General features: G+C 43.3%; 5 protein-coding genes and 2 long non-coding RNA genes across 18 annotated transcripts; 3 read left to right on the top strand and 4 right to left on the bottom strand.

Moving 5' to 3' along the window:
- Positions 1-49507: 49507 nt before the first annotated feature.
- On the top strand, positions 49508-57183 carry ZFAND2A (zinc finger AN1-type containing 2A). Of its 4 annotated transcripts, none has more exons than XM_081169778.1 (7): positions 49508-49649; positions 51455-51551; positions 52568-52662; positions 52899-53030; positions 54449-54600; positions 55546-55614; positions 57029-57183. In XM_081169778.1, the coding sequence occupies exons 2-7, from the start codon at positions 51497-51499 to the stop codon at positions 57045-57047; spliced, it is 522 nt and encodes a 173-aa protein (XP_081025904.1). In that variant the 5' UTR covers positions 49508-49649; positions 51455-51496; the 3' UTR covers positions 57048-57183. The 4 variants fall into 4 exon arrangements, with proteins under 4 accessions (XP_081025904.1, XP_081025907.1, XP_081025906.1 ...); XM_081169779.1 differs by having other exon boundaries at positions 49520-49649; positions 51405-51551; XM_081169781.1 differs by lacking the exon at positions 52899-53030.
- Positions 57184-59912: 2729 nt separating this feature from the next.
- CHLSN (cholesin) lies at positions 59913-204903 on the top strand. 4 transcript variants are annotated; one of them, XM_081169756.1, is made up of 6 exons: positions 59913-60069; positions 64477-64636; positions 98225-98272; positions 177345-177532; positions 202465-202546; positions 203717-204903. In XM_081169756.1, the coding sequence occupies exons 2-6, from the start codon at positions 64478-64480 to the stop codon at positions 203897-203899; spliced, it is 660 nt and encodes a 219-aa protein (XP_081025882.1). In that variant the 5' UTR covers positions 59913-60069; position 64477; the 3' UTR covers positions 203900-204903. The 4 variants fall into 4 exon arrangements, with proteins under 4 accessions (XP_081025882.1, XP_081025885.1, XP_081025884.1 ...); XM_081169758.1 differs by having other exon boundaries at positions 59915-60064; XM_081169757.1 differs by lacking the exon at positions 59913-60069 and adding an exon at positions 60145-60282.
- On the bottom strand, positions 78866-83820 carry GPER1 (G protein-coupled estrogen receptor 1). The gene is made up of 2 exons (XM_081170977.1): positions 83377-83820; positions 78866-80732 (listed from the first exon to the last, which is right to left on the bottom strand). The coding sequence occupies exon 2, from the start codon at positions 80396-80398 to the stop codon at positions 79328-79330; it is 1071 nt and encodes a 356-aa protein (XP_081027103.1). The 5' UTR covers positions 80399-80732; positions 83377-83820; the 3' UTR covers positions 78866-79327.
- LOC308573108 lies at positions 88014-100634 on the bottom strand. Its single transcript, XR_014001920.1, has 2 exons — positions 99190-100634; positions 88014-92643 (listed from the first exon to the last, which is right to left on the bottom strand). It is a non-coding gene; the product is annotated as an uncharacterized lncRNA (long non-coding RNA).
- On the bottom strand, positions 106294-155688 carry GPR146 (G protein-coupled receptor 146). Of its 6 annotated transcripts, none has more exons than XR_014001913.1 (4): positions 154957-155688; positions 125438-125561; positions 109802-112182; positions 106294-109767 (listed from the first exon to the last, which is right to left on the bottom strand). XR_014001913.1 is itself a non-coding variant. In XM_081169696.1 (4 exons), exon 4 carries the CDS (start codon positions 112136-112138, stop codon positions 111137-111139), a length of 1002 nt encoding a protein of 333 aa, XP_081025822.1. In that variant the 5' UTR covers positions 112139-112182; positions 125438-125561; positions 154957-155281; positions 155375-155688; the 3' UTR covers positions 106294-111136. The 6 variants fall into 6 exon arrangements, 5 of the variants coding, with proteins under 5 accessions (XP_081025822.1, XP_081025821.1, XP_081025823.1 ...); XM_081169696.1 differs by having other exon boundaries at positions 106294-112182; positions 154957-155281; positions 155375-155688; XM_081169695.1 differs by having other exon boundaries at positions 106294-112182.
- On the bottom strand, positions 204030-217681 carry LOC308573120. Its single transcript, XR_014001932.1, has 3 exons — positions 217228-217681; positions 204996-205087; positions 204030-204963 (listed from the first exon to the last, which is right to left on the bottom strand). It is a non-coding gene; the product is annotated as an uncharacterized lncRNA (long non-coding RNA).
- On the top strand, positions 209947-238555 carry CYP2W1 (cytochrome P450 family 2 subfamily W member 1). The gene is made up of 12 exons (XM_081169814.1): positions 209947-210267; positions 210393-210488; positions 218665-218862; positions 222435-222642; positions 226874-227036; positions 229985-230134; positions 230240-230397; positions 232292-232468; positions 234853-234994; positions 235733-235917; positions 236795-236936; positions 238364-238555. Exons 2-12 carry the CDS (start codon positions 210439-210441, stop codon positions 238543-238545), a joined length of 1755 nt encoding a protein of 584 aa, XP_081025940.1. The 5' UTR covers positions 209947-210267; positions 210393-210438; the 3' UTR covers positions 238546-238555.
- Positions 238556-241815: the final 3260 nt, after the last annotated feature.

The following is a 241815-nucleotide window of genomic DNA, read 5'->3' as shown; positions in this document are numbered from 1 at the left end:
TCCACGCGGCTCCCTCGAAGGCGCGTCAAGCCGGAGGCGCCTGCTGAGTTTCGCGGGTGGGGGGCTACATTTCAGCACCCCCGAGACGATCGGAGCCCACCTTCCTTAGGAAGGGAGAGTCTAACTAAGCCCCTTTCTCCTTCCCCGCCTAGTCCGTCCATCCGTCCGTTCGTCCACGTCTTGCTTCACCAGCCACTGGCGTCGCCTTAACTCATTCATAGATTTTAATCAACCCTGAATCTCTTTCGGAGCAAGGACTGTGGGTTTGGCGCAGATGCCTCGCCTCTTCTCTCTCTCTCTCTCTTTTCTAATTTGCTGTGCTTTATTTGAAAGTGCAATGGAAGTAATAAGGGAGGTTAATATTTTATAAACAATAAAAATTTTTAGCTCCGCTGGTTGCCTAGTATTTTATAAATTCAATCTGCGCGATGTTGCCCTCTTGTGAGCCGTTTCGAACCGAGATCTCCTGGATTGCCGCTTGCCTGCCAAGTGAAAAGAAGGCACACCCTCAAACTTTCCTCCGCCTGTGTGTATGTGTGTGTGTGTGTAGGGAGGCAGACTCACAATTTTTCCCCCACCCCGGATTTGGGACAGTTCAGTCCGGATCCAGGCTGTTCCCAGGGAATTTCAGCCCCAGGATGGCTTTGGTCCCCGAATCATAAGAGGAAGGAGGGGTGGGTGGGTGTGTTTTCCTTCCTGATCCGAATCTCCCTTTGCTTTTTAGTTAAGACCAGACAAAACACCGGAAGGGGAGTCCCTCTCCTCCCTTACCCTCCAGCCCGCTTTTTGTCTCCCGGATCAAAGGCGCGCACCGCAGAACGAGGCTTTAGTTATTACAGAAACCAAATCGCTGCCCTTTTAGCCCGGGAGAGTCAAAATAATCATGACAGATAGCCAATAAGGGGAGGCAGGGACGCTGGACAAGGGGAAGGCGAAAGCGGAGTTAAGCAGCTGCGCGGAGCAGAGGTGAGTCCTCGGATGCAAGCGCACGCGCACGCGCGCTCCCCCGAAGGCGCGCAGACGGACAGACAAAAGCCACCAGTCCTGGATGTGCGGCCCCCTGAGTTCATTTCCGGATTCACTCCGGGGTGAAACCTCTCAAGGTTGCGGGTTAATTTTCCTACTCCGGAGTAATTTCCTGGCACTCCAAGGGTTTCACTCCGGGGACAAAGATTTGCTTCCTCCGCTCCGGCGTAGTTCCTTGGAAATCTCTCTCTTTTTCCCATTGTAGCGAGCCCAAGGCCTAGCTCAGGAATAAAAAGACCTGGGTTCGCCTTTCCCTAAAGGGAACTCCTGATCCTTGTTCCCCACGTCGTTAAAACACCAGAGCCTTTAATGGGGCTTCTGGAAGCGCGTCTAGAGTAGAATTGGGAATCGGTTTAGCCGGCGGTAAACCTAGCCGCGTTCAGACGGCTTTGCCCTTAGGAAACGTGCGCCTTAATCGATTCTAATCGCCCATCCATCTCTGATTCACCCAAGGGTGTTCCATACAGGTCTGGTCACAAGCACATACAGCACAAAGGCCATTTGTTTGGTGGTGTAAGCGCCATTCATTTCCATGAGATTTCCTTCCAAGTAAAGTCAAGATAATATCGCTTCTCCAGAGGCCTAACGCTGGTCAGAATCTTCACGTATGTGGATTCCTCAGTGGCTAATCCAGAAAACGCCTGTCGTGCGTAAGAGGACGCGCTGGATGGAATAAGGGCTGCGTGGCCGTTTCCGACTTTCATTAAGAACAGTCACACGTCCACACGGACAATGGGAGGAAAGGCATTTAGGGCAGCCTCACGTGTGAAAGTGCATATGACTGAATAATTCCTACAGGATTCCCCACCACCACCCTTCTTTCAGTTTATAAACAGTTTTAGATTGGGAATCCTCCGGGAATTTATTCTAACCCTGAGGCAGGTTAGCCTGAGATAATGTGTTTATAGTGCTTAAGGCGAACCAATTTGCTTACTCGCTGCGCCAGGATTCGAACTCGCTTCTCTCCCCCCAAAACACGCCTCTCTATTCAGGCTGTTCGCCGACAGGCGCAACCTTCTTTCACATAACCCGCAGAACCGACTTATTTTTCACAAGCGAGGCCCAGAGCTTTTCGTAGCCTCTGACGCCTAACTCGGGAAAGTCAAACTGAAAATGGCTCGTTTTCACTGAAACACACTTTCCAGGCGAATTGCTGCACCGAATGAAATGTAAAATGTGAATGCGCGAGCGGGTGTTAGGAAAGACGCGTGTCATCCCTCTAGGCTCCGAGAGCAAACACTGGATGCTTCCTTACTGCGCGACTCGTGTGTGTGAATCGTCTGAGGGCTTTCCAAGGCGGCCGCAAAATAGCTCGGATGTGTTTTGGTTTGCAAAACAGCTGCAGGCCAGTTTTCACAAGTGACGTTTAAATGGGAATGTATTCATTCATTCACTAAATTCCTCGTTTTGTCATTCGCCTCGAATAAACCCAGGACCGGCTTTGAGGTTGAGAAACGGCTCTTTTTTCATTGGCCCTGTTCAGAAAGGACGAGAGAGGAACCCCCATAACGTGTGAAAACGTCTTTTAGCGAGGGACGCTTTTTCCTCGAGTTTATACCTTCCCTGGTCGTTCGCCAGAAAGACTTCCAATTGCCTTTGGCTTTTTGTCATATATTATATATATATATACAGAGAGTGAGAATATATATATACAGAGAGTGAGTGTGTGTGTATTCCAAAAGGGAGAAAGTCTATTTATCTGCGGAATCTGATTCAGATTTGATTGGGATTGGGCTTTAAAAAAGATTTACCCATGGTAAATCAAAGGCGAATTCCTCTCAGCACCGCTTCAGTTCGTATCTGTAAAGACTCAACTTTCTCCCCCGCCAAAAGAAAATCACGTAGCCTTATTTCCATGAAAACAGCCAAGTGAGATCAACAAAGTTCCCTTTATCCGTTAATTTATTTTTGTGTGTGCGTGTGTTTTAAGCAGCCTTTATGCAGGTCTTTCGTGACCCAACTATTCAGGCGCTGTCCCCGGTTGCCCTGCTGACAACAACTCCAAAAGGTAGGCCAGAATAAGGTTCCGTTTGACCAGAGAATGAAGATCTAGGGGAACCAGTGGCGTAGCGTGGGTTGTCAGCACCCGGGGCAAGGCAAGTAATTTGCGCCCCCTAGCCCTAACCCCCAGATGTTGCGCCCGGTGCAGCCGCCCCCCCCTGCACCCCCCACGCTACGCCACTGAGGGGAACCCTCGTCTGGCCCCTTGAGTCGGAAGTTTCTCCCCACCTTCACCTCGCCCCGCCCACCCCATTTGCTCCTCCCACCGTCGAATTTCCGATTGTAAGCCCCCGCGGGGCAGAGACCAGGTTCTGGTTTTGCTTTTAAATCAAGTTCTTTATACTTGCGCCGCTGTGCAAAAGCGCCCTGCTTTATGAGCGTGGTGAATGCAGCGAGGAATGTCATGATTAAGGAATAAGAAGACTGCTAAGAATTTATTAGGAAAAAGAGGGAAAACTCCGTCTAACAGCGTGCCTTCTTCTCTGGCCGACCTTCTGTTTCCTTCTGACACCTCTTTCTCTTTGCCCAGAAAGAGGAGAGAGGGAAGGAGGGAGGGGGAATAAAAAAAAACCCTCTCTCGGACGTGTTCCCGGTTTGCACGCGCGCCCGGCCGTCCCCCCCCCCTCCTCCCCGCCTTGTTTGGTGTCTGTAACCTGCACTCTAAAGGGTTAACAGCTCTTTGTTCGCCTTAATTTTAATCCGCGCCTGGGTCGCCAGCTCACGTTGTTCGGATCTGCTAGAGAGAAAGCGTTAACTATTATCTGCTTCTAGCTTGACCATCTGCTGTTGTAGAAAATTCAAAACCCTGGAGATCTACTTATATCCACATCGTAAACGAGAAAAGATGTTTTAATTAAGGGAAATCAGGTTAACTTAGCTCTAATTTACAAGCCGCCTGCCTAATGAATTGTCTGCGCAGTTCCCTCTTTGTAGAGAGTAAATCTGAGGATCTTTTTCCTCTGCAGTTCAGACACTAATTAAGTAACCAAGATTTTAGTAGCAACCCGACTTTTTCTCCTCTAATAGTTTTTACCTAAAGCCAGGCTGGTCATTGCTTATACAAATTGCCAATTAAATTTGATTGATATAATGAAATTGGATTTTATTTTCACTTACCTTATCCCTCACACTGCCTTGCTGTTCTCACCCCCCATGCCATCGCCCCCTCCCCCAGTTGCACACGCGCGCACCCGTGTCTCCCTCGCCCAAGAAAACAGCATCTTTCTCCCCAAACCAAACCTCTTTTTATATCTTAGCCCAGGACAAAAAGTTGCCAACTTAAGTTTCTGTTGCAATAAAGCCAACATTTCTATCAGTGCGGGGGAGTTCGTGCGCGCATATATATATATATATTTCTCTCTTACATCTTTTAAAACATATTTATCCTGGTTTTCTAAAAGCTGTACTTTCTTTTTCAAAAAAAATAATTTTAAATAAATCATCTTGTTTTTTGAAGTTAGCAGCCAAAAGCAGAGATCTAAAGGAACCGTTCTGGAAAGATATTAACAGTTTCCAAAATCTATATCGCTGCTTAATTAAATATGTTATCCTGTTTATAGGATCTGTGGCTAATTATTTAGAGTCATTTAATCTACTCAATTTGCACGTTAATTAAACAGCACTGGGTTGGAATAGAGAAAGGGAGCGCGCGGGAGCGGCGCTGCTTTGAAGGGGGTGCAGCGCCCCCTAGAGGCTGAGCGCGCGTCCTGCGGTTCCAGCACCCACAATTTCAAAACTTTGCTGTCACGCGCACGACGCGGATATCATTTTACTTATTTATTTTGTCGAGATGAGCGGGAGCGAGAAGTATACAGAGTTTGAAAGTCTACACTTCAGTAGATTTGAAATTAAACTGATAAAAAAGGGGGTATTTTAATAGTAGGCAGTACATCTTAAACACCTCATAGGAAGAAAACGTGGAGATGGGCTTTAATAATAATAATAATAATAATAATAATGATGATGATGATGATGATGATGATGATGATGATGATGTATATGGTCTCAAGCACAGGATTAAGGGGGAGAATAGAGCTTGGCCTAAATGACCTCCAGAAGGTTCAACACTGAAAGTCCTAATCCCCATCTCACGTACTTTGGAGTAAGTTCTGCTGAATTTACATTTATTTGTACTGTATTCCTCCACAGTGGCGTAGCATGAGGGGTGCAGGGGGGGCCGGCCGCACCGGGCGCAGCATCTGGGGGTTAGGGTTAGGGGGCGCAAATCCACGGGTTAGGGGGCGCAAATCCATGGGTTAGGGGGCGCAAATTACTTGCCTTGCCCCGGGTGCTGACAACCCACGCTACGCCACTGTTCCTCCAACCAGCTCAATGTTGTTTCTGTAGTTCTCCCCCTGCTGCATTTGATCCTCACAAGAACCCTGTGAGGTAGGTTAGGCCAGAAGACAATGACTGGCCCAAGGTCACCCGGTGAGCTTCATGGCTGAGTGGGGATTCAAACCCTAATCTCCCAGGTCCTAGTCCAACACTCTAACCACTACACCACATTGGCTCAGTAGGACTTACTTCTGAGCAAGCTTAGCTAGGACTGCAGCGTAACTTGTTACAAGTTGGTACAAAAAATCTAAAGTCATAGATATATTCGTTTGGCCTCACTTTGGGGGGGGGGGAAGCGAAGATATTTCTTGCTGCTTCCTTGACCGAGGCTACACATGTCTACCCACTTAGATGAGGACTAAATGCATTTGACAAAGTAGATTCAGACCTATGACGAACTGCTGGTCTGGCTCAGTCTAATGCAGGGGTCAGCAAACTTTTTCAGCAGGGGGCTGGTCCACTGTCCCTCAGACCTTGTGGGGGGCCGGACTATATTTATTTTTTTGGGGGGATGAATGAATTCCTATGCCCCACAAATAACCCAGAGATGCATTTTAAATAAAAGGACATATTCTACTCAAGTAAAAACACGCTGATTCCTGGACCGCCCACGGGCCAGATTTAGAAGACGATTGAGCCGGATCCAGCCCCCGGGCCTTAGTTTGCCTACCCATGGTCTAATGTCATGTCATCAATGTGCTGGATTAAACCTTTGCTTGGTCTAGTCCAGTTCTGGTTGTCCAAGATCTCAGGCACAGAGAGGTATTTGCAAGAAAACCTATCCTTTAATTCTGGGATTGCAGAACATGTGGCTCTCCACGTGATTCCATGGTCTCCCTAAGAAGATTCTGTGATTCCCATCATCTCCCATTAGCATGGCCAATAGTCAGGAATAATGGGAACTGTAGTTCAGTCACATCTGGGGGGGCACAGCTCCCCCATTATCTAGAGATGCTGAGCATTGATTCCATGATCAAATGTACCGCCTATGTTCTTTGCCTTTGAAATATAAACGTCGGCATTTTTCATTAGATTTCTTTTGCAGAGTACCTGCACTTGCAAACAGCCGACTTCCTGGAGCAGAATACAGCCTGCAAGAGGGAAAGTGTAAACCAGGGAAGCACAATGTTCCTCACTTCAGGCACTGAATTACTATCTGTCTTGAAAACACACAGGCACACACCCCTTTGGAAACAGGAGAGAGCACCCAGCAGTAATCAAATTTGAAGTGTAGAGTGGTACTCTGAACATGCCTACTAAATGAAATTCCAGTTTGTCACTGACCTAGTTAGAACTATGACAGCACCTCCTGGATCGGACCAAAAAGTCCATTCTAGTTCAGCATCAAGCCAGCCAACTTTTATTATTTCAATTATAGCACATTGGATATTAATCCTTATATTTTTGTAACATTCCCTGAAACCACTGGGCAATAACTACATTTCCATAGTGTTGGTTAAAGCCCATACGGCCTTGGCCCAGTATACCTGAAGGAGCGACTCCACCCCCATCGTTCTGCCTGGACACTGAGGTCCAGCTCTGAGGGCCTTCTGGCAGTTCCCTGCCTTCTCGGTAGTGGCACCCACCCTGTGGAATGCCCTCCCATCAGATGACAAGGAAATAAACAACTCTCTGACTTTTAGAAGACATCTGAAGGCAGCCCTGTTTAGGGAAGTTTTTAATGACTGATGTTTTAATGTATTTTTAATCTTTTGTTGGAAGCTCCCCAGAGTGGCTGGGGAAACCCAGCCAGATGGGTGGGGTATAAATAAATTATTATTATTTGTTGTTGTTTAGTCATGTCCGACTCTTCCTGACCCCCTGGACCAGAGCACACCAGGCACTCCTGTCTTCCACTGCCTCCCGCAGTTTGGTCAGACTCATGTTTGTAGCTTCAAGAACACTGTCCAACCATCTTGTCCTCTGTCGTCCCCTTCTCCTTGTGCCCTCCATCTTTCCCAACACCAGGGTCTTTTCCAGGGAGTCTTCTCTTCTCATGAGGTGGCCAAAGTATTGGAGCCTCGGCTTCAGGATCTGTCCTTCCAGTGAGCACTCAGGGCTGATTTCCTTCAGAATGGAGAGGTGATGGTGGTGGTGGCTGTTACTACTACTACTACTACTACTACTACTACTACTACTTGTAGGCTTTTCATTGGGGCATCAGGTTATGTTCTTAATTTTTCTGCTCCCAGAGGATGTCAGCCTCGGTCTGGGTCTGGGCTGTCCCACTGCAGAGAGGAAGCGTAATATAACTGAAAGTTGCAACAAACTTTAAAAAGAAAAAAGCTAACATGATGAGGAGACAGGTTCTAGCTTTGTGCTCTCCCTGACATGCTTGTTTTCTGTGTGCAGCCATTTGTGTTATTTTATTGTTTGGAATGGAGAAGCATTAGGTCCAGTCGCTTTCTGAACAGGTCCAGCCCAACCCCCATCTCCCTAAGAAAGGGAGGCCCCCAAGATGGGTGGCAGGGCACGTCCTTCCTTTGCGTGCAGAAGGTCCCAGCCTCCATCTGTTGACTACCCTTTGCAAGTTAGCAGACAGCTTGGAAGCTGGCTGCATTCTGCACACTTGGTTGCATGAATACTTAACCTCCAGGCAACCCCACAGAGACTCCAAGTGCGGAAAATAAGAAAGCCGAGCTTATTTTAAGAAACACATACTGGATAGCAAAGAGTTCTCAGCTCTTGCTAACGAAGTTGGAGATGCTTCCTCTTTGTCATCTGCTAGAGAGAGACAAAAGGAAGATGACTCTTCTCTGCTCTGCTTCAGATGTCAGAGAAGAAGAGAATTGTGGGAAGCAGGAAGGGAGGTCAGCAACCCAGAGAATCGGGGCCCATAACCTGTTGATTACTTTGCAGAGTTAGCACCCAGCTTGGACGCTGGCTGTATGCGGAATAACTTGGTGAAGGGGCCCCTTTTAAGTCTTCATGGAGACATACAGTCCACACATTGAAAGCACTGCTGTGCTCCTTTATGCTTCCTTCTGCCCAAGAGTCTTTGGGAACTGTAGTTTGCTGGGAGCTGTCAGGCAACCCTCGTTTCCCTCGCAGTGCTACAATTCCCAGAGCAGTTAAAAAACCCTCCCTCTGGGAATGGTAGCTCCATGAGAGGGCTTTTCTTAGCAACTCTGAAGCATCTGTAACAGACGGCAGCTGATTAAAATGATACAATGCCATTTTAAATGTATGGTGCAGATGCGTCCTCAGAAAAAGCAGCCTTTCTGAAGCAAGGTGCAGAGACCTCTTGGTGTGTGTGTGTGTGAGAGAGAGAGAGAGAGAGAGAGAGAGAGAGAGAGAGAGAGAGAGTGTGTGTGTGTGTGTGTGTGTGTGTGTGTGTGTGTGTGTGTTAGCAAGCCTCAAGAGGTGTGTGTGTAATGATGGCCTCATCTGCACTTTACATTCGGAGCAGTATCAGATCACTTTGAACAATCATGTCTCGTCTCCCCCCCCCGCCCCCCAAAGAATCCTGGGATCTGTAGTTCATTGGGGGTGTCAAGAGGTGTTAAGAGACCCCTATTCCTACTTAATAAATTTAATTTCATTCAGTGCAGTGGCAGAGCATGTAGAAGGCCCTGCTCATACAGGAAGCATTGTGCATACAGTCTAGCTTCCAAGCTGTGTGCCACTTCTGCAAAGTAACCTGCGTGATCCGCAGTTCGAAGGATTCAGATAGCAGGAGACGGCAAAGACTTTTCTCTGCCTGAGGAAACCCTGGAGAGATGCTGCCAGCCAGAGGAGGCAACGCTGGGGTACGAGGACAAAGAGCCCGACCTGCTAGAAGGCAGCTTGCTCTGTCTGGGCTGCACATGGGTCCAGAGCGCCCGGAGGCTTAGGCCCCCTGCCTTGCCTGCAGAAGGTCCCAGCTTCAGTCCTCAGTGAAAACGACTGGACCGCAGGTGCTGAAGGAAGGCCTCAGGCCCCCCCAAAGGCTGGGAAGCAGGCAGCTAAGCTCACAAAACAAAGGGGGACATGGGCAAATACTTTGATGGTATTTAAGGCATAGGATGGAGCCCAAATTGATTTCCTGGCCTTTGGGGGGGGGCAGAGAAGCTTTCTTTTTCAACAATTCCCTGGAACTGTTTAATAATTTCACACCATTCCTGGAAAATGGCCTCCCCCTTGTGCTATCATTGAATTTTGGGGTGCAAAAATTGATATTGCAAAGGGTTTGGTGCTCACCCCTCCATTTGAACTATAACAACTGCTTTCCAAACAGTTTAAATAAGCTGAAATTCCTCAGAAGAGTTTTCCGGGGGTGGGGGGTAGAGAAAGTGTTGGAGAATCTCACTCACTCACTTGCCCGCAAGGATACAGTATTTTGCAGAAAAGCCCTTCCAAATTTCTCACTGCCTTCTCCTTGAATGGCCACCTTGCAATTGCCTTGTTGATTTGGCCATATTTAGGTTTTGGTTCAGGGATGAAAGGTCGTTTGTTGGTCGTTAGTGCTGGTTTATTAATGCTTATGAGCTGCGATGACACATCACATGCTAGCGTGATGATGTTCACATTGCACGTGTACATTTTAGATGACTGTGAATAGTATGATGAAAATTATTGGGGGGTTTTCCCCACAACCTGTCTTGTAGGACATTGTTAGGGTGTAGCCCAGGTATCCCCCAAGCCCCTAATATTTTGTAGCCAGCCCTAGATCTCCTGCCCCCTTTACAAACACGGTGGTGTCTCTTTGTTTCAAAGAAACTTTCCTAACAAGGTAGCTTTCACATTTCTCTCTAGAAGTAGGTCACATCCACACCAAACCGCTTTGAGGGTTTCCCCCCCCCCCCCTGCAAGCAAGCGGTATATAAATTTTATGAAATAAAATAAATACATCCATTTAAAGCTTTGGCTTCTCCTAACGAATCCTGAGAACTGTAGTTTGTTGAGGGTGCTGGGAATAATAGTTCTGCGAGGGGGGGGAACTACAGTTCCCATGATCATTTCTGCTTTAAATGCATGGGTGCAAGATGTGATTGTGGCTTAGAGGCTCAGAGGCTTAGAAACCTGTAAGTGTGTTCTGCCCTCCAGATGTTTTGGCCTACAACTCCCATGATCCCTAGCTAACAGGACCAGTGGTCAGGGATGATGGGAGCTGTAGTCCAAAACATCTGGAGGGCCGAAGGAGGTTGGGGGTGCCTGATCCAATGGCTGCAGGGCACCCTGAGCTCCACATCTGGAAGGGAGGGGTCTATATGTCTCCAAACCTTGCATGAATAAGCTCTCTTCCTGCAGAAGACTTTTTCCTGGCCAGGAAATGCTGACCCACACAGGGCCGGATTGAGGTTTGACATGGCCCTAAGCTACTGACGCTAATGGGCCCCTTTCTATGTCCAGCTGTCCTTTGTCAACAACAAATGGTTGCTGTTTTTTGTGCTGAATATATGCTATATGGTAATTTATGGACCTAAAAGGTATCTAAAGCCATTTGCACATGTTGCCATGCAGCCAGTCCATGCAGAATGTAGGCACCCTGTATATAGAAAGGAGCAAACCAGTGATATTTGAGGGAGCAGGCTAGCAGGCGGGGCCCATGACTTACGTCATAGGAGCCGACACAGCACAACACAAAACACTGTTGCTTGTGTTGTGTTGTGTTGTGTTGTGTTGTGTTGGCTCCTATGATGTAAGTATGTAGGTTTCAGTTTATTTGTTTTTTATCTTATATTTTGGAAATGTACATCAAGGTCCTTTTTTTCTTTATTTTTTTGGGGGGAACCCCCCAAGAAAGTGGGGCCCTAAGCTATAGCTTGTTTAGCTTATACATAAATCCGGCACTGCTCTGAACCTTGCATGAATAAGCTCTCTAGGCGCAGGAGACTTTTTCCTGGCCAGGAAAGGCTCACCCACATGTATCTTAAAGAATGGAACAGGCCGACCGCCATCCCCATCGAGCTTGGGGGGGGGGGCTATTATTTGGGGAGGAAGTAAGTGATGCCTCTCTGCTCTAGAGGAAGGTTCGCTTTCCATAGGGTCCCTGCAACCTGGGGGTGGGAGACCTCAGGGCAGTGGGGGTGGGGGGTTATGAAAAGGGACCCTCCCCAGAGTCTCTCTCTCTCTCTCTCTCTCTCTCTCTCTCTCTCCCAGGCTGAGTGGCCTCTGAGTTACATACAGCAAAGGCCAATGAAATTGACGAGGCGGGCTGGGGGTGGGGGCGGGCTGCGACTCCTGTCCCTCCCCCCGCCACCTCCTTTTGTTTTCTTTTATTCCAGGGAACATGTTCGGTAATAAAAGGGAGGGGGGAAAACCTGTCCGCCCCCGGCCTGATTAACTGATAAATGATAAAGCCTCCTCTCCTAATTGTTTTTCTCTATAGCCCCCTTCTCCCCCCGCCCCGTGGTCTCCTTTCACTCCCATCTGTCTCTCTCTCTGCCTCCGCTGCCTCTTTGTCCTCCGATCTCTCCAGGGACACGTCCACCGCGCCCGGCCCGCGGCTGTCGCCGGCCCGGCCCCCCTTCCTCCCCATTAACCCATCGGCACGAGCCGCCGGCCACAAAAGACCCGCGAGCGGAGAGCGCGCCGTCGCCGCTGCTCGCATCCCTCCGCCGCTCGCTGGGAAGGGGCGCCCGCTTCTCGCTAAAGCCCCCCCCCCCAGCCCCAGAGCAGGCACCTTAACCGAAGCCCCCCCCCCCATAGAGGATTTATTTATTAAAAAGTCGTATTGTAGGTTTTGTTTTAATGGGGGGGGTCAGAACATCACCCCCGCCTCGTTTACTCCGAAGTAGGTTCCATTGAAGTGAATGGGGCTCCTTCTTAGGAAAGCGTCTAGAGTCCCCACCCCACTTCTAGGGCGTGTTTACTCTGAAGTAGGTCCCATTGAAGTGAATGGGGCTCCTTCTCAGGTAAGCCCCATCTAGAGTCCCCCCCACCTCTAGGGTGTGTTTACTCTGAAGTAGGTCCCATTGAAGTGAATGGGGCTCCTTCTCAGGTAAGCCCCATCTAGAGTCCCCCCCACCTCTAGGATGTGTTTACTCTGAAGTAGGTCCCATTGAAGTGAATGGGGCTCCTTCTCAGGTAAGCCCCATCTAGAGTCCCCCCCACTTCTAGGGTGTGTTTACTCTGAAGTAGGTCCCATTGAAGTGAATGGGGCTCCTTCTCAGGTAAGCCCCATCTAGAGTCCCCCTCACCTCTAGGGTGTGTTTACTCTGAAGTAGGTCCATTGAAGTGAATGGGGCTTCTCAGGTAAGCCCCATCTAGCGTTCGCCCCACCTCTGTTGTTGTTTAGTCATTTAGACATGTCCGCCTCTTCGTGACCCCATGGACCAGAGCACGCCAGGCACTCCTGTCTTCCACTGCCTCCCGCAGTTTGGTCAGACTCATGCTGGTAGCTTCGAGAACACTATCCAACCATCTCGTCCCCTGTCGTCCCCTTCTCCTTGTGCCCTCCATCTTTCCCAACATCAGGGTCTTTTCCAGGGAGTCTTCTCTTCTCATGAGGTGGCCACAGTATTGGAGCCTCAGCTTCAGGATCTGCCCTTCCAGTGAGCACTCAGGGCTGATTTCCTTCAGAATAGGTAGGTCTGATCTTCTTGCAGTCCATGGGACTCTCAAGAGTCTCCTCCAGCACCAGAATTCAAAAGCATCAATTCTTCAGCGATCAGCCTTCTTTATGGTCCAGCTCTCACTTCCATACATCACTACTGGGAAAACTGCCTCCTTTTCTTCCCCTTCTATTTGCCAGGAGGTGATGGGACCAGTGGCCCTGATCTTAGTTTTTTTTATGTTGAGCTTCAGACCATATTTTGCACTCTCCTCTTCCACCCTCATTAAAAAGTTTTTTAATTCCTCCTCACTTTATGCCATCAAGGTTGTGTCATCTGCATATCTGAGGTTGTTGATATTTCTTCCGGAAATCTTAGAGTTCACCCCACCTCTAGGGTGTGTTTACTCTGAAGTAGGTCCCATTGAAGTGAATGGGGCTCCTCAGGAAAGCCCCATCTAGAGTTCCCACCACCTCTAGGGTGTGTTTACTCTGAAGTAGGTCCTGCTGAGGACGGTGTTTGCTTATTTATTTTTATTGCATTTAATACCTCACCTTCTCTGCCAAGGAGCTCAAAGTGGCCGACACGCTTCCAAGGTCACCCAGTGAGCTTCATGGCTGAGTGTGAGGATTTGAGCCCCAGTCTCTCCCAGGTCCCCTTCCGGTACTCTAACCACTGCACAACACTGCCACAACAGGCTCCCCCTTCCCGTTTTAAGTGGGTATAGGATTGCAGCCTGATCCTCCCCAACATGCTAGATTTCTGTGTGCAGATTCTCATATGTTTTTATTTTGATTTGGTGCAGCAGGCAATTATTGGGATCCGGTGTCAGTATCTTTCGTGTGCACAAGTGCCATGAATCTGGGAGGTGTCCTTAAGCAAGCCCCATTGTCTCCACCTCAGTCTCTGCCCCATTCTTCTGCGATTTGCGGGTGCTAATAATACTGACCTGCCTTCCAAAGTTATAAGGCTGAGAACAAGAAAAAATGGTTGTGGAAGAAAAGGATTGTGGAACATTTTGAGGACTCCAGAGCGCTGCCTGAGCTTTGAGGGCTGACCAGAAAGCAAAGTTCAGTGGGGCTTGCTTCTGAGTAGACAGCCATAGGATTACACTGCACTGCCACACTCCTGTGCATGCTTACTCGGGAGGAAGTACCGTTAAACTCCATAGGACTTCCCTTGGAATTAAACACTAATAGGATCAGGCTTTACGGCTGTGATACTGGGCACATTTGCTTGGGAATCAATCTCACTGAAATGAGTAGGATTTTTTACTTTTAGTTGGCATGAATGGACTACAAATCTCTTCTCTTCTCTTCTCTTCTCTTCTCTTCTCTTCTCTTCTCTTCTCTTTGTATTTTACCAAGGTGCTTACTTGCAAGTAAGGTGTCTGCAGAGAAGAAGATTGCAGCCTTCTAGTCCTAACTTGTACACATTTACTAGGAGATGGAAGGTCCATGATGTTCAGTGGGGCTTTACTCAGTGGGAAGCCACCAGGCCCTGTCCACAATCTTAGGGACATGTACAGTGGTACCTTGGTTCTCAAACTTAATCTGTTCCGGAAGTCCGTCCCAAAACCAAAGCGTTCCAAAACCAAGGCACGCTTTCCCATAGAAGGTAATGCAAAATGGATTAATCCGTTCCAGACTTTTAAAAGCAACCCCTAAAAAGGCAATTTAACATGAATTTTACTATCTAACGAGACCATTGATCCATAAAATGAAAGCAATAAACTGCAGTCACACATTCAATCAATCAGTCAATCAATCAATCAATCGGTAGCTGAACTGGATTCCATATAGTCACAAAAACAAAAACAAAAGAGCCCCCAAAACACAAAACAAATAGCAAAAACAGACAGATCTCAGCGTAACATTCAAAACAGAAGTGCGGCACTCAAATTGGAAGTGTGGCACTCAAAACGGAGCATGTTCGACTTCTGAAAAAAGTTCACAAACTGGAACACGTACTTCCAGGTTTGCAGTGTTTGCGTTCCAAGTTGTTTGAGTACCAAGGCGTTTGAGAACCAAGGTACCACCGTATTCAGAATTGTCTTTGAATCTAGCCAGTTGCTCTGAAATTACAATGCAGATTCTGGCCTCTTCTGCCACCAGCCAGAGGAAACAGGGCCGTTTTAGACAACCTAACGCCCTCCAACTGTTTTGGACTACAACTCCCATGAGCCTCAGCCAAGTTGCTGAAGGCTGACCTTCAGGCATTTGGGAGGCTGAACCCATAATGTTCCCAGGAAGGATTAGGCGGCATTTCGGATCCCACCCCTGATTTATCTCTGAGCCTCGGCTGCAACACATGCTATTCTCTTCCCTCCCCATTCCTCTTTCCCTTTTCCTTTTGTGCTGCGTCTCTCGAAGGATGAGCCTGCAAAGGGGGGCTGTGTTTACTTCTGATACTGCATGCAACACTTTCAAAGTGTTAAAATTGACAAATGGGGCAATAAAAGTCTGGCTGGTGTTCAAAGCTTGCCCGCAAGTAACCACTGGATTTAATTGAAGACTTATACAAACTCGCAACATATGAACAACTTGCATATAAACACAGACTTGCCATGGACAAACTCAATGATATTTGGAATCCATTCTTACAAATACTGTAATAGGTTAAGATCTGGTGAAGTACAATAACAACTTTGTAAAATATATAGTTTTATGACCCTCCCCCCTTTATTTTCCCTTGTACACGGATTCTGTTTCTCTTTCTTTTTCTCTCTTTTATTTATGTCTCACCATGTTTGGTGCACATATAATTGTGTGCTTTTTGAATTTTATTGAATGTTATTTTTTTAAAAAAGTAACCATTCAGCAGAAATATCCATACAGAAAAAGGTACTGTACAAAATTGTATAATAGGGAGATGATAGGTTTGTACCTAAGGAACTTGCAATCTGTAGCTTCTATATGTAAAGCTACATACACACAATTCTATAATTCTATGCCAGTGATGGCCAAACTTGGCCCTCCAGCTGTTTTGAGACTACAACTCCCATCATCCCTAGCTAACAGGACCAATGGTCAGGGATGATGGGAACTGTGGTCCCGAAACAGCTGGAGGGCCAAGTTTGGACATCACTGTTCTATGCATTTAAATGACCTTGGAAGAACATTTCCCCCTTCAAACAATTCTGGGTACAGTAGTTTATCCCTCACAGAGCTGGAATTCCAAGCAACCCTTAATAAACTTCAGAGCGCAGAATACTTGGAGTGGGAAGGGAAACATGCTTCAAAATGTGCTTTAAAGGAATAGTGTGTGCACAGAAAAGCAGCTGAATGGGCTGGCAGACTCCCAAAAGCACTAGGTTGGTGCGCTAGTTAGACTAGGACCTGGGTTCAAATCCTGAATGAGTCATGAAGGTCACTGGGTGACCTTGGAAGCTGGTCACCACCTCTCTTGGCCTAATTTACCTCACCGGCCTTGTTGTGGGGTTTAAATGAGAAATTGGGAGGGCAGGAGAGAGAAGCACATATATCTGCCCTGAGCTCCTTGGAAGAAAAGGTGGGATGTGTAAATGCGACAACAGCAGCATCAACAACAAAAGTTTGGGTCATGGTTCCAGACTGCAGCTGTGAGAATCACAATTTTGAATGGGGGGGGGACAGCAAAATTAATTCCTTCCAGGAAGCAGACCACCAGCCAAACAGGGAGGAGACTTTGACACAAGGACTGCAAGAGAGCTGTCTTCTCACTTGCATCGAGGGCCTGGTTTTTAAAAAACAAAACTAGGGAGCTTTGAAAAATGGCGTGCGCACCCTTCCCCTTACACAGTCCACTCTGCTGATTCAAAATTCAAAGATGGCGAGGAAGGCCTTCGTCACCAACATCCATTTCCCTTTGTATTTAATAGGTTAGAAAGATTTGTCTTGCGCCGAGGGCATATGATGAGGTACAAACAATAGAGAACAATCGTGTCCAACACTCTTGGAATACGCTCCTCTTTCTTTCCTGCAATCAGTGTACCCGTGAGTGGGTCAGTGGGTCTTGCTGAAAACGGCCCTCTCTGTATCAAAATATCTTGACACACACACACACACACCCGCCTTCCTGCACCACCCCCTCTACTGAAATCTAAAATTACGTCCCTGGATCTAAGAATAAATAAGAAGAGAAAAAGAAAGAGGTTTAATTCTGCTTATCGCAACTGGGGAGCATCTCTTGAATTCCAAATTTGGGTCCAGGCAAAAAGAAGAAAGGGTTTTTTTGTGGTGGGGGGGTGGCGGCAGGGAGAGAGGTGGGGGGAGGCAAGCCAAGCATGGCTCCAAAGCCCCGTCAAGGAGAAATCACACAGCTTTTAAAGAAGGGATTAGGGAAAGTGGTCACTTTTGACTCAGTGGGAAAAATCTTTCCCTGACAGTAATGAAAGCTTGGATGATATAAGTATCTTCTGGTTCACAATAGCAATTAATATGGTAATATTCTCCCATTAAAGATGCTAACTGCTAAGATGGAAGTGGCAACATGGATAAAACATTGAATTGGGGGGGGCGGGTGGAGGCGGGATGCGTTTGTAAGGCATCAGGTAACAAAGTCAAAAGAAAGATGAGGCAGGAGGATGGGGAGGGGGCTGGGAGAAGACCCCTTTCTTCTTAAGAACTGTATTCTGCAGGCCTCTTGTGGAAGAGGCTTTGCTTTCCTCAAGGACACAGAACAGTAAACCACTCGGCCACATTAGTACCACTTCATCCTTCCTTTCCTTTACATCTCCATCCCTTGCCTCTCACAGCACAGTTGGTTCCAGTCGAGGGTGTGTAAGCTCCTCAGGGCAGAGATCTGCCACACTGGGGGTGGGGTGGGGGTTTATGCAACTGATTCATTCCAGTTTTAGGGTTTCTTTTGAGAATCCTGCCTTTCACTGAGTCAGGCCCTTGGTCCATCTAACTCAGTATGGCTTACACTGGCTGGCAGCAGCTCTCCAGGATTACATGCAGGGTCTAATCCCAGCCCTATCTGCCACTGAGATACAGCCCTTCCCCAAACAAACAAACCCGACCACAAACCCTGAAGTGGCTTTACAGCCAATGAAATGGAAGGAAGGACCCAACGTCAGCAAAGGGCGAAACTGTAAGGAAATTAATGCAGCAATGGAAAAAAAGGAAAAGAAAACACTCACCATCTCCGCAGGAACTCCCAAAATGCAGAGCAGAAGAGTCAACACCAAGAGCTATAAAAACGCAGACTGAAAGACCTTACAGTGGTACCTTGCTTCTCAAACTTAATCCGTTCCAGAAGTCCGTTCCAAAGCCAAAGCGTTCCAAAACCAAGGTGAGCCTTCCCATAGAAAGTAATGCAAAATGGATTAATCCGTTCCAGACTTTTAAAAACAACCCCTAAAACAGCAATTTAACATACATTGTACTATCTAACAAGACCATTGATCCATGAAATGAAAGCAATAAACAATGTACTACAGTCACACAATTAATCAATCAATCAATCAATCAGTAGCTGAACTGGGTTCCACACAGTCACAAAAACAAAACAAAAAGAGCCGCAGAAACAAAAATGCAAAATAAATAGCAAAAACAGACAGACTTTAGCATAACACTCAAAACGGAAGTGTGGCACTCAAAACGGAAGCATTAACACTCAAAATGGAGCACATTCGGCTTGCGGAAAAAGTTTGCAAACCAGAACACTTACTTCAGGGTTTACAGTGTTTGGGTTCCAAGTTGTTTGAGTAGCAAGGTGTTTGAGAACCAAGGTACCGCTGTATTTTGGGGGGGAAAGCAAGATTTAGGATTGGCATGTAATGTTGAGGCCCAGTAGGCTTCCTGGGAAGGGAGTTCCATAAGACAGGGGCCGCCACTGAAAAGGCTCTGCTGTTACTCCAGTCCTACATGAGCAGTGGTGGTTGGTGGCCACTGGGACCGATAGGGTGGGAGGGAGGGAGCCAGAGAGGCAGTGAAAGGCAGAGCCAAGCAAGTCTAGACTTGACCCCCCTCTCCTCCCTGCTGAGTTCTACAAGGGCAGCACTGAGACTAAGGAGGGAGGAGTTGTAAAAGTCAAGCAAGCGGTTGGGCAGTGCCCCACTTGCCCTGATGGAACCAGACTCCACTGTGCATGATCAAACATGCTCGGGGCCACAGCTCAGTAGTAGACCTCATGCTGTCCATGTGCAGAGAAGGTCTCTGGTTTAGTCCCTGGCACCTCCAGGTAGAATAACAGAATCATAGAATTGGAAGGAAACATAGAGTTGGAAGGGATTCCGAACATCATCTAGTCTAATACAGAGGTGGATTTAGGGTAGGGTTACCAGACATCCCCAGTTCGCGGGGACAGTCCCCAGATTTGCAAATAATCTGTCCCCGGGAAACGTGGCAGTGGCAGCCTCAGCAGCCCAGAGCCAGCCCGGTAGCACAGTTAGCTCTGGCTGGCTTCAGGAGCTGCTCGCTGCCATGGCGCCCGCCATTTTTCCTTGCCAGAAGTCCCCATATGATATGTCTTGTGTGCATATGAAATGTCTTGTGCGCATATGATATGTCTTGTGCGATCTCCTGTCCCCTTCCCCCTTTGTTTTGACTGATCAGGGGAGGCTCAGGAGTTACAGGCGGGCGGCCATTGCCCAGTTTTTTAAAAAACTCTGTGCATTTATGTTTCACAGGGTGCAAAAGAAGGGCTTTGCACCTTTATACAATATGCATGTGCGCTGGGGCCCAGGGTCTTTTGCCTCACCATCCCCACTGCTGACCGCCTGTTGCTACACAGCTTAAAAAAAAAGTATCCCCGGATTCATTGAAAAAAATCTAGTAACCATAATTTAGGGCAGCTCGACTGATTCCCCCATACTGAGCGCCAAACCTAGGGGGCGCCACAAGGCACCACAACTATGATTTGGTGGATTGGGAAGAATGGAAGGTGAGAAGCTGGGGGTGCGCGTGCCAAATTTTGGCCACGCACAGGGCACCACTGAAATCTGAAAGACCAAATTCTGCCCCTGTTCCCTGCAGTGGAAGAATCACAGCTCAAGGATCCCTGACAGATGGCCATCAAATCTCTGCTTAAAAACCTCCAAAGAAGGAGAGTCCATCACCTTCCCATGGAGTCCGTTCCACTGATGAACAGCTCTCACTGTCAGAAAGTTCTTCCTGATGTTTCGTCGGAATCTCCTGTCTCGTAACGCAGCCATTGGTTCTGGGCCTATCTTCTGGAGCAGATGACAAGCTTGCACCACCCTCTGTGTGACAGCCCAGGAAGCGTCTCTAGTTGAGGTGACAATCCACCTCTTCTTTTGGGACTCCAAATCCCATCGGCATAGCCAACAGTCAGAACTGATGGGATCACAGGCTCCCTCATTCTGCTCTACAGTCCTTCCTGTTGAGGAGAGCGGTGGCACTATCAGAGAAGGAGAGGAACAAAAGGACTCTCTGGGTTACCTCCAAGTCCTATTCAGAGTTGTACAGCCTCCAACATTTCTCCAATGTAAATAGGGACGTCCTATTCTATCATTATCATCATTATCATTTTCTTTATACCCCATCCATCTTACTGGGTTGCCCCGGCCACTCTGGGTGGCTTCCAACATATATAAAAACATAATAAAACATTTTAAAACTTCCCTATATAGGGCTGCCTTCAGATGTCTCCTAAAAGTCAGATGGTTGTTTATTTCTTTGACATCAGGTGGGAGGACGTTCCACAGGGTGGGTGCCACCACCAAGAAGGCCCTCTGCCTGGTTCCCTGGAGCTTCACTTCTCGCAGGGAGGGAACCGTCAGAAGGCCCTCGGAGCTGGACCTGTGTCCGGGCTGAACAATGGGGGTGGAGACACTCCTTCAGGTCTACTGGGCCGAGGCCGTTTAGGGCTTTCAAGGCCAGCACCAACACTTTGAATTGTGCTTGGAAACATACTGGGAGCCAATGTAGGTCTTTCAGGACCGGTGTCATATGGTCTCTCCCAACATTTAGCTTCATTGAATGTCCATGAGTTCTAGTGAGGGAGACAAAACTTTCTCTATGGATAGGGTTGCATAGTTACTTATCTCCTTGGCTCGGGGGTCGCATAATTACATGCTCTCCAACATTTCTCTGATGAAAATAGGGACATCCTAAGGAAAAGCAGGGACGCGGGTGGCACTGTGGGTTAAACCAGAGAGCCTAGGACTTGCCGATCAGAAGGTTGGCGGTTCGAATCCCCACGACAGTGTGAACTCCTGTTGCTCGGTCTCTGCTCCTGCCAACCTAGCAGTTCGAAAGCATGTGCAAGTAGATAAATAGGTACCGCTCCAGCGGGAAGGTAAACAGCGTTTCTGTGCGCTGCTCTGGTTCGCCAGAAGCGGCTTAGTCATGCTGGCCACATGACCCGGAAGCTGTACGCCGGCTCCCTTGGCCAGTAAAGCGAGATGAGCACCGCAACCCCAGAGTCGGCCACGACTGGACCTAATGGTCAGGGGTCCCTTTACCTTAAGGAAAAGCAGGACATTCCAGGATCAAATAAGAAACCGGGACGGCTTCTGTAAATCCGGGACTGTCCCTGGAAAATAGGGACATTTGGAGGGTCTGCTACAGGGCTGCAAATATAGAAAGTGTGACTCATGCAAAGCAAAGCTTGAGCCTTGGTGTGTGTGTGTGTGTGTGTGTGTGTGTGTTTAAAATAAAACAAGAAAGACCAGCCAAGCTCAGCTGCCTGGATCGCCAGGTCTTCCTAGACAACAGTTCGATTTTCATTAGCCGGGCCTGTTGTTTCTTTTTTGCTTTGGTGGGCAGGCATTAATTATTTATATTTAATTTTCCGAGGCGAGAAGGGGGCACCGTCAGCGGGACGGGAGAAACCTCTCTCCCCAGCCAGGGCTGCTGTTAAACATCCTTCTTCCCGCTGCCCCCAGCTGCCCCTGGGGGCTTCCTCCGTGCAGCGCCGTGGCCTCATCTTAATTGGCCCGGCAGATCACACCTTTGGCTCCCGCTCACCTGGGTTCCTCCAGCTCGTAATTCCTGGATATTAAATGCGGTTATCGGGGAAGAGCCTGGTGAATTAAAGCCAGGAAGTTTTCCTTGCCCTCCTCTGACCTTTTCCCCTTTAAACTCCTTCCCTGGGGGGGTGCGGGGGCCCCGCGCAGGGCGGCTTAATTCATTCATATTTGTGTAGCGCTTTGAAATACTACAAGAGGCCAAAGTGTTATTATTGTTTCTGAACCCAACATCTTTGCGTGCCGGAGTAGTCAATGAGCTCGGTTCAGGTGCGTGGGAAGCTGGCCTTCCACCCGAACCTTGCGTTTTTATTGATAAAAATCGTTCTGCGGTAATTAAAGTCTGGAGGGAAAGGAGGGTCAGGCCTGGAGGAAACTGACTAACCTGCTGCACAGGAGATGCAAGCGGCTGCTGGGCTCAAATAGAGGGTGGTCCGGTGGTCCGGACGACCAGGGACCATTAGGGACAAAGCGGTGGAGAATCTCAGGCCCTGGGGGCCAAATATGACTCCTCTATCCAGCCCTTGAGACTCTCTCTCCAGGCCACACCCTCTACCCCTAGGCCACACCCTCTCCGCAAGGGTCACACCCCCTCACCAGCCCTGCCCACTCCTCAAGCTGAGCAGATACCAGGATAAGGCCCTCTGCTTAGCTGGATAATGGATGGAGAGAAGTGGTTGGTTGGTGTAGAAACACCTCACTCTTGTGCAGTGAGAAGGAACCCTCCTGAAAGCTGCATCCGTTGCTCCACCTCGGCCTTGGTCCAGTATGCCTGAAGGAGCGTCTCCACCCCCATCACTCAGCCTGGACACTGAGGTCCAGCGCCAAGGGCCCTCTGGCAGTTCCCTCACTGCGAGAAGCAAAGTTACAGGGAACCAGGCAGAGGGCCTTCTTGGTGGTGGCACCAGTCCTGTAGAATGCCCTCCCATCAGATGTCAAGGAAATAAACAACTACAGTGGTACCTCGGGTTAAGGACTTAGTTCGTTCTGGAGGTCCGTTCTTAACCTGAAACTGTTCTTAACCTGAAGCACCACTTTAGCTAATGGGGCCTCCCGCTGCTGCCATGCCACCGGAGCACGATTTGTGTTCTCATCCTGAAGGAAAGTTCTTAACCCGAGGTACTATTTCTGGGATAGCAGAGTCTGTAACCTGAAGCGTATGTAACCCGAGGTACCACTGTATCTGACTTTTAGAAGACATCTGAAGGCAGCCCTGGTTAGGGAAGTTTTTAATGTTTGATATTTTATCATGTTTTTAATATTCTGTTGGGAGCCGCCCAGAGTGGCTAGGGAAACCCAGCCAGCTGGGCGGGGTATAAATAATTATAATTATAATTATTATTATAATTATTATTATTATTATTATTATTATTATTATTATTATTATTATTATTATGCCTCAGGCACCTCCTACCACTGGTGCGCCTCGTGAATTTGTCCGAATCCATTTCGAAAGCCATCCAAGTTGGTGCTATCTCTTGTGGAAGCAGGTTCCATAATTCTGCTGTGTGAAGAAGGGCTTCCTTCTGCCAGTCCTGAAGCCCTGACTTTGCGCTATTCAGCATTTCATATAATCATAGAATTGTAGAGTTGGAAGGGACCTCAAGGATCATCTAGTCCAACCCCCTGCAATGGAGGAATCTCAACTCAAGCATCCATGACAGATGGCCAGCCAACCTCGGCTTGGAAACCTCCAAGGAAGGAGAGTCCACCACCTCCCAAGGGAGGCCATTCCACTGACGAGCAGCTCTTACTGTTATATGTTTAGTCAGAATCTCCTTTCCTCTAACTTGAAGCCATTGGTTCAAGTCCTACTCCTAAGAGCAGGAGAAAACGAGCATGCTCCCTCCTCCATGTGACAGCCTTCTCAGTCTCCTCTTTTCCAGGCTAAACACACCCAGCTCCTTCAACCGTTCCTCATCAGGCTTGCTTTCCAGACCCTTGATCATCTTGGTTGCCCTTTTCTGCACCCGTTCCAACTTGTCAACATCCTTCTTAAATTGTGGCACCCAGAACTGGACACAATATTCCAGGTGTGGTCTGTGAAATATACTCAGAGTCGCAAAGTGATTTCATGCTCTTTATTCAGCTCTTAGTGGTGAGGAGGAATGAATGAAAGTCCCCTCAAAGTATCTGCTTTATATACATTATTTACACAATGGGCTGCACATGATTGGCTAATTCTGGAATTCTACTGTAAGCCAATCAGGTTGTGGATTCCCTTATATCTGGAGCATGATTGGGTGGTTCCTGCCAACCAATCATACTGCTGCATTGTTCTAGGACCAATCAGACTGCTGCAGTTTGGATCGTATTCAACTCAGTACATAACAGTCTGACACATCTCTCCCTACCCCAAGCAAGCCCCCATTAACCAAGCAATGGCCAGAAAGTGTCGGTCCAGTGGCATTTCCACATGCTGCTTCAGAGACCTAGGGTTGAAATGCAGGGTTTTTAAAAAACAGTATTGCAGTATTTTAGACATTGTAGTTTTACTGTTATTTTTATTTATTATCATTTAGTAATGATGCACCGCAATTGCGGAGAGTGAATTTCTGTTTAATTATTATTTTGAGAGTTAATTTTATTGTGTACTATCGTATTCCAGCAGATTATTGACTATTACTCTGTTTATTTTAGGCCATATTTTTCACTACGGCTTATTCATGTTGGATGGGATGAGTCGTAAGATGTACGATCTTGCATGTTTTGTTGTTTCTTCGGCTTGTAAACCGCCTTGGGTACAGCAATATAGAAAGGCGAGATACAAAATTAAAACTGAAATGGAATGAAAGGAAAATGAATGATAATAGACCTCCTTCCTTCCAGCTGTGACCCCCTTCTTTGCAAAATGTCAGGACAGGGGACCTGACTGCCCTCTGGGAAAACAGTCAGTGGTAATAGACTGGTGCCTGGTAGGGTCAGAAAAAGATAGTTGGCTTTCAGACCCTCCAAGTGTCCCTATTTTCCAGGGACGTCCCTGATTTACAGAAGCCGTCCTGGTTTCTGATTTGATCCCGGAATGTCCCGCTTTCCCTTAGGACGTCCCTATTTTCATCAGAGAAATGTTGGAGGGTATGGAGTTTTCTGATCCCTGAGCCGTCCAAAGGCAATCCTGTACAGTGGTACCTCGGGTTACAGATGCTTCAGGTTACAGACGCTTCAGGTTACAAACTCCGCTAACCCAGAAACAGTACCTCGGGTTAAGAACTTTGCTTCAGGATGAGAACAGAAATCGCGTGGCGGCAGCAGGAGGCCCCGTTAGCTAAAGTGGTACCTCAGGTTAGGAACAGTTTCAGGTTAAGAACGGACCTCCAGAATGAATGAAGTCCTTCACCCAAGGTACCACTGTATAGGCAAGGTTTTTTTTAATGTTTAAGGTTTTATTATGTTTTTATAGGAGGGACGCGGGTGGCGCTGTGGGTTAAACCACAGAGCCTAGGGCTTGCCGATGAGAAGGTCGGCGGTTCGAATCCTCGCAATGGGGTGAGCTCCTGTTGCTCGGTCCCTGCTCCTGCCAACCTAGCAGTTCAAAAGCATGTCAAAGTGCAAGTAGATAAATAGGTTCCGCTCTGGCGGGAAGGTAAACGGCGTTTCCATGCACTGCTCTGGTTCGCCAGAAGCGGCTTAGTCATGCTGGCCACATGACCCGGAAGCTGTACACTGGCTGCCTCGGCCAATAAAGTGAGATGAGCGCCGCAACCTCAGAGTCAGCCACGACTGGACCTAATGGTCAGGGGTCCCTTTACCTTTAATGTTTTTATATATGTTGGAAACTGTCCAGTGTAGCTGGGGCAACCCAGTCAGATGTGTGGGATATAAACAGTAAAATTATCATTATGGAATGGGACGACCCTATTTTCTTTGGAGAAATGTTGGAGGGCATGGGCTTTGTGTGTGCATGCCTAGCCTTGAGCCACTGAATCTGAGGAAGGAAGGAAGGAAGGAAGGAAGGAAGGAAGGAAGGAAGGGAGGAAGGAAGGGAGGGAGGGAGGGAGGGAGGGGGTTGGGAAGGGGGAGGAAGGAAAGAGGAATGGAGGAAGCAAAAACACCACTTCTCTCTCGATTGGCCTTGCTGAGGCTGAGGCCTCAAAGAATATTCCTGTGCTAAGAAAGTTTCCTCCCCGTTATCATCACCGACGTGGAGGAGACGCGCTGTTTCAGTTCTTCTCCCGGAGCCATGGATCGATTAAAGTTGTCAACACATAGGCCTCCCCTTTTCAAACACCCCACTGAGAGTTTCTGGGGTCTGCAGACTGCTTAAAGCAAACGGCGTCGCGGCAGCCGCATTTTGTTATCTGCCCGCGGAACTGCGTGCATTTTTTAATACTTAATTGCATAATTGCTGCTGAATTCCTAAGCAGCGGGTTACTTGTGTTTGTTTTTTCCTCCCAAAAGGCACACTGGGGTTGGGTACTTTCTTTAAGTGCTAAGGGGAGCAGGGATGGCCCCATGGAAGCCTTCACTTGAAGAGCACAAAGAGGGAGAATTCAACCTCCTGATGACGATTGAAAAAAGTTTCTGAAGAAAGGCACGAAATGGTATAGGCAAGTGGTGCTGGGTTGTGTCATTTGTCTAATTGGTGATATCATGGGCACTATCCAATAGGTCCCCATGATGCTAATGATCTCATACAGCACTTGCAACAGCAATTAACAAGCTAGCTTAGGAATTGCGCTTACCATTCTTAAATTGGGAACAGAGTAGTTGCTTTGGAAGATGACAATCAGGCATTGACACAACATGACTAGTCCAAGGAAGTTGATGTTGAAGAATTATTGCTTTGACACTGGTGATCTTTGCTTCTTCCAGGTCACCAAAGAAGAAATAGCTTAGGAATGAAGTTTCCCCTTCCCCGAAGTGACAATGTATAGGAGTTTGGGCGCAGGGAAGGTATCGATTCTCTGCAAGACGAGCGAAGTCTACATCCCAGGAAACACCTGGGATCTTGGATTTCCCAAAGGGGTTTGGACAGAGGGAGGGGAGGACATAAATTTAATTTTCTGGAGCATAGCTATTAGCAGCAGAATCCTAAACATGTCTACTTCAAATCCCATTGAGTTTAATGGCGCTTACTCCCATGCAAGTGGATCTAAGCCTGGCAGTGAAAGTGATTGAATCAGTGTGACATTTTGCCCCTCCTATTGTCTCAAGAAGCGCCCTCACTGTCTCTCAGACTCAGTTTTCCCACCCACAATATGGGGCTAATGATACTGAGTTTCCGCAGAGATTTCTGAGATAATGTATTTATACGCAGTGCTTTGAAAACTCCAGGGCTGCAGTATCATACCTGATGTTTCCTGCTTGGCAGGGGGTTGGACTCGATGGCCCTTGTGGTCTCTTCCAACTCTATGATTCTATGTCCCAGAAACAAGCCCCATTGAACTAAATGGAGCCGTGTAGAATTGTATAGGATTGGGCTGGGATACTGGGCACCAGTTTGGTACAAGAGGGTGGACCAAAGCACGACTTTGGAGGCAGCGGATACAAAAAAGCATTCCTCCCTCTCTCAGAACACTAGAACTCATCGAGATCCAATGAAGCTGCAGGTTGAAAGATTCAGGGTGTGAGAATATTTAAAGAATATCTTTAAAAATATTGTAAGAATAAGAATCTCCTGGCAGAACTAGAGTGATTCTTGTAAATAAAAGGTGGAAATGATATTAGGTCTGGACGTACAAAAATACTTAAGCTAATTTGAGACTGTGCGTTATAAAGGAAAGAATAGATATAGTAAATGAAAATATTTGGAAGTCTTTTTTAGCTAATTCACAGTAATGTTTTTGTTCTTTTTGTGAGTTTGTAAATAAGTAATGGCATTTACATATATGAAAGGTATAGTATTATGTTTTTGTTTTTTCTTTCTCTTTTTCTCTCTTTTTATTTTCTTCTTTGTTTTCTCGCTTTCTGCCTGTATTAAATGTTGTTGCACTTTGATATTTGTTAATTCAGATTAATAAAGATTTAATTTAAAAGAAAGAAACAAAGAAAGATTCAGGGTGGGTAATAATAATAATAATAATAATTTATTACTTGTACCCCGCCCATCTGGCTGGGTTTCCCCAGCCACTCTGGGCGGCTTCCACAGAAACCAAAAAACACTAAAATATCATACATTAAAAGCTTCCCTGAATAGGGCCGCCTTAAGATGTCTTCTGAATGTCAGGTAGTTGTCCATCACCTTGACATCCGATGGGAGGGCATTCCACAGGGCGGGCGCCACCACCGAAAAGGCCCTCTGCCTGGTTCCCTGTAGCTTCGCTTCTCGCAATGAGGGAACCGCCAGAAGGCCCTTGGCACTGGACCTCAGTGTCCGGGCAGAACGATGGGGGTGGAGACGCTCCTTCAGGTATACTGGGCCGAAGCCGTTTAGGGCTTTAAAGGTCAACACCAGCACTTTGAATTGTGCTCGGAAACGTACTGGGAGCCAATGTAGGTCTTTCAAGACCGGTGTTATGTGGTCTCGGCGGCCGCCCCCAGTCACCAGTCTAGCTGCCGCATTCTGGATTAGCTGTAGTTTCCGAGTCACCTTCAAAGGTAGCCCCACGTAGAGCGCATTGCAGTAGTCCAAGCGGGAGATAACTAGAGCATGCACCACTCTGGCGAGACAGTCTGCGGGCAGGTAGGGTCTCAGCCTGCGTACCAGGTGGAGTTGGTAGACAGCTGCCCTGGATACAGAATTGACCTGCGCCTCCATGGACAGCTGTGAGTCCAAAATGACTCCCAGGCTACGCACCTGGTCCTTCAGGGGCACAGTTACCCTATTCAGGACCAGGGAGTCCTCCACACCAGCCCGCCCCCTGTCCCCCAAAAACAGTACTTCTGTCTTGTCAGGATTCAACTTCAATCTGTTAGCCGCCATCCATCCTCCAACCGCCTCCAGGCACTCACACAGGACCTTCACCCCCTTCACTGGTTCTGATTTGAAAGAAAGGTAGAGCTGGGTATCATCTGCATACTGACGAACACCCAGCCCCAACCCCCTGATGATCTCTCCCAGCGGCTTCATATAGATGTTAAAAAGCATGGGGGAGAGGACGGAACCCTGAGGCACCCCACAAGTGAGGGCCCAGGGGTCTGAACACTCATCCCCCACCACCACTTTCTGAACACGGCCCAGGAGGAAGGAGCGAAACCACTGTATAACAGTGCCCCCAGCTCCCAACCCCTCTAGACGGTCCAGAAGGATGTTATGGTCGATTGTATCAAAGGCCGCTGAGAGATCCAGCAGAACCAGGAAACAACTCTCACCTTTGTCCCTAGCTCGCCGGAGATCATCAACCAGTGCGACCAAGGCAGTTTCAGTCCCATGATGAGGCCTGAACCCTGATTGGAAGGGATCCAAATGGTCCGCATCCTCCAGGCGTGCCTGGAGTTGTTCAGCAACCACACGCTCAATCACCTTGCCCAAGAATGGAAGATTTGAGACTGGGCGATAGTTGGCCATACTGGCCGCGTCTAAAGATGGTTTTTTAAGAAGCGGTTTAATGACCGCCTCTTTCAGCGGATCTGGGAATGTTCCCTCACAGAGGGAAGCATTCACCACCCCGCAGAGCCCATCGCCCAGCCCTTCCCGGCTTGCTTTTATTAGCCAGGATGGGCAAGGATCAAGGAGACAGGTGGTTGGTTTCACGCGTCCAAGCAGCCTGTCCAGAGGTAACGGATTGAAATTGATTCCATGCAACTTGACCAGACAGGGCTCTAGCACTCTCCCGCCCCAGCCCTGCTCCCACGGTGGTGTCTACCTCCTTCCGAATATGAGTGATTTTATCTGCAAAAAACTTTGCAAAATCGTTGCAGGAGATCTTGGGGTCTTTACAAGGCCCCGGTGGTAAAGGTGGTTCCGTTAAATTGCGGACCACCTGAAAGAGTCTCCTGCTACTATTTTCTGCAGATGCAATAGAGGCGGTGAAGAAAGTCTTCTTCGCCGTCGCTATCGCCACTTGGTAGGCTCGACGTTGAGCTCTAACCTGTGTCCGGTCAGATTCGGAGTGAGTTTTCTGCCACCGACGCTCTAGCCGTCTCAGCGATTGTTTCATCGCCCTCAGCTCCGAAGAAAACCACGGGGCTGTCCGGGCTCCATGCAATCGGAGAGGGCGCTTCGGAGCCAGACAGTCGATAGCCCTGGTTAACTCCGCATTCCAGCGGGCCACCAGGGAATCAGCTGAAAGGCCATCAACATGGGATAAAGCATCCCCTACCACTCTCTGGAAACCATTTGGATCCATTAAGTGGCGGGGGCGGACCATCCGAATTGGTCCCACCTCCCTGCAGAGGGGAAGGGTCGCGGAGAAGTCCAGTTGCACCAGGAAGTGATCTGACCATGGCACTTCTTTGGTTTCACTTTTACTTAGTGTCAGATCACCCACGTCACTAGAGGTAAATACCAGGTCTAAGGCATGTCCATGACTATGAGTTGGGCCCAACTTATTCAGGGACAGCCCCATGGAGGCCATGCTTTCCACGAAGTCCCGAGTGGCCCCTTGTAAGGTCGTGTCGGCGTGGATGTTAAAATCCCCTAGGACAACCAAACTAGGTGTCTCCAGGAGAACATCCGCCACGACCTGAAGCAGCTCGGACAGGGAATCCTTGGTGCAGCGGGGAGGTCGGTACACCAGTAGGAATCCTGTACTGCCCCTATTGCCCAACTTCCAGAACATGCACTCAGAAAACTGGGTCTTCCCAGTAGGACGCCTGATGCAAACTAATGACTTCCTAAAAATCACTGCAACCCCCCCCTCCCCGCCCACATGACCTGGGTTGCTGTGCGTAAGAGAAACCTGGTGGGCAAGCGGCAGCAAGGACAGGCCCATCTGCCTCATTCAACCAGGTCTCTGTCACACAAGCCAGGTCAAATCCTCCATCCACAATCAGGTCGTGGATGGCAGTGGTTTTATTCATCATTGACCTGGCATTACACAGCAACACCTTCAGGTTATGTGGGTTTCCCCTGTTGATTCCAGTATCCATCTGGTCAAGGCCAGACCCGGAGGCAGGGATAGTCTTCAAACAACGACTAAACCTGCCTCCTCGGTAATGACATGGTCTGGTCTTAGCGTAACTCCGCCTCCTGCCCATGGTCACTGAGATCGGATGTCCCAGTGCTTCCCCCCCTGTGGTAAAATAACTTTGCAGCGCATAGTTAAAACTATGGAAGTCACTCCTTCCGGAGGTGATGATGGCCACCAACTTGGATGGCTTGAAAAGAAGGTTGAACAAATTCACAGAGGAGAGGGATATCAGTGGCTGTTAACCATGGTGGCTACGCTCTTCTACCACAGTTGGAGGCACCAATGCTTCTGAATACCAGTTCATACCCTCCAACCATCCCTATTCTCCCAGGACATTCCCGGAAATGCAGAAGGCACCCTGGCTTCTGATTCGATCTCAGAATGTCCCGGGCATGAGCTGCTGCTGCGCTTCTGTGTGCCCCAGCTGACTTGTGCAGCAGCGCAGCAGCTAAAGACGTATGTTCCGATTTTCATCAGGGGAATGTTGGAGGCAGTGCCGGATTCATGTATAAGCTAAACAAGCTATAGCTTAGGGCCCCACTCTCTTAGGGGCCCCAAAAAAATTTAAAAGGAAAAAAAAACCCCTGGATGTACATTTCCAAAATATAAGATAAAAAACAAATAAAATTAAACCGACATACAGCAACAGTGTTTTGTGTTGTGTAGGCTCCTATGATGTAAGTCATGGGCTCGTCTGCTCCCTAAAATATCACTGGTTTCAGTTCAACCATTACGTTGATAAAATACATTTATTGTTATGTACAAATAGCTTTAGATACCTATCAGGTCCATAAGTTACCATAAAGCATATATTCAACACAAAAAACAGCGTCCATTTGTTGTTGACAAAGGACAGCTGGACATAGAAAGGGCCCCATTACCTTCAGTAGCTTAGAGCCTCATCAAACCTCAATCTGGCCCTGGTTGGAGGGTATACCAGATGGTTCCCTCACATCACACAGTTTGGGAAAGGCTACTTTAATCCAGGGTTTGGGCAGAACTTAGACCAGACTCCTCTTGTAGACCTTTCAGTGACTTCCTGTACATGGGCTTTTGATTTCCAACTGTTTAACTTTTGGTTTTTTTTAAATAAAATTTTTATTGGTTTTTCACAATTTTTATAACCACAAACATTACACAATACAAACAAACAAACACAGAAACAAACATGTATAATTTCAAATCCTTTTTTCTTAAACCTTACTTCATCGACTTCCCCATACCTCCCCTTTCTGCATCCCAATTTCCAAATTTGTTTCAGCAAATTCTACCCCTTGGTTTTATCCAATTCTCCCTCCAACTGTTTAACTTTTGAGTTAGGCTGCTGAAATGAAGGAAGCTTGAAGGGAAAACCAGGAGTGGATTTCTGTGCGGAAGGACTCTCAACACAAGAGCTCTAGCGCTGAAAATAAATTTGTGGGCCCAGCATGCATTCAGAGACACTCTGGTCCTCAGTTCTATGTTCTTACCCACCCCTCTGAATTTTGCACCTGGGTCCAGTCGGTCACCCTCGAGGTCCCTGCTGGATGGGGCTGCTGGGAGTTGTCGTCCAAAACATCAGAAAGCCGCCAGGTTGAAGGTGTACTTTCATATGCACCCTGGTATGGATTCTGGTTCGTGTTCCTTGGACTTTCTTAGGGAAACAACTGCAAACTTCCAGCAATCCAAGATACTGTTATGTCCTAAGATCTCTCTCTCTCACACACACACACACAGGCTAAAAAGGCCACAAACTCAATCAACAGCATTAAAGTCAGATCCCCAAAGCTTAGAAAAATAAAAGGGGCTTGTTTGGTGCCAAAAGAACAGTAACAGGGGTGCCACCACTGAGAAGGCCACGCTCTTCACCCTAGATGATGGGGACACCCATGGGAGGACTACCATTGAATATCTGATGGGCAGCAGGTTGACGAAGGCTACTGTGCTTTCATATACAATCAGGTATGGATTCTGCTTCATGTTCCCTGGGCTTTCCTGGAGAAACGACTGCAAAGTTCCAGCAATCCAAGCTATTGTTATCTCCTAAGCACTGCGTGCATTATCTATCTATCTCTATAGGCCTAGGGCACCCGGCTAGCCTGATTCCATTTACCATGTCCTTATATTTATTATTATATCGGTGCCCTGGAGCAAATTGCTTTACAACTCTGAGCATTAAATATAATTTGTCCATATTCCAGTCGGCCCAAGCTATTATGAATTTTTCATCTGGTGCAAGCGCCTCAAATTATCGGCCATCAGCAAAAGTTTACTGTTGTTGCTAAAATATCAATTTGGCAAGGAGGCCCGCAATATACTTCCAATCCAGCTCTGTGATTTACAAACTTACATTTTATGATTAGAGGGAGATGGGCAGCGTTAACTGGAGAGGCATCTCAGGCTAAAGGGAAGGCACTGCTGCCACCTTTTGGCCGAATCTCTCTCCTGTTTCCGATGGATTAGTTTGTGCCCATTGGAAAGCAGCCACACACATCGTGCTTTGGGTTTCTCAGTGTTGAAGCAATGATTCTTCAACATCAACTTCGTTGGACCGGTCATGTTGTTTGGATGCCTGATGATCGTCTTCCAAAGCAACTACTCAATTCCGAACTTAAAAATGGAAAGCGTAATGCTGGTGGTCAACAAAGGAGGTTTAAAGACTCTCTCAAGGCAAATCTAAAAAAAGGTAGTATAAACACCGACAACTGGAAAACACTGGCCTGCGAACACTCCAATTGGAGAACAACCTTCACCAAAGGTGTCATGGGCTTTGAAGACACTCGAACTCAGGACGAAAGGGAGAAACATGCTAGTGTGGAAGGACGTGTGGATCCAGAATCGGCCTCCACAGTCATTTATGGACTCATTGTTAAAACCGTGTTTATGGAAGACAATCTTGCTCGGCTACGAGTGATCGCCAAAGAAGTGTGTTTGTTAAAATTGTTCACAATCCATCTTTGGACCAAACGTTTCCAAAGATGGACCTTTTCACTCATGGAGAATTGCCTTTCCATTCTGGAAGGTGTGCAGAGGAGGGCAACCATGATAATCAAGGGTCTGGACTTATGAGGAATGGTTGAGGGAGTTGGGTTTGTTTAGCCCAGAGAAGAGAAGACCGAGAGGTGACAGAATAGCCATCTTCAAATATCTGAAGGACTGTCACATGGAAGAGGGAGCAAATGACCAAATGACCAAATAAATATTAGGAATACCTTTCTGATGGTAAGAGCAGAATGGACTTCCTTGGAAGGTCCTGGTCTCTCATTCTATGGAGGTTTTCAGGGGTTCTTGAGCTGTGATTCCTGCACTGGAGAGGGTTGGACTAGATGACCCTTGGCGTCCCTTCCAATTCTACAGTTCTACGATTCACAGAATAGAATCTTCTACAGTACAGTAGCCTTTGTCAACCTGGTGCCCATCAGATGTTCAATGGTAGTCCTCCTATGGGTGTCCCCATCATCTGGGGTGAAGAGTGTGGCCTTCTCAGTGGTGGCACCCCAGTTATTCTTCTTTTGGCACCAAACAAGCCCCTTTTATTTCCCTAAGCTTTGGGGTTCTGACTTTAATGCTGTTTATTGTTTTAGGTTGTTTTTCTGAGTTCATGGCCTCTGGCCTCTGTCTGTGTGTGTGTGTAAGAGAGAGAGAGAGAGAGAGAGAGAGAGACCGAATTTTTCCGTGTATAAGACTAGGTTTCCCCCCCTTAAAAATAATGTCAAAAATGTGGGGGTGTCTTATACACAGAGGCCATCTCCCCCTATTTTCTTAAATCCAAGTTCCCCAAAATAGGGGGTGTCTTATACATGGGGGCGTCTTATAGACGGAAAAATATTTTTATTGTTTTAATCTTTTTGTAAACTGTCATGGGAATAGATTTGAATAATACCATAAACAATACATGAAAACAGATTATTGCAGTGGCGTAGCGTGGGGGGTGCCAGGGGGGCCGGCCGCACCGGGCGCAACATCTGGGGGCGCGCGCTTGCCACCTCCGGAGTCGCCGAAGAGCCTCCGGTGCAGGCTGTAGCAGAACCCCATGTCTCTCGGAACCGACGAGCTGTGCGCGCGCCCGGGCTGAAGGCGTCCGGCAGGCAGCGGCTCTCAGCGCTCGTCGTGGTCCCCGCTCGTCAGGGCCGCGGAAGACGCGCCAGGCAGCCCCTACTCACAGCCCCGCCTCCGCTGCTGCTGCTGCAGCTGCTGGGCCATGTTGCATTTTCCTCGCCTCTCTGCCCTCCTCCTCCTCCGGGCAAGCGGCGTGGTTTGGGCGGCAGCGCCAGCGGCAACTCGCCTCAGATCACCTGACGCGGCAGGTTAGGGGTTAGGGGGGCGCAAATTACTTGCTTTGCCCCGGGTTAGGGGGCGCAAATTACTTGCCTTGCCCCGGGTGCTGACAACTCACGCTACGCCGCTGGATTATTGTCAATATGATCATTTAAAAACTGAAGCAGTTAAGATGATGCGGGGAAGATAACTGCAAAGGTAATGCCAATACTTTATGATAACCAATGACGGATAATTAAAAATAAACCACTGTCAACCAAACCACTTCAGATTGCATGCATACCAATATGTTCCTATTAAACAGAGTCAAGACTTTAGAGAACCCATCCACAGTGAACTGGCGACACCTAGTGGGTGATAGGTGCAAATGAAATGTACACACTCATGCGTGGTTCCTCCGCTTTCAGGCGTCTATCCTGTAATAATCATTCAGTGGCCTCCAGGATCGAATATTAACTGGGTGAAAAAGGGCAGAGCAGTGCCGTCCCTAGCAGAAAGTTTTTATACAAGAGCACACGATTTTGTGACATTGTTCAAGTGAAGCACATCTTAATTTGCTCAGTGTCTGGATGTTTGAGTAAACAGGAGCCCATTTAAAGCAACGCTGAGGTTGCCGAGGAAAATGCAGACTGTAGCTCTATCGCCAGTCAGCAGGGTTGCCGGATCTCTAGGGCTGACCCGAAGTCTCCGGGTGGCAAGGGGAGGAGTTGAATCTCTAGCTTGGAATTTCAACTTTTAAAAAAATTAAGAGGACCATGTTGCAGGAATTTATGTATGGGGGGGGGGGTGTTTGCCACTCCAGCAGATATATCATGCACATGCAGCCCACTACCAAAATCAGCACAATCACTTTTGTGACTTTTGTGATTTGTCCCCACAAAACACTTCATCACAGTTTCTTCCTATCTATTCAAAGGGCCTTTGCTGCATGATACCAAATGTAAGAATATCTGTGTACTGGCTCACTGGGAAAACTTCAGAAATTCATATGGACATGTGAGCTCAGCTCCTCAGCAGCCCCTCTGCCTGAGTGATAATCCCAGGCATCCTGATACCTGAGTGCCAGACAGGTAGCCATTCCAGAAATAACAAACCCAGATGAAGACAAAAGGGTGTGATGAACTTGGCTGGGAAACAGGGAAATGTAAATGTCTCTTTTGTTTCACTTGATGGGTGTTTGGTGGAGGGCAAGGAGAACCATGGGGCAGGGTCCAGGATGCTCAGATTACTGCCACCAGACCTCTCCTTTCATGAGGTAACCATGATGTATTAGTGATGTAGTTTGGGGGCGGTGTAACATGGGGATTAGTAGCTAATAAAAATTTGGGGGCTCTTTTGTTTGGGGCTTCCATCTTGTTCCACCTTGTGGCAGGTGGGAGTCCTGTTGCGACGGTCTTCAATAAAGACCAAGCCTACTGGCTGCTGTTTTGCTCTGGTATTCCTGGCTGGTATCCTTGGTTTTTGGCCAAGGGAGCCCTCAGATTTCTCTATTAACAACCATACTCCCCACTTGCAAGCTTCAACCCTATCAAAAGCCAGTTGCAAATTATTTCATAGACTCTCATGTGCGGAAGGTCTGCTCTGCTCTGCGGCCTTCTTCCCAATTAACCTCCGTCTCCACGGCGAAGTGGTGAGAGGGAGCACAGAGCAAAAATCACCAGGGCCCTCCCCTGGGTCTCGTGTTTGGTCCCCAAGATCTCAGGTTCTGTGAGGCTCCTGACCTTTGCAACCCTGCTGGTCAAACACACCTTTAGGCTACAGCCCTATAGCACTCAGTTGGCTATAGTGTCATGATGATAGTGCCAAGGTTGCAGGTTTGATCCCTGTAAGGAACAGCTGCATATTTCTGCATTTGGGGGGGGGGATTGGACTAGATTATCCTCAGGGTTCTTTCCAACTCTGTGATTTCAATGGGAGTGTAATAATAAAATTTAAGGTCATGTGTGTGTGTGTGTGTGTGTGTGTGTGTGTATAAAATAAATGTTCATAAATGTACCAACCAAGCACGTATATAGATCAGCACAGGAAGACAGTCCTGAAACTGGGGGCCAGTTACCTCTGACTGTGAGCTGAGATACTGACAATTTTGACTCCCAAACTGACCAAATGTTTTCTCTGCAAGGAGGGAGGGGGTGAAGGAACCTTCCTATTGTCTCAGGAATTGGGAAATCACCATCTCAAAGGTATGACCAGACTACCAGGAAAGGCAATCAGATAAGGCATTATCAGATAATCTAGCAGACAGGAAAAACAACAACATTCATATTTCTGTTGTAGACCACCTTTTCTGTGATGTAGGTATAATGTTTGTGGGGGGTGGTCTTGGGTTACACCCCTTCTGTGATGCATGTATGGTGTATGGAGGGGTGGTCTTGAGCTCCAGGGCAGGGAATTTAAAATGTATATATAAGGGCAGGCACACCTTGGTTCTGGGTCCTCCTCCATCCTCCTGTGTGTAAGAGGAGCACCCTGTTGCAACAGATCAATAAAGATCAGGCTTACTGGCTGCTTTGCTTCTCAATATTCTCTGGTTGGCCTCTGTTATTTTCTCCTACCGATAGGGAACCCACTTAAGGACTCTATCTGGGGTCTTGGATACCCCATAATGGAAAAAGGGCAGATTTTGTTTACAACAGGAGTTACTTTTAAGTCCCACACTTAGGATTCCACAGCTAATCTCCTCTCCAAGGCCCCTCTTTTTCTGAAGCATCTGCTCACATGCTTTGCTGAAAGTCAAGTATTCAAGCGCTTGCTCCAGGGATAAGGAACTGGTGGCCCTCCAGATGTTGCTAGACTCCAATTCCCATCATTCCTGGCAATGGGTCGTGCTGGCTGGGGCTGATGGGAGCTGGAGTCCATCAGCCACAGGAAGGCGACAGGTTCCCCACCCCCTGGGTTAATCAAACCATGTCCCTGCTTCTAGATTCAGGTAGGTAGCCGTGTTGGTCTGACACAGTCAAAATAAATTTAAAAAATTGTCCAGTAGCGCCTCAGAGACCATCTAAGTTTGTTCTTAGTTGGTCTCTAAGATGTCCCTGCTTGTTTCAGCTGTCCCTGAGAAGTCAAGTTCCCTTTCTCTTGCCGCCGCTGTTAGGTGATAAATTACACTCCCTTGTCCAGATGCTGTCCAAGAGCTTCTGTCTGCAAATTTGTGGATTTGTGTGTATCTAGGAGGGGGGAGAAAGAGAGAGAGAGAGAGAGAGAGAGAGAGAGAGAGAGGAGAAAAGCTATTTTCAAAATAATGAATCTTAAGAAGGCCATTAAAGTTGTAGAACTCCTCTTCATTATTTCTCTTTAAGGTTATTTATTAACCCAGAATTGCTCTTCTCATATTTCTCTTTTATTTGCAATCTTCCCCCCGGGCTAAAGTGTTATATATTTATCCTGCAGGTTAGCATTCTTTTTATGGTGTTACTGGAGCTATATACTGCCCTTAATTTTATTAGTTTGTGTTGTATTTTAAATTATGCTAAGCAAAATGTGCGGCAACAGAAAGGAATCTGTCGTCACTCCTCCCCTAAGTGTAGGTCTGATCCTATTTTCCAGTTACTGCTGATCAGGCAACATGGAGCCCATGCCTAAATTTACAACGGGTTGGGGGGAGACAAATAAAGCCCACCCAAACATCTTTCCCTTTCTCCCCTTGAGGCTGGAACCCCATAAAGCTCACCTTTATAGGTAACGCATTTGACTTAACCCCCACTGTAACAAATTACAGCATGATCCAGGAGTTGCAGTGACTTCTCTAAGAGGAAAGGCAGAGGCTGAAACTAGGGGTTGCTGAAACTGGCCCATGCCAAGGGCACAGGCTTGGGTGCAAAAAATCACCATATCAGACTATGTAGTGTATGACCTAATTGTGCGTGGCGACGTGACACTGCTGTCGTGGGCGAGGTCAAACACAGCAGTAGCACCCTGTGCTTCTCACCCCACAGCACAAAGGCATGCAACATTTTTCCACCTTTCCCTCACCTTGCCCTCCCTCTGGGCGCTTCAAGTACTCAGGTCATGTAAAGGTAAAGGTAAAGGGACCCCTGATCCTTAGGTCCAGTCATGGCTGACTCTGGGGCTGCGGCGCTCATCTCGCTTTATTGGCCAAGGGAGCTGGCATGCAGCTTCCAGGTCATGTGGCCAGCATGACTAAGCCACTTCTGGCGAACCAGAGCAGCGCACGGAAACGCCGTTTACCTTCCTGCCGGAGTGGTCCCTATTCAAACTGCTAGGTTGGCAGGAGCAGGGACTGAGCAACAGGAGCTCACCCCGTTGCGGGGATTCGAATCTGCAAGTCCTAGTCTCTGTGGTTCAACCCACAGCGCCACCCGTGTCCCAGGTCGTGTAAAAGGTAGCAATTTCTAAGTGTCATGGGCCAGAAGTCAGCTTCACCTGCTGAACAGCTGCCTGAAGGGGGGAGAAGGCCAAGTTACTCCACCTGCAAAGTGACTCCACCTGCAGCTGACCAGCCTTCAAGGACTCAGAGGAGAAGGCACGGATGAGAACCAGCTGGCTTCAGCCTTCATAATAATAATAATAATAATATTTTTATTTATATCCCGCCCTCCCCAACCGAAGCCGGGCTCAGAGCGGCTAACAACCCTAAAAACAACACAGTTTACATAAAATCACAATCAATTGATCAATTGATTGAAATACATTCTAAAATCAATTCATTCTAAAATTAATTCACAGTCAAATTAACGGCAACCATTGGGCTAGAGTTCTATGAGGATTACAGAAGGAGAGAGGGGGTCAGACTGTGCCTTGGCCAAAGGCCTGGTGGAACAGCTCTGTCTTGCAGGCCCTACAGAAAGATGTCAAGTCCCGAAGAGTCGGTGGAAGAAGTTTGGAAGAAATTTAAAGTTTATTTACAGAAACATTGTAAAATTAAGGAATGTTAGATGGATGTTGGAATGAAGTAATGTGGTTTTAGCAGAAATGCTATAAAGGATTAAGAAAAAAACAGATTGTTAAATGGTGAAAGGAGGGAAGGTAAAGTTACATTATACTAAGATAAAATATAGGACAAAAACTGGAAAAGATGGAAAGGATTTGCTGAAATAGCTAACTGAACTAGAATACAAAAAAGGGAGGTGTGAGGAGGTCAAGGAAATAAGTAAATGAAAGATAAGTTATGGGAAGATTCATTGTATTTTTATTTTTATTTTTTTTCTTTTCCGTATTGTGATGTGATGTTCTGTTTCTGCTTCATATGCTGTTTTTTTATTTTTCCTTTTTTACTTTTTGTAACCTTTCAAATCTTAATATTATTTTAAAAAAAAAACAAACAGAAAGATGTCAAGTCCCGCAGGGCCCTAGTCTCTGGTGACAGAGTGTTCCACCAGATTGGGGCCACGGCCGAAAAAGCCCTGGCTCTGGTTGAGGCCAGCCTAACCTCTCTGTGGCCCAGCCTCAGTTAGATGCTAGAAACAACACTCGCCGTTCCTGGCCCGACCTTGCTGCTGCTTCCTCCTTTTGTTCACCGGCTTCCCTGACCCCTGGACTGTCTGACCATGTGAAATGCTGTTTCCTGACCCTAGGACTGGACATGACTTTGGATACGGACTCTGCCTACAGGCAAGTGCGCTGTGGTCTAAACCACTGAGCCTCTTGGGCTTGCCAATCAGAAGGTCAGCGGTTTGAATCCCCGTGACGGAGTGAGCTGCTCCTGTTGCTCTGTCCCAGCTTCTGCCAACCTAGCAGTTCGAAAGTATGCCAGTGCAAGTAGATAAATAGGTACTGCTGTGGAGGGAAGGTAAACGGCGTTTCCGTGCACTGTGGCTTCTATCACGGTGTTCCGTTGTACCAGGAGCAGCTTAGTCATACTGGCCACATGACCCGGAAATCTGTCTGTGGAGAAACACCGGCTCCCTCAGCTTGAAAGCGAGATGAGCACCACAACCCCATAGTCGCTTTTGACTGGACTTAAACGTCCAGGGGTCCTTTACCTTTACCCCTGAGACTCTGTTGCTTGGCTGGTCTCCCACTCGCAAGCTCACTCACTGTTGCTCAGCACGAGACTGAGACACTAACGTGGCTATTGCATTAAAGTGTTTTTTTTTCTGGAGCAGGGGATGCTGTCAGGGACTGGCTAGATGACGAAGAGTGCTGGGAGGTACCAGCTGGGGAATCCCCAAGGGAATCCCTAGAGGAGGAAGGTTCACCACCCAGGGCTTGGTGGTGAGACACTAAGGAGAGAATATTCTGTAGACTTTCTTTAAACTATTTCTATACCACTTTTCCATAAGAAGGTCTCAAAGGGAAAGGTAGGTTACAAACATGTTTCCATTGCTCTTTTATAGGCCAGGGTAAAACTTTACTTCCAGGCCCAAAATATATGGGACACCTTGTTCTAGTGGGCTACCTTGCCTGAAGGACGATTGACTTCCATTTAGAAGCAGGGCCTTTTTGGTTGTGGCACCTCCACTGTGCAATGCTCCCCTGCCTGATAAGTTATTGACACCCTCCTGGGCTCAAGTCAAAGATGCCTTGTTCCAACAAGTCTTTAACTGCCTGCTGTCTTTCTCTTCCTCTGCCCACTTCCCATAGGCACCATCTCTGTGGGGTCCAGGGGCCAAGGCACCTACAAAATTTTTACTGTGGGTGCCCGGCTGAGCGACCCCATGCGGTGTGCGCATGACATCACATGGTGCGCCAAAGCCCAATGGGGCTAGTCACAGCTACACCATGTGATGTCATGCATGCTGCATGCTGTGTGATGTCATGAGTGTGACACTTGTGACGTCACTCACGTGCGCTAGGCACCCACGATGTGCGGGAGAGCCCGGCGTGCCTGCCACCTCCTGCCGCTGAACAGATCTGACATGTTTTAAAATTTAGAGGAATATCAAAACAAAAAACAACTAGAGAATGGATAGTATTCAAGAATTATGTAAAACTTTATTGTACAAATAATTCCATATTAGCAGAAATTGAGTGATATTTGTAAAGAGAAAGATTAAAGGAATGTATACAAACTAGAAAGAAACACTATGACAAATACAAATCTGTGTAAAAAAAGAATGTTTCTATAGCAGTATAATGAGAAGGATGGGAAGGATTGTGTCAATGAACACTTTTACTATGTAAATAATTTTGTCTTGTCTTTTTTCTTTTTTGACTTCTCTACTTTTTAATCTTTGTTTTTTTCCTTAGTCTCACTTCTTGTTTTTTCTTCATTTTTTAATACTTCATAATCTATTTTCTATATAATTTTCTTTTTCTTTGTATATTAGAGATAATACACAATGTTTGTATAGACATGCAAATTTTTAATCTATAAAGTATATATATTTTTTTAAAAAAATAGATTTTATGAAGCTACCACCTGGACCCAGTGGATAAGGGCTGCATCAAAGAAGCGACAATACACAGACACATAAATTCAACCTCCCTAATGCACGTTCTACCTAGCTACGTAAATACCCCTCCAATACTTGGGCGCTTGTTAGGTGCAACTTTCCCCCTTCTAAATTCAGGCTGCCTGCCGCTAATTAAATTCTGCTTTTCAGGCACTTTCCCCCTTGCTTAAATCCCTGCAAATCATTTCTAACTCTTTCTCATTCCTCGGCCGCTAAGCTAGCCAGCCTGTAATCCTTCACCTCGCTGTGTGATCCTTTCCTGAATGAAGCCGGGTCTGGAGCTTTTCCTCTGGATCTCAGGAGCCCAACCTGTCAGGAGAGGGGAAAGCATCTAAAAATACCACTTAAGACCTCAGCTAATTTCTAAATCCTCCTTTTTCTGTTTAAGATGCCTGCCTCTGCCAGATGGGCTCCTTCCGCGCTTGGATTTGCAGTCTTCCTTAAGAATCGCAAATCCGCCGCACAACCGTTCCCTTTGTTATCTGCATAGGGGCTCCTCCTCTATCAAACCCCACAGACCGTGATCCAGGTCTTAGCCTGGGTAACAACATAAGCCAAATAACTTTCGCAGCCGCTCCACCTCTTTCCTCTTCCCGCTCTAGGGGGACGAATTTAGGCTGGATTCAAGCAATTCCCCCATCAGCTGGGTGTGTGAGTCTCTGAGCCCAGGGATGGGCGACTGTGTCAAATGTGGTTCCTCTGCACTGGTCATTTCCCCAGTCTTGCATTCAAGTTCTACACATTGCTAGATCTCACGGACGTCCTCGTAGAAATTCATCAGCGCATGAGTGCAATTTTTATCCTACCGCATTCATTTTTGCCTAATATGCACACTTCTGCGAAGCAATTTCCCCCAGCAGAATGCATTTTTTGCATATTGTTTGCATATTGAAAATACTATTTTGCATATTGAAAATACTATTTTGCATATTGAAAATACTATTTTGCATATTGAAAATACTAATGTATTTTCACTACACTCTTTTACCCCCAGTATATGCACTTTTTGGCTGGAGACATGGCTGACAAAATTCATCAAATGTGAATTTAGAAGGACAGCCAAGGTTAAATTTGCATATTGTTTTAGAAAAAGTGAATTGGGGAAAATGGCTTTTAAGTAGGGCTTGGGCTCAAGGCTACCTGAAATATTGTATCTCCCTATATCAGGCACCCCCAAACTCGACCCTCCAGATGTTTTGGGACCACAACTCCCATCTTTTCTAGCTAACAGGACCAGTGGTCAGGGGTGATGGGAATTGTAGTCCCAAAACATCTGGAGGGCCAAGTTTGGGGGTGCCTGCCCTATATAAGGTTGCCATATCTCAAAAGGTGAAAATCTGGACACAAAAGCTGAGCTTTTTTTTTTTTTTTTTTTTTGGCAAAAGACATTCCAGAGTACTTCCTGCCCAGGTGTCAAGATCCTCAGATGAGCACCTTTCTCAGTAGCACTGAGGGCCACAGGGTCATTTACAACAGAAAAACATGGAAATACATAGCACAATAATAAACAAAAACAATGTCCCACCCAGTTTAAAAGGCTATAAATTGTTTCATCAGCCAAAGGCTGAACAGAGCAACATTTTTGCCTGGCACCTAAAGATATATAATGAACCTGACAGGTGAGCTCCCTCGGGAGAGCATTCCACACTGCGGAAGAGGTCGATATTCATGTATCTCTTGTTGTGGGGCACATGAGGCAAAAGTTGGCTGCAAATTATAGCACAGACATGGGTGGGGGGAGTAGCTGCCCCCTCAATCCCATTGTAGCATTTTCCCCCTTCTGCCTCCAGGACAATCTTCCTCCCCAATAATCTGATTGGGAACATTAGACATGGGTGCAGGAACTTACAGTGCCGGATTTACGTATAAGCTAAACAATCTATAGTTTAGGGCCCCACTCTCTTGGGGGCCCAAAAAAAATTAAAGGAAAAAACCCCTGGATGTACATGTTCCTGTTGTTCGGTCCCAGCTCCTGCCCACCTAGCAGTTCAAAAGCATGTCAAAGTGCAAGTAGATAAATAGGTACAGCTCCAGCAGGAAGGTAAACGGCATTTCTGTGCGCTGCTCTGGTTCGCCAGAAGCGGCTTAGTCCTGCTGGCCACATGACCCGGAAGCTGTCTGTGGACAAACGCTGGCTCACTCAGCCTATAGAGCGAGATGAGCACACAACCCCAGAGTCGTCCGCGACTGGACCTAACGGTCAGGGGTACCTTTACCTTTACCTTTTCACATTTCCAAAATATAAGATAAAAAACAAATAAAATAAAACCTACATCCAGCAACAGTGTTTTGTGTTGTGTAGGCTCCTGTGATGTAAGTCATGGGCCCCGCCTGCTAGCCTGTTCCTTAAAATATCACTGGTTTGCTCATTTCTATATATAGGGTGCCTACATTCTGCATGGACTAATTGCATGGCAACATGGGGAAATGGCTTTAGATACCTATTAGGTCCATAAATTACCATATAGCATCTATTCAACACAAAAAACAGCAACCATTTGTTGTTGACAAAGGACAGCTGGACATATAAAGGGCCCCATTACCATCAGTAGTGTTATGTACTGAAGTTCTCACCCTGGGCCAGCAGGGGGATGCTGTAGATAGTTTTCACTCAGGTCCACATATGCAAATAAGGGATTGAAAGTGATTGAAAGTGACATTCAGTGATTGGATTACAGAAAGTGGTTACTGTTGCCTTCTAGTGGAGCTCTATATAAGCAGTCTGACTGAACCCTTCAGTTCAGTTCTGTTCTGGCCTGTGAATAAACAAGAGCTGTTTGGAGAATCGTTGTGTCATCTGATATGTTCACCCACAACTTAACAAGTAGCTTCTTAGGGCCTCATCAAACCTCAATCCGGCCCTGGTAGGAAATCACACTGGGAGGGAATGGAATGGAGTGGTGGAAGTTTAAGAAAAACAGAGGAGTTTTGCAAGCTAAAATCTGGATTGAAGACAGAGCTATATAGATTGACAAAAGGGGCTTTCGCCAACCCAGTGGTGTTTTTGGTTCCCTCACCACCCACCGTGTCTTAAATACGGAGCTTGGAGAATAAAGAGTGTGTGCGTGTGTTTCTTCTGAAAGTAGAGACTGGGAAGGGTAATCTACTTAGTGATGGCATTCCCACTCCCTGCTTCTGCCACATTGCTTAATATGCAAGGCAGGTAGATGTGTATATTGGTGATCTTGTATATCAATATTAATAGTATGTGTTCCTGGGAACTCTTTAAGGTGTTTTCTTTGGGGGACGGTTTTCTGAACAAGCAAAAATGTCTTATGGCAACTTAAAGGGTATGATTCTATGAAATTGTATAATATTATAAGTACTGGTGAGGATGGTGCAGATAGTGAGGTCAGGAGGAAATTAAATGCATCCAGAAGTGACCAGCAAGTGCATCGTTCACACTACTGTTCACAAGAAGAAAGGGAACAACCCCCCTTTAGCTAAGGTTTCTATCTTAATTTCCAATCAGTGACACATTTGCTCATTTGTTAGATTTTGGATTTTGCTCTGGTTATCTCCCGCTTGGACTACTACAATGCGCTCTACGTGAGGCTACCTTTGAAGGTGACCTGGAAACTACAGCTAATCCAGAATGCGGCAACTAGGCTGGTGGCTGCCAAGACCATATGACACCAGTCCTGAAAGACCTTCATTGGCTCCCAGTATCTTTCTGAGCACAATTCAAAGATTGGTGCTGACCTTTAAAGCCCTAAATGGCCTCAGCCCAGTATAGCTGAAGGAGCGTCTCCACACCCATTGTTCTGCCTGGACACTGAGGTCCAGCGCTGAGGGCCTTCTGGCAGTTCCCTCCCTGCGAGAAGCCAAGTTACAGGGAACCAGGCAGAGGGCCTTCTCAGTAATGGCACCCGCCCTGTGGAACATCCTCCCATCAGATGTCAAGGAGATAAACAACTACCGGTAGCTGACTTTTAGAAGACATCTGAAGGCAGCCCTATTTAGGGAAGCTTTTAATATTTGATGGATTATTGTATTTTAATATACAAGAGTGGCTGGGGAAACCCAGCCAGATGGGCAGGGTATAAATCAGGCATAGGCAAACTCGGCCCTCCAGATGTTTTGAGACTACAACTCCCATCATCCCTAGCTAACAGGACCAGTGGTCAGGGATAATGGGAATTGTAGTCTCAAAATATCTGGAGGGCTGAGTTTGCCTATGCTTGGTATAAACAAGTAAATAAATAATGTTGTTTATTATATCTCCATGCCGCTTTTCATTCAAATGAACCTCAAAGCGCCTTACAAACAATAAATAACAATGACATGATAGAACATCACCAATACAGCACAACCACAGTCTATAAAGCACTGTTTAAAAAGCAGCAACTAAAAAAATAAGCTCATGCCTGTTATCTGTTTGCTCAATGTGAAGACATGAGTCAGTGTCTTGTGAGCCTGATGTAAGGCCATAGGGAGATCACATGACCCCCGTGCCCTGATTTTACACAACATCCAGCTTGGTCAGCGTCACTGAACACGCTGTCCTGGTCATGGTGACTTCCTGACACCAACTAGTTTAACAAAATATTCATAGAAGACTGTGCTTTCAAGGGAAGCTTGCTAACTGCCGAGAAAATGACAACCTAGTCTGCTCTTGAGCTTTTCATACCTTTAACCTCTGCTTAAAAAACCTTCAAGTAAGGAAAGTCCACCACCTCCGGAGGGAGTCCCTTCCACAGTCGAACATATCTTACTGTCAGAAAGTTCTGCCTGAAGTGTAGTCAGAATCTCCTTTCCTCTAACTTGAATCCATTGTTCAGGTCTTACCCTCCAGAGCAGGAGAAAACAAACTTCCTCCCTCTTCTATCTGAGAGCCCTTTAAATATTTGTAGATGGCTTTTATATTAGCTCTCTGTCTCCTTTTCCCCCAGGCTAAACATACCCAGCTCCCCCCCAACGGGTCGCCCTCCTCTGCACATGTTCCAGCTTGTCAACAACCTTCTTAAATTGTATTGCCCAGAACTGAACACAGTATTCCAGGTGTGGTTTGATCAAGGTAGAATAGAGTGGTACTATTACTTCCCTGGATCAGGACACTATACTTGTGTTGATGCAGCCTAGAATAGCATTAGCTTTTTTTGCTGCTGCATCATACAGTTGGCTCATGTTACGCTTGTGGTCCACTAAGACCCCAAGATCCTTTTCACATATACTACTGACAAACCAGGTGTGCCCCTTCTTATATCTGTGCAACTTGTTATTCCTGCCTAAGTGTAAAACCTTATATTTGTCCCTATTATGATTAATTTTGATAGTTTGGACCCAGTTGTCCAATCCGTAAAGGTCATATTGATCCCCAATTCTCTTTTCTCCAGCATTAGCTACACTTCCCAGTTTGGTGCCATCTGCAAACTGGAAGATCTCCCCCCCCCCAATTAGGTAGCTGTGTTGGTCTGACGCAGTATATATATATAAAAAAATAAAATTAGAGGCAATTAGAGATCACACTAGACAAGTGTTTCAAAAAGCATGGGGAAAATTCAGAGAATACTTCACAAAACAGTGCCCTAAAATACATACCTGGACTTGTTTTGATTAATGTATGCAGGAGACTTTGTGGATATTTAAGTTATAATTAGAAAAACCTTAATAATTATTCATAAAGGAAACAGTTTATAAGAATAATGAGGCCAGATACAGGATAAAGGAAGTCTTTTATTTGGTGGTTTGTATGGTTGTATGTTATGCTCACTGTATGTTATGTTCATGTTTAATCAGGGTGGATTTGTGTATGTGGGTTGGGGGGGTTATGTTATGTTGTAAATAAAATTCCAATTAAAAAAAATAAAAAAATTGTCCAGTAGCACCTTAGAGACCAACTAGCGAAAGCTCATACCAAGAACAAACTTAGTTGGTCTCTAAGGTGCTACTGGACAATTATTATTATTTTTAAAAATATATTTCTCCTTCATCTTCAGTTGTTTATAAAGAAGACATTGAACAAAACAGGCCCATGACAACTCTATGGTGTGGCATTCCATTGTCCCTTTTTCCAGGATGATGAGGAATCGTTACTGGGTTTGGTCACTCAACCAGCTACAGATCCAAAAGTTACCTCATCCAACCTACATTTTCCCAGCTTCTCCACCAAAACACCATGGGGAAACTTTATATAGTTGCACACTTTACGCAGAAGGCGGCCCTTGCACCCTGAGATCAATAGCATTTACTTCCGAGTAGGTGCGCATGTGTGCAAAAGGCATGGATGGGATCAGTGCCGGATTTACGTATACTGTTGTTGTTGTTTAGTAGTTTAGTCATGTCCGACTCTTCGTGACCCCATGGACCAGAGCATGCCAGGCACTCCTGTCTTCCACTGCCTCCCGCAGTTTGGTCAAACTCATGTTGCCCGCTTTGAGAACACTGTCCAACCATCTCGTCCTCTGTCGTCCCCTTCTCCTTGTGCCCTCCATCTTTCCCAACATCAGGGTCTTTCCAATACTTTCCAATATAGCTAAACAAGCTATAGCTTAGGGCCCCTCTCTCTTGCCCCCCCCCCCAAATTAAAAGGAAAAAAATCTGGATGCACATTTCCAAAATATAAGATAAAAAACAAATAACATAAAACCTAAATACAGCAACAGTGTTTTGTGTTGTGTAGGCTCCTATGATGTAAGCAATGGGCCCCCAATCATTTTAAGTTAGAGCTCAATAATTATTTCACTATTAATATATTTCTTCTTAATTGTATTCCAGCTCAACAATTACTTTGATAAAATACATATTTTGTTATGTGCAAATGGCTTTGGATACCTATTATGTCCATAAATCACCATATAGCATATATAGCATATATTCAACAACAACAACAATTTGTTGTTGACAAAGGACAGCTGGACATATAAAGGGCCCCATGACCTTCAGCAGCTTAGGGCCTCATCAAACCTCAATCCGGCCCTGGATAGGATGCCCAACCACGTCACGCGGATTCCCTAACTCGCGTGGAGGGCTTGAGAAAGCAAGGCTGACTCAGCGCAATTCCCCCATCGCTGCCACGCCGCCCGCGGACAATCAACACTTTCGTGATTCAGCAGAAACCAGGCGGGACGAGCGACGTCTCGATTGGTCGGGTGGTGCAGTGACGTCAAAGCCGGCTACTTCGGATTGGGGAACCGGGAAGCGGAAGCAGCGAAGCATGATTCAGCATATAGAATCCACCTACATAAAGCTCTGTAGAAGTCGAAACTTAACAACTCTTTTGGAACTTCACTAGAAACCAGAGAAATATAGAGTTTGGGGCATCAGGGAAACGGTAAGTAAAGTGCTGCCGTTGGTCTGTCAGCTGATTTACCCTTTAACTCTTCCTTTATTTTTAAAGAATCTGTTCGTTTCTTCATTCTTCTGCACTGCTGTCATTCTGTGCCTTAAATTATACGAGGCGGGAAGGAGGGATTTTTTTATCGGTAGGTGAAAAAAAATTCCCATTTCCATGCAGTATCTTAAAACAGCTGGGGTGAAAAGGTGCTTTGCTTTGGATTGTACCAGTCCTTTTTTCCTCTCAGAAATATAAATACTATACAAATCATTGTTAATGCTGTCTTGCTATTAACTGTTACAGATGTATCTGAAGAAGTGTGCATGCACACGAAAGCTTATACCAAGAACTAACTTAGTTGGTCTTTAAGGTGCTACAGGAAGGAATTTTTTTATTTTTGCTATTAACTGGTTTGTCTAACTTCCTTCTCCAACCCTCTGAAACGGCATAGGCTTAGGAACTGCTCCCTCTGTGCTTATGATGATCTCCACCACTGCCTCTTCAGATACATTTGATTAAATGTTAATAACTATAAAACAGATTACAGTACAGAGAAAATATTTTTATTTTTATTTAGGGGGGAAATAAGCTGTCACAATTGCCAATAAGGAAATGTAAGATACAGCTATACATGACTTTTTGAGTCAATACAGTTGTACCTCGGGTTAAGTACTTAATTCGTTCTGGAGGTCGGTACTTAACCTGAAACTGTTCTTAATCTAAAGCAGTGTTTCCCAACCTTTTTTGGGCAAAGGCACACTTGTTTGATGAAAAAAATCTCGAGGCACACCACCATTACAGCCCCGTGACGTCAGCGCGCAGCGTCACGCCGGGAGGGACGCACGAAAGTGTAAGTTTCAATTTTTTCCCCTCCCCCTTTCCGGGGAACCTCCAAGCTTTGGGGGTGGGGGGGGAGGAGGCAGCAAAGCGAGGCAGGAAGGAGAGCTCGGCTTGGCTGGGTGAGCTTTGGCAGGGGCAGGGAATGAGAGCCGTGAGGCGGGCGCTGCGGACAGAGGCGCTGCCCGCCGAGCTCGCAGGCAGCCAGGCAGGCAGACGGCGAGAGCCCCGCGCTGGGCGGCCTCTCCTCGCCGCCGCCGCCCCGCCTCTCGCCGCCCGACTCGCCCGCCTCCCTCCAGGCAACATCTCGTGGCACACCAGGCAACATCTCGCGGCACACTAGTGTGCCACGGAACAGTGGTTGGGAAACACTGATCTAAAGTACCGCTTTAGGTAATGGGGCCTCCCACTGCTGCCGTGCTGCCAGAGCCCGATTTGTTCTCATCCTGAAGCAAAGTTCTTAACCCGAGGTACTATTTCTGGGTTAGCGGAGTCTGTAACCTGAAGCGTATGTAACCCAAGGTACCACTGTATTCCGCTTTTTCTTCTGTGTTTTGTGCCTCCCTTGGCACCTGTAATTCAACCCTTTAGATACTGGTGTCTTTGTTCAGCTGGGTGAGAAACTGGTTTTCTCTGATAAAAGTGTCCCAAATGTCAATTAGGCAGTTCTCAAGGGTAAAACGTTCAGCTTGCTTGAAACGCATCCAGGCCGTGGCTGATTGGACGCTTGCTCACGCCTCTAGCTCCTTATTCCTATGGAATTAACAGGCACTTCTAACAATGCTGCTATGCACCTTGTTTACTTAGATATCATTTAGCCTTGCAAGCATGTCCATAGTGATTTGTCTGAATAGAAGACCCTGGTTATTTGTGGCTCGGAAGATGAACACCTGACTTTATATTGCCTATTTTCAGGCTTCTTGGAAAACCTGATGAATTTAAACCAGTAGAACCTCCTCTTACAGGTAACAAAGAGCTCTTTAAGAAAAGCAGGCTGCTTCCTAGAAATGGAATTTCCAGATTTGGGAAAACACTGCTCTGAGAAGACCTGCAAGCAGCTAGGTGAGAAACTGCTCAGGGGGGTGTTGATACTGTGTTCGGACCTTTCCTTAAGGGTAGAGTGCCATGGTATCAGGCAGACAACCAGAGCAGGAAGGAGCGGCTACAGAGATATAAAGAGCATGTAATAAATGAGGAGTCTGTATCAGGGATGGGAAAGCTGTGGCCTTCCTGGAGTAAAGCTCCCATTGTTGCTCGCCATTGTCTACGGTGAGAGGAAGTGGGAGCCCAATAACATTTGGAGGGCAGCAAAGTCCCCAGCCTTGGCTTATTTCTCCCCCACTTTTCCAACTTGCCAAAGTGGCTTGCATTGCAAAAAAGCAAATATAACTATATTGCTTGCTTACAGCGTTTCTGTACTGCCAATAACCAATGCCTTTCTGGGCAGTTTACAATAAAACTGGCCACAACAGGTGCTTCAGGGCTTGGATAATCCAGTTTAGAGCTCCTCACATGGTGGAATGGGAAGAACAAAGGCTTGATAACCCTTCCTCCCAGGGGGAGGTGGAGTGACCTAGCTAAGCCTGGCAGAACAGCTTACTCTATATCCTTAACCCCTTCATGCATTAATTAGACTTGAGTATGTTGGTTATAGGGACATGGGTGGCACTGTGGGTTAAACCACAGAGCCTAGGACTTGCCTATCAGAAGGTCGGCAGTTCGAATCCCCACAACAGGGTGAGCTCCCGTTGCTCGGTCCCTGCTTCTGCCAGCCCAGCAGTTCAAAAGCACGTCAAAGTGCAAGTAGATAAATAGGTACCACTCCGGCGGGAAGGTAAACGGTGTTTCCGTGCGCTGCTCTGGTTCGCCAGAAGCGGCTTAGTCATGCTGGCCACATGACCCGGAAGCTGTACGCTGGCTTCCTCGGCCAATAAAGCGAGATGAGCGCGGCAACCCCAGAGTCGGCCACGACTGGACCTAATGGTCAGGGGTCCCTTTACCTTTTATGTTGCTTATATGTGACTCCTCATTCCACATTTTTCTTGAACTAGGTGTGTTTTCTCTTTTTTTCCTTGTAGACTTTCTACCTCTGAAATGTGATGCATGCGGTGAGGTCTTCTGCAAAGACCACTTTGCGTATAACCGGCACAAGTGTTCCTCTGCATACCAGAAGGTAACGTAAACTGCCGAAAGGGTGAAACGACTAGTGTGTGTGACATGAAGAACAGCGCTGCAAAACTGAATAGCTGGCGTTTTTTGAAAAGAAGCAGCTGTAGATAACAACACACGTGCTGTTCGTAGGACCAAAGCAGGGATGGGGTTGTGCATGGATGGAATGCAGACTTTGCTCCTTAACACACCTGAGTTCTGCAGCCGTATTTCCTCGCTAATATCCAGTTGCTTTTTCAGGATGTGCAAGTTCCAGTCTGTCCTCTCTGTAACACTCCCATCCCAGTAAAGAAGGGAGAGGTGCCGGATGCTGCTGTTAGTGCCCACATGGACAGAGGCTGCAGACGTGATTCTGCTCAGCAGAAGCAAAAGGTTAGGACTTTTCCCCAGAGCTATACTGGATGTACACAGCAGTTCAAGATAAGATCCCTGCTCTGTATCCCATTTATATTTAATCAGGAGATGCTCAAACACTTTCCTAGCTGGCAACCCAACTTTGGGGAGGACACAGATTTCCAAAGTTCCTCTTTGAAGGCCCCTAACAATTTCGAAGAAAACAGCTATATTTAAGTTGTTTCATAAAAGTTATACTGTAAGCTCTTCACTGGATCAGGAGTGCTTTTGGCTGGCTGGGAAGTGTTCTTAACTGCGATACCTCTCGTTATTGAAGGAAAACATCTTGGTTGTTGAACGTAATCTGTTCCGGAAGCCCTTTTGGCTTCTGAAATGTTTGACAACCGAAGCACGGTTTCTGATTGGTTGCAGGAGCTTCTTGCACTGTATTCTAACTTGTATTTTAATCAACTGTTTGGTTGTGTTTTTAATGTTTTTACTCTATTTATATTTGGGGTTAGCCGCCCTGAGCCCGGTCTTGGCCGGGGAGGGTGGGGTATAAATAAAAATTTATTATTATTATTATTATTCAAGCGGAAGCCACATCGGACGTTCGGCTTCCGAAAAACGTTTGAAAACTGGAGCATTTACTTCCGGGTTTTTGGCGTTCGGGAGCCGAAATGTTCCAAAACGGAGCCGAGGTTTGACTGTATAATGAAGACGTCACACGAACCTCCCTGAGGAGAGTATTCCACAAATAGGGAAGCACTGCAGAAAAGGCTCGTTTTTGTGTTGTCATCCTCCAGCCCTCTCATGAAGAAGGGCCTCAGAGGATGATCATTGGGACCAGATAGGTTCATATTGGGAGAGTCGGTCCTTGAGGTATTGTGGTCCTGAACCATTTAAATATCTATAGGTCAAAATCAGCACTTTGAATTGGGTCTGGAAACTTAATTGGCAGCCGGTGTGGTCAGGCTAGGAATGGTGTAATATTTTCAAGCTGTCTTCTGGTGAGCAACCTAACCCCCAAATTCTACATCAGCTGTGATTTGTATGAGGAGAGACAGTCCTTAAGGTATTGTGGTCCTGAGCCTTTTGGTGTGTGTGCAAACCTCCTTTTCGTGTGGCTGGAATGTAGCTTGCGTAAAGGTAAAAGTTGCATCCCTTGACCTGCCCACCACTGAGTGTGTGGCTCCTGGAAGCCTGCCCTCAAGGGAATGTGGCCCTGGAGCTGAAAAAGGTTCCCTTCCATTGCACTACAGGGAAGCCAGATTCTCTTATTGGATTTAGTCTTAGCAACACAGCCCTAGACCAAGTCCCTCTTAGCTAAATGGAGTTTGCTCCCAGGTGAGCATGTCATGGGATTGCAACCATTAAAATGGTAGGCAGTTGTGGAATCTTTGTGAGACGGTCAACTTTCCTGGTCCAGTTGTAACCCGACTTCCTTCTTAATCTAGATCTACACAAACAAGTGCTTCCAGCCAGGCTGCAAAAAGAGGGAGATGATGAAGCTGGTTTGCGACCAGTGTCAGGGGAACTTCTGTCTGAAACACCGACATCCTCTGGACCATGCCTGCAAAGGACAAACCCGGGCCATTTCCAAAGCTGGGTAAGGCTAGAACCAGGGGCGTTGGGGGAGGGGTTCCACCCTGGGTGTCACCCGACAGGGGCAAAAAAATAGTGGGTGGCACTCACCACGGGACCTACAGCGTGCCTGAGCCACGCGTCTCGGGCACCCGCAGGCTCCGCGCTGTCCACCCGCTGCCTCCCTCCCAGCTGTAGGTCGGCTGAGGCCCCACGGCGCACCCCATCCCTATTGGGTGCCATGCGCCCTGTGCCGTCCCTATGGGTGGTTCACCCTGCCCCTATGGGCGCACCGCCCTAGGCGCCTGAGAGGCTTCCTCCGCTGCTGGCTAGAACTTCTCTGCTGGCTCAAGAAGCTGCCTGCAGAAAATATTAAATGTTTTAAATCCTCTTGAGGGTTTTAAAGCCAGTATAGCCTTGTGAACTTCTGAGGCCTTCTGCAAGCCAGCTCCCATGCATACATCATTTTATTTGTATGCTGTCTTACCAACGGCTTGCATAAGTCTAATGTGATCAATTGACAGCAGTGTGGACTTAGACCTTAAAACCTGTACAGTGGACCCTCGAGATACAAATGTAATTCATTCCAGGGGTCCGTACGTACCCCGAAATTCCGCAAGTAGAGGTGCCGCTTCTGCGCACGTGCGTGGTGTGATAGAGCGCTTCTGCGCATGTGCGCGTGGCAAAACCCGGAAGAATACACTTCTGGGTTTGCCGCGTTTGCAACCTGAAAGTTACATTACCCGAAGGTAATGTAATCTGCAGGTCCACTGTATTGGTCTTTCTGAATAATGTCAGCTTTTCCCCCTTCTTCTCCTGTGGCAAAATGTCCTGTCCCCTGCAGGCAAAGAGACCTTTGCCTTGTGCAGTGAGGCTTCCTGAATGATGGAAGGGGTAATCCTGCACAAACCCAGAAGTGGCACAGCTGGCAGGTGCATGCAGAATGCCTAGTGTGGCTGTTCCCTTGCAGATGTGCTGCTCTGATGAGATCGCTGGAATCAAACAAGATGTCTCTCAACCACCGGGTTCTGCAGAACAGGTAAATAAGCACAGAGTAGCCCCAGCCACTCTGGGCGGCTTCCATCAAAGTATTTAAAACACACACAAAAGAAAACCTCAAACATTAAAAACCTCCCTGAACAGGACTACCTTCAGGTGTCTTCTAAAAGTCATGTTTATTTCCTTGACATCTGATGGGAGGGCGTTCCACAAGGTGGGCACCACTACTAAGAAGGCCCTCTGCCTGGTTCCCTGTAACCTCATTTCTTGCAGGGAGGGAACTGCCAGAAGGCCCTTGGAGCTGGACCTCAGTGTCTGGGCTGAATGATGGGGGTGGAGATGCTTCTTCAGGTATACTGGGCTGAAGCCGTCAGCACCAACACTCTGAATTGTGCTTGGAAATGTACTGGGAGCCAGTGTAGATCTTTTAGGACCGGTGTTATACGGCCCTGGCAGCCACTCCCATTCACCAGTCTGGCAGCCACATTCTGGATTAAATGGGGCTGGCGTGCTTCTCCAAAGTCTGTTGAACCTAATAACTGGAGCAGAATCTCACCTGACATGTACCACAGAAGTGGGCAGACCCAGACTTGTAGCATCAACTTCATTTTGCACTTGGACTTTTGAGGGCCACTAGCTATATGGCTTGGGCCGAGGCTACCTGAAAGAGTGTATCTTAGTGGGAGAACGTATGCCTACTAGTCCCAGAGCTGGTGTGCTGAGTGGATCTTGCCTGGGAAGCAAGGCTGAGAGCTTAAAAGCTCTTTTCTCGCCAGGTCTGCTTGGGGCTATGCAGTGCAAAAAAAATAGCTTTTAAGCACTCAGCCTTGCTTCTTGGCAAGGCCCACTCAGTACACTGGCTTTGGGAGTGTACAGGATGCTTTCGTGAGACAATCCAACTTCTCGCAAGATCTTGTTGAGAGCTTCCCAACCTTGCCCATATATAAATACTGCAAATTACAAGTACAGGTGAAACTCGAAAAATTAGAATATCGTGGAAAAGTTCATTTATTTCAGTAATTCAACTTAAAAGGTGAAACTAATATATGAGATTGACTCATGACATGCAAACCGAGATGTGCTTCTACTTAGAGGTCCAATCTTGCTCGATTTGCAATCCTTGTTTTGCTGATTTCATTGAATATTCTAATTTTCTGAGATTGTTAATTTGGGGTTTTCATCAGCTGTACGCCATGATCATGATAATTATAACAAAGAAAGGCTTGACATATCTCGCTTGGCATGTCATGAGTCGATCTCATATATTAGTTTCACCTGTTAAGTTGAATTACTGAAATCAATGAACTTTTCCAAGATATTCTAATTTTTTCGAGTTTCACCTGTACGTAAGATGTGGGCGTACTACAAAGGTAGAGACATGTCTTCTGAGAAATGGGTGGTTCTTCGTTAGCTGCAGCTTGTTGCTAACTAATTGCTTGTTGTTGTTTTTTCAGCTGCAAAGCAAAAAGCTGAAGTTTTCACAGCCTGGGTCCCAAACTGCCTTGTCCTGTTGACTGCTGTACAGATTTAGCTCTTAAAACTTCTGCGTATTTTCTATATTACTTTTATATGTCTATTTCTTCAATAAAAACCGATGTCTTTACAAATAGAGGTGCTTCTCTGGTAGTTCAGTCAATGGAAAACCTGAAACCAAGTCCTATACTTGTTGGATAAATCTCCCAAGAAGCAAGGAGGAGATTTGTTGCATTGCCCCAAGTTTAATGGCTTGCAAGTACGATGCCTTGAGCCATCCAGCTTTTGCCAATCTGGTGGCCTTCATGTGTTTTGGCGTCCAGTTCCCATCCGTGCCAGCCAGCATGGCCAACAGTTAGGGATGGTGGAAGTTGCAGTCCAAAATACCTAGAGGTACCAGTTTGGCAAAAGCTGCTTTGATAAATGAAGCCAAGTCCTGTGTTCATCCTTCTCTTCTCTTCTTCCCTGCCATGCCCCACTCCAAATCCCTCCTCACTAGAGAGGAGGAAGACCTTTCCAAAAACGAAATACTAAAATGATCCTACCCATAAAATGCTTCATTTCCCCCCTCTTTGTTAGAGGGAAATTTTATTTATTTCATAAAATTTATACCCCGTTTGATTGTAAGAACAAATGAACCTCAAAGCAGGTTGCAAAAAAAGATAAAACAATAAATCACCGATAAGAAAAATGAGCAATTTAGAACTTTCAAAAAGTAAAAATAACAATCAACTAAAAACGTCAAAACTTGCACCGGCTTTCTCTAAACATTAGCTCTGGCTTGTCTAAACACTATTTTTAGCACGTGCCAAAAGGGGTACAGTGAAAGCGGCTGCCAGAGTTCAATAGTGTTATCAAGAACATGGAGGCCTAAATTTTTCGAATGTGAGATTATGGCTTTAAAGTTGGGCAGTGTCCCTCCAAACCTGGTGTCTGTGAAAGTCTTGGATGCAATATCAGATCCAGCCACAGGGTGTCACAGCTGAGAGGTTTGTTGTGTGCTCTGTCAAGTCTTATTCCTGCCTTTAAAAGGAAGGAATGTAATTTTGTGCTTCTTGTAAATATTCCAGCAGATGCATTTCTTTCGAGAGCAAAATGTGGAAATGATCCCTCTGACAGCTGACCAAAGGGAGTCATGGCTCTTCCTCTGTACTGGTCACCATATTCTTCTCCCACTAATAATACCTCAATGATTTCTTAATCATTGAGAGACAGTGTAGTGTAGTGGTTAAAGTGTCGGACTAGGACCTGGGAGACCAGGGTTCAAATCCCCACTCGGCCATGAAGGTCACTGGGTGGCCTTGGAAGCCAGTCACTGCCTCTCAGCCCAGCCTACCTCACAGGGATGACCAGTGGCGTAGCGTGGGGGGTGCAGGGGGGGCCGGCCGCACCGGGCGCAACATCTGGGGGTTAGGGTTAGGGGGCGCAAATCCACGGGTTAGGGGGCGCAAGTTACTTGCCTTGCCCCGGGTGCTGACAACCCACGCTACGCCACTGGGGATGACAGTTTCTGGGAGCCACAGGTGAGAGCCAAGTGCAGGATAGGAACCAAGGGTGGACAAACTACCCCAGAAGGAGCATGATGTACCAGAGGGGATGTACTCATCCCCTATAAATAAGAATCACTCAATTTCGCTCAAATATAATAGGGAAAACACATTATTCCCTGACCTGAAGAATCACATTTAGGGCAGAAAATGCTTATTTTCCCTGCTGCTCTATAATACTAGTTAGTATTAAGAACAGACTGACAACACCTCACTCCCCACTATTGTTTTACAGTGGTGCCTCGCAAGACGAAAAGAATCCGTTCTGTGATTCTCTTCGTCTAGCGGTTTTTCCGTCTTGCGAAGCAAGCCCATTGACGGATTAGCGCTATTAGTGGCTTTTAGCGGCTTATCTGCTGATAGGATCAGCTGATAAGCAGCTTAGCGGCTTAGAAAAAGGGGGGGAGGGGAAAAACCCGCAGGAACTCGCAAGACATTTTTGTCTTGCGAAGCAAGCCCATAGGAGATTCGTTTTGTGAAGCACCTCCAAAACGGAAAACTCTTTCGTCTAGCGAGTTTTCCGTCTTGCGAGGCATTCGTCTTGCGGGGCACCACTGTACTGTATTGTTAAATCTATTGCAAGCCACCCTGATAGCTCCAGTTCATGGGTAGGCAAACTAAGGCCCGAGGGCTGGATCCGGCCCAATCGCCTGCCAACGGTCCGGGAATCAGCGTGTTTTTACATGAGTAGAATGTGTCCTTTTTTAAAAAAATGCATCCCTGAGTTGTTTGTGGGGCATAGGAATTCGTTCATATATTTTTTTCAAAATATAGTCCGGCCCACCACAAGGTCTGAGGGACGGTGGACCGGCCCCCTGCTGAAAAAGTTTGCTGACCCCTGTGCTTGACTGATCACTGTGGCAGAATACCACAAAGTTAATGCTTTCACTGAAAACAATTGCACTGGCTCCCAAAATTTGCTGGGCTACTTTAAAAAAAAATTTTTTTTAAGCGGCTACTAAACTGAATAAACAATCAATCACAATCATAATCGACTTCTCCCTGGGTGTGGTCTGAATTGGAGCCTGCCCCAGTTTTGCGCATCTCCCTGTGGCGTGGTAGTGCGCTGAACCAGCCAGAGAGAAAGCCACGTTAATGCAACGGCGAACGCAGACGTCACGCGCACTAGACGAGGCGGCGGGGTAACGGGTGGGGCGGGAGGAGAAGAGCGACGGCCTTTGAGCCCAATAGGAAGGGAGAAACCCAGCGCTCGCGCATTCTTCACGTGCTTGCTCCAAGCCCCGCCCCGCCTCCCCCCCCCCCCAGGGCGCGACGGAGAAGGAGGGCCTGGGTTCCGCAGCATTCGATTTTGATTAGCTCCGCTATTTGATTGAAACCCGGAGGGTCCAATGCGAGCGGTCGCGTGGCCTTCGGGCACCCAATGGGAGCGCCGAGGCGGTCTGAGGCGCTGGGTTGAAACGTGCGCGAGGAAGCGCGTGAGCGGCCGCAGCTGAGGAGGCGGGCTTGAGAGTGAGGTGGGTGGCGTGAGAGGGAGGCGGCCGCCTCTGAGGGGACCGGGGCGGGTGTGGGTGTCGCGGTTCAGTGTCCCCACCCCACCCCGACCAGAAGGGCGCCGGCGAGGGGGTGGCGCGCAACACGTGCCTGTGTGAGGGAAAGACTCTTCCCCCCTCGCTGCCCTGCTCACTTTCATTTCCCTCCCCCAACCGGACTCACCACAGACCTGTGAGGTAGGCCAGGCCGAGAGAGAGTGGCTGGCCGCCGACTCTCAACCGCCCCCCCCCTCAGTTTAGACTCACAAGAGACTTGTGAAAATAAAAAAATTCCTTCCAGTAGCACCTTAAAGACCAACTAAGTTAGTTCTTGGTATGAGCTTTCGTGTGCATGCACACTTCTTCAGATACACTGAAACAGAAGTTGCCAGATCCTTCTATATAGTGAGAAGGTGGGGAGGGGTATTACTCAGAAGGGTGGTGGGAATGGGAGATTGGCAGATAGCTGAGATGAGCCTGTTGACAACTCTTAACGACTGTAATAGGTCTTACAGGAAAAGGCAAGGGGTGAGAAGGTGAGAAATGGCTTAGTCATGTATAATGAGATAGGAATCCAATGTCTTTGATCAGACCAGGTCTCTCCATGGTTTTAAGTTTGGTAATGAGTTGCAATTCAGCAGCTTCTCTTTCCAGTCTATTTCTGAAATTCCTTTGTAGTAAAACAGCTACTTTGAGATCTTGTATAGAATGTCCTGGGAGATTGAAGTGTTCTCCTACTGGTTTCTCTGTTTTGTGATTCTTGATGTCAGATTTATGTCCGTTTATTCTTTGGCGTAAGGTTTGGCCTGTTTGTCCAATATAGAGAGCTGAAGGACACTGTTGGCATTTGATGGCATACACAATGTTAGACGATGAGCAATTAAATAGTCCCGAGATGGTATGTGTGATGTTGTTGGGGCCAGTAATGGTGTTGTCCGGGTGTATGTGGCAGCAAAGTTGGCATCTGGGTTTATTGCAGGCTCTGGTGCCAGTGTCCGTGTTAAGTCTGGTTGTAGTATTATTGTGGGTTAGGAGTTGTTTAAGATTGGGTGGCTGTCTGTAGGCAATGAAAGGTCTTCCTCCCAGAGCTTGAGAAAGAGAACTGTCATTGTCCAGGAGAGGTTGTAGATCTCTGATGATGCGTTGTACTGTTTTAACTTGGGAGCTGTATGTGATGACTAGAACCGACCTTTTTTGGGTCTGTCTTGCAGCAAGTTCTCTCTGGGTATCAGTCTGGCTCTGTTGATCTTCTCACTATATAGAAGGATCTGGCAACTTCTGTTTCAGTGTATCTGAAGAAGTGTGCATGCACATGAAAGCTCATACCAAGAACTAACTTAGTTGGTCTTTAAGGTGCTACTGGAAGGAAGTTTTTTATTTTGACTATGGCAGACCAACACGGCTACCTATCTGTAAACAAACTTGTGAGGTAGGCCAGGCTGAGGGGGAAGGGTGTCTGGTCTCCCCGCTCCAATTTTAGCCTCACCACAGGCGCCATAGGTAGGCCAGGCTGAGGGGAAATAATAATAATAAATTTTATTTATATCCCGCCCTCCCCAGCCGAAGCCGGGCTCAGGGCGGCTAACAACAATAAAATAGTGCAACATTCTAAAAACATTTCATTATAAAAATTAATTAAAATCAAATTGATGGCAACCATAAGCTTAAGCATTAAAAGCGTTCTCTGTACGGTTTTGCGTGAATTACGTTTAGGTATTGCCCTTGCCAACGTCTGGCAAAGCTGCTTTTCACGCGTGAAAGCTTATATTGTAATAAATTTATTGTAAACTCTCACTTTTTCTTATCACAGGGTAATGTAGTTGCTCCTCTTGAGGTTACTCAGGCCACCTGAGGAGTATGAGGCCTTGCAGAGGTTAAGACCTATTGTAAACATTTCTATACGGCCAAAGAAAAAGCAATAAGGGTGGGAAACAAAATAATCACTTAAATTACATCACTAGCAGCAAAGTTTATATGTCAATAATCAAATTAATACGCAATCAACTTTACTGGATCACACATCAGTGAACGCCTGAGAGAACAAACGTGTTTTAAGCTGGTGTTTAAAATCCAGTACTTTTAAGTGCCTGTTTAAATACATGCTGAACGTGAAAAACAAAAGAGGTACCCCATGTTCTCTTAGTTTGGTACATTAACCATGGTACACATAACACCTGCCAACTCAGGGTAGCCATAGATGCATATGGTGACATAGATCCTAATCCATGAAAGCTTAAACTACAATAAATCTGTTAGTCTTTGTAGTAGAGTAGTCTATGTGGTACCCTCCAGATGTGAACTGCAACTCACATCAGCCCCAGCCATCATAGTCAGTGGTCAGGGATGATATGAGTTGTCCAGAATATCTAGAGATCAGGTTGGCTGAACCTGTTTTTAGGTGTCCAAAATAATGTTTTCCAGATGTAGCCTGTACTTGTTGCATCAGAAACAAAAGAGTCTTATGTCACCTTGAAAGACTGCTGTAAGCTTTTACAGACTAGAGTCCATCAAATGTTGCAGACTGAGACAGCTAATCTTGTGGAGGATCTAATGTATGCACATCCCTACTTTAGAAGGATGGGGTGCTATGCAACATTTCACAGAGGAAAATAGAAACACCTCGAGGGGCAGCTATGTTAAAATGGCCACAACCAAAACAATGGGACAGCCTTGTGTCTCAAAGATTACACGTTCTATTCTGCCTCTCTGTGTCAGAAAGTATTTGCTTTTTAATTAATGCTGTATCCTGACAAGATATGACTTTTCATGAGGTGGATTATATTTCCAATGAAGGTTGGAGCCTATTGTCTGCAAAAGTGACTGATCACAGTATCCATTATAGTCAAAAGCAGATAGGGCATTTCCTTGAAATGTTCTAGGTTGTTTCTAGAATCAAGTAGGATACCTTTTGATTTAAAACACCTGTTACTGCTAGGCCACATATAGGTTTCTAGGATTTATGTACAGTACACTTTTGCAAGAGGCTTGAAGTTAATTCAGGCAGAGGATATTTTGTCTAAAACCCAAATGTCTATATATTTGTCCACATTATCTAGTGTAGTATGCTGTCTCCAGAGTACTACTCTCTGCCATCTGTTCTTGTGGAGCAAAGGAACAACAAACTAATCTAGATGCCTCTAGCAATTGCACTGTATACCACATTATAGGGGAAATTAATCCCCAGCTCACTCTCAATTTGCCTGGAGGACAATTAATTCCTGTTTTCAAATGCGGCGATTAATCAGTTGTATGGAAGTAAAGTCTGCCCACCAAATCTTTCCAAGGGAATTTTTAATAGCTCTCTGAGGCAATCCTACCCCCGTTAGAGTTGCCAGATTAATTACAGAACTAGGCTTTCGTAGTTACATGGGGGGGGGGGGGAGAGATGGGTGGAGCCTAGAAAACAGGGAGTTTGGCACCCTGTTGTATTTTTAGCTAGGAACCAACTCTTCCCTTTTTTCTTGTGGTTCCTGTAGGACTGTGAAAAAGTGAACATACTTGTATGTTGATCATTGCAACTATGGACGCAGCGTGGCCATATATTGAGGCCCAGTATATATTTTTTCTGGAGTTAAATATAATATTCATACAACGTGATAGTATATTTAGCTCATACAGATATAAGAATGTAGTTCAGGTTGTAATTTGGTAATCCATGTACTTAACTATGTAATGCACTTATTAATAGTTGAGATTATGTATAAAAAGTCAAAACAAAAAGTTGTACATTTATTTACTTAACAGTAGTTTTTATACTAAAAGATGACTTGCCCACCACTATCAAGTTGCAGGGGAGTGTTAGTTGTGTTCTATCACACTCGCTTGATGCTCGGGTAATGCTAATGACCAGTCTGAACTGAGTACTTGGCCTAGGCCCTAGAACAGGCATAGGCAACCTCGGGCCGCCAGAAGTTTTGGGACTACAACTCCCATGATCCCTAGCTAACAGGACTAGTGGCAAGGGATGATGAGAATTGTAGTCCGAAAACATCTGGTGGGCCGAGGTTGCCTATGCCTGCCCTAGAAGAACCCAGCTCAACACACAGGACTTCCATGCAGCCTTAAGGGTTCCACATCAGATGAGACAATGGAGAAAGAGTTCCCCTAAACCAGCCTTCCTCAATCTGTGGGTCCCCAGATGTTGTTGAACTGCAACTCCCATCACCCCTAGCTAGCAAGGCCAGAGCTCAGGGATGATGGGAGTTATAGTCCAACAACATCTGGGGAAACGCAGGACACTTTAAAACTACTTGCTTTCATGACAGGAGCTTTGTGAAAAACATTTGTATGTCTTGCTAAATTTTCAAGAAATAAATCATTGATGGTGGTTCTTATGTACAATGAAATGACACATAGATTCTTTAACAAAAAAATGCACATTTCAATTGTTAGAATGGCAAAGAAAAGAAAAGCTGCCGACATGAAGACAGAAAAGAAAAAGGAAGAAATGAAGCATCACTTGGCAGAAAAGAAAAAGGAAAAAATGAAGCATCTCATATCAGAAAAGGAGCAACAGGTTGATGAACCTAAGTTGAAAAAACAGAATCTGGAGGTGAGTGAACAAGTATGAGTTTGTTGAACTTGCATATTTTCGTATTTGCAGGAGAAGATGCACATCTTGACACTGGAAAATATTTGCAAAATGATAACTTTATTGGGATAAGTGCCAGGGAAAGCATGTTATCAGTTTTGGAAATAAATGTTTTCTTGTTGTGATGCACTGAATGAATAAAAGTAGGCAAGGAAAGAAACCAACTAGCTTTAAAAATCTTATATCTTGACCTCAAGCATGTACCTAGGCGCCTACAAAATGTGTGCACACAGTTCTGTAGTTAGGTAGTAACGACTATCAAGTCAAATTTCTAAATATATTGTGATACTTCATCCTCACAGATGCAAATATGTGTAGGGGCAAAAATATATAGACACTTGTGTAAAAATGCACATGTACAGGATTTGCATCAACACACAGATTCTGAGTGAGGGTAAATATAGTAAAATATACATGTAGGCAATGTTACTTAAGTTCTACAGTGTGTATGTACACATTTCTCATAAGTGTAAATAAAATGCTACATGTGACATGCTTGAAATCTGAGGGAAGTTGGGAGTCTGTTGCCATTTGCTGTCCAGACACTATTGGAACAGCTCACACTTGAAGAAAATGGGTGGAAGATGGTTGACTCTCCTCAAGTGTTTTCTGCACTGTCTGTAATAAAGTTATTTATATTCACCTTTTCAGCTCCAAATTTTGCTGTTTTTGTTCACTGAGTAATTTGGTGATGTCTCAGAAAGGAAAAGTGGAAGGAATACTCTTACCACCCATCAGATGGTATAGTGCACATCTGTTTACCTAAAATAAAATATTTATGCATTAAAAATGTAAGATGTGAAGCAGCCCTAAGATGCTGCCCTTTGTTCCACAATCTGTCCCTTGTTATCAGGACCTGACTACCCATCCCAATGTTCCTGCTGAGAGGAAATTCCTCATATGCCCCCTACTTCCCAGCTCTGTAGGCTGTGTCATTTGCTAAACAGAAGAGGCCAAGAGGTTGCTTGATATTGGCATGTTGTTTACAGCAAGGTTATATGCTGTGTAGTGGTAACAGTTTTGAAAAGTGCCAGTATATTACAACTAGAGTATAAGATTAGTTAGAGAGAATGGTGGTTATATAGCTGAAATTCTTGGTTGTCATTGAGGAAACGAGGTTTGCTCTTTGGTTTCTATAAATGATGTTTTTGATTGATTGGCAAAAAGTCAACATTACTATTTAATTTTAAAGTTGGGAAATGCATTGCTATATGGTTCATTTTTGATGGGGAAAGATATTTCACTGATTCATTAGGTTGCTGCATATAGCTGTGATTTACACAGCTTTTCTGTCCTCACATTTCCAATCTCCAAAGTGTAAAATGCAAATTTCTAATTGATTTTGGTGCAGAGCTGTTTAAAAGCAAGCTGAAATATTTCGTAAGTGAACAAGTTCAATATTATGTTGACCATACTTTTAATGAAATTTGTTCCAACAAAAATTTTGCTCAAATAAGACTAGTACATTTGCCTGTAAGACATGTTGACCTTTCAGAGCAATCTTTCTTTATTGATTTTTCATCTATTCATTTCCTTCCTTTTACATTATATAGCAACAAGCAACTTAAGTACTTTGCTAAGCATTAGTATGAATGGCTTTAGAGGCCACATTGGGTTGAGGTAAATAATGATCCCGATCTTGTAACAATGCTTAAGAGATAAGGAGTTGGTTGTGGGGCCATGTGTTCCCTTCCGCCTTGAGCACAATTTCTCCTGCCTTTTCCTTGCTAGCCTGAACTGTGAGTGTTACATCAGCACTGCCACTGACTAGCTGAAAGCAAGTTAACCAAAGTTTGCTAATCAGTTGCAAATTCTGACTAAAAGGGAACCTTAGTTGCTGATAACAGAGTTAAAATATGTCTGTTATAGGTAGTTGGAGAGGGGGTGCTTGTATACCTTCACACAAAACTAATATTTCATGCAATTGTAGAGAAATATCAGCCATGTCTCATTTTTAAAAAACATAGTAAGAGGCACTTAAGTGTTGTGGTAGGAGTTATAATTGCTGCCAGTCTCATCCCTTATTGAGTCAGATTACAGGGGGGGAAATTGATGGTTGACTGCAGCTTGTTATTAAAAGGTTTGCATTATTTTTCATCAACAGAAGTTGATCTACCAAACATAATTGCATTGCATAAAGATGTGTCTTGATTTGCAGCACCAGCATGGCAGTTGCTTTCATAAAAAGTTGGCCATTTGTGGAGTTATAATTACTTCTTTTATCTCTAAACATGAATTCTAATGGGAGCCTTGTCAGATACAAGCAGCTGGAGGCTTTGGCTGCAGTACAACCATAACCTGGAGAATTTGTGTTATGTTCATATTGTTTGACCTTTACACAGGCCCTGATGCCATTGACTATGATAAATGTTTATGGGATTTGGCCATATTTGTGTAACTACTACTGCTTGGCAGGGTTGAGGGGCGTTGATGGCTAATAGCTCATCACCTCTGTAAGACTTCCCCAGAGGAGTCTCACAAGGCTCCCTTTTTGTCCCCCTTTCTGAGATCTAGCAACAATTGTTTGTTTCTTCAGAACTGCTGAACTACTCTATGCTGGGTTGTGCTTGAGGCATCTCTAGCTGCATTTGGTACAGAATCCAGTGGCTGCCTACTTCATGATAGGGTTGTGCATCAAATCACCATACCTTTGAATACCAGTTTTGAAATAACATTCTGATGAGTGTTTTAACAAGGCAATATGCCAATGAACAAAAGGTGGACACTCAACAGCTTCCCAGGGGGTAGCTCAGCTGAACAGATAGTTTACAGATACTTTGCAGATAATTTGCACGCAGGGTGTCTCCAGCTTTGTTCTCTCTCTCTCCTAACAGAGAAGAAATGATGATAAGCCTTCCCACAAACCAGCAAACTATTTCATCTTCACCAGTATCTTTCCACTTAGAGCTCAGCTAATTATGCACAGCCTGCTAAAAATCCATCAGGAACTCCCCCCCCCCACAGCTGGACAGAGATCCAGTGGCAAAGTAAAGAAAGAAGAACCCCATGAAAGCGTGAGCAAAGGATATTTTTGTATAAAGTATTCACTATTCATTTTTTAAAATGTTTGAATTGCTATGACTGTTCAGGAGAGGCCAACATAATGGGGGATCTGGGCATGGGCAAGCTGCTCAGGTGGAGAGATCAGCTACATATGTCTTGATTCCAGTCATTGATGTGAAGCTTTTCTTTTCTTTTTAATATAAAAAAGACAGCTTCTGAAAATGAAATTTCAAGAAAGAATATGGATGGGTGGGGCTCTTCCCCCTTTTGTGTCACTTGAAAACAAAAACAAAACAAAGAACTGGAAAGCTCTTCTTTCCCCCCCCCTCACACTCGCCCCCCGCCGGTGAAAAAAAGAGGGGGAAGAGTTTTTATTTTTATTTTCTGGTGGTGTTTATCTTTGTTGTTCCCTCTAGATAGCTTTCCTCCATGTAAAAAAGGAAGGGTTCTTTTTCTTATTTAAAGGAGACTATCATTTTTCTTGCTTGCCCACCCTCCCTCCCTCCCATTATAAAAAGGTAGAGATTGGTGGAATGAGGACTGTTGGGGGGGAGAAATGAAGGTGAGAAGATTTAGCTGGCTGCCTTATGCTGAAATGGGAGGTTGGGTATTATGTGAGAATGATGGGGAGGGTGTTTTTCAGGTAAGCAGTGAAAGCAAAGGCGTGTCTACTCACAAGCAAGCCCTACTGAATTCAATGGGGCTTACTCCCAGGAAAGTAGAAGTAAGTTTAGTTTAACCCAATGGGGCTTATGCATGCACAGATTCCACTTAGACCTCTGAGTGGGGAAGCAGATGCAGCTTGACTAGTAAATCACTTAACTACTCTTAAATTAGTTGAAAATATATTAAATATATTACAGTGGTACCATGGTCCTTGGAATGGCTTGGCTCCTGAACAAATTGGCTCCTGAATGCCTCAAACCTGGAAGTAAGTGTTCCGGTCTGTGAACGTTTTTCGGAAGCCGAATGTCCGACGTGGCTTCCGCTTGAGTGCAGGAAGCTCCTGCAGCCATTCAGAAGCCACATCTTGTTTTTCGAATGGTTTCGGAAGTCGAATGGACTCCCGGAATGGATTAAGTTCGAGAACCAAGGTACCACTGTACATAGAAGTTTATTTAGTATGTTTTTAAAAAATATACTACTTCTTTACATTTTAAGGCCCTCCAAGCCACAGGAAGCCTCGTCAAGGCCCTCAGCTGCTGCAAGGAAGCGTGGCGCACCCTTTGCTGCCACAGAGAGGCCTAGTAAGGCCCTCCACCACTGCAGATATATATCGTGATATATCAAGATAGCGTGCTATTTTGCTGGTGATACATCACCGTAGAGCTATATCATGAAAATTAGATATTGCCCAGATATTGCTCTATAGGGTTGTATGTATAGCTTGTGATCTAAGAACCCTAAGTGGCTTGGGTGTTGTATATCTCTGTGTCTTCTTAAAACCATTAAAATAATTTGAGAGCAGTGGCAGAAAAGTTTTATATGGTTTTGTTCTTGTTGTAACTATGTTATCCTCCTTTAGTCTTGATGAAAAGGAAAACAAAAGGCAAATACTTGCAGTAGACATAATTTATATATTGCACTCATTCTATTCAATACCTTAAGTATTCTTACATTCTTCACTAAGATCAAGCATTTCTTTTTTTCCACCCACATCTTCCGTGGATTGAATCCTCACCTGTTCATTCAAATAAATGGAAGAAGCAGATGGGGGAAGCATTGGGGGAAAGAATGGGAATAGCTGGGGCTGCTTTATTGGTCTTTAAAGGAACTGAGTGAATATTTGGGTTGCAAACCACCATCTTTAGTAACCTGCTATTTATCCCATGTTAAATGGCTGTTTATAGGAGTAAATTCAACTTTCTTAAGACCCTGGAACCATTTGAACACCCTATATGAGGGAACCTGCTTTCTGTGAACAAGACTTAAGTTACTCATGGGGGAATCTGGATTAATTTGGTACATAAATTGGCAACACGTTTATTTGTTGTTGCTTTGCTTTACTATTAATGAAGTATTCTGTCATGACAGCAAATTGAAGAAAATGTACAAAAATGTGTTTGAAATATTTGTATGCATAGATAAGAATGAATAATTTTGCATTCCTTTGAATATTTTTGTAATGGGCTGAACAAATTTCCCAGGAAAGCATATTCACAGCTGGGAAAACAGCTCCTACTTTGAAAATGGTTTTCCCAGGCAAAAAGCTTGCATCTCCAACTGTTTCTGGTATAAACACAATATTTTGTGTACTATTTAGCAGGGTTTCAAAAGGTTAAGAATTCTTCATTGGGCATTAACCAACAGAATGCAGCAGCATCTATATAAATGTTGTGCTGTAGTTTTGGTTTCTCACTTCAAGCTAAGATCAAAGTATAGGGAGACGGGGTGAGAAATGTAGTTCCCTTTTTGTGCTAGACATGATAGTGCGTTCATTTTTTAAATCCCTGGAAATCAGTCAGTTAAACATTGTCACTTTATATACATGTTTTTATTAGCCCATGTTTCTCTAGGGAGGGGAAGGTTCAAGATGGCTACAATAAAGATAAAAATACGGTGATGCAGTCAGTCAGAACTGATTTACTTAAATTCAAAGGCTATAGCTATATTCATTTTCCAGCTTAAGTGAGGTTTGCATCCAGAAAACAGCCCATTGTATTGTTGACATTGAGAGAAAAAGGTGTCTTGCTGCCAAGTTTTCAAATACATTTTATTGTAACTGGTGATTGAATGCTGCCTTTCAGACATTCAGTGGTTACTCTTGTGAATTATCTTACACTTTATTTACCATTACTATTTAAACCCTTAGCAGCAGCCATCGAGTATTGATAATGTTGGGTGTTCTGGATGTCCAAGAAACAGCTATGAACAAAACTTGTCAAGGTTCTTTCCATTTCTGCTCAGGGTCTGCGGCTCTCATCTACCTTAAATGATCATAGAGTTAAGTTTACAGTTTGAACAAGTAGTCTCATATAGGAAGGTATGTGAAATCTTTTGAATGTCTAAATATAAGACATGTGACATTTAACCAAAAGATTTATTTTAGGAAAGAAAAAGCAACCTAGAATTGGCATAAAAGTTGCATAAGGATATAAAACTGTTCCTTCAGTTGAACAGAAGTTCATTTTTAGAGCAGGACGGAGTGCTTACTTTTCTTAACAGATTTTAGTAGTCAAGAGGCTGAAAATCAAGATTCCTGCTTTTGGGAGCCAGGAAGCACCCTGGACTCTTCAGAGCCAAAAGCCCATAGAAACATGAATGGACAAAGGAGGAGCAAATAGCAGTCAATCTTGATAGGCACACCCTATCCTCAGACCAAGAAGTAGCTCTGGCTCTGCCTTATGCAGGAAATCACTGTACAGTCATACCTCGGGTTGAAGTAGCTTCATGTTAAGTATTTTTGGGTTGCGCTCCACGGCAACCCAGAAGTAATGGAGTGTGTTACTTCTGGGTTTCGCCGCATGCGCAGACACTCAAAATGACGTCACACACATGCATGGAAGCGGCAACACGTGCAGTCGCGTGTTACCTTCTACTCAGGATGCGAATGGGGCTCCGGAACGGATCCTGTTCACATCCAGAGGTACCACTGTATGGTGTAGTGGTAAATCCTTAAGTTCAGGCTGTATTCATGACAGTCCCCATAGCCATGCCCCCCACAAGACTACAACAAAAGCAATATTTTATCCAGGGCAGACTTTCTTGCTTAGCCCCTCATCCCCTTGCTTAACATCTAGTATGACCACTATTTTGCCTCAGGTTGGTTGGCCAGAATAAAAGAATTTTGGTTTTCTAAAAAATAAAAGTGGCAACTTAACTCTTACACATACTTGGTAATGTAACCCCTTGGCTTATTTGGTTCGTTTCTCTCTGAAAAAAAGCCTATTTATTTGGTTTGTAGAAGATTGGCAAATAACGTCCCAGGAGATGACGTTATCATCCCTGCTCTATTGCATCACTGCTTATTACAAGACAGAGAAATTGACGGCTCTACCTCCTGCCATGTTGGTCATTTGCTACTTTGTGTCACAGTGACACAAGACTGGAGAGCCAGTCCTGACATTTCATTTTAGGGCAAAGGTTCCATGTCCTGTGCATATGAGGGTTCATGGTAGGAAAAGCTTAAACAACATCAAAGATTGGGAATCCAGGCAGTCAGCTTTTCTCCTGCCACAGGAGTGTCTTGCACAGCTACTGAATTCAGTAAGGATACTACATAAGGAGGCTCAAGGATGAAGTGCTAAAGAAATTAGCAGGTTATTTATTTCTCTCAGCTGCATACACATACAAAGTACTGAAGGGGTAAAAGTATCTTTTTTATATTCCAACTCATGAGATTGGACTACATGACCCTTGGGGTCCCTTCCAACTCAGAGAATGGCAACCAAGATTTATTTTTTATTATTTGTTTATTAAATTTATATACTGCCCTTCCCACATATGCATTTAAAAGGCTGTAGAATAATCAGCCAAAGCCTGGGAGAAGAATGTTTTTGCCTGGCGCCCAAAAATATATAATGAAGGCGCCAGGCAAACCTTCCTGGGGAGAGCATTCCATAAATGGGGAGCCACTGCAGAAAAAGGCCTGTTCCCGTGTTGCTGGCCTCCAGACCTCACTTGGAGGAGGCATACGAAGAAGGGCCTCAGAGGATGAACAGAGTCCAGGACAGTTTATATGGGGAGAGGCTGTCCTTGAGGTACTGTGGTCCTGAGCCTTTTAAGGCTTTATCGGTCAAAACCAGCATTTTGAATTGGGTCTGGAAGCTAATTGGCAGCCAGTGCAGTTGGGCCAGGATCGGTGTAAAACTATCAAAAGTCTGGAAATCAAGCCTTGTGAGGAACAGTTGAAAGAACTGGGTATGTTCAGCCTGTTAAAAAGGAGACTGAAATGAGATATAATAGCCATCTTTGCATATCTAATGGGCAGTCACATGGAGGATGGAGCAAGCTTTTTCTCTCTGCTAGGGAGGGTAGACCCGAACCAGTGGATTCAAATTACAGGAAATAAGATTCCAACTTAACATCAGGAAGAACTTTCTGACAGTAAGAGATGTTTAGCAGTGGAATTGACTTCTTCAGAAGGTGGTGGAATCTCCTTCCTTGGAGGTTTTTAAGCAGACGTTGGATGGCCATCAGTCATGGATGCTGGAGTTGAGATTCCTGCATTGCAGGGGGTTGGACTAGATGACGCTCGTTTCCCTTCCAAGTATACAACTCTATGATAATAATAGCAGAAGTTCCACAAGCCCCACTCTCACATTCTTGGAGTATCAGACAATTTTTGATCAGTGACAATATTTGATTGGTTAGTTGATAAGCATGCCAACCCTAGCTGCTTTTAAATCTATTCCTACATTTCTTACAAGGGGAGATCCATTTTAAGAGGGGGAGAGAGATGAATGTATAAGGGATCTGGAAAGGAAAAAGCTAATTTTTACAGTCTTGATAATAAAAACTCCTATGAAATATGATAGCATCAAAAATAAATGTGACAGTGGTTTAAAAATCTGGGATTTTGAGGAGAAGCATTGTATTGGCACTCCTGAACTATGGTTCATATTATCATCCCAAATAACACTATAGAATTCACCAGAATTTCTTGTAGTAAGTCAGAACAGCCCCTAAGAGCTAATAAGATGAAACTGTGCTGTCTCAGTTCTTCTGAACAAAACAGAGCTGGCAGCTTCCTCTGTTGCCACCTAGGATAGCTGGCTCAGCAGACTGATGTTTATTCTTAGCCTCTAGCATTGCTGTATCCCTAGGTGAGGAAAGGAGAAACTATAGTGAAATGTAAAATAAAGGGTTGAACTGTTTATCATATATGTTTGATCCTTGTATTACTGTTTAAATGGGAACACATTTAGAATCAGTCTAAATTTAGATGAGTGGAGAGTATATATAGTTCAGGGACAGAGCATCTGCTTTACATGGACATCGTCTTATGTTCAATTCTTGACATCTCTAGTTGAAGATTCTCAGGTATTAAACCATACTGGATAGCTGGGCCAATTGTTATATGTTCTTAATCCCAAGGCCAGTATCTTCCATGTTGAAATGCATCTGAGGTCATAAATGATATGATTGAAACCCTGCTGGCATTGTAACTTGAGAGCTCAGTCTTACACCCATTTAGAATACCTGTGAAATGGAAACAAAAAAAATAATAATATTTTGTTTCGACTACGGCAGACCAACACGGCTACCTACCTGTAAGTGTGAAATGGAGAAGTTGTTGCTTCATAGTTTATACTTGCTACACTGAAGACAAAGCTAGACCTATTATTACTCTCACAAATACTTTCACTATAGCAGGCAACAGAAGTTACCAGCTGATATTCAGTCAGTGGATGCATTGGAGAACATGTCAGCCTGACTGCAAAATTAATGCATACTTTTTACCTTCCAGTAAAAAGATGTTGTTTATCCGCGTTTGCAGAGGCCATTACCCATTTATACAAATTTCATTGATTTGGCTGCAGGCTTTTAACACTCTGAGAGGTCACCTTAGATGCTATATAGAACATTGCCTCTGGCATCTATTGTTGGCTGCTTATTGGCTCCACAAACAGTGCCCTTTGATTTTATTATTATACTGGGGAAATTTCCTTAATTAGTTCTGCTTCAGAGTGAAAACTGTATATAACTGTTGGTTGTCCTCATGGATAAGTGTTCTAAAACTAGCAGCTTCATTTAGCTGGTCTCTTGACATACATTCTGAATGTTTCTACTTCTGTGTTGCTTTCAAGTGGCATCAAATGTCATTGCATGCTTGTTTTGTTGCTTGAGTGCCAAAAGGCTGACTTTGAATGACATCCCACATACCAGACTTTCCACAACTTCAGGCATCTTTTTGCACAGATATTTTCTCATGGGCTACTTCCCTTGCTGTTCTTCCAAGTTGCAGACATAGCTTTGCTACCTCATTCACAACCATGTAGTATCTTTGCATTAGCAAAAGCAGTTGTGTATAAGTGAGTTTTTAATATTGTTGGAACTTGGTTTCACTGTAAAATTACTGTGTTCTTGTTACCCTCTGTTGACCAACACACTCTGTTCTGACGACTTTCAAGTGTTCCACAAACAGCTATAACTGTGGGTGGGAGAAGAGAGCATGCTGTTGTTTTAACTTTTACTCCTCATAATACTGGAAAGATTCCAGGCAAAATCAGCTAAATACATCATTTTTTCAGCAACTGTACAGATGCTTATGACTTTCCCACAAAAAATCAAAGGTTGCCTTATACTTTATAAGAAAAGAAGCAGCAACACTTAGCTTTCATATCTTGACCTGTTCTTATCCAGCTGGGGTCAGGTCTAGTTATTGGACTGAATAAGCCTTGGTTGCCCTGATAAATTACCTTTCTATCAGAAGATGGACAAACGATTGCAACCTTGTTATACTTTCTTGATCTGTCACCATCTTTTGATACCATTGACCTTCATATCCTCCTGAACTGACAGGGACACTATTTTACAGTAGTTCTGGTCCTATTGTCATAGTTTATTTCAGAGAATAGAATTAGGTAATGATCTCTTGACCCCCTGGCAGTTATGCTGTGGGGCACCGCACCAGAAGGTACCATTTTGCCTCCAGTGCTATTTAACATCTACATGAAACTTCCAGATTATTATATTTTTCATTTAAAAAGTTGTAACTAAAAAAAATTACAACTGTAATTTAAAACATACAGAAGGTTAAAATTGCAATAAAATAGACTAAAATGCATTGAAACTTCTGCAAAATTTCTAAACATTTGTGTAGGCTTGTCTAAATAATAATGTCTTCAGCAGGCCTCAAAGACTGCAATGCACTCCATGTGGAGCTGTCCTGGAGATTGACCCAGAAGCTGCAGCTAGGGCAAAATGTAACAGCTTAGTGGCTCTCTGGGGTAGCATATCAGCATCATATTATGCCCTTGCTGAAATAATTGTACCGGTTGCCACTTAGGTCCCAAGCCAAGTTCAAGGTGCTGGCTTTGGTGTTCAGAGTTTGCTTGAGACATGACAAGGATACTGTTTCATTGCTTATATATACATCATATCACTGCATTATTTAGAAGAGGTACAGGTACCATATTATTAGGAGGTCCTTTCTGAACCATATTGCAACCAAGTCTTTAAGTGTGACAGCACCTACTTTTTGGAACTCCTTCATGTTTCATATCAGACAGACACTGTCTTTAATGTATTTTCTGTGCCTGTTGAATACTTTCTTCTTTCCATAAGCCTACTAAGTGGACATGGAGTGTTTGAGACCCATCGGCTACCCTCACCTGGTTTAGCTGGCCAGTCAAAACCATTGCCGGGTTGTCGCTGCTGTTGCATGCTGACAGTTTCTAGGAGCCACAGGTGAGAGCTGATTGCAGGATGGGGACCAAAGGTGGAGAAACTACCCCAGAAGGAGCACAATGTGTTCCGTATCAGAGGTATTACCCTCTCCTAACACTCCATACACCCCATAGTAATCATCTAGTTTACTACTCAGAATTATACCTGCTTGGTAACTTTGATAATGCTGCCTGGATCAGCTGCAAGTGACTCTGATCTCCTGTGTGTATCATGTATGCGCATGTGAGACTGTGGGGTGACTACACCTGCTGCTGATATGCAGCTCCTGGACCCCAACATGTTAGTCTCCTTGAATTACTGGCTCCATGGGAAGCTTCATAAATTTAGATTTTTTTTAAAAAATGAAAGCACATCTTGGAAATTTGTAGTGAAACTTTTTGCTTTTTTGTTAGCTATGTGCCGCAGCCCTAGTCAGGATCTAAGTCTTCCTGTCCTGTGAGATCTTTGTGGATGTCATAATATAGCACAGTTCTGGAGGGTACAGAGCCCTTCATAGAGTATATATCCTAGAAGGGATTGAAAGTCAATCACATGGGCAAGATAATCTTCTGAAGCTCCGAAATGCAATCAGAATTTAGTTCCATGCCTAGCCTGTAATCAAGGGTATGATCAGCAGAACAGGCAGACCCCCTCCAATAACAGGAACATTACCTAGTTTAGTGCAGCATCTCTGTGATTATTTTAACATTGCTTGAAAAGGAACTAGAGCATGCTAAACCTGGATGTACAAGAATGTTGTTTTTCCACACTCCAAAGTAGCTCTCCAATACTTTCTCCATGTTGCTTTCCAAAGCTCTCAAGACCTTGCAGCCTGTTAGTGACAAGCATGAGGAGGTTGAAGTCTAGGGAGCTAAGCCCAAAGGAGGCAGTCAAGGGTCAGCCAAGGTCCACTTTTCCCTTAAACTCAAATTTCTTTTCCCGTAGAGTGGTCAAAAGGGAGTGATTCAAGTCCAGTAAGAAGCAAACTTTTCTCCATCCTGGCAGGAAATGATGAAATCATCATAGTATGCAAATTGTATTTACAAATAGATGTTAATATCCATATAGGAAAAGGTCTCTCTAATTCTGACTGTCCAGTCTCTGAGCCAGTTTTGATGCTAGCTCTCCTTGTTCATGTGTACCTCCTCCCCTCCTTACATATAGAGTGCGGTGCCTTATTTACTGGCAGTGCCATCTTTCCGTGATACCATGATGAAAGATTTTAGATAAGAGAATTAGGGAGAATCTGCAGTAAATTGCAATTCATGAGATATATTCTATATTACCAATGGCACGGGTGGGGCTGTGGGTTAAACCACAGAGCCTAGGACTTGCCGATCAGAAGGTCGGCGGTTCGAATCCCCGCAACGGGGTGAGCTCCCGTTGCTCAGTCCCTGCTCCTGCCAACCTACCAGTTTGAAAGCACGGCAAAGTGGAAGTAGGTACCGTGCACTGCTCTGGTTCGCCAGAAGCAACTTAGTCATGCTGGACACATGACCCGGAAGCTGTACGCCGGCTCCCTCGGCCAATAAAGCGAGATGAGCACCGCAATCCCAGAGTCGGCCACGACTGGACCTAATGGGCAGGGGTCCCTTTACCTTTACCTTACAAATAATATTTGTTATTTTCAAGTATTGTACAGTAAATAATTCTATTTTATGAATGGAAAGGGAAGTGGGAGGGGGGCCAGTTACTTATTGAATCTCCTGATTGCTGTGTGAATACAGGTATTGAGAGTGAATATTGCTTGAACATGCCCAGGATCCAAGTATTCTGGAAAAAAAGTTGATTCGAGTTAGTGGATATTGCAATACCCAATAGCAATGTATTTCCCTACCCTGTAAGAAGAAGGTCCTCATTCAGGGCTCCAAGTTGCTTGGACCAAAAGATGTGTAGTGGTATTTGACATCTGGGAGAATTTCAGGAGAAGAAAAGTGAAACAAAACACCTTCCCACATGGCCTTTCTTTGCTACCCTATAAAGCAGTAGACAGCTCAAGGTGATCTTAAGCATTTAATTGCTGTATAATGCAGGAGGTGTTCTGAAGAGTGGAACTCGAAAATGTGTTCATTTTCCTTTTCTTGGAAACATTCCTATATAGTGCAGGAAGAGAAATATTTTCTGCTTTAAACTGATGGCACGCATACCCTTCCAGAATACTTACCATAGGCTACATTGAGCTAGTAATTTCCCACTTTTCTCCCGGAGTCCATTTTCCTTCCCCCACCCTCAACTGGCACACTAACATTTTGTGTCTCAGCTCACTCACAGTCTGTCCTGGTTCTTTTAGAACTTTTCCTTTGTCTCCTGAGGTGGAGGTGAAATCTACCCATAGGGGAAAAGCCATAGGATTTAGCACAATGGGGGTTATGCATCATTTGCCCCCACAACTAAAGCATAGTGAATACACAGGAACTCCTATCTTTCATGTTAAATGTGGTCATGGAAATTTCATCTTCAGGTAACAGGATGAGTAATAGAATATTTCTTATTTCTGTAGGCACAACTGTCGTCCACATTCCATGAGTTAAGGAAGTTCACAAACCTTTGAGCCATTTTCAATTGTTTTTTTAAATACCGTTCTTTCCTGCTGCAAACTTACATAGTTCTGTATAACTGGAGAAGTCCCTTTACCTTAGTTTTGGGTGGCCCTGTTTCACTTACAAGCTGATAAGCACTCAACTGCCTGAGTCCACTATTAAACGGGAAGATTCTTGGTGATTCAGGGGATTTGGAAGTAATAAAAGCCTAATAGCTAACTGTAATAATTAAAAAACAACAACCCGAAAGAGAGGTCCATTGTAAATCTAGATTGAATTTCTATTTTCTTAATAGTTTGTGCAACAGTATGTGTCTATTAATATACAGTACCATGCTTTCTACGCTGTAGCTGTTTTCTTCACCAGGTTTGCAAGCTGATATTCTTGGAAGGAAGATCAACAACTCTCTATATCTGTGACTGCATCTCTGTATCAATATGTTCTATTGAATTTCCCTATTATTGCAGTTTTACTATTTTGTTCAGGGCATCTAACATAAGGCAGGAAAAATAACATTATTTGAGAAGTATATTATAGTTAAGTTCTTCCTTAGACAGTTTTCTGCTACCTTATTGTTCACAAGTATGCAAATACAGCTGCCCCCCCACGAGCCTTTTATTAGTTTCTAACCTTAATGAAATGCAGATTTGAGTAATGTGTAATCTTTTACATATCAGCATAAAAATAGTACAAATCTTTGTGCATAGGACAAAGTATATGATTTTTCTATTAGCATTGTGATCAAGTTCCATTATGGTACCTTTAAATACAGGCTAAATTAAACTTCTGATTGCTCGTTGCTATCAGGAATAACAGATTTCAGGGTAGCATGACAAAACCGGTTTAAAACAGAGACTTTGGTTTTCTGTTCAATATACAATTTCAGTTTCTCTCTGAAAGTTTCACCTAGGAAGCTGTAGATAAGAGGATTCAAACAGCTGTTTGAGAAGGCTGCAAGGTTCACAATGTGTCCGGTTAAGGGATAGTTGTGTCTGAAAGACTGGTCCCTTGATGAGGTTTGCTCTGTCTTTTGAAGAAGTTGCACACTTATGAAGACATTTTCAGGAAGCCAGCAGATGAAGAAGACAAGGACAACAGCAAAAATCATACGAAGAGCTTTCTGTCTGCGTATCCGCAAACTTCTGTGCTTGTGGGCTCTTATCAAGACTCTTACAATTAACGAATAACAAAGGCCTATAATAGCAAAAGGGATGATAAACCCTAAGGTTATTTCTAGCCACTGAATTTCTTCTACATCTGCAAAGCAAAAGGAAACCTCCCCAGCATGTTGCAAATGTACAGCTGTGAAGGGCACTAGTGCTGCCGAGATAGATGCCAACCAGATGAGGCCACAGCTTAATCTGGCATGTTCCATGGTGCGAAATAAGTTGGACTTCATTACTTTTGCTAGTGCTATGTATCTGTCAAAACTCATCCATGTTAGGAAGAATATGCTGCTATACATGTTGATTTGAAGGAACAATGACATAAAAGTACAAATTATTGTGATATCGTAATACTTTTCGTCAAGATTAAAAACTTCGATGAGAGAGTCAGCCACCAAAATGAGATCTGCTACTGCAAGGTTTATGAAATATAAGTCTGGAATAGTCATCTTTTCACGAAAACTTATGTTCACCACTAAAATAAGAATGTTTCCCACGAAGCCAATAGGAAAAAGGAATATTGTGTAAAGGCATGATAAGAAAAGACCTATAATGTATTGCTGGTGTTCTGATTTATCCGAGAGGCTGACAGTTTTGTTTTCATTGCATAGATATGATCCATTTCGTTCAAAATATGTGCTGTTACAAAGTACTTGAGATGCGGATGCTGTGAAAATTTCCATGGTATGCGCCTCTCTTGGGTATATCGCTTAGAACTTCAGTACCAAAGTGTTTAAATTGTTGGTGAATCCAAAGAGATCTGTAGAAGTCATATTTTGTATTCTGCAAAGGCAGAATCAGTTTAGGTCAAGACTTGCAGAATTTCTACAGTACCTTAAGAAAAGTGGTAAGCAAGAATCAATTGATACGTTCTATAACACAGGAACTTTTGTATGGTAATGATGATTTCAGGTGTATACATATTTCTTCTATTGTAATCTTGCTTACAATTTGAAAGATGCTGAATCATAATAGTTCTGTTTACTTCAGTTTAGCAACTAATGAATCTTGTTTGACCTGCAATTAATAAAAAAGAAAATAATTAATCTCCTTCCTGAAAAAATGAAAGAGTTCATTGTTTATTAACATGAATGGCCTTAACATCTGTTCATGTATATCCATGATGCTGTCTTTGTGAATTTAGTTAGATGAACCACAAATATATGAATGTACATGTTCAGTGTAAATGTTTTTGGGATCATTTTAGGATCTATATAGTGGCAATGAGCAAAACATCTTTTTGGCATTGCTCTTATGAGAAAAGGATAAAAATCAGGAATAAAGCCAGTTTTGGAAGAAATAAAAGATCAACTTTCTGTTGTATCATGTTCTTTGTTTTCATAGATAATTATAGAAATCTTAACATGTAACCCCCACAGCACATGCTTTGGCTGCAAAACTGATAGCTAGATTCTTACTCTATTTTTCTCACAGAGGCTTAAAAAAAGAGAGGCTCTTATAAGTCCGCACATTTCAATTGCTTTTCAATTGTATAACAAGTCTTTGGGGAATGAATATTTATTTCTAAAGCAGTTACCTTTTCTATCTATGTTGTTAAATGATTTGTGAAATTATAAGGAAATAAAAATAAAGCAGATTACCACAGATGATTAAAATCTTGAACTGGATTATGTAAACCTTGTTGCCAAAAAGCCATGTGCAGCTAAGGTTCTTACAGCATTTTAAGTATATGGAAGTGGAAACACATGTAAATAAGATGTAAACTCTGTTTGGCCTAAATATCTCTGACCTAATTTTTGAGCCAGATTGAAATATTACATACATTTGATTATTGAGACCTATCAGCCTAACCTCTTCCAGCGCAGTTGGTAGTAGAATGCTGTGTGCATCTCTGGTTGCCTGATCTGAAAAAAGCTATTGAGGGGATGGTGAAGACAATAACTGGTTTAGAATCTCTATGAAAATAGACTAAAGATAAGCTATTTTTAGTATAGAAGGTGGAGGATCAAGGTAGCAGTGGCAACATGATACAGTTTTATAACATGAAAAGTGTAACCAGAATACCTTTCCAAATAGTTCTCTCCATCCGATTAAATTGATTGACATTAATAAGTGTTTATTCTTACAAAATTTGTTACCACAAGCTGTGGTGATGGTCACCATCTTAGATGTCTATAGAAAATAACTGGAAGGATACATTTATTAATAGTGATTAGTCATAATAGTTTAAAATAAAAAGCCCAAGTTTTGAAGTTGTATACGTCATGAGTACCAGATCCTGGGAACATGCACCAGAGAGATACTTATTTCCCTCTTGCTCAGCTTTTGAATATCCAGAAGTAGCCGGTTGCTATTGGAGACCAAATACATGCCTACCCAGAAGTGAGTTGAATTCAGTGGAACTTACTCCCAAGTAAATGTTCATTGGTTTGCAGCCTTAGCCTGGTCTTAGTCTTAATTTTTACTATTTTATATGAAGGCATGCATAAAGTCGTTTCAAGGAGTTTGTCATGTTTATTTCCAGAAAGAAAATTTATTTTCACTTGTCCAAAATAAAATACTGTGTTGTTGAATTACGATGAGGCTTGTAACAACATCTTTTCAGATTAGTTACTTTTTTGGGGAAAAAATGCATAATCTTGTAAAAAAAATGATTTTAGTAGTAGAGGGTTTAAGAATAACTCAGCTATTTTTTAATTTGCCAATCTTTATAATTATTGTTTCTGCAAGGTAGAATAAATTACTTTTATACATCACTAAAAAGCAGGCTAATGTAAATATTGAAGGAAAACTATATTTTAAATAGTAGTGCATCAGTGGCATTCTGATAATGCTCTGGGTTCTGCAAGAAATCTAAACGATTTCAACAGCGTTCATTATTTTAAATTGTTCTTTCCATCATGTGTTTTTAGGATTCATTTTACCTTACACTAATGTGTATTCATAGGTTTTAACTGGTCTTGAGCTGGTTTCCTCCTAACCACTGGTTGGCTAATTTATGTTTAATCACATCACTATCACCACCACCAATTACAAAAATTAGTGCTATTCAGATTATTCTAGATTGAACTGAAGGCAGTAGTGTATTGGTACAGTTAATTTAGAACTGAATAAACACCTGCATTTTTAAAAGATTGTTTACGATACTTAAATGGTTTATAGCAACAAATCCAGGTCTTCCTGCAAGTCTTACCACTATAACAAAGCTTTATAGATTCTTGTAGTTTCTACAGTTTTTGTTGAGCTGACATCATTTAAAGGCTAAAATTAACTCTGTTTCTGCTGGTTTATTTCTCTTTGCCAGTTCAATTTGTAAATTTTAAAAAAACAAAACAACATGTTGAGAGACGTGGGATGTTTGCCTATTTTCATCCCTCTTTTGCTTTTGGGATCCTACTTCAAATACAAAAATAAACTCAGATGCCAGTACACTGAGCACCATTTCACAGATTCAGCTAGAAGAAGCACCTTCAGCATATACCACTGCTTGGCTGTACAAGTATTTAGCAAATGCAATTAAAAGAAAAACAGAACTCAAAAGTGAAGAATGATTCTTTAACACATGCTTTAATAACTAGAGTGAGATATTCCTTGGCTGTACAAGCGTATAGCAAATGCAATTAAAAGAAAAACATTAAAACTCAAAGTGAAGACTGATTCTTTAACACATGCATTAATAACTAGAATGAGATATTCCTACCCTCTTTCGTGAGTCCTGTTTTCCCTTCTTAATCGCTTGCATATTTCGGTCAGCTCAAGAGGTATTCCCATCGTGATGTATTGCATTGTGGTGTTCATCATCGCTATCATTTTCCTGCAACAAACTTAGCTGTACCATACATTCAATGTGTCGGTGCTGCTTCTAAATCGTGATGCAGCAGGTGGAGGCTTGGGCTTCATCTGCTGCTGAAGGAAGCTTGTTGATAACTGCACAAACACCACCTGGCGGCTGCTAGAATTGCTCTGCTGACTGTGGGAAAAGAAGTCTTGAACAGCTACGTTAAATCCTGTTTTCTCAGTGGAAGGGACAAGACTATAGTGCATGTCCTCAGCAGACTTTTTACTCGGTGTGTGTTTGTTTGTGTGAGAGAGGGGAAGAATAAAATACTCATTCCTTTCTTAAGCAGCAGCACCCAATGCCTCATTCAAACTACTTTTGAATGTTTTGAAGCAGGGATATTACACCAGGTTGGAGTGGGTAAATCTTGTTTAAAGGGGGAAAGCTCAAAATTCCACTTGGCATGCCTCCCAAACCCATGGCAGCTTATTGGATCCTGGCCACAGTTGGACATGCTGAATTAGAAAACTTAAAATAGAGAAAAAAATTGGGATTTCTGCGGGTCGTAAATGACTTATATTATATTAAAATAGTGCTTAAAAAGCACAGTATACTTGTAAGAAGTTCAGCTTTCTGAGGATTTTTTCATTTTAGAAAACAAAAAAACTTTCTAGTTCTTACAGTTGTGAAACTATGCTTGAAAGTTCTGCTGCATGAAGTTGCCATATCAACACCTACCCTAAGTGTACTTCAGTAATACCATTGTACATCTGGGTACAGCATGATTTTAATACACTGCACAGTTTCCATTATCTGATCCTGTTGTGAATAAACTTCTGGAGTTCACCTTGAATGCATTTCTCCACTGCCCCAGAAATGCCTGTCCCAGCCTGGTACCCACCATACATTGTGGAATATAGTCCCATTATCCCTGAGCATTATTCATGTTGGCTGGGGGTGATGGGAATTAGGGTCCAGTTTCTGAAGGACACCAGGTTGGGGTAGGCTGCTCTGGAACCATGGTTGTTCAGCAAACCTTTCCCTTGTTCACTTTTCTTCCAGATAAGCCCTGTGTGCCTGCAGTGGAATCTTGGTGCATTGTAGAAGATTCTGAGGAATGTTATGGGGCATGTTCTCTGTGCACCATCTTGGCTTGCTGGGCCTCACTTTTGCCTCTGTTAACATTTCTAACCAGCTGCACATTACACAGAGAATATCGGGGGGGGGGGGCTGAATTTCAGAGGAGCTTGATGCAGTTTGAAAATTATTGCTGCAGAACCCAGAAATCACAATTTTGGTCATTATTTCTGGCTGTTGATAGCCTTTATTCTAAACTATGTATGTATGTATGTACGTACGTACGTACAATCCGGGTTTTGGTCAGAAACCATACGTGAGATTTAACATTTACTAAATTATTCTGTATTTTGTAACATGTCCCAGTGCATCAGGGACAGCCAATATGGTGCCCTCCATATGTGAGCTCCAACTTCCATTAACCTCAGCCAGTGTGGCTAGGGCTCAAGTATCAAGGGAGCTATAATTTCAAACATTGGCTACCCTTGCTCTACATGGCACCTCTTTATTATTCCTTATTCATGCTTGATGCTTAGAGTGACCTTTTCTAAACTCAGTTTTTAAAAACTACCTGTATGCATGCTTTTCAGGTTAAGAATCCAATTGTTATCCAGTGGTATCGTACTCTATATTTTACTGCGCGTCAATATTATATAGTTGAAGCTAGCAAGACAGACGCTAAGTAATCGTACTGCTGTGGGCATTGGTGGCTCCCCTGTCATACCTCAGAATCTCTGCTGTTGCTGAGATTCCATTTGCTGGCATTTGGTATCTCCACATAGTAAAATGGAGTGAAATTAGGTCAGCGGCAGCAATTTATCAGAGTTCCATTTGTGACTAGGTAACAGTTATCGCTGTTCAATTTGGCATATGTTTCCTCACATTTTCAAAGAATGACCCTTGTTTTCGAATACCCAAGCTTTAGTGCTCATACTTTCTGAGCGTTTAACAGGTGTGCTGGGTCTATCTACCGATTTCTGTCATAAGTGCATGCAATGGCAACCTTATATTTCCCTCCATGTGATGTGTGAAGCATTGAATGTAACAGATGCTGGAGTGGGGAGAACAGCTCCATGGAGGCAGGGGCAGTCAGTGGTAAACCTCACATCACAGAGCAGTTTAGTTCTAGCTTGTATTGTACATATCACTGGTCTAATGCTCATTTTATTTTCTCGGTGTTTGCATTTATTGGGTTCTTTGAGCTATTCCTTTCACACGGTGAGTAAGATAAATGGCTATTAGTCATGATGTCTATATGGAACCTGTTCAGAGGTACTATACTGCTAAATACTAGTTGCTGGAGTGTGCAAGAGTTATTTCGTTATTGTATTCATAAGTCGTTTTATTCCAAGACACCCAAGAAAAGACTTACAATTTCAAAATACTAAAACAAATAATAAAATATGTAAAGTTGGCCTTGTGAGTTGAGGGGTCAGTCTGACTGGAGCAAGTCCTGATGCTTCCTTTGTCTGTTTGTTTGCCTGCCTGCCTCACTCTCTTCTGCCTTCCCACAGGGTGGATGGCGTCTTTTGGATCCATAGGGGAAGGGTTTAATTTACTGGAGCAGGCCCTGATGTTGACCATGCCTTCCTTCCTTGCTGGCTTCTTTAAGCACTTTGGATACCCAGGTCTCTGATCCCCAGTCCCCTTCCCATACCTTTTCCAGTCCCATGAGATTCCTTGGATTCTCTGTAGTTTGCCCTTCTTCCTCCCCCCCCCCAAATCAGGATGCATCTTTCCTTTGGTGGATTCATTTGAGATCAGATAATGCTTAGACTCCCACCCCCCATACTACTTGCTTAAGTGTGGGTAGATGTTAAAGAATCCCCTCTAATCCCAAAAGGCAAAATATGAAAACTGTTCGAAGAGGCTTGGAAATGTCTCCAGCTTAATAGAAGCTAAGGATCAGGCACTTGTTAACTTCACAATGAATTATTAGTTTACAGTGTAATGGTATACATGTCCACTCAGAAGTAAGTCTCTTTGTGTTTAATGGGGCTTATTCCTAGATAACTAGGTACAGGATGGTAGCATAGGCTTCAGTTTAGAGTTGGCAATTGGCTAAAACGGGGTTCTTGTGCCTTTAACAGTTGTATGACAGGCAGACATTCAACAGGTTAAGCCTTTTATAGAATGGAAGCACAATTACAGAAAAAACTTCACCATGACTGTGCTCCCTCTAGTTTTGTGTATACTGTGGCCCCATGGCAGCCATGTTGTGACTGGTGCCCACAGCACTCTCTCAAAATTTGAAATCTGCCCATGTATCCAAAATAGTTGGTGACTCCTGTTTTATGCTGACAAAGGCACTTGCGGAGAGCGCAAAGCAGGACCATGGCTTAGGTATGTTCAAACATCCCGACAAAGAGGCTTGACAGGGCTTTTGGTCCCTGGGCCTGAGGTTCCCACCCCTGTCCTAGAGGCAGCTAGTTGGTTGCTCTGGGAAGCAAGATGCTGGAGTAGATGGTATTTTATATTTGATCCACTAGAGCAGCCATAGGCAAACTCTTGCCCTGCAGATGTTTGGGACTACAATTCCCATCATCCCTGACCACTGGTCCTGTTAGCTAGGGATGATGGGAATTGTAGTCCCGAACATCTGGAGGGCTGAGTTTGCCTATGCCTGTTTTATACCCCGCCCATCAAGCTGGGTTTGCCTGTGCCTGCACCAGAACTCTTATGCTTCTATGGGCAGTACTAATCAAATGATTAAATAATATTGTTGGATTAATCAAATGCATTCCAGTAGATTAAAATTTCATTTGTATATGAATAAGAATAATTACTTGAAATAAAGAAGCATGCTTTCTTTGGTTTTAGACATTGGGAATGCATCCCTCAGGTCACAGCACCTTAGCCTATTCCCTCCTGTATGAGGTGGAAGGAGAAATGCTACTTCCGATGGAACTTGCAGTCTCTGTGGTGTTATATAAAAGATAATTTTAGAAATCTATTTCCTGATTAAATTTTTAAATGAATTAATCTGAATGAATTGACTAAACATTGCAGCCCTAGCTTTCATCTCTTATGTAGAACACAACAATGTACTTGATTCTGCCACAAGTATCAGTCATAGTTCCTCTTCAAGCCTACTGAAATTTAAACCATAGCTTTCCATTTATATTTTTAAAATGCAGAGACTACAGAAAAATGGGATATTAAAAGCACATCAGATCTCCACAGGCTCCGGGTAAAGAGCTAATGCAGGCTTAGAATACTTTCAGTATACTCTGTCTAATAATTCTCACTCATCTTTGTTCGGATATGGGTGATGTTCTTTTCCATTTGGCTTATGGTTTACTATAATAACATTTCCTTAATTGCTGCAGGGGAAAAAACACTACTGTATCTGAATAGAAGTAGACAGCTTTTCCCCATGACTGGAACAAACATCCATACACTAAAATGCTTCTAATATCCTACTTGTGCTTGTTATAAAAATGAATTATGTAATAATTGGAAGATCATTTAGACTGCTGAAATATTTTTAGAAACCTTTATTAACCATATGCATTGAGAAAACTTGAATTTGGTTCACATTTTGATAGATGAAAAACAGTTGTTGATTCTTGTTGATCATATCATCATAAACTTAATCTATATATACATAAAAAGTAGCTTCTAGCATTCTGTCACACTCTAGTGGGATCAAGAAATGGAACACAGGGCAGGGCTATGCAGATGAAGGATTGGAAAAAGTTTTTTTAATCAATGGCTGGGATCACTAGGGGTGGGGATCATGCTTAATACCTCCCATAATAACAACCCTGAGTACATCCTTCATTGTTTCCCAATTCAGGTAAAGTGTTACACTTGGAGGTCCTGTTGTAGTCAGGGCAGACCTTACCCTCAGCCCCCTAATATTAGTTGGTCTAATATTCACTGGCATAGATGTTGAAAGGCTCTGATGTGTCTTCACTACAAAATCCCTTCTAACATTTTCCCAACAACTATTGCAATGTATAAGCACACAGTGTTACAATATTTTCTTGCGAGCTATCTCAGACAGAGAATCGCCTGAGTTCTTTCCTGGCACATATGTTTATTACATCCCAAAGTCCAGCCTGTGGCAGTAGTTGATGTGTGATTTTGTTGTAGGAAGTTGGTGAAACAAAGATACCCTTTGTCATGACCAAAAAACAGTCCAGAGCAATATTTTGCCTTGGACATACATTTCTCTTTTCATTTTCAGAAGTATTTAGAATAAGCCAGTCTTCTTGATTAGAAATCAAACTATCATTATTAATAATGATTATTATGTTGTACATGGTGCCATAACCATAGACGACACTTTACAGAGTAGCATATGGGAGAGAAAGGTTCCTGCCCTAGGACACATAATTCCTGACCATCAACCAGGGTGGTTGGGCTTTATGGGAGCTGGAATTCACAGCATTGATGGGCAGCATGTTGCCTACCCCTGCTTCAAGGTAAGCCTTGAACCAGCAGATAACGCTCTCTATGCATGAAAAGAAAAAGGCTCCAACACCCTGTTAGATCTTTCATGCCTTGCCTTACATTCATCTCATTTACTGTTAAGAAACTCCTAGACTGTTATTTATTACCCATCTTAATGAAAGAACTACTGTCCTCCTTGCATTTTTCTCTTGCTATGTCTTTTGACATGATTTCATTTTTCTCCAAAACATTTAAAGAGGCATGATTCACCATGATCACATGGACACATTTCAACTTACTATACCACATTATCCCCAATAGCACCATTCTCATGTTAAATCTTTCATGTTGTTGGTCATTGTTACATCAATTAGATATTTTGGCAAAGGCCTGCCCAGATGTATTTAACACTGCCTGCACCCGAAATAATTAATTTACCTCAAGCCCAGAACAGCTGTCCTGGTTTGTAGAACCTGTATTCATGTCCCGTCCCACCCTGAAATATGGCTTTGCCATTTCTACTGCACAGCAGTTAGGCTGTCTTGAATATACTGCACACTTCCAGCAAATACAATGCCCTTTTGCAACCCCTTGTTTTTAAGGGAACTTACAGAATAATATAATTGTATAATTGGAATGGGCCCAATTCTAGTCCAACCCCCTGCAATGCGGGAATCTTAACTAAAGTGACTGTGACATAAGGCCATCCAACCTCCAATGAAGGCGTGTCTGCCACCTTCTGAGGAAGTCTATTACCATCAGAAAGTTTTTCCTAATGTTAAGTCGGAATCTCCTGTCTTGTAACTTGAATCCATTGGTTTGGGTCCCACCCTTGAAGCAGGAGATAACAAGCTCCATGTGGCAACCCTTTAGATATTTGAAGATCATATCTCCTCTCAGTCTCCTCTTTTCTGGGCTAATCATACCCAGCCCCTTCAACCTTTCCTCATAAGGCCCTTGATCATCCAGTCCCTTGATCATCTTGGTTGCCCTCCTCTGCGCACATTCCAGCCTGTCAAAATCCTCCTTGTGGTGCTAAGAATTGGACACAGTATTCCAGTTGTGGTCTGACTAAGGTAGAATATAGTGATTTTCTCTTGATCTGGACACTGTACTTGTGTTGATGCAGCCTAGAATAGCATTAGCTTTTTCTGCTGCTGCATCACACTGTTGTCTCACATTAATTTTGTGGTCCAACAAGACTCCTAGATCTTTTTCACATTTACTACTGACAAGTCAGGCGTACCCCATCTTATATTCTTGCAGCTGATTATTCCTGCCTAAGTGTAGAACCTTACATTTGTCCCTACTGAAATTAATTTTGTTAGCTTGGGCCCAGTTCTCCAATCTATTAAGGTTATTTTTAATTCTGATTCTGTCTTCTGTGGCATTAGCTACCCCTCCCAGTTTGGTGTCATCTGCAAATTTGATGAGCATCCCCTCACTTCCTTTATCCAAGTCATTTATAAAGACGGTGAACAACAGATCCAAGACAGAACCCTCCCATGTGGCACCCCACTTGTCCCTTTGTTCCAGGATGATGAGGAACCATTAGTGAGCACTCTTCGGGTTTTGTCGGTCAACCAGCTACAAATCCACCTAACAGTAACCTCATCTAACCAACATTTTACCAGCTTCTCTGCAAGAATATCACAGGGGACTTGTGTCAAAGGCCTTATTGAAATCAAGATACACCACATCCACAGCATTAACCAATCCACCAAGCTTGTAACTTTATCAAAAAAAGAAATGAGTCTGGCATGACTTGTTTTTGAGACACCCATACTCGGTCTTCGCAATCACAGCATCCTTTTATAAGTTCTCACAGACTGACCATTTAATTCTACGTTCTAGGGTCTTTCCTGGTATAGAAAAGCTGACGGATCGGTAGTTACCTCAATCTTCTCCCCGCCCCCCTTTTGAAGATGGGTACAACTTCTAATCTCAGAGCCTCAATGTCTATAATTCAGTATAACTAGTTTGTCTGTTGCTCCGTGCAGTTCTGTTCCATTCTGTACACTGAAAAGCCTTTTAGAAGCACCCACATTCAAGCAGGCTGGATTCTGAAAGCTGGACTTCTTAGGCTAGACAATTCCATGGGTGGTGTTTGTTGGTCCAAGATGGGTGAACAGAGAAAAAGGGCCCCCTTTCAAGTGACTTGTATCCCTTATGAATGTATGTTGGGAGGGGGATAAAAATGTACGGACTGAAGGATTATGTTGTATGATAACTTAGTTACTTTTGTTGATATAAGAGTCAGTTGTAGAATAATACATTAACTTCTAGGTGATGCACTTCTTTATCAAGATCTCCCTTCACTCTCCCATTCAGTCTTCCATATTCATTACCCCTTTGTTGATCCTGGAAAAGTTTCTTTTTATAAAAGCTCTTGACCATGTTGCCTGTCCTGTTGTTCACTCCGCTGTCCATACATCAGCACACAACAACGACGTGCAATAGCAGCACAGGAGGAACATTAAGTAACTATGATTGTAGCTTTCAGCCCCAGCTGGAGAATATTTGTTCCTCAGGTTGTAAGAATAAATAAGCTTGCAAATCTTTTATTCCTTCAGGTTCTGTATGTTGGCAGATTTGTAGCTTTTTTCTTCAATGCTAATATTTTGGAAGGCAAAGGTCAGTGTGATCCATTTTCAGAGGGCCCAGATGAGACTTCAGCACGAGTCTCTGGTATTTCAAGAGGACTGTTACTAGCATGTGTCCTCCTGCAAACTTTTGTGAGATTAGTTATAACATTCAATAAGCCGATTCTGCATGGTTTATGAAGGCAAAGAATGATAACTAAACTAACACAGCTTTCGCTGAACAGCAGGATCTCTGCAATATTCATTGTCAGCTCATTTTGGGGTGTCCCTATTATCCTCTGTATCTTCAGGCTGGTCCTAGAGAGAATCATACTGTTGTAAAATAGACGACACACAAACATTGTTATTGTAATAACCAAAACAGTCAAATAAGGGTGAATATTGTATCTTGAGGGATGGATTTCTGGCTGAACTTTTTTAACAAACATTAGAATAAAGCAGAGAAGCTTGGCCAAAGATGGAATGCAGAAGCCAAAGGTAAATTTAATAATCTCGTATTCAGGCCATGCAAATAAAGGATCTAATTGGCAGTCTGTTTCTTCATGGTAATTCTCCATGCCCAGCAGTGCCACCACTATTAGTGTAGCACAAAAGGCACATATCAGTGCAAATGCAACAGATACCATAGGGTTTTGATGTGCCTTACTAATTAAAGCATTTTGGGGTGGGTGCCTATAAAGAAAAAAGCTAAGCACCATGAGGACAAGAAGGTACTGAGAGCTGAAGTAATTCAAATTGAAAAAAAATGACAGCGTTCCACACTCAAAATAGGATACTTTGAGGTAGGCAGGCCTTGTGATGATGGTGAGCGATAAAAGAATCATTAACATGTTGCTGATGGTGTGAGCAAAAAGCATTATATCTAATTTCTCATTGGTGCGCTGCATATGGTTCTTGATGAGGATGCCTAAAATAACAATCCCAGCTAGTAGACCAGTTGGTACAAAGAGCGTAATATAGCAGTGCATAAATCTTGATATTACATGTTGTGAGAATATGATGTCTTCAAAACTTGTGAATGAATCTCGGCTCTGGCTTGGGTACTTCATCCAGGTCATATTATGAGAGACCATTCTTGTGAAGAACTTTGGTTGCTTGGTGTTTCTGCAAACTGGAAAACAAACAATCAAAGGACTTTAAATGTATAGTCAAAGCAGAAGAAAAGTGAGAAAGTACCACCGCATATCTTTGGATTTTTTAAATGTCAAAATGTGCTTACAGTGCACCCCAGCTGCAAACCGTAGAGCCATGTGCTTTGTCAGAAAGGAATGTAGAGTTGCTGTTGAGCCTGAGTACAATGTTACTTACTTAAGAGTAACTAGGGCAACCTAGCCAGATGGGTGGGGTATAAATAATGAAATTAGTAGTAGTAGTAGTAGAATTGGGAGGTAGTCTTGAGACAGCTTCACAAACAATAGAAAATGATGTTTATAGCCTCTATGGGGGAGGGCTTAGTTATTATAATAACTAGAGACACAACCATAGCCCCAGTAAAAGGACAGGGCGCTCTATTGTCATCTGGTCACTACACTGGTATATCTTTGAATTCCACTATCACAAGTAGATTCAGTAGCAGTTTCTACCCTCTTAGTGCACATTGTGGCTATTGGGTTACTATGTTCACAGTGATTGTTTCAGAATAGTTGTGAAGACTACAAGACTGCAGCAATAGATTTTCAGCAGTAATATTATGACCTTTTAATTCCCCCAGTCTCATGATGGAACTATTGGAGATTGGGGGAAATAATTGTTTTTTAAAAACTTCTTTTTAACACCTTTATCTGATATACTCTTTTTCTAGCTTAGAACTGTGTGTATGTGTTTATAGCAGTTATAAATTCCTAAAGATAGGGTTTTTTAAGGTGAAGCTGACAGGGAATTAACTGTAATAGCTCAATCATGTGATGCCATCATGATTCTGTTACCATGAAAAGACATCACTTTCTCTTTTAAACAAATAATAGACTGTGTAAAAAGATACAATAGTTGTTTGCTCTGCAGAAAATGACTGCCATAAATATGGAATGTGTAATTTTATAGGCTACCTAAAAACACGATTTGTACGTTATCAAAAAGGTGATTTCCATATACTTTGTTGAAAGAAATCTGTTGCTAATATTATTCAGAGGTTTTTAAAAAAAGGATTGTGCTGCAATAGGATAAACATTTCATATTTTAAATTATGTAGAAACCTATATGGAGCTTTTGGAGTGTAATTATTAGTACATTTTAAAATATAGCTTCTATTTCCCAAGCTTTGTGCTCGTATTAAAAGATGTTTTAGCATATCTGCAATTAAAAAATATAGCATGCTATGTTTACTATTTCGTCTTCTGTTTCCTTTGTAACATAAGCATTTCAGTTTTCACATTAATCCCCAGATTTAATACTGTGGTTTCTTCAAATCATTCAGTAATATGCAAAGCTGATCCATTCAGGCAGAGTGTATATGTACAGTGAATTGCAGGGACACTGCAATGCCTTGGGTCTCTTATCAGAAGTTTCCATAGAGCCTCATCCAATAATGGAATAATGTTTCTCCCTAAGACTTTCTTCCATAGCTTATATATTGTTAGTGCAGTTCTGTCAATGTTAGAATGCTGTGCTTTAAGCTACAGTGTAAGTTTAAGGCTTTAGTTGTATGCCACATTTAAGAAGACTAAGAAGAGCCCTGCTACATTAGACCAAATACAGTGGTACCTTGGGTTAAGAACTTACCGTAATTTGTTCCAGAGGTCCGTTCTTAACCTAAAACTGTTCTTAACCTGAGGTACCACTTTAGCTAATGGGCCTCTAGCTGCCGCCGCACAATTTCTGTTCTCATCCTGAAGCAAAGTTCTTAACCCGAGGTACTATTTCTGGGTTAGCGGAGTCTGTAACCTGAAGCGTATGTAACCTGAAGCGTATGTAACCCGTGGTACCACTGTATTCATCTAGTTTACCATCTTGCATCTTATGTCCCTTAGAGGCTTAGAAACAGGACATGAAAACAATAGTCCTTCCCCAAATCATGCCTCCAAACATGGATGTCAGCTTGGAACTAACGTCTTTTGAACTCAGTTGGACTTTCTTCTCAATAAACATGCACAGAATTATTCTGTGAGTATGTTAGACAGAGCTGAAATATTAGCTTATTCACACACACACACACACACACCCTGACATCCAGCTAAAAATGGCACCCATGTTGACTTTCAAACAGTTGAGATCTACTATAAAAATACAGTATCAATAACAAATATTTCTAGTTGTTGGGATACGGGTATGTATGTGCAGAGTGGTGTAATAACATGGGCTTTTAATTTATTTATTAGACTTCTATCCTGCCATTCCTTCCTCTCCCCTTGTTCTCACAATAGCCTTCTGCTGTACATTAGGCTAAGGAATTGTGATTTAGGTCCCTCAGTAAGGGCCATGCTAGACCTGAAGTAAGTAGGTCTTGTGTTGCTTTCCTTTCACTGTGAACAGCAAGATCGATTGATGATCTGATTCAAATAAAGACCATGGTAGGGGTGAATACCCCCTCCCCATAGTCCTGATTCAGCCCCCACCCCACCACTGGCTGTTAGTTAAGGGGGGAGAGGAAGAAGCCCTGCAATAAGAGCAAAGCTACCACAGAAAAAGATATATATGTCTCCTGCCTTTCACCCAAAGAACTTGAAGCAGAATATTTGTTTTCCATTTCCTTCCTACAAATACCTTGTGAGGTAGAATTAGACTGAGACAGTGACTGCCTTGGTTTTATAGCCAAGAAGGAATTTTGATCCCCAGTTTCCCCAATGCAAGGTTTTCAAGATTGAGAGAGCCATGGGATATAATGGTTAAAGTACAAGCCTTTGATGCTTGGGCTTTGACCAAGAAGACACAGGATCGAACGCCTGCTGTGCCACAAATCTCTCTTCATGAACTGAAGGCCAGATTTTTGTCATGTAATTTGGTCCTGAACAGTTATGATCCCTAGCTAGCAGGACCAGTGGTCAGGGATGATGGGAACTGTAGTCTCAAAACATCTGGAGGACCGAGTTTGAGGAAGCCTGTTCTAGAGCATCACAGGCAGCATGGTTGCAGCATTGGCTGAATTATGCTAGGTGAAATCAACAAAACCCTTTCCTGTACTGAGGCTTCAGCAATAAGTTTTGGGGGCAGCTTTTTCAATTAGGTATCTTTGCAGCAAGAACCCACAGCTTACAGTAGAAAGGTGGAGTTGGCTAAAATGAGGTAGCTTTGAAACTGGGATTTGGAGCACCTAGAGCATCAGATGCAAGAAAGGGAAGGTGAGCTGCACACAAAGGACATTAGACTAAATTGTTAAGTGGGAGGGAGGGATTTATCTGCTCCACTGGCAATAGCTAGCTAGCACTCAGCATGGATTAAAAAAAATGTAAAATGGGTTAGTTCCTTTCCATTTTGCTACCAGAATGAACTCTGTTTCATTAATGTAAGTTGAAATGAAACTCACTTGTGGGTTAGAAGAAGAAGAAACAGATTGTTTGCTAACAGAAGAAAAGCATTTAGTGAGAGCAGCACATCCGCAAAAGCCTGAGCCACTAGGTTATTACAATAATTATACCATTTATAAGACACTGAAAGAGTGTTCAAAGCACATGACATATTATCTCAGTGACTCTTAAAAAGCAACATTATGATTTAGGCCAGTATTAGTATCTGCAAGTGTTAGTGTTGAGCTTAGTATTAGTACTGTCAATGTCTACCTTTCTGCTTCCTGACTCACAAGCAAGCTGTCAGACAAAGTGGCATTTAATAAGCATATTTATTAGTGTTAATAAGAGTTGTGATTTTTTTTTAGGAAGACCTCAATTAATTTTTTTACAAACCCCAGAGTTTTCCAGTTGACTTGCCTATGAAGATCCAGGACAAAGCGCCGCCTTTCAGAAATCCCCCCCAGACATCAATTCCGCCTTTGAAATCCCAGTAATGTCCTGGAAAATGCAGACGTGGGGTAGCCCTGCTTGTGATAGAATGGATCTAAGTTCTGATAGAATAATATAAGAGTAGTCTACAGCTTGAGTGTTGAAGAAATGCTTTCCATTTGTGAACTGACAGAGTACGTTCAACTAGAAAAATAGAATTGTAGAGTTGGAAGAGATCCTGAGGGTCATCTAGTCCAACTCTGCAATGCAGGAATCTCAGCTAATCTTGAATGCATCTTTTGGATTTGAATTCTAAGGAACTCTTAGATTCCATGCATTTTGTGTTGCCTGAAAAACACTCAGCAGGCAACAAATGCATCAAATGTACATCGCCACATAGTACATTCTTGTTGTTTAGTCGTTTAGTCGTGTCCGACTCTTCGTGACCCCATGGACCAGAGCATGCCAGGCCCTTCTGTCCTCCACTGCCTCCCGCAGTTTGATCAAACTCATGCTGGTAGCTTCAAGAACACCATTCTTAGTAAAAACCTTATAATGGCATTGAGAATTCCATTTTGTAAAATAAAGTGAAAAACATTTATAACTGGAAAGGGTACCTTTTCTGTTAGTGAAGAAAAAACTACATGGAGGTATATAGATTGTGAGGTTCTTTAATTTCCATTACTCTGGGAAAATAATTTTTACCACCACCTTTCTCTGATTACCTAGCATAACAGCAAATTTACTGCAGCAATTCTAGCAAGCTGCATGGCTTGTGCATCCCTTCACGTTGTTTAGTGGCTTCTGCAGAATGAAGTGTCTTAGAATATCATCATTTCATGACAACAGCTGAAATTACAGTCAGAACGCATTAGGTTTAAAGCCATGGATTTCATACTTTTTGCTTTAACACAGTCCTTCTCATATTACCTTTTCTGCTGAGGATATTCTGCATATCTTCCATTAATGGGTGTTGCAGAGCATTCTGGGAAGTATTCTGAGGTGCGCAGTCAGTTTATCCAGGGCATTAACCTAGACATTGGGCCTCATAGTTACCACACGTGAAGGGAAGGTCTGTCCTATAACAAACCCAACATTCTTCTTTGGATGCTTGTTGCATGCAAGGGAAAGCATGTTGTTGTAGGCAAGCTTTTATGGGAGTCCCCCATATTACAGATTTTTCTCAGTGCAGAACCTCTCTTTTGCTTCCAAGGAACCCCCAAGGTTTATTTGGAACATAATTTGAACAAGGAAATAGCATTATTCCTAGCACGCGCGCACGCGCGCACACACACACACACACAAATTGTCCTGGCTTTTGGAATATAACTAGATTGGAGCCTAACAGTTAAAGGTTTATTGTTCACTATGTTATGTTTTAATAGTTGGATTTTGTTGATGTTTTAGTTATTGTTGTACTGTATTTCTATTTTAATGGTGGTTGTTAGCTGCCCTGGGCAGGATATAAGACAAATGAATAAACACAATATTTTATTTTATTTTTTTAAGTATTTTTTAAAAGTAATGAATGCAGTTCTTTTTTAGGATATGCATTTGGTTTCTTTTTTGAAAAAAATAGTAATCTGTATACTGTTCACTTCTGTTTCTCAACTTCTTTCTGATTTTTTCTTTCACTGATGATTCTTCCCCTTATTTGTTTCTGACTTTTTCTGACTCCTCCATTTTAAAGAAAGCCCTTCTCAGGCATTGTGCTGCTAGTATGTTAGGCTTTATTTGTTTTGGCAGTGAATACAAAAATGTTCTGGAATCCTGTTCTCAGGCTCAGACACACAGCTAATAAATTATCCTTGCCTCCAATAGATGGAGCCGAACCATTCCCCACAACACGCAGGAGAGAACTACAGGAGGGCAAGTACTGCGAGGGAAATCTCTTGAGAAAGGCAGAACTTGAAATTATTTCCCCCTTGCATGCGTTTGCTTAAAACACTCAAGTCTGGGCATTTCAGTTTAATGAATTAAACTGACGACTTATTTGAAAGCTTCCAAGCTGCATTACTATGTTTAGGAATCGTTGTTTTAGAAACCAGATCTATTTTTGTATAGATGCTTAGCATATGACAGCCCTTCCCTGGTTTTTTTTCCCTACAGGAGAAAGAAGATGCTTTTTATACAAGCAAGCCTTGTGCGTAACTGGAGTGTTATTGCTATTTTAGCTGTTTAGTGTAAATGTGTTTATAATTCTTTGCAAAAGATGGACTAGGGATTCTGACATAAGTTAAATTCAGAGACAGGATTTGTAGAGGCAGAGAAATAAAAAATGGAGTTACTTACACAGTTGATCACAGTAAGAATTTAACTGAAGGAATACAGTTTCTACAGAAACAAACAAATTGAAAAGAGATTTTTTCCCTTCTACACAGAGGAAGAATGTTAACAGTGTTGCGTTTAAAATCTGTTATGTGTGCAACTCTTGCTTTCGTCTTATTCTAAAACAGTAGAAGGCAACATTCCGGCTCAGTAGAAAGTTTTGATTCCTCCTCCCCACTTCCTTTTGTTTAAATAGTTGAAGCATCTGGCTTCTTGCACATTTAAGAATTCTGTGACACTTTAATTATTTATAAAAGGATTCTAGCAGAACAGAAAAATCCTGGTCTCTTTTGTTTTCATAACTTTTTTTTAAGATGTGGTACTTTGCTGCATTTTGCGCAGCTTTAAAGCATATTACTGAAGCAAAGAGGTTGAAAGTACAGAGCTCTTTTCACACTGCTTTTGGTCCTTAGTGATGATGAAAACATTACACATTTAAAACAAAGTAGGTTACTTACCCGTGAAACAAAATGCAGATGCAACAGGCTGATGCTGTCTTTATGATCAGATTGATGAGGAAAATAAGTTTTAATGCATACTTGGCTTCCTGTGTGTGGTGACGTGTTCAGTTCGAAAACTCAGACAACAAAAAACCACAGTTCTTCTGTAGGAAACAGGAACTTGGTTTCATGTAATTTAAACCATACACGTTGCAATTTTAGCCCGCGTATGGCTCCATCATGTGACTTTAAAGTTTGAGTTGACCTACACAGAGTGATGTTTGGGTACTCCAGAACAGAAAAGTAGTGTTTAGTCATATATTTCTGAGTCTTTGAGGCCATCCAGTGGTTTCTCAGTTATTTTAAATCATGAAGCCATTCTACCCCTATTCACTAATACTGGAAGTATGTTTTCACATGTCCAGATGTTTAGCATTTTCAAAATGCTGCACAAGTAAATATCAAATAAAAATATTTTATACAAGTAGGACCTGCACCAAAATATTATCTTATGGAGTGCTTCCTGTCCAGGATTCCAGCCAGTCCATTCCATTCACCCCTCCTCTCCCCTGATCTCCCTCCCACTAACAGTCGGTCAGCTTTCCATGCCCACTGAACGTGCTCAGTGATTTGGCTATTGTGAAAGTTCATTTCCCATTTTTTGAAATATATTTTTATGCTCCTTGCAACCTTCAAGTTCTCTGGCCTGCTGATAGTTCCCTCTTACGCATAAGCAGTGTTGATTAGGCTGCATACGGACTAGAAGAAGTGAGATTGCTAGAAGTATAAATGGTAATGATTAAAACACTCACACCCTTACCTCCCCCCCCTCCTTCCAGAAGCTGATGCTGAATACTTCGCCTAGAATCAAAAGTTTGGAAATAAAGATTCCTACCTTCTTGCTGGGTTTGGAGGCATAATTGTGGTGTGTCCATGAAATAGCTTGTCCAAAATACCCTATGCATTAAGAGGTTATATTTAAGACATGGTTTCCCAAACTTGGGTCTCCCAAGCTATTTTTGGACTACAACTGGAAACCCAAGTTTGAGAAACCTTGGTTGAAGAGATAGTCAATTTAATCTGCTCACTACTAACCCGTAGTGTGCAAGATGGCTGAATAAAATTGTAATTATTGATAATTCTAAACATTTTAATTTACACAGTGCTGTAATTTTCATGCACATTTCCCTCTGACAGTTACTGTTGCTATTCGAAATTGAATGAGGAAGAAAAAGTGGGCATTCTTTTCAAATGTGGTTTCTCTTGAACATTTATTTTTATAGTCTCAATTTGATTCAGTTGAGCAATCAGGATACGGTCATATGAGCTCAATAAGAAAGTAAACTTTATTCGGATAGCACACAAGGGGCTGTTTTAGTGTGAGTTTTTTGTGTGTTTTTTAGTGGTTGGTCAACTGATTTAGGGCTAACTTTCTGCAGTTCTAGGAGGTTGCAGTCTTTAAAGCGAGCATTCAGCAAATTTAAGAGTTTAAATCATTTGTGACTTGGGTGCATAATCATTATGAGAAGCCTGTAGCAAACAGACAAGTGTTTGAAATATAAAGACTTCCTAGTTAAGAAGGAGCTTATGCATCAGCTGACAGCCCTTACACCCCTTCTGACAATGAGGTGGCTGAAAACAAAAATCACACTCTCAAAGAAATGATGTGTGCTCAATTACAGACACACGGTTGTCTGATGCATTATTGGAGAAAGCCTTAACAATGGTTAATTACACTCAGAACTAGCTGTTCACAATTGCAACTCAAACAACACCATTTGGGCTTTTCATGGTATGAAACCTAAGTGTGGGTGTAGCCAGGAATTTTGTTAGGGGGGACAGGACTTTTGTTAGGGGAGCAGAACCAGTGTGATTTGTCAGTGAGTATTTCTATTGTTTTACTTGATATGGGGGTGGGCAGCTGCCCCCCTGGCGCCCCCCCCCCCAGGCTACACCCATGAACCTAGCCTGGGTCATTTGAGAGTGTTTGGTTGCACAGCATGGGTGCACAGCATGGCTGAAATGCACACCAAGATGAGTCCCAGGGGAGTCCTCAGTTATGACAACAAATAATAATAAATAGTTATAATAATAACCATCCTGCCCATCTGGCTGGGTTTCCCCAGCCACTCTGGGTAGCTCCCAACAGAAGAAGAAGAAGAAGAAGAAGAAGAAGAAGAAGAGATAAAACATCAAACATTAAAAACTTCCCTAAACATGGCTGCCTTCAGATCAAATCAAATCAAAGGTTACTGGGTCTGGTTGCCTAAGCAAATAAATATGCTTGTCAATAAGAGTGTCAGCTTTCAGGAGCAGAAACCTGAAAATTGTAGAATAATTTTCAAGGTTTTTCTCCTTGTGAGCAGCGGTGTAGCTAACCACTCGTGTGCCCGGTGCAGTGCGTGCGTCCTGCAGCCGGGGGCGGGGGGAGCTGCATGGAGCCTCTGGCCACCTCCCCCTCAGCTGTAGGGCAGCTGAGGGAGAGGTGGTAGGCAGGTGCAAGCCCCACCCTGCCCTTTCAGGCAGCATGGAGCCTGCAGGCACCCAAGCCATCACGTCACTCCCAGGAAAGACGCGTGGCTCGGGCACACTGCAGGCCCTGCGGTGTGCTGCCCATTGCCAGCCGTGTTTTGTTACGTTTCTTGACTGAACTAAAAAGTTTAGTGAGCCCATTCTTTTCTTTAAAAAAATTAAATAACCACTCCTATTTTTGTCACCTGCCTCAGTGATGACACCTGGGGCAGCCCACACCCACCACACCCCCTTCCCCCACCACTGCTTGTGAGTGATGATGCACAGACAAGTGCCTCTCCCCCTCCCCTGCTCTGATACTCTCTGGACTATTCCTCTGGAGCTGCACAGACTCCACTGATCACACTGGTCAAGGTATGCTATCATAATGCTATAACCGGTGGCTGCCTTGTGCCTCGTTCAAGCTGAGCAAGTCGCTGGAGCTTTGTGCAAGTGATGCAAAAAAGTTTTGCAAAACCCTAGGAGCCAGTGAATTTTCTGGGAGCCAGGCTAGAAGCAGAGAGAAATGGAGACCTGAGCATGCCAGTGAGAAAAGGGATCCTGGTCTCACTAGTGCATTTTGCTCTGCTCCTCCACCCCCCACCCCGACTTTCAGATAAGGTCAAGTAGGGAAGTGCTAGACCAGACATAGGCAACCTTGGCCCTCCAGATGTTTTGGGACTACAACCCCCATGATCCCTAGCTAACAGGACCAGTGGTCAGGGATGATGGGAATTGTAGTCCCAAAACATCTGGAGGGCCGAGGTTGCCTATACCTGTGCTAGACCTCAAGCTTAGCAGTGTTAAAGTGGTAACCTAGGTGCTCCCAAGTAAGGAAGGCTGGTACTATGGCTCCGTAGATAGCTCTGCATTTTGTTGTTAAAGCCTGTGTTAATGTGCTTCTTATATCAAACATAATGGCCCAGCAGAATGGTCTCTGCTATTGTAATTAAAGGTGTATTTGAAGCAGGCAGTGTAGTGTGGAACAGACTTGTTTAGTGGGTTCTGTACCTTGATTTCCGCTGAGGTTTCAGCAAGGATTAGGAGCATAATGTGAACTCAAGACCTCTTGAGTAAAGGGGACAGGGTGTGGCGTCTGCTAAAGGCACAACTGTGGTATAACTGGTTGAACCCTTTGGCCTAATTGTAACTGATAAGACTTATGCAAGTCATTATATGTGTTCCTGCTGCATATGTAGAGTATATGGATGCCATTTATTTAGCTAAATTATAGATAATCAACCTGAGGCACTAAGGGAAGTGGTCTGTGGCGCTGCAGGACTGGAAGAAGAAGAAGAAGAAGAAGAGTTTGGATTTGATATCCCGCCTTTCACTCCCCTTCAGGAGTCTCAAAGCGGCTAACATTCTCCTTTCCCTTCCTCCCGCACAACAAACACCCTGTGAGGTGAGTGAGGCTGAGAGACTTCAAAGAAGTGTGACTGGCCCAAGGTCACCCAGCAGTTGCATGTGGAGGAGCGGAGACACGAACCCGGTTCCCCAGATTACGAGACTACTGCTCTTAACCACTGCACCACACTGGCTCTCTCATTTCTGGAGCAGAAATGTAGATCTACTACAGTATTAATAGGCATTATTATTTTCTTACTATTTAAATTATTATTTACTGCAGGACTTCTGTTTCATTAATTTCCATACAGCAAGCACATATAAAAATATATGTATACAGTGTACAAAATATTGTGTTATCACTTGCAAAAGAAGTGTGTATGTTAATGTTTCAGCTTCTGTGCATGTTTATGTTATTGTTTGCTTACATTATCTGTTTTGTTACTACTTAACTGAAAAGCTCAAAAATTTTTTTTAAAAAAACCTTTTAAAATGTAACAAAAATAAAATACACAGAGGAAACAAGTTTGTCAGGTATTAAAAATAGTAAATCTCAAGTAGAATGGCATTATCTTAAACTTAAGCAGTGTATATAGGTGTATATATAGTTTCTCCCTTAAATTAGTGCTCCTCAGAGTATTCATTTTGATACAATTCTAGATTGAAGGTAATTGATGAGAGAATGTTGCTTTGCATTCTATAGTTAACCACAGGGTGGCGCTTCTGAAGGAACAACAATAAGCTTGGTATTTCTAAGGATGAGCTGCTTATAAAATCAATTGTAGAGATAGAAGGGACCTTGAGGGTCATCAGCTCCAACCTCCTGCAATGCAGGAATCTCATACATGACAGATGGCCATCCAACCTCTGCTTAAAAACCTCCAAGGGAAGAGAGTCCACTGCCTCTTCTAGGAGTCTGTCCCACTATCAAATAGCTTTTACCGTCAGAAAGCTTTCTCATAACTTGAAACCATTGGTTTGAGTCCTAGCCTGTGAAGCAGGAGAAAGCAGGCATTCTCCATCCTCCATGTGACAGCCCTTAAATATTTGAAGATGGCTATCATATCTCCTCCCAGTCTCCTCTTTACTATGCTAAACATACCCAGTTCCCTGAACAGCTTGTCAGTATCCTTGACATGAGCACCAAGACATGAAAATTGTGATTTCAGCCATCAGCAAGGCAAGGAAGTATTGTTTGTGAGGTCATTTCCCTCCCTGGCACCTGAGGCTGCAGCCTGAAATGAGTGGGGAGATCCTGTGTGTGCTTATGTCACTTACTTGGTTCAGGCAACAATGGTTTATATTATATTTATATTATCATGAACAAGCGGCAGTGATACTTGGTCTCACATGCTCCCTTCTTGTCCTTTTTGTGCAAGGGGAGAAGAGTGAATAATCCCACTTCCATTTTTTTACTAAAACACAGTTCTTCCAACACATTCCAACTTGTAGAACTGTGGTTCTGCAGTGATTCCTGGAGGACATTCAGCTATTTGGGGTGGCTCCTCCCTCTGACTTTAGCAAGCAGTGCACAAAGTTTTGACCACCTTGTCTTGGAGAGGAACCATCTCACACCCTCCAAACTGGTCCCTGCCCTAAATTGTGAGTGGTTGGGTCCACGGCTGCTTTCCCTCTTTCTGATCTCTCTTTCTCCTTCATGGATCTTTTATTCACTCTATTGATCTTCAGCCTTTCCTCCCTCCCCTTTCTCTCCCCCATTTCCTAGTATAGGGCAGAGCACCCAGCACATGGCGAACAAGAAGGCTGGAGAACCAGCAACGCAGCGAGGGAGCCATGTTTTTTTTTTAGTGGTTTGCATCTTCTCCATACAAGGAGAGGCCAACTGTGCTTAGAGACAGCCCACAGTAGTCATAGTGGATTGTATTTTCCTCCCTCTCAGATGCAGAGGGGGAGTAATGCTTGGTACTGAGTAAAGGAGGCTGTAACTTGCTATCCAATCCCTTCCCACACCTGCCTTTGGGTCAGCCAGGACCTTCTCACCACATATAGCAGAAAAGCTACAGTGCCCTCCAAGCAGAGCCACTTGGAAGAGTGCAAGCAATCTTCCCATTCCCAGCACTCATTTTTGGTAGAGCCTAAAAGCAGGCCACTTAGCACTTTCTATTATGGGAGCAGGGTGGGGAGGAATTCTTCAAGTTTCTCAAGTGAGGCTGGTGGTCAGGGAAGTGAAAGCGGTAGAGTCCTCACAAACAGCAGGCCCTTTGTACCCCCACAAGAAGAAGAAATCCCCCTCAAATAGCTACAAAAAGCTGGGCATAAGAAGAAGAGGCATGTTAAGTTAAGAGATGCGAGAGCCCAGAAAAGGGGGACACCTCCTTTTCCCAAAGCCTTTTTTTTTGTTTTGTTTCCCCTGCAAAAAATTGAAAAATCAAATTATTGTTATTTGGGGGATTATTAAATACTTTCTTTTAGAATGATGAACAAAATGTTGAAGACGAAGTGCTCATATATTTACTTGCCCAAAATAATTTCTAATACTGTGTAACTGGAAGACTTTTATGCAAGAATGTTGGTAGTTAATGTTTTATTGTTGGGACCCATAGGTATTTTAGGAGAAATTGGCACAGTTTTCCTTCTCTTAACTTTGGACCCCTTTAAATAAATAAGTAAATAAAGGAATAACAGCAGCAGCCTTGATGGGTCCCTTGTGTCGTTGGCATTACCTTGAGGGTATTGTGTTTTGGTGCCAGGCGATTGGGATGATGTGGTGATGATGAGTTAACAATCTGATTGCTGGGTTCTTCAGCAGCTGAAGCTTCTTGACATTTTTAAAAGACAGCCCCTTATAAAGCACATTACAGTAATTATACAATCCTAGCTTTTATTAGAAGTTGAATGACTGCAAACTTAATTTAGTGAAAATACCTCTCCTCTTGTCTGCCTTCAGTATATTATAGAGTGACTGGTTTGGTGTAAGAATTTAAATCCAGGTATGTCTCGGGATACAATGGAGGAGTGCGTCTTTGAGGGTGAAGTCAAGCTGTTGTAGAGACTGATACAGGAGAGACATGTTTTGTTGCAGTTGGGACAGATGAAGATGATATAAGATAGATGAAGAATTGAAACAGAGAATTGTAGAGTTGGAAGGGATCATGAGGGTCATCAGGCCCAATCCACTGCAATGCAGGAACCTTTTTGCCCAGTCTGGGGCTCGAACCCATGACCTTGAGATTAAGTGTCTCCTGCTTTACCAACTGAAGATACAAAAACTTTGGGAAAAGATGACACAAGTTGAGGCAGGGATGGATTTTTATTAGTTTATTGATTTGACATAAATCTCTCCCCATTTAGAGGAGATCTACAAATCATAAACCATTTTCAAAAATACTAATCTTTACTCTGAGAAAAATAATACTGTTAATAATGGCACTGTTGTGCTGACTTTCAGAACACATATAAATCATATACAGTACTCTTTAATGATCTAGAGAAGTTTATTTTTAAATGATGATAAATTTGTATCTTAGGAAATAATTTAATAAATTCTTTAAAATGTTCTTTTTACATCAGTAGATTGCTTCTCTCTGCATATATACAGTAATATTCATTGTAATGTCAGTTTGGCTCATATATACAAAGTAACTGGAAACCTTCAGGCATTGAAATGGAAAGGCCCCACATTTTATAAGTAGAAAGTTAATATGCTTTAAGAAAGAACATAATTCAATTTTAATTCTTTAGAATTCTTTATCTTCACTGCTTTATATTTCCCCTTAGACTCATAGCTTTTTATTGGCATAAAGGTGGCAGACCTGTTGTCTTCTTAGTTATTTATGTGAAAGCTTATCTGAAAATCACATGTGATGCAAAGTTTATGGAAGTGTGTTTGCAATTCCTGTTCGGCATTGTAGAGGTAAAAATAGCACAGGGTGGTTTTGTGGAACATTATCTGGAAAGCAGCTAAAAGATCAGGTAATTTACATGTGTTACACACACACACACACACAAACACACACACAAACACACAATCTTTAACCAGTTTAAGAGAGAAAACACAGAACTGGGAAATAACCACAAATGAAAAATTTGCAAACATTTTGAACAAAAGTGGCTCAAAATGTAGAACAATCTTCATATTAATGACTTACAGAGTTGATTGCATAAAAAGTAACCTTTCCATATATCTAACATGCTGCCCTTTTCGATTTTCAAAGTACTGTTGCTTTTCTAGAACATTGCACTGTATCGTAACTCAATTGAATTTGAGCTTACTTCCAAGTAAAAAGCATGACTGAAGTGCAGGAGGCAGGAGATTCTGTTGACTACGCAAAGGCAGATAGTCAGGCCCTTGATATTTATATTGGGCCTGATCAATCCAGGGGCTTCATGGTGTCTGCCAATCACAGGGACTGATGCTGGGGTTCAAGCTTATATCTAAAACGAAATATCCAATGAGCTGAAATGAAAGTCCCAGACATATTGTTGAATAAAGCTCATGAAACTAACTTCTGAAAAAGCATTATTTCAAATCCATTGTGATGTTTTAAGTGTTACAGAGCAGACCAACAAAAAGAAAAAGAAAAAGTAAACAAAACTTCCTAATGCATTACAGTGGTACCTTGGTTCTCAAACACCTTGGTTCTCAAACGCCAGAAATCCGGCAGTAAGTGTTTGGTTTTTGAACGTTTTTCAGAAGCCAAACGTCTGATGCGGTTGTCGGCTATTGTTTCCAGGGTGCCTGCACCAATCAGAAGCTGCACCTTGGTTTTCAAACATTCGGAAGTCAAATAGACTTCCAGAACAGATTAAGTTTGGCGCTTTTGTTTTTGCTATTTTGCGTTTTTGTTTTTGAGGCTTTTTCAGTTAATTTGTTTTTATGACTCTGTGGAACCCAGTTCAGCTACTCATTGATTGATAGTGCAACTACGGAAATGGATAAAAGCCCCCCATCCAAACAATGACTATTATCAGTGCAGGAAAGAAAAAATAATAATTTTAATTTTTATCATCTACAATACTGTCTTATTTATTTTATAGTACAGTAAATTGATTATTGCTTTCATTTTATGGATCAATGGTCTCATTAGATAGTAAAATTCATGTTAAATTGATGTTTTAGGGGTTGTTTTTAAAAGTCTGGGACGGATTAATCTGTTTTGCAGGACTTTCTATAGGAAAGCACACCTTGGTTTTGAAACAGACTTCTGGAACGGATGAAGTTTGAGAACCAAGGTACCACTGTACATATGCCTCGTTTTGTGGATAAATTTACATTTTCTGAAGCAGAGAATTTTGTGAGTGGCAAAAGAAATTACTGATATTCTGTCTTCTGCAATTTAAGAATGTTTGTGGAATTTACAAAGGAGATTATTCCAGTACCAGTTCACTATGCTTAGATTCGTTTTTAGAACACACCTGGCAATATTAATAGACCAGATGTATTTGGTTAAATATTTCTCTACTGAGAAGGAGTCTCTACTTTGATAGGAACAGATTTGACAATATAAGGGTTATAGCCTTCTGGGCAGTTTCAGTGCTTAAAATAATAAAAGGCCATTGTGATTTTATAATGCCTACGCAGGATTGAAACACCAAGTAGATACTGTAAATCAGAACATCAGGTCCTGAAGTCATGCAATTTCAGCTTTGTTTTGTTTAGCTCTTTTTACAACTTGTGTAGCACAAAAAAGCTGAATATAACCTAAGTAAATCTGATTTTTTGATAGTCCAGTCTAAAGACCTAAACTAAGAATTGTGAAATATCCTGTATTTTAATCCACTCAGTTCAAGAACCACTGTCTTAGAGATCCCTTCCAGTACTACCTTGACAAATGATGTTGTGTGGCAGCAAGAGAGGAGAGCAATCACCCCAGATGTCTTGCTCACTCATTTATGCAGTGGAAATAAGATGCTATGTTAAGTTCTTGCCAAAACTATCTTATTAGTGCATATCAGGACCAAATGGGGCTAAATGTCCAATTCTGATGTAGAATTGGTATGCTTTCAATTACTGAACCTATGGGGTTTAACTGGAGCTGCAGTAGGAAGTAAATAGTTTTGTATTAGTGGAGAAGATACCAGGGGAAACCTTGCATCTCTGGTACTGATAATAATGTTTTGGTGTTAAACATACTTGGACCTTGGACCTGCAGTGAAATTAAGACTCTGAATATGAAATACTGAAGGACAAGTCACTTATGAGACTAAACATGTGAAAAATTCAGAATCATGTACTCTGTCAAGGGGATTTGGAGAGCATTGGGGGGGAATATACTGTGATGGTATAAATAGTGTGAAAACGTAGTGTGCCATTAACTTACATTTATGTGATCCTGCTGGATAGTCCTTTATGTGGACAAAGTGCAACAGAGTGAAGTTATATTAAAGAGAGTTTGAAGAAAATACACGTAACGGAAATATGTATTCAATAAATGAATGTAACTATATTTAAAAAGTAACTTAGGGTGTTTCTTTGAAAAAATATGTCTTACTAATAGAATCAGAATCAGGCTGTGAAGAACAGAATGTAGCTGTATTAAAGTGTGGATACGAGCAAAAATATTTATGTGCATGATTATCCATCTCTACAGCCTGATTTCTCCATGTATAGTGCACTCTGTGTGTTCATGAAGCAAAACAAGTTTTTTCTTAGGCAAAAATGAGCAGCCATTTGCATATATCTGAGGTGCTTCTACAAACCCACTAAGATTTCCAGTTTCATCCTTCCACCTGCAATGCCCCACACTGCACTGAATGGTGTTCTGGATGGTCTTTGACCTTTTCAGATGCTATGTCTGGAGACAACTGGAACTGTAGCAGGGGCGGCCTGGGGTGTATTGCCGCTTGAGGTAAAATAAAATCCACTGCCTGAGACTGCCACCTCACCTCATGGGTGGGCCCTGAGCAGCAGTGCATGTGTGCACAGGATTTCTTATGTGGCCCTTCAGAGCCTAACCTTTGCCTGCTCTTTTCACTGACTTAGAATATGTGACAAGAATGGAAGAAAAGCAGCACCATCTAAGGAGGAAGTGGGCCAAATCAGCTAAAAGAACTAGGGCTAGAATGATCAGAATCCTGCTCCTGATGCATTTCATAGGCTGCATATTCACACAAGTTGCTGTTCTGTGGCACAAGTGAATTAGAGTTCCCTCTCTTCTGTCTTTCATTTAAGAACGAAAAGATAACAAACACTTGTAAACCTTTAAAGTTACTCCTTTCCATTACAGAAGTAATACTTTTAAAACCACAATTATTTAGCCCCTAAAATAATGTAGTTAATTCGCATGAATATTTGGGGACCATAACAATTAGGTACACACTGTTTAACCCATGTGCTTTTTAATTTTTTCATATTAAATTTGTCCTTCATTTTATTAGGTAAAGCAATATTTTTGTTTTTCTTACTTTTTCTAAAAGTGGCTACTTCTGACTGATTGAAATGTTTTTGTGATACAAAGTAAGGAAAAACATATAAATGCTTCTTTTGATGCATTGCTAAATGTAGGAAAACATGAATAATTAAAGATACATTAAAACAAATATTAATTTGCAAATAATCTGTTTTAGAATTGCAAATAGACCCTCCTTTTACAATACGATTTTGCAAAATAAGCAAGAAAATATAATTAAATACTAAAGTAATTTTATCCTTGATACTTCATTGTTTAGAGTGCTACACAGTTGGACCAGTATGATCATTAGTGGAGAGTATCTCAATGAAAAGGTACTCTCCTCATCTTGAAATAAAACCACTTTGTAGAATTAAAAATCATGTTATTTTATATGGAACATAAAAAATACCATATTTGTTTAGCTCTAGAAGATTACAAAGTGCTAGGTGTTCAGTCAAAGCTTTTTGGCCCTCTAGTGATTTTCTCCAGGCAGAATTCTCAAAACAAAGCTCATATAGTGTAACTGAATCAGTGCATTGAAATCTCAGAAATCAAAGGGTAACCTGCAGATGGAATCTGAACAATTTTCTAACCATCTTCATTACCTGTATAGTTTAAAACTGAGAGCTCCTGATTTACAGTGTAAACCCCCTTTCCTGTCATCCTTGCTAGGTGACCTGCACAAAAGAGAAACTTGGAGAATAAGAGAATAAGCTTTCCAAACTAGGTTCTGGCCCACTGGCATTCATTCATACCTACGTTATAACTTGCTGAACAACCGTGCGTTCATGAGAGCATCCTTGATTTCCACAGTGCAGTTTTTTAAGCAGCCTTCGCAATTTGATTGGAAAGTTTTTGTTGATGTATCGGTAAAGTAGAGGCATGACAAAACTGCTTGAAAAAGCCAAGAATTTTGACAGTCCCTTGGTAAAATGTAATACTCTAGTGTAATTTTCATCCGTGACTTTTCCTTGCATACTAGTTAATGTGTTTACTAGAAGAGTTACATAATAAGGTGTCCATAATGTGAACTGTGTACAAACAGTAGCAATCAAAAGCCTGTGTACTGATGGATCTAATCTTCCAGTGTCTTGGTCCAGCGGTGTTGCCTCTTTGCGTATTCGCAGAATTAACACAAGCGCATACAGCACAGCAATGGCTGGTACGACGTATCCAATAAAAACCATGATGGCATCTGCTGCTTCTTTGTTCTGCATTTTGGAACATTCTATTATTTTAGTGGAGACATGGTTGCAGACATAAAACAGAAGAGATGAAAAGCTGGTAAGCATAGCTCCTCCCCAAATAAATCCACATACATGTTTTGTGTTGTATACACTTGACATGTAAGTTCTTGGCAAAGCACGTTCAATGTAGTAGTCCAGGCTGAGCAGTGTGGTAGAATACATGATAACCAGAGATGATACATTGAACAAGATAAGCAAGGTAATGTAGACTTCATTGTTGAAACTCCAGATGGCCCATTTTGTACTGGCAGGTCCTAGAAGGTACATTGGTGCAATAGCATTGATGATGAGGCCAGCAATTGCAATATTGACAAAGTAAACATCTGGCATGGTCATAGTTGCTTTGTTGTATAGGTTGACTAGCACCAGTAGGGCATTATAACACAGGCCAATGGGGAAACAGATGATGAGGTAGAGTAATGAAAAAATGGAAAGTACAAGATGGAAATCATGGCAAAGATGCTGGTCCTCTATGCTTTTGGTACCATTGAAAGATTCGCAGTTCCACATAGTGACCTTAACGTGTATGTCTTCTCGGCTGGTCACCAGCTTTCCTAAATGGGGGGAAAAGACAGTATATATATATTTCTTTTTTAAAAAAAAACATGAAAACAATTCATCATTTTATTTCATCTAGATATATCGCTATTTTTCTAGAAAAGAGGTACGGAACTCACCATGAACATCTCACTGGTTCTGTTATAATGGCAATGGTGCCTACCTGAGAGGTGCTGCAACTGAGTTCCGGATGAAAAAAAGCCCTGTCTAATTACCTACACATTATAGAAGTTTAAAATATCATTTAGAGTACAGTAGTACCTTGGGTTACTTCACTTCAGGTTACATACACTTCAGGGTACAGACTCCGCTAACCCAGAAATAGTACCTCGGGTTAAGAACTTTGCTTCAGGATGAGAACAGAAATTGTGCTACGGAGGCAGCAGGAGGCCCTATTAGCTAAAGTGGTGCTTCAGGTTAAGAACAGTTTCAGGTTAAGAACAGACCTCCGGAACGAATTAAGTACTTAACCCGAGGTAAAAAGGTAAAGGTACCCCTGCCCATACGGGCCAGTCTTGACAGACTCTAGGGTTGTGCGCTCATCTCACTCTAGAGGCCGGGGGCCAGCGCTGTCCGGAGACACTTCCGGGTCACGTGGCCAGCGTGACGAAGCTGCTCTGGCGAGCCAGTACCAGCGCAGCACACGGAAACGCTGTTTACCTTTCCGCTAGAAAGCGGTACCTATTTATCTACTTGCACTTTAGGGGTGCTTTCGAACTGCTAGGTGGGCAAGAGCTGGGACCGTAGATGGGAGCTCACCCCGCCGCGGGGATTCGAACCGCCGGCCATGCGATCGGCAAGCCCTAGGCGCTGAGGATTTACCAACAGCGCCACCCGTACCACTGTATAATTTTTTAATTTGAAGACTGGAATATAAAGTCATCAAGACTGGAATATAAAGTCATCAATTTCCTTGTGCCTGTCTAGGATGGCATGCTTCATGACAGCTATTTTCTGCTTAGCATGGCTGTGATACTGACTGGATAATAATTGCTGCTGTTTAACCTAAACATTTCCTTCCTCAATTTAAGGTGTTTTTCTCTTGGAACCACAGCTAGCCTTTGTTCTTCCTGTGGCTTATAGCAGCTACATAGGCATTCAAAAATTGTTTTTATATTGAACCCCTCCTATATTGTGCTCTTGCTCCTTTTAACTGATCTGGCCATTCTGTTTTTCTTCTCTATGTGTTTGGAATGACATTTGATGAGACCTAAATGGCATTACCGTTCTCCCTTCTTTTAAACGCTGCCTCAAAACTCTCCTCTTCTATGAAGCCTTTGGCTTAACCATACAAGTTCTCACACCCAGTTGAAAGGAAATCTAAGCAGTATAACAGTACTTGTACATATTTTGCCCCTGTGATCCTTGCCTCTTTCCCCTGCTGTCAAAGCATAAATCTTAAACTCCTTGGACCAGGGATATAACATTTAATCTGTGCATCCAAAGAACTCTGATATGAATTTACCAACAAGCAAACTGAGGTTGAGACCTATATAGTGGCAGTAGCTGTATCCCAGTTCTTAGCCACATCTCCACAGGAAGATGCTTCTTCAGTTAAAAGGTGCACAAGCTACTCTAATAGAGTGCTGCTGCCAGCAAAACAGAAAAGCATCTAGTCTCACTGGGGCTTCTGCAACGGAGTCCTCTAAGGACAGCAGTGCCACAACTTTGAGGACAGTTACAGCTCCACATTTGGAAGGGCACTAACTACAGACTCATTTTGTGGAAGTGCATCTGTGGCTGGCACTATTTTCCCTTCATCTTCTGGTTTGGAGATACCGACTTCATTCCCAGAAGAATTGCTGGGGGTGGAATGCTTTGTATTTTATAATTTTTAACAGTGTAAGCCACCTTGAATCCCAACTTGGGAGAGAAATGTAGTATAAAATATATTAAACAAATAAATAAGGGGATTCTTAATTCATGGTCATGGCACCTCCTCTCCCCCTCCCTCCCTCCTCCCGCTCTTTCTTTCTTTCAGAAAAGCAAAATCAGGCTATACCCTTAAAGTGCATTCAGAGCACATTTCCCCATCAAAGAATTCTAGGCAGTGTAGTTTGTTAAGGGTTGCTGGGAATTGTAACTTTGTGAGGGTTACTGTGTCCAGAATTCTTTGGAAAAGTTTGTAATACTGATTGACATGGTTGCCTCTTAGCTACACAGGAATAGCTTGGCTGAGGTGTGAAAAGGAATTGCGTGGGTGTGCAGCTGGAGAACCTGGCCCCAAATCAACTTAGTTCCTTCTGTTGTTTTTAAGCACATGTGTTTTGTTTGTGTTTTCAATTATGCACCCCTAATCTATCTCAGGAATCAAGAGAGCTCCAAAAGTTTTATCAGGCACAGAAGTGGCTGGATAATTTATAAGAACTGACCTCCCTCTCATAAGACAGTTTTCCCTTCTGGAGCAGCAAGCAAATGCTTTTGCAATTGCTTTGATCATAGCTTAATTTAAAGGTGTGTTATTTCTGCATATAATGATTTCCTATTTTATTAAACTGAAGGATTAGCATAGCATACCTTATGACACTTAAATAACGTATGTTTATCTTGAAAATCTAAAGCACCGCACATAATTCAACTGAAAAAATATTAAGATAATATTCAATATTTTAACATCATGTGTACATGAAACTGATTTCACTGAGTTAGGATATTGCTCCATCTAGCTCAACAAGGTTTCAGGCAGAGACAGCAATACCATGTCAGTTCTCAGTCTCCTTTTTTAAAAATAAAGATGTCAGGAATTAAACCCTGCAACCTTCAGGTTGCAAAGCATATGCCATACCCCTGAGTTGTGGACCCGCCACAAATGAGACCAAGCAGAAACCCAGGAAATTAGAATATGACTTTCTTTGATCCAGTGTTTACCAAACACTGCTATTATGCAACTTCCTCTCAATTCAGTGGAAGAAGTCAGTTCTAAGGAAATAAAGTGATTAGGCAGCAGTCACTGGTGGATTGCATCTTTTGAGTTCATCAGTACCATAGACTTACATGTAAACCTGCAATCTTCACTACCTCTCTTTTGTCTTTTCCAAGACAGGGGCAGGTTATCAATTCATACCCTTAGACTTAGTCCCACACAGCCATTATTTAAACAATATTATCTCTCATCATATTTATTCTTATGCAGTGAAAGTGGCCCCAGTGTTTCCTATATAATGCCAAAATAAACCCTCCATAATCCCCAAGATTAACTGGGGTTTTTTTTGAAGAACATAAGACGAACACTTCTAGATGAGGCCAAAGACCCATCTCGTCCAACTTCCTGTTCTCACAGTGACCAGTCAGATACTTATGAGAAGCCTGGAAGCAGGACCTGAGTGCAGCAGTGCTCTTCCCACTTACGATCCCCAGCAACTGGGATACCGTGGAGGTAGAGCATAGCCACCATGGGTAATAGCCATGATAGTAACTGATTTTTTGTGAAATTATCATGGTTATTCTTTCTGTTACATCATTTGAGTAATAAAAAAATTACATCATTTGAAAGCCCACAATAAAAATTTATCTAGGAGGTAGTGAGACATCCCTACCCCTATCCCAATGAAATCGGGGTTTCAGTCTGAAAAAAATATATTTTGCTAGATAACATGTCATTTGATTCAATTTTATTTATTTTTCAGATAAAAAAATGCAATTTTATAGTACCTAGAGAGCAGTTATTCCTGGGAAGGTAAAGTACCATGTGTTGCTTAGTACAATAAAAACCTTTGTATGAATGTGTGTGTTTCTCCAAAGGCTTATACTGTATTAAGTTTTAAATAAATTTTTGCTTCTTTAGAATATTGTATTACTAAAACTTTTTGCATAACATACACTCTGTTTTGATTCTCAATTCTTACAGCTGTCATGCCCACTGCCTTACCTCAAACTCCCTTTCCCTGCTGCTACGAAACCTCTCAAACTCCTACCTTCAATTCATGTAGCATTTTCCTTTGTACTTCGGAGTCCAGATATGGCTGATAAATAACATCTCAGGAGAAGAAAGCATGCCGAAGGGTGTTGTATTTTCCCTCTTGGAACACATAGTGATCTTCTGCGATCACCAGGAGCCTTACACAGCTTGGTAGTTTTTCTGCATGTGTGCTGCACTTGTTTTTCCTCTAGTAAATTACTCACAAAGTTTCTGCTTCTCTTGGCAAGCCAAGGCTAGCTCCTCCCTTTCTCTGTTTACAGCCAGTTTCAAGAAACAGGAGGCTGATCTCAGAGGGGAGTGTTTCCTGACATTACACTCTGCTGAGTGTTGGCTGCTTCCGATTGATTGGTAGAAAGGGAGATGTTCCTGGAAGACTCCAGTTTGGTGTTCAGTTACAGTTGCTCTATCTCTCTCTCTCCCCCCCCCCCCCACTAGCTGCCTGCCTTTTTCCAATTCCGCCGGGTTAGTTTACTGCATTCTCAGTAGAAAGCAGTTTTGCCCTTAGCTGGCAGATTCCATTGAAGGTATGAAATGTCTTACGGGAAACTGTTATTGGGAAAATCAGTTTTCTCTTTTGATTTTTTCGAGGTTAAGATATTCTGGGCAGCAGGGCTTAATTCCACTGATTTTTTTTATAATTAAAACATATCTTAGCATTGTGTATATAGATCTTGACAATGAACAATTCTAAAAGTTTTTAGATATGCTATAAGCCGCCCAGATTGGCTGAGGTATAAATAATGATGATGACAATGACAACAACAACTAATAGCTACTAGCCAAGATGGCTATATTAACTCTTCTGTTGGACGCAGTAGGTGCCTCTGGATACAAGGTGCTGGGAATTATAAACAGGGCAAATCTTTCTATGACGGTTTTACTCCGTTTCTCTGTCTCTCTGTCTCTCTCTCCACCCCCTCCCCGCCCCCATTTCAAAATCAGTTTGCAGTTTAACAGGGGGAAGGTGCAGAATCATTATGAAAATTCATCAGCATTTTACTGTGCATTTCTCCTAATATAACCCTTTTGTGTGCAATTTACAAGGATAATATAATGCATTTTTGTATGTTGTTCATAACATGCTTATAGGCTTATCAGAATCAACTAGTTGGCCGTTGTGAGGGCAAAATGCTCAGCAATATATGATATGGCTTTGGTCAGATCCACCAGGGCTCATCTCAATTTCTTATTTTAGTAATTTTGTTATATTATCAAGAGTACTGTATATCCAAGTGTATATACAGAGAATTACTAGGAATGAAAGAGTTGCACTGACTCCCTTAAGGGTCTCTGTTTATTTGTTTAGAATATTTATATAGCACTTTTCTATTTAAAAAAAAAGTTCTCAAAGTGGTTTACATGGTACAAGGTGGCATTAAAAATGTTTCAATGAAGTTGTTTACAGTCTCAGCATGGGCAGGCTTCCACATGTAGATCCTCCACCCTAGAACAAAGAAGCAGACTCCCTCACCATATGCCAGATGTTTACTCAGATTCAGGATGTCTTGGCCTTGGTAATGGGGCAAAGAGCAAACCCTGGTAGAAAGAGCTATTATCCCCTTGCCCCACACCAAATGTGAGAGGCAGCAGCAGTGTCTAGGTCAGGAAGTCAAGATTGTTCCACACTCACAGATCTTCTCACAGACAACTGATTTGAGGACAGTTGATGAAGTTGCCCCTTTTCCTTGCTGACGTCACTGGCTGTTTCGGTCTGCAGTGGAATTAACAGTAGTCCCTCGCTCGACGTACACCCGCTTGATTAGATCTTGCATTAGTCAAAATGGAATTTTGGGCTTTGAATAGCTGACAACTGTGCCACATCATAAACCATTTCTGAAACTACTGACACTTTCAAACTGAGCAGATTGAGTGTTGTATGTTCTGCTCTTTGAAAAAAGTAGTCTAAAGTTTGTTTAAAGTCATGGAACTAGTTTCATGATTCTTCGTAGCCTGACCAATGTCCAGCTAATGTCGTTAAACCTGGCTCATACAAAACTGTTGCTGTGCTTTCATGTCACCCACAAAGCAGCCTAATCTTAAGATTGCAAAAGATAGGATTTGCCAAGGGTTAGACAAGAGTAATGGCACAAAAGTCACTGATATTCTGGTGTTTCAGAAATGGCATGAAAGGGTTTTCAGCAGAAACATGCATGACAAAAAGGTTAGAAACTGGTTGCCTGATAGCGCCTTATAATTGTTCGGGCTAATTAAAACACTTACTGAAATGCAGCTGAAGGGTTTACCATTAAAAATGAAGCTAATAATCATTAAAACACAAGCACAAACACTGCACTCTTTATTAGGCAATGACACAAGGCTATGAGAGAATTTGCTTGTTGCTTTGTGTGTATGTGTGTGCTCTGTAGCATACTAAGCAGACTTACTATTCAACCTCCAATATACATCATGGATAATTTTCAGGATAGTTGTTTAACAAAAGCGAACTCTTGGGATTTTTAGCTGCATGATCTTTAGATTCTTTTGACTTTTATTTAACCCTCACTTAACAAACATATATTTTACATGTAGTACTCACTAGAGAATTAAAAACATTAAATGGCAAACTTGTAGCTGTGCTCAAGTATGTCATGTATTCATGTTTCCTTCCAGTTCACTTTCTTTGTACCCATTGTTTTACATCAGAGACAACCAATGTGGCACCCTCCAATTGTTGGACTGCAATTCCCATTGTCCCTAGCTTTGCCCTTACTAGTTGGGGCTCATGGGAGCTATACTCCAGCAACATCTGGAAGGCACCACATTGGCTACCCTGTTTTACATAAATAGTGAATTTTCTTTTCCTGCATTTATTGTACAGAACCTAGTCAATTTCAGTTGCTATAGGGCTCTGTGGTACAGCACATGTTCTGTGTCATGTAATAGGGAGGGCAGATTGGGCAATAGGATAATCTTTCACTTGCAGATGGATGAGTCACAATTACTTATAACACAGGTATTTAATAGATGAGTTTTTTTATTTTAATAAGTGCAGTAGAAAATCCTGCTTGGTCAAGGGTGTTGGCATGAATAACCTACAAAACTTTTTCCCAAGCCTGTCATTTATTATTGCATGGTGGCGCCTGTGACCAGTTTGACTGGTGGGAGGTTGCAACCATCAGTATCATATAATGGAGATTGTGCAGTGTGGGTGAAAGCAAACAAGCTATTTTCCAGTGTAGTATTCCATGGTTGTTGTTTTTTAAAAAAAATATTGCCAAATTATGCCTCCTCCTTTTGTTAAAGGTAAAGGGACCCCTGACCGTTAGGTCCAGTCGCGGACGACTCTGGGGTTGTGGCGCTCATTTCGCTTTACTGGCCGAGGGAGCTGGCGTACAGCTTCCAGGTCATGTGGCCAGCATGACTAAGCCGCTTCTGGCGAACCAGAGCAGCTCACGGAAACGCCGTTTACCTTCCCTCTGGAGTGGTACCTATTTATCTACTTGCACTTTGACATGCTTTCAAACTGCTAGGTAGGCAGGAGCAGGGACCGAGCAACGGGAGCTCGAACCCCGTTGCGGGGATTCGAACCGCCGACCTTCTGATCGGCAAGCCCTAGGCTCTGTGGTTTAACCCACAGCACCACCTGCGTCTCTTCCCATTTTTAATTTCGTTTGTTTTTCATCCTTGGGGAACATCCCGGAGCATGGAACCCAATACACTTAGAACTTAATGAGGTTAATGGAACCCAGCCTGAAATTTTTGTGTGGTGAAGAGCAGGTAAGAAATGCTTTAAACAAACAAACAAAAATAACTTAGAGGGGATATGGATTGGAGTAACGGGAAGTGAGAAGAGTTAAGCACCAGTTCTGTGCTCTAAAGTTCTCCCTCCCAAAGCAGATTTTCATTTTTAACCAGTGTTTGGACTCAGCTACATGTTTGTATAAATGTGTGATTACGCTTTAGTAGTTCTCATTATCTCCTAGTCCAATCTTGGCAGGTAAATTTGGTGTAATTTGCTGTTAACATTTGAAATCACTTTTTCCTGGTTGTTGATCTCTTTAATCTCCTTGTGCATCTTCCACTGCTCCTTAATGAGGTTGGCCTAATTCTATGAACTGTCATATACATTACAAAGGTAGTGGAAGATTGACGCAAAGAATGCATTTATCTTTCTTCAGATTAGAAAACTATTCAGAAAATATACTGTTACAGATCTGGAGTAACAGGGTTTTTTTTGGGGGGGGGGCGACGACCTATAACTGCTAGAGTTAGTGAATGTTAGAAATAAATAAATGGTAGAATTTAGATAATGTTTGGAGTAATGAAAGGAACATGCCAGACCAGTGAAGAATACAGGCTGAACCAGTTCTCCTGTTCAGGACATCACTGATAGCGATGCCATTAAGAACACAAGGAGAACTAAGTACTGGGCCATTAAAGAAACATTGACCATGCAGCTGCTGTTTGTCCCCCTCCCATCTGTGTGTTATTTAGCAGAAGAAATACCAGAGTTAGGAGGGGGAGGTTACAGGAGGTGTGGTATCAAACAGGAAGAATGTGGCCCTTTTGAAAAAAGAGGTCTGGATAAGGGGGGGAGCGAGCAGACACATGGGGAGGAGTTGCTTGGACCAAGGGTTCTTGGGAAGAAGGGCAAAGCCAAAACTCCAGGTAGAGACCCTGTGGGGTAGAACCAGATTGACAGGCTAGGAAAGAGACCCAGAGATGGTGTGCAGGATGTTTTGGACTCCAATGCTGCATGGCTGTGGGGAACAAGCCCTGCTTGAGATGTACTGCTCTGAACTCTCTCCAAAGTAGATCCAGATGTAAATATGTGTACAATAAACCATATTTCTTAAAGACACTGCCTTGATCTCCCAAAAGAAACACGACCCCAGGTGAGCACCTGGACCCCCCCGGAATATTGCTACCACTTGGCAGAAATTGGGGGGTGGCACAGAACTTTAGTAACAATACTCTTCTGCCCTCATAAATTTAACTTAATTGCAGAAACTTCACAGAAGCAAAACAGACAACTGCTTTAGCAAAAGAGCAGGTGACTGAGACAGCCTAGCAACCTGAAGTACAAATGGATAAGAACGAGCCAGATTGATCTCTGAAAGAGATGCTGTAAGCAACAAATAATCTGTATATTGTAGGATTTTTCTTCTTTTCTCCGAATCACCTTTCAACTTTCAGTTTCATTAATCTATATTAAAAATAGATGTATACATGAAATCTGGTGAGATCTGACATGGTTCACTTGAGATGTGTGCTGACACAAATCATTGTTCCTAGGCAATTCAAATCTCCCAAATTGTTGGCCACATTAGCTTCAGTGTGAGAAATGATGGTACTGTTGATTTTATTGCAGCTTGGCTGTTATTTCAGAATTGAATCTGCCTCAATGAATTTGGCACAGCAGAAGCAACAGTTCATTTACTAACCCAAACTCCATTTGTTGAAACTTTGTGAGTTTAGACTTTGTGAGTGGAGAAAGAAGTGAAACTTGGCACCAAGGGAACATTTTCCATAGATATTCTTTTGCCAATTGGAAAAGATTCACAGGCGGCACAGATGGTGCTTCTCCTGGAAACCATTATGCTGTGCTACTTCCTGTCAATAAAACAAGTGAAAGTCGACCTAGTGACTTATCAGCAGTGCATTATGCTGGCTGCAGTGGAGTTTCCTGTTGAGAAACGGGCTCATATTCTGTGGCCCCAGAATGCCAGGACTGGTAATGCATAAATACTTCCAGGAAATACATTGAAACAGGATATTTTACTCCCGTTGGTGTTCATAATAAGGATGGTTGCTTTGGTTTGCATTTCTGGTCTTGAATGTTCAGGGTAGCCACTTTGTGGCTGAAATTACTAGGAAGCGTGCTAATTCCCAATCAAACCATACTCTCTTTACTTAATCCCTAGCAGAGTTTGTAGCCTTAAGTGTTCTTACTTTATTAAAGTGTGTAAATGGAAGTTAGTTTCATTGATTTTACTGAACATTTCTTCCTATTATATTTACAATTCAAATCTCCCAAATTGTTGGCCACATTAAAATCTACACCTTTAGTAACCTTTGACCGTGAATTAGAGTGCAATTTTCCTAGCAACTATTTTTTGTTCTTCATTATTTCTAATGGTGCAGACAATAGCAACATAATTAGGAAGTAACGTCACCTTTGGTCGGGCAAATTAAAGGACAGATCAGGCAAAATATGGGACATGTTGGGGCAGGGAATTTGGGGGTTACAAATTACCTGGTGCAGAATTGACTTCAAAGCAATCCATTACAATGGCACACAGGGGTTACAGTGGTTTATTAAATTAAAAAAAAACCTATCACTCTCCGTCCCACCCACCTCTGCCCATGCAAAAACACTTGTACCCAATCCCTCTGCTCTCCACTGAATGGACAGACCAGGCGCAACCCCTCTTCACTCTCTGACGCTGAGTCTCTGAATCTCCATCTTCGATGCACCTGCCTCTGCCCCTGCAAAAACTCTTTCCCCCCATTCTCCATCAGGACCGTGCAAACCCCTCTCTCGCTCTCTGAGTCTGACCCATCCCATCCCCTCTGTCCATGCAAAAACTTTCTCTCCCACACTGGACCAGGGCCCTGCAACCCATCCACACAAAACCTGAGACTCCACCATAGCAGGCCTGTGCACAGCAAACCCCATCTCTCATGATCCGTGACCCATCTCTACCCACGCAAAAACTCAAATGCCTCCTCCTGGCCCCACCCTCTGCCCATGTCCTGCGACAGCTCTCACTCTCACTCTTGGCTCTCCTCCTTCTGGACCCCTCATCTGCCCGCACAAACTCCTGCTCAGGCTCTCACTCCTCTCCTCTCACTGGACCCACCCTCTGCCCAAGCAGTTTTGAGGAGGAGGAGGAGGATGAGCTGGAATACATGAAAAAGGGGTCCCGTTTGTCCAGAAAAAGGACCAACCACATTTTTCTAGGGATGGGTTGCAACCTTACTGGGAAGCTGATTGAAATGTTTCTAAACGTTAGATGAAATGTTTCTAAATGTTAGATCCTTGAAGCAGGGACAGCTGGTGAAGTTAATCATCCAGTATTAACCATTTTCTTTTTCAACAAGTCTCTTGTTAATGTTATTCATGTATTTATTATTATTACTTGAAATTTCTTGTGCATCTTCCTTTCTACTGTCGGTTTAACTGAAGTCCTTTGTAATTTATGCCCACATGTTATTTCACTAGTTGCATAAATGTTCTTTGTCCATGAGCACTATTATCATTATCATTATCATTATTATTATTATACCCCACCTTTCCCCCTGATGTGGAATATTCCCCTGATGGGAATATCTTTTCATTAAAGCATAAGCTTAGTATTTTTATATATAGTTTTTACGTAATAGGGGGAATCTCTATGCGGCTTCTGGGCAGTGTGCAGAAACCATAGGCGCCGACTCCATGGGGCTTGAGGGGGCTCGAGCCCCCTCAAAAAAATTTTTGGGGGGGCTCAGCCCCCCCAATAATCTCAGGCGGGCGCCCTTCCAGCAGAGCGCCGCCGCCGTCCCCCGCCTCCTCCTTCGCCAGCCAGCCAGCCGCGCGCCCTAATCGGAGAGCCCCGGCTGGAAATCCCGCGAGAACAGGGGAATCCCGACTGGCCACACCTCCCAGCCAGCCAATCGGCTGGCTGGGGGGGCGTGGCTTGCCCTATTTAGGGCCGGAGCCACTTTATTTGCATATTCATGAGCTTATTTATTATTCATGAGCTTTCCCGGGCCCCCCCAATATTTTTTCTAAGTCCGCGTCCCTGGCAGAAACTTAAATATTTAAGTATTGCTTTCCATTCACCTGAGATTAAATAGTACTCAGTGGGTTAACTCCCAAAATCCAGTCGCTTTCAAGCTTTGAATTAATATAATAAATAAATTTGTTATAGCTGTTGGTCCTCACAGGATGGTTGTGGTGTAATTAGGATGTATACTATGATAGATATATAAATCAGATTGATATCGATGCTTAAGCTGTCAGACTTACACAAACCTATATTCCTCCATTGAGAGGTATGTGGAATTTTACCTGCTAAAGAGGTATGGTATTGTTGGTCTGCAGTAGTTGCTAAGTTCCAAATTTTCCTTTACAAAAGGGCTTCATTTGTAAACTAGTTCTGCAGGAGTGCATGGCTCCTGTCAGGCACATTTTTCTTTTAGAAAAGAGCTGTTTGTTTCAGACACAATTGATTTTCTGCTACCGATCATTATTTGAACCAACAATCATATAATGTTTACCAGTAAGACTATTCATACCTGCATTTAAACATACTGTACACACATATTTCCGTTCATCTTTGACTCCTGAAGTCAGTTAGATAATATTTCTGTATATTTCAATTGGAAACTAAAGAGCAGGTATTCAGAACATTTTTGTAATTTTGTCTCTTTAGCTTTTTTAAGGATTTATATAGAGGATCTAAGGTTCTGTTATTAATTGCTTAGCTCAGACCACTTCTGCGGGGAGTCTGCTGTACCAAAAATAACAAAGCTGGCTTTGTAGCACCTTAAAGACAAAAAAATTGATTATGGTACAACGTTTTGTGGACTAGAGTCATAAAATCATAGAACTGTAGAGTTGGACTAGATGAGGGTCATCTAGTCCAGCCCCCTGCAATGCGGGATTAATTTATTAGTTGACTTAAAAATTAATCTTTAAGGTGCTACAAGATTTAGCTGTTTCAGCCAATACTTCTTTTGAGTCTTGCTTAATACTACAGTAGACATGCAGATACCAGACTTAAATGAATACTTCATATCTGTGTCTATTGTTCATATATATTGCGAAACAGGATTAAAAGTTCTTTTGATTCTATGTTAGCATTAAAATACCAAGGCAAGTCTGTTACAATCTAATGAAGTTTCATATTTTGCTAACCATCTCTTCTAATGACTTAATAAAAATGCAGCTGGATTGCTGACTCTAACTTATTGCAACATCAAATGTAAAATCACAGCTTTGTAATATTTTGTGTACCATTATATTTCTTCCTTAAATCTGTTGGTATAACCTTGTATTTTATGAATGACAAAATAGAAGGTATCAAAGTTACTGATCCATTTTAATGTATATAATACATATTTCTAGAAAAATTGCAGTAAAGAAAGTTGATCTAAGGTTAGATGAAGTTTAATTAGATATAAGATCCATAGTATTGAAACAAAGATATCTACATACACAATTTCCTAACAGATTACCTTTTTTAAAAAATTATGAATCATCTCACAGGTGCTTACTGCCTTCTGATGCAGAAGTTCTGTGCTTTTGCTCATTAACCGTTTGCCTGTATTATAGCAAAAACAACACCCTTTAATTCCCTTTGTTTTAAAAAGCAAGCTACAAAGCAGCGTAGATGAACTCTCACCTGGTATGCACTACCTTGCCTCAGAGTGAAGTATGTAGGCTTCTTGATAGCAGGCAGAAACATTTTGCTCCTCAAATTGGAACTTTCTCAGAGTAAGTTCAGCAAAAGCTCCAGTGTCTCATTTCTGTAAAGGGTAAACAATAGCTGAGCTTAGGAGAAGAACGCTGACTCCACCACATCACTGTTGTTAGTGACACTGAACTCCATGTATTCACGTGACCTCCCCCAACACATACACACACAGCATAATCCTTTAAGCTTCAGCTGTACTCTCCGATTGGCAGAGAGGTCTGTTACAAAATCAAGCCCTCCACAGTGATATCTCTAAGTGATTAAGTCAGGAGGGTGAAGGGGCATTAATCATGAGGTCTGATTACTGCCCTGAGGCTGATTTGCCTCTGCAGCAGTGTAGAGAGAGTCCTGAACGCGCGCTGTATTTTTTAAAAAGGCATCACATTTAAAAGGCATTTTTCTAGTTAGAGAACTGTTAAACCTCTGACAGTTTCATAATAAAACCATTATCAAGTGCACACAGGCCACGGGACCACAATAGGGAATAAGCATTGAAGCTGTCTTAACTGAGTAGTCTTGTTAAAAAATAGGAATACTGAGGCATGTACATTTCCTTTGCAGATTATTCCAGGAAGGTTCTTTTTTTAAAAAGTCAAACATAGCAGCATTACCTTATTAATAGAAACATAGCCTTAGGAAGAACAGTATTCTAAAAAGGAACTTACAATTTTACAGTGTAACGAGGATTTCAAAGTACAATGCAGTACAACAGCAGGATTATTTAAACCAAAACTATACTACTGTATATTATTTCTGCTTATCAAAATTGCCTTTTTGTGGGTTTTAATTTTACTGTATGCTGCCTAGAAGCTCAGTTAAGCCTCCGGAGGTTTCTTGTTTGGCCCTCAATAACAGCCACTGCTGTCAGAAATATGCTGCCTCTTCTTATGCACCTTCAGGGTTCCCCCCACCACCAGAACTCACTGGAACTCAGTTCCGGCATCTCTCAGGTCGGTGCCATTGCCATTAAAGAGTATGAGGGAGGTGTTCATGTTGAGTTCTGGCACCTCCTTTTCTAGAAAAATACAGTGGTACCTCGCAAGACGAATGCCTCGCAAGACAAAAAACTCGCTAGACGAAAGGGTTTTTTGTTTTTTGAGCTGCTTCGCAAGACGATTTTCCCTATGGGCTTGCTTCGCAAGACGGAAACGTCTTGCAAGTTTGTTTCCTTTTTCTTAACACCGTTAATACAGTTGCGACTTCACTTCGAGGAGCAACTCATAGAACACGGTGTGGTAGCCTGTTTTGAGGTTTTTGAAGACTTTGGTGATTTTTGAAGCTTTTCCAAAACTTCTTTTGCAGCCATTTGGTAAGTTAAACTTTTAAAACTTTTTGGGGGGTTTTTGGATTTTGGGTTGGGGTGTTTGGAATTCAAGGACTTGGTGTTGGGGAGGGGTTTGCAAGAATCTGGAAGCTTGTGTGGTTTTTTTCTGCATTTTTATGATTTTCTGTGACCATTGGGCCACTCTGCTGTTTCTAAAAAAATTTTCTGGATTTGAATTTCTGTGTGGTGGGTGGCTGGGGGAACAGTTGAGGAGGGGGTTCTTCAGCAAGAAGCAAAGAGTGGAAGAGGAACCTTCTTTGAGTTGTCCCCCAGAGTCTTAGAAAATGTACTGTACACTTTGTTGATTTTTAAATGTTTTTCTGTCATGTTTAGAAACTTAATTTATTGTTCCTTCAATTTTTGAAATGCTCTTTACAGTATGTGTGACTTTAAAGAGCACTTAATAAACTCTTGTTGTACCAAATTTGGCTTTGTTTGGACTTTTTTTGACCATAGGAACGCGTTAATTGAATTTCAATGCATTCCTATGGGATTTCGTGCTTCGCAAGACGAAAAATCCGCTAGACGAAAAAACTCGCGGAACGAATTAATTTCGTCTTGCGAGGCACCACTGTATTGGATAGTGGTGGGTCTGCAACATTTATGTACAGCTCAGATCCATGCAAGAACACATTCGCAACACTTTGCTAATACTATCGTCTCCAAAAGTTCACAGAGGGCATTCCTAATCCTCAGGATGAATGCCCCCTTCTGGAGCATGTAGGCAGAACAATTCATAATTACTTCACCAAGGGGTAGGGTGACCTTGACTCATAAACTGACTCTACCTAGTTAGCAATAATGTTGGACCATATTGGTGATTCTAGGAGCCAAACTCCATAGCTCCAAGCCCTTTGAACAAGTGGTCAAATTTTTCCTATTTTGCTCACATTTAGATGTTTTTTTTAGTGGCCATAACACCAGCCCACAAAGACTCGAGGCTGAGAGTGTTGTTAGTGGACCCAAAACCACGTGTCTTCAGCGTGAAAGACATAGGCCTGCAGCCATATTTCCCCTGATCCATAGATTCTAGATTTCTCTGCTCTCCTTTTGCATCAAGCCTGTTCAACAGTGGAACAGACTCCCACAAGAGGAGGTGAACTCTCCTTCCTTAGGGGTTTCTAAGCAGAGGTTGGATGGCCATCTGTCATGGATGCTTACCTGAGATTCCTGCATTGCAGGGGTTGGACTAGATCACCCTTGGTCCCCTCCAGCTCTAGGATTCTATGATTCTGTGATCCCAGGGAATAGAGCCGGCACAAGCTAGAAGTATGTGGTGCACTGTGGTTGTGGGTGTGCACTGCGCTTCTGTTTAGATTGCATGGAAGAGTACAAAGGTCAGAGGCTAGAGAAAGTAAGATGTCCAAATCCATATGGCTTAAAGAATACATACTCTTAGCCTATAAAGTGTTAGTGAAAGACCTACTAATGGGTATCTGAAGAAGTATCTGAAGAAGGTATCTGAAGAAGGTATCTGAAGAAGTGTGCATGCACACGAAAGCTCATACCAAGAACTAACCTAGTTGGTCTTTAAGGTGCTACTGGAAGGATTTTTTTTATTTTGACTATGGCAGACCAACACGGCTACCTATCTGCTACTAATGGGGTTATTGCTGCCCACTCTTTCTTGCAGGCAGCAGCTTCAGTGGCCTTTGAGGGTGATATCCCTATTCTCAGTCAGTAAGTCAGTGTCTTATACTTAGTAGCCAATGACCATTACAATATAAATCATTAAAACAAATAATCAGAAGAGAAAGTTAAAACATACTGTTGTGAGGCTTTTTGGGGTGTGTGTGTGTCAGACCCCTCTAATCCCTTGATCTAGCAAGTGTTAAAAGCTAATCAAACCTTCTAATTCCTGAAATAGGCAAGGTAACTTCCTGGTGAGGCAATGAGGAATTAAGGGACTTGGTGCAAGATGGCAAATTGGTGGAGGGCCCTCCCCCTACAGAAAAAGCCAGAATGGAGAACAGAGTTTGGCAGTGATGTGAGCCAGAAGAAAAGCAGCAAGCTGGGGAGGGAGTCAGAGCAATTTTTGAAAGCAAGGTTTGATTTCTGTTTGTATCCAAGGCTGCGGCTGTGGGATAAACAAGACCCTTTGGGGGGTGTTATTGCTGTGAACACATCCATCACAGGCTCAAGTTGCGTAAGTGTGTAAATAGACCATATACAATGGAACTTTGGTTTTCGAATGTAATCCGTTCCAGAAGACTGTTCGACTTCCAAAACATTCAAAAACCGAGAACTGAAAGCGGAAGCCTCAATATAATAGGGAAACTCAAAACAGAAGCTGCGAGGCACGTTTGGCTTCCAAAAATTGTTCGAAAACCAAAGCAGGTACTTCTGGGTTTTCGACGTTCGAAAGCCAAAACATGCGTCAACAGAGAGGTCAACAACTGAGGTTCCACTGTATCCTAAAGACACTAGTCTCCACTAGGCCTTGTTCCAAAAGGAAACACAAACCCTGGGTATGTGTCTAGAACCCCGGGAGTCTCACACCACTCAGAGACTGGGGTGGCATGCAACAATACATTTTCAGAATTGCAAATTATTAAAGCTTATAATCACAAGGTTCCTCAAATTATTTAGATGAAAAAAGAACTCCTCTTTGGAAGAAGAGTTTGGATTTGATATCCCGCTTTATCACTACCCGAAGGAGTCTCAAAGCGGTTAACATTCTCCTTTCCCTTCCTCCCCCACAACAAACACTCTGTGAGGTGAGTGGGGCTGAGAGACTTCAAAGGAGTGTGACTGGCCCAAGGTCACCCAGCAGCTGCATGTGGAGGAGCGGAGATGCGAACCTGATTCCCCAGATTACGAGTCTACTTCTCTAACCACTACACCACACTGGCTCTCTGGAGCTTACTGTATACTGTTTTAGGTCAAAAACATATCCTGTGATTTTTCTTGCTGCTAGCACATATAAAGGGGCCTTATAGGTAACAAACCTGTCTGCATCAACCAGTAACTATCTTAATTTTGAAATAATCTGATTAACCTTCCAGAAAATTCTGTAGTGAATAGAAAAATACATCCCTAGGTGAATTATACAAAAGGCTATACAGGATATGCTGCGCAGTGTCTTTGTTCTGGCCTGATTTACACACACAAAGATGGTCATTGGTTGGCCCATTAAAGAATTTACCAGTCCAATATTCTGTGGGCATAAGTTGAAATGAAGCTGAGTAAACATGTCTAATGGGTGCGAAAATTAATTCCCTTAGATAAGCAGCCTTTTGTGGTTTGTTTGAATTTTCATATACAAACCGCTGTGCAAATCTAATAATCTAATCTAATCATATCATGAATCTTAACATAAGAAATATTACATAAGATATTACAGCTGAAACAGTTACAGCATTGTTCATAGGTTTCTCTGTTCTGGAGATCTAAAAACTACAGCTTTGCTAGATATTGATTTGGCCTTACTGAGAGTTTGTTTCCCAGTATAGAATCATGGATTGATTGATTGATTGATTGATTTTATTTGTATATCACCCTTCATCCATAGATCTCACTGTGGTTCACAACATAAAAATACAAGAACAAAACACATAATAAAAACAAGAACAAAAACAAACCAATAAGAAAGCAAGAACTTTCCGCCCCTGTTAACAGGGTTGCCTCCACCTAGGAGATCTTTGGTGCCTTTGAGAAGGGGCATGTTATACACAATTCTCAAATACAGGACCATAGGATTGTAGAGTTGGTAGGGATCATCTAGTCCAACTCACTGCAATGTCTGCTCTGCTTTGCTTGTGTGCATTAAGAGAAAGCTTTTAGATTACTTCAGTTTTAAGTAATACACCAGGTTTCAGCTTAGATATGTATATTGTTGCATCTTTGGCATCTGTTCACATGTTTACTAAACATTACTAATAGAGTTTCTTGCTCTGCAGATGGAACACTTGGCCACTGAGTTCTGCAGCAGTTGTTGGGACAGTATGACTGGTCCTCAGGAAGCCTAGGAGTATTACTGCTCTGTGAAATCAGAATTATTCATGCACTCAGGGAGCCTTGGAAGAAAATGGAAATGTTTTTGCCATGAATTTCTGTTCTCTGAGTCTCCCAGACGACATTCAACCCACCCTTCTTTCTGGGGCCGGCATATAACTTTCCACTAATAATTAAAAGTATGGATTCTGCAAGTGCCATACATGTGAGAGGGGCCTCTACGGACTTCTGGGTTCAGTTCCTTTCTCACTCCTCCTTTCATACATTATATTCATCATTAATAGTTGTATATGGGATTTGCTTTGAGGTAACTCACATACCAGTCGTGTGTTTTGATTCTGCGACCCCCCTTCCAGTTTGGGGTTAAGAGGTTGCTTGCTCTTCCAATCTAGATTAGAAGTCAGGGGAGCAATGGGAAATGATCCTGCCTAGGTGCTCCAGAAGGCGATGCCATCCTGATATGGACAACCACAGTTACCCCATTTCATGGTCTTTTGGCCCCACTAGTTACAGTTTCTTTCCTCTGTACCTGTGTGTATGTCTGCTAGGCTTTAAATTACCAGTGTATTTACTAGTCTTTAAGCTGTTATAAAACTCTGTTTTGTTTGTGCTTATCTAAGTGAGCCCTCACATTTCTTTACCTACATAGCTTTCAAATGCAGCTCAAGGCAATTTTTTTTAACTCCTGTGCCTTTTCAGCTACACCATAAATTGCATTGGTCTTGCAAAAGCTTATCTTTGCTATTTTTTATGAGCCAAGAACATGCAAAAGTGGTAGCATTTGCTTCTCTGATTTTTATAGTGGAGCATTGCTATTTTCCTTGATATAGCATAGATAATGCTCCCAGATATGTAAAATTTCCTGTTGATGTGGCTTTTACACGTGCTATTCAATAGTATAAGTGTGATTTAAATTCAGTTACATCTGAGTAAATGTCTGCAGGAATACATTCCACACTAGAATTTTACAAAACCACAACAGCACAAATCAGCTGAGCTGAAAGCTATCCGAGCAGCTTGGATGATCTTATAAATGGCTCTTGTAATGGTTTAAAATTCATTAGTGGTCTGTATTATAACAGAGTGCATGTGCACAATTTGAGTCCATTTCAGTAGCGACTGCAAGTGCATATCAAAAGAAAAACACATCATTCTGCCTGGAGTTTAGATATGAGTATTGCTCAGCAACTGAGCAATGCCATGTTTCTTCACAGGTCTTAAAACATAGGATTTTCCTTTCCTTAACCTTTTTTATAGTCTTAAGAATGTAAAGCAATCTCTGGTTTTATTAGAGTAAAGGCTGATAAGATACTTTTATCTTTTTTGGTACATTCCATTGACTTGGAAGTGTGCTAAATAGTTGGAGATCTGAGTGCCTCTATCTCTTGTACCTAAGGACATATTTGCATTTCTAATCTTGAGTAGCAGACCTATGAAAGTTCACTTCTAGGTCAGTGGTGCTATGGCAGATGTGTTCAGAGGCAGCAGTGGCTGCTCAGTGTGCAGCTGCATTTCTGCATTCCTTGTGCAATTCTGTGCTGCTTTATATAGCGGGTCACTTGCCTAGCTGCACCTTTATCTCTTGCTACTACAATGCACTTTTATATGGGGCTGCCCTTAAAAGCAGTCTGGAAACAACAGCTGTTGCGTGATGCCATAGCTTCTTGCCCAGTGACAGCATTTGCATTTATGGATGAGAGAGGAATTCACTTCAGTTCACATTTAAAGGAGAATATGTGTAATTCACACTTTCTAAAATGCTATACAAACCAAAACACAACAATCCTTGGAAAGTCACACTTCTCTGAATTTTGCAGTACAGTTCTCCACACAGATAAGTAAAAACATGCACACACTAAGGTAAACTGTGCATAAAAATGCATATGTTGGTGAAAGTAACATAGAAAAAATGCATTATATTACTGAAATTTGCTTTGCAGAATTTTGTATATTAGTCAAAATTGCATTAAAAAAGTGTATATTAGGAGAATTTGCACTACAGTGCCAATGAATTTTCATGATAACTTTTAAAAAAACAATGACACAAGCATATGGAGAACTGAAGATTGGAAATACTAGAAACTGTGAAACCAAAATTGAAAGATTCACCCATCCATGTTTGCCTGCCATGGTAAGCCATGGTGAATAGAGTTAGCTCCCTTTTTACTCCTCCCCAGTGTGGGTGGAAGCAGCAAACCACAACCCCTGACTCAGAACCAGGGGTGATGGTTTGCTTTGCTCCATGCAAAACACAATATAAAGCCAAGCAAAGTTTGTTTTTGGCTTACCAGCCATGGTTTCAGCAGAACAAACCATGACAATTCAGACATAAGCTAACCCAGGAATCACAACTGATTTATTCTACTTTGTTTTTCACTTAGTACAAGGAGGATCAATCTCCCCATTCCAAGGTAAACAGTTAACTGTGGTTTGCCATAATGTGCAGACTGGGCCAGTGAATTTCCAGACTTAAGCCAAGGTAATATTTTATGACCTTTAAAGCCTTTAATAGCTTGGAACCCATGTATCTCGGGGGCTGGGCTGCCTTGCATATCTCAGAAACACATCTACTTTCTCCTCTTCCCCTATGTGTCATCAGTAAGAGCTCTGCTCCAGATACAGTCTTTGGGAGAGGGTAACACCAGTGCTGGAAAGTAAAGGGCTTTTCTGGTAGTCTCAAGACTTGGGCAAAGTTGTCTGAAATAAGTCTGTTGCTGTGGTTACCCATCAACCTTTTGTTTAAAAAGGGGGCAAGCGCATGGTCTTTTGTTTGTAGACACCTTGGAGTCTGAGATAAGAGCAGTAGGTGGGATCTGTTCTGTTTTGACTGCTTTTTAATGCCCTAGTAAGTGGTTTTTGTACATTCTTTTGCCTCTTGATATTTTATTGCTATTGGTTGGTTATTGTGGGCCTTGAACTGCTGCCAGTTCTCTTCTTTCACCTGTGTAGGTGATGCCACTCTTGCCAGTCTTTCTATTAAGAGAAACAGAGAGCGTGCTCTCAGAATGACTCCCACCTGCTCTTTTTCTCTCCCTTCTGTCTTTAAAAGGGGATGGTAGCCCTTTAAATCAGAGAGAGAGAGAGAGAGAGAGAGAGAGAGAGAGAGAGAGAGAGAGAGAGAGAGACGAATGAATATGAATATGTAGCTGCTGTGGCAATCTTTCTCATTAAATGTCAAGGTTTAAGTAGAGCAAATTTAGAGAAAGTGGTTTCATCTTCCAGAACATGGGTTGTGGGAAGGAGATAAGAGGAGTTTCAGGCAACAGAACTGTGTTTGGATGATGTCCTCTGCAAAATTATTTTGTCTTGCAAGACACATGTGAGCAATGGGGAAACCTTGAAAAGTAAGTGGGAACTCTGGTATAGGGGCAGTGGAAGGCTTCCAACGTTTTGTATGCGGAAAACAAGCTGGCCATAAAGCTTGGACGTGAAGCTTGGATTAGGTCAGAGCTTTCAAAACTTTTCTTGTGGGTGTCACACTGTTTTTAAACATGCAACATTTCGTGACACAGCAATTCAGTTTTACTAGCAAACTGGAAGTTAAACTAACCTCTTTCCACCCCAGGAGGTGTGTGGGGAGCATTCACGTGATAGACCTAGACACTGCAGCCGACACACTAACGTGTCGCGACACACAGTTTGGAAAGCTCTGGATTTGGTGGTTCACTAGACTGTGAGTGTAGTGATCCTAGAACCAGAAGAGTGCAGAGTTCAAGCAGATCTACTGTCTTTTCCTCTCTAGGCAATGCTATACTCAAACCTGTCCTAATAGTTTACTTGTCAAGGTGAAATATATATAAAACCCAAAGCAGAAAATCTAAGGGAGAGGACACGCCCAGCATAGTAATAGGCAGGAAATTTCTTAACCTTCTAATCTGTTTTACTGTTGCAATCCCTTGAAGCAGACAGAGAGGAAACCTGTCTTGGATTTAAGAAACTGCAAATGAAGTTCATTTTGATTGCACCATACACAGTTTCACTCAATCTTGGTGTTTCCTCCCCTCCCCCCCCCCTTTGTAATCAGCTTCTTATAAATTGTTTGCTACCAAAGGAGAATAAGTTATTTTCTTCAGTTCTTCTTGGCAACCAGTTAAAATATGTTATACCGTACTTGGTAAATTCTCCAAAGAGAAAAGGACTAGACAAAAAAGGCAAAGACAAAGATAATTTGCACCCTGTGTGAATTTAAACACTCTGGACTGTCACTTTAGGAAAGTTATTTCAAGAGAACAGCAGATACAGAAACTCATTGTGCACTTTTATTTTATACCTTCAAGAGCTAACGTCATGTGGTATTGAGCTATGAATCCAGAAATCCTGGTTCAAATCTCAACTCAGCTGTCAATTCACTATTTGCCCTTAGGCAAGAATAGCCCTCCCTCCCTCTCTCTGGCTACATACACACCATACATTTAAAACACATTGCTTCCCCCAAAGAATGATTGGAGCTATAGTTTAAGGGTGCTGGAAATTGTAGCTCTGTAGTGGGTTAACTGCAGTTCCCAGGATTCTTTGGGGGGAATTCAAGCATGTTAAATGTATGGTGTGTATACAGCCTCTCTCTCCCAGCCCTTATGCATTATTGGAATATTAATACTGACCTGTTTTATAGGGTGTTTGTAAGGATTTCTGAGGAAAAGAAATCTGTGAAGCACTTTGAACACAAGAAACACTGTATCAACTTATCAGTATTTTGCAAGACCCCTCATGCTTAGTTGTTTTCTACATTTTTTTCCTCTGCTAGGTAAAACTAAGCTGAAGTAGCAATAATAAAAAGGAGGCGCTAACATTTTTAAAACAACATTCCACATGATAAAATTTATCAAAACAACTCTTCGGTTATCTTTTCAAAACATAAATGAGCATACACCAAAACGAAGTTTACATGCCAGTTTCTGCAGTTTACCTAATGTCTCATATCTGTGCAGCTGCTGAGAAAGTAACTGTTCTGTTAAAACACAGCATGTTCTGTATTTTTAATCATGGTTGCCAGATAGGCTAGTCCAGTGGTTCACTTTTGGGGGGAGGCAGTGGTGGGACCCTTCACTTTAAGGAAAACTTTGGTGGAATCTTTTTAAGGGGAATAAGTTCAGTTTTGGCAGAGCAGCTTTGAAAAACTTTGCTGTCTCCTGATGTCCTCTGATGGGAGAAGCTTTTGTTTTGTTTGCTGTGCTTAAGACTGGCTCTTATCAGAGGGAGTTCTTACCTCTTTCAGAGTTAGAGAAGCTGCATATTTAACCCTGGCAGTTAAGTGGAAGGTGCTAAGTGGAGACACGGGTGGTGCTGTGGGTTAAACCACAGAGCCTAGGACTTGCCAATCAGAAGGTTGGTGGTTCGAATCCCCGCAACAGGGTGAGCTCCCGTTGCTCGGTCCCTGCTCCTGCCCACCTAGCAGTTCGAAAGCACATCAAAGTGCAAGTAGATAAATAGGTACCGCTCCGGCGGGAAGGTAAACGGTGTTTCTGTGTGCTGCTCTGGTTTCGCCAGAAGCGGCTTAGTCATGCTGGCCACATGACCCGGAAGCTGTACGCTGGCTACCTCAGCCAATAAAGCGAGATGAGCGCCACAACCCCAGAGTCGGCCACGACTGGACCTAATGGTCAGGGGTCCCTTTACCTTTACCAAGTGGCAGTTCAGTGGAAGGTGCTAAGTGGAGACCAGGAATGGCAGTTGTTTGAACAGCACATTTAACCAGTAGCAGAGCAGCACTGGGAGGGCTGTGCTGCTCACCTGGCTTTCCAATTCCACACTTGGTTACCAAGTGGGTTGAGGCAGTGGGGAGAGATGGATTGGCAGTGCTGCCATGCTTGTATTGCACCTAGCTCCCTGCTGCAGCCTCCTCCTCCCTCTTGGTAACTAGTGGTTGGCATTGGGAACCCAGGTAAGCACTGCTGCCTATCTGTGTTGTGTTGCCCCACCAGCCACTACTTATTTAACCCTTGTAAAGTATGGCAAGGGAAGGAAAGAAGAGGAAGCGATTCCCAGGACCGTTGCCTGAGTAGTACGCTTAATCCCCATGGTATCCTGCTTATAAAAGGAATTGCTGCAACCAGTGGCTATTCACAGTTGTGTTGCATAGTCTGTGTTGGTCTGCCGTAGTCGAAACAAAACAAAATAAAAAAATTCCTTCTAGTAGCACCTTAGAGACCAACTAAGTTAGTTATTGGTATGAGCTTTCTTGTGCATGCACACTTCTTCAGATACAGATGCTCAGTATTGTCTACCCTGACTGGCAGCAGCTCTTGAGGGTTTCGGGCTGGAACCTAGGACGCTCTCCGTGCAAGGCAGATGCTCTACCATGGAGCTACAGCATTTCCCCCAGTTAAGGTGAGAGTGACAAAATTGTGTTTGGGGTGGGAGGGTCTGTTGGCAGAGAGCATATAATCCTCCATCTTGGTTCTGATCTCTTAATCACAGTGAAGAGAGAGCCAACATTATCTTTACACCACCCCTAAAAACAGTTTGTTCATTAAAGTTTAAAAAAAACCAAAACAATTATGACTGTTTAAATTCTGTTTAAGGATTGTTAAAATCTATATATTTGCAAGTAGTTTTTGCTTGTATGAATAGAGCATTTACTTCTGTCTGAAATATTTTACAGTATACCAGCAAACAGTGTCTTGTATTCCATTTGTCGGACCAAAGAAAAGGTGCAGTCAGGATGTAGTTGAAGTCATACATTTTTGCCAATGACACGAAGGCTGATCAGAATTTTAATTTTAAAGGAAGGAAATGGTTTTGGCAGATACCCACAGTCCAGAGCAGTCCTTCTGTTAATGCACAAGTGCATTACTGTGCTCTTGAACTTTGCCTTCTGATCCAGGTTATTGCTTGGGCCTAGAAATAGCAACTGCCACATTTTTTTTTTTAGGATCTTTGATAGTATACAAAATACCTAGCTTGTAGGGTTTGACCTCAAATACCTTGACTCCAAATCACTTCATAGTTTATCTCTGAAACTGAATTAAAGGCAGCTTATTTTTACATTAGTAAAAACAGAAGTTTTCAACTTTCCGATCCTCAGGGAACTCTTTCCATATTGATTTGCCTGCCGAGGAACTCCTCGCTTTTTTAAACAGGAAACTTGTGTATTACAGAGGTCTCCAGGTATTATTAAAGGAAAGAAATTGTTTTGGCAAATACCCATAGACCAGAGCAGTCCTTCTATCAGTTAATTAGTTAATAAGGTGCTGCCCAGACTGGCCTCTTGTGCTGAGTGATTGAGTGGACTCTTAAGATGTGTCCAGCACTTTTGCTGTGGCTCTGCTCTGCAGGGGTAGATCAGTAATCATGGACAAGTTGTATTTCAAGAAACTTCTCCAAAATGACTGATCTTCTCAGCAAGGAACTTCTCCATGAAATGCCAGGGTTTCTAAGAACACAGATTGATTCATACTATAACTTGCTGGTCTTCCCTAATACAGTATGTCTTTTCAAATTAAATTCATCTAAGAGGTTTTCTATATCAAGATGTGACCTCATTACTGCTTACTGTACTTAGTTCTCTGTAAATCTTTGATAGAAAAATTAAACCTCATGGGAAGACAAGAATACAGACTGCAAGAACTATTGTCTACAGCAATGTTTCATAGCCACAAGTAGGAGATAAATTCCTAGGAAACCTACCAGAACAGTTACAATAAGCTACAATAAGTCACAGTAAGGCAGCAGTTTTTCGATATTAAAAATTGGCTTTGCTGTGACCCCATTATCTCTCACAGATAATAACATTAGTATTATTTCTTCTCTCTGTTAATAATGCCTGCTTGTTCATTTATCACAGAAACATACTTCTAAATCCGCAGCCCTAAGATTAGTCACACTGATTTTGCTTTCATTCTCCCCCTTCTCCTCATGCCACCAAACAAATTATATAATTGTAAAAAAAAAAAAAAAAAAATCCTATTCCTTTTCATGGTGTAATAAAGAAGCTTACCTTTGATTTTCTTTCAGAAGGTAGTCAGGCATTTCTTGGGCCAGAATAATCCTATTATGATTTTAGAATGCACCTGGGTTACTTTGGCTGTCTCTTTATTTTCTATGTTCCATATCACTAGATGTGAATTATTGGTTAGCCCATCGTTTGCATGGCATGTCACTTTAGAAATTGATATGACATGGTAGTTTTCTGTTGGAGGAGCAAACCCTTGCCTGTTGGAATAGCAGCCATTGCTTGTAGAGAGTGGTCAATTGGTGTCAGGTCTACTCTCATACTAATTTTCCCATTTCCTGAGATTTCACACACCCATCCTGAAGAGGAGATGTACAGGTGAAACTCGAAAAATTAGAATATTGTGGAAAAGTTCATTTATTTCAGTAATTCAACTTAAAAGGTGAAACTAATATATGAGAGAGACTCGTGACATGCAAAGCAAGATGTGTCAAGCCTTTATTTGTTATAATTGTGATGATTATGGCGTACAGCTGATGAAAACCCCAAATTAACAATCCTAGAAAATTAGAATATTAAATGAAATCAGCAAAACAAGGATTGCAAATAGAGCAGTATTGGACCTCTGAGAAGTAGAAGCTTGCATATGTACTCAGTACTTGGTTTGGGCCCCTTTTGCATCAGTTACTGCCTCAATGTGGCATGGCACAGATGCTATCAGCCTGTGGCACTGCTGAGATGTTATGGAAGACCAGGAAGCTTCAATAGCAGCCTTCAGCTCTTCTGCATTGCTCGGTCTCATGTATCTTATCTTTCTCTTGGCAATGCCCCATAGATTCTCTACGGAGTTTAGGTCAGGTGAGTTTGCTGGCCAATCAAGCACAGTAATCCCATGGGCATTGAACCAGGTTTTGGTACTTTGGGCAATGTGGGCAGGTGCCAAGTCCTGCTGGAAAATGTAGTCAGCATCCCCATAAAGCTCATCTGCGGAAGGAAGCATGAAATGCTCCAAAATCTCCTGGTAGATGGTTGCGTTTACCCTGGATTTAATGAAGCACAGTGGACCAACACCAGCTGATGACATGGCTCCACAAATCAACACAGACTGTGGAAACTTCACACTGGACTTCAAGCATCTGGCATTGTGTGCCTCCCCATTATTCCTCCACACTCTGGGTCCTTGGTTTCCAAATGAGATGCAAAAGTTGCTCTCATCAGAAAAGAGGACTTGGGACCACTGAGCAACAGACCAGTTCTTTTTTTCCTTAGCCCAGGTAAGACGCTTCTGACGTTGTTTCTTGTTCAGGAGTAGCTTGACAAGAGGAATACAACATTTGAAGCCCATCTCCAGAATCCGTCTTTGTGTGGTGGCTTGATGCACTAACTCCAGCCTCAGTCCGCTCCTTGTGAAAGTCCCCAACACATTTGAATGGTCTTTTCCTGACAATCCTCTCCAGGCTGTGGTCATCCCTGCTGCTTGTGCACCTTTTCCTTCCACACTTTCCCCTTCCGCATAACTTTCCATTAATGTGCTTCGATACAGCACTTTGGGAACATCCAACTTCTTCTGCAATTACCTTTTGAGGCTTTCCCTCCTTATGGAGGGTCTCAATGATGGCTTTCTGCACAACTGTCAGGTCAGCAGACTTCCCCATGATTGTACTTCCTACTGAACCAGACTGAGAGACCATTTAAAGGCTCAGGAACCCATTGCAGATGTTATGGATTGAATAGCTACTGTACCTTTTCACAATATTCTAATTTTCTGAGATTGTTAATTTGGGGTTTTCATCAGCTGTACACCATGATCATCACAATTATAACAAATAAAGGCTTGACACATCTCACTTTGCATGTCATGAGTCTCTCTCATATATTAGTTTCATCTTTTAAGTTGAATTATTGACATAAATGAAGTTTTCCATGTTATTCTAATTTTTCGAGTTTCACCTGTATTTTCCCCTATCTCTCTGCTCCACCAAAAAAGAAAGAAATGCCAAAACAATTCAGGACTGGATACTGTGCCCTTTGCTAGTTAAACGATGATACTGGTAGCAATACGTTACGCAGAAACCTTTCCCAGGACTCTGCGCTGCAGCTTGGACAGAGCAATAATTTGATCATACATTTTAAATAAGGCATGCCTGGACCATCCAGAATTGTTCCAAAGACAGACAGAAACCAGGACAAACCACTTGGAATGAAGACTAAATATTGCAGTTAAATGGACCTTGGCATTTTTTATTTAATCTCTCCATTTGCTAGAACAAGAGTCAACAGGAGGTAGGTAGCAGTCCATCAGTGGTTCACTGGCCAGTTTCTGGTGGGTGATGATCTTCTAGCACTTCCTGGTTTTGTCATTCTTGCCAAGAATGCTGGATGATAAGGGTTTGTTCCAGGAAGGCGCTTCTCACATTCTTAAGCAAGAGTGCATATTCTGGACCATTTAAAGAAGGTTCCTTTTAAAAATCAAAGTATACGTATATGTGCTGCTGTTTTACTTTATCAAAGTTTGCTATTCTGTGACTGTTAACCAGTCATGAGTATACACCTTTGCTTTATCATAGATAAATCATAGATATCATAGATTTATCATAGATCAATGAACTACAGAGAATTCTACTTTAGAGCAAAACATTAAGAATCTAGCAAACTGCCTTATATGAAGTTGAACCATTGATCCATCTGGTTCAGTATCTTGACTGACATTGATAGGTCTTCAGGTTTTCAGAGAGGGGTCTTTCCAAGCCCTGCCTGGATATATTGGGGAATTGGGCTATGCAAACATGAAGCCAGCTCAGCTTATGGGGTACAATGTACGCATGATTTACCTTACCTTAAAAGCATTCAGTTATTTGCTCAAATAACAGGAGTGAGTTTCGAAGTTGCTCCTTACGTTTTGTGTGAAAAATGCACTTTATAAATTCATGGGTGCAGATCAAAACATCACAGCCTAAAATAAATTCTGGAACTGGTTTCTGAAAACTTGTACTGTAATTGAAAACTTACAAAATAACATTTCATGCATTTCAAGCTGTATAATTTGAATTTACTTTGAAGTAAAATTGATTTCCCCTCCTAGCCTAGATGATAGTGCCAGTAATCACTCACTGTCTTGGTAGATGTTGCTTTTCATACCCCATTAAAATGCCTGAAAAGACCCAATACTTAAATGATCAAGGGCCAGTAGATTTAGAGAAGAGATGATATAATGAGTACTTTGTTGAGAACAGAGAAGCATTCAGTCTCTGCTCCTTCAAATTCTTACAGTAGAAATTCACTACTGTTTTCCGTTTTACTGTCAGATTGAATCACTTTTTGATAAACATATATCTGGGTATGGGGTGGGGGAGCGGGTTGAGACTGGGCCCCAGTCTTTGTAAAATGTCAAATTGTTCATATTTCAATTGACATAACTTTTCTAGAAAAAAATGTACTTTAACCACATTTGCAACTAGATTACTAGCTGCATTATTACTTCCATTATTGAACACACAGATGGCCTAAAAGGTTTGTTTTCAGTTTGTTTTCAGTTGTTTATATACACTCTAATCATGCGAAGCAATTTTGTAATTGGAAACCATGAAAAATGTGGAAGTTGTTGGGACATACTAAATACAGCTTTTATTGAGGAGCTTTTTCCAGTGATTTTTTAAATCTGCAGATGTCATTATTTTATGCTACAACTATTACTTAGCATTTTCATATCTTTTGTTTATGGTATGCAAAGGGCATTTGCAAATTATGTTAACATCCATCTTTGCATTAGCACTTTGACTAGATAGGTGATAATGAAAAATCTTGACTTGCCTGAAGCCATCTAGCAAAACCTAGGGCTGACCAGAAAAATTGGACACCAGCAGATCTTCCAACAGGCAGCAGATGTCCACAGACAACCAATAAATATAACATGCTTCGCATAATCTTTTTTTTTGGGGGGGGACCTATTGGATATATTTAGACTGAAGTTTAATAAGCTGCAATTTCATGGACGTTCTTTTACATATAATCAGGTGAATATACAAATGCACATTAAGATTCTGAGTTTGCATATTATAATAAAACATGTTTAAGCAAGATGCACATGAACTACAGTGAACCTTTGGTTTGCATGCTTCCCTCCTCCTGTTTTCTTTTCCCCAAACCTGGAGAAGGATGTTTTTGAAAGCTTTTACTTTTGGTTTAGCATAATCCATGCAATTGAAGTCATGTCCCTATAACAATTGCAACTGGATTTCTGGTTACTTGTTTAACCATTGCCTATGTGCATATTTGTTGGTAAAAATGTTTGAGTAGTATCATTAAAATATATTGCCTAGTGCAAATCCTGTCAAAAATATTTGCTCAGAAGGTCCTGGGTTGAATCCAAGAAGGATATTGCAGTTGTGCAATAGAATGTTCTCTCCCCCTCCTTCCTGTGTGTCCCCTGCACTCACCCAAATCTACTCTAGAGAGTTGGGAGAACCCCGGCCTAGAGCATATTGGGGAAGGAGCAGGAGTAGACTTGCCATTGCGCAAGCAGAAGTCATTCCTCGTTCCACAGTTACAGTATTTCATTGACTACAACAAGTATACCCATTTAATTTTATCCATATAGGCCCTGGTCTTACCCACACATATTTATTTTTATAAAAATCATGTGGGTGCAAGCCTCCCTTCTTCTTTACCAGTGCGACAGTAGAACCTGTGTAAACTTGGGAGCCTATGTCAGCAGCCATAGCCCTAATGCTAAATTCTCCCCATTTCTGGGTGTGGATTTTGCAAGTGCTTCTTCGACCAACCACAAAATCTTCAGCTCTGAATGGGGAAGCACCAGCAGTAAATCTATCTATGGCCACAGATTCATAGCTGTCAACTTACAGATTTGAAAATAAGGGACCAGCAGCCTTGAAAATAAGGGACCAGCAGCCAAAATAAGGGGCCTGCAGCCTCACCTGTTCCAGGCACTCTAGTCTTCATGTCCTCCTGCAGTCTGGTTAAACTCATGCTGGTAGCTTTGAGAACACTGTCCAACCAACTTTATAACCAGAGGTTCAACTGAATAGAATCTGAATCACATGCACCACAAGGCCTAGGCAGCCTCAACTTAAGATGGCTCCCTGGCTTGGCTTTGCACTGCAAAGTTTGCAGCAGCATGTGCAACAAAATGGCGTCCAGCATTCAAAACCCCCCTCAGCTTGCATTAACTAGCCACACACAAGGCATGCAAGCTCCACCCCCCAGTCGTTCTTAGACTTCTTATTGGGTGAGCAACACAGCCAAGCAACACAGTTGGAGCCTCCCTCCTCTCTGGCCAGCAGGGAGGGAGGGAGAGGAGCTGCTTCCTTTGAAATTTAAGGGACATCATTTAAGGGACATTTAATAAGGGACAGCAGCGGGACATGGCGCTGGAATAAGGGACTGTCCCTTCAAATAAGGGACACTTGACAGCTATGCACAGATTACTTTGTTTGCATTGGATTTGCTAGGACTTGGCTCTTTGTGCTTGTATGTGGTAGCAAGAGAGGAGGTATATGTGGTAATACAGGACTTTTGTGTACTGCGTCCATAACAAAAATGGAGCCCACAAAGTTTTGACGTCAATAGCAAATCCCCACAATGGCATTTCCAGATGTTATGCTATGCTCTGTATGATTTTAGTGTTTACTAGTTCATGCAAGAAGAGTTTAATGAAATTGCAATATCAGTTTACTACAAAAAGAGTGGTAATTGTTTTAAATGCCTTGGAAATGTGCAAGGATGGTTACAATTTCCATTCATTTGCGAATCCTAGATGAAATAAGTTTCATATGGGACTTCCGGGTTGGCACGATCTGGAAATGGCAGATTCCCTCCGAGTTGCGGAGGGAATCGGCTCAACCGAGGACGGGTCTTGCCGCGCCGGCGACGCGGGGACCCTTAGAAACCGCAGGCGCTGAAGCCTGCGGACTAGAAGACTCGGTGGGCGCCTTAAGCGCCCCCCCGACCCACGAAGAGCCTTTTTAAAGGCTGCGGAGAGGGTACGGAGGGTGGCGTGGCGCTGAGAGTCGATCGCTACCTCGGTTGAGCGGAGCCGCGAGCCATGACTGGAGAGCGCTGACTTCCTTCCTTGAAATTCGGACTGAAAAAGAATAACCCGTGAGTAAGATGAAATTGGACTTTAAGAATATCCTCCTGTGAATTCGAGACGACCGGGGGGGGTGCTAAAAGGAAGTCCGCACCCCCCCTTTTGCAGACGATCTAAAGCAACGATAGAAGAACTAAGCTGGAGAGCCTACCCTTTGTGGGGTGAGTAAAAAAGACTTTAACTTCCAAGATTTGGCAAAAAGAAACTTTGAGCTGGAGTGAAAGAGTGGAATTTTAGAAGCCTTTTTTCTGTTGTATGCAACCCCCCCTCCCTGGCCCGGGAGCGTCCTGTATTGGAGCTTGTGGAAGAGGAATGCGGAGTTTGACAGCTGTCAAAGCTGTCAAACAGACAGTTTAAAGTTGAAAAATTTGCCATCTAAGATCCCTCTGGATTAAAACCAGTTAAAATTGAACTAAAATTGTTGGAAACAAAGTAACAACAACAAGTTAGAGGATTATTGGAGAAAGATTATTAAGTAACCAGATTCCCTCTAGGGGGAACTCTGTGACATTACAATGGCTGTGGATGGAAAGTTACTAGTGGAAATCGAAAGAATGTTTCATTTGGTGGGAATCTTACAAGAGCAGAGTCTGGCTATGAATAAACAACTCATGACCTTGACTTCTGGAACAAGCAGCTCTGCTGAATGTATTGAGGACCTGAATGAGAAAGAATCTGCAGCTGAATCGGAAATGATAACTCAAGAAGTGGAGGAGACTAAACAAGGAGAACTGAAAGTAAAGATGGAAAGTACCAACCAGAAGTTTACACCAGTGGAATATAAGCAAGGAGACTTTTGGATTACATTGACTACAAATCTGCGAAAGATGCAAAAGACGAAGGAGAAGGCCCCGGGAGTAAATGGAATACAGGAATTCAAAATAAAGAATAAATATGATTGGGGCCTTCACTCTGACTCTGAAGATGCATGGCCTGAGGAACTTTTGCAGCAGTTGTTCTTAAATGTCCTTGTGGGAAGAGAACCTGGTTTGATGGGGACAGAACTCCTTCGAGATTCGACGACCAATATAAAGGACTACCAACAAGACCGGCGGAGAGGGACTGAAAGAGACTTGAAAGCCTCGGACGTGAGGAATCCAGGCTAAGAACTGTTATTTTGGACATGTACTGGGGAAGGGACGAAAACCGGGGATGGGAGGGAGGGAAGAATAGAACGTTAAAAACACTCAGGACTTTTGGGTTTAGTTAATTTGACTGTTACCTAAGACAAAATGGGAAATCGATGGAAGGGAATTTGAGTCCAACTTAGGAAAAAAAATTTCTCTAATAAAAGATGTTATATTAAGATGGATAAGAGGAGAAATACCAATTTGCTGACATAATTATGGGAATTGGGATGCATGAAGGGGGGTGGGGGGAAGTTAAGGAACAAGGTTAAGAAAGTGGGATTTTCTGAAATTATACATGTTTTCGTCTTTTGTCTTTTTAGTGTGTGTTATGTATTCATAAAAGTTGAAAAACCAATAAAAATTATTTTTTTAAAAAAATAAGTTTCATATGTCTAATGTTAGATTTACATGTAAAATGCATTGCAATTGCTGTGATTTCAGAGCTATTTTAGGGCAAAGAATATTTTTAACAAAGTTGCTTGTTTTGTGTTGAACATATTGCAATTTTTTTGCATGAATTGTTTAATAACATCTCAAAGACTTTTGCTCCATTTTAATATTTTTCCTTTATCCATGCTCTCTTTAAGATATAAATGTATGGGGTTAAGGTGTTGAACTGTAAATATTTTGATTCATTGGGGTTTCTCCCCCATCATCCGAATACTTGAATCAAATAGGTTACTTAAAATGTAGAATTCCATGCTTCTTACAAAACTGATTGTTTATTTGTTTTTGACTGTGAAAGCAAAATAGTCCAGTTGATATTCAGAATCTTGTGAAATGTTGAGTTTCTGGGAAGATATGATTGGCAGCCCAGTACATAAATAAATTAGTGCAAATGGGCTGCACAGGCACTTAAGCGGTCCCCTCACCCCCCAGCTTCCTATTAATACCAATTGCTGCCTTCTAGCTTAGATGGTTTTGAGAGATTTGGGTGGGATGGGGCTGAGTATTCCTAGAGTTCTATGCTGTAGCAAATCACTCAAATTTGCCCTCTAGCACAATCTGCTTCCTGGGTACAGAACAGAAAGAAAGAATGTTAAATAAAAGAGAGAACGTATTTAATTTCTTCATGTAATTTTAAAAATAAATATTGAAACTTGTTCATAGAATCGGAAAGCTTTGATATCTAATTATCCCTAATACATCAGATTAGCAAAGTCATATGTGATTGAAGTTGAAGGGGAGAATAAGATGGACTATGCTTTTTAAGTAATATATCAATTTGAGCGATGATGCAATTGTTCCAACACAACATAGTGGTTCAGATGTAATTCCAAACCATGGCCTGGTGGTTGTGAACAAGGAGTTAAGGCCTTGGAGTCATTCAGCCTTGCATACATCTATTCCCTGCCTAGTGTGACCCTCATTTCCAATCCTGATTTGCAGGGCACTGTCAAACGTAGGACAAAATGGCAAATTACATACATTTTGCTTCAAAACATGACTGGAGGCAGGGAATCAGTGCATGGCTCAAAATTTTGCAATAGTGTATTCACAAATTTAGAAGGGAAACACTAAGCATTGTGTTTCCAAACTAATCAAAAGCAAAAGCTTCCTTTCCTCTTTCTTATCTTGTGAGTATTAAGAGCAAAAGGCAGGGAGTTGATGAAGGTTTTGATTTATAGGCACATTATAACATACAGGATATTAACTAGTATCTCACACCACAAAAAAACCTTATTTGCATCCAGCAAGGTTAGGCCCCCTTATGATCTTTTGGCTGGTGGCACTTCTGTTTCCTGATTTTGTTTTGTCTTTTTGAACAGGAAGTCTGTACAATTGAAGAATGCTAAAAACACTCTGATCTGAGAAATAATAGCTCCTTCAGCCCAAGTAAATTATGTAAAGAAGGATTCCCAGGGTTGGTTGTGGTGTGAGCACTTAGCACATTGTTTTAAAGTCTTATGTTTTGCATGTGGTTGCATATAAATAAACAGTTTATTTTTAATTATTGCTGTGATCATTTTTAATGGAAAGGTGGGGTATAAATATTTTAACTAGTGAATAAATGTACATGAAACATGTAACCAGAGTACAAGAGGCACATGTTTGCAGATGTTTTACATGCTGCTGCCTGTGACATATATGGACCTTGTTGGAAGAAGCATCCCCTCCTATCTGAGAATGAAGGTAGAATCCCTTTGTTAATATGGTGCCTATCATCTGCAGCTTGTGGAACTTACATTAAAAATTAAAATGCTTGACCAACTGGGCAGTGCAAATGTTTTTTTAACTATTATTATTTAATTGATTACAAGTTGCAGATCCAGTTTCTAGATTGATTTTAGCCTCATCACTTGCTTTTTAGAATGTGTTCATGGAACACAACATTGAGCCTACCACAGCAAACCAATGATAATACCGAAGCTGCTTTTCACATTTTCACATAATAGCATTGAATGAAATAGTCAAGAGCCTCAGATTTGACCAATTCAAATGCACTTATTCCTGTAAACAAATCAGTGCTTGATGCAAGTTATGTGCAGAGCTATGTGTATTTAAAATCTTAAATCTGCCAGGGTAGTGGCATTTTCTTGCATTAAGAAAAACGGAATGTTATTACCTATATATATTGTGTATAATTTATACAATGACCTAGTTTGCACATAATACTAAGACAGACATTGGCTTTGTACAAACCATGGCATAGCTCCTCCTGCTGCTGCACTACCCAGGGCTAAGCCATGGATTGGCTTATGGATTGGTTTGCAGGTGGTTGCTCGCGAGTAAACAGCCAGGACTTCGACCTGTCTTTTACAGGTTTTATTTAGTGCAAACTTTGTACAGTGCAGAAACCCAAAGTTCATGTCTGTCTCAGTCACTTGCAGATTCCGGGAGTGGCCCCTTCCGGTTTCTCCCCCAACGTAAGAACTTAGGCACCCTAAATCTCCGCCTCCCCTCCTTCCGTTTCATCCCTCTGCGAATACTGGGCGACGGAAGCGGCATGCTTGTTTCCTGACCAGCCTGGCTAAGCGAAGCGCTTGGGCTCACAGTAGCATCTGTGCGCCTTTCCTTCACCTTGCCCCTCCTTTCCCCCTCTGCTTCACTGGAGGCGTGGCTCTCTCCACTGCCTGACGAAGAGCTACTTCTGAGCAACATCGTAGGAGGCTCCCTGTATTCTTGTGCCCCCCCCCTCCCTCCTTTCGATGGCAGTTCCCTGACAACTTAGCTTAGCATGTCCGAACCCAGGCACATGGCTTGTCAGATAAACTTTTACAGCTCATATCTGGAGGAGCCAAACCATGGGTTTTATGGTGCATTGCCAGCCTGAGGACTAGAAAATTAACTGGAGACTAGAAAATTTCCTTTTGAGATTACATCAGGCATTGGCCATGCACTTTCAGGCTACTCTTGGTTGCTGCAAATGTAAATCAGGACTACGTATTTGAGGATTATAAATTCATTGCCTGCCTAGAGTTGTAAAATCTTGCAAAAACAACCTGGTCATGAGCCAGGATAGTAATGGATGTATGGTAAACAGGACATATAACTCTACAGAAGCTTGGTGAGGGACCTTATCCAAACTAAAAAAATACCATTCTTCCCATATTTCATAGATTGGGAGATGCTGCCTTCTCTGACGGAGCCAACATGTAGACAGAGGGACAGATTTAATTTAGGTTTAACTCTCAGGCTTGATGTGCACAGATGTAGGTTGCTCAATTCTTCTAAGAGGAAAGTTTGCTGAAGGTGTCTTTGTCAGCTTAATTCCTGCTTAGACACATTGGGCAAGCAACTTTACTCACTCTCTATTATTCTCCCCTCACCAGTGCTCTTTTTCTACAAAAAAAATGTTTAGGAGTACTCTTATTTTCCTACTCATATTGAAATACTGCCCCTTAATGAGGCCAAACTTAGATTCACAAAATGTTTAGGGGTGCGCATACCCCTGCATACCCCCAAGAAAAAAACACTGCCTCGCACCTCCTAGTGAGTTGTTTTTTTCACTTGTGGCCTTTACTTACTTGGATAACTCTTTTCCATGGTTACAATTCATCTCTTTTTCAATGAAGTTTGCAGATTCTCATCTGCTCCCTATGTTTGCCTTATTAGAAAATATTTAAAGGAGAAAACACTACATTTTGACAACAAACGTAATTATTTAGTGTGTCACTGAAATATATCTGAAGTGAACAAATAGGATAAATGGGGCCAGTGTAGCCTCAACATATAATTTCCTGTGGTTCCAGAAATGAAAACTAAACTGGCCTGATTCTTTTTATATGCACATGCATATGTGGTCAAGTGTGTAGGTGTAGGAAGGGAGATGTGGAAAGCAGAGCTTCTGCACTGGCATTGAATCTGAACTGTTAAGCAGCTAAGTCACAGCTGCTTAACATATGCCCCCTGGTTGAACTCATTTTATCGCCTGACACTTGATATCAGACTTCTCTCAATGCAAGAAAAGGTTGTTGGAATGGAATACTTTTCATTGCTAGCAATTGTTGGATGACATATAATTGTTCAGCTTCAATAATATGGAAAGCTGAGGAAGAAAGTGTGTTTGCATGTGAGTGTGCACAAAGCCACTCAACAAGCTAGCTTAAGGCACCATGTTTTGTGTTCTTGGAGTTAGTGGTTTCTTTGTGTTACTTCTTTATATGTTTGGCCAGTGAGAACTCCATTTGTGCAGAGGTTATGCTACCTTTTGCATTTTGTACAGCCTTTTAGGGTCACTAGTGTGATTTGTGAAGACTGGAGCTTGATTACCAATGCAATCTGTTATGTAGGCTAAATCTTTTCATTGCTTGAATAAGAAGATCCCCTAACTCCAACAGATAAGAGTTATATTTCAGGATTTTAGCTTGTTGTGCTGCTCCGGGGCCACTACTAAAGCTGGTACAGTGGTACCTCGGGTTACAGAGGCTTCAGGTTACAGACTCCGCTAACCCTGAAATAGTACCTTGGGTTAGGAACTTTGCTTCAGGATGAGAACAGAAATCGTGCGGCGGCAGTGGGAGGCCCCATTAGCTAAAGTGGTACCTCAGGTTAAGAACAGTTTCAGGTTAAGAAAGGACCTCCAGAATGAATTAAGTTCTTAACCCGATGTGCTACTGTAGTTCCTACCTGACCATACCAGCTCACTACTGGCAGAAAGAGAGAGGGTGCATACAGGTTAGCAACTTCACATTGTGACAGGTTGGCATGTGTGTATGGTACTAGTTGTATGACCAGAAAATGGAATCTAGTAGTGTTGCTTATCAATGAAACTTTGTTCCAAACTTGAATGTGTCAATCATTATTTCTGTATGGTGCCTAAGAACTATGATGAATGAGCCACTTGCCAGTAGTGTCATAATGGGTTGATTTTTTTTCTGGTTTGCAGCCGAATCTAAACATGTTTTCTCGCAAATAAATTCCAAGGATTTCAATGTGGAAAACGCTTGAGGCTGTAGGCTTGGATAAATTTATAGCCAAAAAGATGGTCTGACAGAGAGTTTTTTGTTTGTTTGTTCAAAGTATCTGTACTATTTTGGGATTGATATGAGTGAATGCATAGTATCAAGGGATCTGTGGAAATTGTGCTCAACTGAAGGATATTGAATGGCTTACTATCTTCAGACTTATTCTTAAATTAGTCTGGTTGTTCAAATAGATGATTCATAAGCCTTGTGGTTGGCCCTAGAGTGAATTTCATTCTCAGATAAAGCAAAATGTGGATTAGCTAATGTAATTTGACAGTGACTGGAAAATATTCCACTGTTCTTGTGGTGAAGGCAAGAGGCGTATCACCTGAACCTTGAGAGTCTGGTGCCAATGCATACCCCAAGAGGGACTTTGTGCAGCCAGAAAACATTGAGTTTCTGGCAGTATGCCAAGATGGATGACTAGACAAAATAAGTTTAGCCTTCAGCGACAGGCAAAAGGCAAACAAAAAGCTAGTAGAAGAAAGGTACATGCAAAGTTTTGCCATTGTACACTTGTTGCATTCATTTTTCATTATACTAGACTTTCATTTTACCAGCTACCTTTTGAATCACCATTTTAAAAATGTTTTGTTTTGTTCTTATTAGCCAAACTACCATATTTATGAACATTTCTTTTGAACCGGATATAATATGCTTGAGGCTGGTGCAGATCACAGGAGAAATAATAAGTGGACCCATCAGAGGGTTGCCAAAGTGGCCAGGGTAGGGAGGGCGGGAGCAATACAGCTGTTTTTCTTTTTACTTCTGGTCAGTTGCTTTTTCAAGTAAAAGCAGCATCATTTTCACAATGCCCAGGCTTAAAATGTGTATCTAATGTATGTGCCATGTTGTTGAGCTCAGTCCAAGCTCAGCACCAGCTCAGCATTTAACATACCCCTGCCTGTGAGCCTGTAAAGTGCATGTGTCTGTTTATTCCATAGCTCTCTTTCCACTGCCTCCAAATAAGATTTTTAAGCTGAGGCAGATAGGGTGGGTGGTGGCAGAGCAACTTGGCAAGTTCTCAGTGGCAGCTGGGGAGTCGGGATTGTTCTTACACCTGCTTCCCTATGCAGCTTTTTCACCCCACCCTAGAATGCAGACATGGGCTCAGTCCACTGTATTTGGCAGGAGCAAATGGAAAGCTTTTACTACTAGCTCTATTCTCTCTTGCGTCCAAGAGACTCCACCTTCTGACCTTCCCCTGGCTCCATAATTTTTGAAATCAAAAGTTGGTACCCTATCCACCATTCTTAACTACAGATAAGAATTATGTTGATACGGTGTGTACTGCTCATAAAGTATTCCTGAATTGTTTGTCCCTTCTCCCACCCCCACTGAAACATAAAAATTGTTGTTTGCTGAATCAGAATATGCTGATATTCTGGTCCATCTAACTCACTGTTGGCTGCACTGACTGACAACAGTTCTTTGGGATTTCTGACAAGTTCCAGCCCTACCTGGAGATGATGGGACCTGGGGAATCTGAATACAAAGCATGGACTCTGTCATTAAGGTCTGTCTGTCCCCTCAAAATAAAACATCAACTATGGAATCTCAAAGGTTCTACTATCCATGGTGGTTTGCTGTTGAATCCCCTTGCTATAGATTCTGCCCATCCACTACTTTTTGCCTTTGTTGTGGGCGATGGGAGGAGCAGATGGCATCTGTAAGTGGCCCATACTTGGCCAAGGAGTTGTCAATTTCTGATCTGTTACAAGTCAGTTTCTCTATAGACCATGTATGACATGAAGTTTAATATACAGGACAATTTGCAGTATCCATATGGTGTAGTCAGTTTCACGAGTCTTGCCATATTTTCTTAGACTCAATCAGATATTTGTTTTTAATCAAGTCAGTTTACTTATTAGTACTAAAACATTACAAGTTAATCCCTTATCAACGTGAAAAAACCTGAGGTGAAGTAAACATTCAGAGGATGAAGGGGAAATTCACTGTGTCCCTGCAGACAACCAGTTTTACAGTTTTCGAAGTAATGAATCGTTCTGGATTTTGTATATCTGATCATAAAGAAATTGGGAGAAAAGTTGATGTAAAAGCCTGATTTTACTCATTTTTCATACCATTTCCTTTAAAAACAATGCTCTTTCTTTTACATTAGCTTTTGGGTATTTTCCTCTCTCTATTTTTGCCATGGATTTGTGTAGTTCTGTTTTCTAATCTGTTCACATATGGGAAGTTCTTTTAATGGTGGGAGCCGTACAGAGACCAGAATTCCAGGTCCAAATTAGAGTTCTTTATATGAAATTCATTTATAAATCATCAATGCTTAAAAACAATATTTTCCCCCACTTACATTCTCTCTGACTGTTCTGTTTTCTGGGATGATAAATCACTCTCTCTATTTTTATGTTCTTGATATGTCTTTTCAATAGTGTGAGATTCTAGAGTTGTCATCATTCTGGCCTTACTTCCCTCCCTGGGGTGGCTAGAACTTAAATCTCTTGCATGGATGACACCATGTAGTGCTCAGCCTATCATTTCACAGACTGCAGCTGCTGAGGTGTATTTTAAACTACTGATAACATCATGTAGGGCAATAATGTTTTTCTAGCTTATCTTTAGCCAAAAGAACAAGGACCTTAGCTTTTAAAATGAATGGCAATTAGGCTGTTTAAAATAATAAATGAGGCAAAGTAGAACCTTCAGGAATGTGTAACAGTGGAAAGGGGGGGGTCTTAGCTAATGATCCTTACTATGGAAATAGGAGTGTTGGAAGCATGTCCCTATTTTCATATGGGAATTGTTGGAGGATATGCACTTGCTTTCTTTGTTTTCAGCCTAAGATACTATTGACTTGTATCAAGTGTTTTCCCTTCTCTCTGCAACCATTATGGGGAGCAAGATAAAGTTTTCATGATTTCAAGTTTCTCATCATATTAAAATCATGAGTGTTGGCAGAGAACTTGCTGCCCTAGTCTCCTGTACATTCCTTAGCAACAGTTTCTCTCTCTCTCTCTCTCTCTCTCTCTCTCTCTCTCTCTCTCTCACACACACACACACACACACACACACTTTTTAACTTCTCCACATGAAAATAAAATTATTCGGTTGCATTCTGTCATAATTGTTTAGGGAACAACAGATACTTTAATATTTCTAGTTTTAAGAAGCATGCAGACTGCTTACATGCTCCATGTAGCTCTCTATAAAACCGATCAAGTGGATACATACTTCATTTGAAAATCATTACAGAAACCTTCAGAAATGCAGCTTTCTTTCTTTCAGTCTATGGGCTCCCCGATGTTTCACAAAGAAAACAACAAATCAGGTTCCCAAATGCATGGAACACAAAGTCCTTTGGGGAGCGGGTAGAGTTACGTAATGGCCGGACTCTGGTCAATAAATCAGATTACACAAAAACACAATGACAAGAATAAAAAAGGAAATTCCACAGTCTTTCAGCGTATTTGGCCATTCTTTGTGGTGATTGGTGCCCTGGCAGAATTTTTAAAATGTCTCATTTCAAATTGCTAAAATACGTTGCATTCAAATACCCTTTACAGAGTTAACAGGAAGGCACATTGAAAACATTTTTAAGTCACCAAGGAGATAAGTGTCTTTTTAATTTCAGATTTTCAACCAAAAGGCTAAAAACTGCTCGGAGACTTACCTGAGATTGATCCTGAACTCTTAACTGAACATGAATTCTCAGGTTTTTCTGCTTTAGTATGGAATCACTCCCCTCCAAGGCTGTCTCTTCAGCAGCTTCAGAATTCGCCACAACAGCAGCTGACATGCTATCCAGACAGAGAGCTTTCTTCTGAACAAAATTCCATGTTTTACTTCCTCTTTCATTTCTTCACAAGTTTTTCTGTTACAGGCTTCATCCTCTCTGCCCCCCACCCCCACCCCAAGTCGTAAGATCAGGCACTTGTCCGGAGGTGTCCTTCTCAGCAGGTTTCACGTTCAAAACAATCCTTTCATTGCTGCCCACGCTGTAAAAGAGAATGGAGGGGGTGAGTTGGAAGGAAGCTTAAAGCGGCTGTCCACTCGCCAGGCCCCTGGACCAAAAATAATTTTTAAAAAACCTTTAGAGTCCTGCAAGGAGTAGCCTATAGTTTTTCAAAGTTTAACTTCTGAAGAATGGGGGGAAAGTGGAAAGCAAACTGAGTGCTGGAGTGTAGATTTGGTTCTCCCCCCACTTGGGCCCCTTGCCGACTGTTTTTATTGATTTCAATCACTGGAGGCTAGCTTAGCTCTCTGAAGAAACACTGTGTAATGTGTTCTTTCCTGGCTTTCATTAAAGAAACTCAATGCAGCTCCGTCACGCTGCCGAGCTCACTTGGCAACCTGCCTACACTCTGTGGTACTTCTTCTCCTTTCATTGGCGGAGACTGCGTTCTTGTTTCCTTCTCCAGCAAAGGACCTCAAAAACATCATATTCTCTCTGCCACTTCTCTCTCTCTCCCCCCACCCACCCACCCAATACTCCAGTCCTTCTGAGCCTTGGCTGGTTTACCCACAGCCTAAAAAAAGAAATGATTTTGCTGGAGCTAACATGGCTGCAGAACTTGCACCAGTTTAACAAAAACACACATATTCAGTGTTTTTTTGGTCTCTTTCACATTTGGAAGTTAGTGCCCAGATTTTTGAGCAGCGTCAGAAAAGCCTGGATGTAGCTGCATAAATTAGGGGGCTGGGTGGAGAGCAATTTTAAAAGCTTTCCCCCCTCTCTGTACTACAATTCTTTGGCATTTATCTAGCAATGCTGGGGAGCAACGAGCTGACTTAGAAGCAGCCAGTTGCCTATCTGGACTGCGAGTGGGAGCACAGAGTAGCCTCTATACCAGGCTTAGAAATTCAGGATCAGCCAATGCATCTGGGAAGAATAAAGCTGTACCTTTTCTTTTCCCTTATTCAGAAGCACTATGCTCCTGAAGTTGCTGGCATGGGGTGAAAAGAGTGGGGAGGGGTTGGGGCTCTTAAGGACATGTAACATTGGTGTTTTAAAGATGAATGTCTGTTCACATTTTGTTATGGCTGCTTAAGGAAACACAGGTGTAAAAACTTTGTCTGCAGCAAACACGGGCAATAATAGGTACGGTAAACTTGGGGCACGGAACACGGGTGGCACTGTGGGTTAAACCACAGAGCCAAGGACTTGCTGATCAGAAGGTCAGCAGTTCGAATCCCCGTAACGGGGTGAGCACCCGTTGTTCGCTCCCACCTCCTGCCACCCTAGCAGTTCGAAAGCACGTCAAAGTGCAAGTAGATAAATAGTTACCACTCCGGCAGGAAGGTAAACAGCGTTTCTGTGCGCTGCTCTGGTTCGCCAGAAGCGGCTTAGTCATGCTGGCCACATGACCCGGAAGCTGTACGCCGGCTCTCTCGGCCAATAAAGCGAGATGAGCGCCGCAACCCCAGAGTCAGCCACGACTGGACCTAATGGTCAGGGGTCGCTTTACCTTTACCTTTACTTTAAACTTGGGGCACAGGCCATGACAGAGTTTTGCATCTACAAAAGTTAAGGTGTCTGGAGTCCTGCCAGCACGGTGCTTTGCAGCATGCCCAGCCATCCTGTAAACAAAGTTTTTTATAAAATTCAAGGGCGTGGAGAGAGGCATGAGATATAGGTCCTATGGCAAAAGACCCGGGCCCCAGGCCCACTAGGCCACTCCCTAAACAATATTCCTGAGAAAACGCATTTGAAGTGTGCAGATGCTCCCACTCTGTATCATGATAAGGTCCAGCTTAGCAAACTAGGTGATGAGAAGCAATATGGGAGATGGGGCATGGTCTGCCAAGCACTCCTGATGGGTAACATATTCCTGTTTCTGTCTAGTTTGCTTGGGGCTCTCCTGCATCCTATTGTAACAAATGGAGGTGGTTTTACAGTCACAGCTTGGAGAACTTGCATCCCTGTACAGATGTCATGTTTAGGGGTGAAACTGTTGCTTTCAAACACTCCTTCAGAGGAAGCTTTATATTTCTATCATTCCTTGGAAGGATACATATTGCAATTTCTTTAGCAATATTTTTTCGCTTTTCTGTACCCTGTATATGTTGTCAGTTCCCAATTAGGGTAGCTCCATACACCACTAGTTAGGCTTTATTTATTAATTAAAATTCTGGTGTTTATAATTTAGTATAATCTCTGCTTGGTATTTATGAGACTGATTGGTAACTCCTGGCTGTCCCTTCTTTTGTGTTGTTTAAGATCCAGCTGCCTCTGGTAATACGTTTTATTTGATTGATTATGTTTAATTGTATTTTTAACTTTTTGCTGGATGCCACTTTTTAATGAGAAGAAATGTGGCTTATATAAATAAATACACTCACAAATTACTCATACACAGAAGCTTCTTGTTCTCCATACTGAAGCCATTCATTTCAAAAGAGGAGGTGATACTGACATTCTACCCAGACAACATTGGTTGAAAACAAGCAGATGTTTATATTGTGTCCTGAACAATTTTCTCATCTTTTTAATTTCCAGACAAATAATGGTCATGTTAGTCTTTGGCACCGAAAACAATAAAGAATCCTATTCACCTAGGTGGGCATGAGAAAGTCACTTTCTCAATCTAAACACCTTCACGGGACCTTTGTGAGGATAAAACTATGCTCATTTACTGGTATGAAAGGACCGGGGGCAGGGGGAAGAGACCTGTAAAATTTAATTGATTGCAATCATTATTATTTTTTCTATGCATTTCATTTTCTTCTGACCTCTCTATGTGCAACCCCCTCCACCCTGAAACTCTGCACATATGTCTTTGTGTAAATGTATATATCTTAAAATAACACGCGCCGTAATCAATTTGTTAGTCTTGAAGGTGCCATACTCTGCTGTTTTCCCTTATTTTTTTATATACACCAGCTATTATGGATGATTATGTGTTGCTCAGAAAAATGTTTAGTTCAGTATGAAGTGGCATCAGGGCTAGGTAGAATTTTAATTGAGTACATGTTGGCTGTTTCAGTGTGCATCGTAGGAGTAACGTGTGTTTGTGTGTGTGTGTGTGTGTGTGTGTGTGTGTGTGTGTGTGTGTGTATAGATGCACCATTCTCCTTTTTCTTTCCAATGGTTGAAAGTTTTCCTAGCTCAGAAAGGTACAAAGACTTTCATTTCAATTTAGCTTCCTGGAGAACGTGTTTGGGGGTTTACTGCTTGAGTTGCATATAAAGCAACCTTTCTCACTCTCTAGCTAATGTAATTTCTTTTCAGTGTTTTCCCCCCTGCCAAGCAATCTGTGAGATATCTTTGAGGAAGGCTATTTAAAGTATTTTGCAAAGGATGACACTTGAAATATTTTCCTTCATTAGTTTGAATATCTTATTCATTGTTCCTTATTTGTTAATTTATATCTGGCCTTTTGGACTGTATCCAGGCCTACAAGGCTACTATTAACTCCCCCCCCAAAAAAAAAAACATATTCCATACATTTTTTAAAAAAAATTGCCACACTCAAGAATAGTTATAAAATCAGTTTTAAAACCACGGTGATGAGTCATAAAATCAAGAACCAGCATATACCTAGGAACGTAAGAATCCACAGATCATCCCAAGGCATTCTGAAGCAGAAAATCTTCACTCAACATGGAAGAACTGGTAGTGAGCCAACCATCCTAATGAGCTCTCTTTTGAAGGAATCCCAGAGAACCTGAGATGCCACCCAGAAAACCTGCTCCTTGTAGACAGTAGGCTCATTTATGATTGCTTGCAACTAAGGTGCAGTGTGTAGTGTTCTGGTTTATTATTCTAACCAGTCAGCCACATTTTCCTCCAGGCTACTCCATTTCTTTTCCCTCCCACCTGGTTTTGCATCCCCGTCCGCCAATAGTCTGTTACCCCACTCTCAGTCCACATTGGAGATTTGGGGGTTAGTTCTCCCATAGGAATCCCCTCCAATATTTTTTTGTACTTCTCTAAACCTTGGGGTTTCCTGCAAGTCTACAGATACCAGCAGCACGACCCCTGAATCCAGCAGCAATCAAGTTCAGCCCTCTGAACTTGCATATATAAGGACAGGCACTAATCTGTGAACTTAAAAAATATGGAAAATGATTGTTTTTGAACCAGTTATGTTAAATTTCCCCAACAGTAGATTGATGGGGGGGGGGGAAGGAACACGAAGAGAGCCATCCTTTGGGGGGAATGACCATTTTATTGGGAAAGTATTACTATTTGGAGCGCCAGTCTGTTTCTATCTTAGTGAAATATGAGGTCTGAGATATGTTCATCATACTCAAGAGTAGATCATGGAAAGACCACTTAAATCAGTGGATCTGCTCTGAGTATGACTAACATTAAGTATCACCTGAAACTCTTTATGAAATAACAAAAGTGTAGTAAATATATGGAACATGATGACTTAACATGGTTATAATCAGTAATGTATTAGTGCACACACCCCAGGACATCTCTAAAAATATGTGGGGTTTTCAGGTATTTTGGTAAAAGACAAAACATTTTTTGAGGGGTTTTTGAGCACAAGTGGGTGGAATGTTGCCTCCTATTCCCCAAAAGTCCCACCCAAGGTGTGGTGGTAACAGATGATGATGAGGGTTCTCTCTGAGGTGGTGAGCTCACCCCACCATTTGTATTCTCTTTCCCCCAAAGCACAGCTCTCTCCCCTTTGGTGGGCTTTGCTGTCAGGGGACAGTTTTATAGCTGCAAGGATGAAGAAGTGGAGATCCCATTTTGAATCAGCCTAGCCCAAAGGAGCCTGGTCCTAACTTGAAATGGGGCCATTTCAGGGGTTTGTATTCTGAACTCCACATACACATGGCGTTTTGCACTGTCTCTAGTTTTAATTGTCTTGATTTGATTTGTATGGCGGTGGGGCAGTTCTTTGGCAGAGCCTCAGTTAGTTAATTATCAGTGAGCCTTTCATCATTAATATACCACCTTGAGATCTGCATAATTTGGCAAAACTGTTTGGACTTCTGTTCAGCTGTTCTGTATTTTAGCTGGAGTATTGCATTCCCATCCATTTATGGGACTCAGGGGAAGGAAGGGAATAGCTCAAATGTTTTCTTGTCTTGTCTTTAATAAGTGGATGGAGACTGCTTATGGACAAATATGAAAAAGGCTTACCAGGTGAACATCATCTTAGCACATTTTGATGAGCTAGCACCTGGTAATCTATATTCAGGCACTGTATAGAATGAACATCAGTATTCTTTGAACTAAGTGCAGGGCAATGAATCTTTCATTTATTTATTTTCTTTCACAATCTCATCAAATTGTCATTTGCCATAAAACATTTCACAGTAGTCAATAGTATTTCCTTAAGGGTGTTTGCAGTGTATTCTTTCTTAGATATTTCACAGTTTTCAGTTTCTTATTCATTCTGTGCTCCTTTTCTGAAAAATAGTTTTATTTTACTTATGTACAGTATGAGACTCAAGGTGGATAACAAATCCATATATGACAACAATATTGAAATAAATAACAGCCCCCATCAAAATATTAACATGGGGGGAAAGCAGAGTAAGAGGCCTTTTTAAATAGCCATGCTTTTACTAGCCATTGAAAACAAAGCAGCGATGCAGTTTGTTGCTACCTTCCCTTTTTGAGGTATTTCAAGTAATAGAGCACATGCTTTGAATGTAGAAGGGCCCAGCTTCAATGCCTGGAATCTCTAGTTTAAAAGTATCGGGTAACATATTGTCAGGGCTGCCACTCAGTCCCAGCTCACATAGGACCACGCTAGCCAGCGTTCAGGTTAAAAGAGTCTTTATTGGATTACAGGTTCCATTTCCAAACTGCAATGTGCAGCCCTACTTCTTCTAGGTCAGACCGGCGAAGACCCGTCTGAGTCTCCGCCTCTAGCACACCAGCTTAATACCCTAGCCTTGCTCCACCTCCTGCGCCTTTCCCTCCGTCTCTGGGTCCTTCTGCCCCCCGGGGTCTCCTTCTTCCTACTCTCTTCTGACGCGGACCCCCCTGACCCTTCCGCCTCCTTGCGGCGGGCTTTGGGACCTGGTTCACTCTCTGGGCTGCTTACTGCGCCAGCTTCCGCTACATTTGAACTTGGCGCGCGCGCCCAACTCTCAACCTTCCTCTTGATCGTTTCGTCGCTCCCCGAGGTGGGCGTGACTACTCCTGACTCATGCCCTCCCTCCTTCTGAAAGCCTCCGGAACCCGATATCTGGTCCCCTTTCTCCCCGCTGTTCCCGTCTGGGTACGTGGGTCCCGATCTCCAACTGCTGCTCTCTGATTCCTCTCTGGACCCTTCTTCCTGGGGTGTCCCCCTGCTTTTCCCCCTTGCTCTGACTGCTGGCGCTCCCTTCTGGGAATCCTCGGACTCACTGGATAAGCTCGGCGATCTCGGTTCGTCATCCCCACTCATCTTTCCTTCGTATTCCTCCCCCTCGCTCTCTGTCTCCTCCCTTCTCTGCGTCTCTGCTTCTGAACCCCTGACATCCATCCCCCCCTCGAAGCCCCCCCTTCCCCCCTTCCCACTTTCAAGGGTGGTTGCAGGGTGCTCCATCATCACAGGAGTGAATGCCGGATACAGTTCGCTCCTCGTTGCTGGCCGCCAACTGAAGACCTCCGAGTCTTCCTCCTCGCGTTCGTCAACGGTGAGCTGCTCCGCCTCCATTTCAGTGCCGCCGTGCTCGAAACCGAGATCCTCCCCGCACACGTCCATGTCAGTCTCTGCGTCGGTCGCTTGACCTGGCATCTCCAGCCACCGCCGGCGCCACTGCTCCTCTGGCCGATCGTCCCACCAATACGAGGTGTCGGACGCCGAACCCTCCGGTGACCCCTCTGGGGAATGTGTGCGCTGTGCGGGCTCCCCGTCCGAGTCGAAGCCATGGAACGTGCTGGAGGAAAGTGTGGGCGTGAACAACCAGTCGTCGAAGAAGCCTGCTGGCATGGGTCTGTGTGGGAAAAGGGCATGAAACTCGTCCTTGAGCAGGGGTTCCTCCAAAGCGTAGTCTGGCACCCAGCTATTAGCACTAGCCCGGGTGCCCTCTCTGGCTAGGAGGTATTCCACTCCGTCTTCCCCCCATCTGGAGTCCAAAATCTCCGTGACTTCGTTGATGGGGTCCTGCTGTGGCAATCTTCCCGCCTCCGACCGCTCCTGAGACGGACTCGGTGCTGTTCCTGGTTCCTGGAACCTGTGAGGTGTCCTGTAGGGAGTGAGCACCGACCTGTGGAACACCGGATGCATCCTGGAACCCTCCGGTAGCACCAGCCTGAAAGCTACTGGGTTGATCTGCGCTTCGACTTGGTATGGACCGAGTTGCTTGTGCCCCAACTTCTTTTTGGCTAACGATCTGGTCGGCACTGCGTGGGCTGCCAACCAGACCCAGTCTCCCACTCGGATCTCTTCGCCAACCCGCCTGTGCTTGTCCGCTTGCACCTTGTATGCGTGCTTCGCTAGCTCCAGCTGCCGTCGGAGTTGATCGTGGACCTCCTGCAACTCAGACGCGAAAGCGTCCGCCGTCTGCGGTTCCCCTTCCCCCACTCTGTCCAGTCCCGGGAAGGTTCTGGGATTCCTCCCATTGTTGGCGAAGAACGGTGTCACCCCTGTGGACACGTGCTTCGTGTTGTTGTAGGCGAACTCGGCGAGCGGCAGGTAATCCACCCACGTCGCAGGCTGTTGATTGGCATAGCATCTCAGGTACTGCTGCATGATGGCATTGACCCTCTCCGCTTGCCCGTTGGTCTGCGGGTGTCTCGCTGATGTCAGGTTGATTGTGACGTTCAGGAAGCCCATCAGCTTCTGCCAGAAATTCGAGATGAACTGGCGACCGCGGTCGGACAGTATAGACCGCGGCAGCCCGTGCACTTTGAACACGTGATCTATGAACAGTTTGGCTGTTTGTTCTGCCGTGGCCACCTTCGCACACGGTATGAAGTGTGCCATCTTGGTGAACAAGTCCACCACCACTAGTACAGCCGTCTTGCCTCTCGAGCTGGGTAGATCCGTGACAAAGTCCAGGGCCACCCTCTCCCACGGTTCAAACGGCGTTTGCAGCGGTTCGAGCAGTCCCGCCGGTGGTTTGTGCACCGGCTTGGCCCTCTGGCAGGTGTCGCACCTCGCGACGTAGTCCGCGACTTCCCCTCTCAGTCTGGGCCACCAAAAGTCCCTTGCGACTAATTCCACCGTTTTTTTCGTGCCAAAGTGCCCGGCCGTGGGTGCGTCGTGCAACTGCTGCAGTACCTTGGCGCGAAGTTCATCTCCCGGCACGTAGATGGCCCCTTTACGTAAGAGCAAGCCGTCCCGTATCTGGAACTCGTCGCTCTTCGCCGTGCCCTTGTGCACCTCGGCCATCTTCGCCTGCGCGAATGAGTCGTCCTGCAACGCCCGCCGCACCGCATCCAGGTCTACTGTGGCTGAAGCGCACGCCCACGCTGTTGGCGCGAAGATGTGCATGGCTGCCGCTGGCGTCGCCTCTTCGAGGTATTGCGGTTTTCGGGACAGTGCATCCGCCATGATGTTGGTGTCGCCTGGGACGTACTCTATTCGGAAATCGAAGTCAGCAAAGAACTCCGCCCAACGTATCTGCCTCTGGTTCAGGAACTTCGCCGTGCGCCAGTGCTCCAGATTCTTGTGGTCCGTGCAGACCTGCACCGTGTGCTTGGCGCCGATCAGGAAGTGCCTCCATGCTTTGAATGCTGCATGAATGGCAAGCAACTCCCTGTCCCAGATGGTGTAGTTCTGCTCCGACTTGCTGAGCTTTCTGGAGTAGAACGCTCCCGGTCTCCAGACCCCCTGTGGGTCCCTCTGCAGCAGGACAGCTCCCACTGCTCTATCGGACGCGTCTGTCTCTACCCGCATCGGTCTGCTGGGGTCGATATGCAGCAGTTGCTCTTCCGACGCGAAGAGACGCTTGAGTGCCTGAAAGGACTGCTCTGCCTGCTCCGTCCAGATGAATTTCTTTTTCTTGGAGCTTAGCGTGTCCGTAATAGCCGCCGTCTGCATCGCGAACCCTTTGATAAACTTGCGATAGAAGTTGGCGAAGCCGACAAACCGCTGGACCTCCTTCCGGTTGCGCGGGCTCTTCCAATCCAACACCGCTCGCACCTTGGCGCTGTCCATGGCTAGCCCCTTGTCCGACAACTTGTAACCCAAGAAATCCACCTCCGTCGTGTCGAACTGGCACTTCTCCAGTTTGGCGTACAGTCTATGCTGCTGCAACCTCTCCAGCACCTCCCGAACATCCTGGTCATGCGCTTGCTGCGACTCGGAGAATATCAGGATGTCATCCAGAAAGCAGACGCACTTCTTGTAGAGGAGTCCCGCCAACACATGATGCATGAAAGCTTGAAAACAGTGAGAACCGTTTTGCAATCCAAACGGCATCACTCTGTACTCGTAGGTTCCCAGAGGCGTGAACATGGCTGTCTTCCACTCATCGCCCTCCCTCATGCGGATGAGATTGTACGCCCCTCGCAGGTCCAACTTGGTAAACACGCGTCCCTTGCGCACCGTCGCCAGTAGGTCGTCAATCCTGGGCATGGGGAAATCAGAGGGCTTGGTCATCTTGTTCAAGAGGCGAAAATCCACCACCAGCCTTTTTTGGGGCGTGTCCTTCTTCTTCACAAAGAAAACAGGACTGCCCCCTACTGCCCTGGACTCCCGGATGAAACCGCGCTCCAAATTGTGATCTATGAACTGTTTGAGTTCCTGTAGTTCATCCTCCGACATGGAATACAGCCTCCCCTTCGGTAGCGTCGCCCCTGGTAGGAGGTCAATCTTGCAGTCATATTGCCTGTGCGGTGGTAACTTGTCTGCCTCCTCGCAGAAGACCTCCAGAAAGTCTGCATATTTGTGGGGGACTGCTTGCAACGTTCCCAACTGCAGTTGTGATTCCTCCTCCTCTCCCTCCTGTTCGGGCAGGATGCAGTGTTCTGCGCAGTAAGAGGAGCCGAAGATCAGCTGTCGCTGGTACCAAGCCAGTGTCGGACTGTGCCTGTCCAGCCAACTCATGCCCAACACAATGGGTGTGTCCGACAGGCGGGTGACGTTAAAACTGATGACTTCCCTGTGGTTGCCAAGGCGCATCACCATTGGCGGCGTTTGCTTCACCACCTGCCCCCCCAGCAACTCTCTACCATCCACTGTGACGACTTGCAGGGGCAGAGTGGCCGGTAATAGCTGTATAGCGTGCTGCTCCACAAAATCCTGTGCTATAAAGTCTGCGTTGCTTCCAGAATCCACAGAAAGCGGCACTTCGATAGTGACGCCATCGGGCAGCTGGAGAGATGCTGTGAGTTGCACTACTGGTTTGGGTGGGAGGGGGTCCGTGGGTTGCAAGATTGCTGGGGACTGCTTCAGTGATGCGTCTGGCTGGGCCCCAGTGCCTCTGTCTCCAGCCAGACATCGTCGTTTCCCTGCTGTTGTTCGCTGTGTTGCGTGGCCGCTTTCACCATTGCGGAGGCTGCAGTGTGCTTGGAGCTCCTCTGGGGACACTCTTTCGCCAAGTGTTGAGAGCTGTCGCATATATAACACTTCCTGGTCCCTCTAGGAGGTTTAGTCTTGACTGCCGCCGGTGCAGGGGCTCTGGTAGCTGACTGAGCCCTGGCGCCTCCCACCTCCATAGGTTCCACTCCCCCTCCTGGCGGAGGTGTGGATTGCGCACGCGCAGCTTCCCTGGGAACGAAAGAGAAACTTCTCGCTGCTTCGCGCCCTCCACGTCCTTCGTCTCTGCACCATGGACGTTCTTCCAGCCTCACCCCCACAGTCAGCGCCCTTTGGACCACCTCCTGCGTGCTCCGGGGCCTCTCCCCCCTCGCAATTTCGTCTTTAACAGCACTGCTCAAACCTTCCCAGAAGAGGTCTCTGACTGGGGGCGAATCCCGGTCCCATTCTAAGGCACTGACCAGCGCAAAAAAGCGGGCGTGATACTGGCGTACGCTCGCCCTCCCTTGTTTCAGTCCATGAATCTCCCGTCGGGCAAGATCCACGTCAATGGTAGATAAAAAGCACGCATCCATCGCTTTGATAAAGGCATCTGCATTCTGAAGCGCCGGATCTTTATCCCTCCACAAATTGCGTAGCCACGCTTTCGCATCCCCATGCAAATGGGATAGTATAAACCCCACTTTCTCTTCCTCATCCCTAAAGTCTTTCGCCAGCAGTTGCAGTGCGCACATTACGTCTGCTCGAAAATTGGGGTACTGTTGTAAATTCCCATCGAAGTGAGCCACAAGCCCTCCTGCTCTCCGTGCCAACCCAACCCCCTCCGGTCTGGGTCCTGGCTGCCCATGCTTAACCAATGCTTCAAACCTGGCGTGGAGATCTCTGTAGGCGGCTGCCGCATCCTCCTCCCTTTTCTTGGATGCCTGTACCTCCGCGTTCAATTGGGTCACTGCCTGTTGCAGCGCTAAAATTTTCTCTGCTTCCGTCATCTCTGCCAACCGTTGTGAGCTCGCTCCCAAACACCAATTTCCTCCTCTCGCTGCTTCTGCCTCCGCTGCGAGGTATCAGGTGTCCGAAGCTTTAAAGAGACGGGTCTTACTGTCAGGGCTGCCACTCAGTCCCAGCTCACATAGGACCACGCTAGCCAGCGTTCAGGTTAAAAGAGTCTTTATTGGATTACAGGTTCCATTTCCAAACTGCAATGTGCAGCCCTACTTCTTCTAGGTCAGACCGGCGAAGACCCGTCTGAGTCTCCGCCTCTAGCACACCAGCTTAATACCCTAGCCTTGCTCCACCTCCTGCGCCTTTCCCTCCGTCTCTGGGTCCTTCTGCCCCCCGGGGTCTCCTTCTTCCTACTCTCTTCTGACGCGGACCCCCCTGACCCTTCCGCCTCCTTGCGGCGGGCTTTGGGACCTGGTTCACTCTCTGGGCTGCTTACTGCGCCAGCTTCCGCTACATTTGAACTTGGCGCGCGCGCCCAACTCTCAACCTTCCTCTTGATCGTTTCGTCGCTCCCCGAGGTGGGCGTGACTACTCCTGACTCATGCCCTCCCTCCTTCTGAAAGCCTCCGGAACCCGATATCTGGTCCCCTTTCTCCCCGCTGTTCCCGTCTGGGTACGTGGGTCCCGATCTCCAACTGCTGCTCTCTGATTCCTCTCTGGACCCTTCTTCCTGGGGTGTCCCCCTGCTTTCCCCCCTTGCTCTGACTGCTGGCGCTCCCTTCTGGGAATCCTCGGACTCACTGGATAAGCTCGGCGATCTCGGTTCGTCATCCCCACTCATCTTTCCTTCGTATTCCTCCCCCTCGCTCTCTGTCTCCTCCCTTCTCTGCGTCTCTGCTTCTGAACCCCTGACACATATGATTGGAGAATACTTCTCTCTGCCATTCTAAGTAGACAACACTGAGGTATGCAGACAAATAAGATGACCTAGCTTCATAAGTTTCTTTGCACCTTTTAGCAGTATGCTAATTCTGTTCCTCAAGCCTTACCTGTTCTGTATCCATAAAATCCAGCTTTCTAAATTCACTGTTTTCTCAACTTAGACTCCTTAAAGGCCTGCTATGGTTAGGGCCCTTCATTGTAACTGGTGAATCCCAAGCAGTTTGCAAACTGACACAGTACTTGGCATCGCAGTTAAAAAATCCTTGCATACGTGACTCAGAGTTGCTATTTGGTGTGTGTGTTTTGCATGTTTGTAGTTGCTGTGAGTCTACGGGGTTATTACCTAGTCAAAGTCTAATTTGGAATGGTGGTGCAAAGTGTGTGGCTAATTCGCAAAGGCAGATCATAGAAATAATGCAGCACAATCTGTTCTATTATTCTCTGAAGAGGCTGTATTCCAAAATAAGTAGTAAACAATATTTGTAGGACTGGCCCTAGGCCTTAGAGACAAGCATATCCTGCTTCTTGAAAACACTGAAGTGTTGGATTTAGAAGGTTTTAATAATGTATTTGGTTGGCATGCATATTTGTGGTACGATAAGGTAAAAGTACATAAAGCGTTTAAAAATCATATTGTTAGAAAAGCATTGTTTAATGTTTGGATAAGATATAAGGATTTGTTAGAAAAGAAAACCCCAAAATGGTTGTCACCAATGGAAGCGAAGGCACAGAAAAAACTCAATATGGAGGCCAAATGGCCGAAATATTGGGAAATTCTGGTGCAAGATGGAGATAGAATAAAATTGCAGAGCTTTGAAAAATTGAAAAACAAAGTGCGAGATTGGCTCCATTATTACCAAATAATGGAGGCATACAAATTGGACAAAAAAGTTGGTTTCCAGGTGGAAAAATCAAAATTGGAAACAGAATTGTTAGATCCAAAAACCAAGAATTTGTCAAGAATGTATAACTTGCTGTTGAAATGGAACACTCAGGATGAAACGGTGAAATTAGCTATGATTAAATGGGCACAAGATGTTGGACATAACATAATGATGGCTGACTGGGAACGGTTATGGACCACAGGTATGAAATTTACGGCATGTAATGCCCTAAGAGAAAATTTAATGAAAATGATTTATAGGTGGTACATGACACCAGTTAAGCTTGAAAAAATTTACCATTTGCCCGATAATAAATGTTGGAAATGTAATGAGACTGAAGGTACATTCTTTCACCTTTGGTGGACGTGCCCAAAGATTTAAGACATTCTGGGAGATGATTTATAATGAAATTAAAAAGGTATTTAAATATACCTTCCTTAAGAAACCAGAGGCCTTTCTCCTGGGCAGGGTCGGCCAATTGGTGCTAAAGAAGGATAGAACTTTTTTATGTATGCAACAACAGCAGCAAGAATACTCATCGCGAAGTATTGGAAGACACAAGATTTACCCACCAGGGAAGAATGGCAGATGAAGTTGATGGACTACATTGAATTGGCGGGAATGACTGGCAGAATCCGAGACCAGGGAGAAGAGTCGGTGGAAGAAGACTGGAAAAAGTTTAAAGACTATTTACAGAAATATTGTTAAATTAAGGAATGCTAGAAGAATGTTGGAATGAAGTGATATGGCTTTAGTAGAAAGCTTATAAGGAATTAAGTACAAATAGATTAATAGAGTATTAAAAGAAAAATAAGGTTGAAATGTGTTAAGATAATTATAGGATAGGAAACAGGGGAAGATGGAAAGGAATTGCTGAAATAATTAATAGAAGTGGAATACAAAAAGGGAGGTGTGAGGAGGTCGTGGAAATATGTGAAAGAAAGATAAGACATTGAAATTTTTTTATTTTTTTATTTTTTTATTTTTTTTTCTTTGTTGATGTGTTTTTAAATTGTATTTGTTTTGTCTTGTTAGTTTAATGTTTTAGTGTAAGGTAGTGTCTTTGTATTGTAATGTATTGTTTTTTCTTTGTTTTTTTTTTTGGTAGTGTTTAAATTGTTGTAAAAGCAATAAATATGATTTTAAAAAAATAGAGACAAGCATATCCCACTGTTTTGATGCTTCTAATAGTCCTGTCCAATAGCTACCCATATTGTCCATCTATTCTCAGAAGTATGCTTCCTCCCCTCACACTTATGCTCTCCTAGTGCGCGCTCCATAATGACTTTCTTGCCACTTCTTCATAGGCATACTTCTCAGTTTGAAAGCCCACGTAGGCCCTTTGCGAGCTTTCACAGCCGTTAAGATTGTTCTTCTTTCTCAGGTAAACTGCAGGCACCTTCCCTGGAAAATTCCACATCAAGTTCCTCTTATAATTAGTTACTGATTGATGCAGCCTTAAGAGGATGTTTTATGTGAGCCCAATAAAAGTGGGAGAAAGTATTGCAGTAGCATAACCTAAAAGCTGGCTTATGTAGTAGACCAAGATTCTGATATATTGTGGTACCTTGGGTTACATACACTTCAGGTTACAGACTCTGCTAACCCAGAAATATTACCTTGGGTCAAGAACCTTGCTTCAGGAGGAGAACAGAAATTGTGCTCCAGCGGGACGGCAGCAGCAGGAGGCCCCATTAACTAAAGTGGTGCTTCAGGTTAAGAACAATTTCAGGTTAAGAACGGACCTCCAGAACGAATTAAGTACTTAACCCAAGGTACCACTGTACTGTTCAGGAAATCCACAATTTGCATCTTGCCTCAGCCATGAACTTTCTTGAGTAGCTGCTTTCTCTCAATCTCTACTTCCTCTATCTAGGATGATAATACCTACTTTGCAGAGTTATTGTAAGAATTACTGAGCTAATGCTTATGCCATTATTTATTATGGCCTCTAGCAAGCCACCCTTTCCCAAATCCAACAGTTTCATTTGTGCAGTAGTGCTAGATGCCTGATAGGAAGGAATTAATACTTATTGCTCCCATAATCCAAAAGTTGCCACTTGCTGAGTTTTAAACTCACCTGCCCATATTTTTTTTTTGCCCTCTCCCTTGTTGTTGTTTTGGGGTGTGTTTTTTTAAGCTTTAAGCTTCTGTGTGGACACCTGTGCAGAGCCTTGTCTTGGAACTTTCTGGAGCTAGTGCAATGTTTTGGCATTGACTACTAAAACTCTGGTCATTCTTTTCTACCTTTGTATATTTATTTTATTGTTATTCTATCTTACTTTTTTTAATTTGCTTTATTTGGTTACAGTATAACTGCTGCTATCTGTACCTGTAGAAAAAAGCCCATCTTTTCTGAACCACTGTTGCAGATACTCTCCCAGGGTTTTGGATAAATGCATCTCAGAAAAAAAGGCTGGCTCAGCCCTGAATTCAGCTACAATCTTCACTTTTGTGGAAAGAGACCCCCTTGTCGTCACTCTCTACCAAAGCCTTAAATTGTGGGGAAACAGTCCACCAGGCCAACATAGAACTGGATATTACTGAATTAAATACAATAATAATATGCCACAATATGCAGAAAAGTGGATGAGGGTATCATTAAGAGCAGAAGGCACAGAGCAATTAGTGGTGCTTGAAAAGTTATAAAAATATTTCACATTCTCTTAAATACTTGCGCTAGGAGGCTTGAATCTGAAAGTGTTGTACGTCTCGCTTTAATGTAGTTGACATACTGACTGTTCCCTTGTGGGTTACCTGGATGAAGGAATCCTTTACTCACATGGGTAAACCCCATGACAAGGGAGAACAGCACATAGCTTGTATAGATATAGGGATGTGATTACCGTATCTTCCAAATGGAGGTGTTTACAAGGGTCGGTGTTTTCTGCTTGGGTTTTGCTACAGAACAACAGTTGCTTGTATAGTTTTGGTTGTTTCCCAACTGGGGGAGGGGGGAAACAGAGGAGGACTGCAAATAAAGAAATTTTTGATAATGTGAGGAATGTGTAGGAGGGTGAGAAGTGATACGCATATACTGTAGTAGAGAGAAGGGAGACCTATGTTATCAGATACATTCTCATGAAGGAATTAGTCTCATTTTAATTCAAATGCTTTGAAGCTGAGGCAAATACAAACAATTAGATTGTTCCACAAAGAAGACTTAAGTCAAGTGTGTCTAGCTGTTAAAATAATCTTTAAGAAACAGTTTGGCAATAAGCAAACTTCTTGCTGTTCCCTCCCCACACCCACTTGGTTCTCGTTTCGTTAAATAGCATTCCCTAAACAATGGCTTATTGTATGAACATTCTGCATCCTGTGATACAATTATTTCCTTACTTTTATTTGAGATCTTGATTCCCCCCCCCCATCTTCAGTTATTAAATATTCTGCCAACAATTGCAGCCCCTGTTTTTGATGCTTACAATCAACCCTAATATCAGGTAAGCCAGTGGTGAAACTCCTGTGGACTTTGATCTCAATGTGGCTTTGACCTCAGATGTTTTATCATCTCCCTGTGCAACATGTGACGGGTGAATCTTTGTGTCACGCTTTTGACCTCTGTTCAGTTATTTATTTAAAAATGTCTCTTTCCCCCATATCTTTGAAAGTTGCGCTGTAACAAACTGAGGAGGTGGGACACGGGTGAAGGCAGAGTGAACATTTAGCACTAGGAAGCTGGGTTAACATCCAGCCAGGCTCAGGAACAAGGTATCTGACATCTAATCAATTCTAAAAGGAATGGGCATCGTCTTGTTTTTCCTGCTTGTACTCAAGATTTACAGTGAGGGTTGCTACAGTAGCTACAGGTAGGGTGTGTGTAGGGCATTAGTCATAACCTCCAATCATGAGGCTGAAGTGTGTTTTTTTATGTGTACCCTTAGAAATGGAATGTGGGAAACTGAGTTATTTAGAAAAGGTGTCCTCTGCCTTTTTTGCAGTTGCGGTGCTCAAGGCAGCTTGCAACTTTCAAAAATATCCACAAGAAACAAAAAAAAAATCAATACAGCCATAAAAGCTTTAAAAAACACACAAAGCAGCAGATCAAAACCCTTTAAAAAAAAAACGGTGCTAGTCTATTAAAAACACGCAACCTGACATGTCAGAACAAACATTTTGACCAAATAAGAGATGATTAAGAGTAGGGGCCAACTGAACTTCCTAGAGAAGGGGATGCTGCTGTTTGGGCACAGCCACAAAGAAGGACCTCTTGCCATCCTAGCCATTCAGTTCTCCACCACTATCAGAAAGCAAAGAAGAGCCTCCCCTGTAGATCCTAATTTTTGACTTGACAAGTGGGGTGCCGCAGGGTTCTGTCCTGTGTCCATTGTTGTTCAACATCTTTATAAACTACTTGGATGAAGGAACTGGGGGGATGCTCATCAAATTTGCAGATGACACCAAACTGAGAGGGGTAGCTAATGCTGCAGAAGACAGAATCAGAATTCAAAATAACATTAACAGATTGGAGAACTGGGCCTGAGCTAACAAAATGAATTTCAGTAGGGACAAATGTAAGGTTCTATACTTAGGCAGGAATAATCAGCTGCACAAAAATAAAACTGGGTACACCCAGTTTGTCAGTAGTACATGTGAAAAGGATCTAGGGGTCTTGGTGGACCACAAGCTTAATGTGAGACAACAGTGTGATGCAACAGCAAAAAAGGAAATGTTATTCTAAGTGACATCAACAGTAGTGTCCAGATCAAAGGAAGTCATAGTACCCCTCTATTCTGCCTTGGTCAGACCATACCTGGAATACTGTATCCATTCTTGGCACCACAGTTTAAGAAGAATGTTGACAAGCTGGAACGTGTGCAGAGGAGGGCAACCAAGCTGATCAAGGGTCTGGAAACTAAGTCTTATGAGGAAAGGTTGAAGGGGCTGGGTATGTTTAGCCTGAAAAAGAGGAAACTGAGAGGAGATAGGATAGCCATCTTCAAATATCTAAAGTGCTATCACATGGAAGATGGAGTAAGCTTGTTTTCTCTTGCTCTGTAGGCTAGGATTCAAACCAATGGCTTCAAGTTACAAGAAAGGTGATTCTGACAAAACATCAGGGAAAACTAGTAGGAGCTGTTTGACAGTGGATTGGTTTCCCTTGGGAGGTTCTGGACTCTCCTTTCTTGGAGGTTTTTCATCAGAGGTTGGGTGGCCATTTGTCATGGATGCTGTGGCTGAGATTCCTGCATTGCAGTAGTTGGACTAGATGATCCTTCCAACCCTACGATTCTATTAAGTATTTTGTCAATTTAATCCCACAATTGGATTAAATTATTAACAGGTAGCAGGCATATTTGCTGGATATCAAATATTTTGGAGGTCTAAATCCCTAATTTTAGCGTGATTAGCACCCATTATTATCATAGCCTCAGGTGAAAAGCCCAATGCATATATCTTGTTCCAAAGCAGCTTTCATTGATGCGAAGCATAGTTGGCCAAAATAATGTACAACTGCATTACAGTATAATCAAATCGAAAGGTTCAGGGTAATGAGCGCAAGAGCTCACTGGTTGAAATCCAACTTACAAATAAAAAGCTGAAGCCCCAACTCATTTAAGAACGCCAAGAATAGACCAGAGGATGAGTGCCTGCACGGCATCCACATATGGCCCAGCATCTTTAATCCAGATTGCAGCTCCAATCAGCAACCGGATAACAGAGTTAGCCTTTAAAAAATCTAGAGCTCAGTGTTTGTGGAAACCACTGTTAGTGTAACAGTGGACAATTGCTAAAGTAAAATAGCACTTTTAAAAGAGTGAACAGAAGTGGAGAAAACACACATCCTTGATATACTCTTCTTGTAGTTGAAATTGGATCAGAGAGGTTCTCACTTGTCCACAGTGAACCTACATTTCAGTTTGACTAGACATTTTCCAAATTCAAAACAAAGGCCTCTTGTGAATAGACAGGGCCTCCAGCTTTACACATAACAAATTCCTTGGAACTAAATCAAAAGCACAGAAAGGTTAACGCCTCCCCCACTTTGATTGGAGTACTCTGCTGCATGATGGTACAAAAAGAAACAGTGATCTACAACTATATGGCTTGGTCTGGAGCCAATTTATTCATCTCCAAGACTTTCAACTTCTTACTTCCATATCTCTCCCCTCACCCAATAGACACTACAATTGCCTTATGATACGTGGGGAGCACAGCTCATCTTAACACACAACGTGTAAAATGATGCTAAAAGGGGCACCTGTCGACTCAAATTCTCTTTTAGTACAGATGGAGGAATACTATCAAGCCCGGATGCCTTATTCAATTCATGCTGTGAAGTTAAATCATGGACATCATGTTACATTTGTGTCGGAACCTGCAAGTGTGTCTACTTCACACATGAACCCTAAAACATGCTTCCTAGAGAGGTGAGGCCTTTTGTGTGAGACATTCACATGCTTCTCTGAAAATTTGTCACACCACAGTATCACTGGACACACAAGCGACACATACGGTTATTGCAAGAAAGTAACAACGAAATTAATCCTGAATTGATAAATACAGTGCAGCATGTACAGTGAGATGAGGTGGGAGTTGGAGGCACAGCGTTATGGTGTTTCCACTCGTACCTAAAGGTTGATTTCAGAAAGCAGCATTCAAAGATGCCTGCTCAACATTTGTTCTGCAGGGTCCTGTAAGCTTTCAGTTCTCCTCCCATGCTTTTTAACATCTCTGTGAAACCTCAGGGTGGGATCATTAGAAGATTTATAGTGATGTCCAGTGAATGTGCTGGTGGCACTTGTCCCTGCTTCTCATTGTCAGCCGAGTCAGGTGAGGTGATCCAGGTGCTTAGAACTGATAATGAGCTGAATGAAGGTTGAATCCTAACAGCATGGAGGTGTTGACAGGTGGTTCCATGCTTCTAATGCTTTTTGTATGTGTATTTCCTCTTTGCATTGCTGAATTTTAGTGTTTTTGCTTGTGATATAATTATTCTAAATAGAGAAACAAAATTGATAAGAAGCAAATATCACTTAAATCACAGTAGGATTTAATTCTGAGAAAACATGCTGCTAGCTTTCTGCTGTTATGACCAAAGCAAGCCTATCTGTCTGTTTTTATTTTAGTTCTAATTTTATGTCTAATGTATGTGAGATATATGTATGTATGAGATGAAATCTTCCTTGGGCACCACTAAACTGATGTGGGTAACCCAAGTAAAAATGTTTTTAATTTGTAAATGAATATTTAATTTTATTTATCTAGGGCATGTATGTCCAATGCGTTGACCATGATTGACTCGGGGATCACTTGAGAATTTTGGTCCATCATGGCTGCTTCAAGCACCCTGCTCGGCCACCGGCTTTGCCCGACGCCCAGTCAGCTGGCCAGCCCAGACAGGCGCAAGGCACCTGCTTCTGCCCCCTACAAGCTGCAACCCTGAGCAGGCAGGCAAAAATGAGATGTGCGGGCTCTGCATGGGCTGCAGCTGCGGAGGTGCCCGGTCAGCTGGCCAGCCAGGAAATGGAGCCGAGGGAAGGGAAGCGCGAGAGAGAGACCATGACGTTTCTCCTCGCTCTCCCCCCTCCCGCCAGTTCCCATGGAAAGAAAACCATCTCCCTCCTAGTTCTGCATGGATGCTGAGATTTCCCCACCTTTCCAGCTCCAGCCTATCTGCATTTATTCAAAAGTAAGCCGCTGCTGGCCCTTCCCACATCACTTTTTTATCTGGTAAAGGGGGAAGTGGACATTTTGGGGCGTGTTGGCTTCCCATGTGCACCAGCGGCCCTGTGAAGGGGCTGGTGTGGGGGTAATAATTTGTTATTATTGTATAATCATAATTTATTATTTATACCCCGCCCATCTGGCTGGGTTTTCCCATCTAAATATAATATGTTTAAGTTGAAGAATGACCATGGGAGAGTGTGGTGGATCACTGCCAGTTTTTTATATTGGATGGTGGGTTGCAACCTGTTGGATGTTGGACGTACCTTACCTAGGGAGTTTTCAGGATTCATTTTGCAGAGGTGCTAGTTGCGGCAAAAGCCACAAAGAGTATTGTGTTAAAGACTAAAAGGTTTATTATGGCATAAGTTCTCTCTCACTTTCATGAAAGCAAAATGCTGTCACGCTGTAGCATCATGGGAAAGAATGGAAACCACAGTGAAGATAATGTAGGTGAATAGGTGGGGTTTTGCAAATGAAAGCTTGTTCATTTCCCAGTGGCTGTCACAGTGTGCTGGTTATGATTTAACTCTGCCTTGGACTATTGTCTCTCTTTTATTTGTGTTATAATTTTAATGTGGAAGGCAGTACAATCAAACCTCAGTTGTTGAATGTAATTCGTTCCGGAAGCCCGTTCTGATTGGCTGCAGGAGCTTCTTGCACTCAAGAGGAAGCCGCATCAGATGTTCTGCTTTCGGAAAACATTTGAAACCCGGAACACCCAAAACACAGAACACCCAAAATAACAGTTTTGAGTGTTCAGGAGCCAAAACATTCCAAAACGGAAGCGTTTGGGAACCGAGGTTTGACTATATAAATAAGTTTTTCATAAATAATTAAAATTCAGTTTGATGGAATGAAGTAGGTGGGCTGTGGAGTGAGCAAAACTCACCCCTTGCTCCAGGAGCAGGAAGCTTGTTTGTTTTACTCACCTCAGTGGTGTCTCTATATGCACCCCTTTTCTTTTCTCCCATATAAGTGAATGACTGCTTTTCATTCTGCACACAGGAGCATTGCTGTATGAGGTAAAGATGTCTCCTGACAGTGGGTGGCTCTGCCTCCATTGACAAGATGGGAACAAATATGTATCTGTGTGCTGTTCATAAAGAGATACCATACAGCCTACCCTGATGTTTCTCCAGCATTTAGACCCTCCCCTCACATGCACCCTGCCTATCAACATAGAAACTGGGACATTTTCTAATAAACAGTAGATTGAGTATTGTACTTTTGTTATTCAGGAAAAGAAACCGGAGGAGGATACAGATGAAGAACTTTCTCCAGAGGAAAAGAGGACGTTGGAAAGAAAGCTGAAGAAAGAGCGCAAGAAGGAAGAAAAGAGATTAATGCGAGAAAAAGGGATCGTAGTTAAGAAAGTAGAACCTAAGAAACCATCACCATCAGAGTTGGCACTAAACTATTTAACTAGGTAAGTTCAATAGCTTTGAAAATTCCTCAAGAGTTGTTGGCTTCCATCTGTCTCAGAAGACAGTGGAGTGTGCCTTTGGGGTAAATGTTCAGAATACGTCATCTGTTTTGAACTTGCTACCAAATTTTATTCCTGAAGCACCAAGTGGAGGCAAATTCCAGTTATTTCAATGAAACTTGTTTCCAGGAAGTTTAGGATTAGGTTTAAATGGTGATAACTTCAACAGGTTGGTTAAAGTACAAGTTCTTAGAGTTAAGGTTAATATTGGGAGACCTACTTCAGTTGGTGTGGGACTGATGCAAGCCAGGCTTTCTGACAATCCTTTCAACGAGAGCATATAAAATCTATGCATAGTGATACAAAATGAATGATTGGGTTACAAATTGTCTCCTTATGCTCTCCTAAATGGCTTTCTTTCTTTCTTAACTCGGTGGCCCCATATGCATATGCGCAATATCACAAACTCCTTGCAGTTTCAAAAGCAGCATCCCATGTGGCAGTATGAGGAGTGGGACTTGCGTTATAGAAAAGCAAATTTAAATCCCTCATGGGCTCATGGAACTGGTTCTGTGTTTGGATCCCGGCCTATTTAATCCTCCCAAATTCCTGGTTTATTTTGTATAGTTGTCTCCCACTCTCAAGCTGGCATTTGTAGGATGCACAGGTAGCTTCTCATCCAGGTACTGACCAACCACAGATCTGCTTAGTTTCAACATGGTTGTTGTAGCACATACATGGTCTGAAATTAAGTGGGAACCCTTGTTCAGCAAGTACTGCAGGGAAGTTGAGTGCTGACATTTCCCTTAACCACAGTTAATGCAGAAGAGGCAATTCACTCGCAAGAGGGAATGAGAATGGGAAGGGGTACGGTGTAAATCTGGAGGCTGGCTCTCAGTTTCTGAATAGTACTTAGGAGGGAGGCAACGTCATGTCTGCACTGATCCCATAACAAGGTGACATAAAGCAGGCGAAACCAATTATATTCAGGCCAGACGTCCTCCTGTAAAAGTGGACAACACTATTTGTGCCTTGAATCCCAGAAGAGGTTTGCAAGTGAAGAAAAAGAGAGAGATCAGAAACCCTAAACCAGACCTTTAGAAACACATATCAAAGCAGCAATAAACCAAAAAGGTTGCAGCACACACTTTGAACATTCACACAACCTTTGTGCAGTTAGTTATTTTGTATTTAATAAGATGATTAAATGGAGATAAGTCATTGTTTTTTCCAAATAGAGATAAGTCATTGTTTTTCCATATGTACTGAAATTGCATGAAGTGTCTTAAAGTTATGCAGCTTTAATGATTCGAGGCAAAGTATTACATAACATTTGGTTGATAGAAAAGAACTAAAAGGGTTGTACATTTTAGAAAGTTTGGTGAAGAACAAAGCCTTATATTTGAATACCAGGGTTTTATAATTATATGCCAGGGTAAGTGAGTGGTTCCAGACTTCAAATAATGATTTACTGTAATTAGATATTGGGCCGGGGGGGGGGGGACAAACTTAAAATTCCAGTAGGGGATAAAAGGGAGAGGGGGTGGTTAAAAGTAAAAAGCTTCCATAACAGGCTACAGCCAATTACAGGACCCAGATAAACACAAAGGTGGTGTTTATTTTTTCCCAACAGCAACCCAGTTTCCACTCTAAAATCCAGAAGACTAGCATGTTACAAAATATAGGTTACCACTTGAAATAGCTCCAGTATCTGATCTCCAGCAGTACTTAGGACTAAAACACACAGGCAGGCTAAATGGTTGCTTATAACTTTTTAGTGTGGAGGGAGGAAATTAATTGCCTTCCAAGCCAGGGGAACATGTGTTTTTTGTGACATAACCCTCATAATGGAGTGGTAGCCAAATGACAGCAATATTCTCAATATGGAGCATAGCTGGAATTCTTCACCATTGTTGCTGGCAGGAGTAAGTTGCTCACATCTCACTACAATGAAGCAGTGTGCTCAACATTCAAGCCTGGTAGACCTTCATCTTGGTATTGGTCATTATCATCACATTCTCCTATGCTGTACTGGAGAAAACACAGCCCTGTTCCACACTGCTCTTTATAGGGAAGGCATCCAAGTATGAGCTGTCATAGTGGAAGGTGCTACACATGTTCTTGTGGAAGGACAACCATCTTGTGGAGCTTAGGTGGGCATCCTTCCATATTGAGTAATGAAGTGTCCTTTTCGGTTGACAATGTCAAAGACCTTTGTCAGGTCTTTGGAGGTGATGTACAAGGGGTGGCTCTGCTCTCAGCATTTCTCCTGCAGCTGACGCAGTGTGAATATCAAGTTGACTGTTGACCTCTGAACTTTAAACCAGCTTTGTGACTCAGGATAAACCCTGTCGGTGAGTAACTGTAATTTGTTGAGAACTACATGGGCAAAGACTTTCCCCACAGTACTCAGCAGGGAGATTTTTCGGTAGCTGTTGCAGTCATAGTGGTCACCTTTGTTCTTGTAGAGGGCCGGAATGCTGGAGTCGTACTTGTCTTGTGGCACGGATCCTGTTTCCCAGCATTGCAAGGGAAGGCCATGGAGGTGCATCATGAGGGGGGAGTTGAAACTGGCTTTCAGCACTTCACTTGAGATTCCGTCCTGTCCTGAGGCTTTATCACATGCCTGATAGTTAAGGATGGGAGAGACATCCAGCTCTTCCAAAGACAGACAGAGTCTGGATGCTGTCAACTACTGTGTCAGCAATCATGTTTTTCTGCAAGTGCTCTTCTTGATAGTGCTCATCTGCTTACTGCAGTCTGGGATGATCTCTCCAGACAAGGTTTTCAGTGGCACGGTTTTCCTGACTATTGGTCCAAAAGCTTTCTTCATACCTTCATACATTTTGCAAATGAGTTGAATGCTCTGACACAGCTTTAGCCAGTAATCATTGGCATACCATCTGGCAATCCTCTGGGCCTCACTTCTTGCCTTTCTCAGTGCAGACTTTAAACAGGAAATCACTCATAACATAATGGGATAGTCATTACAAATTTCCATGGTTGAAGGAAACACCTTAAAGTGACTTCCGATGCTAATAACACCTTGTAATTGAAGGAGTGTGAATACCTGCAGTATAAAGAGCAGATTAATGAAAGAACTTAGTCATGCATGACTATTTAGATGAGAATCCACCTAACTTTTCAGAAGCCATGTCAAGCAGCAGCTTTCCACAAAGAAAGCCAACTGGAACCTGTGTTTTGGTATAACTAATGCTAAAAGGGTGGTGTATAATTTTAATAATAAACAATAAATAAAATAAAATGATGAATTAAGTTGCGTAGTGTGGTGTTTGTTCGTTCCTGGTATTGTTCACGATTACTTGTGTTTAGTTATTAAGCAGAAATATCTGGCATTGCTTTCTATTGGCATCATAATCTTTGTGTTGTTTAGCTACACTCTCTTTAAGTCAGTTGAGCCTTTGGAAGGGCTGAAGTTGAAGAAAAAAATCAGCCTCAAAATTTTGAAAAGCTTCTCAAGTTACATTTATCTTGTTCCCCCCCCCCCCAGAGGAGAAGATGGTAGACTTCTAAGAACTGATCCAGCTAAGACTTCCTTGTTTGGGGGGGTGTATTTTCAGGAATGAGAAGACTGATAATTCTGCTTTTGATGTAGAAAAAAACAGGAAATACTGAGATAACATTCTTAACAAGGAAGTAAAAAAAGAAGGGTTCGCCCACAATTTCCCAAATGTTCTGTTTACTGTTTTATTTGGGCTGATTGTTCTGGATAGATCCTTATGACAAGCATGTTTAGATGTTTTTGCATCAGCAGCAAAGATAAAAGTGAGTGGGTGGGAATTGCAAATGTTAGTCAGCACATGGTACCTTATCTAGAAATGGTCACTTCTGACCTGGGCCATGTAAACAACTCTCCAGTATCTGAAAGAACCAGCAGAGGGCATAATTAAGTTTTCTCCGGCTCCCTAATGAAATGAGAATATGTTTGTCCCTTAGTATGCTTTGGCCAAAATGCTCATAACAGGAAAATACTCTCAAAAGCTTCTGGTGCATTTTATTTAAATATTTCTTATTATTCCTCTTCAGAAAGTGATTCCTGGGTGGTATACAACTGAACTGAAAAAATATACTGTACCATGAATTGCCCATACAACACACCATAGAAAAAAGAGCAAGCCATTTGGAAATCCTGAGTTAACTTTGCTTTTTTAAAAGTTTTAACCTGGAGTCTAAAAATAGTATTGGATGCCTCCTTAGGCTTTCACCGTGCCCTGCTACTAATTTTAAACTTTTTTTAAAAAAAAATCACATTTTCAAAATAATTGTTACATGCTTCCAGTGTTTATTAAAAATCCCTACAGATGTCTGAATAGAATTCACTTTAGGTAAAGATGGTGAAAGGTGTGGAAGTGTGAATTGCAGCAAACATGTACCTAAATGACCTCCTTCGCAGCTTTGTGTGTTCTAGAGAGGTTCCTGTCTGTGTGTCACATTTAGCAAGTTCTCTTGTTTCCTGGGGAACGCGGGTGGTGCTGTGGTCTAAAGCACAGAGCCTAGGGCTTGCCGATCAGAAGGTCGGCGGTTCGAATCCCAGCGACGGGGTGAGTTCCCGTTGCTTGGTCCCAGCTCCTGCCAACGTAGCAGTTCAAAACCATGAAGTGCAAGTAGATAAATAGGTACCACTCCGGCGGGAAGGTAAATGGTGTTTCTGTGTGCTGCTCTGGTTCACCAGAAGTGGCTTAGTCATGCTGGCCACATGACCCGGAAGCTGTACGGCTCCCTCGGCCAGTAAAGCGAGATGAGCGCTGCAACCCCAGAGTCGTCTGCGACTGGACCTAACGGTCAGGGGTACCTTTACCCTTTACCCTTTACCCTGTTTCCTGGAGATATATATATCCACTGTTTTCTCTGGGTGTGATGTCATACTTGTAGTGATCAAATGAGGCGTAATATGGGGGGGCGGGTAGGTGGGTGAGCCGCCCATGTTGCTGTTTTAAGCATTCACACAGTAGATCAGCAATAGTTTGCTCTGTCTCCTAAATCAGGGTGGTCCAACACATGGCCCAAGGGCCGCATGTGGCCTTCAAGGCCTTTTGAGGTGGCCTTCAGCAACATTTGATGCCCCACAACAGCCCTTTCACTGCCTTCCCAAAGCAGGGTAAGAATAGCATTGGGATTTGGGCAGGAGTCACAAGGCTCTGACAGGGTTCTAGAGTTCGCCTTCCTCCTTCCCAAAGCCTAGTTAATGCTTTCCCAGCTTTGGGAAGGAGGTAGCAGGGTTCTAGGACCCTACCAGAGTCTCGCGCCTCCGTGCCAAAGCCTAGTGCCAACATCAAATTATGACTTCACTATCCCCTCCACCATGCAGCAAGGCAGTGTGCAACCCATGGGTTAATGTTGAAGGACTCCTGCAGGCCACTTGGTAAGAAAGTCTGTCCTAAATGGATTTCCTGGTGTAAATCATCATAGCACTATAAATCACTAGGAAGTCCCCATTTCAAATCTCCCTGTAGACATCAAGTCAGTAGGCAGACTTAGGCAAACTGCTCACTCAGCCTCCACTGCTGATAAGCAATATGAGAATAATTGTACCTTGTAGGGTGGTTGTTAGCTTCATTGAGCTAGTATTATCTCAAATGCTTTGGATGTTCCACAGCACTATATAAACTTTAAATATTACTGTCATATTTTGGACTCCTCCATGGGAATGGCGTTGCAGTCTGGACAAGCCACCTATGCTCTCCAGGCCCTAGTAAAGTGTACTCTCTCCCTGTGGGCCCTCATGTCCACCACACCACTGTGTTGCCCCTGACTGGTTAGTCTACTTTGGGGCTTTATTAAGAAACAAAGTACAGTGGTGCCCCGCAAGACGAATGCCTCGCAAGACGGAAAACTCACTAGACGAAAGAGTTTTCCGTTTTGGAGGTGCTTCGCAAAATGAATTTCCTATGGGCTTGCTTCGCAAGACGACAATGTCTTGCGAGTTCCTGCTGGTTTTTTTCCTCCTCTCCCCCCTTTTCTAAGCCGCTAAGCCGCTTATCAGCTGATCCGATCAGCAGATAAGCCGCTAAAAGCCGCTAATAGCGCTAATCCGCTAATCTGTCAATGGGCTTGCTTCGCAAGACGAAAAAACCGCTAGACGAAGAGAATCACAGAACGGATTCTTTTCGTCTTGCGAGGCACCACTGTAGATTCCAGATGTCTAAAGTCTTCCCACCCTCGGATCAGACAGGAGAGCAGTGAAACCAAATTTGGTTTGCCAGTGCTTATTATTTATTTTTCTTTGTTTCCTGCCTCTTGTATGAGAAACTCAAACCTTCTTAGGACCTAAGTGTGTTGGTTGCTTGGCATACCAACATTGTCGGAAGACGATGTTTGGCTGTACTTTGTTTGCAAAGGAAACAAGTCAACAAGGTAAAGAGTTGGAAAACCAATTTCTTCTCAGGGGGAGCAGCAGGACACTGCGGAGGGGGAAATGCTTTCAACTAACTTTAAAGAGACAATTATATATGGTAATTAAGGAGGAATTATGTGTGGTGATAGAGGTGGGGTGCCTTCTAAAAAGGTTATTTAAAGCGACTTGAAAGAGGTGCTTATATGGCAGCAGCTTCAGTTATCCTATAATAATGTCTAGGAATGCCATGTCTTTTAAACAGGTATTTGATCAAATTGTCCCAGTCAGATAGCAAAATTCAGTAGGATTACCTTGTATTCCCTGCCAAGTAGGTGGAGAATTTGCAGTCTCTAATATACAGGCAGCAACCATTTTGCGAGGGTTCCCGGCCCCGATACAAGTTGGTGGAGTGCATATAAGTTTTGTCCCCCATTCCACCCCTGTTCTGCCTTCTTCAATTGGCCTAAAATGGTTGCCGCCTGTATTGTAACTTTGCAGTGACCAGTTAAATTTATATCAGGCAGATAGCAATACAGAATCTTTACTGTACCAGTTGAAATCAGCACTACTTCAGAAGGCCAACCAGGTCTTGGCTGTAGCACAGTGAAGGACAAACAGAAGCTCGACTAGTTTGACTATCTGAATCCAAATCTAAGCATAAAAATGCCACAACTGAAGCTTAAATGTTTGTTGATTAATCTGATAAATTATTAAAAACAGCAGACCAGTCTACAGATTTAAGATTATAAATACCACACACAGAAATACCTAACTACAAATGCCTTGCATTGTTTTAGGAGAGAGTCATACCTCCGAATGAGAAGGAAAACTTTTTTCTCATGCAAATATATGCAGTTTTCATTAATTAATCATCTAGAACTAATATGATTTATTAAGATTTCCTTATTTGAGTGACAGCCCTAGTAACAAATGATTTTTTCAGGGTGGGGTTGGGGAGGTTGCCACAGCTGACCTGGTTTCTCAGATCCCAGAAAAAATTGCTTTGTGGCACAGAAACACAACACTCTTTCCTTCCTCTGCCCCTTACTAGCAGGAAATATGAATACATATTTGTGAGTGTATTATACAGTGGTGCCTCGCAAGACGAAATTAATTCGTTCCGCGAGTTTTGTCGTCTTGCGAAGCACGGTGTCGGGAAAGTTTTGGAAAAGCTTCAAAAATCACCAAAGTCTTTAAAAACCTCAAAAAAGGCTACCACACCGCGTTCTATGAGTTGCTCCTCGAAGTCAAGTCGCAACTGTATTAACGGTGTTAAGAAAAAGGAAACAAACTTGCAAGACGTTTCCGTCTTGCGAAGCAAGCCCATAGGGAAAATTGTCTTGCGAAGCAGCTCAAAAAACCAAAAACCCTTTCGTCTAGCGAGTTTTTTGTCTTGCGAGGCATTCGTCTTGCGAGGTACCACTGTAGTTCTTTTAAATAGTGTGTTGTTTCATATTTTATTGAATGCTTTGTAAAGTCTGGATTGAGCTTTTTAAAATTTTCCCTGTTCTAGATCCATCACAGCTATCATGCTGCCTTGAATTATTGTTGTTTGCCTGCTTGAGTCATGGAAATTTATCTCATGTTGTTTGGTTACATTTATATAATGCATCATATTTTAAAACATGTCAACAGTTTATATGACCGGACAAGAGGCCCATGCTGAGAAAAATCTGGACTTAATTATGTAAAGCTAACTGAGTCTCAGCAGGTGTGTCTAACAATATACTTCTATCAAAATTTTGGGCCCCTGTGGGACTGCTTTCTCTGCCTCTGAGAACATAATTTTTTTGGTTCTACTGACCTTTCTCAACTCAAGTTCGTCAGTGAGGAGCTTCTTGTAAAAGATGTCAGTTTATTACACTTGAATCTATCAACATTTTCTTTAATACTTGTTTCAAGAAAACTTATGTTCTAGTCTAAGAAGTTAGGATAAACTAGTGTTTTCTTAACTAAGAAGTTAGTAATCTGTAAATCCTAATATCCAATTTCAGTATATTTTGTCTCAAGTTCACTGTAAAATAATTTTGTGTACTGGTGGTTTTCTTTTACAAAACAGATTAGCAATCCACATTTCAGTAGTACAATACAGTGAACAATAAAGCTGTATCTGAATCAACCCTAACACTCCTATGAAGGGAGGAACTGGAGAAGTAGACACACTTTATAAAATCTAGTCAGTAATTTTGGACAAAACTTCCTTTCACTTGGTATCACCACTGGATTATTGAAATAAATCATTTTTGTAAAGGAACAAAACAAAGCTAAGGGTCCTGATTACCAATAGCTGGATGGATTCTCCTTACACAGATTATTTACTGAGCCTGAACCTTTCTGATGAGGGAGAGCCATTGATCAGCCTAAGTGGGCAGATTCACACTGAGGTCCAGCGCCAAGGGCCTTCTGGCTGTTCCCTCACTGTGAGAAACAAAGTTACAGGGAACCAGGCAGAGGGCCTTCTCGGTAGTGGCGCCCGCCCTGTGGAACGCCCTCCCATCAGATGTCAAGGAAATAAACAACTATCTGACTTTTAGAAGACATCTGAAGGCAGCCCTGTTTAGGGAAGTTTTTAATGGCTGATGTTTTAATGTATTTTTACTATTTTGTTGGAGGCCGCCCAGAGTGGCTGGGGAAATCCAGCCAAACGGGCAGGGTATAAATAAAATTATTATTAATTATTATTATTATTATATCTGAGAAGTTGGCGACTCACCTCATGTGCATAGAGTGGTGGGTTGCTTTTGAAAGAAAAATAGTCAAAGGGTGTAGTCCGCTTGAAAGTTCTCCCGCAGAGTAGAGTTCTTGCACACACCCCATTCATTTAAATGGTACTTGTAGAAGTTACCTTTAAAAATTCCACTATGTGCTCCTAAAGTAGCTCTTTGATTGTGCTTAAGTAGTATCTCATTTTTAAAATAACCAGAAAAATAAGAAATGAATCTTTCTTTATATTTGTTACCAGATTTGTTTCCCATTTTCTGATATCCAATTAATATGGGGCCACAGGAAATTAAATTGGCAAACTGAATGCATGTTTAACTGTTGGAGATGCTGAGTTTTTTATTGTCTGCAACCTTGTTCTCCTGCCATCGTGTCTGCATACAGCAAAGCTGTCACAATATTTATGCAGTTTTTTCGGTTCGGACACACTCTTTGGGGTTGCAGCATACAATAGTGAATGGTGTGAAGAATAATAATAATAATGCCTTAGGTCTCTGCATGAAAAATACCTGCTGCTTGCAGAGTCAGCTGGTGTTGTTTCTGTTGCTAATAGGAGGGGCCTAAGGCCAAAGTACAAGAGGGTATGTGTTTTGCAAAACACCATCAAGACTTGGATCTCAAAAAATCATTTACTTGGGTTAAGTCAGTAAGGCTAGTAATGCCAGGGTTAAGGACATTGTCCTACATTTCATTTCTTTTTCCATATTCCCAGTGCTATTTTCTAGAAAAAGAGATGCTGAAGCTCACCGTCCGGGAAAACCTGGACTTATTTTTTTGTCCGGAAACTCACTTTTGGGAATATGGCAACCCTATGTGCCACTGTTGCCCAGCTATGATTAGTAGTGGGAACACTGGAGCCACTAAGACCATTAGAGAGTGCATTAAATTTTGAGCTAGGTAATCTTACCTTTGGTTAAATAATAAAAAAGGAAATTCATTTTACCGTTTGCACTGTGAGTTTCTGTTTGAAGATGCTGCTGAAGGACATTCTTGATAGGGATGATGCCACCTACAGGAAGAACCAGGCAGAGTCCTCTGAAGCCTTTTGCCTCCTCTCAAGGGGAGAGGCTAAGCCGCCCCACCCTGCAGACCCACTGTTGAACAACCCCTTGACCCCTAAATTTGAGAGTGGAGCAACAGCCTTCTAGCTACAGAACTAGCAATTCATGCACAGCATGTTCTTTCCCGGAGATCATCTGGGGTGGGGGAAGGGACTGAAGGCTTTATTGCACAAGGGTGTAATTAACAGCCTGTTGGTGAGGAACAAACTGCACATCTCCCTAGTGCACCTTCTTTCCCAGAGAACTGATGACTTTATTTGTAGATCACCTTGCGACCTTCCTTAGGATATAAATATGCTGCGGGCCATATTAGAAATGAGAAGGAGAGAGAAGCAAATAGGAACAGATTAAGAGCAGGTGCTAGTTCTGTATGTCCATTAAAAAAAATACTTCCACAGGGTTGGGACTTTTAAGCAAAACTATATTGGAACCTTAGCATGTTATGAGATCATTGTGCATGATTAAAAAAACCAAGTCTTACTCAGAGCTCGTTCCTAGCCCTACTCCTCAAATGCTCTTCCTCCTTGAAGGCACCTGTGGCTGTTAGGGAGAAGGCACAATCTTGCTACATTTGCTCTCCTGTAGTAAAAGAGGGATTCTGAGTGAAGATGGTGATGTGCAATGTTTTATTTTGAATAGTTCTAAGGTCAGTTGCAACATACTGGCATGGTGGATCTGTTGTTTTGGTTTAATTATTTACTTGTGTTTTATCTTGTATTTTATTCTGAGAACTGCCCTGGGATCTCTTGATGAAGAGCTATATATACATTTAATAAATAATAATACATGTTTAGTTTTACATTTAGTTTAAGTGGTATGGTTCCATTTGAATGGCAGTAATGGCTGTAATAGCACACAGAGTAGCCCTCTATGCACTAGCTGGAAAAAAAATCAGGAAAAAATATTGAAATAAAATCGCTATAAATAGTAGTAGTGATTTGGAGGTTTAATTTGAAATCAAGCTGGATTTGAATTTGTTGGTGTTTCTAGTAACCTCCCTCTTACCTCATGGCTGTTGGTTCATATTATGGATGCATGATCTGTATTGCTTTATTGGTACTTTTGCTGCAGGTTTGTCATTGCCTTTGGCTAGAAGAATAAACTTATATTGAAAATGAATTGTAGTAGAAGAGGTTCTAAGGATGTCTGAAAAGTGACTACATGTTGCTTTGTTAGACATTTCAAAATTAACTTACCTTACTAGGACTTCATTTTTTAAAAAATACAATAATCTGGTATTTCCTCCCCCCGCTTCAGTCTGGTCCATGAGTTTATCTAATCATAAACATTCTCAGATAAAATATAACAGCTGTAAAACTGAATTAATATTGAAGCTAGCCATCCTGCTGTGAGCACTTCCTCCAGCACATAAAAGTACGTAACAGGTGTTAAATATCTGAGTACAAAGCTCATATTTCTCTGCCTGAATCCTTCCTGCAAAATAGCAGTTTAATTTGCAAATTTAATTCCAACAAAATACTTTCCTTCTTAATGATTCTCATTTCCAGCAAAATAAAATGTTGTGTAAGTGAATTTTCTTAGCAATTCATTAAACTTCAGGATATGTAGTAATTATGTTAGTTTAATTGACATTTGCACTATGCACAATGCAAGAAGCTCTGAAACTGTTAAGCATACTTGATGTGAATTTTCTGTGTCTTTGAACAGTTCTTTACTAAACTTGAAAATGTCGCAAAAGGGAAATGAATCAGCATCTGGCTAAATCTAGAAACTGACCTTCAGTTTGAGTGTTCACACACTTAACATAGGGACACTTAACAAATGGCCATTTCGTATTTGCATCAGACTTCTCTTCCCCTTCATACAAACAGCTCCATCACATCTACTTATCTGTATGCAAATTTTCTTTTTATATGGAGGTACATTCCATCTATGAGTGTCATACTGCAGTCTTGACACTAGTTTATCTCATCTGTTATTAGTGAGAAATAGGGCAGAATATCACTGTCCTGTGCTATAGCATAACCACATGAAATACTGAACTTTGATTACTGGAGGGATAGCTCCGTTGGTACAGCATGAGACTCTTAATCTCAGGGTTGTGGGTTTGAGCCCCACATTGGGTTAAAGATTCCTGCACTGCAGGGGTTTGGGCTAGAACAGGGGTCAGCAACCTTTTTCAGCCGTGGGCCGGTCCACCGTCCTTCAGACCATGTGGTGGGCCGGACTATATTTTGGGGGGAAATATGAACGAATTCCTATGCCCCACAAATAACCCAGAGATGCATTTTAAATAAAAGCACACATTCTATTCATGTAAAAACACTAGGCAGGCCCCACAAATAACCCAGAAATGCATTTTAAATAAAAGGACACATTCTACTCATGTAAAAACACGCTGATTCCTGGACCATCCGGCGACTGGGCCGGACTAGAATGATCCTTGTGGTCCCTTCCAACTCTACAAGTCTGTGATTTCTTTCTTTCTTTCTTTCTTTCTTTCTTTCTTTCTTTCTTTCTTTCTTTCTTCCAGAGGAGGGTCAAACCACACTTCATGTGGGAATACTATAGCTATGATTCTTAACAGCTTTTTAATTTACAAATAGTAGCTGGAAAGACGTAGCCCTTATCCAAACTGGTGTGTTCCACATCAACTGCCCTTGGCAGATTTTTGTAATAGAAAAAGATACTGGGAGTTCCAGTTATAGAACACCCACATCACATGTGCTTTGACCCTAACTTGGGCAAGAATCCAAGGGGCTGGTTTAGATTGCCCAGTGGGATTTTAAAAAAAACTTTTAAAATTTATAGTCTTTAAAGAACAGGCACCACTCTGACATATGGGGTCTATGTGTGAGTGTGTGCACGTGTGAGGAAGAGAGAGAGAGAGCTGTCCATTTAATAAATCAAATGTTGGTTAAGTATTTAAAAGAGTAATTTGTCCAGATAATAGAGAGCTCATAAACAAAAACATTAGCCCCACTGCCAAGATCCCCAAAAACAGTGTATCTCTCTTTCTGGATCCTTGCCCAAGTGTTCCTTTGCAGATACTGGTTCCAGCTGCATTTTCTCTGCATTCAAGTACATATTGTTATGCATTGTGACTTATTAAATAATGAGGGATCTCTGTCTTGCCACTGGTGCTTACATATTTCTCTGAGCTGCTCCAGTCATCGACCCTTTCCTCATGCCGACTTTCTGCAGGAAGTGTTTTTGTGGCACACAGGCTCAGTGTGTGGAGTGGTGTAAAACACTTTAAAACCATGTTGGCAAATCAAATGGGTAAAATAAAAATTTATCTGAAAAAATATTTGTTGACTTAGTGTGATTTACTAACATTTTCCTTGTTGAACAGTTTTATACTACGTCTTGTAAAGAATTAATAGCTCTGACTTACTCCTGGGGAACATGAAAGCTCTTCGTTTATGGCCCAGCCCTGTGAAATACACTAGTCCATCCTTGTTCCAGTGAAGCATTTAAGCTTGTCAACCAAAGATAAAATTAAAATTTAAAACAGCTGAACATGATTATTAATCATTCAGCTCCAGGGAGTCATTAAAATTTCCCAACCTCTGAGTACAAATAATAGATTACATCTATAAATACATGAAGAATTTTCATACAATTATTACTTCTTCCATTTTTCATTAAAGGGGTGGTGCCAGAAAAGGTGTAGTTGGTTTTAGAAATGTAGATATCTTAGTACAAAGTGTTCCTTCTTTTTCTTCTGAGTTCATCTGCCACTGCCACAGGAACAAAGATGGGGGGGGGGGGAATGAGATTTCTCTTTTCAGTTTGGGAATATTTTTGTGTTTAAATTCTTTGATAAACTTTCAGGCTGCTTGAAAATTTCTTATGAATGTCTGCTGCATTACTTTCTTTGTACCTTAATATTTTGGAATTGAGAAGTGAAGGAGCCTATGCCAGGGAGCACACATACCATCAGCTCCTGAAAGAACCATCAAGGACCTGAAAGAGATGTTGAGGCGGTTCCTCTTCCACCATCCCTGGGGCTGCAACAGACCAGGGACCACACATACTAATGGGTCCCAGTTGGCCTGAGAGACCTCTGTCACTCTACATTTGTGTTTGTGCGTGTTTCAAAATTCTAAATCACATTGGTTGCCTTGGCAGAAAGGCAGTGCATAATTCCATTAAATAAACAATTGCAGGACCAGATCCGTATGTAGCATAAGCTCTATTGAATTCATGCCTGAGTTCCTTGTTTGTCCCATTTTGCTTATGAAGTGAAAGAGAAATGCAAAATAGGTGAGCCATTGTGTTTTTGAACAATGTTTTGTCGATGCTGGAGTGCACCAAGTTTTGAGCGACTCATAACTTCCCATCAGTTGCTGTGGCTAAAAGTTGTTTTAAAAGTTGCCTCAAAAGCTAACAAGCCACATTTAGGGTTGCTGAAAATTAAAGATTGGTCTGGTCTCTACCATGGAAGGTGGCCTGCTAGTTATCCTGGTCCCGGTTGTTTGCACCTTTAAGATCTTTTCAGGAGACCCTGCTGTACCACAGGGATGTCCAACAGGTCGATCCTCGGGTGATAGCGGTAGATCGCGGGCTCATTTTCCTATGCAGGGGGGAAAGAGCATCCATGTGCATGCCATCCTGACCTGGCGAGCGTCTCTCATTGCTCAGCCACCAGCGCTGGCGCCCTGCTACGCTGGTGTGTATGAAGCCCCTGCCAGCAGGTTGCATCAACTTCACTCCATCAGGAGGCTTCACATGTCCCTGGGCGTGCTGGTCTACCCATGTGATCTGGCGTTGGTAGACGGTTCCTGGTGCCCGTCCTCCTCTTCCCCGCAACAGCCCTACCAAAGGCCTGCCTAAGTGCTGTATTGGAGGTGAGGTGAGAGCGGTGGAGTGTACAGTGGTACCTCTGGTTACATACTTAATTCGTTCTGGAGGTCCGTTCTTAACCTGAAACTGTTCTTAACCTGAAGCACCACTTTAGCTAATGGGGCTTCCTGCTGCCGCCGTGCCGCCAGAGCATGATTTCTGTTCTCATCCTGAAGCAAAGTTCTTAACCCGAGGTACTGTTTCTGGGTTAGCGGAGTCTGTAACCTGAAGCGTATGCAACCTGAGGTAACCCCCCCCAAAAAAAGCTCAACAATTGTAGCCTGGCCCCCGAAAAGAAGCTCAACATTCCCCCCCCCCCTTGGGTAGATCACTGCCGTTTTTTTATTACGGGAGTAGATCACAGTATCTTGGGAGTTGGACGTCTCTGCTGTACCACAACCAACAAATTATCACTTGGTGACAACACAGAAGCAGGCCTTCGTGTTGATACATTCAATCCTCTAGAACAGTGTTTCCCAACCGGTGTTCCGCGGCACACTACTGTGCCGTGAGACACCGGCTGGTGTGCCGTGGGAGGGAGGCGGGCGAGAGGCGGCGGCGAGAGGCGGCGGCGGCGGCGAGGATCCGCGTCGAGCCGGGGCGGCTCCGCGGTGGTGGTGCCGAGCGGCGGGGCAGCGCGCGCAAAAGGGAGGCGCGCGAGACAGCGGAGGAGGAGGAGGCCGGCATGTCCGGGCAGCAGCAGCAACAGCAGCAGCAGCAGCAACTCCCGGCGACGGCTCCTCCTCCGCCCGCTATCGCAGCCGCCGCCGCCTCAGCTGCCGCCGCCGCCTCAGCTGCCCTCGCTCTGCTGCCTCCTCCCACCCCGGCAAGGGGGAGGGAAAAAACTTTCATTTCTGTGCGTCCCTCCCAGCGTGACGCTGCGCGCTGACGTCACGGGGCGGGGCTTTAATGGTGGTGTGCCGCGAGATTTTTTTCCGGTAAGCAGGTGTGCCGTTGCCCAAAAACATTTGGGAAACACTGCTCTAGAACACCCTCTTTCAGATAATTTGTGAGGCAGAGACAGTAATGACCATTAAATGATACTTTAAAACTTTTATGTATACCCAAGTTTTCCTGCACTCTTAGTTTTTAATTTCTTTGTTTTATATATGGCTCAGTTTTATTTGTAAGAATCGGCTGCTTTTTGTTTTTATCTCATTTTTAGGAAATGTTATTTAAGATTGTGCTTTTATGTAAACTTCTTTAGATATTTTTGTTAAGTGGTAATTTTTTTATAAATAAAGCAGCAGCAGCTGTCAGTACAAAAATATTATCATTTCTTTTCTGCATTCTTAAAGAATGCATGCTGCTTATCACCAAATAAGTTGTTAAAATTTGTCCTAACTCTCAGGATACAGAGCAGGTTAAAAGTTTAAAGCCACAAACACACTTGTATAGGGTAGGTTTTGTGGAGTCTGAGTAAACATGCTTGGGGTTTTGCTATAAATAAATAAGGGTCCTGCAGCAAATTTACCATCTTCCATATGAACTAGAGTTGATAATGACATTGTTAAAGTATTTCACTTGAATGCATTTCTGCAAAATTTGCCTTCATGAAGATGCAAGAACTGGATGCTTTCTCTTTTTACCATTATAATCCCTAGTTTTCCCTTTGTCCATTATGGTGGAGGAAGGACTGACTAATAGAAGAATACACAGCGTAAAATTTTATTAGAAACATCTGTTCATTCATATTAGGCAGTTCCTGATTGCCAGTAAGTCTTAATCAGGGTGATGCACCTTGTAACAGCTACCCAGTTTCAAATCTCTTAAAATAGACCAAGCATGAGAGTAAACAGCACAAGTTCCTTACGAAATGTGCCTGGTTGTAATCTGGTCTTTGGCATCCTAGCAACGCCCAAAGTCGTCTGAAGAGTTTCAGATCTCCAGTTGCTTTATAGCTCCTCTGTTCTTTTTACTCAGTTTCAACTTGAGTGGTGTTTTTTATGATACAGCAGAAACACTTCAGAAAGTTATCTTAATAATTTTGCTGTAATGTCATACTGATGGTGAGATACTCATATTATAATGCTACATTAGATCTTGTAAGGACAACATCAGACAGCGTTAGATTATTAACGTTGTTCTGCTTGTTTCTGTTGGATCTTTGCTAGAGATTGTGTGTAGTCGTTTAGTCGATCCGACTCTTCGTGACCCCCTGGACCAGAGCACGCCAGGCACTCCTGTCCTCCACTGCCTCCCGCAGTTTGGTCAGACTCATGTTTGTAGCTTCGAGAATACCATCCAACCATCTCGTCCTCTGTCGTCCCCTTCTCCTTGTGCCCTCAATCTTTCCCAACATCAGGGTCTTTTCCAGGGAGTCTTCTCTTCTCATGAGGTGGCCAAAGTATTGGAGCCTCAGCTTCATGATCTGTCCTTCCAGTGAGCACTCAGGGCTGATTTCCTTCAGAATGGAGAGGTTTGATCTTCTTGCAGTCCATGGGACTCTCAAGAGTCTCCTCCAGCAGCATAATTTAAAAGCATCAATTCTTCGGCGATCAGCCTTCTTTATGGTCCAGCTCTCACTTCCATACATCACTACTGGAAAGACCATGGCTTTAACTATACGGACCTTAGTACAACAATAGGTAAAGGTAAAGGTACCCCTGCCCGTACGGGCCAGTCATGTCCGACTCTAGGGTGGCGCGCTCATCTTGCTCAAGAGGCCGGGAGCCAGCGCTGTCCGGAGACACTTCCGGGTCACGTGGCCAGCGTGACTAAGCGGCATCTGGCGAGCCAGCACCAGCGCCGCACACGGAAACGCCGTTTACCTTCCCGCTATAAAGCGGTACCTATTTATCTACTTGCACTTTAGGGGTGCTTTCGAACTGCTAGGTGGGCAGGAGCAGGGACCAAGCAACGGGAGCTCACCCCATTGCGGGGATTCAAACCGCCGACCTTGCGATCAGCAAGTCCTAGTACAACAAAATATATTAAAACTTATTAATAAGTTCACTCTTGCTAGCCATTACATACTGTACAGTGGTACCTCCGGTTACGAACTTAATCTGTTTCGGAGGTCCATTTGTAACCCGAAACCGCTCGCAACATGAGGCGCGCTTTCACCAATGCCGCCTGCTGCGCTGCTGGCGTGTGACTTCCGCTCGCATCCTGAGGCAAAGTTTGCAACAAGGGGCATCTACTTCCAGGTTAGCAAAGCTCGTAACCCAAAGTGTTCGCAAGCAGTACAGTACGTAACACGAGTTTCCACTGTACATATAAGCCAAATTTCTCCTGTGACACTGCATTTTAGGGAACAATCTGTAATAGCATTTATATAGTACTTTGGGGTGAGTGTTCAAAGCACTTTTCAAATATTATGTTGTCCTTTACAACAACCTTGTAAGCTAGGTCACTATTATCCCATATTCCAGTTGGGTGGGGGCAGGAAGAGCCAAGGCAGAAGGAGTGACTTGCCTTGGGATGCCTGTCATGGGACAGACTACAGACATGGGCTACTTCACATGTTACAAGCAGCTTCTAACCCGGGAGGGAGGCATTTTCATGTGTGACACCATTGCATGGGGTGAGCTATGTGTAGATTGCACATTAACACCTTCATAGAAGAACCTTTTGTGTGAGGATTTTGTGATGTGCAAAGTATTCCCTGTGCCTTTTTCTGTCGTCATCATCATTATCCAGCTGCATATTATATCCTACATACTGCTTAGACACTGCAAATTATTGTACAATGAAAAAAGCAAAAACTAACTTGCTTGTTTAAAAAGTCATCTTTTGAGATTTCAAAGAGAAAATGGTGAAGTCGAATGAGGGGACGCTACAGCACTTGGGACCTTCGAAGCTGTTCAGGTACCTAATATGTGACATGAGCAAATAGTTTGGTTTTGGGTGTTTTAATGAGAGCACTTTCCCCTCCCATATTCTTCCATGTTGTTTTTCCTCTTAAAACTCAAATGAGGCCAGGAAGAGGGGGGGGGGTGGAATCCTCTCCAAATGAAAAATAAATAAAAAATGAAACCAACCAGAAAACCCTCTAATCCGTTGGAAACATCCAAAATAAGCTGTCAGGCTTAGCCAAGCTCAGATCTGCTCCCCACCAAGAATATTTTTAATGCATGTATCAGACAGTTTGTGACATTGTGGTATTGCGGGGGAAGAAGAAAATGAGACAGTATTATGCCTTTTTTTTTTTTTTTTTACATTCCCCTGAGGCTGGTAACATATCCATCGCCTGGTGGTTGTTTTAAAAAAATGTGTATAAATGAGAGGGATTAGCCACCCTGTTTGTAAATGATCCCGCATGCTTGAGCGATACTCGTGCCAGCAGTTGGGGCCCACTTTCCCCTCCGCAGCTACCCCCCAAGATGTTCGTTGTGGGAGGGAAATGAAAATAAGTTGCTTTTCCTCTTTCATGTTGCAGTGTTGCCTAATCAGTGCTGACCTCAACCCTGAAGCTGACCAGAATTAGGTGTAAGATAACATGGGCATCTGGACAGAACTATTAGCACATCTGCATTGTCTCATAGTCAGCACAGAATAAAAATAAGTAGTCTGATAAATATTTTAATGCTATGCAGATAATGGCTTTACTAATTCTGCGCAGCCAGGCTGGGATAGCAGGCTTGTTGGTTTTTGAATGTCTGATGTAGATTTTTTTCAATTTTGTTGTTCTGTATGGGACATTGACAGTAAAGACTATCATATCGTATCATATGTAGTGGGGACACAAATTAACACAGGACTGATCCATGCAATGAGATTGGGGCACACCTCTCATATGGCAACCTTATCAGTCCTTTGCATGCCCCTGTTTGGACATGATGCTCAGTGCATAGGTGTCTGATGGAGCAGCTGGCTTTCTCCCAAACCCACATGTAGGTTTTACACAGTATTTGCACAATAATGCCACACACATGGGCAGCCTATAAGCTAAATGACTTCCAGTTGAGGGAGGTGGGTGTTAGGAGTCATGCTGACATGGTAATGTAATCATTTCCCTGTTAAATTTCCTTGGTTTACTGTGTCCGGGTCTTTCTCTTAAGATTGGACCTAGTAGCTACTGCTGCAGTTACTAATCACAGAAGGTAGAAGGTTTATATTCAGCATTCATCCTTTTTTATGCCCTTTATGCCCTTCTTTTTGCAGTAACAACAAGAGTCTGAATCCCCATTCCCACCTTACCAGGAGCTATATTTGCAGGGGGGTCAGAAGGAAGCAGAAAGCCTCCAGAATCGATTTGCAGTGTGAGGCACTTTGCTTAGACATGTCCATCGTTGGTTGGATGTCAAGATTTGTATGGTATCGTTTGTATGTATTTTCATGGATCTGTTTATTCTTGGCAGCCTTCTTGGCTGAAAGGTGGCATAACTTAACAAGATTGGATACTCACTTTTTCTTCTGTTCTAAACAGAGGGTAGGAGCAAATCTTTTCACTCTGTGTGCAAGTGCAGAGATGTACGTGCCTCTTTTCCCGGTGGAGGGGGGCACACCTGCACCACCTTGTAGTTCTGTCTTTTATTCTGCTCTTTTATATGTCACAGCCATTTTGTGTTATGCCACAGTCCCACAACAGCCATTTTGTGACCAACGCTGATGGCCCTTTTTCAAAATTTCAAATGGGCCCAAAAAGGTTCCCTGTTAATCTTTGCTTTGAATTCCAAGCTCAATATTGAAATGAAGGGTTGCAGTGATTGACATTTGCAAGACTGCTCTGCTTGAAAATTTATTTCGGACACACCTGGAGGCTTACATATGTCCAATAAATTGTGGCTTTTGCAACTTATTGATTCAGTAGTAGAGCTGTTGTTGGAGCTGCTGTTGGAGAGAGAGAGTTTGTTGTGTATGGCAGTGTTTCCCAACCGGTGTTCCGCGGCACACTAGTGTGCCGTGAGAAGTTGGCTGGTGTGCCGTGGGAGGGAGGCGGGCGAGTCGGGCGGTGAGAGGCGGCGGCGGCGAGGATCCGCGTCGAGCCGGGGGCGGCTCCGCGGTGGTGGTGCCGAGGTTTCTCTCTCCATTCTCCCCTCACACACACACACAGGAAATAACACAGGATCAGCTGACAGGACCCAGCCAATGGGGCTGCGGCGGGGCAGCGTGTGCAAAAGGGAGGAGCGCGAGACAGCGGACGAGGAGGAGGCCGGCATGTCCGGGCAGCAGCAGCAACAACAGCAGCAGCAACTCCCGGCGACGGCTCCTCAAGCCCCGGGCAACCCTACTCCCTCACCGGCCTCGGCCGCCCTCCTGCTCCACCCGCCGCCGCCTCCCCCGCCGCCGCCGGCCACCTCGGCCCCGCCGCCGCCCCCTCCTCCGCCCGCTATCGCCGCCACCACCACAACAGCCGCCGCCGCCTCAGCTGCCGCCGTCCCTCAGTCCCTTGCTTTGCTGCCTCCTCCCCCCCACCCCCAAAGCTTGGAGGTTCCCCGGCAAGGGGGAGGGGAAAAAATTGAAAACTTTCACTTTCGTGCGTCCCTCCCGGCGTGACGCTGCGCGCTGACGTCACGGGGCTGTAATGGTGGTGTGCCGCGAGATTTTTTTCCTCAAACAAGTGTGCCTTTGCCCAAAAAAGGTTGGGAAACACTGGTGTATGGCACCTTACAGACCCCGATAAGCTTACAGTGCAGTGGTACCACGGGTTAAGTACTTAATTCGTTCCGGCGGTCCGTTCTTAACCTGAAACTGTTCTTAACCTGAAGCACCACTTTAGCTAATGGGGCCTCCTGCTGCCGCTGTGCCGCCGGAGCACAATTTGTGTTCTCATCCTGAAGCAAAGTTCTTAACCTGAAGCACTATTTCTGGGTTAGCGGAGTCTGTAACCTGAAGCGTATGTAACCCAAGGTACCACTGTATAACATTCTACACAAGGCAAAAGACAGAAAGGTGGAAGCTGGGGAAGTATATGCATTTATTTCAGATACACATAAAGGTAAAGGTACCCCTGCCCGAACGGGCCAGTCTTGACAGACTCTGGGGTTTGTGCGCCCATCTCACATCTATTGGCCGGGGGCCAGCGCTGTCCGGAGACACTTCCGGGTCACGTGGCCAGCGTGACAAATCTGCATCTGGCGAGCCAGCGCAGCACACGGAACGCCGTTTACCTTCCCGCTGGTAAGCGGTACCTATTTATCTACTTGCACCCGAAGGTGCTTTCGAACTGCTAGGTTGGCAGGCGCTGGGACCGAGCAGCGGGAGCGCACCCCGCCGCGGGGATTCGAACCGCCGACCTTTCGATCGGCAAGCCCTAGGCGCTGAGGCTTTAGCCCACAGCGCCACCCGCGTCCCTCAGATACACATACTTTGGCTTAATTAGGATATAGTGTCTAAGGGGCTATGCCAAAGACTTTTCAAACTTTGAATTCAGTTAGTGTTCTGAAGCTATTTTTTGTGCTATATTATATATTTCTTTCCTCATTGTTCCCATTGTTATTTAAGATAGATATACATTGATTGTATTGTGTAAGTGCTCTGGCTGAAAATGCAGCCCAATCAACCCATTTTCTGATAATTTTAGGGACTTTTGAGTCTAGAAAAGGAAGCGGATAATTTTATATTTAGTTCTCACAAAGCCCTCCTGGCCAAATCTTGCGATATACTGAGTTCACTGAGCAATTTATTCACTAGGGTAGAACAAATTTAATTTGTGGTCTGTTTCAGTGTATCAGACTTGACAGCGTTTGAACTATATTAGCACTCTTGCAGAATTCCCTTTCCAATTTATTTTTGAGTTTTAATATTACTATGTCAAGTGAAGAATCATACACTAGATCTTCCTTGCACCCATACCTCTACAAAATAGTGGTTGAGGCTGTAGGAACATTCAATTTTAAAGTTTCGCATCTTTAAGTTTTACATTTCACCATCCTCTCTCACACACCGATAATATAGACAAAAAATCTATACTAGAATATTTTGTAATGAGGGTTCAACTTCAGTTCTTTTCTTCTCTCTATGAGCTTGTCCACATGGGAGTTTAATGTGCCTCAGCCTTTTTCCCCTGGTGCCAACATAATATTCCCCCCTCGTGCAAGTGGCAGCCTGCACCTTTCCCCCAATTCAGATTTTGCCAATCAACAGATGGTCCGATGTGGGGAGAGAGGGATCCAATACGTGTTACCTGGATGTAGATGTGCTGAAGCACATTATAAGACCACATTTTGGTGGGTGATATATGTGGTGGTGTTTCATTGGGTGGTCTCTATCACCACACCCTCTGCTTCCATTTGCTTCTCACCTGAGCACATCCTAGACATTTTCATTTTGTCAACCAAAAGGAAAGGAAGCAGTGTGCCTACTTCCACTTATTGTTGGTGAAGCCACTTTCTCAGTAAATGCACACATATATTCATTTTTAATGCAGCTGTTTTGCACAAAACTGGCCTTTCAGGTCATAAACAAAAATCTATTTGTTATCCCATCCTGTTTTGGCTCTGTGTGTGTGTGTGTGTGTGTGTGTGTGTGTGAGAGAGAGAGAGAGAGAGAGAGAGAGAGAGAGAGAGTGTCATGCTTCTTATTTTATTTGTAATACATACCGTAGGTTTTGTGCAGATTTACAATGGCTGTTGAAGGCAACCTCCTCTAAGCCATCCCCTCTGCCTTCTGTGTGTGGGGAGGAAAGGGTCTAGAGCATGGGTAGGCAAACTAAGCCCAGGGGCCGGATCCAGCCCAATCACCTTCTAAATCTGGCCCACAGATGGTCTGGGAATCAAAGCGTTTTTACATGAGTAGAATGTGTCCTTTTATTTAAAATGCATCTCTGGGTTATTTGTGGGGCATTATTTTTTCCCCAGAATATAGTCCGGCCCCCACAAGGTCTGAGGGACAGTGAACCGGCCCCCTGCTGAAAAAGTTTGCTGACCCCTGGTCTAGAGAGTGAAGGTACCTCCTTCCACCTGTGCACATGCCCTCAAAGGACCTCAGGTTTCTCTAACAGAGAAAGCAGTAATTGGGGGGGGGGGAGGACAAGGGTCTGCCATCCTAATATAGCCCATCAAGCACTGCCCACTAGTGTGAATGGGAAATGTCAAGATAGATTTGGGAAGCTTAAGGCTGAAGGTGCTCATATGTGGGCAAAGTTAAACAAAAGTGCATACAGGAAAATCAGTTCTGTTCAATCCGTGTACATAGCACATGGTTAAACTGCGAAACTCACACAGGAGGCAGAGATGGCTTTAAAATAAGATCAGACAAATCAGTGGAGGAGAAGGCTCCGTGATGGTTGTGCTCTGCCTCTGCAACTGCAGTAATGCTTCTGAAGAGCAGATGTTGGAAACCACAGGGAGAGACGGTCCTCTTGTGCTGAAATCCTGCTTGCGGTTTTCCTACAGGCACCTGGTTGGCTATTGTGAGAGCAGGATTCTGGACTTGATGGACCATTGCCTAATTCCAGCAGGCTCTTCTTAAATGCTAAAGCCTTAGCATGGATACAGCCTCAATTTCCAGCAACATGCATTAGCTTTTAGGCCATGTTTACTCTGTAGCAATTGCACAGAAAGCAGCTTCATGTTCACACCTGAAACCCTTGAACTATTTCTGTATATTTAAAGTTTGCCAGTGAGATGTTTGGGAAAGCATTTGCAGATATCGCAAATAGTTTAATATGTACAGTGTGTAAAATAAAACAGCTAAAAAGTCCACATCTCTTTGGGGCAAGAAATAAACACATACACCTGGAAACACAAAGCGCCAATCAAACTGTGTTGGCAATTGAACTCCTTGAATTTCACACAGCTGGAAAGAGACTGAAACTTCTGAACTGTTTCTGCACTCACGGGCAGCACCAGAGGAGTTTTCCTCCCAACACTGTTGGTGAACCTGTGGCTACTTGAAGGAAAGGTACTTTCCACATGCTTCTATCCTCCCAATCTCTGTGTTCTCCAGTGGTTTTCCCCCTCCCTAGTGCAATCTCTGTTTGAACTAAGGTATGGTTTTGGAAGGTTTGAGGCTCTCATTTAAGGTTGCATGAGAAACAGAAGTTCATTTTCTTTTTTTATATTATAATGTTGAATTACTTCAATTTATTTCTCTTCTTTCAGCTGGTCTGAAAATCCCAAAGAGTGGAAGTTTCAGAAGACAAGGCAAACTTGGCTTCTTTTACACATGTATGAAAAAGACAAGGTATGTTCTGGTGCCCCCCCCCTTTAAACAGTAGCAAAATGTGCATCTTTATATAGTCACGGGGCTGAGCAAAAGTCTTGTTGCATGTTACATGATAAAACAAACTACCAGCACATAGTTAATCATTAATTTGTTAGATTATACTGCATATTCCTAACCCATGGCGCGGCACCTCCTCCTGTGCAGATTGAGCAGAGTCACTTTTACATCCTCTCCAAGGGGAGGAGGCATCCTGCGCTCCAGAGTGAGCCTAAGGTCAAAGGAAGTTGGGTCTAAAAAGTTCTCTTTAGAGGCTTTCCTTTTGTGAAGTCTCCCACCCTCTGTTTTATCTGCAATCTACCCTTCATTCTGACACTTCATTTTGAACTTTTCCCACAGTCTGTGTTGTCACGTTTCCACTCCTTTTTGTGTGTGTGGTTCTATGTCGTCTTTCCCCTAACCCCTCCCTGTTTCCAGTTTGGGCATGGGGTGAGCTGGCTACTGGCTTCTTAGAAGGCACCGCATGGGTATAGTTGGAAATTAAAAGCCTGGGATCTGTGCTATGCCTTTATATCCGACTTCCAAGAATTTCATCAACGGGAGAAGAAGGAGGGGGTTGGCTTAATGTGAACTCTCCTAGCCCTCTGTATTCAGTTCGTTTGAAGACTGTTGGTCCAGTGTGGCAGCAGTGGTGTTTTTAAGGAAATCGCCATTGTGTACTTTGTATTTTTATCCCACCCTTCCTCCAAGGAGTTTAAGCCATTGTTCCATTTTAAAAACAAGATGTGAGGCAGGGTATGCTCAGAGATTTGGACTGACCTCAGTCATGCAGTACATTTTATGGCTGTGTACTTGTATAAGGGTTTTTTTTGTGTGTAGACAAGAGCAAATAAAAAATAAATCAGTTACCCAGCTAATACCTAGCTCACATATGACCACATGGAAGGTTCTGAAAAATGTTTTCTTGGGGTGGTGGTTGCTCCTCATGAAGGTGATAATATTGAAAATCTTAGAATCAGTCCTGTTGCCTGCACAGTCGCCATGAAAAGTCTTCAGTAAAAAAGAAATTTCCCCCCCCAATGGGTGGGATGGTTTAACTTAAACACCATTCTGTCGGTGTTGCTGGTTTCTCAACCCAAAGTCATTGAGTAATGGACATTGAGTCACTTTCTCTTCCTTTTCATCGTAAAGGTCCCTGATGAATATTTTTCCATTTTGCTGCGGTACCTTGAAGGACTCCAGGGCAGTGCGCGAGACGTAACTGTGCAGAAAGCAGAAGCTGTCATGAAGGAATATGACAATTCTGAAAGAGAAGATTCAAGCCAACCGGAGAAATGTGAGCGGATCCGAAAAGTTCTACAGTTGTTATCATGAAAACATCATCCTATCAAGCCTTCCCACACCCATATATCTGCATTTTATTACAGGACCAGAGCTGAATATAGTTCCTAGCCTTTAAGCAGCCCTGTGAAATTCAAACTCTCTTTCAAAAGCAGTATTCCCCCCCCCCATCTTTGTCCTTCCTCTTTTTAAGCAAATTTCTTCCAATATTGCAAAGGTGATGAAAAATAATTGATCCGTATTAAAACAGAAGCAGCAACAAGACTTTGATTCCTACCGGTATTTTTCTGCTCTTCTTTTGGGAACTATTTCCTTTAGCTTTTTCCTACATAATTATTATTAAGGGTTTTGCATCTGTTAGTGGCAATTCCCTCCATAATAATGGTTTTAAACCCAACTGAAATGATTAACTTCCATTGAAGCAGCTGAAATCTTTAATTGCTTGAGGAGTCTTTAGTCTGTTAACTGCAGGTTTCATTACTCAACTTGTAGTCAAAGTTGAAGGTCTGGAAGCTGTTGGCTCATGTTGGTCTTCCTTTATTTTTCTTGAAAGTTTTGTTTCTTTTAATCAGCAACCACAAAATAGTGCTGAAATGCACACAACTGTAAGAACAACAATTATGAGAAGTTTACAGTAAAGTAGACAAAATATCATCACACTTGCAAAGTACATTTCAGCAAGGCTTACAAAGAACCATAAAGCACAAAAGTAATTGTACTGTATTGAAGAATGCTCCAAGCATTATTTTAAGCTGACAGCAGACAGGCTTCCAGATAAGGTCCTGTTTTGAAGATCTTCCTCAGATGATAGATAATCACCTCAAAAACATTTCAAGGCCCTGATTGCAGTTTTCAACTGGGAGGACCTCAGGAATGTTTTTTCTCCAAGAAGTTACTCGATTCCCAAAGGATAATGCCACTTCAAGGGTCCAAAATTCTGGCAGATTTTTATTTTAATTACCTACATGTTCATGTGAGATAACAAAATTATGGACTCTTTCATGTGTTATCATCAATAAAAGGATACATTGTTGCCATTTTGGTGCATACCGGGCCTTCATACTGTCCTTGTGTGATTGTTTTCCTGATGAGTAAACCTTGCATTCAGTTGTTTTCCTGATGAGTAAACCTTGCATTCAGTTGTTTTGTCTGGCAGTCCATCCTTATCATAAGAGAGAAGACTTCTGAAAATAGTCGTGCAGGAATAGTGAATTCAGAGAGCTGGAATGACAAACATATCTATTACTAAAATGTCACAGGTGCTAATTGAAATGTTGTCTAACTTTGGTTACCAGATTTTGGAAACCTTTTACTGTTTTCAGTTGTAGCATTTGTCTAGGTTTTTGACAACCCATCACCAGCTTGACTTGCTAGAGTTCTTGGAAAAAGCATGGAAGATATTAGGAATTCTGAAAGTTGCTAACATATTGCATTCCCTTTAAGACAACTTCATCTGAGAGCCAAATACTTAAGTGAATCAATATGTGCTATGCTAATACAGTAACTATAATGGAATTTAATATACTGGAACAAGCCAAGGTATGTATGAATCAGAGAAAAAGAAAGAGACAGAAAGCAAAGCAGTGGGAGGCAGCAAAACCCATCACATACATTTTCTGGATTACCTGACTAACTTTTCTATTGTTCTCTCTCATTTCCTCCCTTCTTCTGGTGTCTTATATTCCTCAGTACAGTTGCGGACGGGATCCGTTCTGGAGATCTGGTCGGATCCCAAGGTTTCCACAACCTGAGGACCGCTTCTGCGGATGCGTGCGCGGTGAAACCCGGTCACATACTTCTGGTTTTGCCGCTTTCGCATCCTGAAGTTTACATAACCGGAGGGTTACGTAACCGGAGGTATTACTGTATATTGATTGCCAGTTCTTCAAAAGTTCATTTTTAAAAAGGAACTAGTTCTGAGTCAAGTTCATCCTCTCTAAAAAGGAACTAGTTCTGGTTCAAGCTCATCCTTTCACAAAAAGAACTGGTTCAAGGTCATCCAAACATTAGTTCATAAAAAGTTCATTCTTGGCAGAAAAAGAAAATCAGCATTCAGAATTCAGTTGCTGTGCTGAAGTATAGGATTCAAAAGCAAATCAGGGCCACACACAAGTAATCAAATGTATGACAGGACTGCTTTTCTCATAATTGTACTTACATACTAGAAAAAAGATTACCCTGCCTCTACACAGCTGTTAAAAGCACAAGGCGTCATCTGCTTTGTTCCTGAACCTGTACTGCTCCCTACAAGCTACTCTTGTTAGAAGCCAGAGAATCCTTTCAGCAGAGAAGATGCTGAAAACACCTCACATTGCTTCCTTCTGATTGCTTAGCTACAGTGATTAAGTGACTTAAGAGACCGTAGCAACAGCGGTTACTCCATATCTGCCTAATAAGCTTTAGAAAGTTGCCCAAAGTTTTGCTTTCTAACTTCCTTTATAGATATGCAACTGACTTTTTTAAAAATGAAAACTAATGGTTCAGACCAGCTGTGGTTGGATGGGGGAAGTGAATGTGAACTAGCAGAAACTTCTGCCCCAGAATGAACTTAATTCACCTTTAGTTTAGGCAGCAGTTATGGGAATGATTTTCGGGTGGCATTCACAGATTTTTGAACTGGTTAAGTGAACTTTGTTCAACTGAACTAAATAATTCCAAGTACTGTTGATCACTTAAAGCAGAAAAATCAAAGAACACAAAAATAACAGGTGACTTGTCTCCTGTGTGCAATGCACATCTTTATTAAAAACAAAACTGAGGTTTGTGTGGCACCCACATCCCTCAGATGTGTTCACTACCTAAGTTTGGAGTTTATTTGTTGGTAAAGCTGCAAATATTACAGCATTCAGAGTCTTCCTTTGGAATTGGAAATGTACCTGTATAGACCACCCAGGATGACCCAAGTGATTATAATGTTCTGCTGTGAGAAGACTTTTAATTGTCATTAATTGAGCCATCTTTCTGTACCACTGTATCGTTGGAATGTGGATGGCATCAATTCCTTAATAGCATGATTTCACTATGCCTGAAACCTTAGGCTCAGTCATGCAGAGATCCAGGAACTCTTTGGGTTATCTGGCCTGTTTGCCTGCACATTTATATCTTCCAGTTATTTCTTTTAACATGGTCTAGCAAGAACTGGGGGCAGGGTTCAGCAAAATTATGTGAGTCAAATCACCCTGTTGTGTTAATAATAAACCTAAAATCCAAGACAAAGAGTATCTGCACAGAGCACAAAATTGAATGGTCGTTTGCCAACTCTAATTGGCTCTTGGATGAGTTAATCATTGTGTATGTGTGTCTGGGAGAATTCATATATGGTAGTAAGAGAATGCTGAAGTCAGGGATTGATGCAGTATAAAACCAAATCATTCCTGAGGACTGCTGAACCCAGTAGATCTGCCTCTGATTATGGTGCTAATTGCTAAAAGCAATGTCAATGTAGTGGTCTTCCCTTTAATTTGACTGGTCTTTGCCACACATTGTAAATTTCATAGATCTATGATGTCTGTTCTCATTTTTAATTTGAAACCATTGCTTTATAAATAAAATTGTACTAGGGAAATAGATCCATCATCTTAAATTGGGAAAGATGTATTGCGTATGTATTATTTAACCAGCACTTCAGAAGTCTGGCCCATTGCCATTAGTTGAACTGTAGAGAAAGGTGAAAGTAGATTGACCTCACACTTTGTCAGTCATACTTCAGTGTTTTATAAACTTAGAATAATAATCGAAAATGAGCAAGAAAATTAAACAAAATCTCCTTATTGCCATAGTTGTTGCAAGAACACAGACCTCCCACATTCTCCTAACGTACAAAGCTGAGATACAAAGCACCCCACTATTGAATTTTCTTAGGACTTGTGTAAAGTGTATGCTATGGAGCTGCTCATTTTTTTACAAGGTTGATGATATCTTCTTTGGCGATCACTCATAACCAAGTAAGATTGTCTTCCATGAACATGGTTTCAACAGTAAGTCTGTAAATGACTGTGGACGGTTTGCCAAGTGTACCTTCCTCTTAGCATGTTTCTCCCTTTCATCCTGAGTTGGAGCATCTTCAAAGCCCATGACATCTTTGGTAAAGGCTATCCTCCAATTGGAGCGCTCACAGGCCAGTGTTTCCCATTTGATGGTGTTTATACTTTAGTTTTTAGATTTGCCTTGAGAGAGTCTCTAAACCTCCTTTGTTGACCACCAGCATTACGCTTTCCATTTTTAAGTTCAGAATAGAGTAATTGCTTTGGAAGACGATAATCAGGCATCCGCACAACATGACCAGTTCAACAAAGTTGATGTTGAAGAATCATATGATTAATTGTTAGAGTGAAATAATATGCATAAATCAGTCATTCTAATGTTTATCTCATCCAGTTGGCCACCCGTATGTGAAAGATATTATAGATCACTGCCAGGACCAGGCTAGAGCTATGCACAGCTGTACTCAATACAAATCTAAAAATGCATATTCTCCAGCACAATGTCCCTGAGGTCAGTCGTTTTGAGTCTGGGGCTGTAAGGCGGGTCTTGAAAGAGCAGCAAGTCCTGAGCTTTTGACCTGGCAATGGCAGAATGCCTGGTTTTGATGAGACAAGACCAATACAGAGGATTTGTGCTGCCTGCACAGGTTTGAGTGCTGCCTATTGAAGTTCCCTTCTCTGCCCATAAAGGGCTCTGAGGCTGAGGTTCACACAGTCCACCCAGGTGTCAACCACAGGCCAGACCCAAAGATCCTGAGAACCTGATAACAACAGTTACAGGCATGGGCAGCCCTTGCATGATGCCAGTGGCGTAGCTAGAGCGGCACGGAGGGAGGTGGGTCCCCTCAGGAGGCACTTGGGGCAGCACATCAGGCAGAGTGGAAAGTGGCACGCAAGCCCGGGCGTCCCAAAATCCCAGTGCGCCCACTCACAAAAGCAGTGCAGGGCTGGGCTTGCAGCATGCCCACGCTGCTGCTCCCCCCCTCCCCCCAGCCTCCCTCTGGCGGCCAAGAAGGGTGCGAAAGGTACGCACTGGAGAGCACCCAAGAGGGGCATGGCGGCTTGGGCGCCCTGTAGCCCCAGCGCTGACTGCTAAAGCTGTGCAGGGGCAACGCACACCCACTGTGTCCCCAGTCAACCATCCTCCAAGTGGAAGGCACCCAGGAGGGATGTGGCAGCTCGTGCACCCTGCAGGCCCAGCGCTACCCGCCAAAGCAGCATGGGGCTGACTGGCAGAATCCGAGATTTGGGAGAAGAAACAATGGAAGAGGATTGGAAAAAATTTAAGGACTATTTACAAAAACAATATAAGTTGTATGAATGTTAGGAATTTGCATGATTCAGAAACTTTAGCTCCAGCAATTAGATTTGTGAAACAGGAAATTAAGTTTTAAATAAGAAAAGGTCAAAATTTAAGGTAATATTATGTTTAATTTAAGATATGAGCAACTGATGGGAAGTACCTTAAATTTAGAAGTATAGCATTTGAAAAGTACAAAATAAGGCACGAAACAAGGTAATAATTTGCTGATATTTTCATTATAAAGAATTCAGGGTAAGGGAGGTGTGAGGAAGTCCGGTTGGTTATATAAAAAATGTTTTGAAAAGTTGGTTTTCTTTTTTCTCTCTCTTTTTTTCTTTTACTTCTTTCTTCTGTGTATGTTTCTAACTCTGTATTTGAAAACTGAATAAAATATTTTATATAAAAAAACAAAAAAAACAAAAGCAGCATGGGGCTGGTGCACTTACATCACATCCCCCTCAGCCGAGCTGAGTAAGTTGCCACTTGCCACCTGAGGCTGCAGATATAAGACTCCAATTGTTACAGTCTTATTTCTTTCCGTAGGCCACAAGACAAAAGCTGTGTGGGCATATTGGAAGCTAAAGCTCCTTCCTTGGAGGTCTTTAAGCAGAGGCTTGACAACCATATGTCAGGAGTGCTCTGATGGTGTTTCCTGCTTGGCAGGGGGTTGGACTCGATGGCCCTTGTGGTCTCTTCCAACTCTAGGATTCTATGATTCTAAAGCCCACTGTCAAGAGAATAGCTATGCAAATGGCTTCTCCTGTCTCTCTCACACTGTAGAAAAGGCGGCTTTTCCATAATGATGTTGCTGATTGTTGGACGCTTTTACTTGTAAAGAAATGGAAAAATCCTGTTTTTCAAGATGCAACTCTCTTCCAGTGAAGAGTAGTATGCTTGCTAGAGGCAGCCAAGATGCCATGATGAGCCCGAGGGTTGGAAAGGCTGCAAGGAGCGTAACCCCACACAGTGCCACAGGCAAGACTCTTGGCTACCACAGGTTCCAAAATTAGGAATATGGCCTTCTTGCTACAAAAGCAGAGATGATTCCTGATACGAAGAGGATCGTTAAACATTGCTTCACCAGTTTCTTCAGTCCTCTTCCCCAAAAGTCACATGTAAGCTTCTACCCAGTTCTGTGTTGGGCAGGATGCTATTTTAAAAAGTTTAGTCAATTTTTGGAAAGGAAGGTGTAATACTCAGGTCCCATCACTGATTTCTCTCCATCTTCATTCTATCATAGTACAGTGTTGAAGAGAGGCAAATATAATTTAACCCACAATGGCAATATGAGAAGCAGCTGGAAGAGGAGAAGTGTGCAGAGGGCAGAGAAACAAGGGTGAGTGGAAGGGTGTCTTATTTGCCGTCATTGCCCGCCCCCGCCCCCCAGGAAGCTTGCCAAATCTGCTTTATCTTGGTACCGGTGCCTGCCCATAAAAGGCAAGCCTAGAGTGAGAGACCAGGGCGAGGTCAGCAGTTTACAGGAACCCTCTTCTTAGGGAGATTTTGTGGGTGAGCTGTGAGCTTGTTTAGGTGCTGGGTGAGAGCCAGAGTGGATAGGTGGAGCTCTGGGTGAGAGAGAGCCAGGAGGCTGAGAGTGAAGGTATTTCAGAAGGAAAAGCAATTGCTCTTGGCCTATATTTATTAGCCAGTTGTATGAATGTAACATTTGTATACGTAGCTGTGCATTTATGTAGGAAAATTTCGGCGCAAATGGAAGTGAAGATGAACCCTATCTTGAAATGCTATCATTTCACTTGCAGCTAATTAGCCACCTCCCCAGAGAGGTCATTTCGGAGCTGCTCACACAGCAGTTTGACTGCCACCCCAGAGGCGCACTCCATTGTCTCTCATGACAGACAGATGCCAACAACAACAAGTTATCCACCTGCAGTCCTTGCTATCGTAAAACCTATGCAGGCATAACACTCCCAAACCTGACCCATGGCTGGAAGAGGGCTTTTATGGATGTATGCATTTAATTGCAAAAATTGTAATGCTTCAAGGTGGCTTACGATAATAAAGCACAGGACAATGCAATAACTGATTAATTAAACAAAATAAAAAGGCAAGCCAGCAAGAAAAGGTTTTCTGTTACAAGCTATCAGTGCTAGAACAGGGAACCTGCTGTTTTGCCTGTGACCACCTTAAGTGAAGTAACCTCATGTTATGGGCTACTCTTTGGGACTTCCTAGGCAGAAATAATTGTAAATCAATTTGTCTGGAACCTTGCCGGATTAACTGCTGTCTTCCTCGCTCTGCTGTCTTTAGATTTTCTGTCTCCTGGCTTTGCTTCCCAACTCTGAACCCCCGGTAGAGCTCCTGGCTTTACTCTGACAGCTGACTACAGATCAGCTCAGATACAATTAAAAGCCCATAATAACATTACATACTTAATTTTGGCCTAAAGGATACCAGAGCTGCCATTAGAGGGATATGTCCATTATTAGGACTCCACCACAGAAGAGGCCTCTCTGCTAGCCTCTCTCTGCTAGCCTCCCACCTGGCTACAGAAGGTGAGGATACTTGGAGAAGGGTCTCTAGAGAAGATCTTAATTGATAGGCAGGCTCAGGTAAGAGAAGGTGGTCCTTTACTACTATCCCTTCCCTTTCTCCCTAGTCCTTCCTCTCTTGCATGTGAATTCTCACAACCTGACTTAACAGTGGTTAAGTCTTACATTAGCCCCACAGTTAACAGTGTTAAGAATGCCTGGTTGACACAAACGCAGTGCCAGTTCAAACCAGCTTCCAACCCTTGATGAGACCCTGGATGAGATCTTCACGTCTCGCATTTTGAAGAAGTCACATAATATCCTGAGAGATCCCACCCATCCTGCTCACAACTTCTTTGAACTATTGCCTTCGGGCAGAAGATATAGGACAATGAAAACACGAACCACACGCCTTCTGAATAGTTTCTATCCAAGAGCTCTGATTGCACTAAATAATGATCTCAGGGCCAGTTGCAAGGTTTAGCAAGCAGAGAGTAGGAAGGAATGAGATAGGTTTTAGGTTAGGTTTTAGGTTTTAGGTTATGTTATGCCTTAATAGGTCATGTTATATTCTGGATTATGTTATGTTTTTATAGATTATGTCTGAATAGGATGAGAGTGTCGGAGATACGTGCAAATGTATATGTGAACCCGGTCTTTGGGTGGGTGTTTGATTTTCGTTGTTGTGTATACTGTGTATATACGGACAATGACAATAAATTTATCTATCTATCCATCATGGTTGGCTTTAAGGGCAAAATAAGAGTCATTCTGGATCAAGCCAGTGACCAGTCCTCTGCAGCACCCTCTCTTCTCACAGTAGCTGACCAGATGCCTTTGGGAAGCCAGCAAGCCGGACATCAGCACAACAGTACCCTTCCCTCCTGCTTTTTCCAGCAACTGCTATTCAGAAGCTTTGCTGCCTTCAACTGTGGAGGCAGCACATAGCCATCATGGCTAGTAGCCATTGGGAGTCTTATCCTTCATGAATGTGTCTAATCTTTTTAAGCCATCCGCATTGGTGGCCACCACTGCTTCTTGTTGGAACAAGTTCCAAAGTTTATGCACTGTGTGAAGAAGTGCTTTCTTTTCTGTCTATTCTGAATCTTCCCACACTGAGCTTCCTCGGGTGTCCAAAAGTTCTAGTGTTACGAGAAAGGAAGAAAAACAAAAATCTCTATTTACTTTCTCCATGTCACACATAATTTTATCTCTTATCACACGCCTCATACTCGCTTTTCTTGTAAGCTAAAAATCTGCAAATATGGTACCCTTTCCTTATGGGAGAGCTTCCTCCACCCCTCTTGATCATTTTGGTTGCCCTTTTCTGAACGTTTCCCAACTCTACAATACCCCTTTTGAAGTGAGGCAATCAGAACCATACACAGTATTACACATACAGCCACACCATAGATTTGTATAATGTAGAAGCTTTCTGCAGCCGATCGGAAGCTGCACCTTGGTTTCCAAACGTTTTGGAAGTTGAACTTCCGGAACGGATTCCGTTTGGTTTCCGAGGTACAACTGTATATGAATTTTAAGATTTTTTTTGATCCCAACTAGTTTGCAGTGAGTCGGTCACAGCCAGTTCATTAGGTTTCCTGATGAATGCGGAGGGCTGCTAGGAATTCATACACACAGGAGAGGTCAACATAGTCCTATTGCCCTCTCCTGATCCCTTCCTAAAGGAATTGAGAGCTTTGACTCTGCATAAGCTCTGTACAAATGCCAGTTGTTTCTTTTCCAGTAACAGGAAGGAACACCTCCCTTGCTGGTTTTGGTGCCTGTGAATGGTTGTGGGCAATACACAAAAGGAGGAAAAACGTGTGTGTTCCTATCTCAAGGTTTTATCACATGCAATGTGTTTTTTGTTTTATAACAATGGATAAATCTTTGACAAGCGGATGACTGCACTGAAAATGTATCCAGTCTCCTTTCCTTTCTCCCTGTACCAGAATTTCCTGAACAAATTAAAGCTAAGCCTAATTAATAGGTGAAAAAATGTATCTAAGCAAATTTGCATGTGAGACCAGAAAGAATTTTTTTTATCAAGGTTATGGAATAATCCTTAGGCATTAAAGGCAGAAGTTGGCTTTGGCTTCAAAACAGCCTGGAGTGCTGTTTAGATTTCAAGTCTTTGTGGTATTTAAATAACTGAGGCTAAAAGTGACCATCTGTGCAATAATTTGAAACAAAGTTGTATTCTACATTATATTATAGTGGCTCAGTTTTTTTTTAAGTTGTGGTTGCAAACTATATATATATGACATGAAAAGTACAGTAATGTTTGCTATTGTTTCCAGAAACTGGCTAAACTATATAAAATTCTCAGCCTGGCAGCTTTTTCTTTTCCAAAGGCATCACCGTCTTTGTTTTCTAAATCCATTTGAATATTATTTCAGCTGTCTCTGAACAAAGCAAACCAAAAACCTACAAATGCAAAGATCAAGAGTACAAAGTACATGAGAAATTACAAAGTTTTATTGGCTTTTCTGCGTTAACATATAGGAGCCAAAGAATACCAAGGGTGGGGAAGAAACCAGAATGAAGAAGTTAGAAGTTAATCCATTTGCAGGTTTGAGGGTGTAAGTGGGGAAAAAAACTATTGGGAAAAGTTTTTCCAATATACTTCTACTGCAGGAAAAATATTTGGGGTAATTTAAGAGAGTCAAGATGGCTTCAGGATTGCTCTGTGTACTCAGATAAAGTGTATTTATTTTTCAGGGAATATTTCCTAATTTTGAAGGGTAACTGGTTGGTTTTATGTGGAGTGTGGCATACTGTATGTGTGTGTACCTTAAAATTATAATAATAATTCCGACTTCCATCAGCCCTAGCTAACATACTCAGTGGTCGGGGGTGATAGCAGTTGGAGTCCCAACAACCTCTGGAAGGCCACAGATGATGCTGTTGTTGTCGTCCCCATTCCCCCGTTTATGGACATGAGTGATGGACCCATTAAGATGGCCTTCCCCTGGAGGCCAATGGATTTCTGAGGATGGCTGCATGCAGATACAATCATACATTCTTAGGTGGGCATGGGAATTAACAGGTTAAGCTAAAACTTTTGTGCTGTAAGTTTCGCAGAAATTGTGGTTTCTGAGCAAGGATTTGAAGGGAGAGGTGACTCCACACAGAAGCTTGAGGGCAGAGTTCCATATATAAAAGCATTAAGGGAGAACGTATCCCAGAAGTAGCAGAGTCGAATGTGTGTTTCATGGCACTGCAAAAAAGCAGCAGTGTTGGGAAGTAGGTTGTGTGCTGTGGGGTCTGATGTTCTGAGATCTGGGACAATCCTTTAGCATGAAATGGTCACCTAGCACTAGCAGCAGAATGGTCTACAAGGAGATAAACTTTCCATCTGCATGCTCGCTCGCTCTCTCTTTCTGTGTGTAAAGATTTTTATTTTTATTTTTATTTTTTAAACTTGGAATGTAGTGGTGATTGCACTGATACAATACTAGAGGAGAAAGAAGAAAGTCCAGAAGAACATGGGGTGAGTGAGCATTCTCCATCAATGCTGAAGTGCATCCAGCAGTTCTGGGCTGTTTTTCAAAATATGCTTTGTGATTACTATCTTTGAAATGCCAAAATATTAAGAAGAAGGCAAGAGGAGTTTGCTGGATCAGGCCAGTGGCCCATCTAGTCCAGCACCCTGTCCTCACAGTAGCCAACCAGATGCCTCTTTTGGAAAACCCATGAAACAACCCCACCCCGTGGTTTCCAGCAACTGGTATTCACAAATATTACATCCTCCAACATCATGGTTAGTTTTTTATAACGGTAGTTTTGCATGGCTGGAGCATCTAAAGCAAACCCTTTCCCTTAAGTTCCCATTGCTGTCAAAGTAGGAATTCATGAGTGATTTTACTAGACTCTATTCAATCTGGATTATCCACAATCCGGAGAGATTGTTTCACATCCAACATAATTAAAAGTTTTGATAGCTTCAAAGAATACCTTGCGGTAAAGGGAAGTACATGCCTAAAATATTGACTGCCTTTGGATTCCTGTAGTGTTCCTTATTCTCCCCCTAATAAAATCTCATCAACTTTGGTCAACCCTCCCCTAAAGAAAAGCAGTTCAACAACTCCTGGCAATGACAATGGGTAGATCACAGCCAATATTTTTATACTTGGAGTAGATCGCAGTCTCTTGGGAGTTGGACGTACCTGCTCTAGATCAGTGCTTTTCAGACTTGTTACCTACAGGGAGCCCTTTCCAGATTGCTTGATCTGCCATGGGATCCCTCTGTGTTGGAGGAACCCTACTAAAAATATTAAAATACTGTGCCTCCATGGACAGCTGTGAGTCCAAAATGACTCCCAGGCTGCGCACCTGGTCCTTCAGGGGCACAGTTACCCCATTCAGGACCAAGGAATCCTCCACACCTGCCCGCCTCCTGTCCCCCAAAAACAGTACTTCTGTCTTGTCAGGATTCAATCTCAATCTGTTAGCCGCCATCCATCCTCCAACCGCCTCCAGACATATATCACTCAATGCTGCTGCTGTGGTAGCAGGCAGAGGGCCTTCTCGGTAGTGGCACCCTCCCTGTGGAACGCCCTCCCACCAGATGTCAAAGAGAACAACAACTACCAGACTTTTAGAAGACATCTGAAGGCAGCCCTCTTTAGGGAAGCTTTTAGTGTTTGATGTATTGCAGTATTTTAATATTTTTTTGGAAGCCGCCCAGAGTGGCTGGGGAAGCCCAGCCAGATGGGTGGGGTATAATTTTATTATTATTATTATTATTATTATTTTTATTATTATTATTATTATTATTATTATTATTATTATTATTATGCCTCATGAGTGGGCAGGCCTTACCTACAGATGATGGTCTTTCCATCTTTACTGCATTCTTTTCGTCAGCCATTTGGTGGTGTGCTTCCTTGGGACATGAAACTGCTATGGTTCCATTTAGCTATTATGTGGCTAATAGCATCTGGTAGATTCAGTCTTCATAAGAACATCAGAAGAGCCTTGCTGGCTCAGACCAAAGGTCCTTGTAGTCCAGCATTCTGCTTCCTGTGGTGACCAAACGGATATCCCAATGGGAAGCTCTCAAGCACAAAGGGAACAGCCCTCTCCCATTCTTGCTCTCCAGCAAATAGGTTTCAGCAGCATCCTGGTGGTTCCATGTCACCATTGTGGCTAATAGCCATTGCTAGACCTCTTGCCTCTGCATTTGTCTAACCCCCTCTTAATCCAATTTTAAAGCAAATTTGGGTAGTTGGTAGGCTGAGATGGTAGACATCAGGCCTTTCCCAGTTCAAACTGCAGTACAGAGGCAGCACGTTTTAGCAAACTCCTTGCATGTAGTAGCTACAGCATTTGCTGAAACACTAGCTCTCCATATATGCTAGCTTACTAGACGCAGGAAGAAATTAACATTTACTGCTTCAGAAAATTAATTGCTTAAGACTTACAGAATTGTAGAGCTGGGAGGGACCCTGAGGGTCATCTAGTCCAACCCCCCTGCACTGCAGAAATCTCAACTAAAGCATCCATGACAGATGGCCACCCAACCTCTGCTTAAAAACCTCCATGGAAGGAGAGTCCATTCTACTGCCAAACAGCTCTTACCATCAGAAAGTTCTTGATGTTCAGTCGGAATCTCCTTTCTTGTAACTTGAAGCCATTGGTTTGAGTCCTACCCTCCAAAGCAGGACAAAAACACACTTTTGCTCCATTTCCCATCTGACAGCCTTTTAGTTATTTGACGATGGCTATCGAAACCTGTCTGTGATCTTCATTTTACTGTCGTTTATTAGTAGTTAAATAACGCTTTCGACTAACAAAATAAGACAGCTTTCCAGAGCATGTTAAAATCTGTAAAACATGATGGGACTGGGGATCTATTGCCTCTGGGAGGAAAGGGAGGCCTGTTCAGTCACTCGCTCATTGCTTGAGTGAGCGAAAGGAGTACAGAAACTCCTGCGGCTGAACAGTTTGTGTCGCTGGGTACATCTCTTGACTGCTTGTCATGATGTGGCAGTGACATCTGGTGGCACTAAGACTCTAATAGAGAAGTTAGAACTAAGTACCGTATTTTTTGCTCTATAAGACTCACTTTTTCCCTCCTAAAAAGTAAGGGGAAATGTGTGTGCGTCTTATGGAGCGAATGCAGGTGGCACAGCTATCCCAGAAGCCAGAACAGCAAGAGGGATTGCTGCTTTCACTGTGCAGCGATCCCTCTTGCTGTTCTGGCTTCTGAGATTCAGAATATTTTTTTTCTTGCGTCTTTTGGTCTGGTGCGTCTTATAGAGCGAAAAATACGGTATTTTTGAAGTTTGTTTTTCTAGTCCTTTCTCCCTTAGTCGCAAAGTATATTAATTATACCAACCTCTGTTCTTCTTAGAGTTCTTTGGTAAAAGTCATCATCATTTTTCATTTAACATTTAACTGCCCACAACTGCATTCCAAAAACCTCTACAAGTCCCCCCCACCCCAGTTGCTGGATTGCTATTACCGCTGAATAGCTTACATTATTATATGATGATAATTTGATTTGACTCAACTTTGAAACTGTATTATTCTTTTTTTTTTATTAGTATTATGTATATACTGCCTTTCTGCCTAGGCACTGAGGCAGTTTACAATCCCAAGACACCAAAAGAAATACATTATGTAAAAGGAAGACCAAAGTTTTGGTGCATGTGGTTTTAGTTTTTGCATGCACCGAAACCTGACTACCAAGCCATCTCAAGAGAAAAAGCATCTGTCTGTGGCCCAGAAACTGCAGCCTTTCAAAAGGTAAGGATTGGAATGCATGCACTGCTTGTAGTAAGAAAATGTCCTGCATTGTCCATCCCCCTTTGTTAAGAAAGAAACTGCAGTTTGAATTTCACTGTGGAATTTGCTTTAATCCCGATTTTAACTGCTTATTTTCCAGACTAGTGCGAGGTTGAAAATCTGGTGATTTTGGTGCTTTGAACAACGTTTTTCCTGGAATATGTGTGGGTGAGAGAGAAAGAGAAAACCTGCAAATCGCCTCACGCATTTAATTTGGAAACTTTTCAGATGCTGTGGTTTCGTAAAGGCAGTTGGCCGGACCATCAAGCACTGTGATGCTGTCAAGACGAGAGCTTCTAGAGGACCACCCACGTCTCCTGGCCTGGGAGTTCATTCCCCTTTTGAGGCATTATTTTTCACACTCCATTTGCATCTCAACTCGAGCAAGCTTCGCTCCAATTCTCCTTCCCTGCGTCATGGCCTTTGGTGAGTATTGAGTTCCTCTGGAGAATCCTCTCCAATATGCATTTTTGCAGTGGTGAGATGGAGGGTGGAAGGGAACTGGCAAGCTTTCATATCAGTCCTCTTGGGCCCAGCTGGTCTAAGAAAACAAACTTGGCAACTATATTCCCAGACCACTTGGCAAATGCAAAAAAATGAAGTCAGGGTACTCCATGGACACAGTATATTCCTATGCCATATATAGGGCTAAAAATAACTTCATACAAACAGTCATATAGCAATGGCCCAATGAGATGTACAAATGCAAACAATCGTCTACAGCTTCATATAAAATAAATACATATGTTTGCACAGAACATGTTATAGTGGTACCTTGGTTTGCATACATTTTGGATTACAAACTCAGAAGTGTGTTTGCAACCTTTTTTTGGATTACAACCCAATTTTTTTGGAGGCCCCGTTGGCAAAAGCACGCCTTGGGTTACAACCTGTTTTGGTTTACAAACGGACCTCCGGAACGGATTATGGTTGTAAACCAAGGTACCACCGTACTTTGTGTGATTATATACATTCATTGTATTTTATTGATGTGAAGCTACACATTATTGATTGCATTTCTATGTCTCATTGGCCATATGACTGTTCTTGTGAAGTTACATACTTTCCAGCTGGAATAAACGTCTGTCTTTAAATTTTATTTTACAGAATCCCTCTACCTTCGTACTTGTAGCACTTTATTTTAGCGGTCCTCACAACAAGCGTGTGAGGTAGTCCATTTGGACGCACCTCCTTTTACAGGCGCATTATGGGCACTGAGAACATTCCCCACTACACAGTGCCAATTCCATCATGTCAGTACCAAGTCCACTGCTGTTGCAGCAGTTAATTTTTTTTGCAAGGGCTATTGGCTTCAAGGTTACTTCTCTCTGTTTTAATATTTAACCAGGGGCATCTACTTTGGTTTATTTTATGTAGGTCAGCCAAATTATTGAAGAGTCAGCAGTTCCCCTGTTGGAACTGCCTCAAGGCCATGTGTGCTAGTTAGAAATTCATTTTCTATTGACAGTTCCCATCTGTTCCACAAGTGAACATAAGTGATTGGTTTGGTGAAGTCCTTTGGGCAGACCTCCCTTACATCATCCAGTTCTGCATCCCATAATATGACATATCTATGGGCCAGCTTGCTGTTGTCTGTAAGTGGGGAGGACCTCTGCCTCTGTGGTTGTGAACTTGCTTCATATCAGGGGGTGGTGAACTTGTGCCCCCCCCCCCCCGATGTTTCTGGGCATCAGCCCCAGACAGCGTGGAACGTGGTTTGGAGTGATTAGAGTGAGGTTTCACAACAGCAGGAGAGCCATAAGTCCACTACTCCGTTTTTTTTACACAAGGCCCAAGATTCATTCTTTAGGTTTTAACCATCTGAAAAGGGCTTCCAGACTCTTCAAATGTCCCTATTTTCCAGAGACAGTACTGGATTTACAGAAGCCATCCCGGTTTCTGACTTCATCCCAGAATAGTTCCGCTTTTCCTTAGGATGTCCCTATTTTCATGGGAGAAATGTTGGAGGATATGGTAGGACGTCCCTATTTTCATTGGGGGTGGGGGTGGTATGGAGTTACGTGACCACCAGAGATAAGTATCTATACAACCTTTAGAAGACATCTGAAGGCAGCTCTGTATAGGGAAGTTTTTTTAAAAAATATTATGTTTTTATATGTGTTGGAAGCCACCTAGAGTGACTGGGGCAACCCAGTCAGATCTGTGGGGCATAAGTAATAAAATTATTATTAATAATAATAATATTATGGAATAGGACATCCCTAATCATTGGAGAAATGTTGGAAGGTATGGTCTTTCAGTAGCAGGACTAAGAAAGACCTGAGATGTAGACCATGAAGAACAACTGCCAGTCCAAACACACAGTTCTGGCTTATAGGTGGACTTTTAGTCAGTATTTAGTTGCTTCAGATATAGATAGAGAGACAGAGAGATATATTCATATGCATGTCATGGTGAATTTATTAATAATTTATTACACACAAAAAAGAACAATACAACATTGCTCTTCCTCTGAGGTGCTCTGGACAGCAGACATGGAGTTTTAGACTTGATTTACTGATTTAACCGTCCTTCACAGGCATTTTGGGACTCGGGTGGTGCTGTGGGTTAAACCACAGAGCCTAGGACTTGCCGATCAGAAGGTCGGCAGTTTGAATCCCCCCGATGGGGTGAGTTCCCATTGCTCGGTCCTTGCTCCTGCCCACCTAGCAGTTCAAAAGCACATCAAAGTGCAAGTACATAAATAGGTACCACTGCTGCGGGAAGGTAAACGGCGTTTCCATGCGCTGCTCTGGTTCTCCAGAGGTGGCTTAGTCATGCTGGCCACATGACCCGGAAGCTGTACGCCAGCACCCTCTGCCAATAAAGCTAGATGAGCGCTGCAACCCCAGATTTGGTCATGACTGGACCTAATGGTCAGGGGTCCCTTTACCTTTACACAGGCATTTCAAACCTATTATATATCTGCCAGCCAACTCATTTCCTATAATTTGATGTGTGGAATGCCCATACCAAATTGACATGTACAGTTATGACCATAATAATAATAATTTTATTATTATTTCCCCCAACCCATCTGGTTAATCAAGATACATGCCCAGACTGCCTCACATCTGCTCAAATGCCAACATTCCTGGGCCACGAAAGCCTCGCCACAGTACTTTATGCCAGGGTTTCCAAAACTTAGGTCTCCAGCTGTTTTGGGGCTACAACTCCCATCATCCCTAGCTAGCAAGACCTGTGGTCAGGGATGATGGGAATTGTAGTCCAAAAAACAGCTGGAGATTCAAGTTTGGGGGACCCTGCTATATGTGCTGGTTGCTTTGAGACTGAATTACTGCAATGCGCTTTTTGTGGGGCTTCCCTTGCGCTTGATCTGGATGCTGCAGTGAGTGTAGAATGCTGCAGCACGATTGCTAACAGGCCTCATCACCATATAAAACCTTTCCTGTAGAGGTCTACACTGGTTGCTGGTTGCTACCAGGCCAGGTTCAAGGAGCTACTCTTGGTATATAAAGCCCTTAACAACTTGGGACCAGTTTACCTGTGAGATTTCCTTTCCCCTCATGTGCCCACTCATCTATTAAGACTGGTAGAATTGACATTTGTAAGAACTCATTTAGTGTGTTGATAGCAAGCAGGCATCTTTGCTGTATTATTTTTGTCAGCTCCTAAAGAAAACCCAAAACATTATTGTTTAGGCACACCTACGCAGATGCTAAGAAAGTTGATGTGCCAAGGATAAAAAGGTGGAAGAATGCACTGGAACAGTCCATATTTTGGAAGCTCTAAATGGCAACTGGTGAAATCCTCATGGATGACATAGGCCTCTTTCAGTATTGCCTCATAATGTTTGGCTTTCAGCAGACGGGAAGACTTTGTCCAGGGCAGCCAAGTGGACCAGTAAAGTGGAGTGCAGATCTTAGATGTTATGTAACGTGCCCCCACCCCCATGCAAAACAAAACGCTGAGCAGATGAGCAGTATTTGAGAGTTGTTCCATCAATTCTCGCTCTCACTCTCTTCCTTCCAAGTCAGCCTCAACATGGCTCTGTGGACATTCGTCCTCCTTGACCCAGTCTCAGTTTTCTTGCTGCTTGCGCTGATCTTCCTAACGACATTCTGGTTTCTGAGCAGCAGCCATGGGAAATCACCTCTGCCCCTGCCTCCAGGTCCTCGTCCACTCCCAGTCATTGGCAATTTGCATTTGATAGATATCAGAAGACAAGATTTATCATATATGAAGGTGAGATGTGGTGATGGCTTGTAGTGGGAGGGAGGGAGGGAGGCGTTGGTTCTGTTTTTAAACCTTCCCATTTCAGTGCGGCCAACGTAGAGTTTAGCTTTCCGTAAATCCCTGAGTATCGTTTCACAGTGTGATTTTCAGAGCAGATCACTTGCGATTATGATGGTGAAAATGTTAAACTCCTTAAATAATATTCGAGGTCCAAGGCTGTAGTCCTACATACCAGGGTTCAGAATTAGAGGGCCGCTCCAGGTCTCCCCCACCTCAGAGACCACCTACCAATTTTGGCAGTGGCATGAAGAGAACCTGGGGCATGACTACCTGCAGCAGCACCTGATTTGCAGAGCAGAAGCAAATCAGTTACGTAAGTTTTCTGGGGTATTTTGTAGCTTCATCCATCCTGACCCAGTGCTGTGATCAGCATCTGATGAGTCGTCCAGTGAGATTGTCCCCACTCCCCTCGCCGACACCTTGGCCCTCTTGACAGCTGAGAGCGCAGTTTTTGGAGAGGTGACAGGTCACAAGGATCTAAAGTAGCCAGGGAAGATGCGTACTTGTTTCTCTGCCGCCACCAACAAGGCCTTTTTTCCAGCTGTGGGGCAGGGGAGATAAAATCCCCTCTTTTGCACTGGTTTATTTGACTGAAAATATTCATACACCGCTATTCATAAAAAATAAAAAAAGATGCCAGGGCAATTCACAATTGGAACAATAAAACCATACAATAGAAACCATATTTAAAAACTTAAAATTAGAAATCAGCTGACTATGGCGGAAAGAAATCTTCTTCATTGCTTGCATTTGTTTACAGCAGGTGTTTAAAAGGTTGAAACAGAAGGTGCCTTCTGAATCTCTATTGACACAGGACTGGACTAATGACAATGGCTCGGTTTCATGTTGTTGTCAAGTCAGCCTCACAAACTCGGGGAATGAAAAGAGACGCTCTTGCAGATGATCTCTGTGATCAAGCTGGGATATAAGGGTCCAGGCAGAGCCAGAGGTACCTTAGACCCAAGTTGCAGAGGCCTTTAATGCAAGGACTTGAACCTGGCTCGGTAGCAGGTGACAGATGCTTTAATCATGGAGTCACATGGCTACTAATAATGAACCATATGATGTAGATATTACTGCAGATTTATTATGCTGTTTTTGTGATGCAGAAATGACATGAGGAGATTTGGTATACTTAATTGTGTCATTTATTATTCCTATGAGCTTTGTTCATGAAACCCATTAAAAAGTTACCGGTATTCAAAACAACAATTCTGCACCCATTGGGGCTTCCAAACAAGCTCCAAGGGCACCCACACATAGGGCGCATTGCAGTAATCCAGCCTCAAGGTTTCCAGCAGCAGTCGGGCTATCTCTGATCACTTGGTGTTCATGGGGGGTGGGGGAGCAGAAATCACTGACCCATTGAAGGTTGCACACACACAATAAATCACATTATGCGCACAGAAATTCACATTGTTTATCAATTACTTATTATCCAGAGGTTAAATAAGGTGCATTTTCAGCTCCTAAAATTTCCTGGAAACAAACTTGCAATCAGCACAGCTGTGGTTTTGGTTTTTTTAAGAGTTGAAGGAACCCTCCTGCCCCTTTTAACCTGGCAAACTATTTTCTCTTATTGTTTTGAAATTTCATGAGGTTCTGACTATCAGAGAATGAGCACTTTAGCACATAAGGTATTGTTTGTAAAAAAGAAAGAAAGAAAGAAAGATCTGTTGTAGACATAAACAGCCCTCTTGTTTCACCTAAATGATTCAGTGGAACTACTTTAAAAGTATTGGAGTCTCCAGCACAAACTGAAATTTGTTCTTTTTTAAAAAACAAAAGTAGGATCCGTTTCAGTTTGGGCCGCACCACTGTTTGCGGTGGGAACATCTTAAAACAGATTGGAAGCAGATTCTTTCTCCCAAAAAAAATTTTTGGGCACTTTAGTTTACCCCTCTCAGAGTTCCAATTCCCAGTGACTCTTAACAAACTACAGCGCCCAGATTTCTTTGAAGGAAAGCATGTGCTTTGAATGTGTTTTTAAAGGTCTAGCATGTACAAAGCCAGAAGCAGATTTAGGACTGCATGACCAGTTCCGCTGGACCGGGCACTGAGCCTAGCGGGTGCCGCAGGGTGTTGCAACCATGATGTAGTGAATTTAGCAGAATGGAGGACAAGAGGCAGAGGGGTTCCAAATTTTGGCCTTGCACAGGGTGCTGCTGAAATTTGAAAGATCAAACTTCCCAATCAATCCCTCTTCCCAGGGAACAGGAAACTGTAGTCCTGTGAGGGGAATAAGGGGTCTCCTAGCAACTCTCAGCACCCTTAACAAACTACAGCTCCCATAATTCTTTGGAGGACGGGGAGCCATGGCTGTTTATAAAGTGTATCATAGTGCTTTAAATGTACGGTGCAAATGTAGCTGCTTTTGATCCTACTTTTCCAACTGAGCCCTGCCTGTGACCATTTCTCATTCACACCCATGTTCCCCTCACAGAACTACAATTCCCAGAGTTCCCCCCTTCTCTGAATTTCCACCACCACCACCATTCTTGTAGCATTGCTGTGCTTTGGCCAGTGGTGTAGCGTGGGGGGTGCAAGGGGGGCTAGCTGCACCGGACGCAACATCTGGGGGTTAGGGTTAGGGGGCGCAAATCCACGGGTTAGGGGGCGCAAATCCACGGGTTAGGGGGCGCAAATTACTTGCCTTGCCCCGGGTGCTGACAACCCACGCTATGCCACGGGCTTTGGCTAGACTAAAAAAGAGATGAAAGATGGAAAGCAAACCATCAACATGCCCTGCCTCGTAAAGTTCAACACAAAGGCAAAGAACAGTTGTGTGATGATGTTAACAAAATCTGCTCCTTTTGCCTTATGGGGTATCCAAGAGCCTGTATACGAGGCTCGGTAGGAGAAATAACAGAGGCCAACCAGAGAATATTGAGAAGCCAAGCAGCTAGTAAGCCTGATCTTTATTGAACTGTTGCAACAGGGTCCTCACTCACCACACGCAGGAGGGAGGAGGAACCCAGAACAATGGTGTGCAAGTCCTTATATTGACTTTTGAAATTGCCCACCCTGTAGCTCAAGAACACTCCCCAAAACATCATACATACCGCACAGAAGGAGGCAGTCTACAACAGAAATCCTGTCTACCAGGATACCTGACAATGGCCAGATTCATTTGTGATGGTAAATACTTTAATTCCTGAATCCAGGTCACAGGCTCACCCTATTCATACACAAAGATGCCCTAAAGACAGGTAAGCAAAAGACAATATAGAGGCTTTTCCATTTCCTTCCTCCTTGCAGAGAAACATTTGAGGTCAATTTGGGAGAATCAGAATGGTTTCAGGATTGTTCTCCTGTACGATTTCAGACACGTGGTTTACATACTTATGTATATGTTTGCCTTGTAAATTTATGAACATTTAATTTATATATTTGAGACCTTAAGTTCTTATAACAGTGGCAATAAGGTGTTTTATATTTGCTTGGGCTTCTTCCCCCCGCCCGAAGTGGCACCAAAGAATGATTATGAAAGGAGATAAACTTTATTTCATCTTCACAGGAAGCTTCCATTCATCTTGCCGTATTGATTTTCTCATGCTCCGACAAGGCAGTGGATCCCCTTCCCCCTCACTGGAATAGTGGAAGGGCGGGGGGCAAGAATGGACTATTGCAACTCTATTTCCATTCTCCAAGAGCCACACAACTGCAGAACTGTTGCACAACAGAATGCTTTTCACCACTTGGAAAAGTTGAAGAGCTTAGCTCTTGCATCCTCCTCTGGCAGCCTGCAGCACTGCATGTGAAATTTTTCAGCTTTCAAATTCCAAAAATGAGAGGTGCTGAAAAGTTGTAAAATGACTTGGGAATTCAAAAGATATTTTGGTTAAATTAAAATAATTTAGTTTCCCTTAGTAAGTAAAATGTATGTAAAATTGCATAGAAATGATTAAAAACAATTGCCAAATACTTGCAGCTCCCTCCCAAGGGAGTCTCTCCCACTGTCGAACAGCTCTTACTATAAGAAAGTTCTTCCTGATGACTTAAAATAAACAACTTATATAAAAGAAAGTAATATGCAACGATCTATTAGAGTGTAATAGCATGCTATAGAATTAACTCTTGAAACATCGACAAACAGAAATTCACTCTCAACAATTGCAATAAATCATTACTTAAATTATAATCAAGAAAAACGTAACAGCAAGCTCATCTTCTCTTCCAGCTTTCAGAAAAATATGGCCCAGTCTTCACGGTCTATTTAGGTTTCCAGAAGTTTTTGGTGCTGACTGGCTACGAGGCTGTGAAAGAGGCACTTACGAGCAAAGGCAATGAATTCATAAACAGGCCTCCACTCCCAATATTCCGGCAGATGCAGAATGGACACGGTAAGAGCAACATGGGAAGAATACTTTCTGATGCATATTGTTCCTAAACGGGGCTGCAAGGGCAGCTGAAGGAAGGCAGGGAGAAGCACTAGAATTTGGGTGCTGTTAAAGGTCAGAACTTGTGTCTGTTCCTTTTAATTAGTTGTATCACAGAGTTTGAATTATGCTTTTGAATTATGGTGCTGGAGGAGACTCTTGAGAGTCCCATGGACTGCAAGAAGATCAAACCTCTCCATTCTGAAGGAAATCAGCCCAGAGTGCTCACTGGAAGGACAGATCCTGAAGCTGAGGCTCCAATACTTTGGCCACCTCATGAGAAGAGAAGACTCCCTAGAAAAGACCCTGATTTTGGGAAAGATGGAGGGCACAAGGAGAAGGGGACGACAGAGGACAAGATGGTTGGACAGTGTTCTCGAAGCTACCAGCATGAGTCTGACCAAACTGCGGGAGGCAGTGGAAGACAGGAGGGCCTGGCGTGCTCTGGTCCAGGGGGTCATGAAGAGTCGGACACGACTAAACGACTAAACAACAATATCACAGAGCTGGCCCCCACAGAGCTGCAATTCACAGGACCCTTAAAGAGCTACATTTTCCAGGATTCTTTAGGGGTGGTGGAAATGTGCTTTGCATGTATGGCGTATATGCAGCTCATGTCCCATATCTGAAGGAGTACCGAAACCTGCCTAATTTTTCAGATCCTTTGCCAAAGCCCTGCTCCATGCGTCTGTGCGTTCCAGTGTGAGGTAGCTGGCTACTTGGGAGAAGGTCTTCTCTGCAGCCACGCCTCACATGTGGAATTTTCTCTCCAGACATGTTCGACTTTGCTAGCATTTGCGGGGGTGGGGTGAAGGAAGAAGAAGCCAAGTGGAGAGAGGGGCAGAAAGTGGGGAGCAAGAGGGTCTTCTCCCTTCCTGATTAACTCACTTGCTTTCCCAGATGTGCACGAGTGGGTGTGAGAGAACAAGGGAGGTGCCTTGCATGTGTTTATGTGAGAAAGAGCTGTGGGTCTGTGTGCATGTGTGTATATTTACACACACACACACACACACACACACACACACACACACACACACACACTTGCCTGCTTGTTCCCAGGGGCATCTGATGGGACCCTCTAGAGAGCCGCTTGCCGGACTAGATGGATCATTCGATCTCATCCAGCAAGTCCCTCTTAGGTCTTCATGTTCTGCTCACTTAAGCCCCCACAGAACTAATTTATATATTACTTGGATTGGATAACTCCCCCGAAAATTCTTCTTTGTGTCTTTCGTTTGTTAATACCCTCAAACAATACATTTTTTCCTTAAAATCATCAACTCCCCTCTAACCTATCAAAAAGGATGTTTTTGGTTCAACCTTGCATACGGAGATCTAATTTTCCTGCTTACCCAGCAGCATACCTTCCTGGCTTGCTTGTGGGTGTATTGGCTCTGGCTGATGGGAGATGTAGTCCAAAACCTCTAAAAGGGCACCATATTGGCAAAGGCTGCAGCAGAGCAGAAGGAGCTGGGTAGAACGAAGCAATGCATCAGTCTTACAGCTTCTGTGGCCCTTCCTGGTGCCTTGGTAGGACTTGATGAAGAGCATGCCTCAGTTATTGCTTCCTGCTCCTGAGTATTTTTTCACCGACAAAAGGCTTTGTGCTGGTTGGCAGTGGAGGCTGGTTCATTTGGAAAGATGGGGCACTGCCCTACCAACCTCAGCCAGCCTCCACTTACATCCAATCACTGCCTGTCATCTTTCTCCTCCTCCTCTTCAGTCTCAGGGTTGCCCTTACAGAACTCAGCAGGGAGGAAGATGGGGGCAAGACTTGAATTAGTTGGCTCTTCGAGTCATCAGCTCTGGTGCCACCTACTGTTAGCCTCCCTGCCTTCAGGGTCAGACTTTGGGCTCTCACATTTAGTGTGACACTAAAATTCAGTGACCCCTGCCTCTTGCACTCTGTTCTACAGCATTGTTGTGGTGCCCAGTGCGGCTGCACCAGTCACTCTACCCTAAAACCACCTCTGCTGTCCTCCACCCTACTAGTCGCATTGGGCACCATCCAGCGCTGCTGCTAGGTGTGTGTTGGGGCTGCTGCTGATCTGCGGTTCAGCTTAGGCTTGGTACTGCGCCTGCTGCTGAGGGATGAGTGTGGAAGGTCAACTAGACCGTGGCAACTAGGCAGTGGCACCTGCAGCCTGGCTGAGAAGAGCTTCCAGGGGTCCTGCAGGATATGCCATACGTTCAACTTCCCCCTCCCCATATGTGCTAGAGCCAGAGGTAAGAACGTTTCCAGACAGGTGGGTTGGGATCCCAGTCCACACAGCTTTTGAATTGGAAGAAAACTTCTTGGAAGACACAAGATCTACCCACCCTGGAAGAATGGCAGATGAAGGTGATGGACTACATGGAACTGGCAGAAATGACTGGCAGAATCCGAGATCAGGGAGAAGAGGTGGTGGAAGAAGACTGGAAGAAATTTAAAGACTACTTGCAGAAATACTGTAAAATTAATGAATGTTAAAGGGATGTTGGATTGAAAATAAGCGGTATTGGTAAAAAGATTAATAAGAATATGTAAATACGGATTGACAATGGTTGAAAATATATAGTTATAATAGGTTAAGATATTGAGTAAAGATAAATGATAGAGGGTAAGGATTTGCTGAATTAACCATGTGAACTGGAATACAAAAAAGGGGTGTGTGAGGAGGTCAGGAAACAAGTAAATGAAATATAAGACATGAAAATATTGATTTCTTTTTAACTTTTTTTTTTTTACTTTTTATGTATTTTGTCTTTGTATTTTTGGTATCTCTTTTTCTTTTATTATTGTTATTCTTTTTATTTCTTATTTTTAATTTTGTAACCTTTTATTGTCTGTAAAATTTTAATAAATATCATTTTTTTAAAAAATGAATTGGAAGAAAACTTCATCCTTGTGTTTTCTGGGTTGTGTTCCTCAGGTGTAATTTTCTCTGATGGAGAACTTTGGAAAGCCACACGTCGATACACCTTGGCGAGCTTGCGGGATCTCGGGATGGGCAAAAAACGGATAGAAGGAAAAATTCAAGAAGAGCTGCAGTTCCTGGTTGAGCTGATCAAGTCTTTTAAAGGTGATGCATTTTTTTCACTTTTATTGCTCCTTTTATATGCCTGCCATCTGGCAAGTGCCACTGTGTTCATTCTCCATTCTTTTCTTCTTCTTGTATGTTTTAAAGGTGAACCCTTTCCACTGAAGACATTAACTTTAGCTACAACAAACATCGCCTATGGCATGGTGTTTGGAGACAGGTTTGACTATGCCGACGAGACTTTTCTCACTCTGTTAAAACACGTTGATGAAGTGGTGGTCCACCTGGGAGAACCACAGCTGCAGGTAGGCGATCCTTCCTGCATCTTCCATTGCAAAAATAATCCAGACTTGGCTGGTGGTTTTAGAAACTCCACATGCTGGCCAGTGGAAAAGGGTGCCGTGCCTTAGAAACTGGTTTGATGCAGTCTAGAATCCCGGAGATTTGTGGTACCTCAGGTTAAGTACTTAATTCGTTCTGGAGGTCTGTACTTAACCTGAAACTGTTCTTAACCTGAAGCACCACTTTAGCTAATGGGGCCTCCTGCAGCCGCTGCACCACCGGAGCACGATTTCTGTTCTCATCCTGAAGCAAAGTTCTTAACCTGAGGTAATATTTCTGGGTTAGCGGAGTCTGTAGCGTATGTAACCTGAAGCGTATGTAACCCGAGGTACAACTGTGTACACTAATCATTTTGTAGCAGTAAAACCACAACCAAGTGTGCTTTGTAAACACACCACAGGCAAAGCAACAATGTGATGGGCACTTAGATATCAACAACTTTTATTATTATATATGTTGACATCATGCCTTTCCCCCAGACTGGGACTCAAGGTGGCTTACAACCAAATTAAAAGATCACCGATAAAATACAAAAAGCTAATGACATTTAAAAGACAACCATTAAAAGAGCCAGTGTGGTGTAGTGGTTAAGAGCGGTAGTCATGTAATCTGGGTAACCGGGTTCGCGTCTCCGCTCCTCCACATGCAGCTGCTGGGTGACCTTGGGCCAGTCACACTTCTCTGAAGTCTCTCAGCCCCACTCACCTCACAGAGTGTTTGTTGTGGGGGAGGAAGGGAAAGGAGATTGTTAGCCGCTTTGAGACTCCTGAAGGGGAGTGAAAGGCGGGATATCAAATCCAAACTCTTCTTCTTCTTCTTCTTCTAAAAAGTAATGAAATTCAAATAGCATTAAAGCAAGCATGAATAAACTGCTTCTGGCGCATGGAACAATGTGATGAGTGCCAGTGTGCGTGCAAATGCTGTTTACCTTCCCGCTTCAGTGGTACCTATTTATCTACTTGCGCTGGCGTACTTTCGAACTGCTAGGTTGGCAGGAGCTGGGACAGAGCAACGGAGCTCACACTGTCATGGGGATTTGAACTGCCAACCTTACGATCGGCAAGCCCAAAACACTTGGTGGTTTAGACCACAGTGCCCCCTGCAGAGCAGCTGTACGAAGCTGGCTTTACTCTCCATGTGGAAAACTGGAACTGTCCTTGAGTCAGGCTGGAAAGAAATGTTTTTATTTGAAGCCAAAATGAGTTTGGGCTCCCGTCATCTCTCTCTCCCCGCTCTCCTTACTGAGCGGGGGCCTAGCCTGTAGGTTCCCGCCAACTCATCTACAAACATCAGTTTGTCCTGGACGTCTTCACAGCCCTCCCACGCAGATCCTGTTGCACAGTGCATAGCTGGTGTTTAAATTAAAACCACATGTAAACGGAGCGAAGCCTTTTTAGGCTGGGATTAAGCCACTGTTGCTCCACCCATCAATAACCTTTCAAGCCCCAAATCTGAAAGTCTTTGTGTGGGTTCTCCTCACCATTTCCCCCCCCCCACTTGCCCTGCCCTATCCCTCCCTTCAAGGGGCACTAAAACGCTTCGGGTCACTGGGAAAGGGATGGAGGACAGAAGGCAAATCTGTGGTGCTAAGCTCACGCTATCTCTCCAAAATGTCAGATTCCAATGAGGCATTCCCATAGCCTTTCAAACGATTCCCCTAATTCAATCTCTATCGCATAGCATGCCACTTTCAGGAACGCCACCAAGATGACTCAAAGGCCTCTTGCACAAACCCAACTGGAAGAAATGGGAGTTGTGCAAGAGCACACTATCTGGCACAGAATTACTGTCACATCTTTCTTGCATGCAATCTTTACTTGACTTTTCATTTACTTCTCTTTTTGGGTTCTTCTCTAGTTATATAATGTCTACCCGTTCCTTGGATTCCTTTTAAAACCCCACAAGATGATCTTGGACACAATGGAAAAGACCCGTGTCATTCTGAGGGAATACCTTGCAGCAGGCAAGAAGAGTATCAATGAGAACCTCTTACAAAACTACTACGACTATATGCTAACCAAGCAACAGTCAGAGGTATATCTATCTATCTATCATCTATCTAGATATAAGGCCAACTTTTCCAGTGCTTATTTGGCGCTTGGTGGGGTGTTTGTGTGTATCTGCATGTCTGTTCCCCAGTAAGTTATGTGCAGAGGATAAATCATGTCCCTAAACAGTGCATTAGCTGAGTTTGAAAGTGGTACAAAATTCAGGGGAAGGGACAGAAGTGGACAATCCCAACCATGATGCTGAGTAAGTCTCAGAACAGCCTGCCAAGGTTAGCCGGTGGGCCAATGAGAGAATGGCTAGAGTGACAAATGAGAAATTGTTTATTTGCTTGTTGAGAAGATTCAGTATTTATTTTCCCAGGGCAGTTGTTGGTCAAGGAAACATATTAGCAGCAAATTCATCAGCTAAGATGACCACCCTAGTGGTCCCGGGCCCTAAGGAAGTTAGATTAGCCTCAACCAGAGCCAGGGCCTTTTCAACACTGGCTCCGGTCTGGTGGAACGCTCTGTCTCATGAGACCAGGGCCCTGCAGGATCTGATTTCTTTCTGCAGGGCCGGTAAGACAGAGTTGTTCCGCCTGGCCTTTGGCTTGGAGCCAATTTGATTCCCTCCCCCCCCCCTTTCTTTTTCCTTTTTCTTTTCTCCTGTAATGAGGCTGCATTTTAATGTTTCAATATTTTAATGTATTTTAATCTTGTTTTTAAGTTGTATTCATTTAACTTGTTTTTATTATTGCTTGTTAACCGCCCTGAGCCCGGCCTTGGCTGGGGAGGGCGGGGTATAAATAAAAATTATTATTATTATTAGGAGATAGCCTTTTGGCTTATTTTCCATTCCTTGCCTTGAGAAGCAGATTTTGCCATTCTGTGGTTCATCGGTTCTGCTGTTTTACTGTGTTGTGATATTGTTGCACATCACCCCAATCTCTGAACATTGCAAGTTTCCAGGGGTTCCAGGGATACTTACCCAGGGTTCGTGTTTCCTTCTGGCAATGAGGCACCTTTTTCTGTCTCATTCACATCATAGCAACCCTAATTCTCTCTAAACTCTGGCTGTATATGTTGAGGGAGAGAGGGGCCCCTTCTGTTTGCCATCTTAGACAGAGTCCCTGGATCCTTTGTTCTTCCTAATGGCTCATTACCCAGGGTATCACCTCATGAGGAAGTTAACCTGGCTTAATCAGCTCTTAACACTTGGCTTAATTAAAGGATTAGAAGTGTCTAGCACACAGCTTAATGCACACTGGCTTAATATATACGGGTCTGGCACCTAGTCTTAACACCAAGCCCTGATGAAATTCTAACTCCTGCTAGACACAGAAATTTAGGGTATCTAACACCCACAAATTCATAACAGTATTTTCCTGTTAGCCACTTTGAGCTTTGTGTCCTGGCTCTCACCCTGGATGAAAAACTCAAGCTTGGAGCATGGTTCGTTCCATAATATTTAATAATAATAATAATAATAATAATTAATAATAATAATAATAATAATAATAATAATAATAATAATTTATTTATTATTTATACTCCACCCATCTGGCTGGGCTTCCCCAGCCACTCTGGGCAGCTTCCAAAAAAATATTAAAATACTATAATACATCAAACATTAAAAGCTTCCCTAAACAGGGCTGCCTTCAGCATGATATGTAGGCAAAGTAAGATTCAAGGCAAGTGCTGTGCATGGCTAATAATAATAATAATAATGATAATAATAATTTAATTTATACCCCCCCCTATCTGGGCGGTTTACAGCATATCTAAAAACATAAAACATCAAGCATTAAAAACCTCCCGATACCGGGCTGCCTTCAGATGTCTTCTAAAAGTTGTGCAATTCTTTATCTCCTTGACATCTGAAAGGAGGGCATCCCACAGGGAGGGCGCCACTACCGAGAAGGCTAAGCAAGCTTGATCCAACAAACAAACACGCCTCCTGTTATATGGGAATGGGGCAGGCACAACTTCAGCGCAGCAGCAGCTGGCACCAAAGCCGGCATGTGACTCAGGGGCAGCGCAGCCAGGGAGATGGAGGAAGGAACACAGCAGAGCCCTGAGAGACTGCACTGCTGAGACCCTCCCCAGGAACTGATTCCTTGTCTGTAACGTAATGAAGGAGCAGGCCCGCACCTTTGTTATGTATCTTTAGGTGCCAGGCAAAAACATTTCTCTTCAACCAGGAATTTGACTGATTAACATTCTGTGGCTTTTAAAATGTGTCAGTGTGTTGGTGTGTGTGTGTGTTATTTGTTTGTTTTTGTTTTATTATGTTCTCATTTTGTATTTTTCTGCTGGAAACAGCCCAGGGATCTTTGGATAAAGGTCAGTATACAAATTTCTTGCTGTTGTTTTGTTTTGTTTAAACATAAATAAACCACAACATTTGCACCTTGCTCTTCTTACTCTAAGGAAAGGAGTAAAGACAGGAACTTGTTCCATGACACCAACATTGTGGCAGCCGTCTTTGACCTGGTCCTAGCTGGGACAGAGACCACGGGCACCACGCTGCAGTGGGCCATCCTGCTGATGATGAAATACCCCAACATTCAACGTAAGCCATACTTTTGTGTTTCAAAGTTGGGCAGCGTTGCATTCTGATTTTTACTATGAACCAGCCAAACTCTCATCGCCGTGACAAAGATGCACTGGGAGGGATGGATAAAAGGAGAGGTCCTATTGTGGATCGTGGTTTGAGTAGATCGCAGGAAGCAAAGAGTAGGAATAAATGGGAAGATGTGGAAAGTGGAGTCCCCCAAGGATCAGTATTGGGGCCTGTGGTTTTTAACTTGTTCATGAACTATCTAGAGCAGGGGTCAGCAACCTAAGGCCCATGGGCCACAAACGGCCCATGGGGGTCGTTTAACCGGCCCATGGACCCCTGCTGCCCACTCCTGCAGCCAATGGGAAGCTGCGCATGCCTCCTCCGCGCCAGAAGGAGCACCGGAAATAGCGTTTGCTCATGCATGTGCTCGCGCACACACACACAGAGTCTCCGGCCCACCGGGGCGTCTGTGGGACCATGAACCGGCCCAAGCCACAAAAACTTTGCTGACCCCTGATCTAGAGTTAGGGGGGATCTGTGAAGTGGCCAAGTTTGCTGATGATACTAAATTGTTGAGGGTCATTAAACCAAAAAGAAATTGCAAAGAGCTCCAAGGGAGCCTCTCCAAACTATATGAATGAGTGATAAAGCAGCTAATGCGAGTATAAAAGCCTGTGTTAAGTTGTTGCGTTCATACCTTGGTTTCACCTCTTTTTTATAATAACTGTCAGAGAACTCCCGTTTCAGGGCAGGCACGAGAGGAAATCGAAAGGGTCATTGGGCTGGAACGTCTGCCCACCTGTGAAGACAGGAAGCAGCTGCCCTTCAACAACGCCATAGTCCACGAGGTGCAGAGGTTTGCCAGTATCCTGCAGCAGTTTCCCCGCTGCACCGCAGTGGACACTTGCTTCCGCGGCTACTTCATTCCCAAGGTAGGAAGCTTGCCCTGCTGGCACGGCCAAGTGGGCAAGGTAGGCTGGGAGTGAGCCGTGTCTGAAAGAGGACGTCTGGCGTCAAAGCTGACTTCTGAGGCTGCGTTCAGACAGCACGTTCCTCTTTCCTGATCTTCCCTGACCTGTCAGTTTCCATGTTTCATGTGATTATTCACACAATGTAAAGTGGGGTCTAGCAGAAGCTTAGCACTAATTACCACGATAATGGTGTCCAGGGGAAAAATCCAGTTGCAAACCATTTGCTCAGAAAATCCTGAGGTGTGCTTGTTTGTGTTGGAATCTCACGTAATTGGAATTTCCCAACATTTAAGCTTTAGTGCAGCATGGTAGTATATCAGTCAAAAAGGCCCAGTTCCGTAATGCAGAGTAAAAGGGTTGTTAGAACTCGGTACAGAAGCGCTAGCATTATAACCCGGAAAACGAATGCAATAAACTGCATGTCTGAATCCAGGCTGAAAAAGGAAGTTGTCTAAGGCCTTCCCTGTGTTCCTGCCGTGACTTTTCCTTCCTTGAGAACTTGAGAGGCAGTGTGGAGTAGTGGTTAGAGTGTCAGGATAAGACCTGGGAGACCAGAGTTTAAATCCTCACTTGGCCTTGAAGATTAATAAGAGGCCTTGAGGCAGTCATTATTTCTCAGCTGAAGCTGATAAAACAGAGACAACCAGGTATGCCACCTTGAGCTGTTTGGCAGAATGGTGGGATTATAAATGGAATAAATGATGATGATGATGATGATGATGATGATGATGATAATAATAGTAGTAGTAGTAGTAGCAGCAGCAGCTGTGGGCAGTGGAATGCCTTCCCTCCAATTCCCCCCCCCCCATTAACAATGTAAACTCTGCTTGCCTCCCAGGGCACACCTGTGATCCCCTCTCTCACCTCCGTGCTGTATGACAAGACCCAGTGGGAAACCCCCACCCAGTTTAACCCCAACCACTTTCTGGATGCCGAGGGGAACTTTGTGAAGAAGGACGCCTTCCTGCCCTTCACTATAGGTAACACAAATTCTTCCTGCAGGCAAAGAAGGTGCTTGATGACGACCACCCTCTCTTCCAAGGGTATAGCTATGTTCTGCCTCCACTGTCAGAGGCCTTGTGTCTCTGACTACCCGTTGCTGGGAATCGCAGGTGGGCAGAGCGCTGTTGCGCTCCTATCCAGATCTCAGGCTTCCCGCTGGGGCATTTGGTTGGCTGCTGCAAGAACAGTTTGCTGGACCAGATGGGCCACGGGTTGGTGTTCTTACACAACAGGCAGATTCCCCTCCACTGAGTCAGTTCTTGGAAGTTCTAGGCATGAGACGTGGAGACCACCTGGGAGTGCCGTGTATGTGACCTGACTTTATTATGCGCATGAGATGAGGCCACAGGGAGAGATCAGCTTCTTGCGGCCCCAGACACAGCCCTTGAGGACCAACAGGACCACAGCTAGCTAGGAGAGCAAGTGGCTGATTTGGTCTGAGTGGCTGAACCTCAGAAAGCTCCAAGGACGGCAGTGGAGTTGACCTTCACTCCTATCCTCCCCTGGGCCTGGCTATCCACCCAGAGCTCTGTCCCCTCTTGTCAAGGTCTTTAAAGGGGCAGTCTGCACACCTGCAGCTTTCGGCCGCATCGCCACTCTGCTAAGGGTACCTGTGTGCGTTGCCAGGCAGGGATGGAGAACGAGAGTCTCTCAGTGGTTCCTCTGAAGGTTCCCTGCCAGGGGTGACTGGCTTGGAGCTGGAGGCTGCTAGGTCCTGCTTCAGTGTCAGAGTCTGTGCCACTTCCCACATCACAGCCCCTCTTGGCTCCCCAGGACTTAGGGCACCTTATTATCAGTGCTCCAGTCACTGCGAATAGCTCAGGGTCCCAGCGACACTCCCTTGGAGTGCTAAGACAGGGCATGCACTCACCAAATAATTGATAATGTTGTGCACAACCCTAGTGTCCTAGGGTTTAGTTTCCTGGAAACTAAAAGTCCATGGAGACTGTGGTGTCTTTAGGACGTATGGTTTTATTTACATGAATATGTAACCTGAGCAATGGATGAAGGGTCTTGCAGCATTAACACACCAGTCGGTCTTGCCTCCCCCTTAGGGGTCCAGGGGATTCCCCCAACTCAGGTTTGGATTCAGCACAGAGCAATATGTGCCTCTGTTTCTTTGATGTGGGAAAAGCTCCACTCATTTGTCTCTGTGACAACCTCTTGTGAATGGACATGTGAATGGTGGCACTTAACTGGCCGACTAAGACCACCACAGTAACAAAGCAACCAGGTTGACTGATTGACAGGTTCCTTCCCAAGTTTGGAACTGACCCATGGGTATCATCCGGACTACCACTGCCCCACCCCACAAAAGAACTTACAAAAATAATATTGCAAACTGTTGGACTCTTGCTTCTATTTGCCGTTTTCATTGAAAGTCCAAACCACTGATTTGTTGCAGGCCGTAGGAATTGTCCCGGAGAAAGCCTGGCCTTGATGGAGATCTTCTTGTTCTTTGTTGGGTTGCTCCAAAGGTTTACGTTTTGTCCTCCTCCTGGAAAGACCGTTTCAGATTTGGACCTCACCCCCGAAGTCACCTTCACACTGAGGCCCCAAGCTTACTCTACCTGTGCTGTGCACTAAAAGGAGAACAGCTTGTCCCAGTGGAAGTGCTCTTTTGTCTCATTTGCCCAGGTGAATGTTCAGATTACAATATGCACATCTGCTAGATTACAATATGCACATCTGCTAGTTAGTGCATGAAGATGCTAAGGACTACAGAGTTATATTGCTAGATAGAGAGGGAGGAAGTGAAGCCTTTCTACTTCCTTTCTCTGTGTATGTGTGTGTACCATGTAACGAGACAGACAGGTGTGAGCTTGCTCCCAAGCTTACAGCACATGCTTGGAATTATATTCTGTACTTTCTATCCAAGAGTGTTCTGCTTATGCTTTCCCCTGCAGCTGCATGGAACAACACATGTATCAGGCCTATGAATATGTAAGTAAAACATTCTAAACTTGATTTTTTTAAAAAAAAAATCTTTATCGAAAGTTCAAAAAGTACATAATTATATGTGCACTAAACACACTGAGACGTAAATAAAAGAGAGAGAAAGAGAAACAGAACCCGTGTAGAAGGGGAAATGAGGGGGGGGGAACCCAAAACCGTGTACTTTATAAGGTTGTTAATGTACTTCACCAGATCTTAACCTATTATAATATTTGTAAGAATGGATTCTAAATATCATTGAATTTCTCCATAGCGAGTCTGCATTTATATGCAAGTTGTTCATATGTTGAGAGTTTGTATAAGTCTTCAATCCAGTTGTAGAAGGGAGCTGCATTTTCATTTTTCCAGTTCATCAGGATCAGTCTTTTTGTTGTGGTCAGGGCACGGAGAGACCACTCATATTGTCCTTTTGTAAGGTTCCATGTGCTAGGTATATCATTCAAGAGGATATTTTGCTCTGTAAATGTAAGGTTGTTTCATACAGTTCTGTTAATAGTTTTAGTTACCTTCTGCTTGGAATTATATTCTGTACTTTATATCCAAGAGTGTTCTGCTTGTGCTTTTCCTTGCCGCTGCATGAAACAACACATGTATCAGGCATATGAATATGTAAGTAAAGCATTCTAAACTTGCTTAGTAGTGTGTGGCTTGTTCCTTGAAAAAGGGATAGAAAGAAGAGAACATTGTAAATGGGATAAGAAGGGTCAAACAAACTATATTCCTAATGCTTCACAGTGCTGCTTAACTTTTGTGAGTTTAATATTTTTCCTACTGGGGGCTCTCTTGTGTGCAGGCCTTTTGTTTCGAATCCAGGCACATAGCTGATTCTTTAGTTATTCACCCACACAGTGGGTCCACAGGAATTAATCAATTTCCTTCCCGACACAGAAGTCATTATCCTGAGACAATAACCCTTGTCTGTACAGAGAGGGGTTTCTTGGAATTGGTGCTTCAGAAACATATCGGCTCTCTTGGATTATCTACAGGTCACAGCTTTCTTTTCCTTTATGGAGTGATGAACTCCAGCCAGCAGAGGGGACATCCATTCTTTGTTCCTCGTGCCCAGAGCCTTCCTGCCCACCTCCTGTTCTCTTCAAACTCCTGCTCTAAGCCTCCTTTTCTGTGCAGCCTTCAACCTAACCTCCGAGGGTTATTTCCCGTTGATGCTAAAACTGCACCTGCACTCCACCACTTCAGGCTGCTACATCACTCTTTGTAACTGGTGGTCCTCAGGGCTGGACCGGAGACCTGCATGCCAGGGACCTTCTGCCTTGCCTGGGGAAAGTGAGAAAAGGGCTGTTGATGCTCGGGTTGCGAACATGATCCGTGCGGGAGGCACATTCACAACCTGCAGCATTCGCAACACGCAGCGTCGCGTCTGCGCAGGTGCGGGTTGCAATTTGGCGCTTCTGTGCATGCGCAAAGTGCGATTTAGTGCTTCTGCACATGTGCGAGTGCCAAAACCCGGAAGTAACCTGTTCCGGTACTTCCGGGTTCGGCAAAAACGCGCAACCCAAAGCATGTGTAACCCAAGGTATGACTGTACATGGAAACCACATTCCTTTTTTATAAAAATTAACATATAAAACACATACATTTACACAATACATATACACAACACACTATCTTATTTTCATAGCATAAAACATACCTAAAAGGTAAAGGTAAAGGTACCCCTGCCTGAAGGCCAGTCATGACCGACTCGGGGGTTGCGTGCTCATCTCGCTTAAGAGGCCGGGAGCCAGCGCTGTTCAAAGACACTTCTGGGTCACGTGGCCAGCGTGACGAAGCTGCGTCTGGCGAGCCAGTGCCGCACACGGAAACGCCGTTACCTTCCCGCTATAAATCGGTCCCTATTTATCTACTTGCACTTAAGAGTGCTTTCGAACTGCTAGGTTGGCAGGAGCCGGGACCGAACGACGGGAGCTCACACTGTCGTGGGGATTCGAACCGCCAACCTTACGATCGGCAAGTCCTAGGCACTGAGGTTTTACCCACAGCACCACCCGCGTCCCACACGCATACCTACATTACTCTATATAATACCTACCTATCAGCATACCTACACACCTACCCTACATGGACACCCACCAAGTGACTTGACTTCCAGCCATTTTTATTACACTACTTTATTTTTCCAATTAGCTTAAACGCATTTCATTAATATCTTTAATCTCTTCTATCTTAATTTTACTCTCCTTTCACTGTAATCATTTTCTGGATTCACTCAATATCTGTCAAAGATTCTACTTTTTCCACATAGATTTTGATGTATTCCTTAAAGATAGCCCACTCCTTATTCACTTTTTGTACCAGATCTCCTCTTATGCTCCCTGTTAATTCAGCAATATGAAAGTATGCCATCATTTTAGATAGCCAGTCTGTTTTAGTTGGGAAGCTGCTGCTTTTCCAATTTTTGGCAATTAATAACCTTGCCGCCGTAGTCGCATACATAAATATTGGTCTGACCATTCTTTTTATTTCCTCTGACATGATACCTAGGAGAAAGAATTCTGGGGGTTTTTCAAATGAAAATTAATTGTATTGATTGTTATTGTTTTATGGATTGTTTTACCACATTCCTGGCACATTCTTCCCCTCAAAGAATCCCAGGCCCTGTAGTTTACCATTCTCAGAGTTACGATACCCAGCAATCCTCAATGAACTGCAGTTCCCAGAATCCTTTTGAAAGTGGAAAGTGCACTGAATGTGCTTTAAATATATAGTGTGTGCACAGCCTTAATGGTCCACAGATATCAGTTTAGATTAGGAGTGGGGCCTCGTTAGAAAATCTGAAGCATCTACACTGGCTGCGCATCTGCTATTGAACCAGATTCAAAGTCCTTGCATTAATTTACAAAGCTCTGAACAGCTTAAGTCCAGGCTACTTCAGTGATCACT

The sequence above is a fragment of the Podarcis bocagei genome (genome assembly GCF_964188305.1).
Source record: "Podarcis bocagei genome assembly, chromosome: 14".
Classification (NCBI taxonomy): domain Eukaryota; kingdom Metazoa; phylum Chordata; class Lepidosauria; order Squamata; family Lacertidae; genus Podarcis; species Podarcis bocagei.
Note: the sequence above shows the minus strand (reverse complement) of the source record. Positions and strands in the feature narration are given on the sequence as shown.

Coding starts and splice junctions, on each gene's coding strand:
- ZFAND2A (XM_081169778.1), top strand. CDS start 51,497: ATGGAATTTCCAGATTTGGGAAAACACTGCTCTGAGAAGACCTGCAAG. Junction 52,663..52,898: donor GTTCCTCTGCATACCAGAAG/GTAACGTAAACT, acceptor TTGCTTTTTCAG/GATGTGCAAGTTCCAGTCTG. Junction 53,031..54,448: donor CTGCTCAGCAGAAGCAAAAG/GTTAGGACTTTT, acceptor TTCTTAATCTAG/ATCTACACAAACAAGTGCTT.
- CHLSN (XM_081169756.1), top strand. CDS start 64,478: ATGGCAAAGAAAAGAAAAGCTGCCGACATGAAGACAGAAAAGAAAAAG. Junction 177,533..202,464: donor GCACTAAACTATTTAACTAG/GTAAGTTCAATA, acceptor CTCTTCTTTCAG/CTGGTCTGAAAATCCCAAAG. Junction 202,547..203,716: donor ACATGTATGAAAAAGACAAG/GTATGTTCTGGT, acceptor TTCATCGTAAAG/GTCCCTGATGAATATTTTTC.
- CYP2W1 (XM_081169814.1), top strand. CDS start 210,439: ATGAGAAGCAGCTGGAAGAGGAGAAGTGTGCAGAGGGCAGAGAAACAA. Junction 234,995..235,732: donor GAAATACCCCAACATTCAAC/GTAAGCCATACT, acceptor CTCCCGTTTCAG/GGCAGGCACGAGAGGAAATC. Junction 236,937..238,363: donor CTTCCTGCCCTTCACTATAG/GTAACACAAATT, acceptor GATTTGTTGCAG/GCCGTAGGAATTGTCCCGGA.
- GPR146 (XM_081169695.1), bottom strand. CDS start 112,138: ATGTGGAACTGCGAATCTTTCAATGGTACCAAAAGCATAGAGGACCAG.
- GPER1 (XM_081170977.1), bottom strand. CDS start 80,398: ATGGAAATTTTCACAGCATCCGCATCTCAAGTACTTTGTAACAGCACA.